A 236,762-nucleotide genomic window follows, 5' to 3' on the forward strand; every position below is an offset into this window, starting at 1 on the left:
GTAGAGAAAGGCTTTGCACCGTGTGCACCTTTGGGATAATATGTACACTGCTGTTTTGCCCGACTCCTGAAATCTCCAAAGGCGACACGCGAATTGAACCCGTTTCGTCGCGTTCCGAGTTACCTGTCCACTTCAGGCACAGAGGATGGGGCTGTCCTTCCAGACCGAGCTCCTCAATTAGGCTATGCTCGATGAATGTACCGGTAGATCCACTGTCAAAAAAGGCAAAGGTCGTGATGGCCTTGTCTCGCCCGTAAACTATTACAGGGATGTATTTTAAAAATACATCACCGGTAACCTCAGAATGCGCGTTCAGTGATGCTGTGGCAACCGCGTACTCGTTTGGTTTTGAATGGCGCTCGGGATTGTGTAATAGTTCGTGGTGCAGATACTCGCAACCATTTTTCCCGCAAGCCTTTTTCCCTTTGCAGCCGTAGGTGTGTATTTTCAGACACTTCCGACAAGCATTCAGTCTGCGTATAGTTGCCCATCGATCATTCACATTTAGTCTGTTGAACTGCTCACACTGCGACAGGTCAACACAAGTGGCCTCACACAGTAGACACATTTGACTTCCTTCACTAACCAACCCCGTAGCGTTATGTATGTTCATGTGATGCGTTCTACTCTTATGGTCGAGTTTTCTCTCTGGCCTGAATTCAAGGGATGGCAATGTTATCAGACTAGCTGCCTTAACTTGGGTTTCTATCCACTTGCCAAACTCCGAGAGTGTCGCGGAGCTCGATTGCATACGGTGTCGTGCCCAGTCTAGCCGAAGCGCATGAGGCAACTTTTCTACCAACTCGTGCATTAATGCCACGTTGCACTTATATTCTTCTAGCCCCGAAGCGGTTATAGTGGCACACATATTTCGGACCGCCATCCCAAAATCGATTAGAGTTTCCAAGCGCTCGATTCGTGGTGCAGGCATTTGATGTATGCGGTGGATTAACGAATGCACAATTATCTCCGGGCGACCGTATAACATGCGCAGCGTCTCTATCACACTAGTAAGGTTAGAAGCATGAAGCAAACATGGTTGAACGGCTTCAAGAGCTTTGCCTTTAAGCGCCCGCTGCAGTCTTAAAGTGTTCTCTTCATCGGAGTACCCACAAGCAGCTGTCGAGGTTTCATATGTGGCGATAAAAATGGGCCACTCCTCGGGTTTGCCGGAAAAATACGGTAACTCCTTGCAGCTTGCCTTTCGAGCCAGAAGTTGACTCTGGTTGACATTCATCAACGTGGTTCCGATGCTGTTACGGAACGGGTAAGTATCAACCGCCCCATCAGCAATATTTAAATATTTTTCACTTCTAGGCTGACGCTGCTGACTGACCACTGAATCATTTCCCTGTTGTGCGTTTCCTGGAGGCTCAGTACGCGATGTAGAAGGTGACACATTCGGATGGTATGAACTATGCCCCTCACTATCCCCACGTCTCGACCAATCAACCATTTTATTTGACTCACCTTCGTCGTCAATCATGCTGATGAAGCCATCGCCGATCCTCTTCGATTCAGCCAAGATCAGCTGCTCTTCAAACTCCAGCTCTCGTCTCTCAAGCTCCAGCTTTCGTCGATTCAAATTTCGCATCCGAAGTTCCAAGGCGGCAACAGCTTCGCTCGACTCCGCAAGCTTATCCGCCATCGTCCTCCCGGGTGTGCCGGTTTGCGATGGCGTCGGCTGATGAACGTTCGAAATGGCTGCCCCAGATGCGCCGACCGCCGTCCGCAGTACGGTTCCCGCAGAAGCGCCATCCTGCGCTTGCGGTCGTAGTTCCATGTCCTCGATGGCCGCTCCAGATGCACCGTCCGCCGCCCGCGGCACGGTTCCTGCAGAAACGCCTCCCTGCGATGGCGCTGGTTGTTGCACGTCCGCAGTGGTCGGTAGGTGCGCTAACCGTGGCACGGTTTCCGAGGATGAGCGATGTAAAGGCCCCAGGTCTGCCACAGTAGAGTTTGCAAGCGGTGTGTACCGCGATGCAGGGGCTTCGCGAACCTCCGAAGTCAACCGTTGCTGCGGTTCCCTCAGCAACAATCCTGCACCTAATGGTGCGTTCGGGGTCGATGACCTTGCGCGGTCAACGATCTCCAAAGACGAGTTAACCGTCCAATCTTGTCCAGTCGGCGCGAACGATCGGAAGTGAAGTGAATCCGCGGCCGGTGCGAGTGGCCTATGATCCAGTGCTCCCGTTTCAGGTTGCTGAGACTCGTTCGTTTGTGCTACCGCTGGAGGTGCTTTCGATTCGTGCTCGCGTTCCATAGTGAGAAATTGCGTATGTTGGTGTAATGTGTAACGTACACCTCAACTATTCTCTTACCGTCCGACGTATCGTCTGTTGGTCGCGTTCCTAGGTGTTTCGCGGCCTCAACTGTCTTGCGACACGGTTCACTCACGCACTCGCGTAAACGCGTAAAATTTCCAAACGTGGAATTTTTTTAAAATGTTGCGTTAGCAACGTCCGGTGATATTTATATATATTTTTTTATCCCGAAATGATTCACTCGCGGCGTTAGTTAGGTTCTCTTAACTTCACTTTATTGAATTCTATTAACGCAGTACGTAACGGTGGTACTGTAAATTTACTATAACAAAGTGGTTAAAAAAAATCCACTGCTTCTGGTTCCGCGGTGATGACGAGAAAAGAGAAAGTGCTTTCCCAAATTTCCCTTTTATGGCTTTTCCACCATTGCAAATTCGCGGGCTTGCGATTTGCTCGATCCTCATCGTTAGTCGAGCAGTCCCACAGTCGAGCAGTAACGTGGGTCAAATGTCACTGCTTGACACTTGCGCTGACATTCGATGTTTTCCTGTGTTAAACAATAACAATGCTCGAATCCACCGGTGGAATTTGTTTTCCACCGGTGGATAATTTTCTCCACCGGTGGATAATTTCTCCACTGGTGGATAACTCTTCCGATTCGAGTAGCCACTGGTTTTGCCTATCTGTCAATCACACTTTTGTTTACAATTAGAGGTGTTGTTTTGCGGAATGAATAAAATAGTAAATTTGGCTTATTTACGGACCATCTAGTGAAGAATCCACACCAGAAGTGGCCTTAGACAGTACTGACTGTAGGCCTATTCAAACAATCCGGGTAAAGTGTAAAACGTGTGGTTGGCTGAACAAGTCTAGATGAAACAAAATCGTATGAACTGGAGGTCGAGGTTTCAATCCTTTCTGAACTTGTCGCCTTCTCTGACGCTTGTCCTGTGCCATGTACCATGTGCGTCCATCAACTCCAGCCACCGCGAACGTTGGATCCGTGAACGTCCATATTTTACGCTCTCGTGCAAAAATATATTGAAACAACGCGATACAATTATTTCGTGCAATAAGGAGGGTCCGAAACCGCTCACAGCCTCTCGCCCTCGCCAGTTATTTATCCTGGCCTTAATGGCTGACGTCTCTAAGTCATCTGGCCTCTCTAATTTTAACCTTCTACGTCCCCTCCGCAATGGCGGATTTAACGGTAAGCGTACTGAGTGGCTGCGGGAGACCCCGTGGATATAAAGTCCAGCATATATGGTGCGTACAGTAGTCTCATCCCGGGCCTCCGTGAACGATAGAGGCTCCACGGACGAAGGGACTCAAAGACTACAAGGGGCCCATATATGAGGGATCCCAACCAACATCCCCCACTCCCCAAAAAAAAAAAAAATTAAGTGTATTTGTTTCAAAACCAAGTGATGAAATCTCCCCCCACCCTCTCTCCCTGCACAACACCTGGGTCGTTCGTTTCCATGCGTTTAACATGGCCTGTCCACTGACACCTGGCGAGCTTGATACGACAATGAGTTTGCTTCCACACATACGATGATGATTTCGTCAGATTTGATAAAAATAAAATAACTACGTTAAAATTGTAATCTATGTGATTCAGTATAAATGCTTTTCAAGAGTAAATATTCGTTTAAATGGATAAACAAAAAATGTTCATTGGGTGACGCGTTTGTCACGAGGCGTGAAACTTAGCGATGTGTGAGTCAATCCGAGCATTCTCGGGCTGTATCCATCCATAAGTAACCCAGAGTTTTTGGGGATAGTCCAGAAGGTACAAGTAAGCACAACACCTTCGATAGGTACAAGGCAACGCAAACGATTCTGACCGGAACTCGCCGCTCCAACGGATATGAGTTGCTTACACTTTCTTGTACCAAGTGATCCTACTGGTCTTCTCAATCTCGTTGTATGTACGAGTCGGAACCGAATCTAACATGCCATAAAGCCATAACAAAACATAATAAACCATAACATAAGCTTGGATAAAAGAGAAGGATTAGCAGAAAAGGATTTCTTGTGTTGGTTTCTTATTTCTTAGCTTGAACTATAAAAACTAGATACCTGTTTTAAACCTAAGTTTATGTGTTTTGATTGTTTATAATAAAAACAGGTAAATTTATATTTTATAAAAAATCATATTTTAGCTAAATCGAGTGATAAAACATCTTAAATAACTCAAACAGCGATAAAACATCCTTTTTTGCGAGCTGTGAAACATGGTTTTTAATATTATTTAGTTTTCCACTGTTATATCAACTGGGGTGGAGCAGTAGATATGGCTATCCGACTGAAATGGTTTTTTTATATGAAGTTTTCAACTGCATATCCCACTGCTCGACTTTTTAACCACGTTGCTATGGCGGCAAACGCCATTCCACTCCACTGGCAAACCGATCGGTTAACGAAGATTCTGATTGAGAAAATGCAATTGGATAACATTGGAATTTTGCTAACCGATCGACTAAATTATCCACTCCGTTATCGACTTTCGTTCGCGATGAGGCCCACTGATCTAATTTTTTTTTTAATCTGAACATGTTTGATGCTTCAACGACCTTCTAAACATCATGTAGCACGGTGTATAGTGGCAATAAAAAATATTTTTCCCTCCTTCCCTCTTTCCCTCTTTCCCTCCTTCCCTCTTTCCCTCTTTCCCTCCTTCCCTCTTTCCCTCTTTCCCTCTTTCCCTCTTTCCCTCTTTCCCTCTTTCCCTCTTTCCCTCCTTCCCTCTTTCCCTCCTTCCCTCTTTCCCTCTTTCCCTCTTTCCCTCTTTCCCTCTTCCCCTCATTCCCTCTTTCCCTCTTTCCCTCTTTCCCTCTTTCCCTCCTTCCCTCTTTCCCTCTTTCCCTCTTTCCCTCTTTCCCTCTTTCCCTCCTTCCCTCTTTCCCTCCTTCCCTCTTTCCCTCCTTCCCACCTTCCCTCTTTCCCTCTTTCCCTCTTTCCCTCTTTCCCTCCTTCCCTCTTTCCCTCTTTCCCTCTTTCCCTCCTTCCCTCTTTCCCTCTTTCCCTCTTTCCCTCTTTCCCTCTTTCCCTCTTTCCCTCCTTCCCTCTTTCCCTCTTTCCCTCTTTCCCTCTTTCCCTCTTTCCCTCCTTCCCTCTTTCCCTCCTTCCCACCTTCCCTCTTTCCCTCTTTCCCTCTTTCCCTCTTTCCCTCCTTCCCTCTTTCCCTCTTTCCCTCTTTCCCTCCTTCCCTCTTTCCCTCTTTCCCTCTTTCCCTCTTTCCCTCTTTCCCTCTTTCCCTCTTTCCCTCTTTCCCTCTTTCCCTCTTTCCCTCTTTCCCTCTTTCCCTCTTTCCCTCTTTCCCTCTTTCCCTCTTTCCCTCATTAACAGCAGTAAGAGCATTAACAGGTAAAATAAATTCTTAAAACCATGAATTTGACAGAGGCATACACACATCCAGACTGGCACAAATAAGCTGATTAGAGTGGAAATCTAGAATAGTTTCGCACCGTATTATATATTAAAACTACTTTAACTGATTTTGTCATTATGATTTTCTACCATAAAATGATTTTCTTTTGTCCTAGTTTTACTTGTACTAGTTTTACTCAATAGCTCATATTTGTATATACATGGTAATTAAATAGTTACAAATTTTCATATAATTTATGACCGAAAAATTATATTTTAATGTACTCCTGCCATCTCCTTGCTTTTAAATAACGGTATTTAATTGTTTAAACTAATATGCGCATAACTGTCAAAACACTGCCTAATACGTCAACCGTCAAAATGGTAGAACCTTGTATTTTTCAGTTGCGGCAACCAATGTGGCCAGATTATTTTGGCGGATTTCGGTACGAGCACCAATATTTTATCTGTAGTTTTCGGTAGGTTAAAATTCGAAACTCAGGGGGGGGGGGAGTGCCAATGCGTAAAATAAAAGTTCCATCTCACGAGAATATGCATCCTTTCACTAGGAACTTTGTACTAGGAATTCAAAGCCAAAGAAGGACTAAGATGCACATTTTCTTCTCAGTGGTGGCAAGTTCTTTTTCTCGGGGCTCTACGCGACCGCTTAGGGCCGCTGCAGTGCTCCATCGGATACGATTTTATTGTACGTTTTCGCTGGATTATTTAGATTGATTTGAGAGTTTGGCTGAGTTTTATAGTTCCATGATTAAAAAAATTGAGATTTTTTCCTTCAAACCCTAGATATATATACATCGATATTTTTGGTCACTTTGCCCACAGGTCAAGGCGAGTTTTTTGGCGGCCACCGTCGCAAAACCGTTGCGAAACGTCAAAACCGACGTCACAAGTACTGCAAACCGACGTCGCCAGCGCCTCCAAATCGTTGCGAGTTTCGCTCACTGCATTTTGAAGACATGCAATAGAGCGCATTCTCTCCGTGGTAGCGCGTGGTCCATCCACCAATTTTAATATTTAGCCCAAAACAACGGACTTCGGATCCGATCTTGAGCCGGACCCCCACCATGTGTTTCTACCCACCCCTCGCCTGAAAATTTCATTCTCTTTGTCTGTCGAGTAAGCTTTAACCGCCGACCCCAAGTGCCACAAATCCACTAAACGACCACTAAACGGCTTCTAAACGACTCAAGTTCTCTACCTAGTTTTGCTCGTCAAAGAAAATCATTTAAATTTGAATTTTAATCACGCTGTTCCAAGCAGAGTGACCAGAAATACCGATTTATCTGTATTCCTACCAAGGTGTTATAAATGACAAGGTGAAGTTGTTCAGAGCAAAATGACATTTCTCGACTTGACATTTCTCTTCCGGGGGCTCCGGTATAAATATCGGGGAGGGCTGGTGCGGGGTAATGAAATTTGTATGCAGAGAGTGACAGTTGTCCCCCACAATGTCGCCCAGCAAAAGCGATAAAAATCAACCTTCTAAATACATTATCCTTGATTCCTACCGATTTTTGATATGCCTACCGATTCACAGATGAGCCCCCTAAAACTACCGATTTTTCATTTATCCTACCGAAAATCACAGATTTGTTCGTAATACTGACCAAAAAGTCATATTACCATTTCCCAAATCACTTAATGTATTAAACTCTATATGGAAATCACTAGCAACAAGAACCAGAACTTCAACAGAGACAACTAAGGCCCGTGTCTGCACTTCATGAACTCGAACGCGCTGATAAAATTTTATATGCAATTTGACAGATAATGTAACCCGGCGCTCTAGCAGCAATAGAACACGACATCGAACATGAAAAATGTATAGGACTTCCCAAGCGCCACAGATTAAGCTTAAACGACTGGAAAATTGAATATCCATAGAAAAAAAAATGAAAGCTCCACAGCTTCATTGGTTTGATCAATAGATGGCGTATTAAAACTCATCATTATATTGCTATCCTTTTCTTGCAATGTGTTTCGACCAGCTTCATCTTATCATGACCTATATAGCCTTCTAACTTTCTGAGCAAAAATCTATATGAATGGTCGTGTTCGTGTGGTCAGATACGTGGGTATCAACACCAACGACCATTACTCTAATCTCACTTGCTTTTCAGTGCTGGTGATTTCGGTTGGAGTTTAGTATTTAAACAATCATATCGCCGTTCTAGTTCTAGCGATGCATAACTTCAATGCGAAACCATACAACAGTACAGAGGAAATGAGCAAGCTCTCCTCCAAGCGATAAAGCTCAACTGGTTGGGGTATCCCACCAACAGAGAGCGCCACCAGCTTTTTCGCTATTTTTAGAATGCATGAGTCGTTTGCCGTCTGCTAAACGAAGTCTTTCTATATTCCGTTTAGGTAGAGAACTTGAGTCATTTAGAAGCCGTTTAGTGGTCGTTTAGTGGATTTTTGGCACTTGGGTCGGGAGGCATATAAAAAATCGGTAGGAATACAGATAAATCGGTATTTCTGGTCACTCTGGCGGCAACCTCCAAACACGCGCGTTTGGACCGTACATCTCGTCCAAGTAAGAATCGAAGAGCGTCCGAAAGTTGTGCTCGCGTCGTATTTCCTGCCGAAAACGAATATTTTTCGCGATAATCGCGTATATTCGTGCAATACGTTGACAAATATCGCGTTTTTAGGTGGTAAGTGAAATAGTTTAAGTGTTTTAGGTGCATTTTAAGTGTAAAAAACAGGTGTAAATGTTAGCCGGACGGCATCTTCTCAGTGCGTCCTGAAACACGCGGTTTACAATAACAAAACAAACATATTATTGAGAAACTTATTTTGCATAAAATCTTGACCATTAAATTTCTTAGTTCAAATCGATTAAATAAAATTCAACCAAGGGCTTCATAATTCATTCTTTTCATTCTAGAACCTTCATCGGTTGTTTTGTTGCTACGGTAACGAGACACTCGCTTTCGGCATTGTTTGCTGCGAAGTTTTCCACTCGAAAGCACTCGCCAAGTATGACGGATCTGGAGAAGATTGAAATCCGGGATGTGACCCGTATCGAGCGTATCGGGGCCCACTCGCACATCCGCGGTCTCGGGCTGGACGATGTGTTGGAAGCGCGAACCGTATCCCAGGGTATGGTCGGCCAGAAGGAAGCACGCCGAGCCGCCGGTATTGTGGTGCAAATGGTACGGGAAGGAAAAATTGCCGGTCGGTGCATTCTGCTGGCGGGCGAACCAAGTACGGGCAAGACGGCCATCGCCGTCGGCATGGCGCAGGCACTGGGCAACGAGACACCGTTCACTAGCATGTCCGGATCGGAGATTTATTCGCTCGAGATGAACAAAACCGAGGCACTGTCGCAGGCGCTGCGTAAAAGCATCGGGCTGAGGATTAAAGAGGAGACGGAAATCATCGAGGGCGAGGTGGTCGAGATACAGATCGATCGGCCAGCAACGGGCACGGGCCAGAAGGTGGGCAAAGTGACGATGAAAACGACGGACATGGAGACGAACTACGATCTTGGCAACAAGATCATCGAGTGCTTCATCAAGGAGAAGATCCAGGCGGGTGATATCATCACTATCGACAAAGCGTCCGGCAAGGTGTCGAAGTTGGGCCGTAGCTTTACGCGAGCACGTGATTACGATGCGACCGGCTCGCAGACACGCTTCGTGCAGTGCCCCGAGGGGGAGTTGCAAAAGCGCAAAGAGGTGGTGCACACGGTATCGTTGCACGAAATCGACGTCATTAACAGCCGGACGCACGGTTTCTTGGCACTGTTTTCGGGCGATACGGGTGAAATCAAGCAGGAGGTACGGGACCAGATCAACAGCAAGGTGATCGAATGGCGCGAAGAGGGCAAGGCGGAGATTAACCCAGGCGTGCTGTTTATCGACGAGTGCCACATGCTGGACATTGAGTGTTTCTCCTTCCTGAACCGGGCGCTGGAGAGCGATATGGCACCGGTGGTGGTGATGGCAACGAATCGTGGCATTACGAAAATCCGCGGCACACACTACCGCAGTCCGCACGGCATCCCAATCGATTTGCTCGATCGTATGATTATTATTCGCACCGTTCCGTACACGGAGAAGGAGATTAAGGAGATTCTGAAGATTCGCTGCGAGGAGGAAGACTGCCAGATCAACAACGACGCACTGATGGTGCTTGGGCGCATTGCGACTGAGACAAGCCTGCGGTACGCAATTCAATCCATCACGACGGCCAGTCTGGTGAGCAAACGGCGCAAGGCAGCGGAAATTATGGTGGAAGACATCCGGAAGGTGTACTCGCTGTTCCTGGACGAGAAGCGGTCGAGCAAGATTTTGAAGGAATATCAGGATGAGTATTTGTTCTATGACGACAGCTTGCCGAAGGCGGAAGGACAGCAGGCACAAGCGATGGAGGTGGAGAGTAATTGAAAGGGAGGGTAGGCAGGAGATGCATTTCCATCGTTACTTATTCCATCGGGTGTGTCATTTAAGGTAGCAAAGATCGATTGAGCTGCATATGAAGAATAAATTCTAGACGTACAAATGAACAAACAACCAAAAGTAAGCAGTTATTAGGAGAGTTGGGCCTAACTTTTCACCGAACAAATCGAATGGTTGGATAGAGCGGTAAACGGTTTTACTTTTTATTAATAATTTAATTGATCCACTATACACTCCGTTCGTTATTAACAATCTGAACAGCAAAACCTAGCGTAAAATATCACCCAAAAAAGGAAAACTACACAAAACGAAACATACAACCCATATGGAAAGGAATTTAATAATAATCCCTAATTAAGTTCTCCTTATCTTGCGTGTAGTACGCGGTTCGGGAACATAAATTCGTAGAGAACGTAAGCTTATGTTGTATTAATTGCTCAGTCTCTCGTAGAAAACGGGGTTTCCTTTTTCCAACAAGTGATCCGATGCACAAAAGTAAACGAACGGAAGAACACGTTTCTTACTTTACTTGTGCCCTGTTTGAGCAAATGTCGGCCAATTCGACTAAACCCCTCGGCACTCTTACTGTGTAGCTGTAACTTAACCCTGTCTTTTTTAATCTATCTGTGTTTTAACACTGAAAAACACTGGAATTACTTTCGATAAACACACACATACGGTTCTGTATACTACTATTGCTAATTGTTCTATGCGGTGTACTCCTAGAACCAATTTTCTCACTATCATCTGTGGCTAGCTTTCGTTCCTGTGTGGAGTGCGGAATATAGAGCATTATTGAATATGGCAGTTGCACTGCAACTGCGACCCTCGGCCCCTACTTCGGTTGCGTGAGTAAAGACTACAGAAGAGGACAATGGCCCAAAACCGCACCGCAAGCCTCACTACAAATTGCACTAAAATATTTGTTCTAGTTCTACTTGACTTAAATCCGGCCTTCAGCATAGTACGGCCAAGATACTGTTTGGTTTTTTTTGTTTGTTCTGTTTTCGATTACCTCTTTATAATTTCAGCAGCCAGCGGTAGTATGTGCTTTGTGTTTTGACCCAATGTAGTATGAGTAGGAAGTACAGAAGGAGAAAATTAATTACAAAAGAGAGATGGTTCAGGAAAACGGATTACTGGAACGAAGGATGACTTTCATCCCATCGCGACATTGAGGCGACACTCTTGGAAAAACCTGACCGTAAGTTATCAACGATTGGATGGACTTGATTTAAGGATATTTCACTGCTGGCAGCAGCAGCAGCTTAGTTCAACAGCCAAAACAATCCGCGTCGCAACTGCCCCGGAAGCTGGCGCACCTCGTCCAGCACCTCCGACTGTAGGTAGCGCGCCAGGAAGTGCAGCACTAGCTGCTATCATTTGCACACGTCCGGCTTCGGGCCACGACCCGCCACCACCTGGCACACGTTGCCGAACAGATCCTTCAGGATCGACTTCTGGACGTACTGTGCCCCATCGAGCGTAACGGTCGGTATGAACGAAACGGCCGGTCGAAGGGCGTGCGTTGCCTCGCCGTGCACCTTCAGCAGCTCCGCACCGTGCGGGCTGTCGTAGCACTTTTTGATCGATTCGATCTCCACCCCGTGCTCCTTGGCACAGCGATAGAATATGTCGCGCGGCATAATGTTGTTCTGGATCATGCACGCCACCATGGCAAGCCGGGTGCGCGGCTCCCGGACGGCTTCCACGACGCAGGCGTGTATCGTGTTCCCTTCGCACTCGATCGGCCCGTGCTGGCAGTCGAACTCGAGCGATCCGTCCGATTTGGTCGTCCACTGTTGGAAGAGAGTGAGATTGTGAGAAAAATTTGCACAAAAATCAATAAACGTTCCGAACTGAATTCTGCCATTCCCCCTTACCGACGCTTTTCCGAACGGGACAAACTCTATATCCATCAGCTCCGGCGCCCTATCGAACGCCGGCTGCAGCTGGTGGAGGACAAAGTTTTTCGAATCCGGACAGAGTGTCTCATAGTACACCACGACTAAAACCGGTGCGCTTGGTTTGAGCATCGCCTCATTGCCGCCCGACGTTTGCTCCACATCGCCCTCAGCAGCGGCCGGCGGTCCGTGCTGGGTGAAGCTTTTGTAGACCAGCACCAGTACGATGATCAAAATCACCAGGTAGATGATGCGCAACTGCCGCTTCTGGAACATGATGACTGGCGGGCTAGTGGGCAAGCTCTTGCTCCGGCTGATATGAAGAGTTGTCGCTCGTCACAGGTGCAAACACGCGGTTTTTCTGCTACGCTCGCTAGCAAACCGGCTAATCACTCTATCATCGAAATTAATGGCGTCGCCTGGAACGCGATGGCGATTTGCTGACGCTGCTGATGATGATGTGTACAAAAAAGCGGTGGTGGGCGCCAGTCAGAGGGAAAATCCAACCCGTTTTAACCGCTCCGGGTTTTTTTGTTCACTTTTGATTATGTTTGGTTCAGATTAAATTGACTGTGACGAATGTCACACACCACCACAGGCGGGATGCACTAGCAGCTATGAAAAAAACGGCCTCACTATTTTATCAGAGCCACCGATGGTAAACAACACACTAAGGGGCGCTTTTGTGTTGTCTGTTTTGTAAATGAAACTCGCAAAGGATTTCGGTTGTGTTTGTTTCGTTGTGGAAGTAAACTAAATCAAAAACAGAAAAAATGCCACCTCCCACCAAAAGGAAGGAATGGACCGTTTAAACCAGCACAAACCTGTACAAAGCGAGCGTATCGTGTTGAGAGTGCTTCTTTTTATCAAACCAATCTTATCAAATTTCCTAATGGAGGAGACGATGTGTGTTGTCAAACTTCGTCCGAGTGGGAAGGGGTGGTGGGAAAAATGCCATCTCACTTCGGCTTTTTTTTCGGTCGCAAATGTCACCCGCATTGAAAGATTCCAGTGACCCGGTGAAAAAGAGAAACCATTTCGACCATAGTGTGAAACATTTCACGTTTGAAATGTAACTAGCGCGTGTCTGCGAATGCGTCCGTTGTGCAAGCAGCCTGCTCCAATTGCTGCGCTCTTGGTGCCGGTGGTCAGAGAAGAAGCTTCTCGGTTAGGCCGGCGTCGAACTCGGTTGCACACGTTCGGCAGCACACGAACACCGGGCGCGAAGGAATCGACGGAGGCAGCGCAGGTAGAGTTCGCCAAACGGTGGGTTAGAGTGGGACAGTGATTCTTCCTTGTGCCGCTCGGGGGCCGCTACCTTCTGTGCGGGCTGCTTTCCTGGTGGCCGAAAACGAAACTTTGTATGCAACTCGGTTTGGTTTGTTGTTGTGGTGGGACGCGTGGGCACAGTGCGTGCCGAGTTTTGTCGGGCGAGGATTTGTTTCGTTTATTTTTGATGCAAACAATTGCCATTAATTGCTGTTTTGTATAAACGTTTTCTTTGTTTTAGTGGTGTTGTTTTATAAGTTTTTTATATAGACAAATTATTACAATAACTTATTGTTTATTTTGGTTGCCACAATACTTACCCTCTTCTTGTTCTTTAGCTGAAATAAGAAAACACTGAACAACACTAATTTTTAATTTTTAATTTTTCTTTTATTATATTAAACTTGATTTTCTTCCTTGAATTAGTAATTTATATCGTCTAGCTCGTCCTTTCTGTACTGTTTCTGCTTTCTTCTTTGCGCCTTCATCATATCTTGCCCTCTTTTATGTTTTTTTTCATTTCCCCAAATGATTTCTCTTAATTGTATGTTCCTTTCGTTTTTTTATGTAGCTTTTCTTCTACTACTACACATTCCTCGATCTGTGTGATTTGATACTCTCTCTCTCTCTCTGCTTGCAAATTGCTCTTTACGTTTTACCCGCCCCTGGTTCATACACACTCACATTAGTTTACTTAAAAAAAGGAGTTACACATTCGCTCTTGTATTTATATCTATATTTATATGCAGTTTTTTTTGTTTGTATATATATATTTATATTTCCACGCATTAGCATCTGCCGTATTATGTGCATAATTCGTTCCATTCATTCTTTCGTTCGCTACACCATGCCCCAGTACACTTCTACTCCTAGCTCCTAGTCGCGTTTTGCTTCTGTAATTTAATCTAATTCTCTGTTCGCTTTCTTTCTTTCACTTTCTACCACTCCTTTACTGACTCTGTGGGCTGGGAGGGAAGTTGTTGTGAATAGTATTAGCAGCGTGCATTTTTCTCCTTTGTTTAATTTAGTTGTTTTTTGCTTTTTAGAAACCACACAACAGTTTTGTTGATTTTGTAATTCTTTTTTGTTTTCGTTTTCATTCGTGCATGGATGTTTTTTTTACTGTGTTGTTTTATGCTTTCGTTCTTTCTCTTGTTACGACATTTCTTTACTAAACCTATCGGCTAAACAATTTTGTAGTTTTTGCTTCATTTTTTTTTACATAAACCAAACAAGCTTTATAACTGTTCATGATAGTTTAACAACACGCGTTTCATTTTACCAGATTTTTTACTTTCATTTTTTTGTTTGTTTGTTGCCGCTCTTTCTGTTTCTCTATCGTAACTGATATTTTAGGGCTGCCGAAGAAAGAAATATTATTCCCATAGTGCAGTCCCGATTTTACGTTTCGTTTCGTTTAATACTATTCTCTTTCCTTACTTTTCCTCTTTACAATGAGTTACAGATGGATGGAAATGAACAGAAAAAAACTACGGGAAAGTGGTTTTCCTAAGCTTACACAAAATTGGAATCCAAGCGACTTTGGAAGTTGGTTGTATATCATCGGTATTGTGGAAAACAATCGACTAAAAAGTAGAGTCGTCATAAATGGGGGGAAAAACGAAGACTATACCCGCGCTTGTTGTTCGAACTATGTCCGACATGATGACTCAGCTTTCGTGTGATAGAACTTAATATGTGCGTTTACATGCGTTTGTTCTCCACACGGTAGAGCACTTTTTCGATTATTTAGTTAAACAAACGGAAGCAAGTAAGTGTAGCGGAAGAAAGAGACGTGATGTACCTCCCCATTCGATGAACTGTTGCCAACTGATTCATTGATTCGTTTGGTTGATGGTTGTGTTGTGCAGTGGAAAATGAAACTAAAATACTTCTGTTTGGCCTCCTGATGTGATGCCTCCTCTTTTCATTCGTTACTTTCCCCGCATTTTCTTATCCTTATCCCACCATAAACGCGAGAAAGGGGGAAGGGTCTGCGTTTACCCTTCTCCCTTGCTGCACGCACGTGTCTACATTTTTACTTACTTATCTACTTTAAATTAGTGTTCAAAAGATTATTTAAATTACGTTTAGAGCTGTGTTTTCGCTTTTTCGCTATCTGCACACCCACCGAACCTCTTTGCCCATCATCTCTGGTGTGTCTATCTGTCTCATCCGCGCGTGAGTATCGAGTAACTTTACAATATGGTTTTCTGCTTGTTCGTCGTGTCGCTGTGTCCGAGTATTCCTTTCCATTCCTCCAATCACTTCTGACTCTTTTTTTTCTACTGCACTACTACCTGCTACTACAACGCTTTGCACGCACACTTTCCATTATCCTGTTTCATGATAAATTCCTCCTTTATACAAGTGAATGATGATTTTTTGCGAAAAGGAAACCCCAAACTCAAAACACGACTCTTCGGACAAGAAGCTTTTCGCGGCATACTTTTGTGTGTTGCAGTAAAACAAATGGGGGGAAAACACGGTCCAATGTTTTCAAAGATAAATTGCTTTCAGCGAGTGTTGTTTGCTTTTTAAAAAAATGAAAACTGTCCTATACTTATCAACTGAAGTAACTAACTACGGAGAGACGCTGGTAGCGTACGATCCAATGCCGGTGGTCGGCGTTTATTAACCGTACCACCGCATTCGCTGGATAAATAAGTTAAGATTTGCCTGGAACCGAGCTAAGTACAGCTAGGTAGTACACCACCAGTTCGCATAGCTTAGGAGTAGCTGCTGCTGCGAAAATAGCTGTTTCCAGGGGGGGTTGGTTTTGCATTAAAATCGGATCGCGAAAAACGCGACGGATTTTGCTAAATTCGCTCTCAAAAGCAAAACAAAAGTAATAATATTTAAAACCTAACAAGCATCTAGGGGAGGGAATAACCTGCTTTGCCACAAGTAAATCAAAACTAGCACTTGCCATTAGCACCTACGAGTAGTAAGCTAGCGTCCTTACTTAAATTGGCCTCATAATTCTACACAAGAGGGAGGTGGAAAACGGGGAAAGCTTTACAACACAAAATGCATGAAACGAATTTTCGCATTTTGTGTGTGTGTATAGGGCGATTTTCTTCTAAATCTTGGACTTGTGGGGTGGTGGTTGGTTATTTGGAATAAAGAACCATATCAAAACGGGGTCGGTTGGAGGGAGGAAACCGTTCTCCTCTTCGCTGCTTATATTTACATATGTTCATGCACCATCATGCCTCCGTACCCGTGGAGCGCATTGAAGCCGCCACCAATGCCGCCAGCATCAGTGGCCATCGGTTCGGGCCGTAACGGTGGTGCAGTGGTGGTTGAAGATGATATGGCTGCGGCGGCTGCGGCGGCTGCTGCAGCTACCGCCATAACGGACGCAGCGGAGGTGCTGTTGTGTTGGTGGTGGTGGTGGTGGTGATGATTGCTATTGCTGCTACCGGAGCCGGACGAGGTCGGGTAGGAGGCAGCGACCGGACCATTCGTGCCGATCCCGTAGCAGCTTCCCTGCCCGACAACACTGGCCGCCGACTCGTACCCATTGTAGCCACCGTAGTAGAGCAGGTTTCATTCGAACGGTGTGTTAAACATGTGTATGTTTAGATCCTCGAACGAGGTGGTCCCGCTCTGGTCGAGCATCTGCAGCATATCGGTTAGCTCGTGCCCCTGGCCTGGGTGCTGCCCGACGACCGGATGATGCCCCGGGTGGATCTGCCCCGGATGGTGATGGTGGTGATGGTGCGGATGGTGCGGATGCTGCACCGGATGGTGCGCGTGTGGATGCTGCGGATGGGGCGGAACGTGATGTGGTGCACCACCGCCTCCGCCACCACCACCGCCGCCGGCAGTTCCGGTTCCAGTACCGCCACCGCCAGCGGTCCCGTGGAGGGCTGGATGTTGCTGCTGCTGCTGCTGCATGTGTTGCTGCTGTTGGGCGTTATCCGTGGCCATCTCTTGCCCCAACCCCACGGAGGTGTGTGATGAGCCGGGCCCGTTGGTTGTACCGCCCGAACCGCCCGTTTGCATCGGTTCCGGGCCGGTGCCGTGATGATGTGACTGCCAACCGCTCCAGATACCTGGGAGAGAGAGAGAGAAAGAGAGAGAGAGAGAGAGAGAGAGAGAGAGAGAGAGATAGAGAGAGAGAGAGGGAATTGGAAGAAATGTTAGTTGGAAGGGCTTAATGCGGGCATTTCTTAGTGAATGCTTACCCGGACCGGCTTGCGAAGACGGCGTAAAGGTGGACGTTTGACGGGATGCGTTAAGCTGGGTGTAGGTTGGTCCGGTCGGTGACCGGTTCGGACTTAGTTCACTGTACTGGTAACCTTCGGTGACGGGTTGTGGCTGTGTGTGTTCGGAGGGGGAAAGAAACAACACGCGAGATTTAGACGACGGCACAGGAGTTGGAATTTACAACGCCGGCAAGATTGCTTACCTGTCGCAGGGTCCACGCAGTGGCTGCCGGCGTTGGCGAGGTATTGTTAGTTTTGGGCAGATGCCCCAACGAACCCGCCGCACCACCGCTAGGCGTTCCCGGTGAACCGTATCTGGGGCAAAAGGGAGGGACGAAAAGGAAAACGGCAAGTAAGTAAAGCTAAACTCGTTACACATCACTCCGCTCTTCACTCACTGTATTGGCGATGGGGTCGGATTGTAGCTGTACTGCACCGGGTTGTGTGCACTTTCCGGCCGTTGAATACTGCTAGCGGCGGCCGCCTGCGCTGCTGTCTGCGGCTGCGATGGCAAGTGTGAAATCAGATTGTGAGGATTGTAGATATTGCTCGACGGTGTCGTGTCCCTTCGGCCGGGCAGTGTGTAGTCCAGCCCGGGCGCCGGATACGACGCGACCGGTGTGTCCGTTTGCTCCGGTGCCGTTACCGTGTCGTGCGATGAATGCAGTGCCCTGTTGGTGGGAAGAACAAACAGCAAAGACGTTGTACAATGAGGTTCTAGCTTTTCCTGCGTAGCTGCGAACTTACTTTGCCGAACTGTTCGTACACACCACGTACTCGATGTCGTCCGTGTACGGGTTGAGGAAGGCGTACGCCTGCGTTCTCATCCAAACCCACTCCTTGTTCTTCGCCCGGAACCGGTACATGACCGAGAACATTTGGCCCTTTTGCTTCAGCACTGCGGGAGAGAGAGAGAGAGTGAAGAAGAATGGCTCTAGTTAAGAGAAGGGCCGCAAACAGGCTCCACCTTCAGCACACCTACCTTGGTCAAAGTTTTCCTTCATATGAGCAATGTCGTCCGGGTGGAAGAAATCGTAGCAGCTTTTGTTGAGCAGATCGACCGGCTGATACCCGAGCACACCGATTACCCGCTGGTCGACGAACGTAAACTTGCCGCACATGGCGTGGCGCGAGATGAACTCGTTCGGATTGTTCGCGCTCAGATCGTTCGCCGTGGTGGAGGAGGTGATCTGGAGCCGCGCGATCGCCACCAGACAGCAGTGCGTGTTGTGCAGCTCGTCGTCCTGCCCCCGGTCGATCGTCACCCCTGGAAACATATCTGAATTTGCGGCGGATCATAATTAACGCGTCACCGGGAGCGTTCCAAAGTGCAAAGTGCAAAAGTGTTCCTCCTCTCTCTCTCACCCACTCAAAGCAAAGGAATGTTTTCGAACTTTTGAAAGTTGGCTCTCCCCTGGCAGTACACAGAAAGCGTACCGCGCAACACAAACAATACTTACCAGTCGGTGGCCAGTTTTTAATGTACCCGGTGCAGTGCATTACCGCGTAGCTGTGACCGTCGGTCGACGGTCCGAGCGAGTTTTTCCTTCGCAGCCGGTTGAGATGGCCCAGTGCCATCGATTCCGGTGTCAGTGGTCCGATTCGCATCCGGCAGATAAACCCCCGCCGCGAGCCCATGCATAATCTCATCGATGCTGTTTTGGGTGGCAGGAAGAGGGAAAAGGGTGGCAAAAATTAATATATTTATTGTTTGTTTTAGGTTATAATACAGATACAGTGTTGTGCAGCGGGCGAGAACAGTTGAGAAAATCACGATCATTATGAAAATGTAGGCTGTCTAGCAGTGTTGTGATTGATGAATCTTTAGTGTTGAGTGTTGTGTTCATATGAATCTTCAGTGATGAGTGATACGAATCTCTAATCGAATCTCTAATCGCTAACATGAATTCGCTGAAGATTCATATAAATCACTTAAATATATGAAAAAATCATAAATATTTGAAGGATCACATGAATCTTAAAAGAACATGCAAGATTTATAGATCTCTAGAACAAAATGAATCTCTAGATATTCATGACTCTCTAAAGCGTCAACATTTGCTGTATTGGAAGAATAGATATTTGATTAAAATTACAGATTCAGATTCACTTTGAAGATTCATTATGCTTCCAGAATCTCATAATTAGATTCTCATTTTGATGATTCATGAATCTCAAAAATTGAGATTTAGATTATTCAAATCACTTTTAAAATTCGTACATATTAAGAATCTGAATTGCCCATCAATACTCTCTTCCGAAATACTTAATTATCAGAACTCACAAAAAGATAAGACCTAACTGAGAATAGAGGGCTTACTGAGGAATGGAGTATTGGAGCTAAAGGCTATTATTGACGTCAAACGATTTATTGAGTCTCTTTTGAAGTTTCATGATTTTTGAGGTATGATGAACAAAATATGGCCAGAGCTCCATTTGATGTCCCATTTAATATTCAGAATTCTAAGGACATTAAGATGTTTCGATATGTATTAAGTTCTAACTTGAACTAAGTCCTAATCCTGTTTACATCTGCACAACACTCTATACTACAGCTGATCTGGTTTGATACATACACTGATGGCCCTCCTTTTTGACTGTGCCGGTCTTGAGGTCCAGTATCCGTCCGCTGTTGACCGGTTCCTGCGTCGATAGCTGCTCCCGCACCTTCTCGATGTCGTCCGGGTGGATGTGATCGAAAAGGCTCCCGCTGTACCATTCGTTCTGGGAGTAGTTCAGCACCGGTGTCACCGAGTCGGACACGTAAATGATGCGTCCTGTATCACAGCCCGCCTGAAAAAAAGCAAAAACATAAACAAAGAAAAAATTAAATAAACTGTTCATTGAAAGTGTGCGAATCATGTTGAAGCAATTAAAAGCTAAACCGTCTTGCGTTTGTAGCAAGTTATAAAATAATCAGCTGCAATACAAATTTCCTTACACCCGTGTACTAACGAGCGGGCTTTAAGGTCCCTCGGAACCGCCCTAAAAGTGCATTAATTAAGACCTCGGGACCTTCTGTGTGTGTTTTTTTTTCGTAAGTCTCTATGACCTGGTCCGCTCGTCTCTTATTTTCTCATTGATTTTCTCTCCGGCTTTCTCTGGACAACACATCCCCCTGTTCGCTTCCATCCCCTGCCATGCTTCTCGGCCCGTGATAACTCGCGAATAAATAATACATTAATCAATGTAGTGCGTGCGTGGCGAAATTATCAATTCCAGCCACCGATTTTACGCCCACGGTCCGAAATGAATGATGATGGAACGCGAGCCAAGGCAAACCGGCAAACCTCCGCGCCTTCCTTTTGCCGCTTAGGACGCCCCCCGGTTTGGCGGTGTGGTATAGCAACCCGCGGGTCCGTTGTTGAAGATGTTTTGCATTTTTCGGATCGGTGGACCGTCCTCGGTCCAGCATTTCGGGTGAGGACGAGAGAGGGCTGCAAAATGCCTAATGAGTAATTTTGCCCTGCGTTGCCCAGCTGCATTCTAATTGACGATAAATAATGCGAAAACCTTCGCACCTTCGGTGGTGGTGGTGGTGTAGCGGAGGTAGCGGCCGTAGTGGAACTGACGAAATGAAACGCTTCCAGTTCCACCGTCCCCACATCTCGATGTGGAATGGAATTATCCTCGCATCGGCTCGCAGGAAACAAAGTTGTATAATCCTGCGGCAGAAGGCTGAGAGGGCATGCAGCCCCCCCCATGCAGAACTGGGAGTGCAGAACCTTTGAAAAACAAGACACACATACACCGGTGTGGAATGTAGCCGCTACCACGGAGAGAAGCGGTGGGCCTGGGACGAAATAAATAAATTATCCAACTGATATGTATTGAACGTTAAAATTTGCATTTCTCTTTACACCTTCAGCATTCCGCCTCTGCGCTTTGCTCATCCTTCCTACACTCTGTGCCATCTTCTTTGGCTGGAAAATTCTTAGCATTTTGTTCATCTTTACTTTTCCCCAGCTCATCTTTTCACCATCGCTCCCATTTTCGCCTGCACAGCCGGTGGCGGTGATGGTAGGTACAGCACTGGATTATTTCATTCCGGGAAGTCAATGATAAGTTTTGGATGAATTTTAATTTCCAATATTTATTCATTCGATAGAGGAGGGAAAGGAAGGATAGAAGCAAGAATTTTAATGAGATATTTAAATTATTTTTATCACCAAACCACCGTCGTTCGGGGGTGGTAAGCTTTTCCGAACCAGATAATAATAAATGATACTATCAGGGAAACGGAAGTGTGAATAAAATATTAAGCTGCAGATAATACTTTATTTGAAATGGGAACAATTGTAAGAAAGTCGTTTTCCCCATACAATCTACATCTTGGTGCTTTAAATCAATTTAATTCAAACTGGCCACTTTTAGCCTAATTTTATGCAACGTTTGTGGTGTACACGTCCACCTCTGCCTGCGGAGGGGGTGGGGGCAGCGTCTACCAATTTGAATACAGTTTTAAAATACCTTTTGTTAACCTTTCGGGAAGCCTCGAAAGGTTAGAGGCATTCAATGCGACGGGACAGTCTCGCCAGCTATTCCTTTCCTCCTTTTAAACCAACTAAATAAAAAGGACAAGCGTTGGAAAATGTACGGCAAGCTGTAATTAGTATGCAATTCGCACGATCACTGTACCAGCAGTAAAGTAAAAAAAAAAAACGAGCAAAACTACTACTCTCTAGAAACAATTCATCTTACCGGGGTCTATTGCCCGGTTTAAGTCGCTTTTTTGCAGTCCTGCAAGCTGCATGCTCAATGTTGCATTATCTGTACAGTAGCTTTTGCTCATCCTGCTAGACAAAACGCGCTTTAGTTCGGGGTGATACTCGGGGTGCAGTTAAAACTTAAAGGCACGATAGAGCATTACAGTGCGAGTATGGAATTATTCTTGGTAGAAAGAAACAGTAAAAACAGTAATTAGCTTAATGTAATAATTTGCCATTCTTTCGCTGTTAAAAGGCCAAAAGGATACAGTTGAACAAGGCGGTCTTTCTTATGTTGCAAACCTTCACGATTAATTCAAGCACAGAATAAAATAAAATCAGGTTAAAGAGTGAAACGAAACGACTAAAAAAGGGCAAGCTTTGTCAGTGTGTTCGATGACTTACCACAAACAGAAATCCATCTGCGGCTTCCAGTATCAGGTGTTTCAGCTCCTGATCGGTAAGAAAGGAGGGTTTGTACGACCCATCCGTGTTGGTATTGCCGGTTCCTGCAAGTAAAAAGAGAGAGAGAAGAAAGCATACATTAAACAACCATTCAAAAAACAAGATCAAGATGAGCCATTCTATTTATTGCATTTTTATTTTTCCTCCCCATTAAACATCGACCCCATAATGCTGATGGGGGGCAGCACCTTGGGAGAAATGACCACCCTTTTGGTATGCAAATATGTGTCTAATTGTGTGTATCAACGATCCGCGGGACATTAAGGGAAAAAAGGACACGAAGCTGTCCTTCGTATGAGGAGTGTAATAATCATTTTAATTTAAAGATAATCAAAACAGGTCAAACTGCCTGCTTGCTTTCCGTTTTGTTTTTGAAAAGAAGATGTTAGAGCCCAACGAATGGAACTCCACCGACCCGGAGCAGATAAGACCAACAGATCTGGGCAAAACAGAAAGAAAGTGAAATGACACAAGCAAACAATGCGTAACAGGTAATGAATGAACAAAAGGGATAACACCCCGATTGAGCCCCAAAACTGTGGTACAACAACAACAGCAGAACAATAAAAGTACCCGCTTCCCCCTTTCTTCGTGGAATGTGCTTGCGGAATGTGTTTAAAAATTAAAAAAGAATGTGACCAAAATGTGCGAAACCAAAGAGAGCAGGTCTCGGATGTCGGAGGGATGAAGTAACCGAGGGTCCGTCGTCCTGTGTACAGCGGCGAAATGATGGCCCTGGCGGGCAAGATACAACAAGTTGTAAAAGTAAATGACGTTTAGCATTTTCTTCAATTTTAATTTGCATAACAGTATAAAAATAACAATAAAAAATAAATACGACTGTTTCGAGGCGTAGTAAACGTTAGCGAGAGAGAAAAAAATGCCTCACCCAGACACCAAGTGCGAGATACTTCTTCCCGTTCGTCTTATCGTTTAGAAGCGAACAAACGATTCGTTTGCCTTTTTGGACAGAGCAGAGCAGGGGACAGAGCGGGCACATACACACACACCGTCGAGAGAAGCTGCTGCTGTTGCTGGTGTGGTATTGTCCCCGTTTTCCACCGAAGGATCTACCACAGCGACATAATGGTGGGCGCGTAAGATGTCGGGTAAGAAGTGTGAGTGATAATTGGAGATGATTTTCTTGTCGGTCCTCTTTCATGGGTCGTAGAAAATGTAAAATGGCACAATACACACACACACACACACCATGAAACAGTCAGCCTGGGGAGGGAAGGCTGAGAAGTCATTTTCGCTGTTATCACTCGCTCCTCCTGCCTGCTCAGTGGTGCTGGTCATATAAATGAAGCGCGTTTGCTTGGAATTGCACACTATCATTCGCACTTGTGCGCTTCTAAGCGGGCGGGAGAGTATGAAAATCGATCGATGTCATCATCTTCGGTGATCGGTAATGTTGTGTATTGTGTGCGCTTGCTTATGGCGACAATTTTAAGGCGACAATGTTAGCCGCCCCCCGCAAGGCAAGCGAAGCGAGCAGCATGTCATAGGAATCTTTGAATGGACGATACCCTCTCCTTCGGTTCGAAGGCGGAGGCAACAAGACAAGAGATTTGATTGCCATTTCCTTCGGTACATACAAAAAAGGGGGCACGCTAGAAGATTGAACCGAGTATAGGAAGAATTGATTTCGAAAACGCTCAAGCCAGCAACAAGAAAATGATTTTCCAATAAAACCGTTTACAGCATTGTATGGATGATAGCTTTAATGTGAAGGGGAAAGCGAGCATATAGGATGGTTTTTAGCATGCATACAAAAAACAAAATTACGGATCATTGTCCTCTTGCCGGAAGGCAAGTTATTCTGTTTTTAAAGGTATTTTTGCAAAGAAACATCGGGAGTTGATTAGAGAGACTTGGAAGGACGATTAGACCGTATGGTGTGATATGAGTATAGTAGTATAATAAAATTGATTGAATTGCGAGTAGGAAAACTGTTGCTACTTGCCAAAAAAACCTATCTTTTTTATATGCAAACGAGATCACTATCTACAATGAAGCTGTTTGAATCTGTTTCCCTGCTCTTCAAGAGAACGCGTTGGTTCTTGAATTCAAATGTCTCTGTGTTGCTCGCTGTTCTGGTATTCAATAGCTAGCGTAACAAATGTTGCTGACAATGATCTTTTGACCCCGTGGCGCGCTACAGCTGGGTGCAGCATTCGGTGCAATAACTGTGCATTTGTGCATTGGTTGGGCGCGAAACAACAAACAACAGTAGATGGCGAATCAAAGTTTAATGGTTTAAAAGGATTTTTTCAATAAAAAAAATAATAAATTATACATTTCGTTTGAAAAATGTATATAAATTTCTGTTTGATGTGTGTAGTTAATAATGTATAGTTTAATACAACTCACATTATATTTGTATGTAGGCTGAGAGGCATTCTAAGGTAAACAAATGAGTACTTGAAGGAGTAAATAAATATTCTGATAAAAATGATAAAGTTACATGTTACAAAAATCAGGTCTGAATTAATGCAATACATAAGAAATTATACGGAAGAGACGTGTCTAATAGCGACAAAAAATGACATAAATTTGGAGAAAACAAAAATGAACCTTATTGTTGTATAGTTAATAACAAATAAACAGTTTACGGTAATAAGTATTGACACATAGCTTTGAAAATAATTAATGATGAACAGAGAAAACAAAAAAAAACTATTTAAAATGATAAATATTATCAACTACATAAACTGTATAAAAAAATGCATAAAAAAGAATGTGACATAAGACAAAAAAGAGCAAAAGCTTTAAAATGCCACATTAAAATGAAACACAAACAATTTAAACGAAAAACACCAACACTGCATAAGCTATGAAAGTAATCATAATGGAGGAATTAGCGAAAAAAGGAGGAAATCATAGAAGAAGAAAAAAAACACAACAAAACCAACATTTTAATGTACGTTTTCCGTACGGGAAAATTGGATCGTTAATAATTCCCTTCCTCAGCTCTGGTTCTATGCTCCTTTTTCTTCCGGGCCACAGGAAAGTGTTTACATAGTTTTAATATCATTTTAACGTTATGAGGCGCTGGCAGCGTTTTTAGATCAACTCCAATGCCCGTGTCTGTCGTCCATCACCGTGTTGACCCATTTGAATGGCGCAATACACAGCCCTTAGTTTCCTCAACTACCCTCCTAGCTTCATTACCGTTTGCCACGGTGGAGAGGACAAACAAAACATTAGTTCTTTTTATTCCTGTCGGCCTAGACCGGGTAGAAGGTCAGTTCCTATGAAGGGTTTTTTGTGTACTAAAAGAGAGCGAGAGGGTTTATCTGCATAATTATAGTCTACACATCCGCTGTACACTACTGGACGTACAAAAAAGCAAGGTATTTGAGGAAAGAAACTCAAAAAAAGGAAACCAACAATCCATACACAGCGCTCCCCCATAGTCTCTCTATCTTGTGCAGGTGCAGGTGGTAAAAAATAGAAAAATAAATGTATTTGGCTCTGTCACCTCTGTTGTTGTGTGTGTCACCGCTAAGAGCCGCCCTGTAGTACCACCCGCACCCGCACGCCCTTTCCCTTGCTTTTAAAAGGCATTTCCATCCCTTCCCCAACCAGTGCGGCGTGTGTACGGATTGTTTGTTTTTACTTATTCGGCCATTTGGCCGTATCAGTATGAAATGTTATGTTCACTTGTGCGCGCTCTGCTGCCAGTTTCAGTCGCTGTCGTTGGCCGGGTTAAATCATGCCATTCCCTAACCCAGCACAAACTTATCTCTCGTGTGACATACGTGGTCTTACCGTGGAACAGTAAATGGCTTCCAGCGTTGTACGGGAAAGAAGGCAACGATATCGACGGCGGTGTTGTTGCAGGTTTGGGAAAATTGATGGTGCTTTGGTGACAGGCAGGAGTAGCGAAAACAAAAAGGGATACCCTCCACCAATGCACCGAGGGAACACATTTTTCAATGATGACAGTCATTTGCTGTCACCACACGAAGTGTTCGGCTGATAAAAATCGCTTTTATTCATCCATCCTGTCCAACGCCCGAAGGTGTCCGAGAAGCGGTCCTGGGAACCCCGATGGTGGTCAGCGCTAGTAGCCGTTTGTTGGGCGTAATGGTAGTGGCTTGTTACGGCTAGCACCACCACGCAAAGCAGGCAAGGAGATACGAATGGAGCAATCAACCCAGTGCAACAGTAGGACTCTTGCCCCTTGCACACACACACTCATATGGTGCATATTTAGCGTGTTGCGGCTCTAATCGCATCCAGATCGATTGCAGTTAGGTGCACAATCAGTTTAAAGCGTGGTTTACCCGCTTCTTTCCCGCCCTAAAATTGGTGGTTTAAAAGCTTTTACGAATGTCACGAGAGCGGAAAATGATGGTCAGCGCTTATAATAATGTAATAACTGGATGGTTCTTCGTCCTGCTATTGCCCGCCTCGTTGCAATTAGTGGTGGAACTATTTCGTTCAATAATCAAAACGAACCTCCTCCCAACGGAAGCGTCCCTCTTTTTGCGTGATAAAAAGGTTGCCTATCTATTAAGGTATATAACACAGAGAACCTAGTCTAGCCGTTAATGCTTCCTCCTACTGCGAATAATTCATGGTACAAAAACAATCGAAGCAACTAATAAGCAACATCATAGAGATAGGAAAACAACAAACACACACAGAAAAAAAATCAGCGAAGAACTTCATCAATGTGGTACGAGGAATAATCATTGGATTTGGGCCAACTTTATTCAGCATCATCATCATCACGATCATCAATGGGCTCTCTCTCTTTTTTACTTTGATCCGATCATCAAATATCCTTTCTCTCTCGTGATGCTCTGTTTCCAAGTTCTTAGACCAAAATCTAGCAGGACGAGAAAGAAAAAAACGGCAACTTTGAAGCTGAAGAAGCTAGTGATGAAGGAAACACAGAACAAATCCCAACCTTACGAAAATTGAGCTAGTGGTGCTCGTTGGGTGAAAAAAGATCGGAAAATGCGTGGAAAACTCCTCAAACCATGCAAACCCAAAGCGGGAGAGAAAGAAATAGAAAAAGATAGAGAGAGAGAGAGACTTTCGGAAACTACCCCGGTGGTAATTACATTTCAAAACTTTTTCTCCCTCATCTCAATCAATAATCTTGCTCTGCCGGCCTCTGCCTCTCTGGAGTGGCTTACAGGCGGTGCTCCCTCTCTCCCCCCGTTAAGACATCCTCTCCGGCAAACGGGGGAATCTATCTATTGCGGGACGGGTTGAAGAGCTTCGTGTTGGGCAGGTGTTGGGTGGTATCTTCGTCCTCTTTTCGGCTTAGCTTCACAGCATCGTAGCAGCAGCAGCAGCAGCATCCTCAACGGAGAAATGGATGGTTTCCGCATCCGTACCGGATACGGATACTGGGCGCTTTGATTTTGCTACGCTCTTTTTTTGTTGCACGCGCTGGATGTTCCTGACCTGATGAGGAGAGACCACGTGGAACAGGAAACCACGGTAAATGGTAGGTGGTAGGTGGCGGAAAGGAAATCCATTATACTGATCTCTTTTGAGGTTCCTTCCCGTGTTTGCCCGTTGCTTTCCTACCGAATGCTTCCTGCAACAAATTCCTGGGGAAATCCTATCGAATCTAAATTGTTTCTTTTTTGCTATTTTCTTTTCCCCCTCCCCCGGCTTGTTTCCCGGTGCCCAGTTCCCCGATGGTTTTTTCTCTCTTTACTTCATCTTTTGCTGTATTTCGCTGACCGATGGTGATTTCATACGTGAAATAGAAATTATCGATCGTACCGCACCGATAAGCGGAACACCACCCAACCACCTACCGCCACCAGCGGAGAGGTGCTGATGGAGCGATGACGGCTATAGTTATAACTGGCCTTCGGGACTTGACAGTGGTTTGTTGTTGTGGTGGTGCTACTATCCTCCAAGTCCCTGCTCCCTTTCAACGCTTGATTTATCCCGTCATCAATGTTTTCTTTTGACGTCAAGCAGCAAACCGGAGCTGTGTATTAGTATGACCCCGCTAGAAGGAAAAAAAGGTGGACATACCCAACCCATGGAAGGGGAGGTGGTGGGGGTGATTTTTACAGGTACTGATTCAATCATCCCTCCATGACCGTTGCTGTGTGATTTGTTGTACGACCTTAATCAACCGAGAATGGAAACGAGATGGCTCTGTGGTTCGTGTGTAATTCGTGCAGTGGAAATGAGTAATTTTAAGCTCTCCTCCCTGTGTAATGATAGGGACGGAGTGAAAACCCATCCTGCCATGCTTTCGATGGTTTGAGTATGGTGGAGAGAAAAAAAATCACACCCAAAACGGATTTGAATGAATAATGCATTCATTCACATCCACACTCATTCATAGAACTAAAATAAAAAAACGGGCCCGACTGTCGCCGTGCTGTGTGCCTACGGGTGGTTCACATCCGTGTAGCCTACGAAGTACCTTTTCGTTCGTCGGTCAATGAATCATTGTTACCATCTTGAGCCACCCTCCAAGACTTTACGGGACGTTTGGGACAGTTTTGTCATTGCGCTTCGAGACATGCCATGACCCAAGAAGCTAGAAGGTGAAACGGCTGCAGGTTTAAAGTACCGCGTGTCCGCGGAAGAGCCCGCTAAAGACAAATGCGTCAACAACAGCAGCCGCAGTATAGTAAAGGATTTGACGTTAAAACAAAAACACGGGAAAAAGGGCACACGGAAATGGAAGGGCGTCAGATAAAGTGGCTGTAAAGCGTCGCGGGGGGAAGGATGCACGCGGAAGCCGGGGTGATTTAAATATTAATCAAATCTGATATCGCGACCGACCCGCGCTACTGCCGAAGGGTTTTCTTACGCGCAGCTCTACTGATACTGATAATAAAAACAGAAGAAGGTACAGCATATGCACTGAAACCAAAAACAAAAAACAAGAACCTTGCCCAAATTTAAAGGGAAGGGATAAGCGATCCGGTACTACCAACACCATCATCATCATCATCATCATCATCATCACTTGCTCCTTTGCTTTATGGCAAGTTACTTTGTAACTCTGTTTGCTTCTATGCTTAACAAAAAAGGACAGTCTTCTTTGAGATTCCGGGGGCTTTTTTTTACAGTGCTGCAGGGACCTGCGTTTTTTTGTTCTTCTACTTTTTACTGTCCTGTTTCCACACCGGAGCACACAGGCACACACACACCTTCTGTTTTCGCGGGAGTGATACTTTTTTGAATAATTTTCAAATTATCATAAATAATAACGAAGCGGACGGTTTGGCCACTGTCGACGGTACTGAGTGCTACCTCCGGGGACACTGGCAGTGCTCGGTTTGAGGAAGTGTGGTTAATCTCTTGAAAACGGGATGAGTAACGTCCTACACTATAACTGAGGACGGTGGATATAAAGCGGAGTTTATTGCAGGCATTTTATTTGTCTGTCATCACCAGCCGCGTTGGTGGAGGATGCGAAAAGAAACAAATGACCGGTGTAAGTTAGGAGTGTTTGGCAGCACAATTGTTGGGTGTTACTGAAAAACTAAACAAACATCTGTAAAACTTCTTGTTTTATGAACAAAATGAGTTTAAAGTATTACTAATATTTTATGATTTTAAAATGACTATTGATTGAGTTGTCTCCGAGCAAATTGTTAGTGTCTAAAGGTCTGAGTTCTTTAAAAGTTCCAAAATATTAAGTTGTGAAGAACCAAATGAAAAATATCAGGGTTTCTTTGGCGATCAAATATGATTCATATAAGAAGTTGTAAGAACTAGAGTCAAACTAAAGAGTCTAGAACTATATTTAATACCTGTGCTGGGAACATATGCTAGCAATTGGTAGCTTTTTCTAATTAAAAGTTCGGATGATAAGAGGTTGTAGAAGAATTTGTGAAAAAAATGAACTGGAATGGAGTTCTCGAATTTTTGAGGAGTGTCTTCTAGCATAGATTATGAAAAAAAAACATTATACAACTTGAGAAAATTTCATGTTTTGTTTCAAAGGACAATAACATTTCCATCCGCATGAGAAGATGTGTGGGTGCGCGTTTAGCTTACCCTTTAACTCCCAGATTATGGGACGATGAGAAGGGGGTTCGTCGCTTGAGACGTGATCAAATCGCTAAATGGTTTGTTTTTTTTTCATCGTAACAAGATGCACACTGCACGACGGAGCTGGATAAAACCAAGAGGGGAAAGGTTTAACAACTTTTCACCTTTGTTTTACGCCTTCCCGTATCCACGCCTTTTAACACCGGTAGGCCAGTTCCGTACAAGGGGGTATGCTCTTTGCTAAGCTGATTTCATATACCAGCAGCCGCCGGCAGCGGCGGAAGCTTCGACCCCAGCGTCAAAAGCGCAATGCGTAGGGTTGGTTGGTGGGTTCGTTCGGCTTCCTCGTTATTGTCTTGCTCTTGGAGCGTCTTCCGGACCCCCGGTCTTTCTGTGTATCCTTTTGAAATTCACTGCAACTGCGTCCAATAATTCAAATCCGTTTCACCGTCCGGCGGCGGCGGCGGTCGGCGGCAAGATCCGGCGCGCTTGATAAATGGTGTCTGCATCAGCATGTGCCCCTTGAACGCTTAGGACGGGGAGCACACGGATTGAACGGTGGAAGGTATGGTGGTGGTTGAGAACGCGGTATCCAAACGACCAGAAGTCAAAGATCGAGCCGGGAGTACGAATGCCGCGCGAAGATTAAATTGATTGCGGAGGGTTAAATAACGTTGTTTACAGGTTGTTAAAATGTTCAACAGCTCTGTCAGTGCTGGACCGGAGCAAATAATTAAATGCAATCCCTTCTCTTTATTCTGTCTGTCTCTTTCTCTTTCTCCCGTCTCATAGGTTTGCTGGATTTCTGGATTCAGGATGTTCAGATTATCCCCAGCTACTGTTGATTTTCCGTGTACAGATTCGCACAGTTGCAGTTTTGCAGTTTCGACTCTGTTTTTGTTTTCTTTTCCTCCCCAATAAAAGTATATTTATAATTGAAGTAGAAGAGAGACGTGATTTTTTGTTGTGCCCGTAGAAGGAAGAAACCCGGTAGCAGGCCGTTTAAAGCGCCTGATTAAACCCACCTTCGGACAACCGTTTGACTGGGGGCAAACGAATTAATTGACACCGTTTTGCCAAAATTTGAATAATTTGATGCTCGGGCATTCGGGCTGCCCGATAGATGGAGGCTCGATTAACAAAGCCCGTGGCGGAAAGCGATGGGGCCGAGCTACACACACACTGGAGGCAAACATTTGTCAAGGACTTATTTTTTGCACGCTTATCTCTGCGCTCGTTAAAAAGGTCTTCGACTTTACATGGCATCGACATTTTAATTCGTTTTCGGTGGCAAATATATTCAATTTATGTGCTCGCTTGTGCTGTTGCTGCTGCTGCTGCTGCTCCCTGAGCAAATGAAAATGTTTTTAAATTTTTCATCAATTAATGTGCTCCCTTTTGCTACTGTTTGCTGGATTTTTGGACTGATTAGATGTTTTTTCAATTTAATTTTTCCACATCTCTTTCCCAACGGCACACACTGAAGAAGCTGCACAGTTTGTTTCGGTAACACCTTCGACTTAATTGAAATGCTGACCAATGTCCAAACTAATCTGTTTAAACGCGATAAAGCTGTCCTTTCTTTATTTTAGGAAATACTCCAAACCATTATAAAAGTGAAAAAAAAGAGGTTCCAAAAAAAGCTGGGAGATGGATATCTAAGAAGAAAAAAAATCCCGCACGAGGGCAGTAGATTACACGATAAGCACTACTACAAAGTGAGTCATCCAGGGCGTCGTCCACGGTTTGCTGTTTATCTTTTTGGAAAAAGGTTTCAGATCAGGTTGTTTCCATTTTAAATGTTTTGCTGGTAGAGTCTTCTCTTCCACCAACAGATACACACAGCTGTATGACTAACAACGCTTCCAGCGCGAGCAGAAGGGTAATCTTTTTGAATGAATCAGAACGATATAAAAACGAACGACGCAAAAAGGCTACCGGTGTGCACCAAACCTCAGCCTGAATGGTATATTGTTTTTTAATGAAAATTATGTGTCCGAGATCCGTTTTGCGCGAGCGGCATCAGTTCCCTGAGCGTGAAAAGAACGATCTTGTCGGACCGATAAGACGGCTGCAGCGCCAGTCACCGCTAACGACACACACAACACACGCTGAGGTCTCGCTGCCGCTATGAAAGGGGCCAATGGGCGTCGGTTGAGTGATCGTCGTGGACCCCGTTGCCAGCGTTATCCTTTTACGCACGACGCAATCGGCGTCATAATCTGCAAGCTTGACTACCGCAGTGACAGTGATCAAAAGCTGCCGAGAGCCTTGGGGAGAGGAGGCTCGTTTTATTCATCTTGTCGGCTTCTTGTAAGCGTGCTTCCCCTTCTCTCTCTCGCACACTCTCGTCAGCTTGTCTGCAATGATGTGCCACCCAAAAAGGAGCTTGCACAGACACAATAACGCCTGCGGAAGGCGAAACCCATTTGCTGGGCCTGTTACATTACACTATTGTTCTCACATAATTGGCCATTGCTTGGGAGTGACGCAGATAGATCTGGTTTGCTGTGGGATAGTTTTGTGTGCGAAATAAAATGTTGAAGAACAGTGCAAAAGGTATCGTTTTCAACAAGACTGCACGGTATGATTAATATGAGTCTACAGTTCAATTTCTCTTCTAGCTCTTAATGGCGAGATGGGAGCAGGTAGAACAGAAGCGATGAGAAATTGCCGCTTCGTCGAAATTAATTGATTACCGATTGGAGAAGCATTAATTCTCGGCGAAATCGTGCACACCAACGCCACGAATTCCACGACATTGTAATAAATTGATGAAAATAATAGACGTGAAATAATTGAAACGGAATAGAGAGATGGGAACCATTGGAAAGTACCCGCGACCCCTTTTTTGTGTCGAATTGCTTATGCTTTGTCTTTGCAACAATATAAAACAGGTCGGCAGATGGGCAGAATGCCGTGTGCCGAGCGGTTGAAAGGAAAGCTTTTCCATGAGAAGAATACATGATTCACCACACCGTTCCTTACACCCACAAGAACTGGATGTCTTTCATTGCTGTTTTTGGTTCGCAGAAAACATGTCTGGCTCACGAGATTAGGTCAGGATAGTGCGTCCAACTCGACGGGATTATGTATCGCCACACGAATATTAGGTACCTGTTTATTGAAATATCTTTCCTCTCCTTATCCTCGGCCAAAACAGCCTGCAATTAGTAGCACCGCTACTTCGCACATGCTAGGGTTGAAATAGTGCGCCCTACGGGAAGGGGCTATGCCCAGACAACCGTGCATATGTGTGTGTGTGTGTGTGTGAGTGTGTACGCGCGAAAGATTTCAGCGAATCGATAGACCTATCCGTCGTGCAGTGTCACTAGCAGCAAGTAGCGAGCGGGGACACGAGTTGAAACAATGCTCCATTCGTTGCTAATATACATATTGATACATTGATTATTTATGGTTTATTTCTGTTACTGTGAATGGTACCGCCGGTGCGGTTCGGCCGCCATTCGCTTGGAACGACTCGGTGTGCCGATTTGTGTAGACAGTGCGCACATATCAACGTTCGCCACCATTTGCTCGATGTGTGTGAGGACTCGAGTGTGTAGGGCTGGCTCGGGAGCAAAACTAGTTATCCAACCCCTTTGGAGACGACAGCAACACACCACTGGTTGACAGAACGGTCGTTGTCGGTTGATTAAAATTATTTATTTGCCCCACACACACACACACATACACAAATATAAACCCCACAAACATAGAAACTCATACATGAAACAGTGCGCCTCCTTCTTCTATTTAGCGTTTGGTGCCGTGACCAGGAGTCGACCATACGGTTATGTTTGTATGCGGTTCCAGGAAAGTGGGTGCTACGGAGTCTCCACCAACGTCCCACCAAGGAAATGTTGATGGGAGGGAGAGAGAGAGAGAGAAGGAGGGAAACCACCGGCTATATGTGCGCGGTGATTATTATTGTGTGTTCAGGTTCAGAAATTCATGTCATGTATCGAAATCTCTATTATATTGTTAATTACAGAACGCTGACATCTTTATTTATGCTTGTATTGTGCGCGGGACAATCTTAACCTCACTATCTTCGTGCCATCCATTCGCGAGTATAGAGAGAATGGGAGAGAGAACAAGAGAGGGTGGTACATACGCCACATACTAGGGAGGGAAGCTACGCTGGAAAAGGGTTAGGAAGCGAACGGTAGTGGTGCCACTGTCCGTGGTCGATTGCCGTCGATTTCGCGGGAAATGTGATATCGCGAACCGTACGTGGAACGGGGTAAAGGGTGGTGTTTGCTAAATCCAGCGAGCGTGTGTGTCCCATATCGCGTCGGGGAGCTCGGAATGGAGCGCCGTCCTGGGCTTGATGACGCGGACTTGATTTAAATGGAATGTCTGAATGAGTCAATCGGCTAGCCGGATAAGAACATTGTACGTAGTGAAGGAGGAGATGGACGTTGGAGGTGTAGTTATGCAACGAGTGGATAAATGTTTTTTTTTAAATGCTAATAGAATGACGGTGAAGTTGGATAGCATGTTAGAAGCCTTAACATAGTGATAGCGTCTGTTATTTGTTATGATTTATTTGCTTCAAGCATCGCAAACATTGTGGAAGACTTTTTGCTAGTTGTTTATCTATATTTTATGTTTATTTTGATGCTGATTATGTTAATGATTTAAAAAAACGGAAATTGTGATAATACTCAGCAAAATCCTTAAATTGTTCTACAAAATAGTTACAAAAATTGTTAAGTAAAAAGTAATAGCGATAGAATTCAACAAACAGTCTCCTATTCGGCATCTTAACATGTTCTAATATCAGAAAGGAATGATCAAATATTTATTAAAATACCCATTATGCCTAAAATCAAAAGAGCTAAACGCCTCTTAAAATATAGAATATATAAGATCTTATCAATTCTGAACGAAGTTGACGGTTAAATATGTTACCATCTGGATTTCAACAGTGTTTCCTTTCTATTCGAATTTTCAACCAGCATAACTTCATTAAAAAACGACTTGTAAACAAGACAATGTAGAAGTTCTCTGACAACAAAAAAAAAAATCACAAGACAAAAGTTCTATAGACTTTGCAAAGATGCCGGGATTAGAGCGACAGCACGCTGATAAGATTGATGACAAAAACGCAACCGCAAAACTCACAGACCCGCGAAGGCCCACATCAGCGCACCACACGAATCACACGGAAGATGGGTGACAAAAATCGACCGAAAAGTGATGACATCGTGTCAATCTACCGCGTACCGCCACAAATGGTTGACAAATGGTGGATAAACGAATGAGACGGTGGTGTGAGAGCGCACAAATCAGATCTCTTAGATGCTCCCGCAGCTCGGCTGCCAAGAACGGTGGGCATGCAAAAAGCGAGCGAGCTCGCGCGCGCCACCGAACGAACATCTTCATCTTCTGCCCCGGTAGTGACACTGATGGTGTTGATAATGATGAGAACACAGCCAGGTAAAACGTAGGCAAAGAACGAATGGAGCAGCAGCAGTAGCGGAGAAGGATTTGTCAATCGATTGGAATACACTGATGAACTCCCTCCTGCTGGTTGACGCGACGTCGCTTCTGTCAAATCCCTGCCGTTTCGTTTCGTGAAGGATGGCTTCACCGAAAATCAGCACACAGCGCAGGCAAGGCAAAGGTAGCGTGAACAAAAAAACCGCAAAAAGGCACACATAAAAAAAGGACAAGCCACAATAACCGTTGTGTCGTGTCTTTGCCGCGTGCACCCTTCGCAAAGACACAGAGCATAAATTGAGCATAAATGGTTGGGCATCGAAAAGGAAAGCACGCGCAAACAAATGTGCGACGGGACGGCCCCCGTCTCCTTATCTCCGAGGGCTTTGTGCTGCTGCGGTGGAATAAATTCGCGGCCGGCTTTCGCTCGAAAAAGTTGCCTCCGCCTGACAGAAGATTGATAGAGTTATGATTGGGATGCGCGGGAAGATAAATAAAGCGAGAGCAAAATTTTGATTAGCCTTCCTGCCCCTCTGGGGGCGCGCTCCCTCTGACTGGTGTACGCAACACACCGGTAACCCCCGCCGGGCCGCGGGTACGAAAATAACGAGGGAGAATAAAATCAAAATACTTGACATCGACTTCATAATGCGGCACTGGCGATGATCGTCCGTCGATTTTTTTTTTGCTTGCCTTTGCTTGCAAAACGGGGACATATTCTTCGTGTAACCAGGTCGGGCGGGCAAGTTCTTCGACCTGCAGAGGGAGTTACTACACGTGGAATGATTTGTTCCCTTCTGATTTCTTTCTATTTCGTATGCCACACAACTAAACATCAGCAACAACATTATGCTACCGCTGCGTCAGAGGCGTCTTGTCAACGAAAAAGGAGCAGAGAAAAAGAATAAACCAATCCCCCGTTAAAACCATCCCTCTTTGCCCTCTTTGTCAGCAAATGCGAATTTCGCAAAATTTTGCATAAATAAACTTTTGCCTCCGTTTTCGGCGAGGCGGCGGTGGTGGGTGGTGGTGATGGCGGCGACCGTGTCGTCGCGCTGGGCGCGCATAAATATAATGTTGCCGGTGATGTTCTTCGACGCGGCAGCAGGCACACAAGGAAACGATGACATCACTTCAATTGACCATTGTTTGAGAGCTGTCATCATCGCCCAGCGCTTGCTGCTAGACGGGGCGGGCGGAGGTCGTATGCTGGCTTGGTAGAAAGCAGCGCACATAGTAATTGAATCGTCGAAAGGCGTCCGTTTTTATCGGTGCAAAAACATTTATTTAAACCCCGCAACCCGCCGGTAAGGAGTGAAAAATCAACTGTCGCGCAGAGCGCACACCGAATGTGACAAATGGGGCAGAAAGGTACGCACTTTGGTATTGGGTCTTGGAAAGCATGTCAGATGGGGGAGGAAACTCTTTGAACGAAATGCAATTTATTGAGCTTCGGGAGGGATTTATTGGCTGACATGGCAAGGAACGAATGCCGAAAGAGATGAACAATAGTTGACATACATTTTGCATGGGTAAATTATGAAGAATAACTGTCCTTTAGAGGTGTAGGCATTGAGTGTACAAGGTTTCTTATATTTTGTCACACTATTTTTGGTATTTTTAGCAGTGTCCTTGTCATGCAAATTTGAATTTAAAAATAGACAAATAAATTACAGACAATAATAATCAGCTACGATAAGCACAAGTCTCACCGTGTTTAGTGTCATAACAAAATATAGTTCAGACAACGCTTTAACTGAGTAAAGATGACGACATCTTTGACTTGTAACTTGACTTGACCCATTGTAATATTGTAAAGACCGCTAACTTACTAACGTTTAAAAACAGAAAAGGATGCTAATAAAGAGAAGATTCTTGCGATGAAAAGCTTTGAAAAATGTTCATGGAATTGCTTAACGAAAATTAGTTTTTTTACTAAGATAAAACCTGAACGTCAAAATTAGCTAAAAATGATAGAATAAAATTAAAAACAATGTTTTTAAATGCGCAAATTTTGAAAATTCAAAATTTTGATCTAACTGCTTCAGCTGTTTCACCATCCAACCATCATTTCCACATCCAACCAAACCCTTTCACCACACCCCAACCCTGGTGAAGTGAACGAGCCGGATAATTTATATGCTAATCAAAACTTATCGAGTGTTCAATTTTATGGCTTCATAACACTTTAATTACATTATTCAATTTATTATTTTCGTGCATTTGCTGCACGGCAGCGCAACCACGAACCCATCATTAATAACGGTGATGGGCCCACCAACCACCAAACGCTTAATGTTTATTCACATTAAACCGGGCAAACTTTTTGGGGGGGCTTATGTTTGGTTTGCAATGTAGCAGCGCAACTGCATTTCCCTCCCCAAACAAACGGTTCCACCAACAAAAGCCAAACTATTGCTACTTTTGTGTCTCTCATAGAGGCGAGGTGCCTGCTAATGTGTGCGAGGTGAAGGTCAACAGTTTTTGATAGCCTCTCCACACAGTATGATCATCAGCCTACCAATTATGGGGACAGGGGCAAAAGAGTTAAAAGAACGGTTGCGTCGTATCCATAGAGCAGAGCAACACCGAAACCGAAGCACCGAAAATTGTTCACCGAAAAATTGCAGCTGCCGAATGAGCTGCAAAGTATCTGCGCCCAAACTTCATTATGCACCGGGCTTCCCCTGCATCGCCAGCGCAATTGCAATTGCACATAAATGGATGTGCGGGAAGGGAAGTGGCGTGAAGAGGCTCGTACTGCTGATAAAACATCAATTCGCATCTAATATGAAGGTACCGAAAAATTTAAAATTCATTATGTACGCCACTATGCACATTATGCCTGCCGCAAAATGGCCAGCCTCCTTCACGCTTCTTTCTTTTCCCGTTTTGCACTTACACACACACACACATCAGCTGTGTCACGAACAAGCGCGCACACACACGGCCGATAACATATTTTTTCAAGCGTTATTGGTTAAACTGGGATGTTGATATTGATAAGTTCTCAGGCATTGCATTGTGGCGGTTCTTTAAATATTCCCCCCCTTTCCCGGCCGGCTTATGCACTGCACCGGTTCTTCCCTACGAAGCTTTCCGGTGTCTCGGTGTGTCGCTCGTGTGCATCGCCGATCCACTCGCATTCATTCCACGCGCTTACCGTACCGTGGCAGCCCAAAGTAAAAGAGCTATGAATTGCACCGGCACTGCAATGAAGATGCAAACGGTGTTGTTGCGCAACGGTGCCGAGCGACGTCTTCGCAATAGTGGTGGGATCTTACCTGCGGAGGGAGATAGAGAGAAGAAGAAGAAAAAAAAACGAATTGAGAAAATGTGTTAAGAAGAGTCGTAAAATGTGTTGAAATATGGGCTCATAAAAAAAAACCTCGGCACCGACCGGGGCTTGTGATGAGGAGATTCCACGGCCACGCACGGCAAGAAGGAAATAAAGTAATTGTCTATTATTTTATTGGCCTAATTCAGCGTGAAATTTTAAAATAAACAACAATCAGCGAAACTCGTACCCTCCCCTGTCGCGGGGAACCACCCTTTGCGGGTTTCTGCACACATCATTTCGTTTTGGAATTCGTTCGCGGCCATTACAGTGTCTGCGAAAGTCCATAAACGTCAAGCCTGGTGCCTGGTGTGGATGCACTCGCGCCCGTACAGATGTGCACAGCGCAAAATGTATTGTGTACGGGCGGAAACAATTATAACTGCACCGGCAGCAGAAGCAGCAGCAGCAGCACCAGCGTCTACAGTTCGGAGTATTTTCGGCTCCATTGGAAGTGGACGGCTGGAAGATTAACAGCGCACAGACAGCCGTGTGTCGACAGCCGGCTCATAGGTGCGCAACCAATTATGGGCGAAAAAGTCATAAATTCCCGCCGCACTCAGACTCGGGGCCAGATTTACCCCATCCAAAGTTGGGGATTGATTTGCTGGAACAACGGTTTTCCCCCCAGCTACCATTAGCCCGTCGGCCGGGCAGGTTTGTAATTTATGGAGTAGATGATGAGGAGAAATGGTTGGCACGGTTCAGGGGATTTCTTGCAATGATAAGCCGTGCAGTGTGTATTTTATGCACTTGAATCTAATGGATTCGTGCAGTGCGTGAAGGTAATTTTGCAAACAAAAAGCTTAGCTTCTTCTGCTAATTAAACTGTACATTATTTTGCCATTTATATAAATTGTTTCATCAAACCTGTTCGTGTGTTGTAAAAATTGAGCAATTTGAACCCCGATTTGCAGCAGCAAAAGCACACAGCCCAAACCGTGCCGTTGTGCGCATGCATACATTATGAGCGCATTTAACCGCAAATGTTGTCCTGTTTGTGTGACACTAAAAAGAAAAACATTTATGCATTGCATTTGCACCCCTCTGTCTCTCCCTCCCTCTATTGTTGGATGACAACAATGTCACAATGTGAAAATTGAAAGCCATGAGGCTACGTCGACGTCAGGAATCGTTTGTCTCGGGGAACATACAACGGGACAGAAGTGACACTCGGCTCTCTTCTGTGAATTTTCGCTTGGACAGGGATAAAATAGGATAATAAAAAAAGACCTTCTTCATAGGCAGAAACAATCAGACTCTTGCAACTCAACTCATTTGCTATTCACGGCATGATTTATTTTAATTATTTCTCAGCAATTCTTCGATACGGTTTACGGTCTGGTGTTTTATGGGGTTTTCCCCCACCTTCCCTGTCTCATTGATGGTCAGTCTTTGGGGGGCTTTAGATACAAAAGAAACGAAAAAAAAACTCTGTCACTCCTTACTCCCCTTAAGCCTTTCTGGTTCGGCACCAGGCAACCACAAGACAACTCGACAGACAGCAGGCAAGCGCGCAAAAGCCTGCCCAATCCTTTCCTCTCTCAAGTCAAGTGCGTTGAATTTTCTTTTCTTTTTTTGTCATTCATTTCTGCCATTCACACCCCCCTCTCTCGCCTTCTTCCGTGTGTGTGTGTGTGTATGTCTGGGGGATGCGATGAAAGTAACGATATGGAAACGGCCGGTTAATGGAAAGTTTAATATGATTCTTTTGTGTGTTTGTGTCCTTTCGAAGGTTTGTGGAGACGAGGAGATCGCTTCGTTTCCGGTGCAAGGGAGAACACTCGTGTGCAACTATCTACATGCGTTCTCGTCGGGCTGGCTGGAGGTTATCGTTATTGAGGGGTGCTTGTGAGTGGTTGAGCTGATAATCAGATCTCTGGCGAGGAGACACGGACAGCATTAAAAACCGTAAATCCGATGCCGGAGACTTGCACGGAATCATAAACACGGCAGAACGACTCAATCTTGGAAGTCCAGCTTCGGGCGTGTGCTTGTGGTTTCTCCATGCGGTACAAGGACAGTTGACACAATGACGGTGGAAAAAAAAATCAGTTAACCTATTTAAATGAGACGTCAACCAGTGTCGAAACCGTTTCCTTTATTATATTATTCTTCACGATGTGTTTTAGGTCCTAAAAATCCAAAAATCAATAGTTATTTTAGCATTCCGATGAAGTTGTATAAGTTTCGCTTATACGGATATAAAGTCTTCAAAAAAAAAAAACTATTGACGAAGTTCAACGAATCTCGCCGAAAAGCAGACATTAGAAAATAATATATAGCCTGCGTTTGTTACTTCTCGTACAGTTGAGCAACCATACCAAACGCAGAAGAACTTTTCCATCCTATTCAATATCATCAGACAAAGGGTAAGAAACGGTACGATTAAACGCATTTCTGGAGCATATTATCACCTTTTTTGCGGTACTATTTTAATGAAGATCTTTTTTGCTCTCCCATTTCTCAGAAAAACATCTTGCACGGAAATGAGAGTTTTCGGCATATGGATAAGAAAGAAGAAAGGCAGTCCACAAACCCTAAACCCAGACCACAGAGCTATCTTAATTAGCTGGCCAAAAGTTCCCGCATTTGAACGTGGATAGGGAACCCGACTGTGGTAATAATTCAGGGGCTCTATCCAACAAACCAAACCAGACCAGCGCAGTAGGATCATTACTTATGCTTATCCGCTAAGTTTTGGATGCGGAAAAAATAAGTTGAAAACTGAAGCAAAGTAATGCACAAAAACACACACCCTAGAGCTCGTGAATCGTTCTGTTCGTTTTCTTTCCATCATCCTCCAAGCAGCTGCAGATCCTTTCCTTCCCTTTGGAGTTTTTCGCGCCGAAAGCACCCCACCTGTACTCTCGTAATAATCATAATGATGATGATGGGAGATATTTGTCTGCTATTTTGTGAAAAGTTTAAAATCTCACAACACACCTTCCGCCACCTTCCAGGATGGGTCTTGGGTGGTCCTTGTGCAGCCCACGTGCGATCCCTATTTACGATAACGTGCGCACACACAGGACGAGATTGTGCCTTTGCCTGGTGCCCGGAATACCTGTACTTTACACCTTAATGCCTCTAAATGCCCCGACGAAACGGCGAAAGCGAAGCTAGTAGCAATAATAATCCTTCCCGAAGCCCTGGCGAGAGTTTGGTTAAGGAGGGAAAAGTTCCATCAAAAACTGCGGGACCGAGGGGATGTCTCAGGCAAAAATTCACCAAGATATGATGCATATACTTCTCCCGCTGTATCTTCCTCCCGAGATTCCTTCCCCATCCCCTCCCACCGTGGACAGTAGCATCACCTTCGGGGTGTTTCGATAAAACAACGTGCAAATTGCGTTCTAAACTGCGCCCTGGGACGCATAGTCACCTTACCCGACGACGTCGGAATTATGCATCAGCAGCACAAGGACCGTGTGGGAGAGGAATTGAGGTGATTCTGAAGACAAATCTTATGCTCATGACTTACGTTCCATGGGACGATACCTCGAAAGTCATGTACCTCGATATATATAAAGGATCACTGGTGGTAGCAAATGGCACCTTACTTTGCAAGAAAGGGGTTTACCACACACCATCGTCATCATCGCCTTTTGGTGTCGTTATCCGTTTTGTTTCAAGCCCTCTAAACATTGCCTCTTCCTGCTAGGCATCTCGACCGCTTTTTCTTTCTTACTCTCTCGCACTCATCCATTTAACAAAAAGGCATCTTCAGTTTTGGGAGTTGGATATCTCGATTTCATCTCTTGTAAGGGAGCCACCAAGACACCATTTCCCAGTACGGCCATGATCAGTTTCCACCGGAGCAAACGACCGAGTAGCGGCGCGAGTGCTGGGAGAAAATATTGGGACAAGCTTAAAAGTACTTCCCGGGCGATATCAAACACGTACGAGGCGAAAATTTACTTATGAGTATTCGCGAGACATCTATGGCTTTCGTACTGTTCAGCCGAGCGTTCGGCGAGAATGGTACGGCAATTCGTCCTCCTCGGGCACCGTACGGGGATGACGATGGTATCCGTTGTAAACTAGGGGGGACGCGGGCCAGGTTCTCCATCCCATTGTATAATGACGCAAATCTTCGATAAACTTTTACCGGCAGTCGTCTACGCGATTCATCCACTCTGGTAAATCGTTCGTTGGCGGTGGCTCCTATTTTGCATCTTATACCTTCCCGAGGGCGAGAAGTTAGACGAAGTCTGGCTTTGCGTTTGGTCGGAGTGTGGGGCCTCCTGGGTTGGGTTCTTCATAATACATCCCTTCGCAACTGCTACCTTTAACGTTTATTTTTATCAAATCCCTCACCCTTCGCGACTCCCAGTGTCATGGTGCAGATAAATAGAGGAAGAATTATCGTGCAAAGTTTTAACGCACGGTGCGACAACTTTGCGAACTTTGCACAGCAAGTTAGCCGGGTTTGTAAGGTGGGAAATTGGAAAAGGTGTTCGCAAAGGACTAGTGCAACACATAGGAAAGGAATGTTCCGCGCGGACACGTGTGGTACAAAGGACTTTCGGGAAACGTGGTGTTTACGGGCGTTAAGTGTTCGAGATACATTAGGAGTCATTTGTACAGCTAGCATCTATGTAAATAATATTACAGTAAATCACACTAAACATTTATACATATCCTTGTGTGAGGAAAGGTTTTGAAAAGAGTTTGCAACTGTTTGATCAGAAGAGACTTCAAGCGGATTTAAATTAAAAAGACAAAACAATATAAAATATAAATTTTGAAAGCCTTATCTATCGCGTAATACAGTTTGAAAGATGTAATCATCTACCTTCACCCGTAATAATAATTATTCTAACACTTCAAATGAAATCTCTCTGTACTAAGTTCGACTTGCAGAAAGATTCAGCTCATGTAATCGATATAGCAGTATGATGCGAAAGGATGAAAGACGGGAGACAAAATTTGCATAAACTCCGTGCAGCCAGGTAGTAGATCCAGCAGGTAGCATCAACACCAGCTATGATGATGATCTATCCGTTATGCCATTGCACGGAAACAAGTTTAAACAAGTGGCATAGGGTGTTTGCATTGCGCTTTTCTATGGCTTATTCGCTTGCGACGAATATTTTGTTTTGCTAATGCCGTAGCCCATGTACAGCAGCTACTACACGCTGCCCAAACATGAAGTACAGGGATTCCTGTTTGCGTTTTTTTTTGTTTATGACTCGTCCTGACTCTCGTCCACCATCCTTCTTATCATCAACAGCAACGAACTGCTATCATCTTACTACGGGGGATTCTCCCCGGTATCACCTCACAGACTGGTGGTGGATTGGAGTTTTGTGCTTCAGAACTTTTTCTTCCTGCAGCGCATGGAACGGTTGGAACGGAGCAGTACTTAATTATTCATCCCTTGTCACCGGAAAAAAGATGACAGTGTTCCCGTGAGAAACAAAGGCCTTTATTTTTGAGGATACTGTGCACCGTCTTCGTCGCCGTGCTGCGGCGCCGCGTGAAGAGTTTTCAGGCGTTGGCCGTCGGGATGCCATAAAATTAGAATCTCCATCGCTTGAGAATGGGAAGCCGATTTTAAGCTCGACAAAAGAGACATTAAATTACAGAACAGTTACAAAGACAGTTGTGTATGTGTGTGCACTAACAGCAAGCATTACCAGCGTTGGTGGGGAAGATTTATACGTTGATGCTAATTATATGATCATTACTCGGAGGAATTCTGATGAATCAGAAGAGTGAGATAGATCAGAGGGAGTGTTGTAAAACTATTGAAGGGTTTAAAAACAACTTTCGTTACAAACTTTCTACATCTTTCCATCTACAATTACTATCCATTTCCTGTTTTTTTTGTTGGATCGGAGGTTTCCAATGCATTGAGGGCTTACTTTATCATCAAACTAACAACGGTCGAACATGAATCGCTCGGAGGACACTTGTTCACACGTTCCCCAAATTCTTGCATTGCACTTTACGCTTGCCGAACGTTACACGCTTGAAAACTTGCCCGAGCGGCCGCCAGCAACGCAGCATTGCCAGAAAGGAATTTCCTTCGACACAGGTTGCAAAAGGTTCTTAAACTGTGTCGCCTGTGTTTCAAAGAGAGAAGCCGGACTCTTTGCGCTGCGCGCGATCGGTTTGATGGTTTAAATTCTGCGCCAACCCAGTAGGGCTATCGTTCGCACCCGTGTGCCATAGGTCACCGGGAGCGGGAGCGGCGGGCCGAGGAAGCATGGGACACACTGGCACGGTACATACCTCCCGGTGACGAACAAACACAGCCACATTAACTATTCCGCTCAGGTGCACATTTGGTGGCATCCGGTAAATAACATTTATATTTATTTTTATTATTTCAATAGCTCCCTTTTTCCGTCGGTAGGTATGTTTGACTCTCTTTCTATTTTCTTGCTCCGGTGTTTGTGTTGTTCATGTTCTTTGGTTTTGTTTGCTTTGATTTTCTGTTGTACTGTGCGTCAGCTCTTTTCTTTTCTTTCCGCCGAGCGCCAGTAACAATTCAATGTTAGTTATATTGTTTTTTATTGCATTTTTTCCTTTTTTTTCTTTCATTCTTCTATTGGTGGCAGGTTTTTATCTTCTTCAAATTGTTCAATGCTTTGGTTACTTTTCCATGGCCTTTTTTATTCTTTACACTTTTTTGTCTTTGACGTTTTTAAACGGTTCTTTTTCGATTTAACTTTTTGTTATTCGTTTACTTCGCTGTCTCACTCTGTCTTTCTCTATTTCACTTAATCAGTAGAAATTCATGGCGTGCGGTGCAGTCCGTGTTCGCTTTGCTTGTTCGGTGCTTTTTGTTCTGTAACAGGTTCCTTTTATGGTCTAAGTATCGACCGTTTGGGTCGCATTAGTGCTCACCCAATTACCGCCCCTATCGGACAGTGACTCCCGAAAACGGCTTGACGAACGGAGCGTCGGTGCATGATACAATGAGCAAATTGGCGGGAAGCGCACACACGGGCAAATATATGATGCCGACTGAATTTTGACACCTATAACGGCAATTCGTCGGGCGACTTCAAATGTGTGCCAGAGTTCCATTTCGCGCTCCTATGAGGACCACCGCTAAACGGTTCTTAACAATCGGGTGAATAGTTGTATACAACTTGGACCGATAATGAGCGAAGCTTTCCAATTAAACGATTGATATTCACACTTCCAGGAACTATACCCGTTTTCAAAATCGTGAGAACCCACCGACCCAAAATTGAAGGCCACTTCGTGTTTTGGGCTGTGTCTGTCGATAATGGTGGTAGACACCTGCACAATTAGCTCGCCGTTCGGAGAACAAAAAAAAAACCAGCCTGGATTAGATTCGACAGCAAAACTCCCCAGCTTCTTTCTTTGCAATGCATTTAGCACGGAAATACACACACCCAGCCTTTGCTCAGTCTGCAACCGTATCAGACCGTTCGGTTCATTGCTGTTCCAGATTTTGGAGCCATAATTTTGGGAAACTTCAAGCGGCAGAAGCAAGAAGCAAAATGTAATCCGTTCGTTTGGACGGCTGGTCTCTGCCAGCGCGCCACGTTTTCGTGCGCTATTATCAAAAAATGGGAACGCTACGACGTTGCTGGTGGTGCTGCCGCTGCCCGTCGCATTACGTGGGTATGATTTTGATATCAAAAACGCATTAACAGCGACCATAAAGCAAAAAGCAGTTGCCCCCACAACATTCGCCTACCGAGTTCGCAAACATTATAATCAAATAATCATTAATTTCTGATGCATACGAGCGTTGGGGTTTAGCTTGGGGACCCATCGCAGGGACACACCACGCTGTGGATGTGGGTGCGCCAGCATCGAGCAGGCCAATTATTGCAGCACAGTCGCACACCACTGCTCTCACGAGCGCTCCGGGTAATCAGTTTTTACATCTTTAAATGGACATAAAACCCTGGAAAATTTAGCAATAAAAATTGCACGCACACTCATCAACACCTCACTCCTTTACACCGGCCACCGGTGGGCCAGTGGCCCTCACGCTCAAGCCTTTCCTTTTATTGCCTGTTATTTCTCACAAAATTTCACCTGCATAAGCCAAACCCCGCTCGGGAAGGGCGTCCGATGGCAACAACAGTGTGCCACACTACAACGCAATTGTCCAGTGTGCATAAATTTTAAAACCCCCTTTGTCGTAGAGTGAAGAATATAAATTGGTAGCAACAAACTTAGTCCGTCTGTTTGGGGGGTGGTGGGCTGCTGGGAGCCGGAATTTGCAATGAAATCAGGTGGTGTGGACTTCAAATGACTTATTATATTCTCATTATGCTAATTAGGATATTAATCATTCACTTATGCCACTTGTGTTATTTATTTAAGCTTACAGTGCGCCATTCGCTTGGTTACAGTATGTGCTTGGTTGTGCAATGTTTGGTTGCAATTTCACTGCACCCGGGTTGCTAAATGGCCAGCTGGTGGATGATGGTTTACGTTTGATGCCTGTTACCAGCCAGTCGACATTTATTTTTTGCTAAAAAATCAATTTCAATACAAATTTTTGAGCTGCTCAAACACTCATAAGCGGATCTTATACGACAGTTAAGAAGTTTGATTCATATTTATTATCACGCAGTTTGCTTTGTAACATTGCACTAAAATTTAAGGAGCTGCCTGTACTCCCCCCCCCGATCGGTCACTTAATGGGCGGTGCTAATTTTTCCCGGCTCAAGTTACTCCCTCTTTTTGAACGCATTTTTGAAACAACCTCTGCCTGGCCAAATAAGGGCTCCATAGCCCCTTTCAATCTCGTGTGTTCTTTCTCTGTCAAGCTCACACACACGGGCTCCTCAGTTTTCCCCCAAGGGGAGCCGACGATGGCGACGACGACGCCGACGACCTAATGAAAGGGTTGCATTTTGGTTGCTAAAGTCCCTGGTAAAGTACGAGACTAAAATTTAAGCCTCATGGCAACTGCTAAAGTGAGAAAAGCGCACAACACCGCAGCGAAATCGACCGCACAATAGGGTTGTGCGAGAAAATGGCATACACACGAATTGCATTACCTTGCTGGGCTGGGCAGCACTAGAAAACACCAGATGCAGCAGGGCGGTGGCAAAGGGATCTCGTGAGTGTGTGAGTGTATGGTATGGCTGGGGGGGAGTGGGAGCGAAGGGGTGCATAGCATTGTTAGCGCCGGCGCTCTTAATTTATTGTTATTCATAATAGAATAGTTTAATTTAAATTTTCCAACCATTATGGCCGCCATCATTTACGAGCGAAGTAATGAAGTTTCGTTCGCTGGCGCTTTTCCATCCCCACACCGTGTGCCGGAGTGCAGAGCAAAGGGTATGGGAAATGTTTGCTCTTGCTGGCCAGATTATTGTTGCTCTCGGGTCGGAGTGTGCGGTGCTCGTTCGCTCGGGTAGCTCCACAAACGCAACAACTGTGGCAGCGGGATAAAAATCCAATTATAGTGAAATAATTTAACCCAAAATTATTTATACTAAAATATTGTAATCTTAAGACAGCATAAATCTTTACCCCATTTGCTGTCCGCGTTTTGCACGTCGTGCTTGCTGTTTACTCCCAGTAGTTGCCCCAACGGTAGTGTTAAGGGAAAGCGTCGTAGCGTCCAAAAAGGCATTACAAATGCCGAGCACATTCGCTGAAAGGCAGATAAATAATAGTTCTCCCTTTCCGCCACTTCCTTCCCCAGGCCCAGGATGGTCGTCGCATTTTGCTTTCTCGCTAAATACGCTCCCGCGGCTGAAGGTTAAGATTTTCATCCCTTTTACAGCCGGGCCGGGGACGGTGCCGGACGATGATGCTGGGAGGACACACTTAACGCTTGGCGAAGGACTTGGGAGGGTCGTGAACCGCAGAAATGCATTTCTACACTAATGTGAGCTCGCGCCGGTTACGCTCCCTCTTGTGCACCCACAGAGCACCAGCAAATGAGGCAGGCTGAGATAGTTTACGGCGCGCGTTGCAAAGAATGTTTGTGCTTATATAATACAGTTTGGTTGGTGTGTGTGTGTGTGTTTGTGTCTCTCGAGCGACAAAACCCTTTGGCAAAGGACTTGCCCTTCGCTAATCCTTCGGCGTGCGTTAGTAAGTGCAAGTAATCCGCACCGGGAGCGTTACGCTGGGGCAAGTGCATTAAAAGCCGCTAAAAGAGAAGGACAAACTTGGTACTTGGTTCTAAGGGCGCAAGGGAGCATTTGCATTCGCGTTTTATGGGTGATGCACATCATTTTGTATGCTCCGTGGCAGTTTATCTGACTGGTGGTCACATAAAGAATAGTTATTAAAATGAGCAAGACAAGGCAAGGCCGGGACGATGAAGAATTTGACTGTTTGGTGTCTTTGGGGACGAACTTGTTTGTGAGAATGTATTGCAATACAAAGTTTGGAACTATATATGATATTAAAATGAATATAATGAATATCAGGAAAAAAAGAGAATCGATGTCTAAAATATTGAAACTTTCCATCAAGATTTATCTATAAATGAATATCTCATTTTAGAATGATTGGGTCGACTGTATCTTCAAGTGACTCAAAATAAGTGCATGTTTGAAACACTTTGGGAAATATGTGTGTCCCATGCATGTGTCTCCTAACAACATTTGAGTACATTACATTCGTGATTGATGGCATAAGTTAGTATATCAAACGGTTTAAAACCCTGAACTGAAAAAATATATTAGCCAACAACATTATTTCGGAGTCTGTTTGATAAATTTCACTAAACAACATTGCTGCCATAAATACTTCCCGGGGAGAATAATCAGCTCGTAAAAAAGGTATTGCTTCCGATTTGCGCGATAGGATAATAAATCCACCTGAGAATGACTTAAACAAAATGGCAGTTCTCCCAAGAGCTCTTCTCGCTTTGATCGGTACTTGAGATCATTGATTTCTGTCCATAAATCGAACATACGACGTACATACACCTTCGACTGGGGTGTATGTGTGAAAAGTATGAAAAGTAAAAACATCTTCCCCCGTCTCGTTATCCTCGCACACGCCCATTACCGTACAGCCCTGAAAGGCAATAGGTATCCACTTATATAGACCCAGAGGACTCTTTCGATGTACTGGCAACCGGAGTAAGGTGAAAAAGGCTCCATAAACCGAATCAATAAACTGCTACCGAGCTAAAGAAATAAAAAAAGCAGAAAAAACGAATTACCCAGCGCTTCCCCATTAGAGCTGGAGCTTATCGCGGAGAAAAACGATTACCTTTGGCCCTAACCTTCGCCCCCAAACATTCCCGCGTACCCGGCACCAAACCGCTCCATAAATCCTTCCTGACAAAAAAAGGAAACACCACAAACCGCCTTCAGCGCCTCGGGGACAGGAAAAACAGTCAATATGTTTAATCTTAATCCGTTTTATGTTCGATATCATCGGAAGCATTTATCATTGCGTCTCCCAACCGTTGCCGCGGGGAGTTGCCAGTAACGATGGTTGCCTCTTCTTCTTCTTCTTTGCCACCCACGCCGTGCCGTCAGAAAGGAGGAATCCATCCGTCACCATCATCCGAAACCGATACAGCACGCGTTCACAGCACGGGGTGTTTGGGGCGGGAGAGCGCAAAACAAAATGCTCCAAAGCAAACAGGAAGCAGCAGCAAATGTGAGTCGACCAAGCGGACCGGTAAAACATCGCGGCAAGCGATAAGGATAACACATAACCGTGTGTTTATTAGGCACTCAAAGTAAAGGTGATAATGCCGTCGTTTATTGGCATGGCGAGGAAAACCCGCGCCGCTCCACTAGTGTAGTGCCATCCATGGGCGGGATCGACCCCATTTGCAAAGAATGATTGTTTTAGCGAGACATAAACATGTGCCCGTGTCGTTGTGTACATTCGCAAACGTAAGCGGAACAGGGGTATTGCTTTTTTTTTTGGCACATAGCTCCATACACACTTCCGTCGTGTCTGTCTTCTAGATCAGCAGTTTTAGATAATGGTTGAAGGGAATGGGAGGAAATAAACTATTTATTTTCATCAGCTGGTGTGGTGGTTCCTAGACGAAAAAAGGATACGTTTTACAAGGGGAAATGAAATCAGTGGAATTTAAATAAATTTAAACAAAGAAGAAAGGGAAGCATCCTTGAGTGCATGCTGAAAATTTTAATATAAAAAAAAAACATAAGATAAAAAAACAAAATCATTCGTTATTCACTTTCAGTAAGCTAACACAACACCAAATTCGTAATCGACCCGATCGCTTCAAATCTTGAAACTCTTTGCACAGAAAGCTAAACCGAATTTAGGTCGAATTAGTTGTTCCCAGTGCAACTGGGATTGAGCCGATGCGTGGCGTGGGGTAAGAAAATATCCTTGCGACAGGTTGGCAGGGCTAAACATTGATTGATGAGGGTTTTATGCAAAGTCTCCGAACCATGGGTGCGAAGTAGTCGGTGCGTTTCTTGTACACCGCTACGCAGTGCTACGCGCCGACAGGTAAAATACGGTTAGCGAAGGATTTTAATTAAATCAGTCAAAAATTCGTACAAATCATTGAGCTTGCATTATGCAAAATGCCAACGAAACGCTAGCAAGCAAGGAGCAGCCAAAAACAAAAACGGATCACTTTGGTTTTAATTAATTCAAGTGAGAGTGCAAAGACTGCGGAAACAAAACGCAATGCTAAGTGATTTTTGGACAGTTTTGATTTAATTAGCAGCAGGGAAAAACACTATAATTGTTTTCGGCAAGAGAGCAAAAGGTGAAAAAATAGAAATATTATGCTTAATACAATTCAAATTTTTCACTCGGTGATAGGCAGGTCAGAATGAAAGAGTAGAAAAACAAGGTTGTCACAGCTAAACGATCGTTTTGCACTTGATTAAAAACTGTGTGATGCATCTTAAACTTGCAACTACTAATGAATCAAGCATTTACACACACAAAAAAACTGTTAAGACTTTTTTATTTAACAAAATGTTTGCAAACATACTTTTTATACCGTCAGAAGGAAAAACAAGACCAACAACTGCAGCTTATTATGTTGCAACTGGCCGTTTTTATTCAATGCATCTTAATCAAGAAAACGCCCAGAATGTTGCTGTGAGCAGGCAGGCAAGCAGGCAAACATTAACTTAATGTGTGCAGCTTTAAAGTGCATTAAAAAAGTAACCACATACTTTGAAGAGAGAGAGAGTGCAACCTGAATCTAATTAAATTATGATTAACTTCACCCCGTTTTTATCCGTTGCAGCGCCAACCAACTGCACAGTGAGTCGCACAATTGCGCAAACCAGGTAACCAGAACCAGCGGTGTGCAGGAGAGATAACCTATATTAATGCAGTTGATATCTTAACCTATTCCGGCACACAATTACGCACGACCACGCAATGGAAAATGTGTGAAAAACAACTGGCGAACGAGAAATGGGAAGGAGGATAGAGCTAGCACAAAAGTGGTGCAAAAATTCTGGCATTCAGGGAGCGTCCAGTGGCCGCAAATTGTATCGAAAAATTCGTGCCCAATAAAACTGAGTTACTAGAAAGCAGAGCACTTTAATTCAGATAAAAACAATAGTTAAAATGAAAAAAGCCCACTTCAGCACACACGATCGGATGATCAAAAGACCAGAACAAAGTGTACTTTAATTACAGGCTTACAGGCTTACTTTTTTTTCAAAGGCAAGTCCCACAATAAAATGCAATGAATTATGCACAGGTTTCGTATTGTTTTGTTAGTGCCATTTTTTATAGCCTCTCCACGGCTGGCTGACTAGTATTGCAATAGAAATTTGATTCGGTACGTTACCGATTTCTTGAAGCAGCAGCAGTACCATCATAAAACATAAATCCTTGCTTGCATTATGCAGCAAATAAGAAATTCTAGCACGTAAAAAGTGAGAAATCAAATACATAAAAAATCTACAAAAAAAAAAACTCCCATTCTATACTCTTTCGGATACAAGTGAGTGAGTTCCTTAGTGGATGTGGTGTTATATTTTTTTTTAGTTTTTGCTTGTTTGCTTGTATCGTTCACTTGATTAAATGCGTTTTACCACCCCCGGGGAAAAATGCAACCACCAAACTGCCACCACTAAATTGGAAACAGTGGTGCAAGTTGGTACACACATCACTATTCATTTTCCCAGAAAAACGATTCATTTCTCCCTCCACACTTCTTAGGGCAGACACATACACCGGCAACCGTGTATGCGCCAGTTGCAAGAGCGCGCTTTTAAACACAATCTTTGGTGGTCGGTTTCGCACGGAAAGCAAACCTGCTGCAATGTTTGTCCTGCCCGCGTAACGCCAGCAACTAGTGGCCGGGTCGGTCGGTCGGACGGGTGCCGGAAGACAGGGAGTTTCTCCCTTTACCAAAATCCTTCCCGCTCCCCGCTATGGGGTGGTTCATGTTGGCTTGCATGTGTACAAACACACATATGTCTGTCAACTTGCTTCCGGTGGGTGAGGGGCGATGGTGGGGAATGTGGGAAAATCCTTTTTTCCGCTGCTGCCTGCTGCTCAAATCCTTGCATTTTACACACAAGCTAGGCGGCGGCACCCGCTGGATGAAAGCGAGAGAAAGGCGAGGTGGAAAAATGAAAAACCACATCGAGCGAAGCGCTCAATCTACCCAGCGCCGGTACATGGGTAGAGCTCGGCCAGCAGCAGCACTAGCAGCAGCAGCAAAAACGGTCCCCGGGTGTGCATTTGCTATTAGGGACCGGCGGTGGCAAAATGAATAATATAAATGATGGTCAGCTTCGGTCGTTTGGAGCCGATGGAAGCAGCATATTGCTGCCAGTCCCTATCCTTCTTCATGTGCGGAAAACGGCAACGGTGGCACCCGGTCTGGGTGTGTGTAATGCATGTGAGCCTTTATTTGCTCCCCATCGCCTGGCGCCGGCATCGTTAGGAAGCGTCCGAAACCGTTCGCCTTTTGCTCGGTCGCCCGCGCGTCCAGTGGTCTCACTGATTTGGGTGCCGGTTCGGATTGGGAACCATTAAGCTCCGAGCCGAGTATACTGGTAGTGGGCAAAGGCGACAGCAGTATGTGGACGATATGATGACAGTGTACGGATGAGGTGACCAGTGTGACCAAAACACATTACAGTGACCACCACCGACGTCGTCGTCTTTGGGTGACACCATCATCCACCACTACCACCACCACCACAGGACGACGGGGACCGATCGGTAGGAAAAATGTCCGAAAAAAAGCAACACCATCATCTTCACCGCACTAGGGGGTGGTGGTGAAGGGTACACCGCCCCATGGGGTGTATTTATTACCACCACTGACAGCATAATTATGGTAATAGTATGGAAAATAAGCCCCGGTAATCGGTGTATAAATATGTTTGAACAGTATCGGTGTGCACCGTTGTCCCAATGCCAGTGGCCCGGGCGTCAGTTTGCATTCCGCTCACTAATGTGTACCTAGCTGTATGGTGCTTGGACGCCTACTAAAACAACACACGTAACCCATACTGGGCAGATGTTTAGGTTGGCAAAAAGGATCAGTTCACCTGTGCCCTTATGCACCGATGGAAATCGTTGTTGTTGTGTTTGTTGAGAAGAGTTAAAAATAATAAAATTATTCTACACCACAATAACATTTAAAGCAGTTCATATAAATTAAGACATTATCTGCTGTAAAAATATCTACTACGCCATCGGCCAGCGCTTCTCTAGACGCTATCAAGCCAAGATCTGGCTTATGTCGATAAAGATAATTTATGACCGTGATTATTCTGTTCCGCAGTAAAGTTGCTCCTTTTTATCTTTAAAATCCACAGCGGAACTGAACCATTGCAAAGATAGTAAACGGAGATGCATGCTATTAATTGCTGTGCTTTTACGCAGGATTAATAAATCTTACATTCATTCCGGCAAGAGACGCTCTTCGCTGCGTTTCTCGGTGCCTCCCCTCCCGAACCAAAACGCTCTATTTCGTGTGAATGCTTTTTATTCTTGATAGTGGATCGTTTAAAGCCATAAAAACAAAAACCCCCCGAATGCAGCGAACGCACGTTGGGGCGTTGATGAAAAGCTTTTGGGGTCGTAAAAGATGCAACCAGCAAATGCATCCGCACAACTCGTCAAAAGGAATTAGTTACAGGAACACAATCCCTCCCGGGAGGATGCCGCCATAAAAGTGCCGCTAAAACGTACACACACCAAGACACAAAAAGGAAATAAAATAAAATCTTTGTTTTCCTGCGCAAAAACTGTTTGCAAAACACATAGAACCGTTGTTTGAAGGACGAAGTTAAAGCTGGACAAATAAATTAAAAATGCCACTTAAAAAGAGGTAAAAAGTTGGAAAATAAAGATGTAAAATAATGAGACCGAGGCAAAATATAACTTGTCTTGTAACGAGCGGATTTTTGTTTTTGGTTCCGGCGTGCATGTATGCAGCAGGCACAAACACACTGCACTTGGGTGTACGGAAGAATGCAAGTGGATATAAATCGCTTGCGTGCCGGGCGCGCTGAGGGGTACTTAAAAACCATTCCGGCGCAAGAAGTGACCAATGCATGCACATCACACTGTTGTACTTTTTTTTTGTTTCATTTCTCCTCACCATTCACCGTCTCTATTTTCCTCGCCTCGTCGTCGTCGTCGTTGGGCTTCATCGTCCGAGAAAAGATGGCGGGCGGTGCGCTTACCTTTGGTTAATGGCGCCCAAGGAGAGTGTGGATGATTTAAGCGCACGTTACCCTGTGTGTGTGCCTGTGTGTGTCCCTGGGATTTTGGAACCGTCGGTGTGCTTGTTGGAGCAGAAAAATAATCCCTCCCCCTCCCTCTGTGCTGGGCAATGCAAAAACATACACACGCGTACATGAGCTTCAACACACACAGCCACACAGTATCATAAAACATGCGGGGAGAGGAGAGACTTCACAGTACGGTCATTAAATGGTAAATTTATGATTTATTGAAATAATACCACCGTCCCAGACTGTATGTGTGTGTCAAGCTTAAGTGCATTTTTCCAGTGGTATGTTTGTGTGATGCACATACACACACACAAAAAGCTCCAATAACATTTCCTGTGAGGTTGATGTACATAACAGAGAACAAAATGCAATGACGCAAAGATGACAATTTGTTTAAATGAATGAAAGTAATTGTAACTGATTTTCCATGTACAAATTCACTATTATTCCAGCAGCTCAGAGCAACTTATGGCAAAGCATCGAATGAAGCAAGGCAGTGACAATTAAAATATTATTCATTAGAGGTAAATTAAGTCATCAGGAATAATGGTTTCACCTGTTTGCTTTCAAGTCCAGGGATTAAAACGCGCATGAAAGACTTCTACTAAATATTGTTATAAAGGCACCTGGCATTAAAATGACACACTAAAATGCTACCTCAAAGCTCTTTTTTTAATTTGTTCTAAATGGCCCAATTCATGTCAGCCCGTTTTTGTTCAATCCAAACTGTCAATCCGAAACCAAAATTTGTATTGGAAACAGAGGAAATGAAACTGTTCAATGTTACCCGTGCTGTATTAACCTGTATTTCCTCACCCTCCAAGAAACTGTTCTACCTGTTCAAAATGTTTGTCATTAATTGGTAATTTAATTTAATTCGTTAGCAAAGCCGACGATACTTATGGTGGCGCTAGGCTTGTACTACTCCGACACCTCCAGTACATAAACACAAGGGAAAACAAGCGACTCTACGCAGAGGTTGTACGTTTTCCTGCCATAGTCAGCCTTTTCCCCATTTAATTGCCCAGTGATTGAACGATCGTAATTAGAAGGACTTTAATTAATTGAACCAAAATTCGTGTCGGAGCACTGTTTCGTTAAGCGAGACGGTTTACAAAATTCATGAAAATTGTTCTAACCGGTACACGGTGGTATTAAAAAAACCGCCAACGAATTGAGAACTTTTATCCACGGTTAACAGGCCGGTTGGGACCTGACATCAAATAACGAAAAATTTATCAGGAGCAAGCTGAGCTGATTGTTTGGTATCGAAAGAGACACATGAATCGTTTTTAGCGCTTCTCCAAGTTCCACACTGAACACGACCTCCACCCCGCGGTGTTTGACATTTCGGGGCCAAAACTGAACGACAATCGTCGGGGTGCCGGGAAGGTGCACTATTTCTCCAAACCGAAAGATATTATAATTTCCGTCAAATCAAAGACATTTCGGTTAAACCTACAGCTCCCTTCCTCTCATTTCACTTCCCAAAAAAACACCACGCCAAGGCTACCTATTTCGATGTCTCCGGCTGTTTTGTTTATGGTGTGTCATTTATCGGCTCACTTACCGAAAATAAATATTGAAAACACTCAATTGGCGTGGGTCGATTCAATGGTGCCAAAAAAAAAAAAACTGGAACCAAAAAATAATCAAACAACGAACATTAAGCACACCGTCGACAAGCGGACACAATCAGCGTTAAAATTAATCTTTTTTTTTTCTTGGCTTGGTTTGGTTTCAAGCCATTGGAGCCGGCAGAGTAGGGAGGCTCACCAATGGTACACCACTCTGCCGGCGGGTGAAAGAAGGGGTTTGTTTTCATATTTTATTAGCAGTTTGCCTGCTAGCGGCGATTATAGCTCCTTTTTGCCGTGTCCCCATTTTCACCTGACTAGACTGAGAGCGGGGGGTGCGGCATCGGTGTGAGAGAATTTTAATGCACCAATGTGAGCCGTACAGCCATACAGGGCGTAACGCTAACGGCACTACACTACTCGGCAGGCAACACTCCAGAGCTCGTCATATGCTTATTTGTTTCTCTCGCAATAAGCGATAGCGGAAGAAATACGGCCCCGGCCAGGAGAGAGCCTACCGCCCTATCCACTGCCGCCGGCGCCGCCAAAAACCGAAAAAACGGTAGCGTACCGCGCGTGCAAGATGCTCAATTAGTCGCTAATGTGTTAATTTCTGCCGCGATGGGTTGCGCCGCGTGGAAAAACGCGTGAAAATTATGAAATAATGAAGACGTAATGATGCGGAATGAATGGGCATCGACGCGCGAACTAAAGGAACACACACACACGCACATACAAAACTTCAAGCCAGCCAGTGACGCATTGGAGCGACACGGACTAGCCGATGCAGGGAGGAAGGGCTTAATATCGGCAGCTCGGCAAAGAAGTACTTGCTGGCGGTTAAAGTGTACGGGAAAACACGGTATGATTTATGTGCAGTCGATTGCTCTATCGTTCTCATCATCATCAGCAGCAGCAGCAACCGCATCATGCGATTGATCGACGCCGGAAGGTTAACTTACGCTGCTGCTTACCGCTGAGAAGGTTTGGTCAAATTTTTTCGATGTGACAAATTGTTAAAGTTAAAGGAGTCTGTTTTAAAAGAGTCGTAAAGGATTTGGTTTTGTGGAGATTTTAAATGTATTTATTTATTCATTATTATAGAAACCTTGAGGCTACTGCCTTTTGGAGATATTGCAAGCACATTATGAAAAATATGTCGGTATCTAATATATGGGGCCCGTTGAATTAAATAAATAATAATAATAGCTTAACGAGGCAAGAGTGAGTATATGTTGGATAAAAATATATGCATCCTTTAATTAATATAAAACCTCACACTGATCATTCTGAGTTTTCGATTTTATAGATTTAATCGCTAAAATTTTGTACATACTTGTTTGTTGAATTTTTTAATACTTTTTGTGGATTAAAAATAAACATTCTTGCTTAGACATTTGTTGTGATATTTATTACACCGCAAGCTATTTTTTGGCTATCATTCGAAAAATTACCCCAAAATACAGCAATTGCTCAATCCGCATGACGTCTATAAATCTAAGCTTCAATTTTAGGATGTTCAGGAAAAGATCGTAGGGTCCCTCTATTTTTCCTACAGATAGAAGACCTCTTCCCCCACTCCCCAGGAAACGAAGGTATTTTCCTTCTTCACGGACCTGTTCATTCGTTCAGGTACGCTTGGGCACTTGGGTAGCATTGGAGGAGCAGCAAACAAACATACATCCACACCCACAAAAAGGCAAATCATTTCGACTTTCTCCGCCAGAGTATGGTAAATATTTAAACAATTTCACACTCCGTTAGGGATCAGGGGGTTGAGATGAAAAGGTCGGAAAAGGGGAAGGGAAAAAAAGAAGATCTAGTGAACTTCGAGCGAAGGCCATTTTGCCCGATGCTTTCCATTTTCCCAATCGTCGAATGGAAGGAAATTGAAAAGAATCGCGTGGTGGAACAGTTTCCAATACTGTGCCAAAAGCTGACGGCGGAAGGTGATGGTGAAACATTCCTATCACTTCTTGATAAATGGACCGAAAGAGCACTCGCCATCCGTTCGCAGTGAATGTATTTTCTTAATAATAAAAAAGAGAAGCCAGGGAGCATTTGGAAGATTTTCTCCTATTTCAAGAGCTCGGGCAGTGCGAGTCAGATTCACAGATGAGCAGGATGTACGAGGAACGAGCGGCGGTGTCATACCGGACGGAACGGCATGAAAGATTCGATGACTTTTGCCATATAATTTATGCTCTCGTGGTGCACAGCGAAGGGAAGAAATCACACGGATCGTTTCTACGGGTGTCGGGATATCTACGAAACGAAGGGCAAGGAATTGGAAAATGGAAAATGGAAAAAGCGGCGGGAAAATAGCTTGTGCGGGGCAGTGCAGGAAAAGGTACCGTCTACGAGAACGTGAGCCATTGAAAGGGAACACTGGCTTCTGGGGCACGTCTCGGTGCATCGGACGGTAATGTCCGGGAGTTTGCCTTGTCAAAGCCCAGGAATAGGATGGCGGTAATGAGGAGGAGGGGACAAAATCGTTGCAATGCAATGGAATGGAAATGACTGGATGACAGCTCTGAGCTACGTACCATTGAATGGACGCAAAAAAAAAGTGAGTATAACAATCTTTGAACCTGCAGCACTTTGTGTGAAGAAGTGAGGATCGTCACATTCCAGGACATTTTCTTACATGGGAGCTGAAATTTATTCTTAGATATATTCGTTTTTTAACTGAAATTAGTTGAAAAATAAAATCATCTTCAAAAAAGTGCAACAACAATGAAAAACTAGGTGTATTAAACCATTGCAGTGGTAGTTCGCTGGCGAAAATACCAGACAGAACAGACATCTTGGTTTAGATGCTCCAGAAAAGGGAATCACAAGAGCGTTTAAATATTCAATCTCATTTCATCAATTGTGCATGCACGCATGGGTTCTCGACTGGTGGACGATCAGGATCGAAAGAAAGAATACAAACCATAGATAGAAACCAAACCCCAGTTCCTCCGTCCCCTACAATCAAACGAACTAGCCCAGTATTTCGAGGCGAAAGCATCACCACTATACACGCTAGAAGCCAGGAATCACTTAAAATCGGTTGGAATGATAACAATTGAGTCATTTTCCAATCCGTACCCTACGCGTCCATGGTATTCACCAGTGTGCTGGATGTTTGCCGGTGAAACCCTGGCCCCGAAAAGCGACCCCATGTTCTTTTATTAAACGTCAGCTTCCGATCCTTCCGTCGGTGTGGCGAGATAGGAGGTTCATCTCATCAACATCAACAACCTTCTCCTCATCAACGGTCGTTCCCGCTCGCTCCGGTAGTCTCCGACAGACAACACGCGGTTGGCAGGTCCTGTGGTCCTGGGACGCACGGGGAAAAATCCCGAACGGCAGCAAATGAGTTATGCAAATTTAATCCAATTTTATCTCGTCACAAAACAAATGATCAGATCATAAACAATCATCATGCTGTGCCTGCTGTGATTTCGCCAGGACGAACAAGGGGCGAATGGCCGGGCGGCATGGAAAGGGAGAGGCTGGGGCTAATCTTCCTGCCCGATGCCGGCGTCCGGATCGGAGGAAAGCAAATAAAACAAATGCACACACAGCGACAGTATATGGCAGAACGTCTGTTTGCCAAGATTTTATTGACAGGGACGGGGACCAATTTTTAAGCTGTCAGCGAGTATCTTTTGCAGTCTCTTAGCATAAGCAATGAGCAGGTTTGTACCGTCGTCGTCGTCGTGTGCGAGACGACACAGATCAAATATTCTACTCTAGTTCGTTTGCGAATGGGATGGGATTTTTTTCCTCCTCCTTGTTGCTGCCTTTCAGCTGCAGAAATATGACTCTGCTGGTGGGTTTCATGTTTATGCACAAATATTGTGTGCGTTCTATTTAATTTGCAAAATTGGCGACAAACTTTGAGTGATGCTGGGGGGAACTCTGAAGAAGTCAAGAGCAAGGAAAAAAAGACACAATCCTAGAGTCTCCCATCTCAAGTGCCACTTCATTCTGGGGGTTGGATAAGAGGAACCTGAAGGCTTTTTTTCTGTGTGTTGTTCACTTACTCTTCCCTGCAACCACTTTTCAGCCGAGTCCTGCACACATACACACACACACACACACACAGGCGACCAAAGAACTGATTTAGTTTCTTTGAATTATTTACGTAACGAGCACCGAGCAGCGTACTGATTATGACGGCGGTTTGCTGCGGCTACGAATGCCACTTCAAATACCGCCAACTCCGAGAGAATGCTGCTGCTGCTGCTGCTGCGGCAGTGTGGAAATTAGAAATTCAGATTTATGCAAATAATCAAATTCAATTATATCCACCCTGCGAAAATGATGCAGCAGAGCAGAGCGAGTGAGCAAGCGAACAGTGCGCGACCGGTGACGACAGCGAAACACTTCCAGCGAAGATTGTCCCCGAGAAGGGGGTGAAGAGGGATACATTCGAAGTCTTTTTGGTTCCCGGAATGGCACGGAACCGAAGGGACGCATACGCGCCCGCAGCACCCAGAACGTAATGCGCTTTTGTCCCAGGGTGATGGAAGGGTGGCAAAGGGAGATTTGGCCTTTGAGTTAGGGAATAACTTACTGGTTGTAAGAGTTGTTCCACCATCGCATGTAGTGAATTCTAAGAGATTATTGTTTTTTGTTGTGTTTCTGTGAGTCGGATTTACAACACTCTCGAAATGAGGTCGTAGGCAAATTCTTATCAATTTGAGCTTTTACGCTTGACCGGCATAGGACAGGCTTTGCCTGTGTTTGTGGGGGGACTGTTTACACAATGGTATCAAGGAATGAGTGAGTGCGGAAAAAAGGCAGAACGTCATTCATCCGTCCGAATTTATGTCTTAGATGGACATGTGCCATTTGGCCAAGTCTCGTGAAAGAAACAATCGTCCTAATGGCAGCAAGGCAGCTCCATTTCAAGAGTGTATACTAGAAAGCAAATTTATCCTTAGCTCTTAATCTTTGTGTTTACGATTTCGCATGAAAGTTTTTATGGTGAGATGCTTTTTAGATATTAGAAAATATGCGTAAAAATTCAAGTTGTACACTTTGTACATGCTTGTGGTCAAATCTGGATTTATAAGCTTACGGTAGTTGCCTGATGGAGGTAAATGGCATGAATATTTTGCTTACCAAACGCGATATATAAGATGAGTTGTTTGTAAACCCTTTTCAGTACGTACCTAGAAAGAGAAAGAACACATAATAAGTATGATGTATGGAATTTGCATTAAAATAAGAAACTTTTGACTTGAATTGTACAATTAGCATAATTCCAGGAAAATTCTTGAAATCACAATCAAATAAAAGAAACTAAGCAACGCGCCAAACTTGTACTAATTTGCTATCCTTTCTGCTCCACTTACACAGAAAATCCCATTAAAAACTGCTTACTTAAAATCCACCTAATTAACAAAACCGACTCCTAACATTGTGGTGCTTACAAAAAAAAAAAAAAAAACAAGGCGACACGAAATGCTCCTGCGGGCAGGCTAATCATTTTTGCTGGCATGCGCCCTTCCATGTGTCCCCGCGTTCCGCCGATAGCGAGAAAAGAAATGAGCAAAATGAGGCCCACAACCTGTGCCCGTAACCCGCGTAGAACTTCAAACCAGACGTTGATTGATGGTTGGTCATTCGTTGATTTCAAAACTCAGCGGGAAAGTGGACGGTTCGGTTTTCAGAACGCAGAAAGTACACGCTCCCCACCAGGCGGCAGGCAGGCGGGCGGACACGGGGGTTACCTTAATCTCTCTTCCAGAGTGAGCATACGAAGCCAGAGCGAATGTGTATTCCGGTCGCGAAGAATGCGACATCGACACCACCATGCACTACTGCGTCCTCCACACAACGGCAGAGAACCAGCAGCAGCAGTAGCAGCAAACGGGGGTCTGATAAATTACCGAGACCATTAAAACTATTATGCAAATTTTCTTTGCTACCGAAATTTGCGCACTTCCACTTAGGCTCCGTTTCCGCTGCTTCCGACTAATGTATCGGGACCCGCGCGAGGAATCGTTAAGGGTATATTCTGTTTTTTTTTGTAACGCTCCGTGTGCAATGCGTGATACGGAGATGAACAAGAGGTGGATGGAAATGAGTGCTGGAGTAAATGAAACCAACAGAAGAAAGAAAATACCTAAAAACAATGCGTGAAATGACTTGCCCGGAAGAACAAAGTAGAAGAAAAAAAACTTGAAACGACTCACGACAACTCTCCCAACGGAACTTCACTCAATGGCATCGTATTTCCTTCCCGCGACTCTACACAGCACCCCCCATATGTAAAGCTTAAACTGTGCACATTTTGAATCGATTCCAAACCGGAATGTCATAAAGCTGTTTACAGCTTCACCACTTCGCGCCTGCGGTGGCCACGATGACGACTGCCATTTTACTACTGTCCGAAATCGCGCACCACAGGCAACAGTAGTAACAGTGGCAGCTGTGGCCTGATGCTGATGCTTACCAGGCTTTATACCCTTGTACTGGAGCGTACGCGCATTTTCGTGGCTCGCGTTGCAAACATCATTTGGAGTGGATGTAGTTGGAAAGGTGCTGTCGAAAAGTGTGGCCAACATTGTAATAATGCTGCTGTGGGCAGATTTACAGTATTTTATTTAATTTTCCGTGGTACAATGGGTATTACAGGTTGTGCGTACGTTGTTGTATAGAAGTATCGAGTAAGAGAGAAGATTGGGATTAGACACATTAAGATTGATGTCACATTATTATTTTAAATAAACATTTTAAATTGGTTCGTGTAACATACAAATGAGCTAATCCTCCGGATTTTAGAATCTCCCTAGGTTCTGATACCTAGTTTAGATCGAGAGCTTTCAAAATTAAAAGATCCTAGTTTTCAAAAATCCTTAGAACTCTTTCCATCATGTATTCTTTTACAGCTTATTGTGAAATGAAGCGACATTGAGGCATATCAATTCAGGATATTCTTTGTGGCTAGATAAAGTGAAAACTTCAAAGTTGCTATGTGTATTATTTTGCTTGTTTTTTTATTTTTTGTGAATTTTATTGTGAAACACATTTACAAAAATTCTGCTGAATTACAGTGGTTTTCAGGGGTTCTCATATTTTCAGGCACTTTCTTGACTCTTTCTTATGTATGCAAAGTTAACTTTATGTGACGAGAGTTGGAAACCATGTGAACTGGAAATCTCTGGAAGAGGTCTGTTTTAGTGAGAGCATTAAAATACTAAGCACAAAAAACGGGTACGACACTTTTTTCTGCACTACTTCCCATATCCACTTCATACATTAAACCATTTGCCACCGCAGGATGCAATAATGCAAAACGCTAAACTATTAAAGTTTCCGCAAATTCATTCCATTACCGCACTGCACAACTCATACGGCTTGACAAACTGTTCCAAAGAGTATTTAATGCAAACTCCAAGTCCCATATGCCCCACAAAAAGCTCAATCTTTGGACGGGGGTTTACGCTCAGTTTGTTGTTGTTGCAAAAAACAACAATTGGCATTACTTTGTGTCTTGTGGCCGCATTTAACCATTGAGTGTCCCCATTTGTCAAGTCGTTTGCATCGTTCTAATTTCGCTTTCCCTGCTTCGAGGTTTTTTTCCGAACTAAACACAATACCACCAACCTCTTCTAACACAGCGTTAGAAACGCTCGGAGTTCTTGTGGATTTTTTTTCTTTTTTCATGTTGCATTCATTCGTTCGTTCTTTCCAATTGCTAACCAGCATTTGTCATTCGGTGTCCGGCGGCCGGAAGAAGCCATAAATGCACCTCGAACTAGTTACGCTTTGAAGTGCACCCCTCCTTACTTGATGCATTGGGGGGGCGCAGTTTTGAGAGGGAAGTAGGTTGGTGCTTTTTATTCGCTTTTTTTTACATTACATTACTCATTTCAGTGTGTGCTGGGCACAGGTCGGACGAAGCGCAATGGCAAATCAGCGCTTGGTCTGAAACTGCAACGGCAAACACATTATCCGCATACAAAGAGTGTTTGAAATCCCGGCCCGTAGCAGTGGCACGGCGGTTGGTAATAAAACATTTCTACCACCCCGTACGACACCGCACCCCGTAACGTCCTTCCCGCCTTCCTCTCATACTGTGGGTGTAGAGGAATGGGTGAGATTTAGAATTTGCATAAGCGCACATGCATGCACTGCTGCTTGGTGGAATTGACCATTTTCTGATTGAAAGCAAGAGATGCCATGATTCCTTGAAGGGACCTCCAAGCACCGGCCAGAATGTGTACTGTGTTATTGCCTTACCCCGTACAGCACTCCCACTACTTCACCCGCCCGCCACTTCTGGCCTGTTCGTTCATTTCCGTTTTTAAGCAGTCGTCGTCGGGTGGAGCAGTTTTATGAGCAACTGGCAGCTCACGTAAGGGACGGGGTATGAAAGTCTCTAATCGGTGCAGAACTAATAACATTACTAAATAGCCTTCCACCATAGTATACCATGTGCTTGGCTTTGCTTATTAGCCAGCGCTGAAGCTAGAACCTTTGGGACTTCGCTTTCTTAACCAATGCCGTGGCTTAGCAAAATGGGTCGCTAAATGACTGCAGAGTCGCATGATAATTTGCTTTACTTACGGTACTCCGTTTGAGTATTCAAAATTCAACGGGAAAAATCATCAACTATTTTTTTACAGGCAGCAACGCGCTTTTTTACATTTCGTTTACACTCCAAGATTAAGTTGTTATGTATTCTTGTTGCTATCGGTAAATAGACTTTTAACATTTGTGCATGTTTGTTTTTTTTACTGGCGCCGCTCATCTACGCCGAGAGCATGGCTGTCCACGTGTTAATGTATGCAGGTTGTTCAAGTGATCGTTTTTATTTTTCACCAAACAGTGAATATATATATTTCATACGCCAGTCATTAAATGAATTCAACTGTTCATTCAAACGAGAGCGTTCGAAAAGTTATTCACATATTTAAAAAACAAAAGCTCAAACAATTCCACCACTTCCATGGCAACTGTTTTTCTTCGATGATGTTTTTCATTTCGGAAAAATGGCTGTGCAGCATATTTGCAATTCGGGTGATCCGTTTTGCTCAAACTCAAGCTACGATAGTGCTACGATGTGGTGTGGTTGTTGTTTGCTCGCGTACCCCAGCCCAGTTTGCCCGCCTCGGTCTTCGTCCAGTCGAGTGTGGTAAATAAATTATGGATTAAAGAATAAATTAACTAGCCCCGAACCGGAGCACTCGTCGTTTTGATGCATTTTCTGATGCACTGACTCTGTGTGTATGTGTGTGTGTGTGTGTGTGCGCGCACACACACGGTGGAGCGCGAGTTTGCGTGTGCACACGGGAAAGGGCATATCGTTTGATATCATTTTTCTCTTGACCACCCTTCCCATTGCTTACCCTCGGCCCTTCTTCCCTCCTCTCACACCCCTTTCCCACAGCTGCATGTTTGCAAAAACATCCACTGCGCAGTTGACCGCCACTAAAATATGAAAGGCCCTTTTAATCGAATGCTGATTCTGTTGGCCGGCCCAGCGCGAGGCAGCTGGCGGGATCGAAGAGACGGAACGACGTCCACGATACGCTGTTTTATCATTATTATTATTTGTATTATTACCTGGGAGCTTTTTTATCTTCTTTCTCTTTTTCCATACTCCTGCCAAACTTCTACCTTGCATTTTTATTGCCCAATGTCTATAAAGTGACCGACATGGAAGAGGTGTGTTTGCGAGAGAGAGCAAGGGAGAGAATATGATCGTTGGCTTCACCCAGCATGGCGATTTGATTTCTGATAAAACCGTATCTGTCACGAAGTGGGAAATGAAAGCGGGTTTCGTTGCGGTTTCGGTATAACGAAACCGGCCTTCTATTCCGAAGGTATGAGTATGGACAGAGAGAGTGAGAGAGTAAGACGGAGAGAGAAAAAATAATGCCCATTGTTTTTAATTAGACAGCGGTACACACCTCCCCACTGACTGCCTTTCATTTACCTCAGTGCAGCTGCATTTCCTAATAATTTCATACATCATGGTGGAGCTGCATCTAAACGCTGTAGGGGCATAGAGGGTTTGTGTCGGTAAGTTTCCCGGGTTTTGGGACTCCGCCCAGTGCAGATTAGCAATGCGCTGGAAGGGGAATCGATTGTGCACCCATTGGTGTCGGTGCTGGCCGCACTTTAGCTCGCATCCACACACATACAAGGTGCATACGGAATGCATTTTGCACAAGGTATGTCCGTACGGTCGGCACAGGTGTGGATCCTGTCCATGAACACCGAGTCAACTGGGTTCTTCGATATTTGGTGAGACTTTTGAAAGTTGTTTTTGTTTGTTTCCAATGTAACCATCTTCTGTGAGAGTTTTTTTTAATTATTTTATCTATTGGAGTGGGTACTTTATCTGGTAAGAAATGTCAAACGTTTAAAAGTATTGAAGCATTTGAAAAAATACAGGAATTTAAGGAAAAATGCAAATGTTGGATTCATTATCTTCAGTTTCTCTGGTTTTATTTTCATAATTAGTTAGTGTAATTATAAATTTTTTGATTGATTTTAGAATAGAATATAAAAAATTATAACGTGACATTAGCGCAAAATTGGTAAACGGTAATTGTTTACTAGTAATTGGTAATTGGTTGAATAGTCCAAATAAATAATTTTTGATGCAAAATACATCTTTTAACTAACGCTACTCAATTATAAAAAAAATATGGTAGCTAAACTTTCATGAAAAAAAGCTTCTTTTTCACAGCATTTTATTCACTTTGCATTCCAATCGAAAAATTGCTTGAGGTCACCATAGAAGCAATTTAAATTTCTTCAACCCTTCCATTCACCGTACAGCCACTTCAAAAAGTTCCATCGTGAAAGGAACGAAAATTTGGAAGTAGCTCGTGCTACAACAAGCGCGTTGTTTTCGGGTGTCGGGTAAAATTCTAAAGCCAGACAGAAAAATTTATGTAGCTATCAACACAAAAGGGTAAAGAGAGGTGTGTTCTTTGTTGGGAAGTTCATCTTTTCTACTTTTTAGTGCAATTTTTTACTCCTAGCGAAACCATGCTAGTGCAAAGGTACAGAAGCAGCAACTCTCTTGAAACGGTCCATACAAGTTCGGAGAATGTGCTGGTTTCTTTATCTTTTGCTACACAGAAGAGAACAAAAAACAAACCGAACTGAAGCGTGGGCAACGAATTCCTGACAGTGTTATTGCCCTGCCCTGTTATTGCATTTCAGTCGGTGAATCGTTTGTTAAAAACAGCCTTACCTTATGATCATTGTTACATGGTTGGCTCACTGTCTAGAAATGTGTGCTGCAATGTGGAGTGGAGAGTGCGCTTTGATCCTGTCGGTGCTGAAGTTGTTTCACGAATAATTCAGAAGAGCTTTGCAAAACAGGGATTTCATCGTGAGGACTTTTTGCATTTATAAAAAAAGGTGGGAATGTAGAAAATGAATTCCATTTCTTTATTCGTTTGGAAAAACTTCTTGATGGTGTATAATACAAAGTATAGAGGACACAATTATCATATATATCATAAATAAAATAACAATTTTCAAACTAAAAATGAAGAAGAACACTGTCAACAGATCTTTGTTGAACAGAGACACTCAAGTATTCCAGAGAACAGCTGTTTGTTTGGTTTGTCTTTCAGATTGATTTGTTTCTGGCATTCCAAACAATAACCCCTGAAATAGTCTAAGTCATTCTTCGAACATTCGTGGTTCTTTTTCACCGTAGGCTGCAAACCAAAATTAATATGTGCCACCTGATTGGTACAACCAAATAGCATCATAATTTCCAGTATGATTGTAGTAATCGTAAGATATCGTTTGTATAAACTGCTCGAGCAAAAAAAAAAAGGATCAACCAATAAGGATGGACCACCCAGATCCCTGAACCACCTGCTCCAGATGGTTTAAATGGTCAGTGTAATCGGTAACCGCAAAGTGTGTGTATCTGTGTGTTTTGTTATCTCCATTGTATATGTGGATCCTTGGTTCTAGTCAAGGGATCAATGACCGAAATACGATAACATCTCATTCGTTTCGATGCGTTCGGTCAAAACGATTGGGTGACCTGTGTCCGGTTAATCGTTTGGAAGATACAATCGATGTGCAAGTCTTTAGGGGTGGCAAAAAGAGCCGTTTCAACTAAATGAAAGCAATAGCAACACATTTTCATTCTAGCAAACATTAGTTTTACTGTACTGTATTGGCATTTTTCTTTTACTTTAACACAATCCATTCCCTTTGCTGCTACGAATATTTGAACACAAAAGTGCTAGAGATAAGATGTAAATTATGTTCAGGTTCATTTTGCGCTCCATACCAGAATTAGCCAAAAATTCTAGGACACGTTGGCATTTTAGCCTTCCAGCTGCATATTTCCGGAATCGCAGTACTTTTGAAGCAAAAAAAAGTCCATTTCACACCTTTCGTACACGCTGGCTGTCTGGCTGTCGTCCTATCGGGTTTTCCGACTTCGTGATGCAGGTTTTATCTCCCCGGGCGTCAGACGATACAGGCGCAGGAGAGAGAGAGAGAGAGAGTGGCACTTTAATTCCGTTGCCCACCGTCGACCATACGCAACCGTCATAAATCATTCCGTGGGTGGGAAAGATATTTTTATTATGTTTTTTTTTCTCTCGCTCTCTCTCTCTCTTACTACTCTCTGTGCCTGTTTTCCACCACTTTTCTTCGCCACCTCCCGCCCCTCGGAAGGACATTTTTCACCAGGGCCACAGTATTTTCTCGCCCAGTTAAGGATTGTCATCTAGCGGACGAAAAATGGTACCATTTGGCAAACGTTTCGTAGAAGAAACCAGGATAAGGATGATATCGCGGTGTCCTAACGATTCATTTTCACTGCCGAAAGAACGGTTGAAATTGTGTGCTGCTCGATGCGTGTACAATGGTTCGTTTGTTTGTGTGGATGAGAAGCAGCGGGGAAAAGGTTGGGTTCAACAGCCAACGTTATGCGACAAAGCGCAGGCGGCAACCAGCTGGTGTGCAAGGACATTTCTTTTCTGCTTTAATAATAATATCCTCCTGGAGGTGGTATTATTAAAGGTAAAATAAGAAATGAAACCCGTCCGTTGTCCTCCGAAATTGAACAAATCTATCAAATCAATAAGCTCGACCGATTGGAGGTCATAGAACGGTCCTCGAATTGAATTGTTTTTTTTTTGTCTTCAGTACGCTTTTCTTACACGATTTTTCATGAAATAAATGAAATAGAACGAGCTAGCAGCAAGGGACAGCTAGCAGTAGGGTCCATCAGTAGAGAAAGCAGTCCAGTTGTAGAGAAAGGAACCCCAGGTCAGGACACGATATGGTTTAACAGTGGAGGAGAAGATAGAAATAAAATTATGATAAATGAAGCCACCTCGGTACCTTTAATGGTACACATCTAATGATACCCGTTTATTTTTGCCCATTTTTTGTTTTTTGGGGAATGGCGTGTTCTGTTCTTGCTCATCGTCCAGCAGAACATTTGGAATCGTTCCCTCCTTTTGGATACTCATCCCCCAAAGGCAAGGGAAATGATACTATGCGGGGTCGCCTTGCTGAGCTCGTTAATATTATGTGTTTCCAGGTGGAAAAGGGACACTCGCAACTCGAATATAAGTATATTGTCATTCCTTTTCTAGCAAAGAAAATGCTCTTATAATTTTCCACGAATTGCCTAACGTGATCCTTTCTACCGGCGAGGATGGGTGGATTTAGCAAACGGGTAAGTACAACTGACACTTTTCGGGGAAAACTTTGCATGCATGACAGTTTCACTTTTGCTGGCCTACTGTCCGGTGGAACATAATGCCGCAGAAAAGGCAATCTATGTAATGGATCTTTCAAAATACATTAATGAGAAAGGCTGTGGTGAAGTTTCCTGCTTTTTTCATTCCCTATTAACTTTCATCGAGTAGCGGACAGTCTTACCCCTTCTTTGTCAACGGAAAGACAACGCTTCGTAACAATTTTAGTAATCTTGTGCGATGTGGCAGAGTTGTTTGTTCTTCACCATCCAAATCGTAGTAACTCTGGTTCCGGTCATCTCGGTTAAGATTGATGAATTTCTGTTTGCTATACTTTATTTGGACACTCAATTGTTGGCTACCAGGCTACTTTCGTGCAAACACGCATACACATACACAACCATATAATTTAGCCCTTCGTATGTGAAATCGACGAGCGCCGAGTTTCCCTCACTACTACCAGTGGCGAAACGCGAAAGGAAACTCACGAAAACTCAATGCAACACGAGCCACAGCCATCATTTAAGGCCGGGAAGGAGCGTTTGCGGCAGGAAATTGAATTCGGGATAACACCATAAATAAACGTTGCTCCGAAAGCAATTAACTGGTTTAATGATTTTCCCCTGTGCAAGGAGACCACCATCCACATTTTTTCCTAGCTGTTTTGTTTCGTACGCGTAGAATGACTTTCTCGCGAGGCAGAGGGATTGGTTTGGACAGGGGGTGATGGTGGCCAAGAGCTAATAGATGAACAGAAGAGACAGTACGGTGGAAAAGCGCAAGAATGTAATGAAGCTCCAACGAACAGACAAGGGCACAACGCAACACACAAAGGTCCGGAAAAGCTAAGTAAAAATAAAATAGTATCATTGTGGCCAGCGCTCTGCCCCTTTCTACTATGACTATGACACACGAGAAAAGGGACAATGCGAACTGCGGAGAAGTTTTATTTTTCCGCGTATCTGACAGGGGCCGAGAACAAGAGACAAAGGGAAGAGTTTTCCCATGCAGCGAAGGATGCGTTGGGGAAGTTTGGTGTGTCTCTTTTCCACCGTCTCATTTAGCGGCATGGAAAGGAAAATGTGAGAAACAGCAAGACGTTAGCTTTGAACTGTAAATGGAGGAAGATGAGTCTGCTGTCGGACGGTGGGCGAGTTTAATCATTAAAGTAGAAACAGAAGTATCCAGGCTACGGGATACACAGGGACGCAGTCGGCGCGAGCGCACAGTTTTCCCGGCTGCAAACACGCGTGGACTTGCTTCCGGTTTTCTCGACTACCTTTCATTCTTCTACATTCTAAGTGTCTGTCCTATTTTCACTTACAGCGCAACTTTCAAGCTAACAAATCCTAACATGACCACATCAACATGTGAAGGAAAGAGATAAGACAATAAGGTAGAGAGCCAAAAAAAATGGTGTCGTGGTCATTTTGGGGCGAAAGTTGATTTAACCTCTCCCATTTTGGACATCCAATGACCCCATCACCATGGGCTCTCCCTCCCTCCGAAGCGTCCCACCTTTCCCGTTTCATTCTGCCGGGACTTTATTCACCGCACGCCCGTTCCTAGCGCGGTCCGCACTGGGATATTGTTCCGCAGGGGATTAACTAATCGAATTAGATTCAAATATATGGACGTCCGAGTGACATTATTTCTGACCCGTTCCGGTCACGGCAAACGGTGGCACACGGCTGACCACACACTCCATCACCCCCATCAGCTCATCTTTATCGCCCTTTTTCTATGGTAGATGTGTGAGAGGGAAGTGCGTGTGGTAGTGGTTGCAACAAAAACCAGAGCACGTGGCGGGTGCACGGAACACGGATCACTTTTGCTCTGTACGAAAGGAAATGAACACTGATGTGTGCTGGGCCTCGAAGGCAAGAGGACATTTTATTGCTTGCCAAATGACTCCATTGCTAAGGCAGCTATTTTTTTCTCACGAAGCAAGAGCAGGGTGAAATTGAAACGAAGGGTTGAGTTTTCGGTTTAATGTGTACCGGACTCTGGTAAAGCTACACGCTGGACAACGTGACCAAACGGTATCTTTTAGTTGCTTTTTAAGTACTTCGTTGTAATATTTGTAGATAGTGTTTTAAATGTGTAAGCCTTTTACCACTCTCTGCTCTAATAAGCAACAATCTATCTGGGATACATTCAGTTTCAAAAACATGCAGCCACAAATATTGTGAACCACTTTTAACTCGGAATCGCAATAAAAACTTGTCATAAATTCAGCACTAACCAATAACCCGATCACTTTTGGTTTTATGGCCAGTCCTGCGACCCCGCCGGAGGGTCCTTGGTTTGTTTCACTAACTGCAAACCTTTTTTTTCTATTTGCCTTCACATTTCTTTTTGTGCTGCAGCAAAAGCGATAAAAATCGGACATTTTTCATAATGATTTACATCGAGCAATTAATCTCTTTTGCCGACGGGCAAAACTGGCTTGTTACGCTTTTTTGAAATGTTGGTAGAGAAACTGAAGGGTAGAGGTGATGGTGGTGCTTGGCAAACCCAACACCTTTAACCTTTTGCTTTATCACTCACCCTGAGTAAGATGTCTCCTCCGTCGGTCGGTCGGTCGTTTTGTCCGGTCAGTGGCAGTTCGTTTCTAGCTGGTCGATTAAAAATTATCGCAACATCTTTATAGCAAAAGTATTTGCGGATAGCTCGTTATCTAGGTACGTTGAACGCTTCGGACCGAAGTGAAAGAGTTCCTTAATTATCCTACCGTTCGAACTGGAAGCCCACTTACAATGGCGCGCGCAGCACCCTGTCAATTGATTGAATTATTATGTTCCAAATGAAAGTTGTGCCCGCCCGGTCGTTGGACATTTTAATGTCTTTTCCCTCGACCCCAACAAACCGTGCCAGCTATCCCTGTGGCAAGCCCCTCTTATGTTGACTTTGAAAATGATCCAAAAGTCATTATTTTAACCTGGTGTAGAGATAACGATAGTAATTAGAAAAGAGTTCGCTAACGTTCACCTTGGCTCTTTTTTCCATCTGCATTGTTTTTTTTCATTGTTTCGAGCTGACTTTAGTTTCATTTGCCTTTAGCTTTTAGCTGATAGAAACGGGCAGAAAGAGTGTGAGCAGAGTAGAGGAAAAAGTTCATCTTCCTTCTATAACAAGAAGCACCGTAGCGCTGCCGCCATTTCTGAAAGTTGTGAGCCGAGCTCTACTCTACGTTGCCGTACTTATAAATTCTCGGCTAATTATTTGAATAAATTATCCTTTCTCTAGCGTTTCTTGCAGGATCTAGGATTCTTTTCGCGAGGTCAGCATAGTTCTCTTTAGCAGGACGTTCTTTTGTGTTCATTTTTTTACACGAAAAAAACTAAGAAGAGCTCCGTGAAAGAATGCCACTCGTCGTTTGACACAGTTTGCAACCATTTAATATAAAATGTAGCTCTTCTTGGACAGTAAATGCAACAACATGTTAGAAGATTTCCTGGATACAGTAAAATGCACAAAAAAAAAAGAAATTAAATTTGAAGGACGATCAATTACACGAGTTTTTTGCTGCTTAAAGTTATGCCAATAAAATGCCTTTTCCGAGAAGGCTGATTGCCACTGTTGAATTCATTTCTCAAGAACAAGCAAATACGTTTCCTACACTCAAAATGTAATTTATCTCACTAAGGGGAAAACTTTTGTCTCGTACAGCATTTACAACTCGATTCAGAAATGTCCTGTGCGCAATAAATTCACAAAAATTTCAATGAACTAACTAAATAAAAGTTGAACATCGCTTTCTAGCAACAACAAAAAAGTACATCAAAGTTAATTAAACTACTAGACAGTATGATTCGTCTGTCTAGGGCGGGAATCATAACCTATTGCCGCGCGTGTAATTTGCCGTTTTCTTTGCCAACGTCACAAAACGACACCATAACAAATCCAGAACACCGAGGTACGCTCACGGGTTTTATGGCCACGAAATGGTGAAAAGAAGTGAAAAAAGCAGTTCATTTCATGCATCGGGGAATCGTTGGCAGCACTCTCCGGTATGAGAAATAAAAATATTTACGACCTTTGCAAAGGGGAAATTACTTTCAAACTTTTGATGAAACCCGGCGACTACCACCCACCCCGTACGCCATTTGCGCTCATGCTAATCTGTGAGTGCTGCTTTCTTTGTCCTGTCTGCATTACACAAACCTCTGAATTAGCCAGCCGAAAAACAATAGTAAGCGCCTGGGAGCTCATCAAAAAACTGGAAACTTACCTCTTAATGCCTTCATGTGCGCGACGGCCATCCGCAGGATCGTCAGCTTGTCCGGTTTCCGCGCGAGGGCACTGCAGGTCGGCACCATGTCCGACAGCTCCGTGATGTAGGCAGTCATTTTGTTTCGCCTCCGCCGCTCGATCTCGCAATGGTTTTCTCTACTGCAAAAGGTGATAATAAAATATATGGCTGTGTTACACAAGATGGCAAGCTTGAAGGCGATGCGGTGCGATGTTGTTTTTTATCGAGGGAAGGGGGCGAGATTAGTATTTGGAAAGGAAGAAGGTTGATTTGTGATGTATGGAACGAACAGTAGGACATACTGGTAATAAAATAGTACAAACAAATCTAGCTGTGTTAAATATCCCGCAAATTAGGAGATAAAGTTCACCCAAACCCTTGTAGGAGCAACCAAATTAAATGCTAATGAAGCATTGCCCAGAGGAACTCCCACGTCACTTAATTCCAGTAGTCCTTTTGCTAATGGTACACTGCAACTGCACCGACTTTGGAAGACCCCTGGCGTTACTCAATTTGTCAGCAATGCATATGGAAACGAGTGATCCAGAGCCGAACTTCTTTCCCCCCGAGGTGTACAGTAAAGTGCAGAAGCGTTTAAGATAATCTTAATCAGATTGCCAATTCCAACCACCAAACCCTTTACGGTTGGGCGTAAACAATTTGCCCGGAAAGTTTCTTGATCTTTTTCCCCCCTTTCTTCAGTTTGTTGCACCGCGTGTGGGTTAGCTTCTCGAAGGGAAAGAAATAAAACATTTCCATAAAAAAACCCAACTGGCAACTGAGAGCTCGTTGCGTTTGCCTTTAAACGTAGAGGGAAATACACTCGGCACAACTCCTTACCCCGTCGCACATGAAATCATAACTGAAAACACTTTCATATTCCGAATGCTTCCCCGCAGCACAAAAAAAAATCCAGAATGATGGGCGCGGCGGCAGCAGTATCATCATTCTCGCTCATAAAATGCTGAATTATTATGAAGTAATGGGTACATGAGTGTGCCCGGCCGACGATCGACGAACACTGCTCCCAGAACCGTCGAGGGGTAAAAGGTTGAAATTTGTACGCTCTTAGCAAAAATTTCCCCAACGAAAAACTTCCGATCCGCTGGAGCGCTGGCTGGTAAAGAAAGGCCAAACAGAGGAGCGACAGGACAGGGCTGCAGAAATGATTGTTCCAAGCAGAGGCCAAAAGGATTCGAAAATCCTGCAGCTGTCTTTTGGAATGAAACGAGTTGCGGGAGCAATCGCGCGTAGGCTGGTTGTGTACGGCTTGGATGATGAAAACGATGAACCGAGCGAACCCCGGGAACTGGGTTGGGTTTGAATATAGATATGTATGTTGAAGCGAATGAAAGAAAAAGCGCACAGGGGAAAACTCGTGTACAGGGAAGGATAAAAACGGCGAAAGCGCCCCCAAAAATCGATATCAAAAAAGACCGCAATGTATCGTAATAATCGTAACAATAATTATTATTGTTATTTTACTTTATCTTTCTTTATGGGTTACGCGATACGCTGGAGTTATTGAAAACGAGAAAGAAGCACAGATGATGGGACCGACAAAATAGAAAGGAAAGAAAGAGGAATGATACACACAGACGAGAGGGCATTCGTTTGGGTGGGATTTCTGTTTGCCATTTATGGCGGTGTGGGATGTATCAATGCCTTACGAATGGTTTATAACAATCATTCATCGTAAGGGTTCACATATGCAGCGGAGCGAGGGAAGATCATTACAACACACACACACACACATGCACTGCATATTTGATAGTGAGAGTAAAAACTTCATAAAGATGTTCCCGATTTAAAGAAACACGATACGCGGGCGGCGAGACTGTAGGCTTTGCCACAATCATATCATTTTATTGACTCACACATATGGTAATGGTTATGTGTACCTAATGGTTTTACAGACGAGAAAACCCACCAAAATCGCAAGCAGAACGTTTTTGAAGCATCCTTTTCAACACCATCGGAAACGAGGAGAAGGAGCACACTTAGCTATTAGCTGTTGTAGAGCCACGCGCGGTTGCATTACGCAAAAATGGCATTTTATTTGCAACCATTTGCCTAATGCGTTGTTTGCTGCCACTGCACGATTGTGAAGCGTAGCCTCATCTCTTTTTATATATGAAATTGCAAAGCTACCAAAATTTGCCTCGTTATTGATTATTTATTTATTTATTTATTTTGCAACGCATCGATTTAAAAAAAAAACAAAAACAAGAAAACGGTTCGTGTGCCACGCGCGATCCGGAGTTTGCAATTTTTCAATGAGCCATATCATCGTGCAGGTTTGGAAGGTTTTGCTTCCCGTACGCTGGAATATACATATCGAAGGGGGCGGCCGTACCGTTCAAAGTTTTCCCCCGGCCTCGAAGTAAATAACCTCACCTGCCAGTCTCCTGAGGGCCAATGGGGTGGCAGGTTTGCAAGATTGAGCCAGTACATGCAACAGAATTTTTGATGGTTGTTTTTACTTAAGTGTGCTAATTGATTTTCATTAGAAAAAGTGAACCCTCTTTGTGGCCTGCTCACGATTGTTAAAGCACGATTTGGTTGGGTTATGGAAGAGACGGCAAGAGAGAAAGAGAAAGATTAGGCGCCGTTACGGTCTATTTGAGTGATGATGAATTGATTTCGAAAGTTGGCGGACGCGTTGGATGAATTATTGACATGCGCTCCCTGTTGAGCGGGTGCATTGGTTGGGATTGTAGTAATTTTACCTCATGCAAGGCACTTGGAGCAGCCTTGCTTAGAAGGGTGCACCAAGCCCGATTGCATGGTTGACAAGCAAGGCAAATAATTTTCGATTGAATTAGTTTGGAAATCGTTTAGGAAAGATCAAGATTATTTATTGGTTGTTGAACAGTAAAATAGAAATCCACGTGCTAAACCTACCAATGTCACAACATGGTATGGTGCACTTGATTCATCCATTAGCATACGCTTGTTAGCTTTCCTATAAACGATTTTGGCACACTGAACACCATTAGCATTGACTCATTTTCTTAGCCCTGCTTCGAAAGGCAGTGAAAATAGTAGAGACGCAATGCATGGGTTAATATTGTGTACGCGGAGTGCAGTTGAACAATTATGGTGCCTGACGCCACCCATTTTACTGCAAACGAAGGAAGTCAACTTATATAACAGGATGTGGAACCAAACCAAAAAGAGTACGATGAGTATGTTTCGAGCAAGCTTTTTCGCTGACGAAGTTGACTTTAATGTTTCAACCATGTTTCAACAAAATTGTGCCAGACAGACAAAAAAACATAATATAAACTTCTTCAATATAAAAACATTCTGAAAAAAAGAAAACCATGAAAAACCAAATCTGAAAATTCTAACACCATTCACGAGTAAACAAAAACTAAAACGTGTTAGGTATGGTGAAGTCATCCTTTAAGCATTACTCAAATTGTTATAAAGCTACCGTCTACTACACCGTGAAACGTAACGATTTAATGCAAATGTTGGTTAAGATCTGCCTACTTTAAAAACGTTATTTATTGCTGCAATCCATACCATTGCCACCCTGATCAAGTGTGTTAATATTATTCATCAAATCTTTGACACAATAAATCAATTTATACAGAGCGCGGCAAAGAGAAATGCAAATGAAGCACCGTCTAAAATTGCATTCAATGCGAAGTAACGGTACCCAATCATTGCATTTTCGATGCGTTTTATATTTTTTTTAAAGAGTTCGTGCTTTTAAGGTTTAATTTATACCGAACACTCAACGAGTTCAGTGAAAATACCGGGTGCACTGAACAAATACAAATAAATTGAAACTCGCTCCATTCTGTCACATTATTGTTATAAGAAAATAAATTGCGGTGGTTTGCTCCTATAGAGAATGTGAATATATTTACACAATGGAAATTAGATACTTTCTTTCCAATAACCTTGTTGTGTTATGATAAAAATAAAATCTTCCTATCGAATATCTTTTTTTTTTTCATGCAATTTTATTTCCCATCGATCCCCAGCGTCGGCAAAAAAGTATTTTTCACTGATAAATCGTAAACTTGCTTCATTTGCTTTTCCTTCCCGATGCCGCATCTGGGTCTGGTACATACTCCATGGGCATAGAAAACATTATCCTTGCTCACTCCCCCCTCACACGGTCATAACTCAGAATCAGCAGTTACAGCGTATTGAAGTGCATTCGCGTCGAATCTTCGGATCGGTGCCACGGTTTCGTGTCGTCCATTTTGTTCCTCTCAGTTCTGGTGCTCGCCGATCGGAATCAAATTAAGAAGCTTACGCGCAGCGGTGTTCTTATCTTTTTGCAGTTATCATTTTGTTAACTTCAGGGTTCTCGCCTTCTCACTGGCAGTCCGATAGGGAGGAATTCAATGCAAATAAAAAAAAAGTACCATTACATATCCACCGTTACATCTTGCACTTTGTGGCAAGGCGGGCGTCGGGCTCGGTGGCTCACGCTCGCTCGTTTTCTAAAGCTCCAGCCCAGCGAGCTCTATTGAATATTGGCTACCCGTACCCCCGTAGGCTGCGCATAATTGAACGCACAGTGCACAGAGGGTAAGCATGGCAGGACCACAAGCTCCCTAGTAGTGGCGATGATGGTTATCCACCAACAATGAACATAAACCGCATGCTCTTCTCCGGAAGATAGACTGCTGATCGACTCCGCTGCGGGCGGAGGTGTTCAAAGTTTACTTAAGTGATGGGTCGGTTTTTTTTTCTTCTCTCTTCTTGCTACCTTCCTATATACCCCACGCCTTTCGATTGGCGCTTTTATGGGAGACAAAAAGGTCGTAAAATAATAACAATTTCTTTTCTGCGGTACGATTATGCGCCAAAGAACGGCATTGGTTTCCTCGCTGGACGCGGGACGAGGCATCATCATCAGTGGAAGCAGGTGATTAAATTACTACGATAGTAATTGTGCAGTGGAATGGTGTAGTAGTGTCGGTACCGTCTACCACTAGAAGTAGACACACACAGACACAAACACACGCCGAGCCGAGTGGTGGAATTGATTGGTTGATTTCGCATCGTAAAATGGTGTGCTCCGGGTTTCGAGGAAGTACATTAATTTAAAATGACTGCAATAAAGTGCCATCAAATAACAATGCCAATCAGCGTATATTATTAAAGAATGTGTAATGAAACGAGAGAAAAATTGGACGATAAAATCAATACACTGCATTAAGGAGTATTACAGCATCAATCATGCTGATAAGTATAGAAAAGAACAAAGTTATTGGAATAGGATAGGACATACATCTTTCGTAGGATTTTGTTGTTTTAGTTTTACATCATTCTACAGAGCAGTACAGAACCAATTAAATTCATTAAAAAAGCATCGCAAAGTGTTCAATCAACCCCTCGGCACCTAACCGATTAGTGTCCTTGATAGTCCCTTCTGTGTTCTTGCCATTTGTATGCCAATTTTCCGCTCTATTGCTTTTGCTCGCACAAGTTCCGACTTAAAAAAAACGATATGCAACAATTACACACTATCACAGCTGGCATTCGAACACACAACCACAGTAGCATAGAAACGGCAATGATATATTCAGCGAGCTCCTCCTCCTGATCCAAACAAGGGGCAAAAGGGTAAGAAGTGCCAGATCCGGCTAGTAACGGACAGCGAAAATATATATTGCTCTTTGTGTAGTGGCCAATCGTGTCCTTTTCGTTTCGCATACAACCGACAACGCACACACACGCCCTGCCAGAACATCACCATCACCATTGGTAGGTGGTTGGAATTGTTTCCATAAAATTTCGCTTTCACCACATACATCCGCGTCTTTCTCTTTGGCCGCGTTGAATGGTTCCAGCAAAAACACAGTCCAAACCACGACCACAACACACACCACAAACCCCCGAAATCGAGGGTGGTTCACGAAGCGTTTGGGGCAGGGAGAAAATGCGCGCGCGAACCGACCTGCCATTTAGATTTATGTCCGCATAATCTTTCGAGGCTAATATGTATGATTTGCATAAGGCAACATGAAATGTCCATTACTCAAAAACGCGGCGAAAAATACAATCGAGCCCCAAACATACATACACACACCCCATTCGAGATGTGGTTGGCAAGAAAGGGGGAGGCAATGGACGCGTACAAACGCATACATAAGTGGAGGAAAGTGGGAGAGCAGACGGGTTAGAAGAAAGCCCAGGAAAGTGGATGGAATGAGGCCTATTCCCGCGCCACCTGTAGCTGGCCAGTATGTGTATGTTTGTGTGTGTGTTGATGATTTGCTAAATTTTAAGGGATGGTGATTATATGAGGCATTTCGAGACACACGCAAGCAGCGAACGTGCCAACGAGGTGAGCCTCATCTGTGTGTGTATGTGTTTGTGTATAGTGCCAATTGCTTCCAAAAGTGGAATGGGGAAGTTCACGGCGTCGAACCAATAACCGCAACGCCACATCCAAATCTGCATTCCCGTAGGACCTTATCCACCGTTACATCCATCTAGTGTAGTGCAGCCAAGGAGGGAGGCTTTACAAAGTGAGCAAACACACTACATCCTTTTTCCTGTTGCTCCAGTTTTTGACGCTTGCCCAACGGCACCATTGCATGAGGGCAGTTGCATGCGTGCAGCCGGCACAAGACTGCCTCCCCCCAAACGGGCCTCCTGCCTGCGTGTGTGCGCTGCAAAGTAATGCTCACTTCATTCACATTTGATGACCCTAACTAGCGGGTGAGGTGACGACCCTTTCAGCCAGCCAGCCAGCCAGCCAGTGTGCCCGTGTTTAATCGGAAGCTTCCGCAAGGTACTAAACCCAGGAGAGAGAGAGAGAGAGAGAGAGAGAGAGAGACGCCAACCAGAGGGGAAAGGAGGATGAAGCTAATGGTGCAGTGGAGCTCCGGTGCAGAGGTGGAGGTGACAGGTGCGAGAAATAAACACTTTTGCATGCGATTTTTCCGTCACCACAGCCCGCTTGCGTGCGCCACTGTTGCACCTTTGCGTTGGATGCACTTTGCACACATACACACATATACTGTTGGTGTTTCGTGTTAACCAGTACCAGCGGCACTAGGAAGAGAATGTGGCAGTGGCCGGTTTTCCAGCACGGGAGCTCCCTTATGCGTGCCTGCTTGGCTCTATTGCGGGTGCGGGAAGTATAACAACGGTAACAAAACAACCAATGCATAAGTGATTACCATAATCACTGGTATAACTTTCCTGCCGGCAGTGCCCTGGTCATGGAAAGCAGCAAACTGACCACAACACACATTGCAGCAAGAACACTGGCAGAACAATACACCTACCTCCCTCTCTCTAGGGAAAGGGGCGGTGAGGAGAAGAAGAACGAGCGGGTTGTAATTGATTTGCCTACGGAAAACACGATGAAGTCTTCGGCCAAACCGCAAAACGGTCCCACATACCTTGTTGCTGAGCGTTGCGCGATTGGAGCCATATCATCATCGGGACATTCAGGGACACACACACGGGCAGTCGGATTTTCTTTCCAATCGGGGCCTCGGCAATGGATCAACCAATCAGTTGCTGTCCCAACCGGTTCACCGCGGAAGCGGCAACACATGGGAACGGGAAAAAGGATTGCCCCACGATAGCATGTAATGTCGACCGGTGGTGGGGCAGTTCAGAACCGTACCGGTGGTGTTTGCAAGCAATAAATTAATGATACAGTCAGCGGGCAGCGTCTGCCAGTGACACTGAACGCATCGCTGTCGCTCACTACTTTGTTCCCTTTGAAAACATTCGATGTATAAAAATTTAAAATCCAAGTTGCATACACCCTCTGTAAAAGATTTTCATCAAGCTCCGTAATATGTTGGTCCCACGAAGTTGGATCATTTTACACCAGCGCGATTTTGTTATTTCACCTGATGTTCCTGGCACAGTATGGGTAAAGGCTTCATCCGTCCGTAGTCCCACACACTTTTGGGTGACTGCAAAAAGTGGCAGAGCAGTGTGTAGTAATGCATACTAATTTCTTCATTTCTCTCGGCTTACAATTAATCCGCACGACAAACTTTAGCGAGCCGCGAACGAAGAGTGATGGCAGGCGTGAGATAAGGAAGCAGATCCATACATTGCGGGACATTAAAATGAAAGTGTGCATGGAGATGAGATAAATCGAGCGCACAGGAACAGGACAAGGAAAACTTAATTTCGTTCAGTAACAAAAACAATGTTATGACAAGTTTTATGCAAATAAAACCACAGCCTATCCTCTATTAAAATGTCTCATGTTACAAACTGGTCCTTACTTAAATGTTGCATTAAAAATATGTGGCCGACACCGACACGTAAGCCTAGTCTGTCGTGCGGATGTGATAATAGGTTCTTTATAGCTGCCATTAAGTTAGCAACAATGTACCGAGCGAAAAACCGGTCCCAGCATCATCCCGTGCGAAACACGGTAGCATGTCATGTCTTGTCACATTTTAAAACACTAACCTACGCGTCCCTCGCCAAAAACACGCGCACACACAACTGCCGGCTAAATGATTCCATTTAATAAACATGCGTTTTTCAGTTGCTAACGGGTAAGTTTTATTTGAACCGTCACAAGACGCAGCTCTCATTTCCATCCTTTCAGAGGGGTTAATGGAATCGGCACGACGAATCCTGGGATATCAACAGCGGGGGAAGATTATTAATTGTACGTTGATGGCTGTGGCATTCTTGGTGTTTCAAGGGTTGGTTCCCAAGGACAGTGAAATATCCAACACGTCCGACGAAAGGTAAATTGCAAAGATATTGCAGGTCGCTGGATGGAGGATTGACGCCACACATCATTTACGAAGAGAGCTGGCACATTTTCATTAAAGCGGCAATTAAACTTTTTTGTGCTACTACCTCTGCAAATGCTTCTGTGTTAAAGGACGCGTTCGAAGAGCCTCTATTTGCGTGAACTCTGATGAGTTCACGTACGAATGTTAGGTGTTCTATTGGGAATCATTAACGTAAATAAAGGATGCGGTTTTGGCAATGTCTTGCGGTTGGACAGTTGTTTTAAAGAACCTCACTCAGGACTCAAGATGTCAGAAAGGAGCTGAAAGCACTTAGAGGGCGTCCTTTTAGCAGATGAATCCTCTCAAAAAGCCTCCAGCAGCTCGGTTCTTAGATCATATCATTGGATGCTAATTGAACGCTTCGTTGTACCCTCACCTGGGGCACATCATAATTTGACACATTCTTAGGTCTTATCGTTCGAACTAGCTTGTATGGGAACCCATCAACCTTCCGAAAATGGTTCAACTTGACAGAAAAAGCCAATTTACTTCATTTCCATCCGCGTGTCGGAATTGAACGCACGTTCGGAGCGTCCAGGCATACACGCGTGCGATGGTTTTTAGGCTGGAAGAGGATTTTTATTTTGACACCTCATTTCCTGGCCCGATTATCACCACGTGTGCGTATGCTAATGCATTCACGAGCTCGCGTCTGGGGTCTGCTTCCTTGGCTCGTTAGCACACGTCCGCTATGGTTAAAAAAAAAAAAACATGGAGAAACATATGCCTCCGCACGTTTGAACCGGCAGGTCAAACCCAATTTGCCATCCTGCCATCGTGGACAGCTGAATTATGTATAATGCATCCCATCCCTCCCGAAGCAATGACGAGCGGTCCCATGTTTTGATGAAACAATTTACACTTGCAACGAAAAGCAGCGAATCAGTGTTCAGTTGATTCTTGTTTTTTTTTTGAAGACTTTTCGTCTACGTTCCGACGGCAACCGTGGGATTGTTATCAAATGTCTGCCTTTTAGCGTCGAGCATTAAAAAGTCGTGAGAGAACGAAAGGATGACGATAAATGTTCACTGGAACACACACACACACACACTCGAACACACGCATAAAAGGGTGGGGGAAACTTTGGGGTCGAAACTCTCGAACTACAACATTAATTAGTTGCTTATTACTGACTGGCCCGGCGGAACGTGCGGGCAGGCATACCAAGCGCACACAGCAACTCAGCAAGGACCCGCGTGAGCGCCACACTGAAATGAGTGCGGGTTGACTTCGGGAACTACGGCATTATTGTTAGAGTTGGGGATGGAGGGAGAGCCGGCCGTTGATTGGAACAGCGACTGGAGCCGCCTATAAACCGTTGAGCATAACTGTTGTAGATTTAATGCTTTCTGCAGAAAGCGAAAAGTGGAGACTCATTTCTTGGGATTTAGGTTGTTCCTTTCATCAACAACGTGCGCCTCCTTAAGCGCTGAAACCGAACCGACCGAGCGGCATCGGAGGTCTCATAATAAAAACACAAGCTGGGCAGTTATGTTTCCCCCAAATGAAACTGATGATTATTGCTATTACTGCGCGATACACTGTTTAGGGCTTTTAAAAAATAATGAGTTTTTAATATTAAATAAAATACGCACATGCCGTTGGACGTCGAGAAACACATCGAAACAAAACTAGTATGGGCATCAGGAGGACCCCCTCTTCCATGCGTATTCCAACGGGATGGCTTTTAGTTCAGTTTGCTTACCGGCCATATCGAAAACTCTTCCCACCCAACAAGGAAATGTTGTGGCTATAGCATCGGAGCGGAAAGCAAAGAGGTAGAGTACACTTCTCGTTCCATCCACACCGGATTCGATCTGATTTTCGAAGGAAAAGCCCAGACGCAGGGGGTGCAAAACTCGAACGCACCCATCGTAGGCCAGAGAAAGCCAGTCCGAAGTAATCAAAGAGTAATTAAAAGCAAAGTCTGGCTAGAGGTAGCATAAACTTTAATTAGAATGGTTTTTGCGCGATGACGGATGGGTGAGGGCGTGCGAAAAGGGGTGGCGTTACTACCACCTCCTCCCCAAGCCCACGCTGTTGATGACTGCCCCGGCTGTCCTCGTTTGTAATCCACACCGATCCCGGTGGCTCAAGGAAGAGTTGCGGTGTCGAGGGACTCGTCGACCGTACCACCACCAGGAACATATCATGATGATGATAAAACGCCACTCCATCCGCCTCGATTCGCATGGCATATATGGGTGGGGGGCGGGAAAACACGTTGGTTCTCATACGGTGTTGAAAAGCATGGGATTGAGGCCCGCCCGACCGACCGGCACACCAGAGGTTAGGGACCTGCTACGCTGCGCTAATGTTGCTGTGTGCTGTGACGTTGCTTGCTAAAAACCAGTGTGCTCGTTAGCAGTGGGCACATTAGCCAGTGTTTTATTGTTGCAACACCCTTTTTCCGGTCACACCGGCCCTCCGACTGTGGGTTAAATGTGCCCCCCCACCCGTGCTCAGCTTTTAATGCATTGATAAGACCGGGGCGACAAGACGCGGGATTATGACCAGAGCTTGTAAATGGGTATACTAAAAGAAGCCTACGGAGACCTGAGGAATATATTACCAAGGCACTGCTGTACCAACCAGCGGGTGACAAAAAGCTTGTGTATTACACACGTCGAATTTCGAGATTAAAAGAATTGCAAGAAGGAAGATCGTAAAGTACGCAAACTTTGTGCTAAGCACACTTTGTGCTTCTTCTTCTTCATTTGGCTCAACAACCGTTGTCGGTCAAGGCCTGCCTGTACCACTTATGGGCTTGGCTTTCAGTGACTTAAGGATTTTATCCCCCCATAGCAGGATAATCAGTCCTACGTATGGACGCACGGTCTATTTGGGGTTTGAACCCATGACGGGCATGTTGTTAAGTCGTACGAGTTGACGAGTGTACTACGAGACCAGCTAAGCACACTTTGTGCATTCCATCGAAAAAAGTCCAAGGTTCTGTCGTTTGGTACAAATTTGGAATGAAATGTGTTATTTAACACTTAAAACAAAACTCCATACCTTACTAAACGAAACATACCGCAAGAACCTCCTAAACAAATGAAGCCCTCCTTCCTGTGTCATGTTTTCCCACACCCCTTCGTACCGTCGACTTAAGAAGTTATCACCTTGTGTAGTTCACTCTCCACGAGCCCAACATACTGCACCGGCTGACCCTGACAATTGCGCATGGCTGTGGTTGCATTTTTATCGGTTAATTTTTCCACCTTCTTTCTCGCCGTCATTGCTTGCTGTTAAAGAGCAGTCTTTGCCCCATTGGTATGCCCGTACGTCTCGCGGATTCAGGTTGCTGGGCTACTCATAAGGCTGGATCCTACCCGTCTGGAGAGGAGATTCAGCGCGATCCAAACACACCCGGAGCACAATGTTCCGGTGAATGAACCACTTCACCGACCTAACGATCCAAAACCTCCGATGTGCGATCCACCAGCGCCCTGTCTGCGTCTTCCCTTTGGGGCGTACGTAAAAAAAAAATGGAACCAACGTGCGGCAACGTGAGGAACAACTGCGAGGGCGTATATTTGTGTGAGAAATTTTGTGCGCGTGTCTCGTTGCGAAAGAAGCCCAAGCTTCATAGAGGGACCTGTAGAAAAAAGCTCAAGTTAGCATACCCCGCCAAAGGCAAGTCGTTGGACACGGCTTCCAAAGGCTGTGGCAAATTTATTCCGTCTTACTGTGGTATGCATAAATTGTAACACATTCACACACCTCCGCCGGCGTTGCGCGACTGTAACTCGTCTTCCTTCTTTATTTTGTGTCCTTTACGCGCGAGAAAATCTCGCACAAATCTTCCCCAGCAGCACCAACAGCAGGTTACCGCGGTATGGAGACAACTCCACTCGCTCACATACTATCGGCCAACGTTTTGGGACAAGCAAACATATGCTCTCACAACCCTGCTGCCTCCGGGTGTGTCGCTGGCCTGGTCCGCACTTTCGTCCGTACATCACTCGACAGCATGTTTACAATGTCCGCACACCTATGTCTTTCAGGAATTTTCTACCCACCCTCGGCCGTTTGCCATTTGCTGAGATGTCGTTTTGCGTACACGGACGCGCGCCGACCTTTACGTACGAAGTTCACATAAACAGAAAATTCGCTTTTCCCTACAGATTGAACCGATTTCTTGGGAACCGGAGAACGCTTCGAGGGTTTCTGTTCTCGCCCAAGGCACATTTTGTACAACGGCTTTGCTTAAGGTTCGGAAACTGCTTAGCAACTGCAGGAAGCTGCTTGCTCTCTCCCGATCGCCCGTACAAGATTGAAAAGTGATACTCTAATTGACAATCCAGAAATATCTTTGTAATTGGGACGATCGCTGCTGCCGTTGTACGGTAGAATTTTGCGAATCGTTTCTGGAGTTTTTGCAAGTGCCAATGAGAATCAACGAGTTACCGTTCGGGATGCAGTAGCTAAATGGCAACTGTCCCCATGTACAGTAGCTGCAAGATGTACAGCAATGTACTGGTTAATTACGTTCCACCGGCCGGTCATGCAAACGAACCCTGGAGGAGCAAATCGTCTCCAAATCGAGAAAAGCAAAAAACAACATTTCCCGTTTTTGTTTACTTTTCTGTTTTGGACCTGAACACGTGTTGAACCTTTGTAGATGCGTAATCTGTACTTGAAGCACACCGAATTATAGAATTAAGTAAAGGATTCAAAATATGAAGCAAAACATGTTAACTTGAATTAGTGTGTTCAGTCATATTTATTCGCCCATTGGCCTATTAAACCTTCGAAACAATTTCTTTAATTTATTCTGTAAAGCAAATTATGCGCATTGGCATTCAAGCAAAAACGAGACTAAGTTCACTTTCTATTTCTTTGCTGGCGCGTGTGAACGCATTCACGATTCTCCAGTCGCACTAATCATTTAATTAATAACGAATCGATTAATCTTCAAGCACACTTCTCCAAAACGGAGACCACCGATCGCACAACGGAGGATCATTTTTCAAACGAAGTCTCACCGTGATTAAGCAGTTTCGTTCGTTTATGGTGGGAGCTTGAATGTGGGAGAAATTTAGATCATTGTGAGCTGATCCAACGTGAAAGCTAAGCTTCCTGTTGTGTTCACAAGAAGTACTGGGTTGGAGACGTTAAGCCGACGGCCCGATACACTTTGAGTGAAATGAAAAGTGTTACGTACGGTTTGGGTTTTGGCATCAAGAGCATTGAGCACTTTTCAAATGAAACCTTCCCCTTATGCCTGTGCGATCGTTAAGGATTGATCGTATTAGAGAGTTGTGTTTTTAGTTCGCTGTACAATGTTGCGTTAAAAATTGGATCACCCACAACTGTCACAGCGATCGTGTGTTTGTGTGAGTCATTCATATAAGGAAACTTCCCTTTGCGCCATATCAAAATGCGTTTCCCAAAAGTCCACCAAAAACAAACGAGTGGATGTTCTAAAGTAGTCCAAACACGATCCAGACTTAGCACATATATCCCAATCCGTATACAAGTTCGATTATCTCGGTTGGTAACCCGTGTTCTTGAGATTCGCGAGGCAGTTCAATTATTGATCAACGCTTATGTTTCTTGAGACGACACAGGGATAATTACTGTCACACAGAAGAATTGGTATCGCCATACTGGGTGCAAACGCATTTCTTCACAAAGGTAGACGTATCTTATGTGCTATAGGTAGGTTGGCCTTTATGGCGAGCAGTTGCAAATAAATAGATTTTTTCTCCAATCTATGAATTACATTCAAAGAATGCCCAACTCTGGTACATTCCTTCATAAACGTTGCATAAATTCCAAAATGTGGACAAAGAACATTTTGCATACGTCATGGATATTGAGTTATATTATAAAAAAAAGATTGTAGAACGCATAAAAGTCGATTAGATATGGCTTATTTTGATTATTTAAGGCACTCACTTAACAACGAGAAAGGATTTGATTGGCTATTGATTGGCTTTCTAAGTACAGTTCAATGGTTTCCACACAGCAACCATGGGTGGCTTTTACAAAGTCCATAGCCCACCCTAGGTCGGAAAATATGTCGATCAGACTTTTTTTTTGTACGCCGTAGGCTTCGTGTGTATTGTTTGTTGTCTACACCACCAAGATATGCTGTCCTATGTCCAACTTGCCGGTGCATCATAAGACGATCAACCAATTCATGGTTCACTAACATTGCGTTCGTTTCTTGTTTCGCGGCAAATCATATCTTTTGCTTCGATCTTCGAGCGAGTGTCCGCATCCCTTTTGTGGTCAAATGTGCTGTTGTGTACTGTGTACTTTTTTATATATTTGGTTCTGCACCGGTTGCTTAGCTGACCACCACAGAGTAGTCGAGAGCTGGACGCGCGCGCGCGCCTTCCGATCGTTCATTTTTTTTTTGCTAGAAGAACCGCCCGGTGGGAAATTGAAACCGATACAAGCAATGTAGCGAGAAAGCAAAACAAAACTTCTCTTGCCCTAGCTTTCCTCTCTTGCCCAGCTTTGAGACCACGCGCTGTCCATTCGCTGGGACCGGGACTTTACGCCCAGGGAGTTATCTTATTCTCTACTTAAACTTTAGTCACGACTGAGCTGTAACTGACCACAATTTCTGAGCCACTCCGATGCCCGACGAAGGTTCCCGTGTTTTATTCTCTCCCTCCCCCTTGCTTCTTTTCCATTCCAAAACGTTGCAGAGCTCATGAGCCATAACAATTGCACCCAAATGATGATATCCTAAAGCAAACGCGGTGATCGCACAATGGAATGGTCTGACCGGAGCGCTGCGACGGCAAGGAGCAGCAGTATGCGAACGAAACTGGTTCAGTGCTGTGGACCACTTTAGCAGTCCCGCACAGTTTCCGACGACCCCGAATGGGAAGGGGGCAGGCAGCCTGCTAGGAACGCTATGGACACGGTGGACGGTCGAACCCTTTTCCCGGCCGCGAGGGAGATAAGCCTGTCGAACGCAAGACCAAAACAGAAAGAAAAGCACCGTGTAAAGATGGATGGTGATTCATACCCTGGGAAAAAGTGGCTTGGAATAATCTGCGTATTTCGTGCGTTTCATCGACGAGCACACAACCGGTCATAAAAGTGTAGACGGAGATCGGTTACCCATACCGAGTGTTTCTCATTGATTTTATTTTTATAAAAATAAAACTTTCAATTGATAATTGCTCGAACGCTTGGGTTTGTTTCACTGTATGGAAAGGGCCAATCCGGAGCACATCAAAGGACCATTCGTAACAAAATCTATCGAACCATCTATCGATGTGGATGTGCATCAACAAATATTTCAAAAACGTTTTTATCTTTCTCCGCCCTTGTAACGGTTGTGCGCTTTGATTTACAATCCTATTTTTATACATGGGAGCTCGTTTGAAAATATAAAACCTTTTCGCGAAATGAAAAACGATGAACCCACGATGTTGAAGGAGTTTCCCATGGACATTGATTTTGTGTGTGTGAGTGTGTCTGTGTTTGGGTTCGTCTCCATCGTCGCACTCGGTAACCGTCTGTGTGCTTACAGTTTTATTATCGTTTTTTTTTGTCGTCGTCGCTATAAAACAGCATTGTTCCGAATGGTATTCCGATTACCTTTTCGAAGCGAGTGCGCCCGCGATTGCTCCGCTTTATTCGCCTTGCGCTCCTGCTTTTCCCATGGTACAGCACCTTTCTGCTGGTGGAGGCAAAACTGCAAGCGCGTTCCTATTGTGAACGATTTGTGCATCGTAACGTACGGTGGAGGTGGTTGAACGGCGTAGAAAAAAAGGGCAGATAAAGAACACTGCTGCTACCATCCGCCACCCTCACAACAAATGCATTCTGGTCGTGGGGTTTGAGAAATCCAAATTTCCAACCGTTTCCAACTCGCAGGGAGCGAGAAGGCGACAGGCGGTAACACAGAACGATATAAAACCAGTGAGTGCAATTTACTTTTAGAGTAACATAAATTTTCACCGACTAGGAAAGTTTCCCATATATATATATACATTTTTTTGGTACGTTGCTTCTTTCTGCCATTGGAGCCTGCCACCACAAAGTTGTATGAAAATGGAAAGATTTCCAAACATACAGAAACCGGGCTGGGAAAGCGAAAGAACGCCACCGGAGGTGGTACGATGAGCAGAAGAAAGAAAGAACAGAGCGCATAACCTCGTCGTGTAATGGTGTAAGAAGCGTTCCGAGAGCGAGAGTGCTTGGGAATTGTGGCGAATGTTGCCACGTAAAATCGCTTCCCTTTTGCTTACAGTGTGTGTGTGTGCGGGAGTTGGTTGGTTGGGCCGAAGATGCACGCCACTGCAAGGTCCTTCCTTTGCTCTTCCAACACTGTACGTCGAGAGGGCGCGCGGGTTGAGTGTGCTGTGCACTTTTCCTCGATGCCACCGGTGCTGCCACCCTTTTTCTAGACACATGCTTACACACACAGTTACACGCAGAGGGAAGAGAAGAAGGATTCTATTTCAAAATTTTTCGCTTTTCTTATTTACCGCTCTTTGTAATCGTTACACAGCAGTTCTACTTGAGCGCGGGTGTTGGTGGCGGGTTTTTGGACTAAGCAGCGAACCAATTTCGTATAAACCTTTGGTAAATCTTTTTGCTTGGTCGTTTCGTCCCACAGCATGGTTTCTTTTCTCCCTTAGCGGTTGCTCTTCTAGCGTTGGAAAAGGTAATCATAAATCACCTGTGAGAAGTTGCCGTTATTATTATTACAGCGTTCGGGGATTCGGACCGCGAAAACCCCGCGTATGTGTAGTGTGGCAATAGCAGCCGGTTGACGACACAATGCGGGATGGGGAGGAGAGAAATTTCGACTAGTTTCTGAACTGGAACAGATGCTAGACACGTGGATATATGGTGCTATAGCGAACGAAGGTCGGTATTAGGTAGAGTTCTGTTTCGTCTACCTTTGCACTGAAACAGATTATGCCAATTTGACGTATTCAACCAGTTCATGTTAAGGATTCTGCTAAAAAAACGTCTATTAAAGCAGTATATCTGCAGTTCTGTTCTTCTCAGCTGATTATAGCCATGTGCATATTGTTTTGCTCTTTCTAGAATAGTTAAAATTTATAAAATAGGTTAGTTAACAAATGTTGTAGTGGAACCTGCAAAACGAACATACATTGATGGAATCATAAAAACGATTACGCAGAAATTCAGGTACATACTGAATACAAAATAACTAAGAATGAGTGCTGGTGTTAACAATGCAACCGTAATTCACACACAAAGCTATGTCATGAAAATGAATGAAAATAAAAAAGAGAGCAAAAGCTAAAGCACAACGCTTTAGTCAGGTATGTTTAATCCGCTTTCAATACGGTAGCCTTTTCTGGGCGTTCTGGATTCATTAATCCGGATTTCAATCTGGTAGGAGGTCCCGAACGGACGTCAAACGAGGCGCCAAATAAACTACCAACGCGTTTTACAGACAGATAAAGAATAGCTCAAAACTCAGATTACCACTTCAACATACCAAGGAAGAAAACAAACGCCTCTTTCGTGAAACCAATTCCATGGTGGAAGGATTAGAAGGAAAACCTAACCCTAAAGGCAACATTCACAAATAACTCTCCAAATTACAAGCAGATATAAAGAGGAAGAGACAGAAAAAGAGAGAGAGAAAGAGAGAAAGAGCATGAAAAAAGCTTCATTCTTAACAAATTCTCTTCAAAGCGATAGCTAGGAAGGAGGGCGGGTTTTCGTTATTTAAAAGCCCCAAAAGCCCCAAAAGGGAAGGTTGCTTCCTTTTTTGTTTTCTGTATGAATTATTATAATTGGCACCCAGAATAAACGAAGAAGAAAAAAAAAGAGCTAGTAAAACAAAACTTTGACTTCACATTTCGTTTCCCAGTATTATGATGATTAGGTTTTATTCCATATATACTTAGTACGATTTGCTTGGTAGCTTGGTTCCTACGAACGGTCTTCCCTTTGCCATTTTATTTGTGTGTGTGTGTGAGTGTTTTTTTTGGTTTGACACTCATTTTCATCAACCGTTTGGAATAGTTTTGTTCTTTGATTGCCTAAATTTGTTTGGATATATCCGTCAGCGCAACTGTCTCCGGTGTTGTCTTAGAACTTTTTCGCTAGCATCATTAACGAACTTATTTTCTCGTTTCTTATCGCACACGTCTACAGGCATATCAGGAAACGAAACAAAATGCAGTGCCATTCCCCATTATAATGGCTTGCTTCATTTTTGATATCATAATTAGTCTTTCGTCAGTCCTGCTTTGGATATACTAGTTGTCTTCAATTTTAAAATGGTAGATTTAAAATGCAATGATCTGTGCGCTTCAAAACAACTTATTTGAGTAAAACTCTAAACTAAACTTGACTATAAAAACTATGTTACACACTCACGGTTGGAAGCAGCATTTGACTACCGTCACAAAAAAGCGTACTCATATACAGTGGCATTGAACCTATAACAAAGGAATTGCGCCGGTGTACAGGAGACAACGGACACACAAAAGCAACCAAACCCGAATTTAAATTCATTTGAATCTGACAATTATCTATAATTTAGTAATTTTGAATGTCCCGTCTGCGATGACCTTCCCCACCGTTTTGATTATCGGTTGCGGTTAGATTTTCCGTTCTGTCGGCACAGCGGTTACGCACAAGGTTTCATAGCTAAAATCAATCTAACAAAAGCAACACCAAGTTTTAGATGGTGCTCTCAAAATAGTGAAAACTCCGGAACGAGGAGAAGGGAAAATCGCAACATAGCGCTTAACGTATCGCTCGGTAGCTAACGCTCGAGCAATTAAATGACTATTGTGGACCAGTATTTATTTCAATAACAAAATAAAAGCTTCCCGTGTCCGTAGCTAGATTTTGCCCACAAAAAAAAACAGCATTCAAATCTCACCGAAGCAAAGGTTCGTCGCTAGTTGCTGGTCGAAGTTTTCTCCCTGTTTCCTGCAGAACGGGAAACAAGATCACAGCACAACACTGTTGTCAATGGTTTTTATACAAACCTTCACGATCTGTCTTTCTCTCTCCCTTTATAGTGTTGTCTTTCTAGCTTTCAAGGCGTTTTGAATCGGTTGGGAAACGGATCGATTTGCGGGCTGTGACCATCCATGGCCCTGAAGGCCCTCCCGATCCAGATCATATAATAATGGTTTGTTAGTGGATGTTGCCGCCAGTTCAGATTGAGCCTCCGAGCGGTAGCCGAAACTGGTGTTTGGTGACCGAATCTAGGGAAGGCAAGGATCCGGGGAGAAGCAGGCGCACGCACCGGTCTTTTAAAAGGTTTCTAATCCCCGACAATTTGCTGTGATTATCGTTATTATTATGAGCTGTTATGCTTATTTTGTGTTGTTGTTTTTCGCTCCACCGCCGATCGATCCGTACACACATACGCCGCTCCTGTGCCACACAACCGCCGCCTTCGACGATATTTTGGGGTTGGTAAAAAGTGTCCGCTCTTTGTGTGTGTGTGTGTGCCAGCGATCTCGACGGCTGCTCATCCGGTGGTGAACGATTCTAATGGAAGGACGGTACGAACCGTAAAACCGGAGGTTTCCCGTAACTAGGGACCAGCAGCAGCGTCCACACGCGATTTGCTTTGTTTCCCTTTCTCACCTGCCTCTCTCGTATCCAAATACCATTTTCGGAGCCAACTTGGCCACGGTTGGATGGGGACGAAGATAGGGTTAGGCGAGCGAGACAGCGGCAACAAAAAAAAATCAACCATAATTGGGATTGATGTCTGAAAAATTGGATTCATGTCAAACCTCGACGCTCCTCTTTGTTTCGGCTCGGTGAAACTGTAGCAGAAAGTTGCCGGCGGAATTCCCTGCTTCAGGCGCAGGGCTCATTCGTCGCTCGCTCATGATTAAGAAAGGTTCTAGTTCTTAGCAGGATTTCGTCAATTTGTCGATATTTATACGATTCGATCAGGGATTTGGAGTGGAAAAAGATGCATAAACGACGAAGGAAAAAACTGGAAGCTTTAATAATTGGTAAAAAAACAGTTTTGGAGCGATAATGATAGCTCAGAAATGATTGAATCTTTTTTTCTTTGGCTACAAAATAGAATAAAGGAAACACAATGTCTTAGCAGTAACAACAAATGATAAAAACTTATTACACCGCCTCGCAACCTCTCAACCGTTAACTTTGCTAGAAACAATCATATGGCGAGTCTAACAACATTTTATTGGAGTAGATAAAGGCCCCTCTTATGCCCGGCAACAACAATCACCGCACCGACGCCAAAAACAAAATAAAAATCTGGCAAAGTCTGTGTTTTGGCTGTCGAAATTTTGACGATTGAATTGACTTCTTCCCTTTCCGCATCTGTTCCTTCTGCTCCTTGCTCCCTCTAATTCCACTTCTTCGTACACATACACACTTTTTGCTACCTACGACCGGGATCAGTCAACCGGAATATAGGAATCGCTGCAGCAGCACGGTAATAGGCGGAATAGCTGCAGGAAAAACTTAGGAATGGAAATTTTCCTTCCCGTAAATATAGGTGTGTTCTTCAAAAATCTGTCAATAATTTTCTGTTTGAAGTCAATTATTATCTTATTATATTCGCTACGTTCCCTCCAGGTTTCCTTCATTGTTGCCGCATTTGTTGTTGAGGAACATATTGGCGATCAAGAACGCCTCCCAGTGCCGCTCTGATTTTGGCTGGATGCTGAAGATGATGCTGATGCTGTTTTCTTGTTAATTCTTTTGGGATTGAGTTCGACAAAAAATGCATCGACACTGTTTCCTTCGGGAACTACGGGAAGCGAAATCGAGTCAGTTGCAAACATGTAAACATGACGTTTTGATGAGTCGCTGGGTGGGAACCGAAAGGAAGCTTGCGACAAGCGTTCGACCTTCCAGCGATGTCTGGTGAGCGCGAATGCTCGCAAGTCGTCACTTTGATGACGTTCTTTAAAATATTCTATTCCAACTTGAACAAGCAAGCTGTTGAACGGCGAGAAGAGTGTTTCATTTTGATTGAGCTCATGCAGGAGTATTAAAGATCGTAATTCCAGGCTCTTCACTTCTTAGGCATTCAAGCTTAAAAATTTAAATATAGTCATCCGACAACAAAAAATCTCCTCCCGGTATCAAACTGTCCAACAGGATGAATTCAGGTATACCGGGCAACATATTTTTTATATTCCTATAATGCTGCTGTTTTGCTAGCTAATTTACTGAACGCTGCTCCATCAGCTAATACTCAGGTGTGGTTGATTGATTGATTTGTTTTGAGGGGCAATCACAGCGTTATCGATGCAAGAGCATAAAACCGATATAACAAAAAAAAAGTTCCCTTCAGGGTGCTGCCCGCGTTGGAGAGCTCGAAACAAACCAACTGGGGGGGAATGGAAAACATTTTCTTTTCAATCAAAAAACCCGTCGATGTATGTTGAAGACTCCCGAGCTGCTCAGCTCTTGACCGGCAAACGGCAAAACTGAACGTTGCTCAATAACAGACAGAAGATTGAGTTTAAGGCTCATACAAGCAGCCTTGTGCGGGGCGAAAGGCAGCAGGAAGGTTGCAGAACGGGGCAGGTGGATTTCGATTGTCACAGGTCGGCCGTCACCGTAGCGTGGTCTTCTCCCATCCGCTCGAGCAGCGCGCGAGTCGCACGAGGTTTGTGGGAGACGTAGCGTAGGAAATTCTTATTTCATGCTAATTATAGGTACACATACACCCTGGCATCTCCACTGTCCGGACCGGATCATACCGTAATTACCCGCTATCATTACAAGCGGTGGTGTGGCGACGGCCCCGGACGAAATCGGTTTCGCTGCGGGGGTAATTCGTATTCGAAAACGATCGAAAAAGGTTCACTCTTCGTCCGCCCGCTTTCCGGGCTGGTTCTTGTTTAATTCTCGTTTTTTTGGCTCAACTCAGCCCGAACGAGTTGCTTGATTTCCATCCCATGGCTCTTGGGGATTGGCGTTCTTCGATGTTTGTGTTTTTTGGGAAGGTCTTTGGGTTTAAGAAAAGTTCCTTTTTGAGAGAGAGAGAGAAAAAAACATGGGTTCTTTAAATTCGGTAGTGAAAACATTCCGTTGATTTCAGTGACCGAAACACACCCAACCTCTGGGGTACCAAAACACGTTCCGGGTTGTTTCTTGCGATTAGCGCGGGTCGAGTACAGAAAGGTATACATATCATGCACGGGCGCGCGCCACTCTCGCCAGAATAAGGTTCATCAGACCAATCTTCCGAAGAAGTTTGCCCGATCGTACATTTCGAAGGGTAAAACGGGAAGTTTGCATGGCACAAATACACTCACACACACATACACACACTGATTTCGACATTTCATTTCATCCAGTGGGATTTAAGGTAGCAATTAGCGAATGCGAAGTGCCCCGAAGGGAATGGCGGGGCAAGTTTCCTTCCGTCAGGGCATCAGGGTGTAGTACACGGCAATGAAATGGATTGCACAGAGCATTAAGAGAGAAACACACAGTGAAGCAACTCTCGATGCCCGTGGCTACCAGTCTTTGGTGAACGGTTTGGCAAATGTCCTCGGATCTCATTTGCCCGCACGCCAAAGTCAAAACGCGCCAATCGCACATCAAAGGAAGGCAATGATTGTGCGTGAAGACGGGCGAATTCAAACACAGCAGCAACGCAAAGAGAGAAAGAAGAAAAGGATATTAACAGCACTTGAACGACGCGTGAGTACTACATGCTAATTAGCATTACCATTATCAAAGGCTTTTATAAACATATCATACCATTATCAATTAATTACGAGAACTGTTATCGGCGGTTTGACTGCGGGAGCGTTTCCGGCACATAACCTCATGCGGCTGCATTGCAGCGGTTCATTGCATAAGAAGTAAGTGATCGGTGCTTTATCACGCGGAGTGTTTTTTTTTTTGGTTTTTGTTTTGTTTTTCATTCTCCAACCGTTCTTGGTATTTGTTCAAGGCTTTTGAAACGTGCGATTTCTTTGATTCGATTCTGGTTGATTGGGGGTTTGTTGGATTGTTTCTCTCCTTGTCCCTTACTGTTACCACGTGGAATTACATTATCACTGGCAATTATATTCGTCCAGACAGTATCCTTACTGTCCAGCAATCTCCGTTATAGTGAACTACAGCTCACTGGTGGGTTTGGGGAACTGCCCGACTCACGCACACTTGGCAATCAGTGACTCAATCGGTATGGGTGCAAATTAAGGGGGTTCGGTAATTGAATTTGTATAATTTACCAGAGTGATAAAACAACGAAACGCGCTGCTGTACCCTAAAGTTGTCTTTACATACAATCGCTGCAAGGTTGTAAATTTGAGCACATGAAAAAAACATACACACTGCGACGATGATTACGTTGATTAATGCTGAATGCTTTGCACCCAATCATTGCCAAAGTTAAACCATGATTTGCAGTACACTTTTTCGAAACCTTTCGAGCTAAATAAATTAAAATGCATACAGAATGAAACAAGTTACATTTCATGCCAGCAGACACTTCATCAAATTATAATCAAGTGAGTTTGATTTGTTTTCGAATCGAAGTGATCAATCACAGGTTACGGTGCCGGAGGATGCATGGGGAAGAACAACGAGTTGTTGCAGCCGATTTACCATAACAACCAAATCAACTGGGGCCGATTTTGGATTATAATCAAACGGCTGTCATAATTAGACAGCAGGGGAACCGTCCTTCGTGTCGGCTAAATGAATCGAGGGTGAATCGTGCCTTCGGTATCCCCTTAATCCCGGAAAGCAATTATTTCCACAAAATATAATGACGCCTATATAGGCGCAATAATTGCACAACAACATTGAAGGGGTTTACATTCACAATCTGAAGGTAAGGTACACTCCAAGGGAGAAAATATTTATAGTTGAACATAAAAATGTACTCAGTTTCCATTTTGTTGTTGTTGTTGTGAAATTATAGATCATTGAAAGCATTCCAGCCATGAAAATGGACACCACGGTGCAGCGTGTTTTAATGACTGAATTATTTGTCACGCCCAGCCTGAAAAACCAGTTACCGCGGTTCGGTTGAACCAAAGTGCTAAAAATTATACATTCAAGTTATAAATCAACAGACATTAGGTGACCCATAATGTTGGCTGTAATGACTGTTGTTTGGTGTCCGACAAAATGGCACCGCACATGAAAGCATATTTTTCTTAAACTGTTTTTCTTTTCGTCAAAACAAAAATCGTAGCGACCGATACAAACGCCCGACAGCAACTACTAATCGGGCACGAATACCGCAATCAATCAATAACAACATAAATTTTATTATTATTATTAAATCACCACCACGAAAGCGCGCGTCTCCAAACGGACGCATGTATCGCCATGTCAACAGCTTCATTTTCAAGCAAAAAAAAAAAAAATCAACTTACTCACAGTGACGACGACAGGAAGATCTCATCAGAAAAGCTTTTTTTTAATACCAAAACAGACTTTTTCGGCAGCCCACAGTTTCCCGCAATGTCCAATAAACACGGGTAGCTCTGGGACGCACGTGAAATGATAGTAATTATGCTAATCGATAACACTTTTATGCTGCATTTTTATCGATCCCTAATAAATATGCTCACGTACTAGGGAAGCACGATGAAGATAGTAAAAATAAAATAAAAAAAACCTCAAAAGTAGAACATCGAACGCACTGGAGGTGTCGAAAATTGGTATATTTCGACGCATGGTGGACAGGAAGAGGAATGCAAGAAGCCTTTCGGTCGTTAAACTGTGAACTTCCAAACATGAGTAAAAAAGATCGATGAACCAAACGCGACGATCGATCGACATCGTTCAATCTAGTTGAAATGTGCAGCGAACCCATCGGTCACTCTTTGTTTTATATGTTCACACTCCTTTTTTAAACCCCCGTCGGCTTTTTGCTCCCTTCGTTGCAGTTGCCTCAACTTGAGGGGGGTCTTTTTTTTACAAGAGACTCATAATAATCTGAAGAAAAAAGAAAACAGAATTCAGCAATCGATAGAAAGGGTGAATAAAAAAATACCATCGATAGAAGAGATCCTTCTTGGCGCATGGTCTCCTCGTTCGACTTTGGCCTTAGGCGATCCGTTACATTTATGCCATACACCATATACATTCCTTTGACCGTGTGTTTGTGTTTTCCCCCCATGTATCGAGCTATCCACGCGGGCACCGTGTATTTACGGTCGTCAGGTCCGACCGGGACGACCTTAACCATTCGCTGGTTGTCTGCAAACTAATTAGTAGGTTGGCGTAATTTCTTATGTTATAGGTATCGACATACTATCTTTCCGGTCGATATACGACGCCCATCGTGTGCGATCAGAAAAGGTACCCGTGGCCGGGAACGCCGTTATTCTGCGATACGAGAAACTTTGTTTCGCACACCATCCATCTACCGCAAACTGATTGCTTTGTGAGTGTTTTAACTTTGAGCCATAATTTACTTTAATTTGCTCAAAACGGGCGTAGTATATTTTGGAAAGAAAACAGTCGGTGGAGTAATTTGTTGATTGTAAAGCACATTGCGCTCCTCTCATCCGTCTTTTCCCTCTTTTTTCGGGAGCAATCGAACGTTTTGACGTGGACGTGGTACCGTTGGTTGATGCATATTATGCGTCGTTGGTCATGGTCATGCTGTTCGCCTTGCACAAATAAACAAAATTTCGATGCGATGCTCATGTAAAGAGTAAACTCATTTGGATGAACATCGTGGTAAAGGATGCAATGTTATAATTTGCATAAATAGCCTTTGAATGTTTGCGTTTTTCGCTCTATTTCGTAGTTTTCCCAGATATTAATTTTGCATTCAAATTAATTTATTGATATGCACGTGGATTTTTATGTAGGATTTTTATTATTTAAAAATATAACAAAAATGGGTTTAAAATAGGTTGAATATTGAAAACAAACGATAACAACCAATTGCATTATAATTTGCTGTGATTTGCATCAAGTGATTTCAATGCTCGTCTGAAACGAACCTCACCAATCGCTACATCACACGCAAAGTGTCTCTTCTTTTTCCTTTCTCCCCCCGTTCTACCAAACAAGCAAGAAGTAAAACGTTATGATTTTTGTCACCACGTGTAAGCTCACACGCATCCCACAACGGTAGCGCGTGCCACACGAGCGACGCACCGCAAAGGATTTGTCACCGCAGCCGGGATTCAAGAGCGTGAAAATGGTTCCGCGTTCGCATGACAGTTTTAGGAGGCGGCAGTTAAATGTTCACACCACAATTGGCCACCGGGACACTTGATCGTACGGACCAAGCTCCGTCGGCTGCTGCTGGTGCTGCTGCTGCTGTTACAAAACTCAACCACCGAAGCCGCGTGAGCGCGTGCGAATGGTTCGTGATTTTGTAAAGTTAAAGCGCGTAACCTGCTAGAGTCACGCGAAAGGTATGGCACGCACGATGCCACGCACTGCTCACGCGCAGTGGACGAAAGAGCGGGCGGCAGAGGGAGGGCATTGCCTTTCTGCTTCCACTTTTGTCCTTTGGTCTGTTCGTTTTCGGGAAAAACGTACAGTGCCACCTTACCACATCCTTCCAACTGCCAGGGCAAACTGGGGCGACGTCCCACAGTACCGGGACAAGAGATGATGTGATTGCAATTGATTCTTGACCGGCGGCACGCGTACACTCCGCGCTGCAATCGTGGGTTTTCCACTCCACTCCACTTGCCACGAAAAATCAAGCAAAAAAAAAGTACAAGCTTACTGATCCTGCCCCTCTCGCCCTGGAGTGAACGAAAACCGGGGAACTGATCGTGAATTCAAATAAATCGACCATCCGCACGTGACCACGTGATGGTTCGGGCTTGTTCTCTTTCTCTCTGCACCGAGAGAATCAATGAATTGGCCTCGTCAACTGATGAAGGAAACCGGCACAACCATATCGAGTTGGGGAAGGTGATGGTTTTGTAGATGAGTGTTTGGGTTGAATACGTTTTTTTGTTGTTGTTTGTTATTTTCTTCCCCGCGCATCGACTCTAAACGTGGGTAATTTTACCTTTATACTCTTACGTGACGAAGGAAAAGGAATTAAGATGTGAATACACTGAGTGAGTTCGATATTTACCCTGCCAAACAGTTGTTTTATCTTTTTTTCTTATTTTGTGGTACAAAGTTTGAGGGGAGAGTTCGATGAATGAAAATTGCAAATGAATGAAAAACACTCGTGACCGAGGATCGGAGTAGTAGTAGCAGCCGAACGTGCTGATGACACGCGGCGTTTGAAACGGGATACGTACGGAGTAGTTTAATGAGAAGCGATCGAAAAAAAAAAAAAACATGTGCATGGGCTCCGTACCATGATTCGTGACCGTGCGGAGTGACCATTCCGATGCTAGTACTAGCATTTACAACACGAACAAATGTGAGTATGTGTTTATCAAATGCAGTTCTTGTTTGTGTTGCATTTTTCAAGGCACTTTTTCTATACAAAACTAGCAAATCATTTCTACACCGTTGATTTGTTGATTGTCATTCAAACGTGAAACGGAGATTTTTTCTCCCATTTTTCATTTTTGTTGTTGCTCTGAACGGTTTTTGATCACGCAGTTTTCTCATCGCTCTTCGTTGGCAGCGGGGTATAATGCTCACGCGTTTATCGTTTATTGATTGATTTTAAATTAAATGTCATTTTCAGATGCGTTACTCTCTCTGTTTCTGCTATCAGTTTCCAACTTGTCCAATAGACATCATCCCGAAGCGAGAGCAAAGACCAACATCACCACCGGGAAGGAGCAAAGATTGACATGATGTCGGTGAGGCTGCGCTCTTCACTTCGGTTTTTTCCCAGTGGAGCTGTTCGCTGCAACTTTGCACAACGGGTAAACACACAATGACAAGAAAAGTATTGAAAAGAGCAAAGCGAATAAAGAAGGGCAACACAACATAAAACGCAAGAACAAATGTAAACATTATTGAGAAATAAAATCAAACGACACGAACACTTATTGCAAACGCCGTTCCAATCGGTTTTTCTTTCCATTTCTTTAGCTGTGCAGACGACAGCGCACGGCAGAACGATTGCCATGTGTCACTGTGAAAAGGGTCGGCGGCTGCGGTCGCCTGCATCAGCAGCAGAGGCAATAATGTCGCCGTCCGTCGGTATCCGTCAAATGGGATGCTTTTTGATCGGTTTTAATTTTCCACCGATAGTGTCCCCCAGTGGCTCTACGTGTTCGTGAGGCTGTACGAGGCCGTTTTTTGTGTCTTTGTGGCTCGCTAAGAAACTGCAATTTTCTGCAATCGCATAACTTTTCGCTGGCAAGGCACAAGAGAAGCAAGCGCACCCGTGCTCGTCGTTCGGGGGGAAGATTTCGTGTGTAGGTTTTTTTTTCTCTTTCTCCATCCGATTCAGCTGCCTCCGTCGTTGTTCTCGTTGGTGTAATTTTGCGGTTCCGTGTCATGTTACTTATGGGTCAACGTGTTTATTTTTTGACAGATTTTTTTAAACCCTTTCCTCTTTGTCCCTTTCCTCCATCTGCTAAGGCTCGATCTCGTGAGCTCTGGCAGCAAACGGGCAAACGGCAAAACCATAAAGTGCATTCCGTCGGTAATGTCAACGGCACACAGCCGCTGTGGCGAAGGCCCGGTAGCAGACGGACGATCGGAACGGGACAGAAGAGGGCGGGCAGGGTGCACCTATTTGTGAGAGAGCACACATAATGATCGCACACAAAGGTCGTTATAATCATTAGTGTCGGTCGAACGCAGCGACCGCGAACGGCAGAAGGTGGAGATATACGACACAAAAAAAAAACATGCCGTGCCACAAACAGTGCTTCATCGTCACCCGGATTTCAGTGCTTCTCCTCTCCCATCCTAAAGGACACCGGTGCGCGAAAAAGTGCATTCGCGGTGTGTTGAGGAAGAACACTCCATCGGAACGCAGCGCAATGATGGCAGCGAAATGATTGGGTATTATTATGTGCGATTTATTGGAAATTTAATGATCTTCGCGGCCAAAAAAAAAGACAAAACGAAACAAACAAAAAAAAAAACACACACGAATCAGTGTACTGATACTATGAAACAAACAGCTAAAAGAGAGAAAGAGAGGGAGAGCAAAAAACTGCATACATGCACCACACGAAATCCTTGCGCAAAAAAGGTGATTTTAATGACCGGTTTTACGACGTTCCTCGGGCATTGCCCATCGATCGGAAGGTCCCCCGACTGCGAGGATGTGTAAAATCAATGTGACTGTGAGGGGATGGGAAGGGCAACACCAAAACCCGCCGAAAATGATGCACGAAACATGAAGCACCATCAATGCGAGCGAGGGATAAACTATTTAGCAGTTTAAAAAATATTCCAATACAGATCGAGAAACAGTAATTGCGGAGCGCGTTTTGGCACTGTAGCAATTTACAGGTGCACAGGATATTTGGCCGATTTTGTTTTACCAGTTGTTGCTGATGGTTTGGGGTGAAGATGGGGAGAGGATAATGTATGGTAAGAGGGTAGGTTTTTTTTTTGTTACAATTGCGTATGAGCTGTAATGCGAATGCGTTGCAGCGACAACAATGAAAGGAAAAAATCAGATTAGCTAACCTGGCGAAGCGCTCCTTGTCCTGCACGTTGTCTTCGTCCATTCTGTTGTATTTGTTACCACTGGATGTATCCTCATCAGACCTGTGATGTTGTAGAAAGAAAAGGTAACAGTTGTTAATTTAATTGAACTAAAATTGTAAAAGAATGTTGCGAATTTTTAAGTTTTTTGTATTTGTTGTGAGGATCTGTTAATTTTCATCATAAACTTGAGATTCTGATTCAAGGAAAAATAAAAGAATAATAGCTAAAAACTACAAGCAAAGAAGATAACGCTTGTTTGACGTGACCATGGCCTTAACACGTTCTATTGCTTGTCTAATATTGTGCACCATTATTACATGAAATCAGCATAATAAAATCCAAAGCTTTATTAAAACTGTGCCACTGTGCACCATTACATCGTTCAGCAGTCCATTACGCACCACCGTACAATACATGCCTAGAGGGCAGCCGGCACACCAGAAGCGCGCGCGCGCACGTGTGCCGCTGCTCGGTAAGGACGTTACCGGGTGGCAAACTGATGACGGCACGCGACACTAGAAATTATGATGCCTCCGGTCGTGTTTTTTTTGTCTTGTCCCGCGCGCGCTGTGGGTCTACTACACGCAGTCGTCAACGAAGCGAATAGCAAGAGGTACCCTTTCGAGAAAAGCAAACAAAAAAACATACACACTACGTGTATCCGAGAGAGCAATTTTTGCCCACCGTCGAAGACGGCGATGGTGGTCGATTGGTCTAGACATGCCAACAAGCGTAATGCTTGTAACGATGCTGATTTTCTGGCGGTCACGGTCATACAGCCGGTGGAAGTTCGCTTCGAAGTGCGGGTCGCAAAATGATGATTGACTGGTGCTGATGGGCTGACGATCAGGAGAAGGCTGGCCGATTTATTTCCAAGAATGCTTGTCAGTAATTGAGTTTATGTTGTGTGTTAGAAGCGTCAACAAATCTAAGGTGAATTTCCAGCGCTGATTAAAAATTCTACTTTTCACTTCGCTTGTTGCATTTCCAACCGGTCAGGCAATACAGGGGTAGGGCGCAATCTCCAAACATAACCAAAGAAGCACCGCCACCATTGCAGTGAGGTAAATCAGTGCCGGCGCCAAACACCCTCGGTCGCTGGATTGTTGCAGTTCCCAAAAAAGGGCATCTTCCGGATATGGTGGTCGCTGCTGTCGCTGTACTATCGCAGCGCACTCGGCGGCCCCGACGAGTCAGACCCCCGGATACACACGCAGACGACAGAGTGCTTATTAGGGCACATCGTCCCGGGGACGGGACCGATTGTATTAATTATGAAAATTCGCAATCCATCCGCCGATGGGTGCCCCCGTACGTAGAGCCAGCCATCGCCACCCGTTTTTAAAAGGTGGCAACGACTCGGTTGGCAAAGACGGACATCGGACACACACACACACATACACAATCATCCCATTCTGTTGCATCCTTCAGATGTAACGGATATGCCCCCCCCCTGGTCAGTACAGCAGCTATGGGGAAACCGCAACTTACGCAAAGCGTCACACCAGCTCACCACCGCCGGACCGAGTGACCTCGCCACGAGTCCTTCCAGCGGGTTTTAGCGTCAGCAGTTATGCGCTTTGCGGCGAGACGAAAGAAATAAATGTGCTAATTTAATGAGCAAAAATGCGCCACTGGACGAAAACGGGGAAGACATCCAGTGGTTCACACAACCAGTTCCTGGTCGTACCAGCAGCCGCAGCGAAAGGAAAGACGCATCATATATCCTGAGGCACACGCAGGGAAAAGGAAAAGAAGGAAGAGAAACCACACCATACCGCCAAAAAAGAAAGAAAACGAAAGAAAAAAAAAACCGTTCCTCTGCTCACAGAGCGGAACGCGCTGAGACGCGCATAATGAACCATTTTTCCAATACGATGAAAAAGAAGCGGCGGAGGGTGCGGGAAAAACGGCAACCGAGCAGGCAGGCAAGCATAATAAAACAAAACAAAAAAGCGCCGCAAACATAAACACAAAACAAACTGAATTAATGATGACAGTACGCTAGCGCAAGAGCAATTAATCATTTCTCCTAAGGAGTCGCCAATTTTTTGACCGCCTGTGCAGGATTGGGATGGGGTGCCCCGTGCCACCACAGTTTTCGCTGGTTAAGGACGATGGAGCCGAAACCGTTTTTATGGACTTTTAAGGATATTCTGACATGATGACCGCGTTTAACTTTTACGACAGACCCGGGGATACGTTTGCGAAGCGTGCGTTACGCACCCGGACCAGAACCGCACCAGGGACAGCACCGAGAGGGAATGGACGTAAATTATGATGTGCCATAGAATCGATAAAAGCGAAATATACGCGCGGCGTAAGTAGATATAAATACACGCAAGATGAGGTTAGCTAGATATGGAACGCGCTACGGGGCAAAATGCTTACATTTCAATTTCAACACACAACTAATAACCGATTCGTTCTACCCTTTGGATACGGTGTCTGGGCGGGTTCTGGCCACTCGACAACATATGGGCACGCCGCTGAAACATGAACGATTCTACACGGCTTGCGGACACACACAAAAAAAGCATAGCAAATTGCATCGATTATGTGACCATCGCTAGACCTGCCGGCGAACTTCGTCACATCCCCTTGGTGACCCCTTGGTTCCGGAAATACCTGAGGGGATGATCGCAACACAGCGCTGTGTGGTGTGGTGTAGATGACGTGCGTCACAGACACGCTGTTGTAGAGGCGCGCGCAATTTCAATTAATTACGGCTGTTCTTGAAGACGTGCTCTTGGGCGACCCACAGACAGGTCTCGCGTCGAGTGGGTAGAGTTTAGATTCATCCTTGCCCTGCACAAGGGACGCACCATACCCAATTTAGGACAGCAGACGGAAAACATTCCAGCTGTTTGATTTTGTTCCATTCAAACCCCTTATTTTCACTGTGACCTGGAAAAAGCCTGGTGTTCTTTTTGCTTATTAAGGTTCAGATCAGAATTCAATGTTACACAACATTCCAGTATCTGCCAACTCTTTCAATTGAGTTGCAATTAATTACACACACACAAAAATGCCACACTTCCGAAATACTTTAAAAATTCTATTGACAGGTTAAATGAAGCGGCACACGTTCCAATTCAACGATTCCCGCGCCTCAAGGTGAACGCGCCCGTCGGGACAAACAACAAACACAACAAACCTAATCGATGGAACTAATGTACGCGGTGAGCGTAATAAGACCTATCCATCCGCTCGCTGGAAAGTCCTGGCAGGGTAAGGGAGGTTTGCGGGCAATTTGCAAGTAATTGAATCGATGATGAATGAACAACCGGAGAAGAAGAAAAAAACGAAAAAAGGATAGTAAAGGGTTTCCTTCTAATTAATGTTGCATTCACCCCCTCCCTTGAAGGTCCCAGTTGTGAACCCCCTTTGGAGGTTTTACTCGGTCGATGGCTCTCAAATTTCGTTCCAACCCCATCCGCTTATCAGTGATCGATAAGTTTCTTCAACCTTGAACCGCACGAACGGGACACAAACAAGCTGCCGTTGGCGCGGTGCTGCAGCAGGGACCAATATTTTCGTTTGTTTCAATAAGACCGTTAATTAAAATGTCCAACAAAAATTCGCCCTCCAGGGACTAGCGAGAAGGAGTGATTGAGGGTTGAGGCCCTTGAAATGGCAACCTTCGCGCGCTGTCAACCGTTTTGCTGAGCTGGAGCGTATATTTTTTTATTCCTCTCCGAAAGGGCGTACGCTCCATCACAAAACAACAAAAACACCGTTTCGCCCGAAAAACGCTACCACCGTGGAGGTTGAGTTGCTGGTGGTGGCCGGAAAAGTAGCTTCAAGGTTAAATTTGGTTTCCGTTTGCTCATTTTCCGACGCTACAATTAACCAATTAATTGCTGACGGTAGACAAGCGAGTCTTGCGCCCGTACACACGAGGTGTTGGTAAGCGAGCGAACACCTAAAGCGATGGCTTGGGTGGGTTTTCAGTTTCGGGAGGGAAAAAGAATAGGGTGACGCAACACAACAGCGTTGCCACTACCACCACCACTACCACCGTTACCACCAATCGCGTATTTGCGGTACTTGAAGTTTGCAATTAGACGAAATGGAACTGAATGAGCGTAGTCGTCTCGGCGTCTTGTTGTCCGTTGCGTTTTGGCCGTGGAAGCAGCAAAACCCTTTTTTGATAGAGAAGAAGGGCACGGTGGACTGGTAGCAGCAAACGCGGCAAAAACCGCAACGAGACACACCGTTCATTATTTAATTTAAATTATTCAATTACCGTAACATGAACGCCCTTCGCATTTAAGCGTATTGGGTTGGTCATTGGGCAAATTGGAAAATGTGCATCTTTTCACGGTTGTTTGATACGTTGTAGAGGTGTTGGTAAGATCGCAGGGTATGGTAAGTGTGTGTTAGTTGCGTTTCATGATAAGCGAGTCAGCGCTAGAGTCGAACACGAGCACATCCATCCGCCCACTCACTAAACGAAGTTCAATGACGAAACCTCTGCCCGTGTCGTCAGGTTGATGGCGTAGATGACTGACGAAAGCGATCACGAGTGACGCACGAATTAATTACAATCAATTAAATTGGTGCGCGCTGCTCATGATTCGTTTATATCTCGAGCGGGGAGGTTTGACCGGGCACTGGTTTTGTGAATTGCACTCGAAATGAATCTGTCATACATTGCGCGATCACGACAACGATGCCATCACGGGAATTAACGATAGCGCAGTTTATGTGACGTCAAACCGTTCTAATTGCAAGATGATGACGGAAGGGATTTTTTAGTGCATTGGAAAACACACAACATATGACGTTGTGTGTTGTATCAATTGCTGTCCAGCGTTCCTTCCTCCATGCAGCCCATGCCACAAGCAGCCAAATTTGATATTCTACCGGGCACCGGGAATTCTTTCACAAACATTGTAAAATTAAACGCACCACTTTACCTAATTGACATTGCTTTTGTTATTCGCCTCTGCGCCGTTCCACGGGTGTTCGGGTCCTCGAGGAAACATTCCAAATTTTCACCGCACCGCATTAAAAACACCCGCGTCCGCACAGCTCGGCTGACGATTACGCAATTACCCGCCGATCGTCAACAGTCGGAACACGATCCAGTCCACCAGAACGCCACACCGCGGCATCGCAGAAACGGCAGCATAAGGCACCGACCGTTCGTTCGCACAGAAAGGGCGTCACGGGAGCTTCCCCTGCTTGGCTCGGGCAGCAACAATCGATCACGCACACACGGTGAGGTCACATTAACGGGTCGGGAATGATACTTTCACATTCCACCGGCCAAATGACAACTGTTCCCGGGGCGTCCCGAAGGCCGAAAGGGTTCACAAATCCCGAGGGCGGAGTGACAGCCGGAGGCGGCAGGAGAAATTTCGAAGCCGGGCGGTGGTAATTATGTTTCGTGTTTAATATTTCACCGTCTTTGCGGGTATGTGCAGCATGAACGCGGGGCAAACGAGTGTCCGAAACGGGGATCTTCTCCCCGCAATTGCATATCTATGTGTGTTGCTTGGTGGCTGCTTTATTATCGTATCACCGAATGCCACCTATATTTCTGAGGTTTTTCTGTAAATCATTCATTCCTTCATGTATTTTTTTGCTGCTGCTGCTCCTTTGGAAACATTTTGTAGCAGCCGGCAGTAATTCAAAGGACGATTTGCCGCTCCGGGCCGATGCCGGCGTCTTATGGTGTTGGTAGCTGGCGAGATCGTGGCGGCGGCACCAGCGTTCGAGTCCTGAATTCGCAATGAGTCTCCTTCGCCAACCACGAAACCACAATGCACCGGGACGCTTTGCTGGACGCGCTTGTATGGACGGCAGCAATTTCCACACGCACACGATGGAGGCGGTAAGTGGCGGCGGTTTGTGAATTACGCGCTTTCGCGAAATATTTTTACCATTTTCCCGTGTTCTGTGGGGCGGCAATTGCATCAGGTGAGCGCAAGGAGGTAAAGCGAGAGAAAAAATGAGAGTATTGGTCAGAATGGGTCAGAACCATGACAAAGAAACACAACCAAACCAGTGATGATGAGTTTTGGCAGCTGCAACACTGCAATGGACCGGAGCAAGGGTTTCTGTAACCTCGACGAAGATCGGCACTGATCGATCGTTATACATTCGATGTGGTTGAGAATATTAGTGGGAGCTGTTTTCTTCTATCGTTGGTTAAGTTCCAGTTTCTAAGTGATTTTGGTTAGAGTTGTACATGCAATGTACAATGTGTCAATGGCAATGTGTCTCTATTCGTAAACATCTGGTCAGGAAATTCTCAGCTTATCTATGAAAGTGGAAGTGAAGTTGACAGAATATATTTCCTGCTTGAAGACGTCGCAATAGACCAGCAACTGTTTCAGAACTTGAAGATTACACTTTGACGTCAAATGTGCTGAGGACGCGCTTGAATAGTTTTGAAAAGATAAATATTCGAGTGACTATTCGATTCCAGTAGAACAGTAGAAGTAAGAATATATACTATATAGTGCCTAGCAACTATGGAAGCTCTGATGATCATGGTTATTCCCTTGATGATCATTATAATACAACATTTTGCCTACAACGCCCATTCTTACTAGAAGTAGCAGTGATTGAATGTAGCTATTTATACGGTTTTTCGATCATCACACACATACCCCATTTTCAAGGTCTCGCTAAAGTTGCCCCACCAAACAAAATGAAAAAGAAGATGATCCCACCATTAAAAGTGCTGGACAAGATGCCTCCAACAATCTCATCGTACAAATCTCGCTCCAAAACGACAACTGCCGATGACAGGCACGTTCTCATTTGTCATCCGAAACAATGAGGTCAAACACGTTCTGGCCGGGTGACTTCGCTTCGTGAAGGCTGGACCGGAGGCGAGACCCAAAAGTATTCCGAGCTTCTTTTTGGTTTTCGTTCAAGATATATTTCTTCATTTTTCAAGATTCCATGCGTCTAGCTTGGAAGCTTGGATGTGCTTTTGCAATCATTTCCACTCGTAAAATCCATCCAATCGCAGACGAGCCTTTGCTGGCCGGCGTTTAAATTTCCAATGTGCCCGACGCAACGATGTTCCTATGCCCGAGTGTTTCCACACAAAAAAGCACAGTTTTGTACAAAGCTTGCGTGTTGCAAATGAATTTTAGTTCTAGAACGATGTTTACCATGATTCGATGGTTATCATTGGCCGAAAAGGTTGGGAAGTGGTGAGAATCACTTGTTGTCTTGTCTTGGTTCTCGCCTCGTCTATCTCAAGGTGAATCGAATGTGTACAACGTTACTCCGCTTATTGAAATTATTTTTTTATTCTTCTGTTGTGCAGATACTGATAATGCCATTTCTTTATATTGTGCAAGAATGTCCGCGTCTAAAGATTTACGTCAAGTGGCTATCGGCCAGCACCTTAAACAAAAACCAATGGAAGGTGCAGTAAATGCACTATTTATAATGAAATTACCGTTAACAAATCACAAATTGGTTTATTATTCGCATTTGGTGGAAATTTATTATCATTACCCCGCTGGGTTCGGTTGCGGTTTCGTATCGCTGTCGCCTTACTTTGGCCGCCAACGGGAACGCGCTTATGATGAGTATAAAGGCACACACTTTACCCCAGATTGATGTAAAGCTCGCCAGCAAGTGGTGATATCACTGACCACGAGTGTGCGCGTTCAGTAGAGAGTGTGTCATTGCCGAGGTCTGGTTCTTGAAGGTTTTTGTACAACCATAACCGCAACAACGGACGGATTCACTGCCCAACCGCCGCCCTGACTGACTCCCGTACCTAGCCACCACCACCGCCACCAGTTTGTAATTTGTAATTTTGTGCAATTTTTGTAAATGCATAATCGATGCAATTGCTCGCTGCAGAGCTGTGCGCGAAAATTATCATCTCTGTTAGTGGTGGTGGTGGTTGCGGCGATGGGAATTGGAATGACAATCATCATCATCATCATGAACGGGGGGCTAATTCCGATGCGAACGAAACTACGCGGGAACAGAACCGTGGCAAGAGTTTTGCTTTTCGTTTTGTGAGTTTTTGTTCCGCATTTTCTTTATCTACGTACGGCGAAGCGTACAGTGGGTTTATCTCGATCTTCTTCACCGTGGCTCTGTCGATTATGATTCACCATGATTCCGAGGGCCGAGATCATAATGTTCATTTATGATATGAATGACCTTCGCTCTGCGGATGCTGTCCGTGTGTGTGTGTCATTTCATTTCGAAATCGAAACATCAAAACATTTCCCGGCGCTGGTGCTAAGAGCAGCAGGAAAAGCACAGACACAGGGGGCAAGGGGATAAAATACAATCGCAATCGACACCATTGGCGGGATTCTCTTTTCCCATTTCGAGTATACCCCGAGTAGCGCGAACTGATGGCAAAATAATGGTGCGGAATAATTTCATCGTAATAATTATTATTAATATTGCATTCATGTAATCAATACCAGCGGTGTGCGAGCCTTTTTTGTAATGTTTTCCTTCGATACTGTAGGCAGATAATAGTAATCCGGTTTGCAAAAGTACGTTAAACTTAGAAGCAATTTATAGGATTAAAGTTTATTTACTATTGATAATGTTGAATACTAACTAATTACTATAAATGTTAAGCAAAATATTACACTTTTCATCAAGTTCAAGTTCGCCAAGTTCCAAAGCAACGGTCGTAATAGCGATGAGAAAACAACCAAAATATAGCAACGAAGAAGCGACGATGAGTCGTTAGTGCACATAACATGGAAAGGTTGGCGTTGGCGGGCAAAAGGGAAAGAAACGATTCCACTGTCGATGCTTTGCAGCGACGGGAACCAAAGCACATGCAGCATCGGTCAGACCAATGGGAACCTTATGGAATCATTACCGGGTGTAACGAATCGACAGAAATCGAAATAAGAGAAACGAAGCAGCCACAGACGATGTTACTGTCTGAAGGCTGCTATCGGTATGTCCGTAAGAATACAATTATTATCCACATCCACTGTGCTATTACTGCTGTTGCTGTGGTTGTCTAAATTGTGTACGTTCAAAAAATACTCTGAAATGATGGTGGTCTTACCAGTGTGAATGTAAACTCCCAATCTTGTGCTGCACACATCGCTAATGACTTTGATTTTCTCCAGCCGTCGTAGAATACATTTTCAGTGGTTAAGATTTTAAAATTGACAAGCAATTCAAAATCATGACCCCATCATGCGATAATAATGGATACATTAGATCGGACAACGAAACGAAACAAATCTCCCGCACAAATAATGTCCCATTTTATGCTCTTGAAATAATTCCTCGAATGTAGTCATGATTTCATGTCTCCCCATCGATGAAGCCTAAAGTAAACATTTTATCGCTTCTCAATAAAGCTAGACAAATGGAACACCTTCATATCCTGCCCTCCAACCGAAATCCTCGGTCCTAAATAGTTCAGCACTCCAACAGACACCTACCGTCCCCGGATCGTACGGGAAAAAAGGGGTAAAAAGCATGTGTCGGCAATCCCTGTGTGCAACGAAGCAACGAACACGGTAATTGTTTGCATATCTTGTTTATTATGATTATTATATGAGTTGAGCTTACACCGGCACACCAGCAGCGTACGACTCGGCACAGGGAGAGAAGTGTTAGCACTGGGCAATAATACACATCACCCCATTCCCGGGGCTCGGGGAATCAGTTCGGGCACTTTCAACGCCTCCAAACGCAACGGTCTACTGTCGACACCGTTGGAAAGCCGAAAGCGACTGCTACTGCCCTCACATATAACATCATGTCATGGCATGGTCAGACCAGGTAGACCCGATGACACATGATGACTGACTCGGTCGATCAAATGAACAGAGAGCATTGCAAACTCTACACGGTCCCCCTTTTCACCCCGTATCATCGACCAGAGTATGATACGCTTCGACGCGGAACCCCCTGTGGGGTGTTGCAGTTCCTCCTGCCTGCTCGTGACCGAGTTAACCTGCTGCACATTACACACACACACATACACAAACGGTGCAATAAAGACCCGGTGGGGCGGTGCTGTTGTCATTCTGGTGCATGTGCAATGATTTATTTATTAGTTATGACACACAGCAACTCGTTGTTCGGTTCTGCCTTTTCCCGTTGCTGGGTGGAAACATTTACTTTCTTTTACCCTACCTCCCCTGTTGGGATTTGAACCTGGTGTGGCCCTGGTGTATCTCACACGTTGTGCAGCAATACGAAGAAATGTACACACCGTAGCAGAGCGCCGATGGTCGGGATGAGGCGATCATACTGTGTCTGGACATAGGGTTTTAGCGTTTAGACCGACACATCGATGACGCGAATGAGAGTGTCAAACTAGCCCGAGTGGAAAAACGATTCATTTCGACGGACCGATGTCGTTGAACAAACATTGCTCGAACATCCGCTGCCGAAGGGTCATCAGTCCATCGAGACACATCGAGGGTTGCTGCCGGAAGTGGATCGAATGACCGCACGGCTAAATCCGATGGACGTGATAATAGCTTCGATTGGGGACTCATTAATAATACACACCCCCCAGCCGGAGTAGCAGGAGTTCGCGCGGGGATAATACGAAACAGGACGGTATCGTTCGCGCCTCCGTGGAAAGGATTGTACGGATTTTCACGCTACTGGCCGGCAATGTCAACAACAGTCAGGTGAAGCTCAGGGTCGTGGGCCTGCAGGTGGTTTTATGTAGCTAATTTCTCGTTTGTACAAATATTGTCTATAAAATGGGCGGGTATTAGACAAATATTTGAAATGCGAAGAGTGGGTAGTTTTGATGGCAATTTTGCGAGATTGAGATATATTGATTTCACAAGAGATTTTTCCATTGTAATGTTTCAAAACAGGTAAAACTGGCCGAAACATTAATTTTTTTGTGAATAGCAAGCAATGGTGGTGGTCACCATCAGTATTTATTAATGTATCGCAGATAAATGTTTTCAATTTTGTCATTTTTACGGCGTCACACATATTTGAACAAATTGTGACGAATTGCGACATACGAAAAGTAACGACCTAACAGCGTGGCTGTGTTTCACGGTTTTGTTATTGGTTATATTTTCAAATATCAAATAAAGACATTTCGTTTTCTATTTTTATAATAAAAAACGTTCAAGAGACTCCTTCAAAATATAACTTTGAAGACGCATTTCATAACTTTGAAGATGTTTTCAAATCTCACTTGTTGCCTCATACATCCCGCACAGTTACGAACGTTTCGATCAGTATCACACGGTAATAAACAATACAAATGGTTGTCGAAGCACCGCAGAGAGCCAGAAATAATAATGCTAATTTACATATGCTCTCCCTCGTTTCGCTACTGAAAAGCCAGCTTGACGATTCCTTAGTTGGAAGCAACGACAGCCAAGTGTGCGCGTGTGTGTTGATGCAGCAATGAACATACAGTCTCCTGTTCCTGCTAGGAACGCTACATCGTCCCCGGTTCCCATAATCCTTCACCTTTAACCATTTCTGCAGAAACACCCAAAGGTATGAGATAATCATGTAGTACAACAACATAACCATCATGTTCACAGATGATGATGATGATGATGACGATGATTTCGCTGATCATTTCAGTGTCGATGCTGATGTAGCTGCTTTATATTACGTGTATACTCGGTTCGTTTTTGTATGTTTTTGTTCGACGAAGCAAAAACACAAGAGTGCTGGCAAGCAAAAAAAATCGCCACATTCCATATCCAGTACCGAACCGAGTGCCCCAACAAATCAAAAGAGTTGTTCGGCTACCGTGGAAGGAGGAGAAAAAAAAACTTGCTCACACCGAGAACGAAACGAGAAAAATGCTGCATGTACGTTTTGTGCATTTTTCTTCCCCCATGTGCACATGAACACACCTACTGTAGGTTCTAGATACATGGGCAGACAATTTTGTTTTTGGATAATGTTATTGAGACCAAGGAAGATGCCTTGGTTTTGCTGCTAAAATCATGTCGATACCTACGAGCCATACAGTATGGTACGGCCCTGTTCCCTGCGAGACCATAACAGCTTCCAATGAAACACGAGTTTCAGTACAAAAAGACACACAGAAAAAAAAAACATCGAGCACATCCCAGGCCCGTTTAAGATGCACCGGAAGATGCTTAAAATCGAACTTTCCGGTTGGGTGTTAAAATGGAAAAAAGAACGCTTATATCATTTCTCACCAAGATAGCATAACACGCGAACCTTACTAGAGTTTTCATTTCTTACCAGAGCCCCCATGCATAATGGTACAATGGATTCGACAGCTTTTTACTCTGGCAGTAGCAAAACCACACTATCCTATGCTAAGACTGCTGCACCATATGGAGTGGTTTTAAAATAACGGACAGCTAAAAGTTACCTTCTGTGAAACAAATAAGGTAATGAACATACGCGTATTCTTTTTTCCAAGATGTGGCTCCAATATACAGCGGATATCATGAAGTTACGAAAAATAGCGTGCTCAACTTATCTAGTACACTACCTTGCATGGCACCATTTGCTAGCGAGGATGCTGAGCACGCGAAACACAGCCATACACACACAGACACGGTTACACTGTAGAAAACGGTAACAAAATCACGAGAAAAGCGCTAACGAAAGACAGCAGCCGTGTGGGACTAGCACCACAAGCGAGAATTATGTGTATCGCACAATTTAAAGCACCATATAATAAATCTCCACCTGGAACAACGACTCCTTCTCCCTCGGGCAGGAAAGGGTGTTAGTACATTTTTTATCTCTCGCCTTTTGTGTGTATGTGTGTGTCGTTGTTCCCGCTCCCCCCAATCGCTACAGGGGAAACGACATACACAGCAAGCTCTTTTTACTAGCCCCGTAGCTGACTCCATACATCTATCGTTAGCTGCGGGGCGATTTATGCGACGATGTCATCTTCTTACTGCTCACCGTTTGTCCCTTCCCGACGTCTCACCGTCTCCAGCCGAATGAACGAATTTCTTATAGTACACTCGTTTTATACGAGTTTTCTCTACACCACACTCGCTTGTGTAGCCATCTTGGCAGGCAAGGGTGACATATAGCAATCAAAAGCCACATCGAAAACACCCTCATCCACAGTGACACAGCCAAAGAAGCAGCAGCGGAGGAGAAGGTGTGAAAAGAAGGTGTGTCTCGGGGACGGTAACAAACTCCAGCCGCCACATCGTGCAGCCCGGTACAGGTAGCGGACCCAACATCAACGACCGCACCACACAGCCCAAGTACACTGGCATCCATCCGTCAGGGGGTTATATCGTAAATCATATTTGCCGCTGGAAATCTCCACAATTAAATGAACCCAAGCTCAGGGATTCGGGCAGCGGGCGGCTACAAAAGGAACGCCGAGGGACGCAGTGCCACCAGGTGTTTGAGGGTCGAGGGTTTTCTCGAGCTTTATGCTTTGGCGTATCTCGCTCACTCTTGGCCTGCCCTCTCGCTTACTGTCGATGGATGCACCTTTGGATGGGTTTGCCGAAACGGGATTTTATGCTTATGAGACCCGGCGTCGGTGCTCTCATAAAGCACCGAGCTGGGATAAAACTGTGGAGGAGAGTCTCAAGCGGTGACGCGAGCGGTGATACGGATCAATTTTTTATGCCCTTTCCTTTTTGCAGTCCCGCATAGAATCACACACACACACACACACACACACACACACACACACACACACACACACACACACACACACACACACACACACACACACACACACACACACACACATAGCAGGCACATGGAAGGCATTATTTTCTTTTCGCATTTTATCGTCTGGCAAACAAAAGGATTTGGAAAAATTATGCTAATTTTTATTGGATTTTATTTTCCCGGCCACCTTTTGCTGTTCCTTTGCGAGCGTATCATTTGGTCGTCTGTGCCAGCCTCATAGTGTTAGGTGGTGTCTTGGAAGTTTGGAACAGTCATCAACACAGTGTTTGATGCAGACTGTCTGGCGGCAACTGGGATCTGATGAAGCGATTGTAAAAAATGAAACATAAAGGACAAATGCAACATTGAATGCTTGTCGCTGACATTTGGTTATATAAATTGAGGATGCACATGGAAGATCAATAAACAAATTAAGAGAAACACAAGGTAAGAAGGAATTATAATTAAGAAATTAAATAACATGTAGTGTAAGAAAGAAAGTAAGTAAGAAGATATCAACGATACAATAATTTTTGATGACCAGGACGATCTTGCCAAGAATTAAGAATCTGTAAGAACTCCTCCAAATACTTGAGAAGCTATTGAATATTGACAATTCGAAAGCCAAATTCAGCTCTTTTTTTTGTTCTCTTGTTTACTTTTATAGAGAATTTGAACCAATTGACCTCATTCGCCTCTTTTAATCGGGGAGTTAATTTTATACTTAAAATTTAACATTCTTCTTTTCAAGCCATGTGTTATGCGAATATCAACTGTAGCTCAAAACAGAACTTCAGCTTAAAAATGCAATGAAAAATCAAAATTTGAATCTCAAAACTTTGAACAACACTTAACGTATGCTCGATTCGACCATTTTATTGGGTGATACGGTCAATCATCTGCCAGAATGTCCACCTTACTTACCCCGCTTGTAATCCAATCGAGTCTCATATCACTGCCCAAAATCGTCCACACTTTCTCCAAAGAAACCCCGACGTTCACACACCGTTGAAGCCGATTTTGGCCGTAGTTCGATTCCACACAGACCGTGTGTGTGTGTGTTTCTGTCTCGTTAATATTCCGGCGTGATCGGTGGATGCCATACTTGTGAAAAGTAGCAGCAGTACCGTGCGCACATACTAAATTAACTGTACTTCACCACTGGCGCGGCAACAGTACTTGTAGCACGCCATGCCGGCACGGTGAACGATTCAGCAAACTTCAGCTAGGCCTATCCAAGGGTGGCTGTGTGGTGGAGCTGTCGGCCGGCGACTTTCGCATTCACGCCAGTTTGGCTGGACAAACCGGAGGGAGCGCGCGTGCGCTCGCCAGTTGGAATAACTCCGATGACAACTTTGGACCATCGTAAACATACTTTCCTATCCTAGATCATCAACCAAACTGGTGGGGAGGAATCGAACCTGTGCAAAGAGTGGCAGTGGGAAGTAGAAGAGTCTGTTTGCGTCCGAACCATTTTGTGCGTGCGTGGGAAGAGCTGAAGGATGGATACAACCCGCTACTACCGGTACAAATTGAAGGGAGCCTCGCCGCACACCCAGTACGTACTATTATGTCGTACGTGTTGACATAGAATTCGTGCCGTGCCTGTGGTCACTTCACGCAATCTACCATGTGGCTAGGGGTGAAGAGGGACAAACGGGCAACGCGATATAGAAGTAGCGGAACGTTCAGTCGTAGTCGTCTATGTCCTCGATTTGAACGGACGAGCGAACGAACGCGCGCGCTCTGGCCCAGACTTTTGGGTGAACCTTGCCGACACAGATTACGGAGCGCGTGAGGGGTGTGGTGCCGCCTGGGTGTCAGTTTGGTGGGGTAGTCATCGTCGTCGATTCGCGTGCCACCACAAACCGTGCGCAATGTGTCAACACTTGGGGTTTGCCCGGTTGCTCTTCCGGGCTCCCAGTTGAAATGGATTCCCTAATGTAAGAGGAGCGCCGGTGGAGCGGTCGTCGGTGTCAAATCTGAAACAGCTGCAATAATGGCGAGGATGCAGTCGCAATTTGCATACACACCAACTCTCCTCTCCCACCACACGTCGCTTTCCTCCAGAATCGCGATACACACGCATTCAGGGGCTCGTTGAGACACTTCATGAAGTTATTATTCCATTAGGGGCTTATTGTGCTGCTTGGCACGCATCCGCGTACCGGAGAGTGTTCGCAGGAGCAGTTCGCGTCTTCTTGCCGTTGGGTCGTTTGCAACGAGCGACATGTCATCGCGCGCCGGTGAGACGCGACTATTCTTGGATCAAAAGGAATGCCTGACTGGCTGGCTGGCTGACTGAGAGTGTATAGAATCTCTGCAAATATATGCTCCACTCTTCATTAGCGAGACTATAGGGAATAACACGCATGTGGAATTTGTGAATCAGTCTACAAACCCGCTGTGTTGTACCTCCCTCCTCACTACCATCTCGCTCTGGAATCGATTGCAATATTTGTGCGCTCTTCGGCACAGCAAACTGCCTTCGACATGACAGGTTCTACACTAGCGTTCCACATAAATATTAGTGGGGCAGATTTTTGCGTCCTACCTCCTTTTTGTGCACTAGACACAGCTTCCCTCCAAGTTGTTTGCATTGATGGTGAATGTAGTTCGAATATTATATGATCTGCTGCAGTTAATAAATCTTGATGCATTGGCAAGACGGAAGAAGTTTCGCCGGCGCAATCCCTCTTGCAGCTGAGACAACAGCACAGTCTAGACCGTGGGGTATCGCCGTTTTTTTTTTGGGTTGCAGACTCATCTCCACATTGAACATCTCTCACACTGGTTCTGTGTCCTGCAGCGCAGAAGAAACGAAAATTGGACGACCGTTGCAGGGGAGAGCGCTTGATGCCGCGGGCCGTACCATCGGGCTCTGCAGCGGACACGCGCGCGCAGTGTGCCTCTTCAACGCTCAGTAGAGGAGAAAAATGTTTTATTGTCTACCATTGGCACTAATTATCCCATCCTGAAAACGCAAGCAAGGGGGCCGCCGAAACAAAGTGCGAATGAGTCAAGGGATGACTGGTTAAATGTGAAACAAACAGTATAGAAGAAAAAAGGAACTCCCCGAACATATACGCGCCTTTGCTGCATGTGGAGAGCTGTTGGCACAGGGTAAGATACAAACACAAGCATATACACACACACATGAAGTGTTCCTCGGGGGAAGAGATTCGTGGACAATGCGACGACCCCGAATGTGCACCATGCCACCGTCACTGGTGGCCATTTTGAAAAGGCATTTGTGTGGTGTGTTTTATTTTGGATACGGTTTTTTCACCCTCCTTCCTGTTGTTTTAATATGTACATTTGTTCATTTTTATCCTTGCTATCCTAATTCCCTTAAAAGCCATTGTCCGGGTCACATGCGCGAGGGCAAGCGTTTTGTTTCATTTAGTTTTGGGATTCAACAAATGCAACAGAGAGGACCGCCCGCCTGCCTGCGTATGAAATCGCACGCGGAGAAGCGGAACCACGGCAGGGGTGTGTTTCGTGTCTTGTTTCGCACACGCTGCGCCGCGTTCGGTCGCATGCAGCGGTGCAACTTATTGAGATTGCTTTATTTCGACTCTTGGTTTGATTTGTTTTACGGGGCTTGCTGATGCTAAGTTGGCTCCCACGCCTAAGAAAATGTGATGCGGGAGATATTGCACTGCACTAAATTAACGAAAACAGCAATCGGTGAGACAGCCAGACTCAAAAACAAAAGGCATAAAGTACTCTATAATAAAGGGTAGTCGCAATTAAATTTCCTCTAAATCTTGTTTGTATCTTCAAGTGGGATCAGTTCGTATATCTCTCTAGTGAGTGGAGATGGTAACCGTAAACAAAACATCATTCAAGTTTTAAGTTTTAAGTGTTCTTTTTTAGTTTTTTATTCAGGAGGGGGTATTTTTTAAGTGTTAAGTGTTCAAAAATATTCATATATCCCATAGTTTACGGAATCATCATCAAACAATACTCATCATTTTGCTACAGGCTTCTATGCTTAGAGAAGTTTCAGGATTCATTGAAATGCATATCTTCACATTTACATGCAAAAGTGCTGGAAAATCTCAACCACACTTGCATTCGACGAGAATCTTTACATGATTTATTAAGTACAATTATTTACCTCACACAACACACTTGGACACTTTCAATTCCATGTACCAACGCCATTCTTTAGCGAGAGATTTTGATGCAAATTAAAAATGCAAATTAGTTGCAACTTTCTGCAACTTGCTGTGCAAAAGTACAATTACTCTAGGCGACAGTAAAAAAATCAGTACTGACGGGGAGCTGCTTTCCGAGTAGCTTGTTGAAAAATATGTTTTTTTTTCTTTCAAGGATAAATGTACCATACCACAAAACCTAACCCGTCGTCGAATGTTTAATAATTCCTTAGCATTTTTTACAACTCATCAATCCCACCGTATTCTATGCTACACACACATCTCCGACTCACAGACGAAACCGGAAACTCGTCTTCATATGCAATCACTTGCTGCTCTGCTGTTTGCTCCTTATTCCCCTCCAACTTCTTTGAAGTGGCTACCGTGCACAACCCAAAAAAGGTGGTATTGGGCTTCTTTTTCCAGCAAAATTCTAGCATCACCCAGGACACCCGGGAAGCTGGCAGCATTATTCATCAAACGTGTAGCCGAGCCGATGCTTGTTACAAGATGACGTACGTACTGGGGTAGAATTGAACGTATCCTGGCACACCACTAGTGGAAAGCACTTGTGTCGAAGCATTTCCTTCCTGCCACGGTCAGCATTATTCGATGCCTTCGACATCCGTCACCTTTACACTCCACATAATACACTAGAAACAACCGCATAGACACATTACTTCCCCGTGCTGGGAAGGATACGACATAGAAGAAGTGTAGACAACAAGGAATCACCACAAAAAAAAAAAAACACGCATACACACACTCCCACACATAGCATATAGCAAGAGGTGGAACGTTCGGAAGATGGCCGCCCTTTAAAGGCAGCCAGAATGTTTTGTCTCACCCGCCACCGCCCGTCTGTCCCGTTTGGTCGATTGGTGGTTACGAGAGTTTGGCCACTGCGTTCGAGACACGTCAAAGCGAAGCGTTTTTTTCGAAGGCGCATCATCCAGGCATGTCAGGATACTGGGTCGGGCTGAGTTTTTCGTCGGTTTGGTCGAGTGCTGTTGCAGAGGGGGTGTTTGATGGGTTTGAGTTGTCCCTCGTCCGCACATACAAGGGGTTTGTTTGAAGCTTGGCTTGAAGTGCAACCGAAGCCAGCCAGCCAGTGCCGAGACGCGGTGAGTTGTACGCGACGCGTCCTTTTGCCCTTCGGTATATCAGCAAGCAGAAGTGCTGGTAGAAAGCGAGGAACTGCTGCTACTTTTTCCCCTATTTGTATGAGTGTGTGTGTCTTGATTGGCCTCATCATCATCATCATCGTAGCCCGCCCGTCTTGCTAGTTGTTGTTTTATCCATCATACCGGTACCGTTCCCTTTCAACCTTTCGTTCCTTACGTTACTAATCCTCAATCCCTCTCCCCTTGCTATTCTGGCTAGTCGTGTGCGTCAGTCGCGGTAGGAACTCGGAACAGGAAATAACACCAACAAACCCGACAGCGCGGCAATTGATGAATAAGAAAGGAGGACTAGCAAGAGCGAGCGAGCAGAGCAGTACGGGGAATGATATGAAGTGCTGCGCATACATTTTGTATGTAGCCCATCATCATCCCCTGTCCATCCGTCCGGTCCGGAGACGACGGGACGGGCTAGAGCGTATTCCTCCTCCCCTCCCATGATCTGGTTGGTCTGGCAGGGGTGGTGGCTACCCATCTTCGTCCTGGTGATGCACATGTCCTAACACAGTCTCGCCTAACAGCGCCATAACACTCCACGGTCGGAGTAAAAGAGCATCCTCCCGGGTGAAACGAGCGCATCGAAGGAGCAGGAGGGTGGAGCGAAAATGGTTTGGCGGCTGCTAAAACAAGCAAACCACCCGTAACGCATATCGTAAAAAGTAAGTGAAAAAGAGTCCCCAGTGTGTTCGGTGACCGAGACACCATGAGAAGGTCATGTGGAGGAGGCTCGGGAGAAAACATGCCCAAGGATGCACACACACACACATGTACAAACTGTGAAGATAAAGGACGAAGAAGACTGGCAGGTTTAACAAACCGGCCACCACACCGTGTGCGGTAAGAAGCGGCCGATGATAAAAAGCAATAGTTCACCCTGGGAGGCGCAAAGATCCTACAGAATCGGCGAGGCAAGCTGCTGCAGGGACTTTGACATTCCTTCGTAGGTGTTTGGATTATTTGGGATAATCTTATTACGAGGCTGGCAAAGAACGTGAAGCAGGGTGCAAAAAAGGAAAATTAACACCACAACGGAGAAAGGAACAGAAAGATGTCCTTTCTGATGGATGCCTTTTCTATTGGATTTAGTTTTTCGTTGAACAGCCACATGTGAATAGAAGATGAATAACACCATTTTAAAGAGATGTTCTTGCTTTAAGTCTGCATAAACATGTTTTATCAACAGTGTAAAACTCAGTCAAACTTTTTGCAGACATTGATTAAACAGAGAATGGTTAATATATATAAAAATAGGATAATTTAAGAATAAATGTATATGTTTACTTCATCTTACTCATGTGCAGTTTATCAATTATTTCTCCATTATTTTCACGATATTTACCTGTAAAGAGAAGAAATTGAAACAAAACTCATGAATATGTTGATCTTCTATTATTGTTATTTATGTACGCTTATTTAAGATGCATAATATTGTAATAATATAATTGTTGCGACGAGTCTGGCAACTGTTCGACGTTATAATAATAACGCGTATTGATGACTGCCCGGTGTAAAAGATACAGATACTTGATAACACACGGATAATGCGAACGGAAAGGATAAGGCGTACGGAAAGGATGTACGGAAAGAAACAGAGTGCGGCGGCTCTTTTCTATTCTAACCGTACGACGATACAGAAGTTTTTTTACTTGTTATCACCGTTAGTTAAGCTTTCGGCAATAAATATACTTGTAAGATTATCTGGGAAGTCGTCGCGTCATTTTGACTGTTGCTCAACGCAACAATAATATGGGAAGTGTTCCAAATTATTCTACAAAAACTAATATCTTCTAATAGGTCCCCAGATGACATTCAATGATTGGCGAGGAATTAACATCCTTCGGATATAGACCAATCATAACAGAACATTTTTCTTGCATTATTACTATTCTCACACACATACGCACAAACACTGAGAAAGAAAAGAAACTCCACAACGGGAAAATACGCGCGAAAAGATTAATGCCGAGTAAATATTATTGTTTATTTTGGCTGCTCACAGGGCTGCGCTGCTGCCACACTCTCCCCCCGTTCCGTTCATCTACGTGTTTTGCGCTAAATCGGATGTTACGAACCTCGTTTGACAGCCCACTCTCTCTCAGACGACAATCACACTTCCACCGTTTAACTAAATAAAATCATTCCTGAGAACTTCATCGGGTGAGCGTGTACTTCATCCCTTCTGTATCCCTCTTCTGCATGTGCGTGTACTCACTCCGAACAGAAAAAAATGAGATGCCTGCAAAAGTATACCGGGCGAGCACACAAAAGCGACACAAAGGATCGCGGCCAGAGTACACGTTGGGGAAGGTAGTGGGACGGTAGAAGAGCGGGCAATAAAAATATCACAATTCTGACGTAGATTTGTGTACACACGTAAATATCCGTCAAATCGTAGAGGGTCGGTAGGTGGTAGAGCAAACATTAGGAAAGTGGGGAGAAGGCAAACGCGCGCGCGCCCGTCGTTCAACGTTTGATTAAATATTGATTTTGACAATTGCTGTTTGAAAAGGTCGCTGCTGGCCTCCTGAGGAACAGATGCACGAGGTTGGGAGGAAAGGGACGTGTCTCCGCTTTCCCATCGCCACAAAGAGCGCAATGACATTAGTGCACCACATGCAGCGCGAGAGAAAGCTGAAAGACAGATAAGAGTGCCAATAAAGGAGCAAATAATACAATCGGCGAACAAAAGCCGGTCAGGCAACAGCCCACCTCGTACGGATGAATAAATTTATACATTTTTAATGAACTTAGTGCATACCGTAACAAAAAAACCGGATGCCCGGCATTTAGTGCGCTGTAGATGACGGTGAAAATTTGATTACGAATTTTGTTTCCAAACGATTAGCTGGCTATCGGACGGCGGAAACCTGTCCGCACTTGCTGAAAATTGCTGGTGAAAAATTGGTTGCATCGTGTGTCAATTTTTCCCTTTGGATTAGCGGCACAAGCTCATACACACCGAGTGTGAGCAGAAAATAAACCAGCAAGCTAACAAATATATCATTACCATTTTTCATGTCACCGCGGGATTCGACAAATTGAGATTTTTCTGCTCGAAAAAAAAGTCTATCATTGCAGAAGCCTCTCAATTTCTTCCCACATTCGCTACTGCTGCTTAAGAAATTCGTTTACATTGTGCTTCATGTTTTTTTAGATTAAACCGCTGACAAATTGCCCAACGGGAGGAAAAGTACTCCCGCACATAATGCTATTTGGGTGAGCCTTAATTCCGACAAATGATCCATAGGCTGTCATTTTCCTGTACGCCCCGAGCTTAACGCGAACGCGCGCGCGCGTTCCCAGCGGACGGGGGGACCAGAAGGTCGAGCAGCAGGCTGGGTGAGTGAGTTTGCCAACGTTTCGCTGTCAAACGGTGGCCTAGGCCTAAACAGCAGCGCCCGGAAGAACTCATCTTGCACATCGGAAGAAAGAAATGGTTCCACATCTATATCAACCCAGGAGAAGAAGCACCACGTGCGTTGTTGGCGTGCGTGTGCGTGAGTATGATGTTCCCCCGGCCAAAGTCGGACTGGAAGATGAAGCAGCAGACAAAGCAACATATCTTTTCGGCTCTCCCGGCGCAATAGCGTCACATGTAACAAAGCGCCCTCCAAACCTCCAGCTCCCACACACCACACCATTGTGCTGATCTTCTGGCTCGCAACGGTTCCTGCCAAGGGGTACCACCCTTTATCAACCTCGGTTTACAGCGAGAGCAGTGTGTGTAGAACGAGGGGCGTGTGAGCATGCGGCGAAACATATTTATGACAAATGTTTCATTATCATAAAAATAATATTTGTTAAGCTTTTCCACCACTTCTCGCCTTGTTCTTTCGCCATTCTTTTAGCGCCCCACGGAAAAGAAAGCACGATACAAGTTCGCGAATGTGCTGTACACCCTCCCATGCGCACACACGCACACTCACACATTACACTACACACTGGTAAACTACCACTTCCCTTTCCCTTCTGCACATACGCGCGTTAGATCTTGCAGGGTGTTTGGCCCTTCGTAACAGACAAAAACGAAAAGAATCCTTAAACTCCTCTCGTCGTTCGATGCTTCGTCGAATGGCGCGCGCGTACACACCAGCCAAGAGACAGCTCAGAACCGCAGCACTACACAAACACCCTCCTGCAACCTCCACGCCATGTCTTCGGAAGCGACGTATCGAACCGGCCAATTTATGCCACTATCACTGGGCAGGGAGAAGCGAACCGACGAGGGAGCGACGAAAACAAATAATGATTGTCAAAATCGATGATGAACAGCCGGTCGGTCTTAATAGAGGGAATATGCGTCGGGCTCATACAGGACGGTACAAGTAAGCGGCAGCAGCAGGCACACGGACGAGTGCGGTTCCACGCTTCAGGACGACACTGAAGATGAAGCTCTGAAACCTGGGGAAAACGAAACGCTTCATGATGGACAGACAATTGTTGGTGCAGGCTGTGGAGTTGAAGTTGAAACCCCTGACGCGTGTGTATGGCACCGGTTCGATAAGAGTGTGTTCATAACCGAAACCCATAGAACCATAGAAAAAAAGTGTAAAATCGTTTACATCCAAAATTGGCGCAGAGTTGGAACCACTCCAGTAGTTGGTGGATTCTTTACACTAGAATTCAATTGCTTTACAAAATTCTACTCGACGCTGGAGATGGCACTATTCCACGAATTTGAACTCAAACCATCTAGCTCAATGCTTCAAAGGACTGTGCTTCAGCTACACTACACTGTCCGCTATTTCTTTTCCATTAAGATGAATAAAATCTGAGCAAAAACAGCAGCTTGTACATATCTACCATGTATCTTCGTTCATTTTTCCTACCACACATTGGGTTGCAACCTGTAGCCACAGCAAGGACTTTGAACTGAAAAGTGAACGAACTGGACCGAAAATGTCTTCTACTTTCAGTTCCAGCTACAGATCACAGTGTTTCTCTAGCGAATCTTATAACTACAACCTGCCCTCTTACTTCTAGGCAAAGCATTCTTCATCGTCCTCGCGAGTCGGTGGTCCGCGGCGTTCGCGTGTGTATGGGGCGCGGACGGAGCACAGGATGTGTTCGTTGGAAAATTATGAGATAATTTATACTGTTGCATGTGTGAACGCTACTCCCGACCGACCACTCGCTCGGTACGATAAGGATGAGATCCATAGCGCTGCGGCTGCTGCTCAGTTCGTTCGTTTTGCAATATATTTTAACACATGTAGCACACACTCCACCCGTGCGCTATCCTCCTTCACCACAGCAACACGTGCCGCACGGTCGCCGGAACATGCCAGCTCCAGACGGTGCACCATCGTCGACGAACGGACCCACCACCGGCCAAACCATTCGCAAGGATCTTCATTTTTGCGAATCTTCAAACCGAAACAGTCTGCTGTGCGCACCGAAGAACAGTTGCACACCACACCACAGTCGGAGCATTTGCACGAAATCCTCAAACCAAACCCAATTTCTCACTCTCCCGAGACAACCACCCGCGTACACCCGCGATCCCGCAATTGCCAGGCAGCAGAATCTCTCGGGTTGCCTAAAATTCTTTTTACGCTTTGCGTTGCTGGGAAAAGTGTATGAAAAACGTTCCAAGGGCCAAAAGATTCTCACACCAACCGGGGTCCGGATGGTAACGAGCGCTGGATTGATTTATGCCTTTTTATTGTAGATATATATGCTTCGCTCATAATGTATATCATTTGTGCGCGCCTCTTCGTCTCGCGGTGGATCCCCACAAAGGGCGCCGGTGGATCCTAGAAGTGCCGTTCCGTGCTGCGATGTCTCACGAGAGATGATTGCATAAAGCGTATAGGTAAGGCCGGCGAGAGCGAGCTGCTCCCAAGTGTGGAAGATGAATATAGCAGAGGCGAAAAAAAATCTACAACCATTTCCACTAGCGTGGTTTCTGTGCGAGTAGTGTATTTTGAAGGCGAACAGAAAAAATGAACCATCAATATTCACCGAAACCCCGTGTGTTTATTACTCGCACCCTGTGTGTGTATATGTCTGTGTGAGGACTCCGCATCAAAGCGTGTTACCGTTGTTTGACAGGGGTAACTAGTGCCGGTTGTCTTGACACTCAGGTCACTCGGTTGAGGTGCAGTTGAGAACGAAGGAAAACAACCTTGCCCAGTTCACACAACTGTTTGTTTTGTCAACAAAGTGAATGGGGGGATAGAGTTTAGTAGCAGTAGTGAAAAAGGTGGTGTAAACATTTCCAGAACTTGCCATTGCTCACGGAGAAGAATCAGTGAGCAAGGATTTAAAGTAACCTTTTTCGCTTCCTACTATACTATAAAAATTAAACATTAAAGTAGTTGACCCACTCCAAAGGATGGGACGTGAAAACCTCAAACCAAACCGCTCACTCCATGCGTGCAAACAAATCAAACCAATTTGCTTTCGTACCCAATTAACCTAAACCGAATCCTAGATCTCGCGCCGCTCAACCATCAGTTATCAACTGACAAGATAAACAGACTGCTAACATTACAGAAGCAGGGGGAACAGCCAATGTAACTCTCCTTTCCCCCAAAAATAGACATCTCTGTCCCCAAAGGATATGGAGCAGCAGCAGCAGGAGGACCTTAAACAAGATGGATGGCAAAGCCCACTCGAGCCGTTTTAATATTTTAATCCAAGCGTTTATGTCCCGCTTACGCCAAAAACATTCGTTACCACCGTAACGTAGCTGCCGAAACGGACAGCCGGCCCATCGTGGCGTGGTAAGAACAGGCGTGCGTAACCATCTGTCTATCGCTGTGTCCCAGGACTCGTTCCCCGCGCGTGCTGCTGGGACGCGTGCTGCTGGGACGCGGGGAGGCCTCACTAGATCACTCTATCAGGAGGAAATGGTTGGAGAAGTAGAGCTTCTGCAGCAATACACACACACACACACACACACTCACGTGAGAGCACGTGAGAGCACGTCCGCACGCACAAAACAATCGAAACCTTTTTCGCCTCCTTCCTTCTCTCGTTTCCCCTCCCGTGCTTTGGAAAGTGTGTTCACGACGCTCACGTGATGAATGGCAACAGCCGCCGACGGGAGGAGGCGAAGGCGCCAACTACTCTGCGGGCCACATTAAAGTGAAACGATCTTAAACAAGATGGCCCGGTGAAGGGGTGTGGAATGTCGGGGGTATGGTTTTGGCTGCTCAATATATCACACAATTCAATAAACTTTTTCTCATCAGTGTGATAGAGGCGGCGGCAGCACTGCACAAAATACGCCTAACGCCATCCCGAAAAAGTGGAAGATTTCGCTGAAGGAGGAGCACGAAGGGGCAGCATTTCCGACTCGCGATCTTTTCCACAATTTATGACGGTTCCCTCGCAGTCCATTCTCCAGAATGGGATGAGTACCTTTCCGCTCGCCAAAGATTGGATTTGTGTCATGTGCGGTAGTGTGGAGGCAACGAATCAGACCCGCCGCACAAGGATGCCCCTTATCCCTGAGTGTAGGAGCTATATCAACAAAAAAGGTTTTCCTCCGCCACTCCATCGATAATTCTTGTTTTGCTAAAAACCATTTGAAGGAATTCACGGCTGTCCTTTTTGTTGTTGTTGTTGGAAAGAGTAAAATAAAAACATAAAACAAACGAAAATAACGCCCGTCAAAATCACTCTCCCGGTTGCCTATTTGTAGATTTAACAGTAGCAACGTTACTGGTGTCTGCTGGCCACAAATACTGTATCGTTCAAGCAGGGTTTTTCTTTTTTTTGTGGAAGATTTCTTCAACACATTTCCCTTTTTTTCTATTTCGCAAGAGCCTCTGTTTATGATACCCGACACTCAATGAAGTCATATAAATCTTTTATTGTTTCAACGCAGTGTCAAACGCAGTGAAGCAAAGAAAGCATCATCTTAACGGCTGCGGCGGATCGGGGTTCGACACTCTTCGGCAGGGAGTAGTAGTACACTTGGAGGGACAGTTTTTTTTATCATCCACGCCTTCCCTCCGAAGCCATGGCCACCGATTACCGAGTCCTCTTACGACGGTTGCACACTTTACATCCTCGTTGTGCGTTTTTATTTTTACCGAATCTTGCCCACCCCACGTGTAAAGAACGCACAAAGCACTGTAACTGTGAGATGTATTCTCTTCCACTGAGGGTGTGTGTGTGGTTTATGCTGTCCGAATGAGCGATAACATAAATCGTGGCCACATCACATTCTGCCCCGTCGGCGCGTGAACATTGGCGTCCGTTTTCGGATTGATGTTAAATGGTTTTGCTCTTTAGCCTTCCTCGCTTGCCGGGGTCGCCATTTTCGCTTGCCCGTGGCTCGTCAACATTTACGGTGACACTAAATGGATTCCTCATGACCATGGTGTATCACGGGGGCCATTTTTGGCAGATGGAGTTGGAGAAAATAGATTCCCGCCCCTCGGTTCAAACGGGGGAGCGACGACATTGTGTTTTGGCATCGCTGATTACGACCGAGGTAAGTATTATGACGTGTATTGACACGTTAAATATTTTAACACACACACACACACACTCCACTGGGCGGATGGACGACGAGTGCATTTGGTACGGCATTAGAGCGTTCATGGATTATTTACGGACACACAAACGCTTGGAACTCGGGACATTCGGTAGTAAATTTAAATGACATTGGTGTGCTTGAAATCATATCACCGGCGCCAGCCAGTGGAGAAGGGTGTAAAAGGTGTTTGTTTTATGTGCTATTGCTCGACCCCATGGTGAGAGGTAATTGTATGCGACGTTGTAAAAAAAAGATACACTGTTTAATATAAGTCGTGCGGCGTAAAAGGTTCTCATTACAAGCCCCCGCTTAGAAAGCAGTTCATGGTGAGGTCAGCATGTATATTTAAAATAATGGCGTAAGTTTTTCTTTTTAGATAACAACCAATATCAATTTAGCTGTAATAACCAAAGCGTTTCAAATGATCAATATCAACCAAATCTCATTTTCAATAAATAATCTATAATTAACAAACGCGTTGCATCGAGTCCTGCGCTGGGGCACCTCGTTTGCAATAATTACTACCAGCTCTCTACCCTCCGAGTCTTTCCCATGGTCAACAAAACAGAAAGGCGCTCGGGCAACATTGTTCGACGACGATGGCTGCGCTAATCAATATTTTTATCAACCAACTGCATTGATTTGCATTTGCACTGGCCGTTTGCAAAAGGCGTGAGGCAAATCCATGCTGGCAGCACACGAAGCGAACTGCAACGCGACAGCTTTGCGACTTCCCACCACAGCAGCGGGCTGGCTGTTCCTTTTCTTCTCGACATCAGGCATCTCCTCCCACCCGGTCCTTTCCCCACAGCAAGTGCGGGGCCGAACACTGTTTACCAAGTGCTAATGAATCTTAATAAGCTGATCCGAAACGTTCGCCGAGACGGACGAGAAGCTCATTAGAACGGCTTTAAAAGACAGGGAAAGGCAGGCGAGATGAGGGAGTTTCCTGCTTCCCACTCACATTCCGCCTACCAGCTCTATCTGCCCACCCCGAATGGTACAGCGATGTCTACGGGGTTATATCACTTCAATCAACAGCTCTATCTTGCGCACACGTCGCCGCCACCGCCACCGGACCATTGTTGTGGGCTTTGCTTGCCCCCATGCCGCTGGCTGTGTGTGGCCACTGTTTCCCGTGCTACAACAACTACTACCAACGACTACTACGGCTGCTGCTGCTGCTGCTAAGTAGGAGTGTTTGTGTACCGGAGAGGTTGTCTATTTTATTGCAGTATATTATAATTACACTAACACCATGGTGCCGGCCCAGAAATCACCCAATCACCCCTACTACTACTATGTGCAAAACCGTACAAATAGAACTCAGCGCACACATACACAAACCAGCACCGAGACCGAACGGGCTATGGGCGCGTTTTGGGTTAATTATCGCTTCGTTTTCTTCAAGATTTTCCCGTGCACCAGTGCTCGCTGAGCGCGGAAAAACAAAAGCCTGGTGCGGCCAAATAGCTACTCCTTCACTTCTGCTCGGCTCTGGGTAATGAAGTGTCAAAATAGCCACGAAGGGCGGAATGAATTGCATTCTACCGCATACCCGCCACCGCACACACACCCTACCAACCAACTCGTTTGTTTTCCGAGAGGAAGCAGCGTTTTGATCGATTGTACCGAAAGCGAGGGCAATTTCGCTCGCGCATATATGAAGGAAAAGCAGAGCGCATCTTTTACAAAGAAAAGGCGCCGCTACGCCATTCCTCATTAATCATCGTCTCAATTGGAGCCCCACCAGCCGATGTCAGCCGATTATGAGCTGATAAAAACATGAACAGGCGGAGAGAGAATGTGTGAGGGAGGGAAAGGGGAGCGAAGAAAAAAAATGCAAACGGGCAAGAGAATTGGGTGATGGTTGTCATATTTAAATAAAAATTAATTATTGAACCATTTATCAACGGGTAGCTCCGCGGTGACAGCAGCACAAGGTACGTGGTAAGCAAGGAAACTGCGGAAGGAGGAAACTGTTTGCTTTGCCGTTAATTGCGCAACGGCGGCGGCACTGGCGCAATTGGAGGTTTGCCTCTTTTTTTCGCATTCCGTTTGGCTCGGCATGTGGGGTGCTTTCACTAGAATTATGTTTCATTTAGCCGCCGGCAGCAGATCGACGCGCTGAGAAAGAAACACAGCAGGCAAACTGTTTGTTAAGGGCATCAACAACAACAAAAAAACAACCCGGCTCATTACAATGTATCATAAGCTTGCAACACCTTGACGGCTTGACGCTGCGCGCCTATGCATTCCTCTTAATGCTTCCACCGAGAAATTTGCACACACACACATTACATGCTGGTAGTTGGCGTTACGCGCGACTCATTATCATTATCCTCATTATGTTACTGCAGTTTTGCCTCTGCAGCGGCGAAGGCGCGCGCGCGCGCGCACTCCGGACTGGCTGCTTGGGAGGAAATGCTATTTCCTTCTGTTCCGCTTGTGGGTTTTTTTTTGTTTATCGTATATGTATGTGTCGGTAAGTGCCGGGGGTATAAATGCTAACCTCATCCATCACCCGTCACCGCGATGGCTCTGGTGCGCGACAAAACTCTAGCGGTGCGACCTACTACTACAAGGGTGCAAACCGTCCGTTTTCTTCGTGCGCTGTCTGTGTGTGTGTGTGTGTGTGTGTCGGGAAAACTCATTAAGCATATCTTTGAAGGAAGAAAATGGAACAAAATCTTTAGGCAAAGGAGGTCCAATGATAAAGTTGAAAATGGCGCGATGCATTTTTTGACAATTTGTACTTGTCGTTTATTGGCTTCAAAAAGATAACGGATAACTGCAAACAGACTCCATACGTCTGCAGATTTCAATTAAACTGTAATATAATTGTCACATTGAGCGCATTGCACTTGTCACTGTTTGCGTTACAAGCGTGGTGCAAAAAAAAATGAAAGCAAAAAATTAATTACTGTCGTTTATCACACGCGCACGCGAAACAGAGCCGTACAGCGCCAATTCCTGCGCCAACAATGTAACCACAATGGAAAAATATTTCATTCGTTAGCGATGGAATTTCGCTCGCGTTCTCGTCGTTAGCAAGCGCGCCTGACAAGAAGAGAATAGAAAATAATCTTCAAAAAATGCCGTTCCCCGCTGCGTCTCTCATTCAAGTCTTGGTCAAAACGATCACCTTTTCCACTTGCTTGCAGGCTTTTTCTTTACGCAATAAAACAAACAGAGAATGGAGTGTGTCGTGTACAATAAAATGCCAGAAGCGACAAGAGGGAAGCAAAAGCAAATGTACTTCTGGCGCACTCAAATATCAAAATAAAAGACAGCATAACGGCCGTAAGGGGACACAACATTTTGCACATAAAATATAAGACAGATGATAGGAGAGATAGAAAGAGAGAGAGAGAGAGAGAGAGAGAGAGAGAGAGAGAGAGAGAGAAACACACTCGAAAAGGCACACCACAAAGCATTCATTATTATGAACAATGAGGTTATTGGAAGCGCCTTAATGCCTACGGGTGCTAAGGCATTGCAAACAGACGGCACCATATGTCACAGTGTGATGATTTTTTGGTAATTTTTTTACTACTATGGTTTGTTCAAATTAAATATTTGTTTTTTTTTTGTTAAATTTAACCCAAAAAAGTCTATTCTCCGTTACAGTGATTGTTGTACTAGAGACGATGCTGCAAAGTGTTGGCCCACTCGGCATAGTTATTATTTTACTCTCTGCCCATGAGTGTGTGTGTTTGATTAAGCACCATATTTTTGTTTCTTCATACATTGATACACAAAATTGCAAACAAGAATTTAATTGGTTATAATTACACACATCCCTTCCAGTTTCTCATTTACTTCCCACCCCGCCGTTCTTCAACACAGTGTTCGCGGCAGACACACACAATTAATGACCGACAAGGTCCTAGAAGCGCAGATCCCACCGGGTGAGACCGGCAGAAGGGCAACACGGGGTAGCGCCAGTACCGGGCAGCAATGTGTGTAATGATGTATATGCAAAAAAGAAAAAAAAACACTACAACATGCTCTGTTTTTTCCCCATTCCGAATGATTTCGCGTTCTACGGTACACCCCGCTGCCTGCCGGGGGTCTCTTGCCCCCCATAAGCAGTCGAAAGTAAAAGTCACCGAACGGAACGAGGTGTGAGATACGCACAGTGATGATTCAAAAGGGTGCCCTTCCGGTTGGATAGGGCAGCATTATAATAGCATAAAAACAACCTGCACACACCGACACCGCCACCTACAGAAGGGTTACTTCTACCCATTACGGATCTGCATTATGACGAAGCCGGGCGAGCACAAGCACTTGAGTGTGCTGTTCTCTGTTTTGCAAAAAAAGGGGCAAAGGGGGTTAAACAAACGTTTAACTTAGCTGGGCGCACAAACAAAAAAGAATGATTAAGTTCGTTCCCCATTCTTTGCGAGCATCAGGCCCGACCTGGCCGCTCCGCCTTTGATGGCTTATGAACAACGCCTCTGTCTTCCGCAAACGCACACACTTTCTTGACATGAAAGAAAAGGTCACACAAAAATACTGTCTGCTAAGTTATTACTCACCTACCTTCCACTGTCTGGTGTTGTTTTTTTTTGTTTTTTTTATGCAATTTTTGTTAAAGCTTGCTCCAGATAGGGGAAGAACCATAATTTAATGTAGATTTCCTTTTTGCATAGCAATTAAAATGGTCACCTTTTAATCGTGTGCTGCCGTGTGCTTTTTTGTGCTTTAATGTCCCATACAAGGGGACAGCTATCGGGTGTGTTTCGCAACTGTATCATGTTGTTTGCGAAAAGGGTGATTCGATTTAAGCGAATAATCACGGTGACGATGATATCGCGTCGATAATGATGATGGAGTGAAGGCATAGTGAAAGTGGCGACCTTTGCGGTGAAACAGTTGCGCTAATTTTAATTATCACACTACCAAGCGCTCAAACGTACATAAAAAAACTCCGTATGATGCCTAACGCTTTTCAATCAGACCAGTTTTTACAAACTATACGAAAACAATATAAAAAGAATATGAAGTATGAAACAAAGATTAGAAAAGTAAAGACTGTTGTTAAGTTAATCAATTATTGCAAACATTGCGTACTACTGAAAGCCAACACATTCTATTCAATAGAATGTTGACGACCAGCGCACTTCAAGCTGCCAGAAAACTAGCCCAATAATTCCATATTCATGAGCCTACACACCTTTTGTCAGAAATATCCGAAGCAACAAGCCTTACACCAAGTTGCTCAAACAACTGTGCCGATAACAGCAAAGCAATAAAGTACACCAGTTTATTTTTATGAACAAACAATCCACTCACTGCTCGTTCTCCTTGTCATGGTTGTTCATTTTATTAAGCAAGAAACAAGAGGCCGGTCAAGAATCGGCCGAGATTTGGGTAATTGATATGCGACACCGTCATCGCTACCCGTTGTGTTTTATAAAAGTAGTTTCTTTCCAAAGCTTGTTAACAAAGATGAAGCATTCAATTGGTACGGTTTTGGCAAAAGCAGATCGAAACAATGGCACCAGAAAAGTGGATTGAACCGTACACTTCTCTATAGTAATGAGCGAAACTGTATGTTCTACACCTGAATTAATTGGTTCTGGTTAAGTGTGAATACTATTCGTACACCGAACAAAGTCAACACATTAATAGGCGACAAGTATCATGCAGGCTTGTGATGAATCATTAAACATTAAACAACAACTTCAGTTTTATTTGACTAAATTGTTAGCCATGAACAGCATAACAGTTGAGTTGAATTTATCAGTCATACAGTCGAAAGTAAGGGAAGTTCAATGAAATACTAGACCCAAAATTGAATTGCTTGCCTGAGGAGGAGCTCGTAACACAATTTTCAGTGTGTGTATTTTCCCACCCAAACCAATCGAGCTGTGACGCTAAGGACATCTTAGAGACTAATATTAGATCCCATCGCTGTCCAGACCGTAATCAGACACTCCGGAATATATTTATTCTCCACCGCTGGACACACTACTGCTTCTGATGGTGGCTTTCTGACGTCATCAAATGACGTTATTATGTAGATTGAAATAAAAAGGAAGAGCAAGGGGACGACACGAAAGCTCTATTTAGGGAATAGGGACACTTTATATGATGATAAGAATTTACTTGGTAGTCATTCATGGAACTACTCCTGTGTTTCGATTAGAGCAACAGTGAGGAGGATTTGGAGGGTTTGTTCTGTTCTTATCAAGTTGTTAGATATGCTTCAAATATGGTAAATATCAACCCAAGCCATCGAATTTCTTTGGTTCATTCTTTGCAAATCAGTGCTTCTTATCCAAAATCCCCTACACGGCAAGGAATTTATCCCAACGCCACCAAAAACCACAAAACCACTCCCGCCTGAAATCGGTACATGAACTTCGGAACTGGGAAAAAAGGGTGCAGAAAGGCAAACCAGTCGATTTGAATTTTATCGCAAACGACACCCACAATGGTGTACGGTGAACATACACCCTCCCCTTACCACACAGTGTTGTCGACACTGGGAAAGCTAATTTTCCCTTCGTTGACGCAGAAAACACATGCACATACATACTTGCACCAGCTACGGGCAAATTTGGATAAGGTTTTAAATTTCCGATCTGATTACGGCCCGCACAGACCGACCACCGACCATAATCTCCCACCAGCACCAACCGACCGAGAGGTACATTCTCGTCAAAACCCCAAATACAGTAGCATATCTAATTATTTTATACCATCCAAAGTAGCGAATTGTGGTGCGCTCTGCGCAAAACTGGGCCAACCCCGAAGGGTAGAGAGGTCCTTTGAAATGGGCAAATGAAATTAGCTTCAATTTGTAATTGAATATATTTCCTATTACGATAAACTTTACGTTTACCAGCTGATTTCGGCAATACGGCGGCGGTTTTCTGGTTTGCCCACTACCGGGTCCCGGGACGCAGCGCCAAGGGCGTTTGAACCAAGATTAAGAAACGATTGTGGGAAAAAAGGCATCCACCCTTAACCATCCTCGGGTACTTTCACGAGTACTGCCTCGCAGGGGTGTGTGCGTCAGAGAGGACGACGCAGCAGAAAATGCTAAATACATATCCCGGCGGATTGGGGTGACGGGTCGCCATCGTTACCGTTTAGGGACGCAATAGTTGCGCTTGCTCTTGGGGTGGTGGGTAGGTAGTGGTGGCGGTGAAAGGCAGCCTAATGAATGTGAAATTAGTTGATTGTTTCATTAGAAGTAGATGTTGGGCCTTATTAAGCATCGAGCGGAGAGGGTGTCCGTTTTGTGCAAGCGTTTGGTGAGGACATTATGCCCGAGGGAGTTTTGATATGCATGATTTAATTTAATTGACAAGCGAAGAATATTATCGTTCGTCGAATAATTCGTTAGATTTCGTAAATAACTCTACGGCTTTGGCGATGTTCTACCGGACGTGTCTTGTAGACTGAAGCAATTCAACAAATAAAACAAACAAAAAATATCCTTGATTAAATCAAATTCGTCACGCAATCCTTGAGACAGTTAGCGTGAACAGTAGGCTTCATTTAAATTCAAACTTCATACTAAACGAGCTACGCATCTTGCCACTAACTATTTGACAGTGGTCAAGCATTAGAATAGATCAAGCATATACCACTAGATGACGAACGCATGGCTGTGTGGAGAGTGACATGCCCGTTGCTTAAATGATTTGATCAAACCCCGTACGGCGACAAACTGCGTCGACGGAGAGAAAGCATCGGAAGCCTCTCGGGCCGAACCACAGAAGCATAAAGATCACCGTCAAATGATATGGCCGCGCCGACGCGTAAACAGTGGCGAACGTTGACAGAATACTTAAATCGATACACTCTCATCATGATCGTCACCGGCAACCGGCAGGCAAGCAGACGGATTAAGAAGAGGAAAGGATTACATACTTCCTTCCCGCTTACCTTCTCCCTTGCGGTACTTACACATAGCCCGAAAATATTCAAAAATCCAGTGGCAAGCCAACAATTGAAACGAAAATAAAACAAAACGACCAACATTCCACCATCCTCAACATCTTGCTGCTTCTCGCATTGCTGCCCGCTCAACGAATTCGGCGGTTGCTTGCCGAAAAATAAAACAAAGGCCCCATAAAACATCACTGCTCGCAGGGATAAGGCGTATGCAGGCGTCGAAAGAGAGATTCCGGTTCGGGGTTTCAGGAGTACGTCTGGAGCCGACCACAGTTTGAAGGGTTTGAAAATACCCCTGCCAAAAAAAAGGGAAGAAATAAACTCAAAATAAACCAAACATTTAATGTCCTCCGCCTACGCTCGGGTCGTGGGTTTTATGTGCCGCGCGCGCTACTTGATCATGAGCAGCGGTGGTGAATGTTGCAGCCGGAGCGGAATACAACGACAAAAAATCAGGGTTAACGCAGACACTCATTCATAAGCGTTAAGTATAACTAGTAGCATTTTGTCGTCGTCGGGTTGGATTTAAGATATCGTTCACTCGCTTACAGTTCAGAGAGCTCGTAAATCAACATCGTAAACTTTGCTGCGGCCCCCAACAGCTGAACGACAAGTGTGTTTGTGTGTGCAAGACTGTTATTACGGTTTGGTCAAGTGCAATTAAAGACCTTTACGTATTCACATCGTTACATCTTGTCGCTTCATGTTTTGCTGTGGTGTTGTGGTTGATTACACTACTTCTTTAAAGCTTCGAGATTTTTTAAAACAAAGCTATTTCTTTCAGTAGACTCAAAATTGATTTACAGAGCACGATTCAAGCATAATGACAACATCTCTAATATGGTCTTCTATTCCTGCGTGAAACAGGTCATCATGATGAGTAGAAAATATTTCCCTAAAAAATAAAGAAGCTCCAACGAACGGTAAAGTAACCCCTCCGAAAAGCAATCAAATCGCATTTTCGATCAAAACACATACCATTTATTTACGCATTCGCTTATAATGTCCCATTTTCATTCCTCCCCACCCGCCTCCTTGTCATTGAAATCGACGTACCCGGCGTGGACGAGCACACAAACATTTCAACCACTTGAGCACATCAAACATACGTAAAAATCACTCACCACGGCCTCAGCCCAAGAGACGCGTTGTGGCCTACCTTCATCAATCGCTCACATCAAACATAGCGTCTGTGCCACTGCCAGCACCACCACACCACAGAGTACAACGGGGAGTTTGCCACTGCCACCCGCACACCACCGTCGCGGTTTTTTTTGTAGTAAAGCGTAATGAAAATGTAGCCACTTTTAAGCCGGCACAAAAAGTGCACTTGCTTATGCATGTCACATATTGGCAATAAAAAAAAGTTTTGTTTTTCCCTCTTCCTATACTTTTATTTCCATTTGTTGCTCAGAGGATGGTGATTTCTCTCTATGCCCTGTGTTCCCGTGCGCGCCGCACATCCAGTGGCGAGTTCAAGCTCCCTGTTTCCCCGTGAGTGTGGTCCCCATGTCTAAATCACGCATTTCTCGGTCGATTCTCGGCGCTGGTTGTGAAGGCATTTTACAATTTGGTATTTGAAATTCAAATGATTCAAGAAATAAAACGCCTAGGAAAATCCGTTGCCCTTTCCAGCGACCAATGAATACTGTACGCATACACACATATACACACACATACACACATACACAAGGTGCGCAGAGAAAGGTGTGTATCTATCCTTCGATTTGTGACATTTGGTCCTTAGATGGAGATGGTTGCAGGTACTGGGGCCGAGTGTTGGTCCCATTTTGAATCAACACCGTGAATCAAGGGGCCGTATTTACATCAAAATTCTGTCCCCCCTGACAAACAAGGGACTTGTCCGGGCCGAACGTCAGTCCTCGGCTAATACGGTGTCTATTGTGCGAACGCACATGTCTGACCAATTTTATTGGAGCACACCCTTCTAGCGTTACGAACAACTGAACCGTTGAGCGTTTGGAAAGAGCATCGATCGATTTATTTACAAACACGTCTGCGCGATTTCGAACACCCGCTTGATGACATAATTGATGTACCCGTTTGGTTCTGTCTGTCCGGTTCGAAGGACCGCTGCTTGGATTCGAGAAATGTTATTCTCACTACAAGCAGACCTCGGTTGATTTGATTTTTGCAGAAATAATTTAAACAAACAAATGTTCTAGAAATATGCCATGTAACGGAACTTTCAATGAAATATGCTAATTTTCTACGGATAGTCTGTAAATTATTGAACAGAAAACGCATCCGCCCTATCCGCAGGTCCATCAAAGATGACACTCCGAAAAAACATGCCAGGGAGTCCCCAGTCGCTTACATTACCACACCCCCGGGCCCCAGTAACATGCGGCCAGCAACGGTATGTGTGCCGGAGCTAAAACTGATTTTTTTTGTTGCTCTTTGCGTGGAAAAGAAGAGAAGAGCCATCCGGCGCGTCGCGCCACACAAAATCAGGATCGTGAAGCGTTACTTGCGTTACCTTTCCGTCGGATGGAATTAGTATTCCGACTCGGTACGAGCTTTCGGGTGCCCATTTGGATGAATCATGGTTATTCATGAGTTTCCGAGCATTGATGGTTTTCGGTACGGTACACACACACACACACATACACACATACAAAGCGTCGCGTAATTTCCCTACCAAAGAAAGGGGGTGAACACATAGTAGGACACACAGCTGTAGACAGAGAGAAAAAGAGCGAGAACATGGAACAGGTGAGTACACAGGAGGGGCTCTCCCATCAGCCATCAGTAACCACCGCCCGGGCAACATATTGAAGTGTAGTTCAAATCGTACCGAACAAACCCCGGCCATTGGAGCTCCACCGAGCGAGTACCGCTAAATGTGAGCCAGGGCGCACATTACCCTCGACCCTCGACTGACTCTAGCGGCACCTTTCCACCGAGCTGTGAAGGAGTGAAGCCACAACAGCAGCACGCCAATAAAAATGCGTCGATGATTAGTCACGACTGTTAATTTTCATAGCAAAGCCCGAAACCGAAACTGAATCCTCCTACCATTGCATACGTCCCACCCCAAGCAAGCGTGGGATCGCCCAGTACATGGATGATTTGGTGTACCGTCCCATACTGCACGTTGTAGGTAGCCCAGTCATTAAAAAGCAGTACTTTCCGATGCGGCAAGCATTTCGGATACACGCTGTGGAGTCAATTTTAAGAGGCCTAATCTAAAAATAGTTGGTAAGCAATAAAAACAAACAGACGGAACTTCTAATACACACCGCGTGACATTGTGTCCCATATTCATCCAGTCAAATCCATCGCTGGAGACCGTACAAGGATGGGGTTTCCTGGAGGAATGGATGGTGTCATTTTTTCCGGCGTTTCTACCGAACTATTCTCTGATGCCACCACTGTGCTCAATTTTATGTCCAGAGAGAAAGGCTATAAACATTTCAAATCGACTCGTACCTATTTGCCGCGGCCATGACAGGACACACACACACTGTGCATGAGTTGCCGAGCAATGGCTGCAGCAGATAAATGAGGTTTATTGCTAAACCCTGTCTCCTGTAAAACGTCGGGTTGATTGCGGTCGATAATTTGATTTGCATGTTATATTGTGGCTCATCAAATTTAGAACTCACCTCACCCGTGTGCGCTATGGCTCTCCGTTCCTCTTCGAACAACCTGTTCCTCCTCATTTCAACGCGCTCAATGTGAAATGAACACACCAACACACACGTGGAATGGGCCAAACTAACAGCCAATGCAATTTTGATATCGCGATTGTGCCCGCTAGCACTAATCGCCGGACTCAACCATATGTCACCTGTCCTTTCTGTTGAACTACCCATGCGTCCCCCAGGTGGGACTGAATTGGAAGGCTAAATAAAACAAAAAAAAAATGGTACAAAATGCTCCAAAAGTGTTAGTGCTGGTTCGGCGAGCGAATTAGAGCACTTTTTTTCTCCTTTTCATCCTCTCCGGCTCGTCCCGGGCATTTTGGCGCCGAAAGTACCGGAGGTGTGATGGGGCCGTAAATACACAGGAGTAAATACGCGTATCCACCGCCGCACGCCAGCAGTAACACGGTGGGGAAGCAAAGGGACAGTAGCAACGTTACCTCACCTAATTTGCATATAATAATTATTCCAAATTGAAATATTTACATAGAAATCCAATAATTGAATATCCTGCCTCATTTACATATTCACCCGTGCGCTGGGCGGGATAGCGCTATATGTGCACGTGTACGTGTCTATGTGCATGTGCGTTATTCAATACATACTCACTCGCAGAACACGGAACGGGCGACTGCACACACAGCGCCACACACACACACACACACAAAACGCACAATGTATGCAAGTGCATCGTTGCAGCGGGTGCAGTTCAGATAGATAGAGCATTAGCATGCTTCACAAGTTAACATTACGCCAAATAATGCTTGCCACCCATGTTAAGCAATATCCATGTGCATGTGTGCTTGTGTATGTTTTTTATAAGCATTTATTTCGTATCCTTTCAGAGACAATAACACAGTATCATCTTTACAGTGTTCCGTGTTATCGCTACGATCCCCATTGAAATATTCCAAATTTTCCATTTCATTTACTTTTACTGTCCGTAATGCTTCGGAGATTATTATAAGTATAAGCCCTCCGTTCGCGGTGGTGTGTCATTTTAACGGGACTGCGAAAACCGGGAGAGCCTGGTGAATGTCGTACGTACATGCGTTCACCCGCGGTCGATGCGGTCCTTGATGGAAACGAAAAGTGGTAATCATAAGTGGCGTCGATGAGACGATCAAGTGAGAGTGATCGCTGCTGCCTCGAGTCACCCGATTTGCGTGCCTTATTATTGTTATTAAAGTTTTATTGGTGCTTCTGTGCCACTGATCACTTTCGAAGGAGCGCAACAGTGCGGTGCAGTTTTCGCCAACACAGGCAGCGATGAGTTGCACAAAGTTTAGAGCAAATAATAATTATAAAACTCAAAACCAAACTCACGCATGCAAATCTTTAAATAGCAACAAATTAAAAAAAAAAAAACAAAACAATATAATTTGTTTTATCTTCCAATTTCACAACACATCAGTAGGCACTTCGTTCGCACTGTAAACAGACCTGGGTGAGGCGGGCAACAGGGCAACCCGCCAAAACTAATTGCGGACAAGTGGTGCGCAAGCATACGTTTACATGCACCACAAATACGGGTGTCGTTCCCGTTACGTGACATCAATCTTGCGCACCGGTCAAACAGTTGCCGTGGCTGTTTGCCGTTCTAGACTGTGTCCACAGCACAATCCGCTGTACCTCTGCTGTATGTATTGGAGCCAATGGTTTACATACAATAGTAATCAACATAATCATCCCTTATTATTTTAGGCACTTGCACAACAATCCATCCCGCCACCGTCCGGACCTCCCATCGAAACTGCTACCGAATAAATGCTACCGTGAACCCCGGCGCCTGTATTGCGGCGGACTGTGTTTGTGTACGTCGCACGAGCGCCTCCCTCTGACCAGTCAGTTTAGTGCACGTTATGACGTACTGTGTGTGTGTACTACAGCACGGCTGGGGAAAATATCCTTCCATTGCCCGCGGGACATTTTACATCCGAAATAATGACATGATGTTTCAATTCCCGCGTGTCACATACGGAGCGGCGTGTGAGCGAGAGAATGTGTGGCAGTAGTAAAGGGGAAAAAGCGAAAGGAAAAAGGTTGGAGTAGCAAATTGCATCCCTTTTGCAACGATGCAACGACAACCACAGTACACAAGTGCAGTAGTACCCACACACATAGACACATGCATGGAATACTAACGGGTTTTCGAAAAAGGACATTTAATGCTACACCTCCTCAAATCATTTCCACCCGCAAAAGAGTGGGTACGAGCCGAATTTGCAATCCCGATGTGTCTGTGTGCCATTACAACCTCAAAATGAAGGGATTTCCCCGTGGAACGTTTCATAAAAAATACCCACGAGCACACGCCCTTTTCGGTGCACAATCTCGCTTCCGTAGCATTAAAATTACAATAACTTGTGATTGGGTAAATTAAATTCTCGCATCTTCATCAGGCCTTTCCGTTTTCAGCCGCCTCCCGTTCTACAGCGCATCCTCTGCCACCCCTTCCGAGCTATGGCTTTCGCATACATGGTCCTAAGGGGGGTTGAGGGGATCCCGACAACAAAAAAAGATTTAATTTTGGACCATAAATTTCGTTGCATTGTTTGCGTATTGATGCACCTCATCAGTGCGTGTTATAGCGCGGGGGTTTGTTTCCATTTTCTCTCGCGCAGAACGCATCGAACTCCCATAAGACACACGCACACACCCACATACACGAACACATTTGCATTTTCAGCCGCCGGGCAGCATGCAGCAATCGACGCACCGTATTGTGCGCGATGATGGCGGACACCGGGTGCAATTGATGCTGGCCACCACGATGCATTGTTGGGTGCCATTGGAAGGCCCATGCACATAAAGTAAGGATGAAATATAAGGAGGGAACGAGATGGTTTGGGAAGATCGAATGCAAACTGCACATGCACAAACGTGCGTGCATTCATTTCCGCAGAAAAAACGAACTTCAAGTTTGTCAAACGTGTACTATTGCATCGTCCAATCGCTTGTTTGGAGTTTGTCACCGAGTTGAATGACATTTTTCGGGGTATTTAATCGAATGTATCACAGTTGAAAATAGCACTGTTTAAAATCAATCGTTTAGGTACAAAAGTAAATTTTCACCTAATTTCAAAACTTGTTAAACATTACACCAACGCACGAGCTTTGTGTATCCAAGGCCTACAACCACCTTTTACTCCCACTTTTCAGCAAGGTCGTCGCAAGATACAAGACCAAGGATGGCACCTGAATGCACCCATCATTCGCTGTATCCATACACATACGCAAAAGGTAAGCCGAACCCAGACCCAGCAGGAGCTCCTTGCAAAACTCGCCGGCGATTAGCCAGCTTCGTGCCGGGCGCAATAAACTATCCCGGCATCGAACGGCACAGAAGAGAACCGATGAAACACAGCCCCAAACCACCGGGGCCAGGTCCCAGCGGGAAGAATGTGGATATGCACAGCACAGCAAAACACGAAAATATCGCACAAAAAACAATGCACACGATATGATGGTTGTGTCTGTCTCGTGCTGTGTTGAGCATGGTTTTTCGGGATCATCTGTTGACCGATCGACATGCATTCCAATATTTCGATCGTGTTTTGCGAAACAAAAAAGGGAAAGAAGGAGCAACACAACACGTACACCAACATATTTCAGATGCGGTGGTGACTCAATTCGACAACGCCACAAATTTTGCAACAGCAGCAACAACATGAAAAAGGAACATTGATTTCTGGTTTTTTGCAAGTTGCACAAGAAAGGAGTTTAGAATTGTCTATACAAGGAATGCGCGTGGAAGGGAAAATAATATGCAAAACTTCACTGTGTGTTGGCGCCATTTATCGACGCTGTTTGCAATCGATGCTGCATCGCGATAGGAATGTGATAGGTTGTTAATCGATTCGTCGAAGTAATCTGACTACTTGCCAGGCTTCTGGGCATTGGTGCTGTGCTCATTGGGGAGGCGTTGGAGAGAAATTATTCAAATTATGTTGCATTCCTGCTTGCGGTGTGGGCTAACATTGTGGTGGTAGGTAAGGCAAAACATGTCCGAAACAAACGTATAAAATATGATGATTATAAGGATACGAGAGATTATATCGATTTAAAATTATAACATTAGTGAATCAAGTGATGAGCAACGCAAGTAACATTTTAGTACATCACCACGGTTTATGTTTAATACTATTTAATGGCAAAGTGTTAAGGATATTTGTTCACTAAACAAGCCATCTTCACTGCTCAAGCCATTTCTTTTATCTACATTAGCTATAAAGTTGGTATATGGAACTCATTATTTCCATCAAGATCTCTCCATTCCATTAAATCACCTCTCATAAAACTTCAGGACAAAAGTGCACTTAAAATTAATGATGACTACAAATATGTCCTACCTTGCGAGATCTCAATCTCTTATCATTCTTGCCTGAATGTCTTGTCCTCTAAGTAGTGAATTTGGACATTTTGTTCAACAAGCTCTCCCAAACACCCTATCATATAGATGTCATCTTGAGAATTGAAATAGAGGACCACAACACCTTTGTACCTTTTTACTGAAAGCAAACAACGATGTTCCCAAAATTGTCACTGCCCCCACCTGTCCCAGCTAACCACGTCTTTTCGACGCACCGTACTACAGTCATTTCACTTAAGATGTCGTACGATTCCCGCCATGATGAGTGGGATTAATTATTTGCCAGCACCATTATGAGCGCAGGATAATGAAACTGTTTCACCCCCTTGCAAGTTGCAGAACGACGTTCTCAATGTTTATCCTTTCAATTTAAAATCAAGCCACAGTAAGAAGCGCTTCCCGCGCCGTGTACCTTCCCCTCCGTGTGCTGGATCATTGCCTATACGTCATGGAAGATTCTCACACTTCCTTCTTTGCTTAATTGTCGCCGCGGCAAAGACGGGGCAACACACCGAAGACACCGATCTGACGTGCTTGGTAGTGAAACTCGGGCGCACACGCACACAAACCCCGCCATCGAGTACCGGTGCACTATTTCTGGTCCGTGAACATTTTGAATATTAAATGGCTTCATTTGCGAGCCTCGCCAAATTTGCCTCATATGCATACATAATTACTCTTCATTGCCTCCCTCTCTCGTTCTCTCTTTGTCTGTCGGTTAGCAGTAGTGCACAAGCGTACTAGGGGATGTGTTCTGTATTGGAGGACGGAACTGGCACATCATCCCTTTGCATCAACCGTTGCCGACGTTTTATGTTACGCAAATGAACCAACAAATTTCCTCGCAGCTGCCACTAAATACTTCCTCTTCAACCATTCCTGCTCGTCTGTACTCAATGGTACAAGATAGCATTTTGCTAAAGCACACAGAACCAGAATAAGAACATTGTGCGAGTGGATTGAGCTTCAGCAAGAAATGGAATTAATTCTCACAAGAACAGTAACAACACTTCCAAGAATGCACCAGAACTCACACACGCTCTTCCTCTTGGTAGATGATAATTATTGATTCAGTTAGTAAAATAAATAACACCCTTAAGCGTTTTGTTGCACGGGAATCTAGCAATCATTGGTGGCTGGCGTAGTAAGAGCACCTTCAGGGGAGCCTGCTGGTGACAAAAATGATGATATGCACCTTCCCGAATAAAAGAATGTACGCATTAAACGCTGGTTATAAAATTAGCCACACATCAGTATGGGGCAGTGCCCCAAGGGTGATAAGCTTACGGCGCAATGCTGCGAGCAGCAGCTGCAGCTTATTTATTCAATGTCCATTATAAGACGATACATTACCCCCTTAGCGAGTATCGGTTACGGACACGGGCTGGAAAGCACACGAGAGAAACAAACAAAAAAAGAAGCCAAGAAACCAAGTTAATCGACCCACAGTCAACAGTTAGCGCTGCCCCCAAACGTGTGTCTAATAAAGTTCAACGGGCAAACGTGTTTTAGTGTTTGCAACATTGTAAGTGAGATAATTTTATCCCACCCAGTACGTACACAAAACACACGCCACAACACGGCCTCACCTGCAACTTGCCTGAATAAAGTTATTTTTGGACACTGCTTGGGAAAAGAAAATTGTCCGAAAATTATGCCTCCCGTCGAGCCGAAAGAGGAAAAGGACAAGACACAACTTTTTGCATTAATTATTCAGCCAATTCCTGGTTGAAGGTAAATTCTCTAGTGAGTTGTTATTAATAGAGCGTTAGTTCAGAATAGAGGGCTTAAAAATAACCACCAAAGAATTGCTTCCACAGGCTCTGTTGTCCGTTTATTGAGAGAGGAGCCCAATCTATTTTGGAACTCATCCGTTCTTAAGCTGTAAGTTTGAGTCAAAACAATTCTAAATATATTCTACGATGTGCTACGGCAAACCAGGATAATAAATCATAATGAAAAAACAAAACATACCACATTGTTGCTCCGTGTTTTTGCTTTTTTTTGTGTTACTCAAGCCTGGGATAAATTTGGCTAAACGTACCTGAAATCAAAAATATAAAATAATTATTTATAACAAGTTATAACCAATCGTTTACATATGTATATACAGTAAATCAATTTCGAAAGAAAACTAAACCACATCTTTCATCGTAAACAGTGGGAAAACAATTATCGGCTTTGGAACATCCACCTCGCGCCACACTGTTACCAATGTACAAAGCGTTTGTTTCTAGCGCGACCAACTACCTTGAAAGAGGAAACACTTTCCTCCTACAGGACACGCAATCTGGCTTGGCAGGTCTTACTCCATAAGGAGTGTGCTGCTGCTACTACGCTTCCGCGTGTAATAATTGACCACTTGTTGTAAAAGCAAACTCCTAGGGCGTCCCTCTTCCTTCGTCGTTGTGTGCTGGGGACTCTCGGCTCGCGAACTTAGGCCTCTATACAATGCATACGCTACGAGTGAAAACAACCCAGCCAAGCATTCCCCAATAGTGGGAGACGGTGGGACGTATTGCGTATGAAGGCCTTTTTGACATGGAACTGTTTTACTTGCGAAAAGCCTAGGGCTTAACCATGTTTCGGACGTCTCCAATGCTCTCTCCTAGCCATTCATGCGTCCGTGTAATGGAAGCTTAAATGCGTTCACAGTGTACCGAACTACTCACATCCCGAGACGCTAGCCAGAAACGAACCACATCAGTGTGTGTGTGTGTATATGTGCCTGACTAGCGTCAATTGATATGCAAATGCTTAGTTCCGTAATTTATGTACTCGTAAGCCAGTGCCCGGGCCACAGCCGACAGCAGTTCGGTAGGGGCGACCAGTGCAGTGTTTCGCCATCCCTGGACCATTCAACACGCAACAGGACCATCGAGAGGAACCCGAATACCCGTAAAAAGGATTTAAAAACTACGCTCGTTTGTAATCGTCACCCTGTGTTACCTTAGGGTACCTTTTTTTCTAGCCTATGGTCTATTGAAAACCTTTCTTAGAGAAATGTGTGCATGAGTGTTTTTTTTGGTTCTCCTGCACCACCGTCCTCCTGCATGTGAGCGTGTCATTCCGTGTGTGACTGCGCATTAATGAGCAATAGGCTTGGGTCGGGAGGCTGTGGTTCGGGCGTACATTAAACGGCAAAAGATGGAATATCTATTCAAAGTGCAGGCAGGCCTACACACGGGTTGTGCGCAACCCGAGCAGATGGAATCGCTGATTTATTATCGGCGTTCGATCGTTGCATGCCAGCATAAAATGCGATCTGATACGCCAGATAGAGCAGGCAAGCGACACAAACGGGGAGAATGTAAAAATTGTATTACAAAACTCAATTCACATACGGGTCTGATCAGGCCTTTTTTAATAAATAATTGTGTACATAATCCTAAGCAACAAAAAAAATGTCTAAAATAACCTAACCATAATAAAACACAACTACTTTTCGCATTACACGTGTCATGCTTCCGACGGACTCAACGGAAGAAAATCACACTAGCTAATGGGAGAATTAAGGGCGCAAAGTGAAAGAACGGAAAACGGGTCGAACGGGGAGCGCGGGTAAACCGGGCGCCCCCAACACACTAACACACACACACACACATGCACGGTGAAGTTTTGGCGCGAATTTCGCATGGAAAATGCAGAAACTGTTTTGCGCCTGTGTTGAGCGTGAGCCGGTGGGCGGGGCTTAATGCAACATGGGAGTACAACTTTTCTCACTCTCCCTCTCCATTTGTGTGAGCGGGGTTTTTTTTTTATTTATTTCGCCGCACAATGGGCACGCCCCGTTCGAACGATCGAGTAAAAAAGTGGCATTTTACTTTATGATGAAGTGTCTTTGTAATTGAAATTATTTATTGTTTTTATTTGAGCAAGACTTACAAAAAATATAATCACAATATCATATTGCATGATTTTATTTTTTTTATATATTTTAACGCGTAAACGAATATTCAATATTGAAATTTTCGATCAAAAACAATAATTTAAGATTTAGAAAATTAGACTAAAATATGTTGTAAGAGAAAATCTTTTTCTGGATGTTATCAAAACGTTTGTTTTAATTTTTTTTACGAAATAAACAACAAACACTACGAAAAACTATGAAGTGCAGTTTCTTGTTCAATTTTCATTTGATTTTATTTTCAGACGTGTCGCTAGCTCTATATGAGTAAATATTAATTACGTGTACATGTTATGTAACATTTTTACCATGTTGTTTCAAATTTAAATACTGGATGTTCCCAAGATACACTTTAAATGCAAATTTCTACGGAAGGAGAAAATAGCGATTTGCAGCCAAAATAGAGTAGATTTTCGTGTATTGTTGCTTGAAGTCAGTGATTTTATTAATATTAATATTACACAATATTAATTATTTTATATGATTCTGACTGAATAGAATTTTTTTAACGTTTTTGAATTACTGTTCAAAATTAAACAGACAGGTAATTTCATTTCACAGTTTCTGTAGAAAATAAGTAAAATTTGCTCGAAACCTAAATTTGGCAAATGTCAAAAGAGAGACGATTTTGCATCTGCATTGGTTGAAAATCGACTAAGTAAAATGGGCAAAAAGGATATAGCTTATAATAGTAAGTTATGATCAATCCTAATACACATAACATGTTAAGCATGCATAATTCTTTGGCACATGTTAATCATCAGTTTATAATATTTAAAATGCAAATTCCATATAAATATAGGGTATATATAAAACACAAAAAAAAAAAGAAATTGAGCCGCAATAAGGGAAAAATTAAATCCAACCACTACACCTTTATGACTGCCAAATCCAATTCTGATTACATGCGTCCTACCGCAGCACATAAGAAAAATGTTTGTTTTCAACACAATAAAACAATTTTCGATGCTGCCAACTCCGGCTGAACTTTGGCCGTGTGCAAGATACGAGATGCGTCTTCTGTGAACTGAGACACCGCAACAGGCCGGTGCAAGGGTCAAATTTAAAAGCATGACTGACCGACCCTGAATTTTCAAGATGGGAAAAATACAATTGTACGGTTACTGTACAGAGGTGCGCCATGTCGTGAATTGTCATTTCGTAAATTAAATTTTGATATATTGCAAAAATTATTAAAACTGCACCGGGCGAAACGAGCAAACGGCGAGGATGATTTCCTACATGTCCGGGGCTCAAGTCAGCGCATTTATATCTTCCCACAGCATTACGGGTGGCTCGGTGGCGAAGTGGACAAGAATCGTGAGAAGCACGTTAACGATAACATTCCACCTCCCACCCGCTCACTATCCCAAAAGCAAAAGATTCACTTCGTTTGCCCGTGAAATCACTTCAATCGTTGGTAATCCTTACGCAGGCTCCAAAGTACGCTTGTTTTTATACGCCCCAGCAGTATCGAAACCAAATGAATCAATTGATGCTTTTCGATGCCAATAAGAGATGAATGGTCGTTGCGAAGGGACACGAGAGGGCATAAAACATGTTCCTTGTCTCACTCTCGCTCTCTCTCTCTTTCAATCCTCAGCACTACAGTTTGATACCGGTTGTCGGTATAGCATGATGCACAAGAAAAAAATATATATATACTACGAGAATTTGCACGCGTGCAGCAGCACATTGCGCATTCGGTATCCCTCTGTGGTGGTGATGGTGATACGCGCGTCATACGTCTCGTTGTTTCTTTTTCTCCGATGCTCCTCACCGGCTTCAAAAGGATCACGATCGACAACACGGGGAAAATAAGAGAAAAAGAGAGACAGAGACAGAGAGAGAGAGTGGTGGACACCGGAGAAAAGCGAAGCGAAATATCCCGGTTGGGGGTTAGTTGATAGTGAAATCACTGGCGCATGTTTCACCGGGACCATTCTTTGTAATCCGTTTCTCGCGCTGTTTTGTGGAGCTCCCTAATTTGGGAGATACAACCGGGGGACGCTGAAACGCGCGATCGCAGAACCAGACGGAGAGACAGACGGTGAGATTAACCAAAAGGAAAGGCGTAATGTGGCTCTAGATAGGGATGGCAAGGCGTAGGGTGGCAAGGTAAGATAACATAACATTAAATTTAATTTATTACAGATTTAAGAGACCGACCAGCGGGATGAGCAAGAGATGCACCATACACACAGACACAGCAGGATAACAATGCAAAACTCGGGCACTTTTAAAACGCTTGTGAGTCTCTGTGTATCGAATGCAAAACACCCCCTTGGAACCGCTCCTGCTTCCACCACCACTTCTGTTGTCGGCCATGATGAAGATGCAACTGTAGATGCTGGCGGAGCACACTCTGGAGGGTTTGCTCTCCATAAATAACGCTAGACGCGATTAAGCGTTTACCCCCTTCTTCGGGGGGCATATATAGAGACGTTTCTTACGCATCATCACATCGCTGGTGTCGATGATCTATTAGTGCGTTTAATGCTGCATGATGAATGCAACCGTGGCGAAAATAAATAAATTATTCATCGCACTTCAACAAGGACACGGCCCAACGGTGGTGGAGGAAAATCGGCCGGAGTTAAGAGAATAAATACATTCCACTATTGCTGGTGAAAAGCAACAGCAGGCGCAGCGCTGTTCAAAACCGACGCCTTTCATGCAGCAGAGATTTTCTTTGGGGTGCACAATTATTGCCCGCGTACCGGGAGGAGCTGTAAATAATAACAAGAATGTGCCTCATTTCCCCTGGCACTCGACCGCGACGACCTAGCGAGGAACGAGCAGCAGCAGCTGATGTCTTCGTAAATCAATCCTTTTTTCACCCCGCCAGCACGGGGTTTGTTGAGAAAAGGAGTCGACAACTTCACAGAAAACTCGCTGGTGTAGTCAGCAAGTTTCACCTCTCCACCACCACCACTTGACTGCTGCCGATCGAGAGAGTAATTGATACTTTGATGAGGTTTAACGTATTGTCTGTTTTATTTTTCCACCTCGTTTTCATTTTTATCCTTCGCGTGTCCGGTCGGCTAGTTAGTCGGTATAGGAAAATGAACCACTGTCCATCCTAACTGTCGGCGACGACGCAGCTGAGCCTTTACTTAACACTCTCGTCCTTTCTTTATGCCACTTCAGGGAAGGAAGTGGCAGGGTAGGGTACGGTCGATGGCCACTAACTTCGGCGAGATGATGATGATGCGGGGAGTACATAAAATTTTATTGCTATCATAATATTTTTGTAAATATGACCCACGGAAGGTGATGATGACTGTTGGCCGGGCCTGAAAGAGGTAAGGCTGCAGTGCTCAAGGGACCGGGATACTCTTTACTGCCTTCACAAGCGTTGCTGTCCACTCCAAAAGGAAAGGAGGTCAGGACGAAGTCGTTCGGAGGACACAGCGCTTGCTGAATGTGCCGCGCAGCAATCGGCGGCGAGCAGATTCTTTCCGTCCCGGGCGCGCGCGAAAATTTATGACGTTGCGGAAAGTGTAAATTGCGAAAAGATTTGTTCGGTTGTGTTGTGTGTGTTTTTTGTTCCCGTCTTCCACCAACCCAACCCCGTTCATTTACCTTTGCACACCACCGCTGTGTGTTCGTTTGTGTATGTGCGCTCCTGTGCTGTGCTCCTGCTGTTTTGCTGCTTTATTTCCAAGGCTTTGTGCGATTCCTTCTAACCGGACACACCATCTTCGAACCCCAAGCTCCACAAAAAGGTGTCCCAGTGTTTAGTACGGGTGCGTTTGCAGAACAGAAAAATGCTGCAAGAGGAGCAACTCGAAGAGCACCAGCAGCACCAGCAGCAGCAGCAGCAGCAAGTAAATTAATACTCGAGCGCAATCAACGCGCTTAGGGAATTTCTTCCTGACCCATGTTGGCGGGCTTTTAAGTATGGGAGGATATTTTTATGAAGTGTATCGTTATGTTTTGCATCGATTTCTCGATCGACACTACAATCAAGCGTAACGTTTAAGTGGGAAAAGCTGGAGCAGGAGAGACAGAATCGAAAACAGGCGCAACGAAGCTCGTTGCCATTTTATCGTACAATTTTTATCTGCCACCGCAGAGTCCGCAACATGACACTCTCGGCAACTGCAACTCGCGGTCTGCCCTCTTCCCGAAAAGCAAAAAGAACTGCTCAAGAAGCGTTCTGTTTTGTTTTAGAGCCCCAGACACCGGAGCAGAAGCTACAGACGCTGGGTGCGAGTTGGTTCGGTTGGTGGCAATGCGCGAGCAACGTTTTTATGTTAATATCGGATAATAAATTCCGGTAGCCAGTAGTATTCGGTGCCACCGCGCAAACAACGCTACGGAATGCAGAGATTTTGGATTTTATATGTGTTTAGTTTTATTTGCTCGCAGGCCTGCTTTTTTCTGCTGTGCAGCGAAATATGGTTGTATTTTATGCTTGATTTGTTGTGCAGAGGCCCTGCCAACACCAATGACCAGGGGATCGATGGGAGCAGATAATAGAATCGTTTTATATGACACCTTTACCTTCCATGGTGCACTGCTCGGAGCAGTTGAAGGTTGTAAAGAATTATGAATTTTTAAGGTGTATCGTAATACGCAAAGGACCGGTCACTAAATAAAAGGAAATTGTTTTGAAAGTGATTCTAAAAAAATACTGTTCATAAACAGGACTTTGAGTGTATATGTATGAATTTAAAAGGTAAATTTGCAACGTACATCTTACACAGATTACCATACGTAACATGTTTTCTGACTTTTTTATGATATTTCTGAACAGCTTATGCTGTGAAACGCTAACTAAGCCAGTTCTCAGTTTTGATTAATGCCTGCTGAAAGTATTACTGAGCAGGAAGAAATGATATGATATGAATGATGACATTCAGTGAAAATTATAATCAATTACGGATCAAACCAAAAAGATGATTTCACAGGCTCCAGGATATTTGACCATTCACTTGAACCAACATGAAATTATACTTTAACAAAAATGTATCATTCGAGCGACTCTTATCAATGCTTATTCTAATTAAATTCGTAATTACTAAACTTCTATCCTTAAGAACAGATGAGACGTGATTATTCCATGCAAAGAAGGATAAATATTTCTATCATATTAAAAAAAAAAAATCTTATCTATACAAACAAAACCAGTCAACGCATATTCTAATTGTTGTTTTAACACATCCTGGTCATGATAACAACTGACCGAATTCGTAACGTTAATGTAGTTCGTTAGTTGCAGCTTAAAATATCAAGTATTTCTGTTACGTCCATCCAAAAGTCAACATACAATTTCCGAGATTAGTCCATAAAAATCTACGAAGAAAAACACCCAACAGGCTAAGTGCTTATATGATCTATTAAATTTGTTACTTTGTCTTATTTGAACAGCATTTTACAAATTCAAGCAATGCCATGGCCAAAGGTGATTTATATGACACAAATTCATATTCTGTTGTTAAAACAATCATTGAAACTCATAACATCAGCAGCATCAGCATCAGTTAGTAACATTGTATAACAATAATTACATGTTATTTTTAATTATAGCTTTTTTTTCTATTGCACGTTTAGATCAGAGACAAGAGATGACCTGAATATTATCAAAAGCCGACCACTCAGTGCAGAGCTATTTCAATCGAGAGTGAAGAGTTCATGGTTGTGTGGTTAGCGCTTTATTTTTCATTGCTTCAATTGAGTAGTTCAGCAACTGCAAGTTGCATCTGCCACTCAGTGCTGTAAATTTACCTTCTTCGTTTGGTGATTCCGCCCAGCGAGGGCGCCAGCTCGGTTAGCTGCGGGTCGGTTTGCATCGGCGAAACGCCGGCCGCTACAGCTGCGGCCGCCGCAGCCGCCGCTGCCGCCGCCTGGTGGTTGTGCGAGACGGCGGCCACACCGGCGGCCGCCACCGCACTGGCCGCCGCGCTCGGCAACGGTGGGGGCGGTGGCGGTGGCATATGGTGCGGCGAGGCATAGTGGTGGCCGAGCAGCGTCGACGGTCCAGGTACGTTGTTGAACGAGGTGATGGTGGAAGGCGGCGTCGGCGAGCCACCGTGATGGTAGGCCGGGTACGGATGGTGATGGTGCGGTCCAGCCAGGTACGCGTTGCCCGGTGTCGCGTAGTGTGGCGGACCTTGCGATCCACCCTGCGCGTACGCGTACATCGTGCTTACGTCATATGGTTCCAGTTTGCAAAACGTTTTGGGGTCTAGGTTGCGTCCACAAAGTCCGCCCCGTGCTGCTGCTGCTCACACTGCGTCCAAAGCTGTACAGCACTGCTTAGCCTCTATTATGGTAAATGTTAGGTGGATGAGGGACAAACACCGACAGGGCGGCAAAAATGGCTTCCGCTCCTGATATGGATCCAGCCAGCACAGAAGCACTGAGCCACACACACACGCGCCGTTTTATCACACAGGTTCTACAAACATCGAGGAAATACGCTGAGCTTCCGGCGAGCGCGCACCAGCCCCGTAGGCGTATGCAATGTATGCACAATAATCTCGCACCTTTCCCCTCCAATCACCGCACTCGGACGGAACAATTCCGCTTACACATGAGCGCTCCAATCCGTTGCATCCGCCGATAATTGATCTGCTTAACTGCCCTTTTTTCCACACTCGTTAGTGTTGCACACGCGGAAAGCTCTTTTTTTCACGCTCGTTATTAATCTTTCATCTCTCCATCCACATGTTGCTATCCATCCGCAAAAAAGGGCTACAATTTAGCACTGCTTAACATGTGCAACCGGACACTACAGTAGTAGCAGTAGTAGTAGTAGTAGCACTAGTAGTTGTAGCAGCAGCAGTAGTATTGCACACTTCTCCCTTCAATAGCGATCGAGCCAATTTGCTGTGGCATGCATCCAATTGCACCGAGGGAATGAGGGGGGAGAAATTAAATTAAAAAATAAAACTACAACCCGCTCTTGCACCTAACGCACTCGTTGCGGGTGCATTTTGCATTCGTCACTCTTGAAACACATATGAGCACACACACAATCACACATTCACGAATGCGCGATGTACACTTTCGCTCCTTTTTTTTTGGCCCGTGGCGTACACTTCATTTACTCAACAAACAAACCGAACAAACAGAACACACTGTCACACGCACCCAAATTTGGTGGGCAACCCTTCCTTCCGCTTTCACCCCTTTTTCGCCCTGAGTTGCACACACAAACACACATAAATATATAAGCACACAGGGGACACACAAAACGCTACACACGCGGAACGAAAAACACTCGGCCACAGTAAACGTGGCACCGGACGCCGACGGGAAAAATACTTTTCGCTGATAATTAAACCGATATCACACACTGTAGGTTGAATTCTCGCCTTTTTTTGCGGGCACACTTCACGCACTCAATTTTTGCATATTCTTCTTCCCGATGGGTGGTTTTTGATTCTCACTTCTTTATACTACTTTTTTTTGCAAAATCAATCTGCCGTGCGTCAATCTGAATTGGATTAAAATAGTAAATGAGCGCAAACGCTTTTTCGGGAACGAGTTTATTATGATTAAACAAAAAAACCCACACACTTTTCACACTTGATAGTACACGCACAAATAAGCGAATGTAATAACAGGAGACAATCGAAACGTATCGAACAATCACACCATTTCCATTGTATCCTTTTTACAAAGTGCACAACATAGTATACGCCCTCCCTACTTTTAACATCCTCTGTTCCTGTCCCGTTTACTTCCCGCACTGCAAAACCTCCATGCCGTCTGTATGGAGTGTAATTTTTCCGGAGTGTGTGTTGGTGGCAGTTGAGTTGCAGGCTGGGGGCGTTTGAGGATGATGATTGCGAAGTGGTTGCATATTGCACTGTTCGCCGAGGTGTATGTGTTGATCTTTACGAGCACGCTCTCGAATTCTTGGTATGTAAACGGGCGAGGCTAATAAGCGGTTCCGAGTGATCTAATTTGAACACACACAACTAACGAATGGTGCGCAGCGTGTGTGAGGGAGACGGTTGACTACCGAATGTCCGAGGCGCGTTTGTGCCGTTTGGTTTGGTTGTTGGCGTTCGAAGATACGGCGGAAATCGGATTTAATGCGCTCTTTAAAGGGAATTTATTGGTATGACCAGAAAGGGACAGCAGGGCATGATAGTACCTCTTTGATTCCGTAGGTGTAACAGAAGACCATAGGTTCGATAAACAAAAAATTGGTGTAGTATGAGAATAACTAAGCATCCTTTTGAGGTCTGAGAACAAGAAAAAGTCGCTGGGGGCCAGATCTGGAGAATACGGTGGGTGGGGAAGCAATTCGAAGCCCAATTCATGAATTTTTGCCATCGTTCTCAATGACTTGTGGCACGGTGCGTTGTCTTGGTGGAACAACACAACACAAAAGTTGCTTGACAAAAGACGCTCTGTCTCACAAACTAATTGACATACAGACGTCAAATTTTGACACGAATCATTTGAAGGTTGGTACTATATAAAAAAAAATGCATTTAATACTAGCGGCGCCATCTATGTGTCAGACCGGGGACTTATCAGCCAACCTGCTATAAGGAGCATGATCCTTATAATTGGGAAGAAGACTACTAATTTTTAACGCTCTAGTTCTATGGAATTCCTCTAATTATTGTATACATTTCTATTAAACGATTTAAAACCTGTTAATTTTATAAATTTCTCAATAATAATTTATTTTCCTTTGCAAACTTTGCGACCAAAAGAGCCAAAAGATACCAAAAGATTCTACAAAATTTTTCGTAGAGTTCCATGTGAAGAGCCAAAAAGATAAGCCATGAATAAAAATACGTGAAATTCCTATGAAATATTTAAACGATTTAGAGCCGCCATTTCGAAATCCGATTGCTGGGTTAGCTCATGAAAGATTGGTGTTTTTTGTGCTGAAGTATAAATATTGTGTCAAGAAACATATATTTATTTGATATGTTTAAATCTATTAAAATTACCCATTTCAACAGAAAAAAAGATAACTATACCGATTTTAAATTACATCTTTGTGTCTCCTCCATTGATGACAACAAATATAGCCGAACGTAACTGTCAAATGGATACAACTCTGATTCCAATGGATTCCACTGACAGGCACTGACATTTTAGCTTTATGGTTTAAAATACGAAATGGGTCAATAATGGACTTTTAACGACGATTTGAAGACATCAATATCAATGTTTTGTTTAAAGTCAAAAACCACAACCTCAGATAAATGAGATAAGCCAAGAAACCCTGCAATCGACGATATTTACTCTATAATGCACGTAAAAGACATTTATATTTGATGTATTATTCCAAGCAATGTTGAATAAAATTTTTACTATCTACTTCCGGCCCCACTATTTTCAACGTAATGGTATAACAATTCTAATGCAAACTGCAACAATTGCTTGATAACGTTGAGGCTTACTCTTCACACAACCCCACTAGCCCATATAGGGAACCTCGCCAAGTCACTCTGAGAAAAGTTTCCAGCTGAAAAACGTTAGATACCAACCAATTCTAAACAACAAACCGTTTCCATTGCACAGCAACAACACTTGTACTGCTTTACAGTACGGAAGCATTCCACCGAGCATTGAACATTGGTCCGCGAGCAAGGCATGAGGGGCAAAGGGCGAGGGTTTTTCGGTTGGTAAATATTGGTAAACATTTCTGCAACACTTGACCTCGCCAAACGCGGAGGTTGTAAAGTGGAAGGTAGTAGCACAGAATACAGCAGCATAGCAGCAAAAGCTACAAAACGCGATTCTGGCGGAGTTTTCGTAGTGCATAGCACTACGCTGCGCCCCATTCCACAGACCAGCTTTCCGTGAGGGTTCGGAAAGGGGCCGGCACTCCAAATGCATGAGTGTATGTTTTTGCTTTTTTACATTTGCAGGCACATTTTTGCTTGCATTGTTTTGTTTTTGCTCAACCATCGCCATACCACACAATGTTCCGAGCGCGCGGTGGATAAAGTGACTGTACACACTGCTGCTTTTCCCGCAGTGGCTTTAGAAAAAGTGGAAAGAAGCGGCCCGTAGCAGCAAGCCAGAACTGCACCCTCTGCTCAAACTGCCCGATGGTAAGCATCGTAAAAGATGTGATCTTCGAAATATTGCAGGATTTTCCCGGTGTAAAAACGGCAATCTCCACGACAGCTACCTTCGCTGTCGGGCCCGTGCGGAGGTGGAATAAAATTTCCCCCCTGCTCGGTAAAAACCCATCATATTGTAATCGATTAGTGCATGCCCAAACGGGGTGTAAAACCCAGGTCACAAAAACCATTCCCGTGCATAGGAAAGTGAAACTGGCAACTACAGACACAGCTGACGGCGAACAAGGTCCTAGAGGTCGGGTGAGGCTGTAAAGATCTTTATTTATGTTACCGAGGAACGACAGTTTCATCCCACTCCGCGCTGACAGGGCTCACACAAGGCACAGTGAAGTTTGAAATTTGAACCCAAATGCTAGAAGTTGTTATGTTTATCGGAAGTCGGCAGACAAAAGGGCAAACACCAGCCACTCGGTCGTCGTCGTTGTCGTCGTCGGACGTCGGGAAATCGGATGCATCCGCCGCTGCACGCCTCAGTTGTGGCGAGATTTATGTACTCAGCTGCAATTCGGACGAAAATGCGGCAGTGTTTGACTTCTGCCTTGAGTTTTCGAGCGCCTTTGTTGCAGCTTGATGATCGTTCGTCTACTCACACAGCTGTGATTTTGCCAAATTCCAATCTAAACAATTCAACCCAAAGCTCAACCTAGTGGCCGGTGGCTTACATCGGAAGGACATAATTTACCGTGTCATTTATGCACCGGCACATATGCACTCCCGCGGAGTTATTTCCATTTCCGGCTGGGGGGTTATTTATCACTAATTCTATTCCTTTTTTGTTCGCTCTTCCTGCCACAAACCCAATCAATCTATCCAAGACAGTGGACCAGAGCGAGTGTTACCAAAGGAACACGGGCCAAGGAATGATGGAATAAATTATTGGTTCTTCCTGTGCCTCGGAAAAGGGATGGCAACTGGCCATCAGAAGACGTTGCAGGTAGCAACAGGGATAGAATTACAGCACGGTACTACGGGTCCAACATAACACCGATACGTATCAGGCGATAAAAACAAACATCCCAACAGGTACAACGCAAGTGTGAGTTACCTGCGCTTCTCTCAGCGGGTTCAGACCTCGGTACACCCCTGTGGTTATTGACTTTCGGGATGATATGTTTTTAATTGTTTTCACACCTATGGCTCTCTGTCTCGCGCTCAGGGACACTTTTTCTTGGGCTGTTTCTTCACCTCTAGACCTGTGCGCCGTCCACTGAAGCAGGGAGGTTCGGTAGGTGACGGAGAAACAGGTACAAACCGGATCACTTCTCGGAAGGACACCTACGGACACTACTCGGAACAACACCAGTAGTGATGAGTGGTAGTGCGACCCTGGGAGAGCATATCTATACATGCATGTTACACCATCTTTCGATGTTTATGAATGAATTTTTCGTTCCTAATCCTATTCGTAGGCCTTCGGAGAGGAAAATGATGATATCTAAATCATAAACCCGCTGCATAATTCATACCAAGCGGGGGCTGCTGTAGTTTGACAACAGCATCGTATCAGCTCCGTCTGATGGCTTAACTGCCAGCACGGCGAGAAGCTAAACATAAAAATAACGAATTGTTAGCACATTTACATTTTACTGCCCAGTCTCGGTGTCCATGCGTAAGTAATTATGCGTCGTGTTCACGGGGCCGGAAATAGGAGAAGAAGAATAAAGAAAAAGAAACACTAAAACCCACACACACAAACGCCGTACAGGTCTAGGCTAGGAGGTGTGGGCAAGAAAATAAAATGCAGAAGAATTAAACAGCAATGAGGGGAACAAACAACGCATCCAGCATACAATCGGCATGTACATTCCTTGCGCAACAGTCATATATCGAGAGTTGCACATGCAGCAGCAGCAGCAGCAGTTGCACTGCAATTACAATCTACTGCAGCGTGTGTGTGCCTCTTCTTTGTCTTGCGAGCGGGATTTATACGCGATGGTTTCCTGCCGGCCGGCCAATATTGGACCGGATGAACTTTGTCACAGTCGAATGGATTGCACAGTCGAGGCAGCGGTAGATAAGTGATACCTAAAACCCACACCGAATCCATCGCCGGGAACGCAAATCGGACCCTGAGGGGAAGCGGAACGAGCGCTCGGGAGTTGACTGTCGATTAGCACCCGTTTCGCACCGATCGTAAAACATTGGCGTACAACAACAGCAGCATAATGGGGTGCGAGAGCGCGAATCCACAGAGCATTAGCCTACCCCATTGCTCCTTTCGCATGCTCGTTAATAATACAATAAATGTGTGCTAAATGCAAAGTGGCTGCACTGTGTGTCTTCCCACCGTTGGAACTGCTTCTCCTCTACGGAAAGGTGGCGGGAGGCAAGGTAGGAAGGAACAGCAAACGAGAGCGTACACACTTTTAATGAGACGAATGAGTAGCATTAATTTTAGTTTATTTCGCTAATGGATATGTGGAGGCTAGCGGGAGAGAGCTGGCTGCTCCCGTTGAGATGGGTCTCATAAAACTCTGGGCAGCAGCAGCAGCAGCAACTACACCTGGTCTCAATTGCATCGTACGCATACGCACGCGGGAAGGCATGGAGGAGAATTGATTCTTTGATGGCGACTAGACAGTAAAAATAAATGAGCAGCATTTAACAGCCGAGTGTAAGCGCGTTCGCTTGCTACTACCCCTGGGAACCTATTTGCGGTGCGTTATAAATTACTTGCCGTTCCCCATGCCTCCTCCCTCCTCTCCAACAACATTGACACACATCAATCCACCGTCCCGCCCGGTGTGTAATCGATCATCTATTAATGCCACGCGGGCAGGAAAGTGCTCGTAATAACGGGAGGCATTGCTGAACAAACGGACGACGGGACAGGCCGAGGGCCTACTACCACCGGGTCATCTAAAATAATAACCGAATTAATATTAAATTGCAACAAAACAAAACACACTACACTATGGTGTTGGAGGGTAGAGGGAGTCTTGTATATTCGATGCATCATAACTGAAGCCTAACACGATGAAGTAATGTGAACATATGTATCCCATCAAGCAAGTAGCAGGGCTGGGGTTGAGAATGAAATAGGCGCCAGTTCCTAGGCAGAAGTGGAACAAGCTTTGTATCTATTTCATAACGACCGCCAATCTGTTTCCATTACGATCGATTCAAGAGCCACATTACATTACGATGGTATGCGGTGTGTAAGACCTCCTCTCCTCGCCGGGCATCAACAACATTTCGAGGTTCTGACGCTTTGTTTCATCGCTTTTTTTTTGTTCATCTTTCGGCCACACACACCCCGCGAAGGTTATCTCATCGGACATATCAAAATATCAATCAACCAGTCAGAGACAGTGACAGACACATCGCCCCAAGAACGCAGCAGCGACACGTTAAACGCTTCTAATAACACAATTCAAATTGGCTCCAATTTTCCTGCCCTGCCACGGTCGGCGCGGCGGTACACTACAAACACTCACACAGGACCGGATAGCGCGGAGCTCTCTTAAAATTGTTTTAATTGGCCTCCCGAATACCAGCCAAAAACAATAAAGACAAAAAACCTTCGCGGGAAAACAAAACAAAAAATACACTGCAGCGACCCTCCACACTTCTCCCTTCTGGGCAGACTGGAGAGGGAGCAGCCCCTGTGTGACAGACTGATCCATAGTGTACACCGTCGTGCAGTCAGTCAACGCACAACAAACGCAGCAAACACCCAGCAACAAAGAAGCAAAAATAATGAAATGAGAAAATCTATCAGAAATGGTATGCGCCAACAACAAGGCCCTTGCCGACAACACAGTACAAGCAAAACTGGTCAACAGCAACAGCATAATGTGTGTGTATGTGTGTTGTTGGACGCGTTTGTGCCGTATTGGCCTTGCTTCGAAACCAATTAAACTTTATCCTTCCATCTGGACATCCGCTCGCAGTAAGCGAGCTGCCACCAACCTCACCATACACACACACGTAAATAGAGAGAGCAGCAAAGCCTTCCCCAAAAAAAAGGACGAACGCTTTCGTCCCCCACCCGGTGAGTTCGCCAGCCAAAAAACCGGAAACGAAGAATTGATTTCGAAAAACTGATATCACCCCCACATAAAGTCTACGCGCGCGTGTGTGTATGTATTTACTAACGTGTGAGTGTGGTGTATGTCTGTGTAGGTGTGTCCCCTTTATCCTTCGTCCTGCGCTTACAACTCGCCCTCAGAAAAAAACATAGTACGCGTTCGCTCTGTGCTAGGTTTGTTATAATAACTGTGCGGACTCTATTGACCAACGGCACTCGGCGTCTAGGACTCGCCAGAGGGGAAGAGGAATAGAACGAACAAAAACCAAAAACCGGAAGGCTTTTATAGTTCGATCGAACATTCGGTTATGATTCATGGATTCTCCGACGCTCTTTTTGCGAAGCTACTGTAGCTGCCAGTTTTGATACATCGTAAAACCGGAAGACCTTAAGGATCCGAAGTGGAACGTAAAAAAAAGTCTGTACTGCAAACTTCCACAACCATATTTACCAGGAACAGAGGGTGGTATATATTGGGGTCTGGAATGCTCTTTCAATCGCGCATAGCGCAACATTGTGTGGCACAAGCGTGTAGTAAAACTTGAGCTGTGTAAAGCGCAGTGATAGGACTTTTTCTGAAGGTCTCTGGAAGGATTCGGGGCTAGCGAATGGTAAAAAAGCAGGACGACGTCTCCAACCGTGCCTGACGATGGTGGCGATGACGTTGGATCAGCTGCAGTGCGAGACACCCCTAGGCATTTTTTTCATTGTTCGCTGTCTATAATACAAGGTAGCGCTGGCCCCGTGGCGTCCCTCTTCCTAACTGGCGGCGCCGACGGTCACGCACCGCCGCGTTTTTGAAGACATATCCTGCTGTAAGTGATAGTTAATTAAGCCCGATGATGGAGGTACACACTATGCCAGGCGGGTTGTGTTTGTTTGACCTCGCTCTGTTCCACCAGACTAGGGAATTGGTGCGAGATCAAACGTCCTAGAGTAGAGCACGACCCCAGGTTGGACCACACACTCTTCCTGCTCGCTGCGATGTGAGACAAATGTGTTCAGGGTCAGAGAAACGCTGGTCACTAAGGTGGTCTTCCAAGGCTGACACCATGATTAACACCCCATAATGAACAAAACTGGAATGGAAATTATTGGAGTTCTTTTTTTTTGTCGTGTAGCTGTTCTGGAAAACCTCCATACCCAATGTCCATCACAGTATCGGCGGTGGGCAGCTCCATTGGAAACTTATCCTCGCCCGACTGGCTTCGGAGCTAATTAAGGTTCGCTCTCTGCTCGCTGTCTCTCCATCGGCCAGATATGATGTGTGTCTGTGTGTCTGTGAGGTGGTCTAAAACCCACTGAACCTTAAAGCTTAAACCGAACGAGCGAGAATGGTAATGTTCCAGACGTACCGGCAACTATCGGCAACCAGCGAGTGGCGCTGGGAAGGCGTCGTTCAAAAGGAAATGGCATATGGAACGGTAGTTTGTACCATTTCATAGCACGAGCTAGGACACTGCACAGCGGAATGTAGTACGAGGGTTGGCATGAAGGGGTGGTAAAGAAATTGGTAAAGAAAATTAAAACCAGGCTACGATTTCGAAGTGCCGGCAGCAGTAGTGCTTACAAATCCAAAATGTTGGAAAAGTGTAGTAATTGTTTCGAAAGGCTACCCGAAGCCGGCTCTCGCTAACTAGCAGCCACTGCACTAATGGAAAATTAGCTGCTTCCAGTTGCAGTCCAGCACAGCCAATCTTCCTCTACCTCTTCACCTTCGTCTACCGACACAAAGCAGAGAGAGTAAACCATCAGCAGCAGCAGCTATTTTGCTGCTCATTCATTTATTTTGTCGGTCTGTTGGTTTAAGTCTATCCGTCTGTCCGTCCGTCAGTCAGTCAGTCAAAGTCATCTCACTGCCCTCTCACCACAAGAAGGACATTCGCCCCCCCCCACCCCTGTAACAGGGTGTGTGTGTGTGTCTGTTTTCGAAAATGATACCGGCAGCTGTCACACCAACATTCGTAAACTTGCCAAACAACACCACATGCGGCCGACAACACAACACAACAGCAACAACGCACCGCGCGGCTCCATGTGTGCGTGTGGTTGGGGATGAAATTCGGGATTGTTTATGGACGATAAATACACACATCGTTTACCGACAAACCCCGTTTCGACAGTGTGAGTGAGTGTGTATGTCTGTGTGTTAACGGAGGAGCGTAACTGGTACGTTACTTTTACGCGCCAGTAAAACAACTTCTTGGAGATTATTTTTGCCTTTTAACATCAACAACAAAGTTGCGAACGTGGTCTATTTTTTGTTTCAAGTTTTGTGTGCCCTTTCTTTGTGCATTGAGCTAATTTTCTTCTCTTTTCGAGTTGGTGCACTGTGGCTATGAAACATTAGATATCAATGGTGCCTTAAGAATAGGACACTGTTAAGGACACTACTGCTGCACTCTATCATCCGTAATGTCTTTGATGAGCACAAGACACAGACGACGATGATCATGATGATGGTAAGAAACAATTGTTAGGGTTATGTTCCCTGGAGGACTAACATACCGCCCAATATTTGCTGTAGTTGCGCGCTCTCTGTTTCGCTCCGGCAGTCCTAGAAGCACTAGATGACACAAAAGCTCAAAGTACACCAAGCGTAGCAGTAGTAGTGGTTCTTCGAACCGCACTCTTTTAGTCGACATCATCACTTTCCTTCACCATCGTGTCCATCACTACCTGCCCCCGGTAATGCACAAGAATTGGCCACTGCGAAGCCGGTGTGTGGCCAGCGTGGAAGAGCCGGCGTGTTCCGGCGGCCTCGGGGGTAAGCTTTCCACACAAAGGGTTCCATTTGTTTCAACCAAAATGATAACAAAGTAACTAAAAACATACTCAAAATAATAAAGAGAACAGTTAGAAGAAGAAAAAAAACTCATACACACACACAACAATTCGAAAAAAAAAACAAAACCACTGTACAACGCCTGTCCCGCGTCTGTCTTCTAGCGTCTCTCTCTCCCCTATTGCTCCACCATTTGGGGATTTTTCCACATGGACACAAAAATTGAAAAGTTTTCCTGACGCGACAGGCCTGGTCTATTCTATAGGACTCCCAGGCAGAGAGGGGCGCACGGTAAGGCATAGGGTTGGAGGAGCATTTTTGTGTTGTAACTTGCAGCCTTCACAAAAGGCAAAACATCAAACAGTAAACAGCAGCAGCAGCAGCAGCAGCAGCAACACCACAACAACTCCCATCCATCCCCTGAGTGGTGCTTGGGGGTTGGGTGATGTGCCCAACCGGTGCCTAATAGACAGAAAGAGAGAGGTAGAGAGAGATAGAGTGCAACCAAACCCGACTGGGAAAAGGGTTACTTGTGTGTGCGCTCAAACACACACCCTTGGAAATACTGTTTTTCTTCGTTTTTCTTTCCCTCAGTGTGCATTTTTTTCGTTGTTGTGATGGTGGTTATACTCTGCTGCTTAGGTGGCTCGATTTTCGTTTCCCTCGGCCGGGCCAATTTCATTCCCCCGCATCATCCGTCGGTTCGCTGTCTCTGTGTAATTTAAGAGACGTTCTGGCGGCATATTTGTAGTCGCTTTTTTACTATTTCACCACGAAAGGTGGCGCATATAGTATAGTAGTAAAGTTCATGTGTTTTTTTTGTTTGCGCCGTTCGAAATTATTCTTTGTGCTCAGGGGAGGTACTGCTGTTGAGCTTTTTTCTTTTATTTCCAAATTGTAATAGCGATAGCAGATTATATTCGTATTCCCCCTTTGAAGGAAGCTACCAGCGGCAGGTTGTGTTTTACTCGTTCGCCAGCAGTGTGTTACTAGTTAGAACAGTCGGCATTTACGTGTGTGAACCTTCGTGGACAGAAGAGCCGACGGAAAAGTCAAAACGATCAGCCCTTTACCTGTTTCTCTAATTCCAGCCTTTCCACCCATCATATCAATCCGTCAACAGTAAGAAGTGGTGCAAGTGCGCTTTAGATTCTCTCTTTTTGTTTTTGTCAGTGTGCCATTTTTTTCAACCACATTTTTATTATTGGCCCAGTTTTCTACGTAAACTTTTACGTAGTAAAACACACGGACACACACACACACACACACTCACAACAATACCACAACAAACTGCTGCACTTTTGCACACTGCACATTGGCACGGTTCGCGGTAGCAGCTGCGACTAACCGACGCAGAAAGGGCCGGTTCAGTTCTAGAATTTCAACTCCCTTGCTCATGTTCGCGCCTCACGTACATACGCGCCCGTGTGCTCTCTTTCTCTCTATCTGTTGGGCACTTTTCGCTGGAAACAAATCGACGAAAAAAAAAAGAAACAACATACAGCGTTAAAACCTCAAAATGCTACAATGTTAATTATGAAGTGCACTGAATGCGCGCACGAGCCATTCCCTACGCCACTACTGCCTGCATCTGGAGCGGCTGGAGAGTAGATTTTCTTGTGAGTATTTTTTTTTTCAAGTTTGCAAAGATACACACTGTCAACGGGTGCAATCCGAGCCACGCCGGGTGGACGGTGTTCATTACTCTGCCCCCAGCTACTTTTGTTCTTATTTACTTTCGAACTGCAGTTCCATAATGGAAAGCCTTGAAATTTTATTGCCAACTTGATAGTAGAACAGTAACTTACACAACAACCACACAAAGTCACATCAAGATTGCTAACTTGGGACCATACATTTGGTCCTTTCTTTGGAAAAATTCGATCCGTTTCTTCTCCCCGTCCTTTGGTGAGTGAAAAAGAGCACTGTTCTAGAGAAACGCATCCAAAAATATCATTATGAGTGAGTTCTGTCTTCTGTCGCTATCCTCCTTCACCCGAAGCTTGGCGCATTTTGGCATTCCACAGCATTCCACAAATAGGGACGAGCGGGAAAACTTTTCACTGCAAGGAATTAACCGAACCGAGTCACACAAACACGCAAATCCACACACCAAAAAAAAAATCTCCATATCTCGCACCCTTTGCCGCGCTACTGCTGCTGTGTTGTGTCCCTTTTCTTTTGGGCAAATAATAATAAAAAAGCGCACAAATTTAATTCTTTCTTCCATAAAACACCAGGCCCAGGGAGCATCATAGCCGGCGGCCATCATCATCATCATCACTGCATAGAGCGTCCGCGCTCCCGTTGCGGGCCCCAAGGAATGCCACGAACCGCGAACGGCACACGGAGAAGAGCTGAGTGCGGCAGCGAGAGAGAGAGACACGGGAAATGAAATTTATTTCCTTTTTAATTTAAATTTTCCCATTCCGCACCTTGGCCAGAGGAAAAAAAAAGAAGTGGAATGTAAGTAGAAGAATGAGCAAAAAAAATGTACAAAATTAACCTACAGCGCCATCGTCAGCAGTAGTGTTGCCGGGGAGGCACACGCTGGACTGCGGTGCCGCTAGAACACCGGAAAGAGTGTGTGTGTGTGCAGGTTCGGTAGCAAAAGGCCATACCAAACAGCACCGGGTGGACGACACAAAATAGAGAGAAAGGCAGAAGAAGAAAAAAAATCCAACTGAATCTTGGCGGGGGTAGGGGAGGAGGAGAGAGAGAGACTCCTGAGTAAATAAGAAAACTAGCAGCCAGCGAAAAATGGTGCATTTCGGAGTCGTTTTGCTGCAATCCGCACCGGCCGACGAGACACGGTGGGATAGATAAGAGTGAGAGAGGTAATGTAGGATCAGGGCAAGGTGCAAGGAAAAAAAACTTTTCTCGCTCAAAACAAAACACAACAACAACAACAACAAAGTTGATACAGGATAATGTACATGCATAGAAGGTTTTTTGTGTTTTTTCGTTCGTTGGTTTGTTGGTTGTTGCTGGACTTTTTCCGTCCTGTCGGGAGACTTTTTTTTTGTCTTCTGCTACTGCTGCTGCAGTATTCGCAGACGGGAAATGATTGCTGAGAAAATGAGTTAGTTTTCCAGGGCCGAAAGGAGCAGCATATTTTCTAGCACACTGGAGCATTTTTTTATCGCGCTTTTCTGGGTTAGTTAAATATGATTCATCCTTTCTGAATGCTGCTTGTAAAGAGTCGTCTGATGAGCCATTTTGTGTGAGATATAAAATATTTCACAAAAATTTAAAATTACATCGGAATAGTGTAGTTTGTTATGCAGAACTCTCAAATCCTCCTCTGATTCTGGAATCAAGCGCTACCGTACCAATATTCTTTAAGGTAAATAACATTTAAGAACGACAAAATTCCCTAAACAAACTGGTTCACCGAAAACTGCAAAGCAACAACACCGGAACCACCGATCGAGCACCGATTTTCCACCAATTTTTCACCAAATTCACCGTTCGTTCATCGTTGCCCACATACACAAACGCGCACATACAGCCGAAGGCACCAGAGAACAAACACAAACGGCGCGTTTGATTTCCTTCAAGGATCGTGGAAAGCCAAAAAACCAAAAACACAACCACACCAACACACACAGACACAAACGCATGCTCACACGTGGGGGACGGGTAGTTTTCTTTCATTTCACCTCTGAACGCCACACCGCCGTGTGTTCAAGCTTGCAGGTTGAATAGGGAAGAATTTTCCAATTTTTCCACACCGCACACACAACTAACGTCACTCGCGTACATGGTGGTGTTCCAGCTCACCGTGGAAAAGGTATTTTTGTATGTGTGTGTATGTGTCTGTGTGCAGGACGACACTACACTGCTAGCACACATTCAGTCGTCGCACGGGGGGTTTGAGAATGTTTTTCCGTTTTTCTTTTTACTTTTGCCAAAAACTCTCTTTTGACTGCGGTTGTTCGTTCGCGGAGGGTTTTTGTGTTTTTTTTTCTTCTTGTACTCTTCTACCCCCCAAAACAGGGCGCGGAATGGTGATGATGAGCTGGAATTTTTCCGGTCACCCCGCCGATGTTGTCCAAAGGAGAATATTTGAGTTTCACAAGGGGCAACACAACAGCGAGTTCTTGAACTTAGTATCGTGCCGTTTGAATTCCTACCGTTCCACACACTTTTCTGCTCGCTGCAGATTCACTTTTAGGCTGCAGAAACAGTCGAAAACGGCTTTCGAATGCCTTTTCTATTACGCTTATCGGTGTAGAATCGCACAAACACAGCTCTGGTACCTCTGGTTTCACATGTTAAGTTAATACCACCATTTCGGATCAGGTTAGCTGCAGTGAAACTTGATTCAAACTATTTTTCCGCCGATAAAAGTTAAACATTCCACACGTTTCGGGCTCAAAACAGACACGATTCATTTGGTTGCAAATCTTGGTAGCAAATAGCACAAAATTGTCCCAGATAGGTCAACCACCAGAGCCACTGTCACAGGAAGGTGTGAAAATCGCGAAATTCCGTGTTGGATTCCTCAGATGAGTCAGGCGTTGTCCATGTGTTGTCAAATACGGTTGAAGAGAGGAATAAAAAAAACACTGCATTTTTCAACCAATCCGTCTTTTGTGTCAGTAACGCATTCCAACATCCACAAAATATTACTGTCAAAACTAGCCACCCTTTGGTGCACTAAAAAATCGAACACATCTTACACTACCGTATAATTCGCTAGCAATTGAGCTACCACCCGGCAACAGAAACTGTATTTCACACGGCACGCCAAATAATCGCTTTCCAGCTGCACTGGAGACTAAACGCAAAATCGCGCACGACGAAACACACGTACACGGCACAGCGAGAGAATGGGAAAAAGGAAAAACCCGTACGCACACGGCTCCGCTGCGACACGTCCGTACTCGACGAAAGCTTTCCGATTACGCACGTAAAATTCGAAAATTCACACCGCTCGACCCTGCCAGGCCGGAGTATCTGCTGCAACTGTGTCTCCCTTCGGAAACGGTTAACGGCCACGGCAGGGGCACGACGATTTCGCCCATTTCGCCCTCGCTCTCTTGGTAGCGCGTGTTTTGCCGAGAGAGCAGGGTGCAGCAGCGCGAGAGCGAGAGCGCCGTATATTCGCTCACGCGGAGTATCGGAGTGTGCTGCTCGCCTTTCAAGGGGTGCGCTTTGTTTTGTGTTCGACACTCACACCCCCATGCACACATGGACTGAAAAGGGGAAAACGTGTGTTCGTTTTTTGTTGTTGATAAGATAGAAAGAGAAGGCAATTCACGGGGAGAGTGAGAGAGAAAAATCACGCGAAAAGGCAATAGAAGGGATGGAATGCTTCGAAACGGAGCGAATAGCAGCCAAGGGTGTCGAACACAAAAAAGGCCAATAGCTAGGTAAAGGTGTTGCCATTGGGATTTAAAATTAATTTAAATGTTCTGGTGCATAGAAATGGACAATTGAAGCACAGTTTTACTAATCGTTAAAAGAGGTTTCCAAATAGAAGAATCTGTTTTCCGATTGTCAATCTTCGAAGCAATCTGTAGCTTGAAATTATGAAAGCCTAAACAGTTATTATAGATATAATTCAAGAAACACCTGCACTCAATTTTAGCCTGAAGCTTGTACATCAAATGAACTCGTCGAGTAGACAACCAGAGAGACTAATAAACTTTCAGGAGAGACATTCCAGATCTCATGCAGTGGAAAGCGTATTCTGTTAGCCTTTAAAAAAAAAGGACCAAATCGAAATGTACTCGACATTCCTCGCTCAACATCTTGCGGCATTCTTAGGACACTTCATCCAAATGTCCACACAGCCGACCACGACTAGGGTGCGATGGCATTCGATAATGCACGGAGGAAGAATTGAGGGGGGGACAGAGTGGACCCGATTCCGATAATAGTTCTGCACAAAGCGTAAACTTTTATCGGTCTCGCTTTCACTGCTCCTACACCTCGCTCACACCGCTCTCCCACCCCTCTCTCTTCAGGAACATTCGTGTTCCATTCTTCCGAACACAGTCGAGTCGTACAGCCGGAAGCAATTCCAAGCAGGAACCAAAACTAATAAGTCAAAGTTTTTCCACCAGACACTACCACCAGGCATTGGTGAAGAAGCGAAAAAATACCGACCAGGGAGGACCACACCGAGCGAAACTACTAGACCCCGAGAGGGGTGGAAACCGGGGAAAAATGCGACAGGAGGAATGCTCCGAGGTTCGGCACACGGGACGAATGTTGGAGCATTCTTTCCATCACCTTCGAAAGGGAAAAAACCTTTCATGCGCTCTCCCTTTCTGTCGCTCTTTGTGTCATGCTGCTGCTGGTGCTGCTACTGCTGCTCGTGTGTTTCATTTAATGTGTGCAAATTTCATCTATTTTCTCTAATGGAAGAAAATTGTTTTTTCATTTGCCTTTCACCATACTTACACACACACATACAGGTTCGTTTCGGGACTGAACATATGAGCGGATGGGTGGTCGTGATGGAGGGATGGCTTTATTTCATTTCTCTTCAGTCTCTCTTTAGGACCTACCGACTAAGCCACGGCCCCGTTCAAGACAGGACCGAAAACTTCCTTATTCTTTGCGTCCAACGTCCTTTCTGTTTAAGTTAGAGGGGGGAGATGGCAGCAAGAAGGTAAGCAGCTGAGCGTCCCCTTTCTACAGCTATGTCTTTCACCGAACCCGTCGAGAAGTTTTACTTCTGATCCCATGCGTCATGCTTAACCTAGTTTGGCGTCGTCCTTTCGCTAGGTGTCTTTACAAGTTCAAGAATTTTGTTTCGCACGCAGTCTATATATGCAAGGAACGCGGCCACCGTCTAGGTTGATGATGTGTGTGGTGTGCCTTTCCTGCTAAGATGCGTTAGTACGAATTAAAGTCTAGGGAAGATTAACAATGACATTAACTGCTTCATGCCTATTTTAACACACAAAAAGATTTCACATTTGCGATTTTTTGAATTCTAGAAACTGTTTTCAATATCTCGTTTTCCAAAGCGCCGAGACTAAAATCTCCATTTTACAGCTCTAACAAGTCCTGCTCCATCAATGGGTTTTCTGAACCCAATAAAGGAACACCATGGATCATTGCTTCCCATGTTTCCAACGTCTCCGTCTCCAATAGCGTCCAGTCTACACCACTGAAACTATAAGCACTACTGCAGCGGCCGTATGAAATTACTCGCATTTACTTAGCAATACCCTCGGACCGACGGTACAATATAATAGTACATCAGCAGGGGTAGGAATCCTTTCTTCTGCCACGGGCAGGTCTTTCCAAGTAGCCTGCAAGAGCCCATCGTGCGAAGGCGACGCTAAATGGAGCCCACTTCAACCACTTCCAATCGAATGCGAGCGAGTGGTAGTGTTTAAGTTTACCCGGACCCATTTTACTCACACTCTCGCAGCACCACCCGGGGACTGTCCAGAGGACGCACCACGGACATTACCATCGTCATCTCAAACCAACGCACCCGCCGTCTCTTCCGCATTCATTTCCGTCGGATGAAGTGAACTGTCGAAAGCGTTTCCGGAAAAAAGCAACGACCGGACCGGAGCAACGTGTGCCTTGCGAGAAAATGTGGCGTGTGGCGAAGGATGCTCGGGAAGTGGCTCCAGTTGCCCATGAAAATTGTAGACCGTTCGGTTCGGGAGTCCGGGTGTGGGAGCCATCCACTGGTCACACACTGGACGCAAGACGAAAATGAAACCGAAACCGAAAGAGCAAACGCATTGAATTAAGAAAGTTGCGAAGATGTGAAGCAGCCAGCAAGGGGGCGGGGGAGCGCCGCTTCGTGCCTTTTTGGTCGAAAGGGAGGAAATGCGTGCGTTGTGCTGTGTGGCTGAGTCGGGATGGGGAGCGCCGGTTTGATGTTTTAATGATTCCCAAAGGACTCTGCAGACCCACCGTTTGCCCAAAATTGAAACACGAACACGTCACCACTACCACTACCACTGCCACATGGTGTTGGGAAGTGGATGTGGAGGATAGAAGGTTGCTTTTGTGTGCGATGTTTGGAGAGTACGAAATGGCACAGTTGTTGAGTTCTGTTGCGTAAATTAGGTGAATTGACAAAGGAACTATTTTGTACAGCGTAGTTCTATCGGCAAGAAATTGACATGTTCAATGATTTGACAGCTATTGATTGATTGAAGATGTGCAGTAACGGCGCTTAATACAATGTTCAATATAAACTTCTTACCCTTTTGATTGTACTGATCTCCTTAACTTTAAACCATAAGAATAATAAGGTTCAACGTTACTCACCTGAAAAGAGAAAAAAAAATTGATTAGTCTTTGTTTATTCAGTGTCTGCATTCATGCATTCTAAATTTGTAGTACTTCAAGGTAAAAGCGTGAAAGCGTGGTTTTATTAAATATTTTTGTTGTGTTGGCTCATATTCGCCACACATGCATCTTAGTGGCAGTCTGTCGTTATAAAATGACACAAAAACTAAGCTCAATATGCCATACTATGAAACATAAACTTTTTTTTTTTTGTTTAAAAGACTGCTCTTAGAAGAAATAAAAACGATTTGTTTACAAAGTATTTTTTTTATTGTAAGATTGCGTCGAGCAGCTCTTCACTATAAGGCGTCATCCATAGATTACGTAACGATAAATAGAGTGCACATTGAATGCACACAGAATTGTTTTCAGCGTAACATTTGCCTTTTCATTTGTGTTGTGTTTTCGAAAGGGTGCACACAGTTCTGATTTTTAGCGTTGCATAATTTATGGATGACCCCTTGTCAAATGCTACAACGAGACAAATAGTTCATCATCAGAACAGTTTAAACCATTTATGATTTTAATAGCTATAACGACACTGCATTCCATTGGTTTAATAGTATGCATTAAAAACCGTTCCAATGACGATTATAAACAAAACCTCCCATATACACAGATCAGCATGGCACACCGCATCCAGCGAGACACTCGAACGCACCAGCAGACTACACTTTACGGGATCATTAATATTGTTTTATTACCCAGCCAAAAGTAGCATTGTCTCACCCCGTGCCAATCCGTACAATAACAACGCACCCTGGGAGGGAATTTTGCTTTCAATCTCACACCCCACACACTTACGATTTCAAGAAAGCTTGCGCACATTAAGCAGCAAGCGCAAGTTCAGGGCGACACACAGAACACCAGCAAGACATAAAGCCGAACACGTAATCGATTCCTAGTGCCCCTTTCTATTTGCGTCTACGGGAACGGAAACGTAATACACCATTTCTCCCTGCCGAGATGCAGAGAAGGGAAGCGAGAAGAGAGAAAGGAAGAGTCGGGAGGTCGTAAAAATCCGCGGACTCTAGATATTGGGCGGTGAATTTTCCAACTCAGTTAACCTTCTACGTACTGCTGCGGGACCACGAGAGTCCGTCTGAGTACGCAGGTGACGTTGTGTTGGTTGCACACCCTCCAAAACACACACATACACACACACACGGATAGGACATAAGGTAGGGGAGCAAAGGGCAGCAAACGAAAAAAGTACCATCAATCCATCGTCGTGCATCATCAGTTTCGCTAATTTATTATTCTATGACTTTCGGTTCTACGGCGCGCCGAGGGACCTTGCCTTTCTCCCTAGTTGAACTATTTTCATTCCCCGTTGCTCCTTGCGACGACTCGCGGTGCTTTCTCTCTGTTGTGTTCTTGTGTTCCATTTCACCTTAAAGCTACTTTCTACTCAGTGTTACCTTGTGCGATCGCTTGTTACAGGCCCCGTTTGGGCTTACCGCTTGGCATCGGTAGCAGGAAGGAAAATAAAAACTAAACGCAAAATACACACACCAGCAAGAGGAGAGTGTGAGTGATCCACGAGCACTACTCCAGGACACGGCTCTTGGTTGGGTGTTTTGTTGTTGTTCCGTCTGAACAACATAAAACTAAAATCGAGCAATCGGTATGATGAAAAACAGCCCATGACCCCCTCACTTTCCACGGGCAATCCTTCTTCCTAGGAGGATACTTCTAAAAGCAAGTCGTTTTCAGACTCGTTCTCCTACCACTGTGTTAAACTATTGTCTATTCTGGTGTATGGTTTGCGCTGGCCCACCAAACGACGTGAAGCAAATGATACTAAAATATGAAACAGTTCTATCCGAAATGGGTACGTTTCGGTCGTGGAATGCCACCTTAAGACGTGCGTCCTTTTCACTTCCCACCTCCGGTCGAGAGATGGAGGCGTGTAGAAAGTGAAAATAGTATAACCCGTTGTTGTTTTCTTACTTCCACTCGAAAAACAAAACATCACATACAAAGGAATAGAAAATAAGCCAACGCCAAAGAACGCTGGTACGCATTTTATTCGTAGCATTACAGACGCCTCACCAAATGATGGTTGGGAAGCAAAATGGAAAAGCTCGTCGCACATTTATCTTTTTGGACAGGTGCAACTACACACTACGCTGCTTTGAAACGTCGCCAATACACGGAAATCAGAACGCAGTTAAATCCGGCACTGAAATGCTTTCCGTGATAAAAGAAATCTACCAGGTGGGGGGAAACAAGGTACACCAAGTCCAGTTTACAAGCGTCGGTGTGTTGAATGATGTGTAAGAAAATGGAATCATACAAATAAATCGATGTACACACAATGTGCCCAGTCAGTCAGTCATGGTGGCGCATTCGCATGACGGTCACCATTGGCATTAACAAACTGTGCGCAGCTCGCACCATTTGATACGCTACAAATGTTTGTATTAGAGACACAAATCAAACATTTGGTACACGTTTTTAGTGTGTGTTGCATCGTCTGGGATGGAGAAATTTGGACGGGACTCCACAGGAACTTAAGCCGCAGGACAGATCCCTTTAGTTCTACACCTAGCGCTAACAAATGCTTCTTATGTTGGGCGCTTTCTACACCAACCCTGTTCGCATATTTCATGCCATTTTCCAAACACCAGCAAACGCAGTACAGGACACGGAAGAATTGGACTTGGGAAATGTGATAAATATTCATCGAAAACTGTACAATCCGTTTCGGCGATGCGAAGGAGGGCGTAGTTCACATGGCGATTCCTCGCGAGTGATAAATAATGTTTTAATCTACTACCACATTCCAGACACCCTAGCTGCCGCGTATAGCGTAGAAGAAAAAAACACCCGAGCATAGAACTTAGTATTCACATATTTTTCACGATTAGTAGCTCCCCGACGGCTACCAAGGAATGATCATAAATGAGCCGAATGAAATTATAGCGTTACGTTCAATTTTCGCTTAAAATATGGTTCCTTTTATTGTTACACCCAGAGTTCTGCTTTGGCAGGCGGGTTGATGAATTCAAACCAGCACACCCAAACGTTCTTAATAAGCAACAAAGGGGTGACATTTTATATTGACTGCTGCCCAAATCCCTGCCCTATGCTAAGCTTGCGGACCGATGCCGATTGCTCGAACACATATTAACCCTTTTGTTGACAGTGTGGCGCTGTAGGAAAGAAAAAAAAAACAGCCACCTCTTTAATACACGGGACGGTTTTGGGTCAGTGCGAAGGTTTTCTATCCCCTGCCGCTCCACGCACACCGTGGAAGGTTCACCGAATTACGAACGGGTTCAATGAAGAGGAATTCAATTTCAGCTTCGACTAAAGACCGGAACTCATTTCATAAATCACCCCACCATAACGAGATTAGTCAATGTGTCGGGAATACATCTTTGGTGCGGAGGGGACGCTGGTTCCCGATCGGAAGGTCCATAAACATACTTACTTTACTGTTAATTATTATTGACCACTTTTATAACTTTGGACATGCGATACCGACCGGCGGGGTTGTGACCGGCCAAAAGCAGCCATGACGAAGAGAAAACATGTGTTCGACTATGCTGTAGGCTTTGGAAATCGAGAGGAGAATTTGATATTATTGTTTGTGTATATGTATGTAAGCAGTCATCATGAAAAACGGATTTTGAAGGAAAATGTTACAACAAAACAATTTTCATATTTTTTATCCCAGTAAAAATTAAGCCAATCAAACTGTTTACAACTGTTTGCAAACTTGACATAAACGTAAAAGAATTATCATGATTAAGAATTAAATTTGTTGAGGAATAATGTTTTATATTGTGGCCACTATTTACTTCAACTAAAAGTTTACGTTGCGTGCAAATAAGACATATAAATTGCTTTTTGTGCATTTTTTTATATAGTTTTTGAGAAAGCCGTAACGCCAAAAAATGATGTAACACCGCGATAATGCTACCCCTTGTTCCTACTACTCAGGTCCCAACAGTTGCACAAACTGCATTCCATGTTACAATGGATTCTGGCAAGCCGACAGCCAATCTGATTGAAAAACAAAAACAGTCCACACTCCGCATGCCGTCCTATTACACCCTTCACACACCTTTGACAAGTTGGAAATGGAATCGACAGAACAAATTTGTAGTGCGCAAAAATTCAATCAGAAAGCGGCGCGTGTCTTGCGCCAGCCAGCGCGGCAAAAACAGACAAAGATTGAAGCAAAGAAGCGCACACATCAAGATCTCGAAAAGGCGCGGAGCAGAGTTGAAACGACATCGCGCGACTCGCCGCGAATCCAGTGAACATAATGCATTATTTGTTTTGAATTTAAATTTCATGCCGGTTCCATTTGCGGCCCACATCCATTTCGTGGCAAAATGGAATCGCTGCGTTCTATCACTACACCTGTTGTGTATGTGTGCGTGTTTGTGTGGCAGCCTAGGTAACTTTCAATCTACTTACTTACCATTGGAGACATCGGAGACAACGCCGCCACAAACTGAAGTACATCAGCCTCCCGAGGGATGGTCGGAAAAACAAAAACGAACTCCGAGTCAGTACTAACTGTTCTTCCCATGTTCTTCGTCATGGGAGTATGGGGCAAGGATCAAGTTTGTTTGGGCAAAGTTTAACCCCGCGGAAACAGACAACTGGGACATCGTGTTACATCTTTCGACTTTCTCGGCAGAGCGACTGTGATACGGATTCTCCTAGCGGTACGGGGATCATTTGTCGACTTTTCATGTCGTGAATTTACTTAGCAGAATAGGAAAGGACAAGAAAAAGCAGAACAGGGGTGCAAATCTGACAGGGAAAAAATAATTGACTTTTACAACAAACTTTACTTCGCGAATATCTGTAGCGCTTCTAGTGAGAGCTGTGGACGAAGGACAAAACGCAAGAACATGGTACTGGTGGAGGCGATGAATTTGACAAGTGAATTTGTACCTTAATCTTATCTACGTACATCAAAATGACGTTGAACAGCAATCAAATAAAAATGTAATGGCCTCTGACCATGGTTACGAATTGAATTGTGGTATTTGGATATTGGAATATTGCATTTGGAGCATTTGGTAAAGCCGATCGAATTCTTGTCAATAATTTCATTACAATACATGGAAAATATTTAATATTATGATACTCATTAAAACATAGTCCTCTAAATTATTATCGTCCATCAGATGGATTAGGTTTAATCTTGTTTTCATTTTATAAACATAAAAGTAGTATAATTGCTGTACATTTTAAGTAATTTAGCTATGTTTGATTGTATAGTGTTTGCATACTTGGTATAGCTACAGCTCCATTAAATTGTTAAACATCTTTAGTTTAATGACGTATGGGTCTTACCAACCATAAATTGTCCACAAAGAGAATAGATACATATGAATCAAATTTAAGCCAATATTGCACTTGAAGCTCAATGCGTAAGCCTATCGATGAAGTGACTTGCGTAATAACTCCACACATACATTATTCTGTTGCAATCGTGACCAACAGCATTTCACCATAAATACCTCAACCAACGAACGAATCAACTGGCAAGCAAATTTAACACCCAAAATACACAGGTTTTACGTTTGTGTCGACTGAAATTAGTATTTCAGACCCACACAAAAATACGGAAGCTTCACAATCCCGCTCGAATACAGAAACAACAGCAACATAAGCCCGAGTTGAAGGTACCTTTATCTAAGGACATCCATCTGAAATGTTTATTGCGTAAATATTTAAGCGAAACATTTTGATCAAATTCACCTCGTACACGGCGATGGGAAGGATGCGGTTGCGCTACCACTCAGACCCATCGCAATCGTACCTGTGGGTAGTAGTTTTTGCGCTAGCTACTCTAACCTAAAACAAAACACACACAGACAGACAAACCTCTGTCCCCAAACGTAACAGCAGCAGTATGGCCCTCTCTCCTCCGCTTAGTGTACTCGTGTGTCTCGAGGGAAAAGTCGCTAGCTCCAAACAAAACACAAAAAACCCGCTCCACACTCACCAATCCAATGCGACGTGGGACCAGCCGCGTAGCTTTGCGCTACGTTGAGTAAATATTTGCCCTTCGCCTTGCCAGCCGCAACGTAGCATCAGTGCCCCCTGTGTGCTGACTCGCTCGCTAGGACGACGCTAAGGACGATGGATTACTTACTTTCCCCATTCGGTGTTCGTGTTTAGTTCTTGAGGCCCCCGTAGGCCCAGCGAAGGAGCACTTTCTCCAGCACCGGGTTGGTAAAAATAATGCCCCCGGCATGCTCCTCTCGTCTAAAGCGTTTCTTTTACACGGTTAGATGGGTGAGTGTACGCGAATACGCCTTTTTTACTACAAACGGCGTACTACACACATCTTCTTCTACGGGACACAATTTCTGCACACCCATGGAAGATGAAAAAGGTAGTTCGTTCCAAAGTACACAGTCGCACACACAAACCCATCACTAGCACACGACACTTAACCTCCTGTGCGGGTAAAAGTGACTTTCACAAAACTAGAAATTGCGCACACCGGGGAAAAATTTCTTCATTCGAGTAAAATGTCATAAAATAAAGTAAAATAAAAAGCCGAGAATATAAAACCAGTAACACGCACATCGTAAACCATTTTTCGGCCCATTTTGCCCCAGCGACCGGCATCGACGTTGGGTGCTGGGACGAGGCGAGGTGTGAGAGTACTACCCACCAAACTCACAAAAGACGATGCGTCGTCGTTCGAAGTAAACTAGAAGCCACAAAAAGCAACACCGCAACCCACTAACGGTCCTTTTTGATCGGATGTAGTTTTTAGTCATGTGTCGTCGTAAAAACTGTCGTCCGCTACGGGTTTCGGAAGACCACCTTCGTTTCCTTTCCTGCTTCGCGTACGCTTTCACAAGGCACAGCGACATTGGTAAATTCGGCTAGAGACAATTTCGGCACACAGCACACTGGCAGGAAAGGATTCCTGTTTTCCAAAATTGTGTCCCTATTGTTTCTCGCCAAAACTCAATTTCCTGTACTCGTAACTTCACACAAACACATCCCTTAAATCAGCATCTACCGCAAAAGGGCGGCGGGAACGATGACTCAAAGGATTTGCAGCAAAGGACAACAAACAAAAGGAAGACAGGATCGTGTGTGAAAAGCATCTTTCCATCCAATTCGCACACACGATGCTCGACCGGAACCGGAAAAGCCTAACGCGCACATAGCTGCGGAAGCAGCGGCACCCTGCAAAATTCGAAATAAGCGCCAGCGACACTTATTGGTTGTGTACTACTACCCATCTCAACGCATGGAAGGTGTACGGGAGGGAGAAAAAATCATACATCAATTGCGTATCGCAACCCAAAATCCGAATTCTAACCACCGATGGCGGCTTCGTGGAACGCAGCCTCATCAACCGGAAAAACGGGCGAATATCCTGAACAGGATATTCATTTGGCCGCACAGCAGCATGCGTGTGGATGGTGTGGAGAGTGAGAACAAAACACCGGTGATGTTTCCCTTTTTTTTACTGCGATCATTCGCTGATCCGGTGGGAAGTGATTATTGGGCGATTGTTTACATTTCCACATCCTGTGTTAGGTCCGTGTGGGGTATGTATACAACCGCGCGACCGTGTCGGAAGCCGGGACATTCTTGTTTGTTGCCTGATGGCATTCCACGAAATTGGGTGGAATTGTGTTTTTTTTTTCACTGGCAACGAGCGGGAAAAATTGATGATATGTAAATTGGGAAAAAACGAACATAAAAAAATGAGACAAAAAATCCTCGAGTTCGGATTTTTAATGTTTGTGTACAGCATTTGATGAACCGTCTCAGCCTGTGCCCGCATCTGGAATCCATGAGAAATTGCTTCACATGGAAGGATCATATTACAGGATCGTATAATGCCTGTATTCATTTTATTCACACTTACGAGGATAAGCGAATTAGACTTTATAGGGTTTGAGATATATTGACTTTTTCAAATAATGTTTTAAGCGGTAATTGCCCAAGAGGTCGTAACTCACATTAAGTTTTTGGAGATGATTTTGTTGTTGTTTATTTTTAAACAGACTTTGTGCAGATTGGCCTCTTTCGCCACTTGATAGGAGATGAATATATTCAGCGTAATGATAATACCAATAAGTGGAGAGGATCAACAGTTTACCGTATTATGTTACAATTATGTAAAAGGCTATATAGGTTATAAGCTTCACGTTTTCCTATGATTAGTCTATGCCGATCATTGAGTTGTATTTTCATATCAGCCTTGTTAATACTACAATGAGTCGTGGTTCACTCATTTGAAGTCGCAATCCAGAAAGATGATATTCTTGGGACAATATCTAAACATACCAGCTAGAATCTTTGAAATATATATGTTTTGATATGACACAACGCTAAACAAGATGCGATGACTAAGAATACTCTGTTTCCCATAGTAAAATACGTTTCAATAACTGCTCAAACAGAATCTGTTCATCCTTGGAAAATTATCCCACGAAAATGTGGTTCCCATGCATCTAATTACGTACAGCATCCTCACTCCACCAACAAGGACAAAAAGAACATACAAAGAAAAGGGTTGAATGGGAAGCTTTGTAACATAAAAAGAAATAATAGAGAAACTCATCATTTCCGTGTAATTTGAAACCACTCTGCACGATCAAACAAACTTCCGAATGAGGAAATGAAAATGCCAACAATTTCTTCATTCCCTACGCATCGAGCATTTAATAGGTACAGCATAATCACACACACACGACGCACCATATGGTACTGCAGGGCCATAATTTATTGGCCAATGGTCGTCAAACGCAGCCTTCGCTTAAGGAATTGATTGACTCCCGAGAGCGGTACACATACGGACACCAATCAATTAGACCTGAAGGCAGAAGGAAGACGGATCCCGGGATTATAACCAAGCTAGCCGAACCTCCGGGGTAAGAAATTATCAATCACTCAAACCTATCAACTGCACATTTTGGTTCGATTTTCGAGCGCCTACAGGACTACAGATAACCCAACACGGGCGGTGTTGTGCGGTGGAGCAGAAAATCCAAACGGATAAGGGATTCCCGATGGCGCAAATCTTGAAAAGCATCTAAACCGTGCCACTGTATTTCCTCCAATTGCCACACAATCGGAAACGTTCAATCATTTGCTAAACATACAGAACACATTTTCGAATACACACACACAGACTTGTTTGACCCGCATTTTGTACCGGTACCGGGACTTACGCACCCGGGTCGTTTCGACAGGGTTTGAGCTCACTCTCCTGGCTCACACACCCCAACGTGTACGCAATTTATACGCAACTTAATTATGCAGCTATTTTCAGCCATTTTGACACCATACGCAATTTCTCGGGGTCTGTGCGAATTGCAGACCTGCTTGCTGTTGCTTTCCACACCGGAACGATGAGAACTTCCGCAAGCAGGCTCTGTACGGTGTTGTGTACGCATAAATCGTCTGCCCTCATTGCCAGTGGAAGGTTCCCGCTCGTACCTAGCGCAAACCGAACCAACCGAAAGAACTGTTCAAGAAATGGTTAGCTTCTTTTCTTCTAGGACGAATGCAAACCCATTTCCACCACCCCAACAATTCCAGCCCCGGGTGGAAAACTCCCTAGTTAGAATCGAAAATGGAGGGAGCCGCTAACCCTAGCAACGATACCTAATAAAAAAAAACTCTCCACCCCCCTAAAACGAACCCATCCAGAACTCTATCAATCATCACAAGGCATCAAACTAGGGAACTGGTATCAGAGAGCAAAAATAAAAACAGCAAAATATTAGACCCACAATACAACAACTGGCTTTTTCGCGTCCACGTCTCTGCTCGGTTCTTCGCACCCTATAGGTTGTGTGAAAAAAGCGAACGCAGTCCTTTGAAATATTGAGAAATTCATACCAGACACAGTCCACAGACGGCGGGGCAGAGACCATGACCAACAAGCTCGCCTAGCCGTAAACCTTGAAAAAAAAAAAAAAACAATACAAAACAACGTCAACACCAACACCAACGCTCTACGCAAACCTCCCAAAAAACGATTTCTGTCCTCCTTCCTGTGTCCGCAAATGCTCAGCTATGGGCTATGGTTCATTAATAACAATCGATTACAAAACCGTTTAATGCTTTCAAATGAGCGAAGTGGATCCTTTTTAACGGGGAAGCTCATCACACGATGCACCTCGGAAATACACGCTTACAGGAGAAAGAGCTAGTATCATGGCTTGAATGTACCGTTGGAAATGGAATTGGGCCTACACGCGCTCCACAGAGAGGCAAACTATCCCAATACGGGTGTTTATTTACATCAAGCAGGGAGAAAGATATTCTACTTCACGTTTGGGTGGGAGGCACCAAAAATGATTAATTGATTGGCACCCTCTCCGGGCGAAGGGCCAAAGAAAAAAGTGGTCAAAATCCCAAAAAAACCTAACGAAACACTTTGAGGCAGTTTGTCATTGAGGCACGCATCAGACAAAGCATTATTGTGTACGTTTCGTTCCGGTATGTCGAAGCGCCCAACCAAGAAGCGCCACGAGGTCTTCATTACAACCGTTAGCAGTAGAGGAGACACAAGCAAGCAACCCAATATCCTTCCCTCCGATCAAAGTCTCCAATATCCAATACCATATTCTCATTACATGCACAACCTTATGGATCACACACATACACGAGTTACGTTGGAGGTTATTCCTTTCGCGGCAATTAGCTTCCCACTATCATAGACAGCTAGTCTCGGAACATATGAGTGTGTCTGTGTGCACTCGCTCACTCTCCCCCTTAAACCCATGTTACATGGTGCTTGATTGCTTGTTAAGATTAGGAGCTAAATGCTTACCACCGGCACACTATAATGCGATGCGATATACGGCTGACCCCGTCTCAGTGACACCGCGTGACCGGGAATGAACGGACCACCGCCGTATGTAGAGCACCAATGGCGCACACAAACAAGCCACCAGGTGTAACCTATCTTCGTTTATTGATGGATGAACGAACGGAAACGGTTCCCCGAGCTTGGAACCGTTTCGAAGGAGACTGAACAGCGAACGAGCGCCACTGACAGCCGTGATGATTGATTTGTTCGTGAGGCAGGAACAAAACGTAAAAGTGCACGACGGGCCAAAACGTTGTGTTGTGGAGCGTCGTTTCTAGAGCGCACACCACGTGTAACGCACGCGGTCATGGGGATATTCGATCCATCGGACCGAACCGTTCGGCGTTCAATCAAGAGTATAATTAATGGACCCAATCATACGGTTATCCGGTACAGGCGCGGCAGGCCAACACTTGATTCACCATAAAATGTGTAATTGATACGGCAGTCGCTCCAATGATACTTCTAATTGGAAAATTCAATTGTAATACACTCTCACTTCATTATGCATCGTTTCATCTGCCTGAAATCTGGATCCCTTCCAAAACGGTTGTGCTGGATTATCTCCTCAGGGAGGGGGTCGTAAAAAAGAATATTATGCAATTTCTTTATTTTACGATCACCGCAGTCCGCAAATTTGTTTCTGCAGGCGTCTTTAAGTCTACGCAGAATCATACGGGGGTCTGGCTCATTGAACGGAAATGCGACATAAAATAAACCTCCATCTAAGTAACTTCTGCCCAAAATTTATCAAAATAAAGTCGAGAGATTATACAAACTTGCGTGTAAATGTAAAATCAACCCTGTAAAAAGCAAACAGCTTGGATTAAAAAGATGTAAAAAAACGGCTTGGTATTGAGTGAGACTCTTAGGGGCATTGGCTCTGGGGCTGCGGTGTACGGTAGTACATACAACTTTTGCATATTCAACACACTTGGTACAATAAATTTCTAAAATGCTCGCACTCTCGCCCCTTTTTTCGCTTGCCATTCATTCCTTGCGAGCAAAATTATACTAATCAGCAAACAATCCGCAGGATCCTCGCATTCAAAAGAAAGAGACAGCGAGACATTGGAGACACCGCGCGCTGATGAAAGTACCCCGAGAGCGAAAGGATCCTTGAAGCAAATCTAAGACATTCCAGTTGATGCAGCATTTTTTTTTTTGCTAGTGAATTGGCCTTTGTATGTGTGTGTGTGTTTCATATGTGTGTTTGTGTGTATGTGTGTGTGTATACATACGCATGGATTTAATACGCCCGGGAAGAAAACTCAATCTCGTAAGCGAATGACAGAGTTTACGATGCTTTGCATGGTTTGAATGTGAAATACCTATCGATCCTTCGTCTATATTGTCCCGAGAGTAGTTGCGATGAAAGGCCGCGCATATCTCATTGACATAGCGGCGGCGCTTGCCCCGACCTTTCAAGCGTACTGCCACCGTTGCTGAGAGGGATTGACGGTTGGGGGACCGCCGGTAGGTAATGCAGTAAGCTAACTTCTGTCACTATCCTACACACGGGTAGAGGCACGGACACGCGGAGATAGACGTCCATAATTGGCATCACGATGCTGGTAAGAATGTTAGCCGTCTCCATACATGTGAGGGATTTTTCTCGCCAGCTACATCCTGCAGGATGCTGATTTTCGTTGAGTTTCCGTCAGCCCGTGCGACCTATTTACTGGAACCGTCAGTTGCTGTCACTTTCGGTTAGGGTGATTTCTTATCGCGTGATAGATATCTTAGGGTGGTATGTATGAACCGCAGTCAATTATTTGAAGCCTTTTCGCTGGAAAAACGCTACTTGTACACCTTTGTTCTGCTTCTTTTGTTGTGCCCTCTAGGTTTTACTTGCGAATGTTGCAACTAATTAAATTACTTCCATTGTTTTTTTTTATTGATTTAGTGCATAATTCAAGATAAAGTTGTAACATCTTTTCGGGAAATAATAAATTTTCTCAGCTTGAAGCATTTTGGGATGAAGTGTTGTAATCCGTCTGTTTTAAGACAGATCAACACAAATATTTGTTATTTTATGTTTTAGCTCAGACTATTTCTTCAATAATTAATTACAAGACATTAGTTGTAAGACATGGTCCACTATTTTAAAAACTAGTTTAGGTATTATAGCCCAAAATGTTAAAAGACAATGTTTAACAACTGCTAATGTCAATCACCTGGTGTGTCAAGCATCTTGGCGTTGTTTGATTTCTTATTTCATTACTCTTATGTTTGACTATTGGGATCATTCGTCGGTTTACGTTATGTTGAGGATATTTCTGAATAACTTTTGCATTATGTTTTTCATAACATTTTGTAGTTTTAGTCATTTATTGCGAGACTTAAAATTAAGGAAAAAAATAGATTAGTGATTCATTCAAAATGGTATAGCATTTTCTATGTACCAATGTTTGAAGATACGAAAATATTGTACATTGAAATCGTTCCAATTGCACCAGTTTGTTACCAATCCCAAGGCCTGGGTTTATAATATTACATTTATAGCGGCAACATTAGTTCAATAGCACCAATGGCGATTTTAACGGTAAGCAAAGTAAGCAATTGCGGGGGGCCCGTCGATGAGGTACCACGCGTATCTTTAGTTCAGCATCCTTAACAGTTGATAGATTATGGCACAGTATTAGCAAGGAGGGCCCCGTGGATGATGGACGTTGGGGTTCCGTCCTAGACGACCAGTTTTCATAGAACTGGGCGTAAGGATTAAAAACAGCCTACAAAAAAATGTATACAAAAAGTTGACATATGGTTTGTTAAAATTAATAACATCCGAATAATGCTCGATTATAGTAATAATAAATATACTACAAGGACTATGATTTATATGAAATTAAACTATTGTTTTCACCAAATTTTAAATACAACCTCACACGCATGACAGGTTACCAGCCTTCCTCAGTATGGATTTAGCACCGTGCTGCAAAAAACGGTCCACAACAACAACATCTAGCATACCACCGACAACCACGACCGCTAGAGTGTCCTGGTTTCATACACTCTCCACACACATGCTGATAAACGCATCCTCATGGTAACGGAGGGTAAAGCATCTGCTTGCGTCAAAAAACAAGAAAAAGCTAAAGCTTACACTATCATGCCCATTCCTCCCGTACATTATCCTTTATCCGGCTGCAGCTAAACCCCGTCAAACGATGGCTCGTTTCCCACTGCATGCCACAGCACCAACACCAAAACAGTACTTGTGGTAGAAGGCAAGGCAGGCAGGCGTTGATGTGGATGGGAGTTAGTAAACTCGCCCTTAAGCGCAGCAGCATTTCTACCGTTCCGATGTAAAACACCGTTCGGTAAGGTTGTGGGTGTGCGATTGTCTACCGTCAACCGCGCGTTTGCCCTTTTTCATCCCTTTCCAGGGTTCGCAGGGTGGGCAATAGAGAAAATAGAACCTCGTCACACGGATCGCAGCAGATCGGAAAGGGACGGTACAGCCCGAGGGGCACGAGTTGGAAAATATGTATTTTTTGTTTGCAATTCCAATAATAATAATACACGCGCGCTGCCCTGGTGAGAAGTTTTCCCCTCCGGGACAAATGCCGTGAGTTACACATTTCACTCTCGCGGCGATTCACACTCGCTCAATTTCTTCTTTCCTTTGTCTGGGTAGCGCGCCGGAGAAAGGTGAAAGAACAACCAACGGTGATGAAAAGCTCCAGCCAAATAGGTGAGAATTGAACATCGCCACACGGTCCTGACGCTGACGGAGAGCATACGGTGCTGTGTTCCAGCCGGCTCTCGGTCGCACACACGCGTGACATGCGCAGTGATGGCTGCTCTCGAGCCCCGAGCAAAGGACGATGTCCGTAACATGTGGCACGGTGGTGTGTTATGGGAATTTTTCTACTTTTCTGTAACTACGACACGGCACTATCTATCGGCAGCGTGTTACTCGTCTGAGTACGGTTGATTTTTTTTTTTGTTTGGATCAACTTAAGCGAAGACTTGTTGGTAGCTGAACATGGTGCAAAGTGAGCAACCTTGCAAATGGAAAATAGAGAGATATATAATAAGGAAAGAGACAGAGCTAGAAAGATGAAAACCCACGTTAACAGTAATAAGTAGCAACACACATAGAGATTACAGAAAATTCAAACCAAAGCTGTAACTCCTCAAAAACGTTCAAAGCACAGCAAAAATTATTCCAATGATTAACTCGTATCCTCGTACCCCGGGCAACATTGACACGGACAAACATCCTCTTAGTAAACCTTAAGTGAGATGACACAAACCACTAACACTGCTGCTACTTACTTCTCCGCTGGACACATTGTCAACACTCTCCCAGCACTCCCTCCTTGTGCTACCATTCTACGGCCATCTCACTGCCGTTTACTAGCGCAAACAAAACAAACGCCCCAGACGCAAGGTAATATACTTGAAAAAGCCGTCGCCACAACGGAAAAAGTATGCCGGACCTGAGTAAATACGCAGAACCAGTTATCGTCCACCACCATCATCAGCAGCAGCTCCCTCTGTTCCGTCACCCAACAAAAAGAAAATGCTATAGAGTAAGGGCACTCTCGGAAGGTGGCGAAAAAAGTGTACCTTTACCCCACGAACATCTTGCACTCCGCCGTGCCCGGTAAAAGTGCGCGATATGACAGCATAGTTGCGTAGCGGTAGACACTTAACCATTTGGCTCCTTGCGCCTGAAATGATTCAAACACTGCGCTTCCCCCTTCTGCAACCGACCCCGCCAGTACTGTTGGTCCGAGTAGATCGAAATGATGATACGAAAAGCAGGCGGAAGCGAAGAGGAAAATGCACATAAAGACAAAGAATCGTTATTGCCCGATATAAAAACAACGACAAAACAGAACGATAATGGTTGGTGAGGCTCCACACAGCAGCAGCAGCAGCAGCAGTAGCGTTTGAAGGGTTTGGAAGGCAGAAGGATGAACGCCGAGGTAATAGCTCAACACACAAAAGCCTGGCCAAAGTGCCAAGGACGTACTGTTCGGAACACCCGTTACCACCGATGCCGGGAGGAGGGCGAGTCGGTGTCAGGATGGTGCACAGGGCCAAGCGTAAACTATGGTATTATCACCCACGGTGCCAATGCCGGGACGAAGATGCTTCTCCACACGCCAGTGCCGATTGGATGTGACAAGGAAAGGAAAACACAGATCAAGATGTGGTTGGTGTGCAATAGTCGTTACTACCACGCCCGAGACACAACCACACTTTGCAGTCTGTTTGCGGGAAGACGAGCCGTCCCTAGCAAACAGTCTGTTCCTGCCATCGCTACCACCAGACCATCGCGGGCTGTATTTTTACCTCGAACGGTGAAAAAACGATTCCACAATAGCAATAGCAAACTGTTCCGCTGTCCGTCTTTCTGTTCGATTCGATTTAATTCCACGTCGTAGTGGATTCTGCCCCAGTTGGCAGTAACTCAATGTGTGCCTGTGCTACCTCGTTTATGATTTTTCGGGGTTCCTTCCTTATTTACTGGCACAGTTTGCGCTTGCAAGCCGGAGCTCTATTTTGTAGCTTCCTGTCTTACCCCAATATTCCCCAAAAGGTGAGCGGCTTTGATTTCTTTCATTTTTGACACCGTTGTATATCCAAACGGCCACTGTTTTGGCGTGGCAGGTGCTGAAAGTTTTGTAATTTCTCCACTATGTACACTGCCAGCAGAGCAACGCCGGGAGGTAGAAGGCAGAAAGGGCACACATAGCGAAAAAAATAGTAGATAAAGCAAAGAGCACAGAGCACAGCTACACCAGTAATCGAATTCTTGCGAATGCAACCACCAAAGAGCGGGTAGCATCCTTGCTGGTAGGTTTGCCATTACACGACGACGAACCACCCAGCAGGGAACTGCACTAGTAAGCACATATGAAATGATGGCAATCGGAATTTTGTGGACCGATGAAATACTTCAAATCGGTTTCTGCAGGGTAGATAGCCGTAAAAAAGGACGAAATGAAAACGGGATTGAATCGATTACAGGTCTGGGAGGACTGGTGCAGGATACGATGCCTTCCAGCACGAGAATTGGCAATTGGCATAGGAATGCAATTCGAGTGTTGGCCAGTAGTGATGAAAAGTGGTTGGAAATCGTGCAGAGATTCCGATTTTCATGGAGACGCATGGTTGAATAAGACATTTTAACATACCTAATTTTTCCAAAGGTTCGTCATACAGCTTTATAAGCAAAATGATTTGTTAAAATTGAAAAATTGTATAAAAAAATTTAAAAAAATTGAGTTACATCGTTCTTATTTCCGCAATTTAATTGATCCATTTTATTGGTTTAAGTTAGAACGATGGATAGGTAATCATAAATGAGTTTAGCTGAACGATGCTTATTTAATGCGTGGTTTTGTATGAAGATTTTCAAAATTTTCAATAGATCTATCAAACTCCATACAAAAGAATTTCAAGAATCGACATGGTAGGAAAATGCTATCCAGTTGAATAAATCATCTACGAAAGCAAAAAATCGCATTCACCACGGCTGGATATTTCCACCTTCACTGTACACAAGCGAAAAGCCTCAACCAAGGAACAAAAATATCATTTCCAATCCGCAAAAGCGCCTCCGTACAACCGTACAAGGAGCGACCACAACGGCTGAACGGAGAAAAAATGTGCAAGAAAATGGAAATCAACACCAGCATCTTCGCCGCAGGTGTCCCGTGTCTGTTGTAACGACCGGTTTCCGATCCCTGAGAAGAATGCATCGTTCCCGCAATCGAAAACGGAAACGGTGTGGCAGCAGCAGCATCTATTGAATTCTATTTAAATTTTTATTGATTTTATTTACACCAAACAGCAACACGTCTCCTGTCCCAGCTGTGTGCAGCGGACACAGAACTATTGCGGCTTTGCTATGTGTGCTATGTGCAATCGTTCCAGGGAACGATTATCGAACCCTCACTGGCGCGGTAATACGAGCGACGACATTCAACAGGACGTTTAAACTTCTTTGGATATTCCAATCGAAAATTGTTCCCAAATTGACCCTCTTTCCCTTCTGGCTGGTTAGATAAATCGAAGGGAGAAAAATTGACCCTCAAATTGAAAGTTCTGTTAATGGTTGTTTTACAATACGCAAACACTGATCGGTTAAAATTGTCCCATGGGATTAATCCCCCCTCGTAACACTAAGTCACAGCGGTAAGTTTGCCGTTCTGTGGTTGATGATGATTTGGTTTTTGCAAAGGAAAGGGCAAACAATCGTAACACACTTACCCCGCGCTAGTCCCTTCCACACGACGCTTCTGCTGCGCGACCACTTGAGTGTGGTCAGCCACTGAAAATAGAGAAAGAAAAGAGTAAAATAAGTAGAGGGAAAATTAAAATCCACCTTCCATCGCCAGCTTTGAACGCTTTCTCACTGGAATGCACCACAATTTCTCAATTCATCCCCATTCGTACATGCAAATGTAGGCAATACCCCGAAACGAATCGACCTCTAGAAATCCTGGAATCATTTTCACACGCCACCAACCGCAACTGTCACATCAAAAGCACCCGGGACCGGTAGCCGACACCTCCCGGAGACACCAACGGTTTGATTTCAATGGCCACACGACGACGGTCAGCCTGTGTTTGTGTGTGTACTTACCGGTGCCGTTGGTGTTGCCGGCGTACGCCATATCAAAGCCATAAATTCCGTAGCCCCACATCGTGCCGCGTTTTTTTTTTGTTTTTGTCTGTGCTGTCCGATGCGCCAATACCCTATCTGACCGCCGTATGGGTCGGTGCTAGCGCCAAATTGACACGGGAATTGAATGGTGCTGCGACGGCGGCAAAACCCAACGGAGTGCGAAAATTCAACCACTCTTCAATCAAGAAATGATGACGGCCGGTGGTCACTTTTACCCACTCACTGCTAGCACACACACAGTACGGAGCGAACGACAGCAGTCCCAAACGCACAACCAATGTCCACAGATTTTTTGTTACAGCTTACCACCCAAAAGGGTTGTCGCAAGGAGCTGGAACAAAAACCAAATCCCACTGATTGGCTACCAGATCAAGTGCCGGTATTCAATTGTACCAGCCGATTATGGTTAGCCGCGCAACAGCACTTCTGAGCTAATTAAAATCGAACCATCGATATCGGGCAATCAACACCACACGCCACTGCCACATAGACTACAGACGCGTAGACTTTGGTTAGGCGCTTCCGCCGCAAGACGCACACTCGATCCGGGATGGACGCCAAAGGTTTGAGTTTTAGAAGAATGTGGACATGGAAAAAACGGACGACGATGTCCTTCTCAGCCACAAAAATACACAAATACAAATACACACACACACATGTGATGCAGGCTATATTAGAAAAACCTCATCTCAGTACCATTCGGAAGATATTCGCTCGCTCTGAGAAAGCTTCACTTCTGCTTCCCCTATTGCGGACACCTTGCAAAGTAACTCACGCGAAGAATTCTGGGTGAGCATACGCTAGACTCCTCCAAAATGCTCCAGGAAGAAATAGACGAGAGTCCAAAAGAGTGCACCACAACACGACAGTGTTGCCGGCATGTGAGTGAGCGTGTGCGTCTGTTGTGGCCACCACCATTGAACCATTCACGCGGGGAAGAGGTATAGACACTGTTGTCCATTTATCGGTCCACGGGAAATGCGCATGACCTGTACCGCTTGTGATAACGGCGTAGCGGAGTAGGAGTAGGTAAGAAGCAGGTTGCTTACGCGGAAATCATTCAACGGAATCGTAAGGTGGTTTTCCACCGGTATACGACACCGTGAAGAAGGATGTAATGATGTCTTTCTCCAGGGTGTGTGAGAGAGATAGAGAGAAGAGAGAACGAGAGAGAAATATTGAGAGATATCAACTTTACCTGCCTTTCTGACACACCAATCCGTAGTCTACCGACAAACGCCATCTGCGAATGGTAGAAGGTAACCGATCTGGCGGGGTAAAGGGTAGCCCGTACAGCGCAGCTTGATTAGATTAGGTCCATTAGTATGCAAACCACGGCCATGCACAGTATATACCGTGTCTCACGTGTTGGGCTACCCTGTCAGAGAAGGAGACCGTAAAACTTCCGGCAGCCAAATCGTCCCAAACCCTCCAAGCCTTAAGGCTCCAAGATAAAGGGATGCCCTCGGAGATGTTGGGTTGGAGGCAGAGATCAGAGGCTGTGGAACGACGACTCTGAACGACGAACATCGTTTGCAACTGAGGATACAGAGTTACAGAGTGCAGTTGATAGTAGGTACCGCACAGCTCCTTTTGGTCTTTAGTGGGATATTTTTCATTTACATCCTATTTTGTACAAACAACCAAGCGCATTTAATTAAGTTTTGTTGCAGATGTTTCAGGATATATTCTAAAGAAACCGAAAGCCCAACAGCAAGAGTTAAACACATATACCAGCCCCACACACGTCCATCTTCAAGTTTACACACAGCTGATGATGTTCTCCGTTTGACCTCCATCACCATCAGTTGCCGACACCTCGTGATGTCTTTAACCCTACGAATCACACCCTCCCTCAAAGAAAAAAAAAAGTGCCGAAACATGTCCGTCGCACGTGCAGTACTCCCAGACCCCGATCAACCAATAATTACACGTACACCGCCACCATTTCAAGGCCTTTGCTCTCAGGCACTGAAGAAAACCTTCCATTGATGTGCCTCGAAAATGGAACCTGTTCCACTATTGAACGAACCAACCTCAAGAAGAAAAAAACACACACACAGCAAGCAACCAGAACAGGTCCCACACCAAATACACTTCCGCCCAAGCCAAAACGTGATCGTGAGGAGCGTGTGCTCCTCACGCGACGACGTGGCGCATGATTGGAATTATAACAAAAATTAGGATGCAACCGTCATGTCGTCATATCGACAGGCACCTTCCCTTTTCGGTACCTTCCCCTTCCCAGGACCCAACCATTGAGCAAACCCAGACACAGGACATCAACAGGGCAGCGGGCCGAATGAATGTCTTTCACGTACCGACCGTTTGCCCGGGGAAAACGTGTCCCGTGTCGAGTGTGTGTGTGTGCCCGCGCGGGGGGCAGCAACTGACAAACTGGCCACGACCAGGGCCAACATCATCGAAGACACCCCGAGAAGAAATTGGCGAAGGCAAAACAAACCCCGCGAAGTCGGCAGTTAGAGAAGAGAGCCGAGGTAGAAGGTACGTAACGCAACCCCGAATCACGGAACACGCGCGACTCCCCGGTCCCGGTCGAGCGCTTTCTTAGCTTTTCTTAGTTAATATGTGCGGCAGCATGCATTATACTTTTCGTGCTCCCTTATGGGCGCAATCAGGGGGCAGGAGCGGCTTTCGCTCGGTCAAGGATACGGAGGAGCTAGGGACGGCGTTCGTTCGTCAGGTAACGGTGGGTCAACCTTACTTCTTTCTTTTTTTTTTTGCTCTTCAAATCAAAATGCTGCGTGTCCTTGAAGTCTGTTGTCTCCCGCGCGTCATTGCGGAACCAGTGCACGCACCCAGCAGTCCCTCAGAACTTCTTCCTTCCCGGCCCCGGTCGGTCCGAAAACTCCACCCGCCGCCCGCAAACATTCACCCACATGTATGTTATATGCAGAACACGGATCAAAACCACAATAAGAAGAACAACGGTAAGCACACATGGATGCTCTCCGTCTAACGGTTGGAGGATGTTTGTCTGCAAAACCCCTTTGCCTGCTGCTGCTGGTCACTGATTCAGAGCCTCAGTCTGGTGGGCGAGACAGTCATCGATTTCATTAAATTTCTGAACAGGAACGAAAAACGGGGGCTCGAGTTAGTTGGTCTCGCCGTTTCGTCCGCCTCTCTGTACGGGGCTTTCTCTTCCGTCCGGCTTTTCAGCACGTTCGCGTTGCCGGCGACTTCCGCCTTCAGCATGCTCCCCCGCTGAAAACGTATCCCGGACACATCCCGCCCGCCCCCTTGCACATAAACCGGATGAAACTTGTCTCGCTGAGGTGTTGTGGTACTGGCGGGTCGATGTCAGGACACTCCTCTGCTCGAGCAAAACCGCGATGGCGCACGTTCGGCACGAAAAAGGCCAATCATACCCTCGCCCACTACACCAGCTACACCGCTCCCTTTGCTACACACACAGAGACAAACACAGCCGAGGAAACGAAATATGGTTCAAGGTCGAATCTTTTCATCACTCCGTGTACTACCGAGTACCCGTCGTACTCATCCACAGTCTGGGTGGCCTACGGGGAGGGCTGGGAGGCAGACGTGGCAGATTAAAGTACGGAAAACACGGACGAAACCACCCCGGTTCGTGACGGTTCATTCACAATTTTTGTGGCCACAGCCACAGCCACATACACACAGACACCCATTCCACACACCCGCCACTGCACCACTTCGGCACGAGCCGGAAAGGTCGACAGACACAGCACACACACATCAGCCTGAGACTTGGCGGCAGTGTGACATTCGTGTCACACCGACTTTTGCCCCGTCATTAGCAGGCGGACGACGGCACGGTTTTCATTCGTGTGCCATTGGACACGTTGTTGCGTGGTACTTCTTTTCCCAGCAGGAGCAAGGAGGAGGGATGATGGTGAGTGCAGCGATGAGATTTGCCAGCCGTTTTAGCGTATCGGCACAGTGGGTCATTGAGGGAAAAGGTGAAAAAAAAACAAACCAGAAAGGACAGGGGAAACGAGAGCTGTCAGTATTGGCGGTTGTGTGGCATCCGTGTGGCAGAACGTGGCAAAAGCTCACGCTCCACAAGCGCGGACACACAAATCGATGACGTGTGTGTGTGTGTAGCATGAAAGCGAAAGTGCATGCGGGTGTCCCGTGTATTCGTGCATGCATTGATTCGATGGTATCTAACTAACAAGAAGAGGGCAGGAAAGTCAATTCACTTTTCCAGAGACGTAATGAACTGAATCGTCACGCAAAAATGATATCATAATCGCGAAAGTCTATTGATTATTGAAAGAATCAAGAATGATTTAATCAATTTTCAAGAACGTGAGACTGACGTCCAAGAAATGCAAGAGCGACCATTCGTGACATCCTGATCAAATGTTCGTTCCTTGAAAATTGTCTTCTAAAATAAAAATATTAAAAACATCAAATATTCAAGATGATCAAGTTGAACGTAAAACCGGTCCATAACTAGCAGTAAAACTTACATAAAAACTAACAAAAGAAGAAAATGGAGTAAAAGATGTGACTTCTGGGCATTTTGTAACTTGGAAAGACTTTCCCAGAATAATCTACAAAAAACTGTAAAAAACGAAACTTTTTGAAAAAAACAAACTCAAGGATCGCAATTGCATCTGAGTCGACTTGGGATATTTCATAACTTTACGCATCAATACTGCAAACACTACACTTTATTTCTCTTCAACCTTTTTTAATAATGTCCTACAATATTCCGAATGAATCCTAGCGCCTTCGATTCGATCGTATTAATCGATCGTTAATATGTGTTTGAAATAACGGATTATTTTCCATACAATTGTTCTGTCTGATGAATTTGAAGAAATTATTTTAAAACAACATATTAAAATGAACAATTATAGGGAATTTATTCATTTTAAGGCATCGCAAAATGCCAAAACAATTTAAGCATGAGGGAAGATACGTTGTCCCAGGCTACACTCCTGAACTGCAGGCGTTCAATTGCGTTTCAATTTCAATATTGCGTTAAATTAAAAAAGCATAATTGTTGATGAACATTCATTACCATTGATAATATGCTTCTCCTTCTTCTTCTTTTGGCTCAACAACCGTTGTCGGTCAAGACCTGCCTGTACCACTGCTCGTGGGCTTGGCTTTCAGTGACTTATTGATCCCCCCATAGCGGGGTAGTCAGTCCTACGTATGGCGGGACGGTCCATTTGGGGCTTGAACCCATGACGAGCATGTTGTTAAGTCGTACGAGTTGACGACTGCCCTACGTGACCGGCTGATAATATGCTTCAGTAGTTTTAAAAAAGCTGTAAAAATCAGTAATTAAACATGAATGCGGGAAAAACCATTTAAAATGTTTTTTTTTTACATTTTTGTTATGATTTGGTATGAAAGTTTTGACATTTTTGTTTTATAAACACAACCGATCTCGTGCTATAGTAGTCGTCATGTCGCACGACCTGTCATGGATTATAACTCCGTTTGGGTCGAGCTGCCCATAAGTAGGATTGATAAGCCTGCTATGCTAAGGATTGTCGGTTAACCATTCTCAATAATTGTTGTACCACATAAGGCCAAGAACCTGTCATTTTTACCATTTTTTATGATTATTGCTTCATTAACATATTACTTCAACAAAATCGGATATTATAGCTCTAATCATCATTTGTTCAACATTCAAAAACATTAGGGTATTTTTGATTTCAGAAAGAAATGGATATTAATACTCCATAAGCTCGTAGAGATGGTACATAAAAGTTTTTCTAGGATATAAATATATCTTATTGAGGTTTATCTGTATCTAAAACATTAACTTCAGCTTGCAGCTTTGTGTGACTTAACTGTACACATTATGAAATGTTGTACCTTTACCCAGCTGGCCCGCTGCCAGACCATTTCCATCATACAGATACAGCACACACAGTATAATTTAATTAAACACCTAATTTTTACAACATTTACAACCAGCGCATCATACAGCTGCAGCTGTACCATAAATAAATTGCCAAACCGATACGCCCCAACACCGGCTAATCCACAGGTTCACGGTGCACCCTGCGATAATCGATTGCACCTACCCAAGCAGCAAGCTGCAAACACCCCACTGTATCGCGCGGATATAATCGGTACGATCAGAATGGAAACGAATTATCTTACCGGTTGGCCCTTCAAAACTACAGCCACACACTCAAACAACTGGACCGAAAGTCAATAGTTGATCGAAACATATTTCATCATCGTCACCTTCCGCCGCGACCGTTGCTGGCACATTAACACGAACATACCAATTTTGCATTCCGCCTTCCGGCCCGCATTCGCATTCGCCAAGAATGTCGATCCCACAGCAGAATTACAGTGTGTTTGTATGTCTACCTTTTTTCCAGGATTCCTTTTTTTCTCTTATTATTTTACCTTCCCTCGTACAAGGCGCCCCCAGCGGTACCGAGCGATGAAATATGAAAAGAATGTGCGTAATGAAACGTTTAGCGAGTTTTCCATCCTCTCGCTGCGCATCGATTCACTTTCTTTCCCTTTACACAGGGCTCCGGCACATGGACGTTCCTGGACGGCAGCAGCAGCAGCACACGGATGTTTGGCCGTATTCCCTGAACCCTTTTTATACCCGCTTGGGACGGAGTGAGAGTTGTCTGCTTTTTATGTGGCTCATTTTTTATTCGCTGTTCCATAATTTATAATTATTATTTAACACATTCGACCAAGCCAGCCGGACACCTCGCTCGAAGAGGAGACGGAGGGCCAATGCGTAGGGCATAAAAAAACAACTGCGATGGCATCTTCTTCGCTTGGCAAGCTAAGGCAATCGATTGGCGAGGTGCTTTCGACTTGCTAACTACTTCATTATTTATCAGTTTCCTCTGCGTCCAACTTGGATTACAAACTCCTTCCACTTGATTTCGCCATTTTTATCTATCGGCTTGTTTATGCTTCTTAACCTAGTGAGAGTGTATGTACGGCCAAATGATAAAAACGAGTGCTATGCTGTTTTTTTGTTTAAACTTGCTTCCTTCAATTTAAAACCATCTCAATCGACTTCGCCACTACGAATGTTAATACATTTAATATCTTAATTAAAGATCGCAACCGATCACCTATCCATCGCGACTGAAGATATCCTACCAAATAACACTTGTTTGCGGTCGTGTGTGAATGTGTGTGCGTGCCGGTACTGAAAGGGATTGCGCTAAACACATTCGTTAGCAAATGAATATTCAATTAAAAGTACGGAACGATGCTAACGTAAAAAAATGTACAATTGTTAAGACGTAAAAAAGCAGATGAAAAAGCATCTGGAAATGTTGTCCGGTATGCTTTTGCATTAACCGACACACATTATCACCTTACGAAAAACGTGCTTCTCGTACGAAGAAGCAAAAAATAAAGTCGGTAGAATTAATGATGCACTGTGTTTAACAAGTTCATAAATAAGTTTAAAATGCCATAATAAAAATGATACACTAGAACGAACAGAAAAACGAGTTACACCATATTGAAGCTTTATCTTCTGGCCCTTCTGACAAGTTGGCCAGTCTGTCTACGAACGGACACTTCCAAATTTTAATACCACTTTTTTCTCAACCCACCAGAGACCACTACACCCAGGTAGACACGTGGTCGCCACGTACGGTCTCTCTTCCCATTGGCAACCGCTTATGCCTCACGTAACGCCTGGCACGATCGTTCACTGGCGCGCATGGACGCGCTGTCAAATGGGCTGTTTTTCGAGGCGGGTTTAGTTCGATTAAAAAGCGACAGATAAATTGAATATGAAAATGGGAAACAAAAAGCTGCAAACTCGTTCCCCCCTCGCCGCACACTTTTCGCTTTTACTGTGAGATCAGCTTACCTCATAAATAAAATGAAAAAAAAAAAAGAGAATTGCCACTTTATAAATTAAAATCGAATAATAAAACTACTGACGGCTTTATGCCGCACGATCACAGGACTGAAACTCACAGCTCAAGAAAAGCGCTCGACTTATCATAAACACCTTTTCTTCCGTACCGTCGCAATGCTACCGATCGTGGCCTGGCTGTCTGCCTGCCGGCCGGCCAGGGACCTTGCCTCGCCAAATGCGACAGTTCACTTCGGGACCAGCAATAAACTGGAGCAAACTGGGGCAGGTGATTGGTAGCGCGTATAAACCGCCAAATCGATGCAAAGGATTCGTGCGGCACAGGAACGTAACAGTTTTCCCCCAGAGAGTGATGGGGAAGTCTCGGGTGATCAAGCGATAGAAAGGGGGAGGTGTATGGTCGTGGATGTACGTGTGTGTGAGAGGAGAGAGCAGTCGATGGTTTCAAAGATCAATTATTTCGATAGCGGGTCCGAAACTGACACTTTTTAATTTATTACTGACCTTGTTTATCGGTCAGAGCGGGCAAGAAATGCGAGAGCGGGAATGACCCCTAATAGGGCAACCACCCAAAGCAAAAATTAAAAAAAAAAATGCAAAAGAACTAGAGTATTGTACAAAATATAAAAGTATTGTTATCATCGTAAACAACAATACGGCGTGGCCATTTCAGTAATCATTGTAAAGAAAGTTTTCACAACAACATATGCATTAAAAGAGATTTTTTTTGATAAAGCGCTCAATACAATGGAAATATGAACATTATGTAAGAAACATAAAAATGTAAAAAAACGCAGAAAGTTACCAATGTTTGATAAAAATATACTTGATCATATAATATTGAACTGGTATACTCAAAAGAAGTGTTAAATAAATGTTTATGTTATTATAATGCAAACAAAATTTTAATTAAATTTAATACAATATTTATCAGGAGTTTAAATGAGCGTTTTTGTGTACCAAAACATTTTTTTACAAGCTTTGGGTAATGCTTTGGGTAATAACAGAGGAAAACACACGTGAGCAAAAAGCACACATCTGATGATCGTAAAAAAAAACTGACCCAAAACGTACCGAAGAGACATATGCGCAAACAACAGAACAAACGATATAAAAACCAACCGACCATCTAACAAACCAGATTGAGATCCGCTACCATCGGCCACCATATCGAGGAGGTGAAAGGGGAAGGAAAAGGTAGGAATAATAAAAGTTCATAAAATTAGGATTAATTAACAAATTGAAGTCGCGAGCTGAAGCAAACGCGAATGGGGCAGGCAGCGAGCGCTCGTCCAGTCTGTGCGTCACACCGCGTCCATATGGGGTGCATATATGCTAATAAATTAGGTAAGAAATGAATTAGTTTGTCAAAATACGGTCCCCACACCATGAGCGGAAGACCGGACGCAGCCGAACAAAAAACGAACAACCCACCACCACACATTCCCCCATACGGTATGTAATGAGGCAGACGGTGTTAGGAAGGTGAACGGGGGCGCAGTAGTGTCTTTTTTATTTGGTTATCAAAAAAATGAGGCCAGAAGGTCCTTTCAGACGATCCTGCCGCTGGCAAAGTTGGAGGATTCACGGCACAGCTCAGATACGGCGGCGGTGGTTTTTAATTTCTAAAGTGTCCCTGGGCCGTTTGCGTTTTGGAAATAGTTATGGCAATAGTAAATCTTGAATTATCGCAACGTCCACTTCGGCGACAGATGGATCTGAGCGATAGGGACAGCAAAGGCACCTTGATGTGTGTGTGTGCTCGGAAAGCTTTTGTTCACGGTTACATTTAATGCTTACCCGGACGGGTGCTTATCATGCTTCATTACCATATACTGCCGAACGAATACCGGGGCAGCAAAGCTGGCCGTGTTCATCATCACCAAGCCTCAATCTCAATGAAGTGAGAATGTAAAAAAATACAAGTTTTATTTATGTGCCGTACCTTCGAAATTCTACGCCCAACAGACAAAACATTATTTTTTAATCCACCATTCCTTATCTAATAGATACTGCCGGATGGTGGTACAGCATACTGGACGGAAAATAATTTCATTAAAACATCCCCCATGACCAAGGCACACTGTTTGTGGTTTTGTTGAATTTTTGCCCATACGTGCACAAACGCTCGACCTATCCCATATTGTTTTTTTTTTTTATGTAATTATTAATTATAATCATCTTTTTGATTTACACATTTCTTCCGTCCAGTGTGTGAGGTTAAAACGCCCGCCAGTGTAATGAAGCGTAAATCACCGATAGAAGCTGATGGCTATTGACAACAACCCTGCCGCCCTCTGAGCCCCTCTGCTGATTTCTCCTGAGGCCAATTGCCCGTATTTACTGTGACAAACGGTCATAAAAACTGTTTCCCCAACAAGCAGATGCAAGCCCAGGTGTGTCTGGACTAAAATTATCCCATCGAAAAATAAATGCATGCGAGAGACAGAAAGAGACAGAAAGCGCACAAAAAACGCAAAAATACGGCGAAAACAAATTATGAAGACGCCTCTTCCACCACTAACTGCTTGCAATGACTGCAGTTAGCGGGATGATTTTAAATAGTGTCGCTAAAAATAGGCCCAGGGCTGTCCGGCGCTGTTTGCATTATGCAGTGACCGGCCACCGGAGCAGTGGTACCGACCGGGCAGACAGACAGGCAAGTGTGCATATTGCAGCCACTACTTTGTTATCGTGTAGCGGGTTTCTGGCCACAATGATTGTGGTGATGATGATGAGTCTGATTTTATCAGCTGATGATGATGAGATTGGTTAGGAGTATTGTGTTCAAGAAAGCACAGAAGCATATTAATTTTTATTATTAGTATTATTAGTATTATTATTTTTGATAGTATTATTATTTTTGATTGAATATGATTGTAATACTTATACTTAGCATTATCCTGGTCAGGCTTGCTAGGGTGGAAGCTAGCGAGAGGTGGAACTTCATTGTATAAGTAGTCATCAACATGATAATAACAAGGTTTTATCATATTGTGCTTTGAATTTCATTCAATCAGAACAAAATAAATTTTGTCAGGTGTACGAAGCAAGATTTTTTCATCTTGTTTAAACAAATTTCAGACAGCCGAAGTAAACTGTGATTAATAGCATAATAATATTTTTTTAGACAGTGAGCAAGAAAACATCGATATTTGACGATGGATGTGAGAAATGCCTTAATGGCCGTACGGGAAAGACTGCGAATACGCATAGCAGTTCTTCGGTTCTATTCATCTACGAGTACAAGAGAAAAACCGGTGTATTAGCAGCGTCTTTTTGTCGTTCTAGGAATACACCGACATCCAGAATCAAGTGTCCAGACTAGTGATGGAAAAATGAAGATTTCGTCGGAATCGATTCCGGCTAACTCCGAAGTTTTCTGGAAACAATTCCAGATAGTAGGTCCGGAATCAGTTTCCGTAATCGAGTCCGTAATTGGCTCCGGAATCGGCCTCGGAATCGAAATCGACTCTGAAATCGGAATCGGCTCCGCAATCCGAATCGGCTCCGGAGTCGGTTCCGTAATCGAAATCGGCTCCGGCAACGGAATTGGTTCCGGAATCTGAATTGGCTCTGTAACGGAGTATCTTTTGCCGTTTCCATAAGAATTGGCGTATGGGTCCAATGATGCTAAGTATTGATAGCCACAAAGAATCAAAATTTCCTTTCAAACGATCCATCCTAATGGAGATGATTTCACCGTAGTAATTTCGCCTCTGAACTTCTTTTTTCAATTCAAGAACTGATTCTCGTTTCAGAGCTAATTCCATCTCTGGAGGCAATCGTGGTAGGTTTAGGCCTTAAAACAAGTTAAAACCTAAAAAGGTGTACAGTGTGTGTGAATTTAAAGAGTGTTGGCTAAATGTTGAGACAGTTCAGAATTTGAATAAAAACGTTCGTTATTTGAAACACGAGTTCGAAAATGTTCGAAATATCTCGAAATATGAATCAAAATATCGTTGTAAGTTTATGTTTTTGGCAATGTCTCGAGTAAACTTATTGTATTTTTTCTTCAGGTATAGAAGGTTTGCTTCAGTAAAATGAATTGTGCAGAAATTTAACTGCTTAAACCTGTGAATAAGTAAAACAATATTGAAAGCCAGAAATGCCTTAAGCGTCCGTAATTCAAAGCAATACGGTATTATATTAAAACTTAATTGCGAATGTGGGACCTGTTAAAGATGTACTTAAGCTCGTAAGAAATAATGTTTTATTTCTACGTAAGAAATAAGGGAGGATAAATACGATAAAATTCCAAAAAAATGCAAAAAATGCATAATGAATGAGTATGTCTAATCAACAACATAAATCGTTTAATATTAGCGAAATATTATGCATGTTAGATTACATTTTCCCATCAAGGCAATTTTACCGAAGGGCTGCATTCAACAGTCTTTCTGTTGCTTTATACTTAAATACGCTTGGCGACGTTTAAAAACTATCACCCTATCAATGCTTCACGCACAACGATAAAACCCCGCGTCGACGCTGGTCAATCGCTGCTTTCGATTACCCGTTTCATCCATCGAAACAACCCAATAGGTACATTTTTTTATCTTCATTGCCATCATCTCGCAGCAGATAGTGAAACCGAGCCCGAGGTGATGGCAACAAGCAGCGCTTTGAGCAGCAACCAAACCCAAACGCCCCAAACGCCGATGACGAACGTGGTGTGAACGAATTGACGTTCTCCTGCAAAAAAGGCCCATCAAAACGACGCCCGAATCTGGAGCAGGCTATAGATTAGCGTCAGCGGCTTATCAGGGTCACTGACATAACGTGGCGTGGCGCCAAATTGTATCCACCAATACGCACACAAACACGTACAAACACAGCAAACATAAGCCACCAATGAAAATTTCATTCCAGCTCGAAATGGGCTCCAAATCGAAACCGAATGGGTGCCTCGCCAGGAATGGTTGAGCCAGGGAAATTATGCTTGTGCTGTGTGCAGTGTGTCCCGAAGGGCATACCGATCCCGATCTCAAACTGGGTGTGTGTGCGCGCGCTCTGTGCTGGTGTGGGTATAAAGCGGAGCGTTTCTTGCTGCCCCGAAAGGTGATGAAACTGCGTGTCTGCGTCTTCCGTGGGTCTACAAAACGGACCCGAAAAGCAAACCGGGGGGTTTTGGGGCGGCAGGCGCATACAACCTAGCTCCCCCCTTCTTCTTTCCTCTTTATGCTTCATGGCCAGCGTGGAGCAGTGTATGTGCTTTTCCTCCTCCACGTCTCCCCCATCCGCTGGTCCGAGGATCATCATCACATCTCGTGTGATCGCTCGCCTTTGCCTTGCCGTTTGAAAGCATAGCTCGAGTCGCTGCGCTTAGCGCCAAACGCTGATGGCAGGGATGCAAGGGTAGAGGGGGAGGGTGCGGCGGCACGGAAAATCGTGACTTGATTCCGATTGTTCCCTCTCTCTGTCATTTCCACTTTTTGTTCGCGGCTATCCTTTTTCCTCCAGGCTGGAAGCTAAAAACGCCAAGCGGCGGTAAGGGATTGGCATCGTCTGGCTGGACCATTGGGAACACACAAACAGACACACACAAATACATACACCCGAACGTAAAGGGGGTAAAGTCGACATTCCCGGAGTCCGAGAGTTTCCCTGGCCCCGCTCGTTTCGCTGCAAAAGGCAGTCTTCCTCTCATAAAAAACGCTTTTGTAACACACGCCGAGAGTTTCCATAATCCCGTCGCAAGAGCGACTGACCTCTCTTCGCGATCACTTCACGGGTACAAAGGTGCTACATTGTACGCGTGGTGCACACCACCATAAAATCTTCAGCAAACCGGGTCAACGTTTATGCTTTAACTCCCACTCCTCCCCGCAGCGTGTGTCTAAACATAGACGCTCGATGCGTTCAGGGGAGACGGCCCTTACTGTATATTGGCATACCGTCCACCATTAATGATCTCTTGTCAGTAGAACTCGTTTTTAATGCTCGGTCTAATGGAGTAAGCAAGGGAGGTTGTCACATCAACAGCAAGCCTACTTGGATGCTGCAATCGAGGCGCCACACATTTACGGTGCAATGTAATTCGTTGAGTTTGGACAATTAGAGCGAAGGCACCTTTATGGGAGAACAAGTTGAACTTGACATCGCGATGGATGCTACCAGCCAAGAACTTTACGAGCAAAACAAAAGCGACAGAAAATTCGTAAACAATGCATGTGTAGGGGGAGGCGGATGGGAGGCGAAGAATGCATTAAAACACTTGCATTTGTTGTCTTTGCGGACGAGAAAAGGCACTTAATGCGTACGTTTTGTTGTCTCTTGTAGACACCACATATGCACACACACACATACATTCACACATATACACTGCTCAAACGAGAGGCCACACATACTTTGATGCTCCGAGAGGCAACATAATTATGCTTCACGATCTCTTCAGCTCGCGCTTGTTTACATAACAAAAGAAATCACGCACACACACACTCGCTCACTCGCACCCATACAAGCATCCCTTCGACTCTCTTTATCCCGTATTGCGGTTTAAATTTGGTAAACTTACAGCAAAAAAATCCTTTAGTGGTAGATTTTTATTCCTCCACACCACAGCCTGCCAAGGATCGTGGAAGAAGGGAGAAAGCCACCCTAACCGCGATTACTTTTTTGGCGAAGGGTTTCGTAGGTAGTACGCATGCACCGAATCTCGCCTGGCCCCCGAACGTTTCACCCGCAAGGATTTTAGCGGCACAACAAATCACTGTCCACTGAAGTTTCTTTTCAACGCACAAACCATTTACACACACTGTCGTCACATTCACTGTAAACTCACTAAATGTAAATTACGATTGAACACCGAACACATCCGCCTGATTTAGAACGAAAACTTTCCGCCCGTACCGTATGAATGGTGCACGCACCGTACAAGTTACACACAACACAGCCACACACACACACACGTGTTAGGGGGTTAGCTGCTGCTGCTGCTACTGCCCGCATACACGGACGGCTTCAGCAAGGTGGTGGTTTATGCCACCCCGTTTTCCCACTGCCTGCCACTTACCTGACGATGAGCAGGAAGAGGTGTACGTTTGGGCGATTGTCGACATAAGCTGCTTGCGGGAGGTTAGTGCGGAACGCTGTTGCTGGCACACGGATATGTCACGCTTTTCATACACAAAATCACGCACGAAAAATCTCGCACACCTTTCAAGCGGAGCTCACCACACCACCGTACCGTACTGTACTGTATTTGCTCACGGGGACCCGAATACGCACGACGACGGCAGCGAAGAAGAAGGAGCGAGAGCGAAGGAACAAAAATCGAACCCACTCTTTGACAGCTGCAAAAAACACTTCATCGATTTTGATCGCCTATTTCAAAACAAAACAAACGCTTTGTTACCCAAGTAGCAGTTTCGGCCGCAGGCAGCCTGACAGCTTGGTGCAGGTAGCAAATGGTGGTTTTGGAGAAAATGCTGTCATGGGGTTCTGGTTAGGTAAATATGGATAAAAGATGGTTATTAAAGTGAACCTTTTTGCGTTCAGTTACTGACTCAAATGTTTTAAATATGGCGGGAGATAAATAAACATTTCATTGATATGTTGCAGTGTATAACACCAAGTTCAATGTAGACCCAGAAAATAATAATTTGAATTTTATATAGCACTAAGGAATTTAATACATTAAAAAACGAAAAATAACAAGCAAAATCAAAATACTTTTAAATAGAGTTGGAAGCATGTTTCTTCTTCTTCTTCTATTTGGTGTAACGTCCTACGCGGACAAGCCGGCCAGGTTTTCGAGACTTAATTCATTACCACGCAGCCGGATAGTCAATCCTTGCTACGGCGGGACGGTCCATTCTAGGCTTGAACCCATGACGGGCATATTATTAAGTCGTTCGAGTTGTGGACTGTACCACAGGACCGCCCCTGTGGGAAAAATGTTTACTAAAGCCGAAAAGGAATTTATCGAGGGCGTAATTCCGCCTGCTGTCAAACTCATGTACAAACTGTCAATGGCAATTTTCCTCTGTGTCATGTCCAAAGATTTTTCAGCAGCCGGATTTCTACGGCCGCCAAATTCCGGTCTGTGTATTTTCGGCCGAACATTTTCAATTGTTAGCTTTATTTACAAATGTCCCATTCTACTGCCAGCTTTTCAATTTGTACTTTGGGAATATGCTGTCAGTTGAATTGACTGCATTGAATTTGCTTGAAAATTATATTCATAACCAAGTTTTCTTTATTATGCACAGTGGGATAAAATTTAATAACATCGTTATTTTTAATTTTAGATTTGAATTATTCAGCATTTGAGAAATCTTAATGTATAATAAATTGACCAGATAGAGTTATTTATAATTAAAATAAATAATTAAATTTGCATTTTAACTGATTTCATACAATCAGTGTAGAAAATTCGGTTATTTCTGTGTATTTTGCGATTCCAAACTTTTAGCAAAACTGTAATTTTGTATAAATGCGCAATTGTAGGAGGAAATGGTACCAATTTGACGTATGAACTCGAATTTGCGTAACTCGAGCGTCGCGTAACTCGGGAAAAGACTGTGTTTAAAAAAACTATAAACACTATTTGTTCATTTGAATCCTTAATATCCATAGTAATAATTTAAATAATTAATGTCCATTAGACTTGGTCACAAAAATGGCACATTGAAAATTGTAACATATATGGCGGGGCACACACTTTGGGTTTGAAGCCCAGTTTGCGTTCATTGAATTTTACGTCCGCGAGTTTTCCATTTGTGAGTTTTCGTCAAAGCGTTTTGCGATCAAGCATTTTTTATCCTAGAATTTTGCGACAAAGGATGTTGCGACCCAACATTTTGAGACCAAGGATTATGCACCAAGTGTTTGGCAACCAAGTCGAATGGATCGTTTCTCATACGCAAGACCAACTATCTTGCTGTGGAAAAATTAACCAGTGTCAGATTACAGTTTCAAGTTGCAAGTCAGTGACAGGATTTAGCCTAGACCGAATAGGCTATTTGCACCAAATAAGAAGAGATTAACTTTTGAACTAATTTCGTGGTACAGTAATAACGCGTGGCAAGAAAAGCTCTAGACTGACTATGGTTGGGCGAACATTAGCAAAAATATTAAAACAAAAAACATATTACATCCTTTTATGCGCTATACTACATACTTTTATGCGCCATATAACATATTCAGCATTTGTTGCGAAGGTGAGACGAGAAGGTGTCGGGCAAGAAATTTATTTTGAAGATAAGTGTTGATCTTGCAGAATTCCTTGTTTTTTTTCATCTCTGAGCCAAATGAAGTTGTATCAAACTACATCAGTTTAACCTCAGCTCCTTTTTTTAGCAGCCAAGCCACTATACATCTTCAAAATTATCCAGATAATCGAAACTTGCCGAACAGCCTGAAATAAAATAAGAATAAGAATAAATCTGATATTTAATTTTATAGATATCCGGCAGTTCGGTTCTTGATTAGTATATCGAATTTGTATTTATGTACTACCATCATATGGAGTTGAGTGTCACATGAGGGCAATCTTCAATTCTTCACAATTCTGGACCGTTATAATAGCAACGGTATTTTATATTTTATCAACAGCTCTGCAGCATATGCTCATCAACGTGCAACCAGTGATGAGTCCTTTCGAATCTGACAGCCACCAACAGCACGTACGTATCAAACCCACCCCCTCCTAGCCTACGCATGTGCGCATGACACTGGAGACACTGGTTTTCCCGATACCCAGTTCATTTCCACCATTTTCCATCCCACAGCACAAGCATCCCAGACCATTGTCAGACACGGTCCAGCGAAGGCTCGGAGTGAAAAATTGCCCTCACTTCGCTGTAGGCGACATGCCGTCGCCTTTCAAGTGGCCAATTCCGTGGTACTGAACTGCTAGAGTATCGAGAATAGAGAAGAACGCTTTCTAACAGTATCATTCCTAGAGTTGCCTTTTTATCGCGTTTTCCTGTGCGTGCTAGTGCTTTTCTGCTTTTCATTGTGTTTGCTCTATTGTGGCGCTGGCTTCTTTTCACTCAAACGGGAGTACAGCATTTGTCCTGGGTACCAAAGCAAAGTGTCTAATCTAATCGGTCAATTATGAGCACGGTGGTGTCCGGTGATGGCTGTATCTTGCACTGTTCTTTGTAAATTTGTACAATCCTCTTCGACCAACTCTTAATCGATAATCGGGCAGCGATATCAAGGTGGTGCATACGTAATTATAGGTGCTTTAAATCATCTCCACCAACAAGTATGTGAAGCCAGTGCTACGAAAGCCCTGGTGTGTGTGAATCCCCCTAGTCAAGGGATACGGTGGAAGGACTGGCTGCAGAGAGGTTCCTGCTGCTGTTCTTACGCCTATTACTGCCGAGTGAATTGACTGCAGTTCCGCCGTATCCGCAGCCCGTGCTTACATAACGTTGTTGATAATTAATATTGCAAAGACTAATTCTTCCCAACCTCCACGTTAAATATGCACCGATACGGCTAAAGTTTGTCCACCGTGCGCCCAGTGCCGCAAACATGGCACGCAAAGTCCCCTTCAAGGTGGTGTTTGCTTCAGGTATGGTGGCATTTGGTGGCAAGGATCTCCTGCAAGACGGTCTTGAGTGTGTAATGTGAGCAAGTTTTCTGTACTCCGACTCCCCACAGATGAGGACTCGGAGTATCCGGCCAGCGAGCTGAACAGTCACAGCCCGACCGTGCACGGCTGGCGCTCGAATGCGGACAGCGCGGTCAGCCCGAAGGAGATTGTGCTGCGATTCTTCCACCCAGCCCGCATCGTCCGCATACAGGTGCTGGCCCATCAGTATTACATTCGTAAGTATTCGTGCCATCTTGTGGAAAGGGGGGAGGCTTTGGAAGAGGAAACGGGTTACTTCCGAAGGCAGATGGTGGACCATTGACACTGAGAGAGCGCGTTCATTCGAAGGTTCATCGATGCGATGAACACCCGCCGGAATGTTGTTGTTTTCCCGAGTGAAGCGGGCCTGAATTCATTGCCCCCTTTTGACGAAACACGTGGCGAATTTTATTGGTGTTTATGTCCGGCGTACTGCATGAGTGTGTGTGTGTGGTGGATTGCCGGGCCGTTTCCGGTTTTCGCCTGGTTTGATCGTTTGGTAAACACATGCGGGGGAAAAAGGGGTACATGTGAGGTGGAAACTGTTTTTGTTGGGCAAGACAGAGAGAGAGAGAGGTTTTTGGCACGAATTATTAAAATGTTGTTCGATATATTGATTATACTAACAAATGACTGTGTGTGTGTACTGGCATGATAAAGTGTTTTTTTTGTAACACTAAAAAATAATGACAATCACATTTCATCCCTCGTATATTCCCATTCTTCCCCTTTTTGTAGCGGAACGCATCGAGCTATGGATACATTACTCGAGCAAAGCCGCACCCAGTACACCCTCCAGCCAGAGCTTCGAGTATATGGGCTTTGTGGCGCTGTCCGACAATGCCAGCACGAATTATACCTCACGCGAGCTGCAGAGCGTGACCGTTGCCCCGAAGGTGGGCTCCCATCTGAAGCTACGGCTCGGTCCCGCCCATCCGAATCACTTCAACAAGGACAACCAGGTGGCCCTGCTCGCAATCAACATACTGGGCGAGGAGCTGACCGCGGAAGAGCTGGCCGCATCTCAGGGAAACGTGTCCGCACTGCTGAATGCGGTGCCGGCCAACATCGACACGCTGAACAGTTCGCTGGCGTCGGCCTGTGACGATCTGTCCTACTCGATGTACGTGGAGGAGAGCATCTGTGAGGTTGTGCGCAAGATGGAGCTGCTTAAGGTGCAAGCAGTTAAGGGTATGATATTCTTTACGCACCAATCGTATAAGCTTTCATTAAACCGAACATGTTTTTCATCCCCAGACGAACGGTTCGAGTACGCGCGAAAGCTGAAGCTCTGCATGGGAGCGCTACGGACGGCCGGAGAGCGTCTCGGGCGGTACGCACTGGCCAAGCGGCAGGCGGTACAGGCGGAGGATTTTACCACCGCCCGACTGCGGAAGGAGCAGATCGAGATGTACCGGAAGGCGGTGTTCGATCAGCTGCGGGTGGAGCTGCTGCTCCAGAGCGACAAGCACGTGACGAGCAATGACTCCTGTTCGGAGCTGTACGCTTCCAAGCCAACGTTGCCTTCGCCGCCCAGCCTGCAGGATGTGGCCAGCGCACTGTCCGGTGACGCTACGCTACCACACGCGCACCATCTGCACACGCAGGCGGGGCAGGACGGTACCAAGTTGCCGGCCGGCGATGCAACGGATTCTACCGCAAGCAATTCCACGACCGGAACGACGACTGCGTCCGCTTCGAGCGGCGGAAGCGGGACGGTAAAGGCGGAAGGCCGCACGTCCCAGCAGAGTCTTACCAGGCCGGAGGAGATGGCGCAGAGTTCACCGCTGCTGAGCCACAAAGGACGAAGTCCGATGCGATCGCCGACCAATACGGGATCGTTGCGGAGGCGCAACAAGAGTGCACCGCGCAATAGCTACGAAGATTACGACGAGCGAGCAATTCCTACCCTGGGGTTAGGAAGAATTTATGAGAGAGACGGTGTGTTCCAAAAATTAAACCCCATTTTCTTATTTCCACAGCACGCACGCGAACGATTTCTTGCGAGAGTGTCAAGGCACGGCCATGATCGAGCAGGACGGTGGAAAGATCCGGTGCAAACTGAACGATCGCGAACGGCGGCAGGCAGCGCTGCCGATACTGATCTTCGGCATGGAGCTGGTAGAGCTGATCTATTCGCGCCAGTTTACCGATCGTGAGGAGGGACTGATCCGGCTGCGGGGCATCCTGAAGCACGAGATCGAACCAGAACCGCAGGCACAGGCAGCACAGGCCGGTCCGAACAAGATATGCCGTGGTGCAACGCTTCTCCTGCACCGAGGAGTTCGCGATGCAGTGTTTTCGGGCTTCAGCCAGGCGACGGAAACTGTGCGAAGTTTGTTCATGGAGTTTGTTCCGAATCGGTAAGTGGAAGGAGCGTTCTCTGTTTTGCCTAACAAGATGTACGAGCCTTTCTTCTTGCTATCTACGCAGCGTGGCACCGAGCGAGGTTGCCCGATCGGTCGATCGGCTGCTGCCGGAGCTGCTGTCCAAGAGTGGCGATCCGTCCGCGCGCGTTCACACACTAGCGCAGCACACGATCCTGAGCATCGCGGCCTGTCCGGAGGTGCGCGAGCAGCACCTCATCGCACCGGCCCTGTCGCGGCCGGTCGGCAACGGGACGCATCCCCGGCTAGCGCTGAGCCGCATGCAGATGCTGGAGCAGCTCGTCCTGAGCCAGGGCATCTCGAACGACAAGCAGAGCGGGCTCGCCTGCCGAACGCTCTCGGAGGCCGGCTGCTCCGGCATTCACCATCCGGCCGAGTCGGTGCGAAAGGTCGCCGAGCGGGTGCTGCTGCTGGTGTACAAGGTGAACCCGCGGCTGGTACGCAAACAGCTCCCACCGGACGATGATATCACGCGCAGGAATCTGCTCTACCGGCAACTGTTTGCCGAGTTTGACAAGATCGATCTGCAGGTAAGTATCGTCCACCGTTTGCTAACAGTTATGACGTGTCTAATGTTCAATCTCTCGGCCTCTGCTCCAGCGCAAAAAAGATATGCTGGAGAACAAACAGTTCTGTGGACCGACCTCGTTTACCGGCATCTGTTCGCCGCCGATGTCGAGCAGCTCGAAGAGTTCCCCACCGGTGGAGATACGCAACAAGAGCCAGCGCTACGATGGCCGCACAATCGTCAGTTTCTCCGACACACAGACCGGTAGTTGGCAGTCTAGTTTCAGTTCCATGAAATTGCAGGATACCCACTCGAGCCCGGTCCGGCGGCTGGATGCGACGACGGCGGGCATCATCAAGAGCAAGAGCGGCCACGCCATCGGTCATCACCATGGGCAGTGGGCGATGGCAGACTCCCCGCCGGTTACCAGCGTCCCTGTGGAGGTGGAAAGCGCCCGGGACAGCAATGGGGGCGCGTACTACGACAAGCTGGAACCGCTCGGTACCACCTGCAATGGGAAGGATCGCCCGAAGCTGTCCCAGCACAAGACGGCAATGTACGACAGTACGATCGGGTTTCTGCCCGGTGGTTCGGCTGGCGCAGAGAATGGAACGGGCTCGCGCAAAAGCTCCAACTCGGACTCGTTCGACGGCATCGAGAATGAAATGTGAGAGATGGTTTTTGGGAGGATGGTTGATTTGGATTGCACAAAGCTTGATCCTGTTTTAAACATGTTCGTTCTAGCCGGTGTCCGTTCTGTGATTGGATTTGTCATGGTGATCCCACCCAACTAGACAAACACTACTGGAAGGCGTGCCCGGTGCTGACGAAATGTCCCCAGTGTAGCCAGATACTTGAGGTGGCGGCACTCTCCGGACATCTAATACGTAGGTCTACGGTGATCAATCTGTAAGCTAAGTCACCTCAACTAATTATTGTCATTGCAGATGAATGCGAGGCCAAAGCGAGCTACTTGTCCTGCGAACGGTGCACGGAATCGGTACACAAGGATCTCTACGAGTACCACCTGATGGAGGACTTTTGCCGCGGTGAGTTTGTTGTGGAAGGCTTGCATTTAACGAAACAAAAATTGATAAACTCTTCTCTGCTCCAGAGCTTACGACAGGGGCAGCCCGATGTCCACTGTGCCACGATGATGTACTCCTTCCGTTGGACGGTGGCTGGAAGCGGCATCTACTCAGCCGTGCCGGATGCCTTGGCAATACCCGGCGTCGTGCTCCAACTCAGTGATTGCGGTACTGCCGGGCCCCGGATACCCTACTTTTTCCCATGTTTTTCAATCAAATACTCCTGGTGCACGATTTAGGTAGAAATGTAATGCAATCAGTGGTGTTAGCGTCTTAACAAAGCAACAAGTAAAGGTAAAAGCAAAACAGCGGTAGCTTTTTTCGTCGGACGATCTTTAACAAGGTATAGAAGCATTAGCAAACATCTCTAGCGAATGTAGGAAGGCTATGAAAGATACTACTTAAAACAAAACAAAAACGAAGAGACTTATGTGCTAAAGCATTTGCATGATGATTAGCAGCTATTTTATGACACATCGTTTGATTGCCAATCGGATGGAAGTTGCTTCTTTGTCGCACACCTCTTTACAGGAGGGATTCGCTTCGAGCGAAGGAGCCTCAGCGATTTGACACACTCACACAAACACAGGGCCACACAGCTGTAACGCAGAAGACTTCTCGAAATACCAGTGCGCTAGCCACAATTCGTTGCTAAGCTTAATGGAACACGAACCAAACGAACTCGAGTGAAATCAACCCCTCCCCATACATCCTTTTGGGGTGAAACAAAAATCAGAAATGTTAGAAAACAGATTGTTTGCTAAGCAAAAAGCAAAACGGTACCAAAACGTACGTTCTTTGGCGCAGCAAAACCCGCACATTCGAGAGGGTTATCGCAGTTAAGGGTATAATTACTATTAGCAGTTTTACAAACACTTTTATCGGTAGTATGAATTTTGTTGTTTAGATTTTTTAACAGCCTGCGATAGCAGATTTAACTTGCGACGGAAAGTACACCCATACAGATCAAACCGGCAACGGTCACGTTAATCTCTAATCTCAATCAAAAACAATTTTGATCTCACGGCCGTCCGGTGTCGGTTTAGTAGTGGTGATACTAAGGTGTTGAGTATTACGTACACTGATAAAGCAAAAAAAAAAAATACAAACAAACAAATTCACGATATGTCCAGCTCGAAGAATTCGGATCAAGTAAACTTATTTCCCGTCCTTTAAAAAAAGAAAAAAAATCACCAATACAATACCAAAAGATCAAACTCAACTGTGGAAAGGGTTACTCGTGCGTTTTGGGAGGAAAGAAATTATGGTAAGTAATATTAATTTTGCGTTGAGAATCTATAAGTTTAATTATTGTTATGGTTGGCTATAAATAAGATTTGTACTTATAAAATATTATAAATTTATTGTTTTATCGATATTTTGTTTAGGTCTTTTTATCATTAATCTGCATAAATTGGTTTGAAATAATTTAAAAAATAATAAATTAATCTATTTCATTTCATTAATTTCATTTTAGCTCTATGTCGAAAACATGAGTTTTCTTAAGATATTTCTCATAAATTTGTTGATGGTTATTGATTGAATTAATTTTAATTTTTTCTTAGCTGTTTCTCAATTCCTAACATTCCAATTAATTATGTTATTTTGTGTGTCGTTTTCTCGTTGCCTGATTTAGCCCCACCGTTATGATGTATTACTTAATATAGATTAAATGTGTATTTTTTTATGTTTATAAAACAAAAATCAAACAATGCAAATATATTTCTTTTTTATTGTTAAACCATTAAAGTTATACAATTAAATTCATTTTTGTATTTTTTTTTAAATTACGTGCATTGTTTGAAATTCCTTTACATTATAATTGTTTTATATGCATTAAAAAAAAAAAAACAGTGTTCCCGACTGTCTAAAGAATTATTATTATTTACTAAAAGGGGCGGTCCCGTGGTGCAGTCGTCAACTCGAACTATTCAATAAAAAGCCCACCATAGGTTCAAGTCTAGAATGGACCGTCAACCCGTAGATAACAGTGACTATACGGCTGTGTGGTACCGAATAAAGTCTCGAAAAGCTGTATAGGCCGGCATGTCCGCGTAGGGCGTTTACGCCAAATAGCTGAGTATTATTTTTTTACAATTTTAGACTGTCTAACATGCTTAATAAGACACGCAAAATGGTACGATTATTAGTTAAACAACTGATTATTCTTCTTCTTCTTACGAGTTACGACTTCACACGAGTTGACGACTGTATCACGAGACCGGCTCAAATGTTTATTACAATTTTAATAATTACATATTTAAGAATGAGGAATATTAAATTGACTTAATGGAGCAAAAATCAAAAATCACAAATATTGTCATTTTTTTCTATACAAAGTTTTTAAGAATTCAAAAACATTACAGGCAATTTATTGAAACCACATCAAGAAACCCTGTGCTACACTTTCTTTTCAATGTGTAAATCGGTATGATTATCAACAAAACTAAAGTCACACAACTAACACCATTTTGCTACCACTCTGAACCACTCTAATCAAAACGACAATTATAAACAGCTCAATCAAATGCCTGATTTAGCCCCCACCTCCCCTAATCTCAGCTCTAACGAGTTCAAAAGGTTAAATCGATTTGGAATCACTTGCAAAGGTTTGTTCATCCCGAGCGTCCAGCAGTATGTGAGTGACGGTGATAGCGCAAACCGCAGCTCTCGACCAGTGTTCCCTGTGCAAGTGCTGATAAACGGTTAAGCTGAAACGATTCAATGGGATTGGAACGTTCGAAGAGATTCTGAAAAGTAGGTTTAATTAAAGTAATTTGTTTTAATTTTGCTTACCAGTTTCCCGTAAAAAAAATAAATGTCTTTTTGTGTATAACGGAATATTGCATTGTGAAAGGCACATCATGGCAAGTAATATCCAATGGCGTTCCGTATGGCTGATGCTGCTATTTGCGTCCACCATCGCAGCCGGTCCGGTGAAGCGTCGTTCAACGGAGAGTGAAAAGGCACCGTCCGAGACCGAAATAAGCCAAATAGTGGAATGGATCGAGCAGCGTTATCAGCAAACGAAAGCTCGCCAAACACTGGCTGCCTGGGAGTATGGTTCGAATCTTACGGAGTTCAACCTATCGAAAAAAACGAAAGCCGCTGCCGATTTCGCCGAAGTGGCTAAGGTAAAATGGTGCGAGAGCCATCTTTGTGTTTAAAGGCTAAGGAATGCTACCAATGGTATCCTTTCCTGTTCAATCCTTAGGCAGTCGCGGAGGAATTGCAGCAGTTTAAGACAGATCAGCTAACGAATGCTACGCTGAAGCGGCGAATCAAGAAGCTTGCCAAGCTGGGCTATGCCGTACTACCGGCAGATCAGTTTAAGGAGCTGCTCGGAGCGATCGCTAGCATGGAGTCGAACTACGCAAAGGCAAAGTTTTGTGCTTACGGCGATGCGACCAAGTGTGACCTTTCGCTCGATCCGGAGCTGACGGAAATTTTTGCCAACCACCGTGAGCCGGAGGAACTGAAGTACTACTGGGTCCAGTGGTACAATGCGACCGGTGCACCGGTGCGTGAGTCCTTCCAGAAGTACGTTGAGCTGAACCGACAGGCGGCACTGCGGAATAGTAAGTAGCGCGGAAGCGGCACTCGTTGGTATTTATCGTGGGTTGATCGTGCCCTTCCTAGATTTCAGCTCCGGCGCGGCCGTTTGGTTGAACGAGTACGATGATAGCACGTTCGAGCAGCAGGTCGATGATGTGATTGAACAAATACGGCCCCTGTACGAGCAGCTGCATGCGTACGTGCGGTACAAGCTGCGCCAGAAGTACGGCGATAAGCTGGTGTCCCCGACCGGACCGATTCCGATGCATCTGCTCGGCAATCTATGGGCACAGACGTGGGATAACGTAGGTGTTTGGTTGTGTTTAAATGACATTGCCATGATATTAACACAAAATTTCTTACGCCAAAGATTGCCGACTTTACAACACCGTTCCCGGAGAAGAAACTTCTCGATGTTACGGATGAAATGATACGCCAAGGGTACACCCCGATCAAAATGTTCCAGATGGGAGATGATTTCTTCACCTCACTGAACATGACAAAACTTCCTCAGTGTGTATTGCTGTTTGTTTTAAAAAAATATTACTTTTTTTAATATCCATTTACCAACTTTGCAGAACGTTCTGGGAGAAAAGCATCCTAGAAAAGCCGACCGATGGGCGCGACCTTGTCTGTCACGCAAGTGCGTGGGACTTTTTCGCGATCGATGACGTTCGCATCAAGCAGTGTACGCGCGTCAATATGCGCGAGTTCTTCGTCGTTCATCACGAACTGGGACACATTCAGTACTATCTGCAGTATCAGCATCAGCCGGTAGAGTTCCGAGGTGGAGCAAACCCCGGCTTCCATGAGGCCGTCGGTGACGTTCTTTCCCTGTCGGTATCGACGCCGAAGCATCTGAAGAAAGTGGGCCTGCTGAAGGACTACGAGGAGGATGAGCAGGTTAAGATCAACCAGTTCTACCGGGCCGGTGTGACGAAGCTCGTCTTTCTACCGTTTGCATACACCCTGGACAAGTATCGCTGGGGCGTGTTCCGTGGCGATATTAAGCCGAGGGAGTACAACTGCAAGTTCTGGGAGATGCGATCGCGCTACTCCGGTGTGGAGCCGCCGGTCGTTCGAACCGAGCAGGATTTTGACCCACCGGCCAAATATCACGTCTCGGCTGATGTTGAGTATCTGCGTTACTTCGTGTCGTATGTTATACAGTTCCAGTTCCATCGTGCGGCCTGTGCGCTGGCGGGCGAGTACGTGAAAGGTGATCCGGAGAAGACGCTTAACAATTGTGACATTTATCAGAGCACGGCTGCTGGCAACAAGTTGAAGTAAGATAATTTAAACCCATCGAAGAAGGTAAGAAAGGGCACAACTTAACGGTGTCATTTATTTATATAGGGAAATGCTTGCCCTTGGATCGTCGAAACCATGGCCGGACGCGATGGAGGTGCTTACCGGAGAGCGCAAGATGAGTGCCGATGCTATTCTGGAATATTTCGATCCTCTCTACCAGTGGTTGTTGGAGGAAAACAAACGGCTCGGAGCGCACGTTGGCTGGACCGATTCCCAAAGTATGTGTTTAAAAGCATCTGAAGAAACAGAACGTATCTAATTTGCATTTGTCTTTCTTCACCGTTTAGAATGCGTCTCACATCCAATTGATTTTATGGCGGCCTAAGCAAACTACAGCAAATACTCCCTAAAAGAAATGGTTTTGCGATTATATTGTGTGTTTTTAACGATTTAACTGTTATACATGACATTGACCTTCAATAAAACATTACAAATGACATGCTAAGAGAAATAAATAATGTTTACATTTGATACTTTGCAAAGGATGTGCGACGATACTGTAAGCCCTCAACCTTGGAAGGTGTTGTTTTGCAACAGCTCGCAGGACAGGACGCACCAGACAAATAAATCAGGTTTTTATTGATTAACGCTCCAGCAACCGGTTCCATTGCTGTGTTCTTAAATTCTCCTGTTCGTACCGGACACATCTTCACTTGCGTCATTCCATTGTATGGCCAGTGAGACATTATGTGAAATGGTTTAAGCACGCGATTGCTTGGGTACGATTGCAAAGCTTTGGCCCGAAAAGTGCCCACTTTGTATAGGATTTTACTAATCGAGTGTAATATAATGTAGAGACGAAATTAATCCCTTATGTGTTTTAGTATAACAAATGGCCACACCAACACAATGTAACAACATCGTTTTGCCGTAGACATTTGCCTCTCTTTGCAAACAATTATCAATTACGCATTCCGCAACGGAACGATTGTACCGTAAATCGTCAGTCCTCATGCGAACCGTATGTGGAAGCAGATAAACATCTCGTGATGTGATAAATATCATTCTCGATTGACATCTCTGTTTTTTTGCTTGTTGCGCCCTGTTCGTCACCAACATTATAACAGCATTGATCAGTGTAAATGCGTTCCCTATAAAAACGGTATCAACAGTGCTGATCCATTTCAGAGCAATATTGAGCTTTGAAGTGTGAGCCAAACGTATCTTGGTGAACCGATTCCGATCGCTCAACCTGGTACCGATCAACCAGTGCTGCTAGGCGCCATGGCGTACGCAGGCTTGAAGGAAGTGTTTGTGGTGCTGGTGTTAATTGGCGTAAGGTCGACGGTCCTAGCGCTGGCCGCCAGCGACCTGAGTGAGCTGGAAGCGAGTGAACTGATGGCACGAAACTTTCTGAACGAGCTGGAGGATGATATTCTGGAGATTAACTACAACACCACCCTGCAGTCCTGGAACTACGAAACGAATATTACCGACGATACGCTCGACATGCGCAACGATGCCGTTGATGATCAGGGGCGCTTTCTGAAGGTAATGTCTGGCGGGGGGATATCAAATCCACCCGATTACATCACCTAACGTGGATAGAACTAACGGGAGTGTGGATTAAAATTTGACGAGCTCAAATACTGGCTTCAACGAAACGTTGTGCTCTCGTGTTGATAGAATTAATTTCGGAATCGAGATTAGAGCCGTGACAAGGAACTTAGTGGCTGGTCAGGGCTGGTGAATAAGTGTGGAGTGGAGTGGTCTACATTTTGCATCACTTTCGTTGAACTGGTTAGACCCGTTTTCCAGGGCGTGCTGAGTGTTGTGTTCCCTGATCTTGAGCTTCTTCTCGATGAGTGGAAACGAGTTTTTGTGGGATAAAGTGCTCCGACCGTCTTAGTTCCTTCGTTTGCTGATCGTGCGTGCTGTGAGGATCCTCATCAGCTGGCGTACAAAGGGGGAGGTTGGTGGATCCATAACCGGATTTGGGTAGCTCTGGGGATTTGTTTTCGTTTATGTTCTGTTTTCTCCATGCCCAAAGGAAAGTAGATCCGTTTTCACTCAAAAGGTATTGCTTTTTTTTTGGTAAAAAATTTGATGTTTAATTTTGTTAATGTTTTGTAATCATGATAGGGCTCTTCAGCTTGTGCCTGAAAAATAAATATCTACACATTACGATACGAGTGTGATCGCAGGGGCAATGCCCTTATTAACTGAATAACATAATTGCATGCACAAATCGCCTACCAATCCAGTTTCCCCATCCGTAGGTCCGGGTGTCACCCTATTGGCGTTCAACAGGCCGGTTTTCCTTCTTACCCTGAGCTCATTCTTCTTCTATTGTTTAATGCAACGCGCCCGTAGAACACAGGCCTGGTGTATGCGGCCGTTGCGCAGCTATAAGAGAGCTTTCGCCGTAGTGCGTACAGTTCAGTTGTCACCCGACCGGCACCGGGGTTGGAGAGTGGGTTCCGAAACCGACCCTTTATACCGCAAGTACCGCGTACAGTATGGTTCTCCCGCTATTGCTGTTGCTTACCTTCGGGGCATCAATCGGTGCCACCGATCCGGAGCTCGAGCGCAACGAGCTGGCCGCCCAGCGCTACGTCACCGATCTCGAGGCAGAGATACTGGCGCGCAACAACAACGCGACCGAGCTTTCGTGGGCCTACGAGTCGAACATTACGGAGGAGGCGCTAAAGCAGCGGAACGAGGCCGCATCGCGAAATGCGAACTTTTTCAAGGTACGGATAGCAGCGGTGGAAGTAGTAGAAGGGGGAATGGTCCCACAAATTGATGCGGCTAGTTTGTATGCATGTCATTAGCGAGTTCGCGAGTTCTGACTTCAGTGTGTGTGTGTGTGTGTTTATGTGTGTAAACATCGTTTGTAATTGGGGGGATGGTGGGTCATCGCACATCAACAGTGCGTTTGATAGCGATCCGCAAGGTCTTACGCCGAGACCCTCAACGAGACATTTATCGGCGCGCGCGCGCTTGGAGCGTGAATCTCTGTCTAGAAATTTGCTCTCTCTTCCACGGCAAACCCCCTTCTACGGCGATGTATGTCGCCGGTATGTACGCCAACTCGCGAGGGCCTGCCACTATCAGCTGAAAACTGGCTATTTTTGGAGTTACTGTAAATCACGACCCAACCGGTATCAACCACTGCGAACCGGTTGAATCAGCGGGAAACTATCGTGTATTTATAGCTTCCCGCGCTTCGCCACGCTTGTGATAACAATCACGAGCATCATCGTTTACCGAGCGGAAGATCTTGTCTCCGGTGATCATTGATATCCGATCGTGCGGGCATAAGATGAACGACTGGCGCCCTGAAAAAGCCCACCGCTTCCATTTGTCGTCAATCAGCGCGCAACGTTTTGGTGGATTAAACCGCTGCAAACACGATCGGGGTACGCTGATATGCGAAAGAGCAATCACTTCTTGTCACTAGTTTGCTCTCAAGCGATAAAGCACTCACGACTTGGCTGGCTCAGATCACCCAAGGTCGCTGGAAATTACGCACGTAAAAGGGGTAGGGGATAACAATTTTTGATGCTGTTTCTTTTATTCCGCGCTACCGTTCGCTCGATCCGATGCGTAGTCATGCTCTTCCCATTTCGTAACGCACGTGACCGTTTCAGAACGAATTTTTTGATCGAGCAGTTATGGTCGATCGCCTGAACACAATTCATTCGCCGACCATACGACGGTGAGTGTGGAGCATCGGCAGGTTCGTTCGGGTGCTCCACGGTGTGTGATTTGGTGAACCGCGCACTGTTTGCTTACAATGATGAGGCAGTATTTTTGGTGCTGTCTAGTGTTCCTAGTGGACGGAAGTGTGGTTCATCGACGCCGTGGCGTGGCGAACGATCAGCGATCAGTGCGGGCGTATCTGGCGTCGATTGAATCGACCATTTTGCAACGCACGTACGATGAAACGAGCGCCTCGTGGGACTACGAATCAAACATCACCGACTACACGGGGGAACTATCGATGAAGGTGGCCCTGGACAATGCGGTATTTTGGAAGGTGCTAAACTGTGCTGCTAAGTGATAGATGATTTGCTATATTCATCGTGTAGAATCGAGCAAACAGCGCTGAAATTGTCATTCTTTTTCATCTTACCTGTTTTTTTTACCACGATTTCTCCAACAGGAAGTTGCCCGTGAGTTGCGGCTGTACGATTACAACAACTTTAAAGATGCTGACCTGAAGCGCCGTATCAAGAAGCTTACCGATTTGGGGTATGCTGCGCTGGATGAGACGAAATTCTCAGAGCTTGTCGATGCGATTTCGCGCATGCAGGAAAACTACGCCACCGCCAAGGTGTGCCAGTACAAGAACGAGTCGAACTGCAACTACGGGCTGGAACCGGAGCTGACCGAGACGCTTGCAAAGAGCCGTGATCCGGAGGAGCTGAAGCACTACTGGGTGCAGTGGCACGAGGTGTCCGGCAAGCCGGTGAGGAAAGACTTTGATGAGTACGTGGCGCTGAATCGCGAGGCAGCTCAGCTGAACAGTAAGTAGTGCTTGTTTTGTGCGAAACGAGAACGGAAGTGTGTAATTTATCGAATTTATCGATTCGTTTCAGATTTTACGTCTGGTGCTGAGTACTGGCTGGATGCGTATGAGGATGACACGTTCGAAGCACAGGTTGATGCTGCGATCGAGCAAATCCGACCACTGTACGAACAGATCCATGCGTACGTTCGGTACAAGCTGAGGAAGCACTACGGTAATGATATTGTGTCCGAGAAGGGTCCAATTCCGATCCATCTGCTCGGCAACATGTGGGGACAGACGTGGGACAATATTGCCGATATAACGACACCCTTCCCGAACAAGAAGCTGCTTGACGTTACGGAGGAGATGGTGCGACAGGGCTACACCCCGCTGAAGATGCTTCAAATGGGCGATGAGTTCTTCCAGTCGCTGAACATGACCAAACTACCTTCGTAAGTCAAAAAAGAGAATAAGCCTGGAAGCATAAATAAAATAATTTATTGATTTTCAGCACATTCTGGGAGAAGAGCATTCTGGAAAAGCCAAACGATGGGCGTGAGCTTGTATGCCATGCCAGTGCGTGGGATTTCTACAAGAAGGATGATGTGCGCATTAAGCAGTGCACACGAGTCAACATGGAGGACTTCTTCACTGTACATCACGAGCTGGGACACATCCAGTACTATCTGCAGTATCAGCACCTTCCAAGCGTTTACCGCGAGGGAGCCAACCCTGGCTTCCACGAGGCCGTCGGTGACGTTCTTTCCCTGTCTGTTTCAACACCGAAACATTTGGAAAAGATTGGACTGCTGAAGGACTACGTTGAAGACGAGGAATCGAAGCTCAATCAGTTCTACCAAGCTGGTTTGGCGAAGCTGGTGTTCCTGCCGTTCGCCTACACGCTGGACAAGTATCGTTGGGAAATATTCCGTGGTGACGTTAAGCCAGAACATTACAACTGCAAGTTCTGGGAGATGCGCACGAAATATTCTGGCGTTGAGCCACCGGTGGAGCGAAGCGAGAGTGATTTTGACGCTGCGGCCAAGTACCATGTGTCGGCTGATGTAGAGTATCTGCGATACTTTGTGTCGTACATCGTACAGTTCCAGTTCCATCGGGCGGCCTGCGAAAAGGCTGGCCAGTACGTGAAGGGTGATCCGGAGAAAACGGTAAACAATTGCGACATCTACCAGAGCGCTGAGGCAGGTAATGCACTGAAGGCGATGTTGGCTATGGGCTCGTCCAAACCGTGGCCGGATGCGATGGAGGTGCTGACTGGACAGCGCAAGATGAGCGCCGATGCGCTGATTGAATACTTCCAGCCGTTGTACGATTGGTTGGTGAAGGAAAATAAGGCTCTTGGAGCACATGTTGGATGGGAGGAAAAGCCCAGTAAGTAATAACGATCGTTGCTATTGGGTTTTCAGTAAACTAACGATCGTATTTTATTTTTTTTTGCAGAGTGCAAATCAGCTTAAATACACAACACATCCTTCGTTTTTGATCTCCAGACTATTTAAAGTGCATCGACACGATCGAGCACATGATATTGCTGATCTTCTGGAGTAGAACATTATCGTTGAACTCGTTAATAAAATAAGACACACTAAAATATTAAACATAGAAGCGTTGTCTGTGCCTTCTCGAGCAGTAAAAATGAAAAGAAACAATAATATTCTCGCGAAGCTTCTGACGAATACAAGTCAATAGCATCTTATCATTCATACAAACCTTTACTTATCTTCGCAGGTATATTGTCCCATGTTATCGATGAATATGGGTTTGTCCAATTGGACGTGCCTTGCATAACAATCTAAAATTGAATACAAATTAACAAATCCTCTTATCGCCTGTCCGTAGCAAGTGCTGGTGATAAAGAAAGTAAATAAATACGTATGCAAATTCGAACGATACGTCTCAGTATCACTTGTCTAGTGGGATAGGTGCTCCAAGATGAAGGTTGTTCTGTTGGTTTCGTTAGCCATTGGGTTGGTGTGTCACGTGAGTACGGCTAGGATCCCTCGCCGTGTTTTGCAGGCCCAAGAGGAGGAAGTGTTTCAATACCTGGAGGACATTGAGACGGAAATCTTAGCACGCCGTAATGCAGCTAGTGAAGCGAATTGGGCTTACGATTCAAACATTACAGACGATAATCTGGATGTGAAGAATGAAATCGCTACTGAAAATGCCGCATTCTTCAAGGTGAGAGGGTGTACTGCTTCGAATAGATACATGTGGCTAAGCAATATTGTCGTTTTCTTAACTTGTTGTACAGCAAATTTCGGAATACCTCTCCCAGTTCGAGTATGAAAGCTTCGAGAATGAGAATTTGAAACGTCGAGTGAAGAAACTGGTTGGGCTGGGTTACTCTGCCCTGCCGGAGGAAAAGTTTACCGAAATGCTGGATGCCATTAATAATATGAAGGAAAACTACGCCAAGATTAAGGTGTGTGATTATCATGATAGCAGCAAGTGTGATTTGGCACTGGAACCGGAACTGACTGAAATCTTAGCTAACAGCCGAGATGCTGAAGAGTTGAAATACTACTGGCAGCAGTGGTACGATGCGGCTGGAACACCTACGAGAGAAGACTTCCAGACATACGTTGAACTGAACGGGGAAGCTGCTAAGTTGAACAGTTGAGTTTTGACGTGAGGATTAGTGTTGTAACTTCGAACTAATTGAAGTATTTTGTTTATAAACAGATTATGAATCCGGTGCAGATTCTTGGCTTAGTGCATACGAGGATGAAACGTTTGAAGAACAAGTTGATGCAGTGATTGAGGAACTGAGACCATTTTATGAACAGATCCATGCATATGTTCGGTATAGGTTGCGCGAGTTCTACGGTGAGGATGTGGTATCTGAAAAGGGACCGATTCCGATGCACTTGCTTGGTAACATGTGGGCCCAGGGTTGGGAAAATATAGCAGAAATCACTAGCCCATTTGGTGATCGTGAAATGTTTGATGTGACGGAAGAGATGGTGCGTCAAGGCTACACGCCAGTTCAGATGTTCGAAATGGGTGATGAGTTCTTCCAGTCCCTGAACATGACCAAACTGCCCCAGTAAGTATAAAAGTAGATAAGAGGAATGATTTGATTAGACGGATTCATCGATACACTTTTCTATTATTTAGGACTTTCTGGGAAAAGAGTATTCTCGAAAAACCTGATGATGGACGTGATCTTATCTGTCACGCTAGTGCCTGGGATTTCTCAAAGCCTGATGATGTACGCATCAAACAGTGCACTCGTGTAACGATGGATCAATTCTTCACGGCTCATCATGAGCTGGGCCACATTCAGTATTACCTGCAGTATCAGCATCAACCTAGTGTTTATAGATCGGGAGCTAATCCTGGTTTCCATGAGGCCGTCGGTGATGTTCTGTCGCTGTCTGTTTCCACCCCAAAACATTTGGAAAAGATTGGCTTGCTGAAGGATTATGTCCAAGATGAGGAATCAAAATTGAATCAGTTCTATCAAGCAGGTCTTTCTAAGCTTGTGTTCCTGCCGTTCGCCTACACTTTGGACAAGTACCGATGGGGAATCTTCCGTGGTGATATCAAGCCCGAGGAGTACAACTGCAAGTTCTGGGAGATGCGTTCAAAGTACTCGGGAATCGAGCCTCCAGTAGTTCGTACTGAAGCTGATTTTGATGCACCAGCCAAATACCACGTCTCGGCTGATGTGGAATATTTACGTTACTTTGTTTCTTACATCATCCAATTCCAATTCCATCGAGCTGCTTGCGAAAAGGCGGGAGAGTATGTGAAGGGTGATCCCGAGAAGACGTTGAACGACTGTGACATCTATCAAAGTACTGAGGCGGGTAATGCCATCAAGGCTATGCTGGAGCTGGGATCATCGAAGCCGTGGCCAGATGCAATGGAGGTCCTTACTGGGGAGCGTCGCATGAGTGCCGATGCACTGATTGAATACTTCCAGCCATTGTACGATTGGTTGGTGGTAGAGAACGAACGCATTGGAGCACATGTTGGATGGGAAGAAACTGATAGTAAGTGTTAAGTCTAAAGTTATGTGTTTTAGTTATGTTCTAATGATGTGCTTTATCGTAATATTTTCTCGTTTCAGAGTGTGTATCCGAGTAAAAAAAATTGTACGGGTGAATAAACCATTTCAATCATTAAAATACCGTTTTAAATAATTTAATTAAAAAAAAAAATCATAAATCAACATCAGCTTACAGCTGACATCATTCACCCTGAGGAACTGAGTCTTATCTTTATATTTTTGGTCTACTTATTTGTAACATGTAGTAGAATAGTTACATATAGCTTTGGGAATACGATCTGGGAGGGAAGAATAAGATTTTTGCCTACAATTAAATCACAAATTGATTGTATGTTAGCTTGCATACTTGTAATTATTATTGTTCCTAAATTGACACATATTGCAGGATAAACAAATTGAATATCGTTTCTTCTAATTTAATGCAAAAGGCTTAGTCGATCTAGGCCTGTCTAAGCCTCTTAAGAACCTGGCTATTAGTGACTTGTTGTTGTACTCATAGCAGGATAGTCAGCCCTATTCATGGGGCCCGCATCATTCTGAGTTTGTACCCATATCATATGTTGTTAAGTCGTTAACGACTGTATCACGGAGCTGGCATAAACTGTGAGAAGTATCATTTAATGCAGGGGTCTCTAACCGGTGGTCTGCAGTGTGGTACCCAACAAAGTTAATAACTGGTAATAAAAGCTTATCACAATACATAATGTAATAAGCTTTTATACGTCAAATAGACTAAATTTTCAACAAACACATGTACAATAAGAACTAAATATGTTTGATCGAGAAACTATCAACAAAGTCTACAAAAAATATGTCTTCGATATGTACAGTAGCACATACCGTTGAAATTTATCTGCAAAGTTCAGTTATCCGTGATCATAAAAAAGGTTGAAAAGCACTGGTGTAATGGAATGGAAATAGAAGAGCTAAATGGTTGATTTAGCTGGTCCACCTGATCGCAAGCTCCTTAATAATAAAATCACGTTTGTCTTAGCTGTTGTTCTGAACTTTGGTAGGTTTTTAGACGGACTTTATTCGTCAAAACCATAGCATTGATGATGAATAGACAAGGAATGGTGAAAATTATACAGAATAGAGACAATGTACGTTCTTGCCAATATTGCAGAAAAAAACAAGCCACCCAAACAAGTTTGCCCGCATATAAAGCACATCAAAAGATAAAACTACAACACATGCCGCAGCTCTGAGTAGCTCTCTTCTCTTCTCGATGATTAGAAGCGTTCGCTTCTGCGATGATAATAAGCTTATGTTCATTAATTTATGTATAAAACACAATCTTCTGGATGTCAATCAGGCTGCTGCTCCAATCACGACAAAGATAACTTAAAACTGTATTTCGAAACCAGTCAACGCTGGGTGAGGCCATCGACAACAAGTTCATTGTCTCTGATAATGGATGAGGTAACATGAAGCTCACTATAAAAGCAGGTGCAAAACGGCTATTCCGATCAGTTTCGATCTACATACGAATCACGCCTCATCATAAAGATGAGATTCTTTTCAGCAATGATATTAGCGTTCGCTTTAGTGTGTTGTGTCCTCGGTGGAAAGCTTGTGTCTGTTAGCGATGATGAGCTCGAGGCACGTCGCTACGTCGAACAAGTAGATGAAGAAATTTTATCTCGTCGAAATGTCGGCACGGAAGCCGAATGGGCCTACGAGTCCGATATCAATGAGGACAATTTGATGGTGAAAAATGAGGTGGCTGCAGCGAATGCTGTGTTCCTGAAAGTAAGTGACGCAGATCAGTGATTAGTTGCATAAGTGATAGAATTTGGGTGTGTTTTGTCTTCGTGTAGGAAGTGGCCAACACGCTAAAAAAGTACGAGTATGAAAGCTTTAGTGATGAGGATTTGAAGCGAAAAATCCGTAAGCTTACCAAGCTGGGCTATTCCGTGCTGCCGGAGGATACGTTTGCCGAAATGTTGGACGCGATCAATCGAATGCAGGAAAATTACGCAAAGGTAAAGGTTTGTGACTATCGCGATAACAGCAAGTGTGATTTGGCACTCGAGCCGGAGTTGACCGAGATTATGGCTACGAGTCGTGATCCAGATGAGCTGAAGTACTATTGGCAGCAGTGGTACGATGCGGCTGGTGCACCAACGAGAGAAGACTTTCAGAAATACGTTGATCTCAATGGAGTCGCGGCAAGAATGAACAGTTGAGTGTAGATGACCATTTCATTATTATGTTGAAAATCTAATTATATGAACTCTCTGCTTACTTTAGATTATGCATCGGGTGCTGAGTATTGGTTAAGCGCGTACGAAGATGATACGTTTGAAGAGCAAGTCGATGCTGTGATCGAGGAGCTGCGTCCACTGTACGAACAAATTCATGCCAACGTTCGTTACCAGCTGCGAAAGTATTATGGTGAGGATGTGGTGTCAGAGACGGGACCAATTCCGATGCACTTGCTAGGCAACATGTGGGCACAAGATTGGGCAGGTGTGGCTGATATCACCAGCCCATTTCCCGACCGTCAGCTGCTTGATGTGACGGAGGAGATGGTACGCCAAGGATACAACCCGATTCAGATGTTCGAAATGGGCGATAAGTTCTTCCAATCGATGAATATGACCAAGCTGCCAGCGTAAGTATCTAGTATCAAATCATAAGACATCCAGATTACAAAATTAATTGCTTTTGAATCGTAGTACCTTCTGGGAGAAAAGTATTCTCGAAAAGCCGGACGATGGTAGAGATCTGGTATGTCATGCCAGTGCTTGGGAGTTCTCGAAAACGGATGACGTGCGCATTAAGCAATGCACACGTGTAACGATGGAACAGTTCTTCACGGTGCACCACGAGCTGGGACATGTACAGTACTTCCTACAGTACCAGCACCTTCCAAGCATGTACCGTGATGGAGCCAATCCTGGGTTCCATGAGGCCGTCGGTGATGTTCTATCGTTGTCTGTTTCCACCCCGAAACATTTGGAGAAGATTGGACTGTTGAAAGACTACGTTGAAGATGAGGAATCGAAGCTGAACCAGTTTTATGGTTCTGCACTGAACAAACTGGTGTTCCTGCCGTTTGCCTACACCCTGGATAAGTACCGGTGGGGAATCTTCCGTGGCGATATCAAGCCCGAGGAGTACAACTGCAAGTTCTGGGAGATGCGCTCGAAGTTTTCGGGTGTTGAGCCTCCGGTAGTTCGTTCGGAATCAGATTTGGATGCACCGGCCAAGTACCACGTCTCGGCTGATGTTGAGTATCTGCGATATTTCGTGTCATTCATCATTCAGTTCCAGTTCCACCGAGCTGCTTGCGAAAAGGCGGGAGAGTATGTGAAGGGTGATCCCGAGAAGACGTTGAACAACTGTGACATCTACCAGAGTGTTGAGGCGGGTAATGCCATCAAGGCTATGCTGGAGCTGGGATCATCGAAGCCGTGGCCAGATGCAATGGAGGTCCTTACTGGGGACCGTCGAATGAGTGCCGATGCACTGATTGAATACTTCCAGCCATTGTACAATTGGTTGGTGGTGGAAAACGAACGCATTGGAGCACATGTCGGATGGGAAGAAACTGAGAGTAAGTATTAAGTGGAAAGAAATTGTGGTACTTTTTTGACTATTTGGTCTTAATAATATTTTTACTTTTCAGAGTGTGTATCGGTGTAAAAAGGTATATTTTCAATAAAAAAGTTTTTTCAATCGTAAAAAAGATGCTTGTGGCAGTTTCATCCGAATCATGAACCGAATCCTTTATGGCCGACAAGTAGTGATTACTTATTCGAATGTAATGAAAATATTTAGAATAGTCATTTTTACATTTAGGTAGACAGTCTGCATTGGTTAATCAACCTATTGTTAGAAGTAGTGGTATTTAAAACGGATCTTTTTGATGATCGACTCAGTTCCGGTTCATTCATATAGGTAATCCGGATCATTTAATCGGACCAATCATTCAATCGTGCGTTATTTGATAAACCTGCCATTTAATGACAGGGTCTTTTACAGGGTTCTACCGTGATTTTTGGTTGTTTCCCTTTATTTGAATGCTTTCCATAGTTTTTGGGTCGTTCTCACTATTTATTGGGCGTTACCCATATTTTTTTTGGGTGAATTGTATTGATTTCCTATAGGACGGTACCAAAATTATGAGGAAACTATAGAAAAATATAT

At 44.7% G+C, this 236,762-nt stretch overlaps 8 protein-coding genes across 19 annotated transcripts; 6 read left to right on the plus strand and 2 right to left on the minus strand.

The window, feature by feature from the left end:
• The first annotated feature begins 8,156 nt into the window (after positions 1-8,156).
• On the plus strand, positions 8,157-10,174 carry LOC120899904 (ruvB-like helicase 2). The gene is made up of 2 exons (XM_040306248.1): positions 8,157-8,314; positions 8,548-10,174. Exon 2 carries the CDS (start codon positions 8,642-8,644, stop codon positions 10,049-10,051), a length of 1,410 nt encoding a protein of 469 aa, XP_040162182.1. The 5' UTR covers positions 8,157-8,314; positions 8,548-8,641; the 3' UTR covers positions 10,052-10,174.
• Positions 10,175-10,242: 68 nt separating this feature from the next.
• On the minus strand, positions 10,243-12,907 carry LOC120899905 (GILT-like protein 1). The gene is made up of 2 exons (XM_040306250.1): positions 11,947-12,907; positions 10,243-11,862 (listed from the first exon to the last, which is right to left on the minus strand). Exons 1-2 carry the CDS (start codon positions 12,241-12,243, stop codon positions 11,443-11,445), a joined length of 717 nt encoding a protein of 238 aa, XP_040162184.1. The 5' UTR covers positions 12,244-12,907; the 3' UTR covers positions 10,243-11,442.
• A 2,870-nt stretch (positions 12,908-15,777) lies between these two features.
• Positions 15,778-211,959, minus strand: LOC120899903 (aryl hydrocarbon receptor nuclear translocator homolog). Of its 10 annotated transcripts, XM_040306245.1 has the most exons (15): positions 211,691-211,959; positions 211,193-211,458; positions 196,403-196,463; positions 151,238-151,307; positions 105,840-105,920; positions 75,565-75,725; positions 22,562-22,665; positions 20,027-20,243; positions 18,911-19,105; positions 18,433-18,729; positions 18,198-18,348; positions 17,849-18,121; positions 17,654-17,765; positions 17,430-17,562; positions 15,778-17,297 (listed from the first exon to the last, which is right to left on the minus strand). In XM_040306245.1, the coding sequence occupies exons 4-15, from the start codon at positions 151,240-151,242 to the stop codon at positions 16,789-16,791; spliced, it is 2,238 nt and encodes a 745-aa protein (XP_040162179.1). In that variant the 5' UTR covers positions 151,243-151,307; positions 196,403-196,463; positions 211,193-211,458; positions 211,691-211,959; the 3' UTR covers positions 15,778-16,788. The 10 variants fall into 10 exon arrangements, with proteins under 10 accessions (XP_040162179.1, XP_040162180.1, XP_040162178.1 ...); XM_040306246.1 differs by lacking the exon at positions 211,193-211,458 and having other exon boundaries at positions 211,691-211,734; XM_040306244.1 differs by lacking the exons at positions 151,238-151,307; positions 211,193-211,458.
• Positions 211,960-214,409: 2,450 nt separating this feature from the next.
• LOC120901934 (centrosomal protein of 104 kDa) lies at positions 214,410-220,355 on the plus strand. 2 transcript variants are annotated; one of them, XM_040310303.1, is made up of 11 exons: positions 214,410-215,203; positions 215,293-215,460; positions 216,002-216,454; positions 216,521-217,178; positions 217,246-217,626; positions 217,697-218,180; positions 218,251-218,397; positions 218,461-218,825; positions 218,903-219,045; positions 219,106-219,207; positions 219,273-220,355. In XM_040310303.1, the coding sequence occupies exons 1-11, from the start codon at positions 215,164-215,166 to the stop codon at positions 219,407-219,409; spliced, it is 3,078 nt and encodes a 1,025-aa protein (XP_040166237.1). In that variant the 5' UTR covers positions 214,410-215,163; the 3' UTR covers positions 219,410-220,355. The 2 variants fall into 2 exon arrangements, with proteins under 2 accessions (XP_040166237.1, XP_040166236.1); XM_040310302.1 differs by having other exon boundaries at positions 218,251-218,825.
• A 1,518-nt stretch (positions 220,356-221,873) lies between these two features.
• Positions 221,874-224,567, plus strand: LOC120901935 (angiotensin-converting enzyme-like). Its single transcript, XM_040310304.1, has 8 exons — positions 221,874-222,003; positions 222,104-222,380; positions 222,461-222,824; positions 222,886-223,106; positions 223,172-223,314; positions 223,380-224,087; positions 224,158-224,330; positions 224,400-224,567. Exons 2-8 carry the CDS (start codon positions 222,111-222,113, stop codon positions 224,435-224,437), a joined length of 1,917 nt encoding a protein of 638 aa, XP_040166238.1. The 5' UTR covers positions 221,874-222,003; positions 222,104-222,110; the 3' UTR covers positions 224,438-224,567.
• A 657-nt stretch (positions 224,568-225,224) lies between these two features.
• Positions 225,225-230,187, plus strand: LOC120902104 (angiotensin-converting enzyme-like). 2 transcript variants are annotated; one of them, XM_040310611.1, is made up of 5 exons: positions 225,225-225,603; positions 228,221-228,584; positions 228,657-229,020; positions 229,080-229,960; positions 230,030-230,187. In XM_040310611.1, the coding sequence occupies exons 1-5, from the start codon at positions 225,337-225,339 to the stop codon at positions 230,044-230,046; spliced, it is 1,893 nt and encodes a 630-aa protein (XP_040166545.1). In that variant the 5' UTR covers positions 225,225-225,336; the 3' UTR covers positions 230,047-230,187. The 2 variants fall into 2 exon arrangements, with proteins under 2 accessions (XP_040166545.1, XP_040166546.1); XM_040310612.1 differs by lacking the exon at positions 225,225-225,603 and adding an exon at positions 226,484-226,805.
• A 111-nt stretch (positions 230,188-230,298) lies between these two features.
• LOC120902105 (angiotensin-converting enzyme-like) lies at positions 230,299-232,810 on the plus strand. Its single transcript, XM_040310613.1, has 5 exons — positions 230,299-230,770; positions 230,844-231,207; positions 231,275-231,638; positions 231,710-232,590; positions 232,668-232,810. Exons 1-5 carry the CDS (start codon positions 230,522-230,524, stop codon positions 232,682-232,684), a joined length of 1,875 nt encoding a protein of 624 aa, XP_040166547.1. The 5' UTR covers positions 230,299-230,521; the 3' UTR covers positions 232,685-232,810.
• Positions 232,811-234,098: 1,288 nt separating this feature from the next.
• On the plus strand, positions 234,099-236,301 carry LOC120902106 (angiotensin-converting enzyme-like). The gene is made up of 5 exons (XM_040310614.1): positions 234,099-234,359; positions 234,428-234,791; positions 234,861-235,224; positions 235,289-236,169; positions 236,242-236,301. The coding sequence occupies exons 1-5, from the start codon at positions 234,117-234,119 to the stop codon at positions 236,256-236,258; spliced, it is 1,869 nt and encodes a 622-aa protein (XP_040166548.1). The 5' UTR covers positions 234,099-234,116; the 3' UTR covers positions 236,259-236,301.
• The last annotated feature ends 461 nt before the right edge of the window (positions 236,302-236,762 follow it).

Source organism: Anopheles arabiensis, chromosome 3 (genome assembly GCF_016920715.1).
Source record: "Anopheles arabiensis isolate DONGOLA chromosome 3, AaraD3, whole genome shotgun sequence".
NCBI lineage: Eukaryota > Metazoa > Arthropoda > Insecta > Diptera > Culicidae > Anopheles > Anopheles arabiensis.

Bases quoted from the DNA above. Each gene is read 5' to 3' on its own strand.
- LOC120899904 (XM_040306248.1), top strand. From the start codon at position 8,642: ATGACGGATCTGGAGAAGATTGAAATCCGGGATGTGACCCGTATCGAG.
- LOC120899905 (XM_040306250.1), bottom strand. From the start codon at position 12,243: ATGTTCCAGAAGCGGCAGTTGCGCATCATCTACCTGGTGATTTTGATC. The intron at 11,863-11,946 runs GTAAGGGGGAAT...CTCTTCCAACAG, and splicing joins TCCCGTTCGGAAAAGCGTCG to TGGACGACCAAATCGGACGG.
- LOC120899903 (XM_040306240.1), bottom strand. From the start codon at position 159,319: ATGTACGCGTACGCGCAGGGTGGATCGCAAGGTCCGCCACACTACGCG. The intron at 20,244-22,561 runs GTAAGTCATCGA...GCTTTTTTTCAG, and splicing joins CAGATGGATTTCTGTTTGTG to GCGGGCTGTGATACAGGACG. The intron at 17,563-17,653 runs GTAAGCAATCTT...GAACACACACAG, and splicing joins CTGCGTGGACCCTGCGACAG to CCACAACCCGTCACCGAAGG.
- LOC120901934 (XM_040310302.1), top strand. From the start codon at position 215,164: ATGGCACGCAAAGTCCCCTTCAAGGTGGTGTTTGCTTCAG. The intron at 217,179-217,245 runs GTTAGGAAGAAT...TTATTTCCACAG, and splicing joins CGAGCAATTCCTACCCTGGG to CACGCACGCGAACGATTTCT. The intron at 219,208-219,272 runs GTGAGTTTGTTG...TCTCTGCTCCAG, and splicing joins GATGGAGGACTTTTGCCGCG to AGCTTACGACAGGGGCAGCC.
- LOC120901935 (XM_040310304.1), top strand. From the start codon at position 222,111: ATGGCAAGTAATATCCAATGGCGTTCCGTATGGCTGATGCTGCTATTT. The intron at 222,825-222,885 runs GTAAGTAGCGCG...TGCCCTTCCTAG, and splicing joins ACAGGCGGCACTGCGGAATA to ATTTCAGCTCCGGCGCGGCC. The intron at 223,315-223,379 runs GTGTGTATTGCT...CCAACTTTGCAG, and splicing joins AACATGACAAAACTTCCTCA to AACGTTCTGGGAGAAAAGCA.
- LOC120902104 (XM_040310611.1), top strand. From the start codon at position 225,337: ATGGCGTACGCAGGCTTGAAGGAAGTGTTTGTGGTGCTGGTGTTAATT. The intron at 228,585-228,656 runs GTAAGTAGTGCT...GATTCGTTTCAG, and splicing joins CGAGGCAGCTCAGCTGAACA to ATTTTACGTCTGGTGCTGAG. The intron at 229,021-229,079 runs GTAAGTCAAAAA...ATTGATTTTCAG, and splicing joins AACATGACCAAACTACCTTC to CACATTCTGGGAGAAGAGCA.
- LOC120902105 (XM_040310613.1), top strand. From the start codon at position 230,522: ATGAAGGTTGTTCTGTTGGTTTCGTTAGCCATTGGGTTGGTGTGTCAC. The intron at 231,208-231,274 runs GTTGAGTTTTGA...GTTTATAAACAG, and splicing joins GGAAGCTGCTAAGTTGAACA to ATTATGAATCCGGTGCAGAT. The intron at 231,639-231,709 runs GTAAGTATAAAA...TCTATTATTTAG, and splicing joins AACATGACCAAACTGCCCCA to GACTTTCTGGGAAAAGAGTA.
- LOC120902106 (XM_040310614.1), top strand. From the start codon at position 234,117: ATGAGATTCTTTTCAGCAATGATATTAGCGTTCGCTTTAGTGTGTTGT. The intron at 234,360-234,427 runs GTAAGTGACGCA...GTCTTCGTGTAG, and splicing joins CGAATGCTGTGTTCCTGAAA to GAAGTGGCCAACACGCTAAA. The intron at 235,225-235,288 runs GTAAGTATCTAG...TTTGAATCGTAG, and splicing joins AATATGACCAAGCTGCCAGC to TACCTTCTGGGAGAAAAGTA.